General features: G+C 40.3%; 2 protein-coding genes across 4 annotated transcripts; one reads left to right on the top strand and one right to left on the bottom strand.

Moving 5' to 3' along the window:
- Window positions 1-97,029: 97,029 nt before the first annotated feature.
- ITGB8 (integrin subunit beta 8) lies at window positions 97,030-213,287 on the bottom strand. 3 transcript variants are annotated; one of them, XM_043966422.1, is made up of 14 exons: window positions 213,020-213,287; window positions 184,331-184,416; window positions 168,473-168,647; window positions 156,623-156,869; window positions 154,002-154,167; window positions 150,192-150,350; window positions 135,252-135,347; window positions 132,610-132,699; window positions 127,880-128,014; window positions 118,351-118,756; window positions 111,879-112,104; window positions 108,151-108,254; window positions 100,109-100,269; window positions 97,031-100,004 (listed from the first exon to the last, which is right to left on the bottom strand). In XM_043966422.1, the coding sequence occupies exons 1-14, from the start codon at window positions 213,150-213,152 to the stop codon at window positions 99,882-99,884; spliced, it is 2,307 nt and encodes a 768-aa protein (XP_043822357.1). In that variant the 5' UTR covers window positions 213,153-213,287; the 3' UTR covers window positions 97,031-99,881. The 3 variants fall into 3 exon arrangements, with proteins under 3 accessions (XP_043822358.1, XP_043822357.1, XP_043822359.1); XM_043966423.1 differs by lacking the exon at window positions 127,880-128,014 and having other exon boundaries at window positions 97,030-100,004; XM_043966424.1 differs by lacking the exon at window positions 168,473-168,647 and having other exon boundaries at window positions 213,020-213,150.
- Window positions 213,241-220,489, top strand: LOC122728162 (translation initiation factor IF-2-like). Its single transcript, XM_043966425.1, has 2 exons — window positions 213,241-213,845; window positions 214,643-220,489. The coding sequence occupies exons 1-2, from the start codon at window positions 213,384-213,386 to the stop codon at window positions 214,937-214,939; spliced, it is 759 nt and encodes a 252-aa protein (XP_043822360.1). The 5' UTR covers window positions 213,241-213,383; the 3' UTR covers window positions 214,940-220,489.
- The last annotated feature ends 67,869 nt before the right edge of the window (window positions 220,490-288,358 follow it).

Genomic DNA, 288,358 nt, shown 5'->3' with positions numbered 1-288,358 from the left:
TGTCTCCTCCACACTCCTTAAAGAATGCCACTTTACTGGGGCCAATCAGAAATCCATGCCATGTTCTCTGAATTCAATCCTGTTCATAGGCTTGTCCCATGAATTCATAGAGATGACTCAGTTGAGCAGCCACACATGGAAATAACCAAAGATCATGAAGGTGAGTGGGGGTGGGGTAGAGAGTCCTGACCTCTCACTCTGGTCTCTTGAGCTATCAGCAAGGCAGATGGGAATTCTCTGTTCTTAAAGTGTTCATTTTGTTTGACCAGGAGAAGCACAGGATGCTAACAACTTTATGTATTATAGTTCATCTGTCTATACTTCAAGCACTTTCCAACATCCCCGTGACTTAGACACTAAAGGTATATTATATCACATGATCTATTATTGTCCCCATTTTGCTGATGAGATAAACTGAGGCCCAAAGAGGCAGAGGGATTGGACAGGGCCTTGTGACTTTCAGAGCAGGCCTTGAACCTATAACTTCTGATTCACTGACCAGATGGCACCATGTTACCTTGTCGTCATGCCAGCATCTCAAGATCTGAAGCCCAGCTCCCTGCACAGGGTAATAGGATGCTTGAAAGTTTGTGCGAGCAGAATTTATTACAATTAATATCTTGTTTTAGGGGTACTCATTTCACATCCTGTTAATTGTGCAGGGACATAATTACTGGAGCAGACGAGCATATAACAGCTTGGCGTCTGGAGTTTAATTGAAGCTGGAAAGCTAGATTTTGGGAAACTAGCCTTATGTGCATGGAAATATTTATAAGTTGGCATGGAGAACTGGCTCTGTGCAGCTACTATGGAAATATTTTAACCATTGACTTGCTTTACAAACTAAATTTCTTTTTGTGATTCAGAATCCTGGACCACAACAATTGATGATAATGAACATTTATATAGTGCCTACTATGTGCCAGGCACTCTGTTTTACAAATGGTAAGTCATTTGATCCTCACAACAACCTTGGGAGGGAGGTGACATTATTATTTCCATTTTAAAGATGGGGAAACAGGCAAACAGAGGTGAAGTGACTTGTCCAGGGTCACACAGCTAATAAGTGTCTGAGACCAGATTTGAACTCAGGTTGTTCTGACTAAACCCCTAATGCTCTATTATATAACTAAAAGGATATCATACAAACAGATGACCCAACTTTTTTTTTTTTTTTACCAGTGTAGAAGCTGACAATCAGAGAGTCACAAGCTTATACTGTTAGTAGCAGGATTAGAACCCAGGCCTGTTGCTTGCTCACTGACACAATGGCCATCTCTTTGGAGAAGCCTCTAGTGGCTCACATAGTTCTGACTGATCATTTGCTTGATGTTCCTACTTACTCATCAAATATTATAATCGTATGTAATTGTCTATAAGGTTCCAGGGCATTTATAATCATCCTCTGTTCTTACTGTTTGTTGACTGTGTCTGTGAAGGAGATTTAGTTTTCCTCTCCCTCCTTTGAAACAGTAACTAAGGGGGCAGCTAGATGTAGCAGTGGATAAAGCACTGGCCCTGGATTCAGGAGGACCTGAGCTCAAATCTGGCCTCAGACACTTAACGATTACTGATTGTGTGACCCTGGGCAAGTCGCTTAGCCCTCATTGCCCCACAAAAAAGAAAGAAAGAAACAATAACTAAAAGCTGGGCAGATAAGCTATTAATATAGTAACAAGGTATTAATGTCTTCATATCTGATGATCTCTTTAAGAAATACTTTTTTCCTGATTTAATTAAAAGGAGCAACCTCATTAGATGAGCAAACATTGGACATGCCTTTTTGGGGTTATAAATTGTTATGCTCTGGTCAAGTTTGTTGGTCTGTCAGTGTTAAAGGGGCAACCTGGTATCCAAAATTCAATTTTTCAGAGATAAAAGGGAAGGGGAGAAGGTATTTTTTTCAGACTTCCCCATTCTCCATTATCTCTGTAGCCTTGCAATCACAATTATTTGACGATAGGAGATACTGTCTACAGGGAGGAGAAGATGGACAAATACATGCTGTAGATAGACAGAGATGCAGAGAGATCACTGAAGAGGAAACAGCTTCCAGGGGTCTACCTGAGCTCCTTCCTCCATCTTTCCAGCCCAAAGGCGTCTATGGACAGATTTAATGAGGTCCATGAACTTGGATGAAAAAATATACAACTGTAATTTGTTTCCTTCTCAATCCCATGTATTTCATTTCAGATGCCTAAAACCATTATTGTGAGAGGGTATCCATAGGCTTCAACTGCCAAAGGGGTCACCAACAACCAAAGTTAAGGACCCTTGCTATCCACATGGTGAAGATGCTCCTGTTTGAAGAAGACTTTGTCTTGCTTGCACCAAGCTCTGGCACATTGCAGAACCTGCTAAATGAGCTGTCAAATCCTTCTAAGGAGTTTGACTGACCTCATTGTTGCTATTTATCCTTCATTCTCAAAAGGGGCCAATGCCAATGACATCTATCCCCACACCAAGTACCAAGTGGATAAAGACTATTGATCAGCCAGATATTCAACTCATGGAGCTCATCTATCAGGGTGTGGATCTTGGATGGATATTGAAAACAGGAAATGAATTAGACCTGAAACTGAAGGGCACCAGGAAGCCTGTCTTGATTGTCTCTGGGAAAGTGGGGACCTAATATATGATAAATGACACATAGAGTTGGAAATGATAAGATTTAGCAACTGCCTGGGCTGGAATTCTGCTTCTGACATTGAGCAGCTATAGGACCATGGGAAAGCTGGTTCATCTAACTGAAGCTCAATTTCCACATCTATCAAAAGGCAATCCCTGTGGTTCTTATCTCACAGCTTTGTCATAAGGCTCAAATGAGACAATCTTTGTAAAGTGCTTTGTAACCATTAAAGGGCTATAGAATTATTAGTCACTATGACTCAAGTAGGTTTATAGTGTTTCTGTTAGTGTTACTTTTTGGTAAGGCTTTATTCAAATTTTATTTGTCTCATCAAAGGCTGGAAAAAATCAAATTACTTCATTGGAGTTGGCTCCACATAACCACAGAACAATCTTTCTATTTCTGAATAATCGATGTGATACAGGGATTATTCACTCTTCATAGCATCATAAATCTCATACTGGCAGGGACCCTAGGGATCACCAACTCTCATCTATTTACTTTATAGATGAAGGAAACTGAGGATTATATATCTTCAAAGGCTGAAAGAGTCAGTCAGCATCTGAACCCAAGTTTTTGATGACAAAACCAGTGATCTGTCCACCCTAGCATATCATCTTCCTTTGAAGGTTTGAGAAAAATTCACCAGTGAATCTGTACATTATGTCTGCTATCTCTCTATGAATGGATTTGATTAGCTGGCACATCCCATTCCTCAATCATATTGGTTGACTGAATTTACCACAGCTGGATTGTGCTTGGTCCCAGTGGATCAAGATACATGTAATTGTCCCCAACTTTGCCATTGGATCAGCATGTTCCATACTCATTCTCCTCAATACTGGGAAGAAACAAACATGGCAGGTGGCTCTTTGCCTCAGGTTATTTGGAACTAATTGAAGCTAAATAAGCCACTTGGTTTCTGCCAGGCTGAGACTTGCAGTGAACGCCCTTCCCAACAAATGAATCACCCCTGGATGCATTGCCCAGTTTAGACAATGGCTAATTTTTAATGTAAACTCGAAGTGCTCTCTTGGGGTACCATCAGCCAAATTAAAGGTCAGGATGGGAGAAGAAGACGGCTTTCAATTTTAAAAATAAATTTTTAATCAAACTTTAATTATCCTCTTAAAGGCCACGGTGCCTTGGTAAATTACAGGCAAGTGGGGAGGCATGCCATGTGAAACTTAAGAACAAAATAGTAGAAGACTTTCACTGCTCCCTTGGCTTTGAGGAATCCATCCCTCTGGATCCATTTCTGACATGTTGGAGAAGCTAGGCAGAGCTCTGTTTGGCAGGCTTCATTCAGGTCAAAAGCTGCTGCCAGTGGATACAGACCATCAACCTTACAGGCCATCCTCGTTTAAAGAGGGATCATTTTGCTCAGTATTTCATTGAATTGGGAGTGCCTGAATGGAAGTGATGCTGACAGAGGATTTCTGTTTGTTCTTAATGCTGCCTTGCATCTCACTCAGAGGGACCTTTGTTCCTTCAGGAATGAAGGCTGCCTTTGTGTCCCAGATGCCAACCATGCTGAATAATGTATTTGTAAACTTTAGCATTAAAATGTCAAAGCCATTTAAAGAGACTCTTTTCTAGAAAGCATTTCTAATACTTTTTATCCTCACCAGCTGACCTGGAGGGTGGGTAATTGGAAGATTGATCCAGAGATTTGCCAGCTGCTATGCCAACTTCCCCAGTGCATGTTAGCTACCTATGCAACGTTCAGGTAGGACTAGTACCTCTGGTATGTGGACTTCTGAGCCTTTTAGGGCTGCTCAGCCACCTTTTGTGTCTATCTGAATCACCCAACTATCACCTGTGGCTGCAAGAATGCTCCAATTCTCTCTTGTGACTGTGGCATGAGATGGACTACACCAGGTTGAGGGTGACCAATGGGGACCAAACCCATTGGTGAGTTAGGAGTTTGTCTAACCCAAGGTTGTGAAGACATCTCCCTATGGAGTGGGTCATTTAGAGCAATTTGTTCCAATGGCCCTGAAGGGGGATGAAGCAGGAGCTGTGGAGTGCTTAGAGCTTGGTCAGACATGGAAGACACCAAGGTCATCCATTGTGTCCTGGGCCATCAGCTTGACTTTTGTCTTGTCACTTGACTTCAATGACTATGAAAGAGAGAGCAAGGCCAATGATTGCCGGCAATTCTGCTCCACTTAAATCTAATTTATGCTCAGATCAAAAGATACCACCTTCTCCTTTATAGCCTTCTATATTCACTGATTCAACTTCCTCTCCTCTCACTTAATTCTAAACTCTCTGCATTTCAGCTTCTGGTCTCATCATTCAACTGAAACTTCTCTTTCTAAAATTGCCAAGGATCTCTTAATTGCCCAATCTAATGACCTTTCCTCAGTTCTCATCTTGGCATTTCTGCAGTCTTTGTTGCCATCGATCACCCTGTTTTTCTGGAGAGTTCTTCTCTTTAGCTTTTGGTGACACTGCTCTCTCCTGTTTCTTCTCCTACCTGTATGTTTGCTTATTCCCAGGATCTTTTTCTTGATCTTCATCCTGGTTGAGCTGCTGCTGCTACTACTGCTGCTACAACAACAACAACAACAACAACAACAACTACTACTACTACTACTACTACTACTACTACTACTACTACTACTACTACTTCTACTACCACAACTACTACAACTACAACTAGAAGAACAACTCTTCCTCCTCCTAGTACTACCACCAGTACTTCTGGTCCCACTTCTAATCTCCTTTATAAATTTTTAACTTCTTTTTGGGTATTATTAATCCCTGGGGCAGTCTGACAAAGTCTACAGACTTTTAAATATAGAAAATAAAATGTAGAGAATTACAAAGGAAACCTAGTAATTTGAAATTCAGTTATCAAAATACATAAAAAGTTTATGGAGCCCCAGTTAAAAATTTTTGTCTTCTACTGTCTAACTTGGTGACCTCATCAGCAACCATTGATTCAATGATTGTTTCTTCTCAAATGGTTCCCAGATCTCTAAATTCATCTGTAATTTCTCTGCTGAGCTCCAGGCTCATATCACCAACTACTTCTTGGACATTTTGAACTGGAAGTCCAGTAGTCATCTCAAACCCAAAATGTCCAAAACAGAACTCATTATCTTTCCCCCATAATTCTAGCCAACTGAAATTCCCTGTTGTAGTCAAGGACCCAATTATCCTTCGAGTCACTCAGACTTTCAGCCACAGTATCTTCCTTAACTCCTCAATTGTATTCACCCTATATAATCCAACCTATGGCCAAGTCTAACCCTTTGTGCCTTTGCAATATCTCTCATATTTCCCCTTCTCTCCACTCACTACACCTCTATGGAAGTCCTCATAAGCTCTCCCCTCAACTATTGAAGTAAAATTCTCATTTTTCTCCTCACCTCAAGTCTCACCTGACTCCAATCTGTCTCCTACTTCGCTGTCAAAGTGATTGTCCTAAAGTGTAGCTATGACCACATTCTCCCCTCCCCTGGTCAAAGAGCTGAAGTGGTTCTATTGTCATCAGGATCAAATGTAAAATCCTTGATTTGGTTTTCTGAGATTGCAACTGGCCTCTTTTTTTGTATTTTTGATCTTCTTAGACTTGACTCTCCTCCAAGTTCTTTATCATCCAACCACACTGGCTTTCTTGATGTTTACTCACCTGTGACAATCCATTTTCTACTCTCTGCCGCTTCCCTTGCTATCCCCTATGCCTGGAATGAGCTCACTCTATTTCTTGACTTACTTGGTCTTTTTCAAGACTCAGCTTCAATCTCAACTCCTTCAGGAAGCCTTTCTGTATCACTGACCCCTATTCTCAAATCATTTCCTTCACACTAAATTGATCTTCTTTGTACATAGTTGTTTGCACAGTATCTCCTCCATTAGAATTTTTTTGCAGGGCTATGGGGATTAAGTGATTTGCCCAGGGTCACACAGCTAGTAAGTGTCAAGTGTCTGAGGCTGGATTTGAACTTAGGTACTCCTGAATCCAGGGCCGGTGCTTTATCCACTGTGCCACCTAGCTGCCCTTCCTCAATTAGAATTTGAGCTCGATTAGAATAGGGCCTTTTTTGTCCTTATTTATAGTTGGAGTGCTTAGCATAGTGCCTGGAACATAGAAAGCCCTTAATTACTGATTTACATATGATGGTGCTTCTGGTCTTCATTGGGATCCACTATTCTCTTCCAGTTAATGAAAGAAAAGAAGATAATGACTAGATGAAATAGTAGCAATCAAGGTTCTAAACAATATGGGAACCCCTCCAGGCCAGGATTCTGGACTGAGGATGACAAGGGAGATTTCTGTACTTATGGAAAATAAACATAGGATTAAGAATAGGTACTGGGCCTGTGATTTCATTGGTAGGAGGAACTCCAAAGTGAGAAAACTAATCCCAAAGAGCTTGGCACCTACTCTTCAATTTATAGGCTTGGTTACCTTGAGAATTGAGAGGGTCTTGTACAGGGCCACTCAGCCTTTGTATATCAGAGTGACACCTTAAAATCCAGATTTCTTGGCATCAAGGACAATTCTCTATCTACTAAACCACACTGCCACTAATGTAAAGTAAAAGATAGTAGTGCTGAGTCTTGATAACAAATAAAAAAAAATGAGTATGAGCACATTTCCTGAAAATGCGTCAACATCCCAATGAAAATCAGTCAATGAATCACTCTGACAGATAAGGGACAATTTATTTTCTGGGGGAAAATGTCTTGGTGAGAATTCAACAATAATTAATTTCTCTTGCCAATATTCAGACTTGGGGTTTTCTTCTTAGGTGCTAGAGACTTAAGCAGTTGAACTTTAATCTGCAAATGCCTACTCAGAGAATGCTAGAACTAAAACCTTAACAATAAGCTGACTGAGAAAGGAGGGAAATTCGGCAGTTCAGCAAAAAGTCAAATGGAGTTAGGCAACTTGGCCAAAGCTTTAACACATGAATCATTATAAGGAGCTGAAAGTATCCCTGTTTGAGGCACAAAAAGATTAGTCTAGTTGAGCCTCAGTGAAGTGGTAGGGGTTTGGACCTGACCCAACAGGGTTGAGGAAGCCATGGTGACAAACTAGATTTTTCCCTGGTAAAACATCACCCTAGATACATCAGCCACAAGACTGATGAACCCTGCTATGAATGAAAATCTAAGCAACAGGAATTTTTTATAGTCTGGAAGACACCCTGTTGAAGGGGTTCTGGCTTGCTCTGATTAAACAGAATAAAAAAATTCTCAATGGACTCTAGACAAGACTCTGCTCTGCTCCCAGAATCAAAGATGTTTAAGAGAACACTTGCCACCAGATGGATATTGGGATACTTCAATAATTCACAGTTATCTCATTCCAAAGCTTCACTGCACTGACCTAGACTCAAGCCTTTTGACATCCTAGCAGACAGTTGTTGAACTCTATTGTTCCAAGAGTTCTGATTAGGACATTTCCTCCAACAGTGCCAGCCAATATTATTCGACTCTTGGTCAGATTCTCTAATAATTTTGCTACATGCATTCCACTCATTGTAATGACAATATTCTTCACTTTCTCCAGGAAATCTTAGAGCTGGGATTTGAATGTATATGCTACAAAAAATCCTAAAACACCAGGAAACCAACCTCAGATCTAAGCCAAGAACAAGTATAGAATTAGTCAGCTAGATTCTTGGGAAGCTTAAAAAAACCCAATGACTCCACCTAAGGCTCTTGTCATGGTACCATGTTCATTACAGGTTATATGTTGAAACCTATTTATACCCACGATATTTTTCTTTATTGCCCTCTCTGGGTCAGTTGTTTTTGATCACTCTGAGACTGCAATGTTTTATGACTAGAAGCCATACAAGATAGAGTTGGTATGATTGGCAAAGTCATCACTTTGGGGCCATCTTGGTGATAAGGATCACTGAGTTTGTTAGGTTCTTGGAGAACTATTTATACTCTACATATGATCACACATGAAGCTCTTCCATCTAAGAAGCACATAGCAGAATAAATATTTTCCTGAGGTCATCATCAGGGACTAGGGTCACCCAGGTTCCTTGAGGCACATCAGTCTAAAAGTGAACAAGAATTTATTGTTTTTACTATATGACAAGCATTTTGTTAAGTGCTGAGAATACAAAAAAGACAACCTTCCCAACAAAACCCAATTCCCACAGTCCTACTCTTAGGGATTTGACATGTAAATGGTTGAGAAGTATCTAAATATTTAGATAAGCCAAAGATATATACAGAGTAGATGGAAGGTAATCTCAGAGAGAAGGCACTATCAGTTGGGAGTGGGGGGGGCAGGGAAAAGCCCTCCTATAGAAGGTGGGATTTGAACTGAGTCTGACAGGGCAATTAAGAAGCTGAGCTGATGGAACAGAGAATTCCACACATGGAGACAGCCAGTGCAGAAGTATGGGGTTGGGAGATGGAGTGGCTCATTCAAGGAATTACAAAAAAACCCCAGTGTATCTGGTTGAGAGAATATATAGAGGGGTATAGAAAGGGTCCAGATTATGAAAGGCTTTAAATGCCAAACAAGATCTTTTATATTAGCTCCTGCAGGTAATGGGGAATCACTCACTGGGGCTCCTTGAGGGGGATCTCATAATGGGGCTATAGCAGTGGTTTTGAAATATTACTTTCAAAGTTCAGTGGAGGATGCTGGAATTGGAGCAACTAGTTAGAACAATGTCAAAATATTCTTGCAGTGGGGTGAAGAGGGGATGGAGAAGAGTAATGACTGTGAATGGATAGGAGGGGATATATAAGATAAATGCTATGAAGGTAGAAAAAAACAAGATTTGGCAATGGACTGAATCTGAAGTCCCAACCTTCAGTGACTGGGAGGTCGTGGTGGCCTAGACAATGATACCTACTTCAGAAGTGGGAAGGGTTTGGGATTAATGACAGTGTATCTGGTTTTGGTCCACCATTGGAGAAGGCCTCCCATGGATCCAACAAATTGTATTCATAGCTTGCAATTGGGAAGTACCCATTTGAAAGGTCTTCCCACTGAGGAATCACTGTGGATACATAGCATAATTTAATATATGTCTATCTGTGTGACTCTGGGCAAGTTATTTCATTGCTATCTGCCTCAGTTTAAAATGGGGATCCTATTGGCATGAATTTCACAGGACTGTTATTATGGTCGAATGAGATAGAATACATATCTATATCTGTATCTGTATCTGTATCTGTATCTGTATCTGTATCTGTATCTATATCTATATCTATATCTATATCTGTATCTATATCTAATCTATATCTATATCTATATCTATATCTATATCTATATCTATATCTATATCTATATCTATATCTATATCTATATCTAGCTATCTTTTCACACACATATATATAGACACACAAATGTATAAACTAATAAAATATATAAAATTAAATACATAAACTTTATATGTAAGGAATATACATATAGTATACACACACAAACTCACATGTATACCTTAAAATGCTATATATAATGCTAGCTATCATTATCTATTACCTTCTTATTCAAAAGTTGTGAGGATCAAATGAGAGGTTTTTGTTCTTGGTACAATGCTTGGTACATATTAGGTCCTTAATAATTTCTTGTTCTCTTCTTCTATTGTCTCCTTCTCATGGTGTATTGTAAGGCTTAAAAAGATATATAAAGAGCTCAACAATGTCCAGAATTCCAGCTAAAGTTTTCTTTATTGTGGTAAGGAGAGGACCAGGATGCTGTGTTGTCTCTTACTGCTTGGGGACCTCATTGGAAGATTCCTTCTAGACTTATTCTTCCAGTGGATCTCATCCTCCCTAACCTCATCAAGTATATAGGTCATATTCCTCTTTCTCAGAACCAGAGATGGGGAAGGGACCTCTCAGGGATCATCCAGTATAATAACCCCTTCTGAGATCATGAATCTTATTTCTAAAATCTCCCAATAAATAGTTATCTAGTCCCTCCTTGCAGACTTCCATTGGTAGGAAGCTCACTGCCTCTCCTCCAAGGCAACCCACTGTATTTAGGAGAGTCAAGTCAATAAACATTTTAGTCAGTTCTAATTATTAGGATTTTTGGTCTTATATTGAGACTATCTTCCTCTCTATAAATTTTAATTCATGGGGTCTTTCTTTTGAGAGTTGGAAGAATAAGTCTAATGGCTCTCCCATAAATAAGTTAATAGTCCCTTACAACATCACTACCACCCTCCCAGCTGACCCCATCTTGTATTTTATCCTTCAAAGGCCCAAGCTCTCTGTTTCTTTCAAAATTTTGGTGAGATAATCTGACTAATTGATCAGTGCTGATGGGAAAAAAAACACAAGCTAGAGTTCTTCAAGATTCTTCCTCCCCTCCATGTCAAGAGTAGACACAATTAAACTCTTCCACACTGAAGACAATGCCTTTGAACTACTAGTGGAACACATAGAAGTGAGTCTCATGGAGGGGATTTTGGGCCAGGTATGACAAAGGTATTTGGCAAGTCAACTTTCACAGGACTGTCAAATCATTCCATGAAGAAGACTGTCTACTTCTCTTACTTGTAGGGACAGTAACGACTAAAAGGAAAGATCAAAGAAAATGCCTTTATATTCATGGCTTAGAAGACCAGATGTTTATCCAAGAGAAACCAACAGATGCACAATTAAGTACCATGGAGTGTCATGCATGGTGCTAGGTTCTGGAGAAACAAAGTTCAAGCCAAACAGAAAAAAAGAAAGTAAGCAAAGAAAAGGGGAAAAAAAAACCCTTATCCCCTGAGGAATTTCCCATCTGCTAGTGGCTGAGGGACATGTCACACATACACACAGAGCACACACAGGATTGTTGGTTATTGGAGAGAGAATACTAATGATTAAGTCAGTCTTCTCAGCCTTTTTTGTGTCATGGATCTCTTTGGCAGCTTGGTGCAGCATATGGAGATCTTATTGCAGTAATATTTTTAAAAGCAAAAAAGAAAATACCAATGAGTAGAAAGGAAAGCAATTACTTTGAACTATAGTTATAAAATCTTATCCACCTTAATTCATGGAACTCTTAAATTAAAAGCCAACAAAAAGTTTTCTTGCATAGAGGGGTGGGCAAATTTGACTTCCCTTCCCCACCTCGAGCTGTGCTGATATAATGAACTTGAGAGGAAGCATAGCATAATGTATGGAGAGCTATATTGGAGACAAGAAGATGGGGTTCAAATTTCACTTTAGGCTGTTATTTTGTGATCCTGGGTAAATTTCATTTCTTTGGATCTTATCTGTAAAATGGTGGGGGAGAGGAATAACCTTTTTGGCTTTTAAGCCCCTTTTTGGCTCAAAGTGGATGATTCTAATCACAGCCAACAGGGTATTGATGTAGTAATAGAATCAACATCTGATGGTCTCTTTATATTGAGTCAGAAGCAGGCAATGTGATTGGCTGGGCATACATTTGTCAGTTCCCCTGTCGACAGTCAGCTTTTTGGGAGGTGGAATTGGTTCAGGTTTGTAGCTGTTGGGGAGGCAACTCACAAAGAGAGGGAGGGGATTTCTTCCCACTCCACTGACCATGGTATCAAGCTACCTACCCAGAAGGAGAAACTTTATTCACTATTTGGAGAGACACTATTCACCAGTTACAGAGATTTTAAGGCACAAGTAAGGAAGCAAAGACACACATTCCAGACAGACCTGGATACTGAGAGGGAATCATGAAAAGCCCAAAGCAAAGAAGAGAGCCAGATAAAGACTTCAGAGAGAGCTAACCCTATCAAAAGAGTTAAGCTCTAAAGAGGCAAGACCCTGGAAAGCCCAGCTGAGCTGCATCACTCAGTGGGGAGCTCTATGATTACTTCACTAGGAAAGAAAGGTCAAGGCTTCATAATTACGGAATTATGAATTTCCTTGACTACATGCATTCTTTAAATGTGCACTTCACTAACTCTATATTCTGTATCCATTCTTCCAATAAATGCTATATTTATTTGTGGGAGAGCATGCCCTAGATTGATGGGAGAATTGTTTTGTTGTTACTGTTGCTAGTATGCTAAGTAAATGCCTTTTATAACAGCTAATCATGTCTACTGGCTGATTGTTAATGGGAACCGAATTGGTAGGGACTTTAGTTTTAGAAAGTTAACCCTAGGGAAGCTCGGTGGCACAGAGGATAGAGCACTGGCCCTGGAGTCAGGAGTACCTGAGTTCAAATTCGACCCCAGACACTTAACACTTACTAGCTGTGTGATCCTGGGCAAGTCACTTAACCCCAATTGCCTCACTAAAAAAACAACAAACAACAAAAACAAAAAGAAAGTTAACCCTACAATAGCACACTACTGAACCCTGGAATAGCAGTCACCTTCTGGAGACTCAACCCACATGAGTGAGTGAAATTAGTTCCAAGGCAGCTAGGTGATGAAGTGGCTAAAGCATGGGCCCTGGATTCAGGAGGACCTGGTTTCAAATCTGGCTGCAGACACTTGACACTTACTAGCTATGTGACCCTTGGCAAGACACTTAACTCTCATTGCCTGGCAAAAATAAAGAAAAAGAAAAAAAATACTTCAAAAGGGAGGGAGTCCAAGAATTAATCCTAAAAGGAAGCTGGGGTGAGGTGGGAGTGAAGGCCAGGTGTGGGAAACAACCTCTGAAAAGGCACAAGTATGAGAGAGGGCTTGCCAGGGTTGTGAAACAGTGAGTAGGCTAGGTTGGCTGGAAGAAAGACTGTGAAGGAGTGGAATGTGAAATCAGCTTGGGAAGGGAGCTTGAGCCAGATTTCAAAGGGTATAAAATGCCAAGCTGGGTATTTGCATCATATCCCACAGGCAATAGCTTCTTTTTATTTATTCAATTTTTTGGGGGGGCTGGGGGTGAGACAATTGGGGTTAAGTGGCTTGCCCAGGGTCACACAGCCAGTAAGTGTCAAATGTCTGAGGGCGGATTTGAACTCAGTTCCTTCTGAATCCAGGGCCCGTGCTTTATCCACTGTGCCACCTAGCTGCCCCAGGCAATAGCTTCTTAAGTAGAAGATACTGGTCAGAGGTGTTTAAGGATGTCATGAGTTCCTGTGGCCAAAATAAACTGGCCAACCCTCTGGTACCATATATTTTAACTCTGCTGTGGATGCCACTTATATACATTTAGAGCTCGAAGGTATCTCAGAAGAAATGTAGTCCAGCAGCCTCCTAACTGACCTGGTAAGAGATTTCAATGATACTGGATCCTACTATCACCTTCTGCCTGAACTTTCATTGTGACCACTTTAGCTTGAATTCAAAATTGATGACATCCAGCTGCATTCCTGATACCTTAAGTGAAGAGTTGATAGAGAAGTCAATGAAATTGTGTGGCTTGGGCTTACCTTTACTTCCTAGGATTTTGTTATAATCAGTCAAAAAAAAACCATTTATTAAAAGAATTTTGTGTGCCAGGCGTTGTGTAAAGTGCTGGGCATATAAATACAAGCAAAAAAGACAGTCCCTGCCCTCAAGGAGTTTACATTCTAATGGGGATAGACAATAATATATAAAAGGGAGTTGAAGGGGAGGGGAGAGAGGAGGTACAGGCATACTTAGTTTTATTGCACTTGACTTTATTGTGCTATTCACACACACAAACATACATTTACAAACTGATGGTTTGTGGCAACCCTACATTGAGCAAGAATATTGCGGCCATTTTTCCAACAGTAGGTGCTCATATAGTGTCTCTCTGTCACATTTTGGTAATTCTCACAATATTTCATACTTTTCACTATCATTAGATGTTATAGTTGTTAACGGCTAAAATTCTAGCTAGTCTGTCTAAAATATCTAATGAGTGGTCGCCAATAAATTATAAGCTTTAGCAAGAGTTAGACTTTTAAGCATTTATTAAGGAGAATAAGAATTTGGTAAAGAGAGAGAGAAAGGCCTAGATTCCTATCTATTAAAGGGAGAGCACATTTCTAGCTCCCTTCTCCGCCAGCGTCCTCAGGAAAGAGAGAGCGAGACTGAGCGCCAGTCTCTTCCTTCCTCCTCCCACTAGCCCGCGTCACTTCCTGACTCCTGGTCTTGCCCTCAAAGACCTTCCCTTCATGGGCAGAACTCCTCTACAGTAAGTATCCAGCAGGTGGCGTTATTCCAATCGTTACAGTCCCCCCTGTTGTTCCTCAAGAAACAAAATGTTTCCTTGACGGAACAGTAAAAACAATATGATAACTATTGCTAACTAATAATATGTGAACAACAATATAGAAAAGGAAGAGAGGAAAGTTTTGTCCAGAGGGGCGTTTTTTTTGTCCTCATGAACCGACGCTTTGACATTAGTCTTGCAAAGGGAGGGCCTCTGCAGAGAATACATGTTACAGATGGTGTATATTATAACAGAAAGAGAAAAAAAACAACAAAAACAACAAATCAAAACTGTTCATTTAAAGTCTCTGAAAGTCTTTTCTCAGATATCCTCTAGGTGTAGTCGTGGAATGGAAGTCTTTTCAGGGGTTGATGTGTGGATACTGGTAATCAGCCAGGAAATTTCCTACAAAATTGAGCTTAATACAACTTTAAAATAGCTTTGTCAATAATCAAATCAAACAATGAAAGTTCTCAAAAACATGTCTAAGGGAATACAGAATCTTAGTTGTTAACACGTGAAACATACAATAAAACAAAAATTGAACCATTCTTTAAAATTACATTATTATTATAGTCCCCCCTTATGGAGAGTAATTGAGAAGACAATTGCTGCGATATTAATTTTTAAAAATAATTTTTTTATCTTTGTTTCATCACTTTTTGCATCATCTGCCTAATTATCCTCATGCCATTATGAGAAATTAAAAAATCTAATATAATTGGTAACAGGTGTCAAGGCCAAATTCAACACTGTATTTATCATGACACCTGAGATAATTATGGGGGTTACCATAAAAGAACAGAGAAATGATGGGATATGAGCATTCCCACACTTGAGCAATATGTACTGCTCATACAGTATGCCAGGCTTAAAATAGGTGGATGGAATATACGTCCATGCCACCGAACATATTGGAGGAAACTGAGTCAGACTTAATCAGATCCATGGGATTAAGATGGTCCATGGCATCAGGCATATAGGAGGGAGCATAGAAGCCAGGTGTAGAAGTGAGATGGGTGGGATCAATACTTCCAGCCATCTGTACAATATTGTGGGGAAAAATAAAATAAAATATTAAACCAAGAGAATCCAACCTCAACATTTGTCAAAAGCCGTTCCCTTGACCATACCTTGACTTCATGCATGTCTCCCCTCATGTGACAGTTCAGTGTCTGCTCTTGCATGTATTCCTCTTGTGATTGGATGGCATCTTGGCCAACTGGCATCTGATAACTCAGAATAAAGGCAATTAATGTCTTAAATGATAAGTTCCCATAATCCAAGTCTCATAGGGATTTAAAATTGAGGATAATAAATGATTGCAAAAAATGTGAATACATCTTGACTCAGAACACAATATATAATTATGCAACAATTTCAAATAATACCCCTTTTTTTTAAACTTAGTATACAATTACTTTTTGAAAAATCTGAACATATTTAAATACAAGTTAAAGCACAACACAATCCCAAAGAAAACTTTTACAAATGTTCCCCTCTTTTTTTTTTTTTTTGGAATATGCTTATCAAAAATAATACTTCTAGAATCAATTTACACTTGCCATGGCAACCAATTTGCCAGGGAAATGCTTTAAAGAGTTTGATCAAATAATCAGTTGAGAAAAATAACAAAAACAAATAACTCAGAATATGGGAGCACAATACTCCTAGAATTAACATTGTATTATGAAATCAAAACCATCTTGCAATGTTTCAAAATTAGAGATGAATAAATAGAAAAAAAATACACATGGAACAATAAAAGACAATGAAATTCAAACTAGGGAAATCTAAATGAATATGAACTTAATATTAATAAGAGTATTATAAAATATAAACTTGATCACATGACTATAAAAAACTTTTACAGATATTCTCCTTGTTTTAGAAACTAAGTATAAGACCCAATCTCAAAAGCATGAAAATCTCTATGAAAATAAACCCATACCATTAATTTCAAAATGTATATGTAATGGCATAGAAATCCTATGTAACCTCTGAACTGACATTATTACTCTGAGTGAATTCAGAACACTTTTGATTCCGATATCTAAAATCCCCAATACTCATATCAATACCTTGCTGCTTACTTCTACATTTCTGTAAAATATGTACCCTTCCATGGCAAAAGAAGCAGAGTCTTGAACTATGGTGATGATTGTCATTCTTATTCAGCTTAAGTTTTTCTTCTTTAACCCCTCTATATTGTCTGTCAGTCTTTTCACCATACAAATGCTTTATAAGATTACTAATTAAAGACAAAAGCAGGTTAGCAAAATTATGAACAAAACAAGCATATCTGGAATTTAAAGGGCTTTCTAAGGTTGTCTCAGAAGCACAGCCAGGCTGGGAAAGGGCTGAGCCTGAAGCTGCAAATGCAGGTAGAAAAAGTTGAGCATGCGCATCAGATCTCTGGACTTCCCAGGCAGGGGAAGCTATGGGCTTGGCCATAGGAGGAGTAGAGGGTGGGGTCTGGAGAGGAGGGGAGGGACCAGAGCAATTAGAATCAGACTTGATTTTGAACTCAGGCCTGGATTCCTCTTCCCCCACTTTGCCTCCAGGTGCTAGGGGATTAAAAGCTTCCAGAGGGTGGGTCATTGCCTCCAGGCATGCAAAATTAGAGCAACAATTAGTGTTAGAATTGGGAAAAGCTGCAGGAATCTCTTCAGGTTTCTCTGAAAAAGCATGGTTGGGAGAGGGAGAGATATTTCCTTGTGTGAGTAAGTTGCTGGCTCTTTTAACAAAAAGAAAAAGAAAAATAGAAAATCCACAAAAACAAAGCATTAACATGATCTTATCTCCCATTTGTCTGGTTAAACAGACTAAAATCAAAAATAGGATAATTAGGGAGTTTAAAAGGTCCATTCGAAAAAATTCAAAGGAAAAACACAGCCAGTACACCAGTACTTAGCAGTTAAAGGGAGAGGGAGGGGAAATTTCTTACCCAACCAGCAGATCAGAAGAAGACTGAGGGTTAGCTTTTCTCTTCGTGGTCAGCCATCTGTTAACGGCTAAAATTCTAGCTAGTCTGTCTAAAATATCTAATGAGTGGTCGCCAATAAATTATAAGCTTTAGCAAGAGTTAGACTTTTAAGCATTTATTAAGGAGAATAAGAATTTGGTAAAGAGAGAGAGAAAGGCCTAGATTCCTATCTATTAAAGGGAGAGCACATTTCTAGCTCCCTTCTCCGCCAGCGTCCTCAGGAAAGAGAGAGCGAGACTGAGCGCCAGTCTCTTCCTTCCTCCTCCCACTAGCCCGCGTCACTTCCTGACTCCTGGTCTTGCCCTCAAAGACCTTCCCTTCATGGGCAGAACTCCTCTACAGTAGGTATCCAGCAGGTGGCGTTATTCCAATCGTTACATAGTGATCTGTGATCAGTCACTTCCTGGCAAATAGAGGGAGAAGAAATGGAAGCAGTGTCAGATTCTGTATCACTGCAGATGGTGCCTGCAATCATGAAATTAAAAGACACTTGCTCCTTGGAAGGAAAGCTATGGCAAATTGAGATAGTCGACTAAAATACAGGGACATTTCCTTGCCAACAAAGGTCTGTACAGTCAAAGCTATGTTTTTTCCCCGAGTAGCAGCGTATGGCTGGGAAAGTTGGACTACAAGGAAAGCTGAGTACCACATAATTGATTCTTACAAATTGTGGTGCTAGAAAAGACCTTTGAGAGTCCCTTGGACAGCAAGGAGATCATCATTCAATGCTTAAAGAAATGAACTCAGGGTCTTCACTGTAAGGACAAATACTGAAGCTGAAGCTTAAATACTTTGGCCACATCAGGAGAAGGTGGCAATACTAGAAAACACCCTGATGTTGAGAAAGACTGAAGGCAAAGGGAAAGGGGACTATAGAAGATGGCTTTTAGACATAATACTATTGCACACTTAGTAGAATACAGTATAGTTTAACCATCACTTTTATAGGCACTAGGAAACCAAAATGTTTCATGTGACTCACTTTATTGCAATATTTGCTTTATTGTTGTGTTCTGGAACAGAATCTGCAATATCTCCAAGATGTGCCTGTGTAATGGAGAAATCCAGACTAAAGCCTCGTGAGAAATGAAGAGATAATTGGCCTGGATATGATCTTTAGGTGGAAGATCTAAAAGGAGCCATCCACACTGAGAGAGAGGCCACAGGGGCAGGACACTCCCAATGTGCCATTTGCTAGGTTGGAATGATCTTCCAGGATGAAGAGGTTTCTGAAGCAGTTTTCTGGAGAAGTCTAGAGTACAGCCTGATGAGAACTGAAGACAGACAAGATACAAGAAAGGAGTCAACAATCAAACCATGGCCCAGGATGTATGGTTAGAAGGTAAGTGAGCCAGAGATCTCAACACAAGGAGGTCAGTGGTGCTTCTCAGGTATAATGGAGTCTTGGTGGGAAAAGTCCATGAGCTGAATATAGTGTGTATGTATATGTACATACATACACACATATGCATAAATGTGTATATTCATATATAACTTTTTTTCTGTGTGTATCTGGTTTTATTATTATAGGAGAATTCCTGGTGTAGATATTTTCTCCAGTGATACACATTAGCATCTACTCTGTAGCTTATAGTTAGAAGAGAATTGCCTCATAACTTAAGAGGTTAAGTGACTTGTCCAGGGTCACACTGTTAAGATGGGTCAAAAGCTAGACTTGAATCCAGATCTTCCTCACCCGGCCCTTGGTCTGGCCCTGTATCTGCTATAGCATCCTGCCTCTCATAAATAATAAAGAAATATAATAATCATATCTTGGATATGCTCACTAATGATGAAACTCACATGTACAAAGTGCTTTCTAAAGCACCTACACTTTCAACAGTCTGCTGAAACCATAAGAATAGGTTTCAGCACTTAAGATTATATTTCTTGCTTAAATGTTGAATCCTGTTATGAAATCAATTGATTTGAACAAACTCACTCATGCAAATAGTTCATGGTCTTTAAAATCTGTGACATATCTCCCTGGGCTCAATTCAAGTGATAAATGTAACCTCGAAAAACCCCACAGAGATATTGGATTTTAATTTAAGATTTATGAGGCAAGTCCAGTCTTTGGATGGAGTAGAGATACTGCATCAATAAAACATGTTGCTGGCTGAGAGATGCATATGCCCACGTGGAGCTGAAGAGCCAAGAGTCTCTCAAAATCCAAATTCAATTAAACTGTCTTATTTGAAACCATTTACCTCAGAAGGGAACACTTATAAGGTAAAGGGAGAAGCATATTTGATTTCCTTTGCTTGGCTTAAAAATGAGGTCATAAGATTAATGTAGAATTTCCACATCATGTGTACTGTACCAGTAGAGGTCTTGGACATAAGCACCAATCTCTCACAAATATTTTTTAAGTCCCTAAACAGTATGGTATGCACAGAAGATGCAAAGCAAAAGGCGAAAGAATAACTTCCCTCAAGAAGCTTACATCCTGTCAAAGGAGACAACAAAGGTTTACAAAAATTAAGTACAAGGCAACTTGTGGGGAGGCCAGCACTAGTATTTCCTCCATGAGGAGTGCTGGAAATGGAGTTGATAAACCTGGGTTCAAATCCTACTTCATATACTAGCTGTATGATTCTCAGCAAATCATGTGGATGGTCTAAGCTTGTTTTCTCATCTCTAAATGGGGATAACAGCAACTATCTCATATGGGTGTGGAGGTATCCGGTAAAATAATGTGCTTTGCAAACATTAAAGTGCTATGAGAATGTTTATTTTTAATATTAGATTCTAGGTCTACACATGCACACAGATGCATGTTTACATGTAGTCACATATGCACATGTATATATGCATATACAGATGGTCAAAATAGATCAACTTACAGGCTTCCTTAAATGACTACTATTTAATCAACATTGTGTTTGGACAGGAGAGAGGGGTAATTACTTGGATTCAAAATTAAACAGGGGGAGAAAGGACTTAAGTGCCTTTGGAGCAGCATTATGACCCTGATCCCAACCTCTTTCTTTGGGGGCGGTGGAGCAGTGAGGGTTAAGTGCCTTGCCCAGGGTCACACAGTAAGTGTTATGTGTCTGAGGCCAGATTTGAACTCAGGTCCTCCTGAATGCAGGGCTGGTGCTTTATCCACTGCGCCACTTAGCTGCCCCTGATCCCAACCTCTTATGTGAAACAAAAACTTTTGAAAAAGAATGATATTTTTAAAGTGCAAGACAGAGAACTCTACAACTTCTTAAGAACTGAGAGGTTCATGGATAGCAGGAGACCAACATCATGAACAAGGGAGGTATACGGAGGAAGAGATCTTGATGAAAGAAGCAAGCCCAAGAGAAGCTAGACTCAGCATGGGGAGAATAAGGGCTCATAGGCATTGGTGGCATGCCAGAAGAAAGCCAGGCGAGCCCCAGGCACATAGGGCAGAACCTCTGGGGTGACTGCATGGAAGCACGAGGGTGAAAGTAATGCTGACTGGGCAGGCCTGGAGGGCTGGTTGATCACCTGTACCACTGAGGAAAATTCCTGAGTTGTTGAGCTCATAGAACATTTGGAGTCATTATGTTCTGTAATGGAAGGGATGGATAAACAAAGCTATTAAGAGAGTACCACAAAGTATGTATTAGAATAATCTCATTTAAGTCATCAAGAGAGGCAGCAACAGGGTCTACATCCTCCCTCTAACATCCACTAGCACTCTAAGACTGACACTTGCCCAGCAGGTCCTCAGACCATAGCAATATTGCCAACTTTCAGAGCCTTGCCCAAGAGAGAATAAACCCATCAATTATTATAAGACTATGTCACGGCTGGGTTTCTTCTTGCTGATGGGTCTTCAACCTCAGCTAGCATGGCCCTTAGGCAGGAGATACAAAAGCTATCACTGAGACTCAGTCTGTGACTTAATGCCCTCACAGTTTTGCATGCCTGGCTCTGGCTTTGACCCTGCAGACACAGCTTTGTTCTCCAGGAAACACAAGCATGAAGATGTATGATGTCAACTAGATTCCTTATGGTGTGGCATGTTCAGACAACCCTGACGATGATAGAAGCTACATTCCAAAGAGGGAATAGAGGACAGATCTTCCTGAGAGTTTAAAGTTTGTTTTTACAATTATTTGCAAAGCCAAGATTTGATGGCATTTCTAAGAATCTTGTATAAGATGTGAAATATTGGAATAGGGATCTTAGTTGCCATCCTCTAGCTGATGGCCATCCAGTAAAGGGGTGGGACATGATCAAAGCAGTTCCTTAGGAAGATGAGTTAACTTGCTTATGGCTTCTAGGGTGGATTAGAGAAAAGAGACTGCAACTGAGAAGATGAGTCAGATGTGGGAAGAGAACTAATCGTCGATTCAAGGGATCTGGGCTTGAATCTAAGTTTGGCTACTTTTGGTCTGTGCGACCTTGGGTAAATCGGTCATTAAGTTCTCTAGCATTCATTAAGTGCCTACAGAGAAAAGCAAAAGAGAGTCCTTAGTCTCAAGGAGCTTACTGTCTAATGAGGGAGACAGCATGCAAACAACTATGTCCAACAGAATATAGAGGGGCCAACTGGGGATTAACCATGCAAGGTTTTCAGTAGAAGGTGGGACTTTAATGGAAGGAAAATAGGAAGTTAGGAGACAGAGATGGAGAGGGAAAGGGATGAGGGACAGATAGTGAAAATACCTGGAGTGAAACAGTACAAAAGAAGAAAAGAAGGCCTGGTAAAGAACCCTGGGGCACTGCAACAGTTACTGAGTATGACCCAGATAATGATCCAGCAAAAGAGAAAGGGAAGGAGCAGCCAAATAGGTAGGAGGAGACCCAGAAGAGGGTTGCCAAGGTCAAGAATAATGTGGATTGAGAAAAGACCATTAGATCTGGTAATTAAAAGATCATTAGGGACTTTGGAGAGAGGAGTTTCAGTAGAATGATGAAATCAGGAGCCAACCTGCAGAGAGCTAAGAGAATGAATGGAAAGGTAGTGGAGGCACTGGTTTTTTATTTTCTTCCCTTCATGTCACAGGGCCTCCATCATGTATCCTGTAAAAGGCAAGGGTTGAACAAGATTCCTTTCAATTCTATGAAACCTTCAGGGTTGTTGTTGGCATTCAGGCATGAAGGAATGAACTGGAACTGGATTCCAGCCGGGAAGAACTAAACACATAACCTTTTGTATTTATTTTGTGTTCTAAAATTCACCAAACAATCAACCAAATGAAGAAAGATTTATTAAGTTGCTATTATGTGCCAGGCATCATACTAGTCAGTGGTCATAGACAAAAAAGACTGAGATAGTTTTTGCCTTCAGGTTGCTGATATTCAGTTAGCCTAAGCTGGACAAGGTCATATTGGATCTTGGACCTAGTATCCAATATTTATTTTAGCCCATATTGATTTTAAAGTCTGGCACAATAGTAGGATACATAGGGAGATGTGTCATTGCTGAACAAAGGGGACAGTGACTATGGGATTTGAAAAAACCCAGAATATTTAGTTCAAGCCCCTAACCTCCCCTTTTCATCAAAACTCACCAGCTATCTTCACAATGCCTTCTTTCTTGTGCTGGGTCCATTTCCAAACCCACATTTGTACCTGGTATGTGTGTTGCATAATTCTTCCAAGAGAAGTCATTTTTCAGGGATGACAGACTAAGAACACTGTTTTCTTGGGACCTCACTCTCAAAGCTGCATTTCCCAAGATGCTCAAAGGCCTTGGACAAGATCCCAACTCATTTATTTTCATTGAATTGACTCCATCAACAAAAAACCAGAACACGATTTTGCTTGTTTACTTTCTCTTGTAAACAATTCCCAGCTCCCAGAGCCACCCTCATCTCTTGCCAGCCTGGGAGCTGGGGGAGAGGTCCACAATGGACTCTTTTTAAGGTGCCAAAGGGTGCTGAGTGGCCTCAGGCTGGACTGATTTATAACCAAGGTAGAGGAACACATGCTGCCATTAAGGTGTGGCCAGGTGTTTACATGTTCTTATGGCATAATCTCCTGTGTCTTTGTGCCTGGTTGAGCATGTGTGCCTGAAAATATGCTGCTTTCTTGATACGTCTGGCTTTGCTGAACCAAGCTTTATGCATTTCTCAATTTAATTCAACTCAATTTAATTCAATTTAGATTAATAATAATAATGATATTAGCTGTAATAAATATAATGCTTTAAGTGGCAAAGTACTTTATTATTGCCTCATTTTATCTAAACAACTCTAGGAAGTGTTATTATTATCCTTATTTTATAGATGAGGAAACTGAGGCAACATAAAGGTTAAGTGATTTGACTAAGGTTGGTCGCAAAGCCATGTCTGAGTTCAGATTTGCACTCAGCTCTTCATATGTCCAGGTCCAGTGCTCTATTCATTATGCCCTCCAGGTACCTCAGTTCAGTGAATCATACTAGTCTAAGCTAGAGGACATCAGAGATGATATAGTCTAACCCCTTTATTCTCTAGACAAGGATGCTGAGGTCATAGAGGTGGATTGACTTACTCAAAGTTACACAGCTAGCAAATGGACCAGGAGGAATTCAAACCGAAGTCTGTGAATTTTTACTGTACTTTCCCAAGCAGCACATAGACTTCTTGATGCCTGGGATTATCTCACTTTTGTATTTGTATGAATAGCATCTAGCATAGTATCTGTCACACAACTGGCACTTCATAAATGCTTTTCAGTGGGGTGGCCCAGTGGCTAGAATGATGTGTTTGGAGAAAGAAAGACCTGAGCTTGAATCTGTCCTCATACACTTCCTAGCTGTGTGATCCTGGACGAATCACTTAACTCCTGTTTGCCTCAGTTTCCTCATCCATAAAATAGGGATAATGATAGAACTTTTTTCCCTCCCAGTATTTTTGTGAGGATAAAATGAGATAATAATTTTAAAGTACTTAGCACATAGTAAGAACTATCAAATATTAGCTATAAATATTTTCATCCATTTGTCAATTCTCACTCTTGCTACACAATTGGGCTATTGCATTTTCTGATTAAATCCTGCCTTGAAAGAATCTTTTTATATTACTTTACTACAAAAGTCATCATAGAAAATATGTTGCAGCCTACTTGAACCCATCATACATTTCCTCTTTGGCATCTAGATCACCTGAAATTTTGAATCTTTGGAGATTGTGGCATTCAATGAATTTTTTAAAAAAACAAAGCATTTATTGAACATTTACTATGTGCCAAGCATTGTACTAAGTGCTGGGGTTACACATACAAGCAAACAAAACAGTTTTTCCTCCAGAAAGCTTATATTCTATTGAGGGAAGACATCACATACAAGGGTGCTCAAAAGGGGAATATGTGAGGATTAAATGTGACAATATTAATAAAGATCTCAGCACAGTCCCTGGCCCCTAGAAGGTACTTAATAAATGCTTCTCCCTTTCCCTCCCTCCCTTGTTGTACAGAGGTCAAATTATACTTAAGATAGTAGTTGGGAAGAGTAGCAGCAGCAGCTGATCACTTGCACACTGAGCTGCCCTGTGTGAATGGGCCAAGGCTGGGAGGGCGAACCAAATATCCCATGACAGACAAAAGCCAAAGCTATCTTGACAGGCTAGAATGCTGGAAGAAATCTAATACAAGTCATCACTGGAGTATGGCAGTCCACAAAGCTAAAGCAACTTCAGTCTGCATTAATGGAGACATAACGTCATGGAAACAGGAGCAGACAGAGGGTCCTTTGGTACTTTGAGGGAGTTGGACCACATCTAAAGGATTGCATTTAGTTCTGGGCACTGTAATTTAGGAAAGAAAAAGGGAAGGAAGGAAAGAAGGGAAAGAGGGAGGAAGGGAGGAAGGAAGAAAAGAAAGAAGCAAAAGAAGGAAGGAAAGAAAGAACAGAGGAAAGAAGGACACAAAAATGTTAAAATGCTTATTATGTGTTAGGAACTGTGCTAAGTGCTAGGGATAACAAGATAAGCAAAAAGAAAGGCAGCCTTTGACCTCAAGGAGCTTACATTTTAAGGAAGGAAGACACCAGTCAAAAGAGAACCTAACAGTGGGTGCATAATGAAGGGATTGGGTGAAGATTTTGTTTTGAAATCCAGAAAGTCAGAAACAAGGACAGGAGGAGAATGGGGACAGTCTGTCCTGGCATATTCTACAAAATGGAGGTTCAGGAAGAACTCACGAATGGAAAAAGTGTGTGTGTGTGTGTGTGTGTGTGTGTGTGTGTGTGAGAGAGAGAGAGAGAGAGAGAGAGAGAGAGAGAGAGAGAGAGAGAGAGAGAGAGAGAGAGAGAGAGACTGACTCTGACTGACTTATGGAGGAATATTTCAAGAGTGAGCAGGTCATAGGGGTAGCAGGCAATTCCAGGAGGAAGAGACTGTAGAAATTGAGGGAAGTTGTAGGCTGAGCCAACAATAAAAAGGGCATGGTTTTGAAGTCCAAGATGTAAGGAATAAGGCCAAGGAAAAGTATGAAAAAGAAGAAAGGATGTTGCTAAGCTGGAAAACATTCAAAAGAAGGCAACTGAGACGCTGAAGAGCCTCACCTTTAAGTAATTTATGCATCCTTTTAAGTAATTGTGATAGGAAGTGATGTTCAGCTTGGATAAAAGAAGACTGGGGTGGGGGTGATAGTTAACTTCAGGTTTCTAAAAACTCCCAGGTAGAAGAACCAATTGGCTTTTCAGAGTGAGGAACTAGAAGCAATGGACAGATTTTTGCAGAGGCAAATTTGGGTTTCTTTAAAGGGTGATGAGAGCTGTCCAAAGTAGAATGAGATAGATGTCTTTGGTGAGCTCCCCATCACTTAGGTCTTTAGCCAAAGATCGGATGATAATTTTTCACATGTGTTGTAAAAGGCCTTCTCAGGCAGGCATGAGTTGGATTAAGTGGCTACTGAGAGCTTCCAACTGGAAAATGCTATGATTTCCTGATGACTATTTTTGCATATACAAATATAATACAATATATACACCATAATAAAATAGAACAACACAACATAATGTAACATAATACAATATAATATAAAGCAAAGACACACAATCTATTCATATGTGGTGAAAAACATAAAACCACTTCATTTGTCATCATTAGACCCAAGCTCAAATTTCAGCACTGACAACTACCTTGAAAAATCACTTCACTTCTCTGGGATTCAGTTTCTTCACCCATAAAATGAAGGGGGTAAGACTAGATGGTCTTTGATGTCCCTCCATTCCTAAATTGATGGTTCTTTGAACCTATGTTCATTTTAAGTATGTCTGCATTACCTTAGACATTACCTGAGTCCTACTGTGAAAACTCATCTAATTTGATATTCCCTCTTCTTACAGAAGAGGAAACTAAATTCCTTTTAGTGAGCTTAATCCAGCTTAGTCCAGCTTAATTGAGATTGCATGCCAGGCTAGCAGAAAGACACGAAATCCTCTTGTATTTCTTCTGCTATTTAAAATCAGACAATCAACTAACCAACCACCAATAAACCAAACAACAACCAGTTATTAAGTATTTACTTTATGCCGGCCACCCTGCTAGGCAATGGGGTCTCCTGACTCAAAAGTTCCAAAGGGGCTTTTTACTCATTGAACCATGTTTCCAAGAATGTTTTCTGTATTGTTTTTATCTGAATCTTTGGGAAACACCTGGGTCCCTTTTACTTGGTAACATCATGAACTGAGGACTAGTTGGGATATTATAGATTATCTGGCCATCTAATTAACCCCTATTGATTTTAAGAGGAGAGCTGGAGTCAAGGCAATTGCAGTGATTTGCCTTAGATCACAGTAGTAAGGGTCAGAGGTGGGATATGAATGAGGTCCTCCTTTGCCAGAGCCACCTTCTAAGTCACCATGTGGCTGTTCTAGAGTTAGCTGACTTTAATATAGCAACTTTAGGCTTTGCAAAGTGTTATACATGCATGTCTCATTATGTTCGCAAAGACCCTGTGAGGTGAGTACAACCAAACTTCTAATTGTATAGAGTGGGAGGCTGAGCCCACTCAAGTAATTTGTCTGTCACACTGATACTTAGTAGTAAAGAAAAGATTTGAACCCAGGTCCCTTATGACTCCATGTCCACCATTCTTTACCACAGAACCATGTAGCCTTTGATGGAAAAGGCCCAGGACTTGGAATCATCCTTTACTTGTAAATCAAATGTCTAAAGTTTTAGGTGTTTCTTAAAATGTGTGCAAAATAGCAAAGATAAAGAAAGAAAATCAGAGTTTAGTGTGGGTAACATTGATTCCAAAAGATTATATGTAGCTATCAAACAGAAAGGCAGCTAGGTGTCACAGTGGATAGAGTGCCAGGCCTGGAGTCAGGAAGACTCATCTTCTTGAGTTCAAATCTGGCCTCAGACACTGACTGTGTGAACATGGGCAAGTCACTTAACTCTGCTTACTTCAGTTTCCTCATCTGTAAAATGAGTTGGAGAAGGAAATTGCAAACCAGTCTAGTACCTTTGCCAAGAAAACCCCAGATAGGGTCATGATGAGTCACATAAGAATAAAAACAACTCAACAACAAAATCAAATAGAACTCAATAATCTGTCAAAAATTCCTCAGGATGGGGCAGCTAGATGGTGCAGTGGTAAAGCACCGTCCCTGGATTCAGGAGTACCTGAGTTCAAATCCGGCCTCAGACACTTGACACTTACTAGATGTGTGACCCTGGGCAAGTCACTTAATCCTCATTGCCCTGCAAAAAAACCCCACAAACAAACAAACAAAAAATTCCTCAGGATGACAAAATTAGATTTCTTTCAGGATTTTAAAGATGGTTCCACATAAAGATGTTACATGGTAGACTGAGAAGGACATTGGAGTCCAAGGACCTGGGTGTGAATCCTAGTCTGCTCCTCACTCTTTTTATGAACTGGAACAATCTCTTTTGGTAACACCAGGGATTTATATATTAAAAAACAAAAATGAAAACAAACAAACAAAAAAACCTGCCATGATCCCTTCCAACTCTAAATCTATAATCTTGTGAGAGCAATAATAGCAGGCACATGATTAATGAATCAGGTAGAGAAAACCTTTATTATAATGCAGTATTTATGTTCTCTTCTGACTCCCCAATTGTTTAAAAATGTTTAGAGATGGAAGGATTTTTCCCTAACATGACAGGGGAAAAAATGTCTTTCTTTGTTAAAAGCTGAGATGATATTGTAATGGAGAAAAGTGGGAAGATCTTCTACTCAGAATGATACTTGGTGGTGTAGAAGGGTAGGCATATTCATTGTTATTCATTAATCATAATTCTAGGGGCAGCTAGATGGCACAGTGGATAGAGCACCAGCCCTGGATTCAGGAGGACCCGAGTTCAAATTCGGCCTCAGACACTTAACACTTACTAGCTGCGTGACCCTGGGCAAGTCACTTAACCCCAATTGCCCTGCAAAAAAAAAATTATAATTCTAGGCAGTCTAACTTTAGAAATAAGAAAATAAGATAAGAAAATATTTATAATAATAAAATAAAATGAATTAAATAGTCATCCATTTGATTTTATCCAATTTATCCAGTTTATAAGTAAATTGTCCAATTTACCAAATTATCCAAATATATAAATAAATGTTATAAACTTATATTTATATAAATATATTCTATTATATAATAATATGCAATGACATATTAAATATAATATATAGCACATTGTATTTATCATTATATTATTAATTATACATTAATATAATATATAATAATATAAGTACATGATAGATATATTTAAAAATTTGAATTTTTGAAAAAATTATTTAAAATTATCCAACTTTTCCAGTAAATCTTCCAATTTATATCTGATATATCCAAGTATATAACTTGTATTCATTATAATCTTCTTGACAGTAGGGACTGTCTTTTGTTGTATCTCCAGTGTCTGCAAGCATGACTGGTACATACTATATGCTTAAGAAATGCTTAAGGACTGATTGGTTGAAAGTCTAGCTATAGTGATGAGGAAAAAAAAAAACCAAAAGAATTAAAATAATAAAAACATTGGAAAAGAACAGGTTAAAATAACTTTATATGTGAATGGAATAATGATTATTTGGAAAATCCAGGAGAATCAAGGAAAAATAATGATGATTATAATTAGGTTTAACCAAATTGTTGGATATAAAATGAATTTCATAGAGATCATCAGTATTTTTATGTACTACAAGCAAACAAAACCATAAGCTTTAGAAATAGAAAAGACCTTAAAGTTTGTGGCATCCAGACACCTTATTTAACAAATGAGAAAATGAAGGTTCAGAGAATGAGAGTTAACAAGCTTGTAGATTTCAGAGGCAGCACATGAATCCAATTCTTTCTTATTCCAATTGTCTAGCTCACTATCCACTAGGCTACATTGCCCAAAATAATGACAAAACATATTTAATATTTGGGCATTAACCTATCAACAACTTGAAAACTCGAAAATACTATTTCCGGAAATAAAAGAATTAAAGAATTAGAAAGTGCTTCAGTGTTGATGGTTCAATTATGCTAATTCAGTAAAGCATCATAGTTTTCTGACCTGAGAGGGATTCTCTTAATGCTCATACATTAGATGATATTAGAATGCATTAGATACTTGAGGGCATGGGGCATGTTTATTTCAGTCTTTGTATTCCTAGCACCTAGCACCACACCTGTCACACAAGTGCTTAAGGAATTCTTATTTATCGATACTGAAAATAAAACATAGATGGAATGTATGATGCAGTGAAAATGACCTGGGGGCAGCTAGGTGGTACAGTGGATAAAGCACTGGCCCTGGATTTAGGAGGACATGAGTTCAAATTGGTCCTCAGACACTTGACACTTACTACTTGTGTGACCCTGGGCAAGTCACAACCCTCATTGTCCTGCAAAACAAACAAACAAAAAACAACAAAAAGAGAAAATGACCTATATACGGTGTCAGAGAACTCAAGTTCCAAACCAAAGAGGACCAAGAAATCAGGATGGTGTCATGACTTGCAGTGAATTTGATTTAAATGAGGGAGGGCTGTGCAAAGTCACAAAATTCACTCTCTCCTTTGGAGCCATCTGGGGCTAGTAGTAAGATACATATCAGGATGATTGGAGATGGCTCTACATGTTTAAGGCAACTGGGGATATGTGACTTGCCAAGGATCACATAGCTATCTGAGGTGAGATTTGAACTCAGATCCTCCCAACTTTAGGGCCAGTGCTCTATCTGTTGTGCCACCTAGCTGCCCTGGTTTGTTACTTATTGGCTGAATAACCCTGGGGAAGTACATGAAACTCAGGATCCCTTGGTGTATGCTGCTGCAAATCAAATCTACTCTAATTCAACAATCAAAAAAATAATTATTTGTTACATAGGATGGCTCTCTGGGAAAGGAAGGGGAAGAACTCCTGGGGAAGCTATGGTGATAAAGAAAACAAAAAGCATCAATAAAAAACTTATTTAAAAATGAGCATTTATCAAGTGCTTCTTGTGTTCAAAGCACTAGGACACAAAACCAAAATGACTTTCTACCCTCCAGGAGAATAAGTCCATGGAGCCTCCCAGCTCTGATCCTATGATTCTCGAAAGTCCTTTTTTTGAGGGGGATGGGGGTATGGGGGTAGGGAGGGGAGTCCTCTGGACAGGGACGATACATGGAAGACTCAGAAGAGCTCAGAGAGCCATATGAGGAAAGTATTGCCCCAAAGGACCCTTGGACTCTCAGAAGTTTTGGAATTATCTGTATTCATTGAGAGATTAGGGTTGTTGGATTTCATAGTGGTATATTTAGAAAAAGCAGTTCTTTTCTCATTATTTTCAGCTTCAAATTTTTTTAGGGGGGCTATAGGATCCTTATTTAATTTGTAATATAGATACATACATACCATACATACATACACACACTCCATTATATGTGTATAGATACCTACATGCATACAGACATGCACATATACTCCATTATATATGTATACATACATGTATGCATACATACACATATCTACTTTATTTTCTATTTGTATAGAGATAGACATGCGTACAGGCATGCATATTTATAGACATACCAGTTTGGGTCCAGTTAGATCCTTGTGCTGGTAACCCTGAGGTGCTGAAAGACTCAGGAGGCCTCCAGCCCAGCACACTGGGTGGCTCTTCTCTGTAGAATTCAACAGAGGCTCTGGACAAGAGCCCAGAAGAATGTGGAAACTTCTGATTTTCTCTGACAAAGGAGGCTCGCCAACCCGTGATCTTTCGCATTCATTACAGCATTGAAGAACTTAGTAACGACAGTACAAATGGTTGTTGTCCAATCATTTTCAGTCATGTCTGACTTTCTGTGTCCCCATTTGGGGTTTTCTTAGCAAAGATCCTGGAGTGGTTCACCATTTCCTTCTCTAGCTCATTTTACAGATGAGTAAACTGAGGCAAACATGGTGAAGTGACTTGCTGAGGGTCACACAGCTGGTAAGTATCTGAGGCCAGAATTGAACTTAGGAACATGAGTTTTCCTGATCCAGGTGAGGCATTCTATCTCTACTGTGTCAAGGTGGAGCTGAACTCAAAGAAACCCTGCTGGTTATACCAAGACTTAAATCTATAATAGTTTAAAGGCATCTTTTGCAAACATTGACAAAGGTTTGATATTAGTTAGGCCTGCTCTTTATTTTCATGAGTAAATTCAATTCAATTCCATTCAGCAGTTGTCTGCTGCTTTTAGGTGGGTTGAGGTCAGATCTGGCCTTTCTTTCTCTGTGACCTTCCAGGGGAGTGCAGCAGGCTGAAGAGGGATAGGTCCCTCTCCATTTAGCTTCTCTCCTTTGCTAATAGAGGTTTTTTTCCTACTGAGTGCAGTTCAATTCAAGAAACATTTCTAAAGCACTTTCTATGTGAAGGACACTGTGAGGGATTGGGAGTACAAAGCCTAACATGAAAAACCATTTCTATCTACCAGGAACTTGCATTCTCCTGGAATTCTAGTAGGAATTGGAAGTATGGGTCAACGTGCATTCACGGAACTGTTACTTACTCAGTGGTTGACCAGGAATTGACATAGGATGGAAAAATTGAATTATAGGTCATTGCTCAGAGGTTTGCCACCAACATTATGAGAAAGCCCATTTCTTTGAGACAAAGGCTCCCTGCCAAACCTAGACATTTAAATGCTCCCTGGAAGCTTCAAGGCTCCCATTCATCACACGATGTCATCTTCATCTGGGGCATGATCTCCAAATAACTTGACATTTAGTCAGTGAGTTCTTTCTTGCAGTGGCTTACACAACCTTCATTCATCCCAAGGTTCTTTCCTTTTCTCCCTCCATTCTTAGAAATAGAACCCTTGAAGGGAAATCTCTGCAAGAAAATAGACCCACCAAACACTGTCAGAGTTTGGGGGTGTTAACAGTTAATATCAGTCACTAGCTTTCCTTTGTTCCTTTTAGTCATATGTTTCTTCATTAGTACATTAAGCCATGAAAAATAATGAGGAATGTAGCCCCTAGATGACATTGAATGATTAAGGCTGTTGAGAAAATCCCAAAGCACAATCGTGCAATTCAATAAGCTTTTGATGGGCAAGTTTTCTTGGTGATTCTTCAATATTTCAGTCAGTACCCTGAATCACATTGGAATTCTGAGTTGAGAAGATAATTTTCCAACTCCTTGTAAACTAGGACTCCCTTGAAAATCTCTCTGAAATTAACCAGTTATGACTCTGGGGCTCTTCCGTGGATCAGTGCCTGACTATTCTTTTCCTTGTACCCAGATAGGAGGACTCTGGGGCTGAGAGAAGGCATGTCTAGGGTTCACTTTTGAAGTAGGTTAGATATGAGGGACTATTGCTTCTGAGGTGTATACAAATGGTTTGAGACATCCCTTCTCAACCCAAAAGCATGTCAGGGGCTTGCCAGCATACTCTTGGACAAGCATTACCACTGACCCAGTGGTAATGATCACCCCAGTGACTATTTTATGAAGGACAATATTTCCACGCAACCTAAGTATGAATTCTTGGAGCTTGGGGTAGATTAACTAACATAGTTTGTGTTTGGGGGGAATTATTCCACCCAATAAACATTTTAAAACCACCTACTAGGTGTTAATCAGTAGGAATACAAAGATTAAATACAAAATAGTCTCTTTTTAGAGGAGTATACATTCTACTAAGAGTTATACAGTTTGTTCACAGAGCCCTTCCAACAGCAAATCTATAATTTATAATCCTTTTACTTCTAAGAGTAAATATGAAGTAATTCAAGGAAGGAGAGAGGATTTTTTCAGGTGTGACAAGTCGCAGTTACATTTACTGCACACTTATTATGTGCCAAGCACTATGCTAAACGCTGGGAATACAAAGAATGGTGTGGGCAGCAGACCTGAGACTGGAGGCCTGGGACCTCCAATGGCCAATCTTCCCAGTACAGTGGGCTATTTCTCCCAGGCCCTCCTCTAAAGAGACAGAGAGTTGTTAGATACTGTTGAGTTGAATCTCATCCCTTTTTTCCTTTCCCAAAGAAGCCTTCCTTGCTATGAATTGGGTGTTAATATTTTTTTCAATCCAGTCTCCTTCATTTTTCCTTCTGACTCATTCACAGTTTCCACTGTGCCCATTTTTTAAAAAGCGGCTATAGCTCGATATTCCAATATCCATCTAACTTGTCTAGTCTCTGCTTGGAAGTTGGCAAATATCAGGTTTTGGAGAAGAGGACAAGGAGAATGAATGCAAGTATCTCATAGACCATATCCAACTTGGCATTCTTTAAATATTTTTTGCTTTTGTTTTTGATTTTTGAGAGGCAATGGGGGTTAAGTGACTTGCCCAGGATCACACAGCTAGTGAGTGTTAAGTGTTTGAGGCTGGGCTTGAACTCAGGTCCTCCTGAATCCAGGGCTGGTACTTTATCCACTGAGCCATCTAGCTGCCCCTCAACTCAGCATTCTTTATCTCTACTTTAAAGAAAGAGGTGGAGGAGGAATGTCTTCTCATGTCTTCTTTGGGGTTTCACTGGGTGATTTAAATGTCATAGGATATGGTTTTGATTTTTGTTATTCTTCTTTTGGTGTATATTGTTAGAGTAAGTGTGTATTTACTGCTTCTGCTTAATTTTTTATTAGCTAATACATATTTTCCCATGCTACACTGTATTCTTCCTATTCACAGTTTCTAATAGATCGTTGGGAAATATTTATGTGCCACATATTGCCTGGCCATTCTCCAGTTAATAGATGTTTACTTTGCTTTCAATTCTTTGTTTCTAGCTTTTTTGTGAGGTTGTGAATATATGGGTGTATATAAGGCCTTTCTTTTTGCCACTGACTTGGGAGTAGATGCCTAGGGGTGGTTTTTGTTTTGTTTTTGCAGGCAATGGGGGTTAAGTGACTTGCCCAAGGTCACACAGCTAGTAACTGTCAAGTGTCTGAGGCTGGATTTGAACTCAGGTACTCCTGAATCCAGGGCCAGTGCTTTAACCACTTTACCACGTGGCCGCCCTAGGGGTGGTTTTTGTTGTTACAATTTAATTGTATTTAATTCTTTGTGATCCCAAGGACCATATGGTCCCTGGGGTTTTCTTGGTGAAGATACTAGAGTGGTTTGCCATTTACTTCTTCATTCATTTACAGCAACCAGGGTTATGTGACTTGCCCAGGATCACACAGTTAGGCAGTATCTGAGGGCATATTTGAACTCAGGTACTTCTGACTCCAGGCCCAGTGTTCTATTCACTGAGACTCCCATAGCTGCATCCCTAGGGGCAGTATTTCTGGATAAATGGGTATGGACATTTTAGTTATTCATTGTATAATTCCAAATTGCTTTCCAAAGCAACAGTCTACAACTCCACCAAGAAACCATTAGTGTGCACATCTTTTCATAAATTCTACAACACTGAATATTTCCATTTATTGTGTTCTTTGCTCATTTATTGAGTGAGGTAAAACCTCAGACATTTTTAAATTTGGATTTTTCTTATTAATGACATAGTATGTATTTATATAGTTGAAAATAGGTTACTTTTTTGGAGAACTGTTTGATTATTTACTTTGACTTTTATTTGTTGGTGGATGACTTCTGTATTTCTATATTAGAAGATCAAAGAATCAGTCAGTCATCAATTATTTATTAGGTGATTAGTACGAGTCAGGTCCTGTGCTAAGTGCTTGGAATACATAGAAGGGCAAAACAAAAACAAAAACAAAAACAGAATAGTCATTGCTTGTAAAAACCTAACATAATGGGGGCAGCTAGGTGGTGCAGTGGATAAAGCACTGGCTCTGGATTCAGGAGGACCTGAGTTCAAATCCAGCCTCAGACACTTGACACTAGCTGTGTGACTCTGGGCAAGTCACTTAACCCTCATTGCCCTGCAAAAAAAAAAAAACCCCAAAAACCCTAACATACTAATGAGGGAGACAACATGTAAGTCAGTATTGGTGTTATATATAGTAATGATAGAAGTTAATTTCTGTGGGAAGGGCCTGGGGAGGGAGCAGACCAGGGAAGGCCCCCTTGGAGCCATTCTTCACTTAGTCTACCATCCAATTTATTCCCCTTTACTTAGATCAGGGGATCATGGACAGAGAGCTACAAAGACCTGAGAGGCCGTTGAATCCAACTGCTTAACTTTTAGGTGAAGAAACTAAGGCTGAAGGAGCTTAAATGGCTTGTCTAGTGTCACATAGTTATTAAATGTCTAAAACAAGATTTGAACTCAGGTCTTCCTGATTCTACTATTCCGCAAAGCTTCTAATTAGGTATAAGCACAAGAGGAGAAGTGTAAAAGAAAACACAATTAGAAGATTGGCAGGAAAGTTAGAAAAGGGAGAATCTCCAGGTCAGACATGCAATTCCATAAAGTCTAAATTCAAGGAAAAAGACCAAGGAAAGTCCTGATTTCCTTCAGAAGTTGCTGTTTTTTTTTTCATTTTAAGGAGAGAACCTTCTGTTGGCCAAGATTATTTTCCCAATGGACTAGAAATAGATAACATTTATATTTCAGAAGAGAAAAAACTAATTCCTTTAAAAGGAATAAATGTATTGTAAGGTAAATATATTTTACTATCATTAATGATTAAAGTTGAAGCAGTTACACGAATCCTGGGCATTTGTCTGCTAAACCAACTATAGCTATAGCCATAGTAAATGACATATTCAATGATTTGGTGGATCCATTGATGACAATGCTTAAAACACTATATGTGTGTAGGTATATATGTATGTGGGCATCTGTATATACACACACATAAACGTATAATCTCTTTAGCAATTTATTTCATTTCACCCTCACAAACCTATATTAGATATATTAGTCCAGGAGACAGACATTGAATCCTGAGTTGGCTCCCTGAGAAATTCCATAGACCTCTATTTAAGAATTGTAGCAATATGAAGCCAATAGGCTTATGGGATCAACCACAGATCTGCTGAAGATGGGGAACACAAATGTCAAAGTCATTAGACTCTTCACATATTTCTTCTGGCATGGCCCAAGATAGAAAGTGCTAGAAACCTAAGATCAAATCATGGTCTGTTCTCATGAAATATTCAGCCACATATTTGCCTATTCAGTGATGAGATCTGAGCTATTTTCTGGATAAGGTATTAATCTTGGAGTAGAAAGACCTGAGTTCAAATCCTACCACAGCTATTTATTAGCTGTGTGATATTGGCCAAGCTACAACCTCTAAGAATGTCAATTGTCTCATATATAAGTTTAGGGGGGTGGGCTAGATGGCCTCTAGCATCTCTTTCAGATGTAGAATTATGATCCTAAGATAGGCTTTTTATTCACTCCTCATATCATAAATGAAGAAGTTAGGATATCTTCACCACAGGAAAAAAACCCAGCTTTTTACATTTTTCTTTGTCTCATGGCTTGCCAAGAATGTGTCAACTAGGGGCCAGTCAATTGGCAAAGACCTCTATACTGAGCTAAACTAGTCGTCTGATTGACACCATCTGTCATTAGAAATCTGTTGAATTTTGGAAAATGAGGTGTTCTTTACTTTTTAAGCACTATACCATGTAAAATGAAATAATAATTTGCCTTAGACTTTTGCGTCATCAAAGCTCTGCATTTTGTAGCTGTGTGACTCTGAGCAAGTCTCTCTACCTTACTTTCTTCATCTATAAAATGGAGAGGGAAGGGGTTGGATTTGTCCCTTGCAACTCTTTCTATGATCCAGTGATCTGATAATCCTGCTTCATACTGCTACTAATTTCCTTTGAATATTATGGAATCCTTCACTTGGGGGTAAGCGTGAGGTCAGTGAAGAAGATATGCTTGATTATATTTGTAGGTATAAATGCATATATCTTATCTTCTACTAATAAAAGCTTCAACAATGGATATCCTTTCTGAAAATACTTTAAAATTGGTTTGGTTGTTTAGTAATTTTTCAGTTATATCTGACTCTTCATGACCCCATTTGGGATTTTCCTGGCAAAGATATTGGAGAAGTTTTTCATTTCCTTCTGCAGCTCATTTTACAGATGAGGAAAGTAAGTAAACAGGGTAAAGTGATTTGCCCAGGGTCACACAACTAGTAAGTTTCTGAGGCCAGATTTGAACTCAGGAAAATGAGTTTTCCTGATTCCAGACCAAGAAGTCTATCCATTATGCCATGTAGCTGCCCCTTAAAAATGGTAGATTCTAGAATGAGAACCAAACCAAACCAAACCAAACCAAAACATTTTCTCTGCAGAAATTTGCCTTCAATATTTATAAATTACAATACCTCGGAGGTGTTAATCCTCACATAGGACTTCATTGTTTTAAAAAAAGATTTTGTATCAGTCAAGTGACCAGCATTTATTAAATCACTGCTATGTCTCAGACACTAAAGTTACAAACTAAAACCAAACCAAACCAAACAAACAAAACAAAATAAAGTACCACCCAGTTCTTGTCATCAAAGAATTTGCATTCTCTCTGTGTGTGCCTATGTGTGTGCGTGTGCGTGTGCGTGTGTGTGCACATGTTATGAGGTGGAAACAGTGCCAATATATAAATATGTAAATAGATACATTAGGGTACTATTTGGGGTGGGGTGGGATGGAGGAGACACTACCAGTTGCACAGATTAAGAAAGACCCTTGTTATTGTTGTTATTTTTCCCCTCAAACTGTTAATGAAGTGGCCATTAATGGATCAATCCCCCAATGATCAAGAAGGAAGCTTTGCACTTCTGCATTTCTGCCCTGGTCCAGTTCATCCTTCTTTAGATAGCTTGTCACCACCCTTACCCCTTGGGGCTCACCATATTGACACCCAGTCAGTGCAGATGCTCACTAGGTTTTAGCTGTGTTACAGCTCATAAATCCCAAACTCAAGCCATTGACCAGTGTCAGCCTCTCTGTTCACAGGGACTATAGATGTACACCACCATGCCTGGTTACCTTGAGGTGAATTTTGAAGGGCAAAGGGACTCTAAGAGTAATTCTAAGACAAAAGAGTATGGGATTCTCTTCTCTTCTATGTGAATCAAGTCATGTTCATGTTTGAAAATTTACTGCCCTTTCATTCTGAATTCCCAAGTACTCTAATAGTATCAGAGTTTGGTCTTACAGTTGCCTCTCCAGTTAGTATGTTGTCATGTTTGAAAACATTTGATTGACTCTCAAACTTCTTCCAGCTAAAAAGTTTTGTGATTCTTCAATACAGTCAATTGAACTGAACCGCAAAGATCCTTCAAACCAATCACCCGACTGATGAATCCAACACATCAATGGAAAAGTCCAGCCAGCAGTACCATGAGACACATCCTAAAACACATATAATTCAGAGTAGAATACAAACAAATTATAGTTAATATATCATTTAATTGTCTGGAGACATACAGATATCATGGCTGGGAAATTTGAACACAATAAGCATATTTTATTAGAAATGTACAAATACCTAACTTAGGCTGTTCCATTTTTCAAGGATGGGGTATCTAGGTGTCACAGTGAATATAGTGGCACCCCTGAAGTCAGGAGAACCTGAGCTCAAATCTGACCTCAGCCAGTTACTAACTGTGTGACCCTGGGCCAGTCATTTTACCCTCTTTGTCTTAGTTTCCTCATTTGTAAAATGAGCTGGAGAAGGAAATGGCAAACCATTCCAAGATCTTTGCCAAAAAAAAAACCCCAATGCGGTCACAAAGTGTCAGATGTGACTAATCAACTAAACAAGAGAAACAGTCTTTAAGGATATGTCATCTCTGAAGAATCTTGTGGTTCTTGCTTTTAAAGAAAAGCTCTTGGCCCCATATCAGATGGGGTGGGCCTTGAGTCATCTTCCCAATGAAGGCGGTAGAGCTGGGCTGGTGAATAGGTACAGTCCTGCAGGAAACAGTGGACACTTGTAGGCTGGCTGAAAAAAGAAAGGAAGAAATTCTGTAGCTATTGAATACAGTGATGCTAATGGAGCTCAAAAATATAATTGGAACCTGAAAATTTGATTGATTTCAATCTCTACCCAACTTTGACCACCATCACAGATGTGGAGGGCATGGAGATCTGGCCCATATGCAGAGCCTATCAGCTTATTTATATGGAGTCTTCACATGGAGGACACCATGGAACTTTATACAGGAGAAATGACGAGAATGGAGCATGTGTGGACATTTGGTAACTGGTTCTTCTCAGCTAGAGGAAGTGAGGTGATACAGTGGATACAGTGCCAGGCCTGGAGTCAGGAAGACCCAAGTTCAAATCCAACCTTAGCCAGTTACAAGCTATGTGATGCTGGGAAACTCATTTAACCTAGTTTGCTCCACTTTCCTCATCTGTAAAATGAGCTACAGAAGGAAATGGCAAACCACTCCAGGATCTTTCCCAAAGGTCACAAAGAGTCAGAAACAATAACAAAATCTGGTCAGCTAACCACTTGGTGAGGGGATGCTCTCTGAATGGCTTTGGAAGCATTCAAAAAACCTTGCCAAATTGGGTTACTGCATTTTTGTCACATGTTGCCTCATTGTCCTTAGATGCTCTTTGATGGTGTGGCAAGTGTCCAATGGAGAGGCTATACTCTGAGAAAAAGGGAAGCAGGGCCATCCCCCTTGGATACTAGATGACCCACTACTCAAATGGGGCCTTCTTGGTTTTTTCTTTTCCATTTTAGGCAGAGGTAGTAGAATCCTGACCTGGATTAGAACTACAAGTTATAGGAATCTGGGAGTCAGAATTCAGGCCAAGTATTGTAAGCAGCAAAGTCTTGATGTCCCAAAGACCAAAGAGTGATCTTTGGGTGTACCTTTTGTACCCGAGCCCATCAGAAGGACTCATATAGCAATGATCCACCTTTGGAAAGGAACATTGTAGGACCAGTGCTATGTGGCAACCAAGCTAAATTTTGAGACTCATCTCCCCCCTTATCTCTCCTTCTTCCCCAAATGATGTGATAGAGAGGGAACTATGAATTGAGATACTGGAGAAAATATTTGTTCTTGCTATATTGTTGAAGTCAACATCCCTTTGTAAAAGCCAATAAATGGGGGGAACAGAACATATGGAATCTGACATACCTCACGAGCTGCTTAGGGTATTCTAGCACTCTGAGGGAATGCTGTAACCTCCCTGGCCAGAGCAACTGAGTTGTTTTGTTTGCTACTTGAGTATATGTTGCATTCCCAAACCATGATACTTCAATGGATCTGCCATTTTGCTAGTGTATACCCTGGGCTCTTGTCTTGTGTGATGACTGTAAGCAGAATTCCAATAATAAGCTTTGTTACAATGCTGCTTAAAAAACTAGTCTGCTTGTTCATAATGTTGGGGCATCAAAAGATGTTTACATTACAGTTTGTATTCTCTCTTTAATGAGACATGGAAACAGATAAAAAGAAGTTCCAGAAGTATTTTCATCCCAAATGAACAAAACCAAGTTTTGCCCTTAAAGATGCAGTTGCACAGTGGATAGTGCATTACACTTGGAATCAGGAGGACCTGAGTTCAAATGTAGTTTCAGATATTTACTAGCTGTGCGACCCTGGGCAGGTCACACTTCCTCTCTTGGCCTTCAATTCCACTTCTAAAATGTGGGTTTATGAATAGCACCTACCTCCCAGGGCTCTTGTGAAGATTAAATGAGGCAATGTAGGTCCAAACCAGAAAGCTGACACATATGGAATACCTCCCTTATGCAGGAGGATATTACATCAGTTTCTCAATGTGATCAGGATCTCATTAATGTGGGTACTGATAACAACAATAACGATCAACACTTAGATAATGCCTTAAGGTTCATGAATATCATTTGATCCTGACAACAACCTTAAAAGGAAGCTCTTATTATTGTCATCCCCATTTTACATTAAGGAAACTGAGGCTCAGGGAGGTTAAATGAGATGCACAGGGTCACTAAGCTAGTATGTGTCTCAGTCTTGCTTTGAACTCAAGCTTTCCTGACTCCAAGGCCTGCACTCTATCCACCACACCACCTTAGTGGCCAGCTAGGAATAGAGGCTATTGCAAATGTTTGAGAAGAGGATGGGTAGGCAGGAAGTTGAGCTATGAGATCCAGCCCACATTTCCAGATGTTTAACAGTAAAGGAGAAAAAAGGGAGAAGAGAGAAGAGACAAAGGAACATATTAATGTTATCATCATCATCGGTAGTAGTAATGATAATAATATTAATTTGGAAAAATCTGAGTTCATTTGTAGACACATGGGAAGGAAACAGTTTAGAGGGAAATATTAAAGACATAAGAGAAAAAGGGGAGGGTTATGATTTCGAGGCCTTGATGGAGGCTAGAGGGCGTGTCATTCAGGGTAGGGCTATAGTGATTAGCCTTGGTGACCATCACATATACTTCTGTTAGGTGAGGGAAAGAGGATAGAGTATTTGATGATATAAAGCCATTTTGAGGAATACAGAAGGCTAGTTTAAGGACCTCATGTTGGATTCCACCAATATTCTCTGCCCCTTCCTTCCTAATTGGCAATTTGATAAATTTGATAAACTCATTAGTAAATCCAATAACAGGAGAATTGAGTCCCACTCAGGGTTTTCCCAAGTAGCAAAAATTAATCGCTAAGGTGATGCCCTGTTGTTGTTGTTGTTGTCTAATTAAAATAATTAATAATTCTGGGTTTTAGGCCACTCTGGAGGAATGTAGTGCCTTATTTCTATAGGTTGATTAGGATTTTTTTTTTTTGCTTGACCAGACTTTGGGACACCCATTAAGTCACATTGTATAGATTGATAATTTTCCCTGAGTTAATGCTACTAGTTTCATTTCAATTTAATGAACATCTAGGACATAGTGCTTTGTGGGCTGGGTAGGAGAGGATCCAAAGTTGAGTAACTGTAGAATCAATCTCTCTCTCTCTCTCTCTCTCTCTCTCTCTCTCCCCCCCCCTCCATCCATTTATCATCTACCTACATGTCACTCTATCTATCTATCATCTGTTTCTTTCTGTTTGTCTAATCTATTACCACCAGTATAACACTGGTGGCTGTGGCTGTTGCTTTGGAAAGTTCAGTTGGCTCTGTTTTCCATACCTCCCCTTGCTCTATGACTGAGAGTTGTTAAAGAAATCGGCTCCTCAAATCCTAGGGGTAGCATAACAGCCACTCAGCTCCATGTGGTACCATCCTTTGCTGCTTTGTAGATTTTCTGTTAAATGTAATGGTAGGAGTACAGATACTTTCGGGTGCCCAGTTAGTATCATTTAGGCAGACATTTTGCTCTGCATTTAAGAACTAAATTAACCTTAAATTTCTGTCTATCTCTAGCTTACCCCTGGCCTCTCTATGGTTGAAGCAGAATTCAGGTTATCAGAAATGTTTGGGCAAATGAGTAACTAGAGGATGCTATTGTGTCTAATAATGGACTGGTAGTTGAAGGGAAGGTAGGTAAGGAGCGCATGCTTTCTGGGCACTTCACTCGGTCCTTGAAGAGCTTGGCACAATTGGTGACAGCCCATCTTCTCTTCCAGGCTGCCTGTAAGGGCTGCTAGCCTTCTTCAGTGTCTCCTTTTTCTGCCACAGCTCAGTGATATGTTTCCTTTTTCCTTTTCCCTGTGGCCACTGAGGCACTGAGTCTATTGGCTCAGGTCGTTAAATCCTGGGAAAGGTTTAGGCGATTGAAACCATTGCTGTTGCTACTCAGGAACAGAGGCAAACCTCTCCCTTTCAGTTTGTCTTTTTAAAAACTCTGGGGCACGACTCAATTCCATCTTTTGACTCGAAGATTTCAGGAATCCCATATCATGCTCAAAGCTGAGAGGGGAATGCTTGTCCTCTGAATTACAAAACAGCACATGCTAGTGAGCTCCTAGACCACTATTACAAACACAATAAACATTTACAGGAGGGATATAAGACAGGCAGAGGGAGAGAGCACTGGGTCTCAATTAATGCTTGGTGTTAATCTGAGGGATTGGGGGAAAAGGCTTTGCATAAAAGATCCTTAAATTGAGCCATAAAGGAAGCAAAGGGTTCTTTGAGGTGAAGGTGAAGAGGGTGTGTATTCCAGGTATAGTGAATGGCCAGTTCAGAGACATGAAGGTCAAAAGCCGTGAGCTGTGTCTGAGGAATGGAGAGATCAGTTTAGCAAGACTATGGTGGGTGGGTAGTGTGCTAATGTATCACAAGGCTGGAAAGATCGGTTAGAGCCAGGGTATGAGGGGCTCAAAAAAAAACCAAAACCAAAACCAAACAGGAGATTATGGTTTCTTGTAGGGACAACAGGGAGTCACAGGAATTTCTTGAGTAGGGGTGTGACAATAACATGCTGTTGTTTGTCAACACACAGCTATGGTTTTCTATAGTCTCAGGACAATATAATTCATTCTAAACAAAATGCTAGAAGTCCTTATTGTCCAGGTACCAATCCCTATTCTTTTTAAATTACAGTTTCAGTCCAGAACATTAATGTGTATTACAGCTATGGTTTTTTGTTTTGTTTTGTTTTTGTTTTTGTTTTTGTTTTTGCAGGCAATGGGGGTTAAGTGACTTGCCCAGGGTCACACAGCTAGTAAGTGTCAAGTGTCTGAGGCCGGATTTGAACTCAGGTACTCCTGACTCCAGGGCCGGTGCTTTAACCACTGCACCATCTAGCTGCCCCTACAGATATGTTTTTTTAAAAAGTTGTTATGTGGCGGTAGTGATATGGTGCATAGAGTGTAGAGCCTGAAGTCAAGAGGACTCATCTTCCTGAGTTCAAATCTGGCATCAGACACAAGCTGTGTGACCCTGGCCAAACCACTCAACCCTGTTTACCTTAGTTTTCTCCTCTGTAAAATGATCTAGAGAAGGAAATATCTTTGCCAATATCTTTGCCAAAAACTCCCCTGAAACAAAACAAAACAAAACAAAAAACAAAAACTCAAACAAGGACATGAAGAGTTGTGTATGACTGAAATGACAGAAAAACAATGTAAAGGGTGATGGAAACATGTACCATGGATGTGAATAGGTTATATTTTCTTACCTATCAGAAAATTCAAAAGGGAAGTGGTGAATAGTTATCATTAGAGAGAGAAGGTGGGCTGGTCAGTTATGTGGCAAAAGGGAAGGGTAACCAATGGTTTCTACACAATATTAAGAGAACTCAAGTTCACCATGTGAACCAAAGTTGTAGCAAATGGGAAGGGATGGATGAGTTGCAAGTTGCATCTTTTCAAAGAGCCCCCACATTAATGATATCAGAGATGGAGTCAACAATCAAATCATCAGCTATTAGGACTGATGCTAGAGGCTTTTCCCAGGTGTTCAGACATTTTGATAACCTCAAATTTCATCATATTCTTGAAACATCATCAAGAATTGAGATGAAGTTTACCTTCTTTCCCTGTTCTGGGTTCCTGCTGATACAAAAGTGGTTTGGGGAATACTCTCTGCTATTTTCTTCCCAGGTCATATCTCAATCAATATATTTTGCTTCATCTCTAAGGATGAGATCTGAGTTCATTTGTTGGGGAATTACTTCTATATGCATGTAAAATTTGAACTTAAAGGAAGGAAATAACTATGTCATGCCATGTGTGGGTTGTATAAATCATGTCTAGCTCAGGGAGCAGGAAGCCAATGTAAATGTGTTGTGTTTAAAACTAAAATCTGCCCTATTGACCTTCATGCTAAAGTCTGTAACTTGTACTGGAACTGGCTGGTACCTGGGTATATGGTTACAAGTTTGTGCACCCACATGATTCCTGAGAAAACCAAACCCTTCCACTAAGTGCACTGCATATTGCCACTCCCCTAAAGACTTTACTGAACTACAAGCAGTGTGGGAAATAAGGGAAGAATGAAAGTGGATTAGAAGAGGAAGCTCACTCTCCATCTGCCTGTATTAGAGATCAGAGGAAATGATATGACATCCATTTTGGAAAAAAAATGAAACAAAACCAATAAACTTGCTTTTGACACAGATCCAGATGATATAATAAGAGTGAAAACCTCATTCTAATGCAGAGATATCCTCTCAGATTTATTAAACAGTTTGCTTAAAGGATATAAACAAGTAATTTTCAGAAAAAAGAAATAGAAACTTCAAGAATAATATTAAAATGTTCTAAATCAATAATAATGAGAGAAATGCAAATTAAAACAACTTTGAATAATATACAAAAATAAGGTCAAAATGGGCACTTGATTTAGACATAAAGGGTAATACCATAGGCCAAATAGGAGAGTAAGGAATAGTTTACTTGTCACATCTATGGAGAGATGAATAATTTATGACCAAACAAGAGACAGAGAATATTATGAAATGCAAAATGGATCATTTTGATTATATTAAATTAAAAAGGTTTTGCAAAAACAAAACCAATGCAACAAAGATTAGACAGAAAATAGAAAGCTGGGAATCAATTTTTACAGTCAGTGTCTCTGATAAATTCCTCAGTTCTCAAACATATAAAGAACTGAATCAAATTTATAAGAATAAAATTCATTCCACAATTGAAAAATGGTCAAAAGATATGAACAGGCAATTTTCAGAGAAAGAAATTAGAGCTAACTATAGCCATATGAAAAAATGTTCTCAATCACTATTGCTTAGAGAAATGAAAATTAAAAGAATTCTGAGGTGCCATACCTATCAGATTGGCTAATATGAAAAAAAAAAAGAAAATGATAAATGTTTGAGAAGATTAGGAAAATTGGAACATAAATGCATTATTGGTGGAGCAATAAATTGATACAACCATTGTGTAAAACAATTTGGAACTATGTCCAAAATTGTTATAAAATTGTGCATAACCCTTTGACCCAGCAATACTACTAGTTCTGTATCCAAAAGAGATCATAAAAAGGGAAAAGGACTCACATGTATAAAAATATTTAGAGCAGTTGTTTCTGTGGTGGCAAATAATTGGAAATAGAGGGGATATCTATCTGTTGGGGAATGGCTGAACAAGTTGTGGCATGCGAATGTAATGGAATACTATTGTGCTATAAGAAAGAATGAGCAGGCAGATTTCAGAAATAAAAAAAAAAAAAACCATAGGAAGACTAACATGAACTGATGCTGAGTGAAGTTAGCAGAACCAGGAGAACATTATACATAGTAAAAGCAATGTTGTGTGATGATCAACTATCATAGACTTAGCTCTTCTCAGCAATACAATGATCCAAGACAATTCCAAAGGACTCATGATGGGGGAATGCTGTCCACATGCAGAGAAAGAACTATGGATTCTGACTGAAGATTGAGGCATATTATTTTCTCTTTTCTTTTCTTTTTCATGGGTTTTGCCTTTTGTTCTTCTTTATCTTTTACAACATGACTAATGTGGAAATATGTTTAACATGATTGTATTGCATAACCTAAAACCACCACCAACAAGAACTTTCAGTTTTCATCTCACATTTATCAGATTGGCTAACATGACAGAAAAGGAAAGTGAAAATTGCTGTAGGGGTTGTCAAAAAATTGGGACACTAATGCACTGTTGGTAGAATTGTAACTGGTCTAACCATTTTGTAGAGCAATCTGGAACTATGCTCACAGGGTTAGAAAACTGTGTATACCCTTTGACTCAGAAATACTATTTATTACTAGTTTTGTATTCTAAAGAGATCAAAGAAAAAGGAATTATATGTAGAAAAATATGTATATCCGCTCTTTTTTTGTGGTGGCAAAGAATTTGAAATTAATTGTAGAATGTCTGAGCAAGTTGTGGTATATGTTTATGATGGAATAGTGTTGTGGTATAAGAAATGATGAAGGAAATGATTTCAGAAAAACTTAGGAAGACATAGATTGATGAAAAGTGGAGTGAGTAGAATCAGGAGAACATTGTACATAGTAACAACAACAATGTAAAATGAGTACTCATGAAAGACTCAGCTACTCTGATTAATATGATGATCCAAGACAATTTCAAAGGATTTATGATGAAAAATGTTATCAACCTCCAAAGATAGAACTGATGATGTCTGAGTGAAGATAAAAGCATAGTTTTCTACTTTATTTTTGTTGCTTTATTTTTTGCAGCATGGTTAATATGAAAATATATTTTGTATATATAATGACTTTCATATAGCTTGCCTTCTCAATGAGTGAGGGAGAGGATGAAGGAAAGGATAGAATTTGAACCTGAAAACAAAAGATTCCTATAGGAATCATTTATGTCCAACAACTGAGAAAAGGAAATTCTCCAGCATCAGCATGAAGCTGACTTTAATTAAATTTATTGATATTTTTTTTTGTTTTCATGTTACATACATTTCCAAATGTATTCCTCAATCCCCCTTTCCCAGAAAGTGACCCTTTTGGCAAAGAAAAAAAAAACCTGGAAAAAAGTATTCATAAAAGCTAATCAACACAAAAAGGTCTGAGGTTATATTAAATATTATTCACCCATAGTACCCCACTTCTTCAAAGAAGGAGGGGAGGTTTATCCTCCTATCTCTTCTTGTAAGTCAATGATGGATGGGTCAACTTTATAGATCACCTAGGACTGGCCATGCCTGGAGTAATGCAGAATTCCCAGTAATTCCCAAGACTGGGAACCAAGCCGATGTTCTGAGATCTTCTATTCTGAGATCTTAGGCTTCCTGGGTCCACAGGGGACCTCTGAAATCTCCCAAACATACTTGTGATCCAGAGTTTACATCAGAAAGGAAGTTTGGTGACAAAGACTTCTGCCCAAGGGGCAAAGTTGTTTTTGCACTGCCATTGAGGGCATGGGGGTGTTGAATATTGAGGCATTGAGTCATGAGTCAAAAGGATCACCTTTTATACAAACAGACTTGGTGGTTATCCTTTCTCTCCCTTCAGTTTCAGTCTTAGTGATTTTTTTTTAATTTTTGCTACTACTGTACTGTATAAATTAATTAATTGCTCTTACACCAGTTTTGGCAGTAAGCATTTATTATAAATTGACATTGTATATCAATATAGTATTGTCCATGTGTCTCCCTACCTTCTCATGGTCTCAGGCTTTCAGACATACATTATCCTAAGAGGAATAGCATGCTCCAAGAGGGAATGAGGTCGCAGAGAGGGGAAAGACAGGATGAAGGGATGAAGAGACCAACCCTGGCATGGCCAAGGGTTTTCTCTTCTTAATACAGAGGTGGTTCACTATACATTGACCTAAGTTAATTGGTTAGCACCATTAAATTCCATTGATTTACACAACTTGAGAGTGGTCGAAATTAAAATGAACTCTCAGATGACATTAGAGAAAGAGTATGGAAAAGACCCTCACTGAAGGGCAGAGTCCAGTATCTAAGTATAGTTCTTCACTGAGCTTGACAAAAAAGTCTCTCTATTTCCTTCTGCTCTCTTGGGCTTATCCCAGGAAAGAGCTGAACGTTCTGGAGTCAGGGAGAAAAAGTACTAAATGTGATCTCTGGTTCTCCCCTAGAAATCCATTGTTAATTATTTTCTCACGGTGGTATGGGTCTCTCAATTTCCACCATGGCCTTTGTCTTGTATTTTGTTTTCCTAGTTTTGCCTCCTTCATTTTGCATTAGTTCCAAGAAGTCTTTCCTCATTTCTGTTTTCAACATATTCATTATTTATTATGGTCCACTAAAATTCTGTCACCTTAAGATCTGACAGCTTGTGTAACCTTTGCCCATTCTATGTGCATCATCAAAAGTGTCTCCATGTAAATTGGCCCTATATGAAAACTGGTCATAGAATTACAGTTCTCTTCAACTCTTGAGGAGTTTTTTTTTGAAGTCCAATTGTTTGGGGGCTCCATGTTGGGAATGATTCCTCTTAACAACACAGGTGACAAGTCATCCAATCCATGCCCTTTCATCTTGGGCTACTATTGTCCATGTTCTCCCAGGCATGCTCCATGGCACCATGGATTGTCCACCAGATATGAGGGAGACTACCTTCCTTGTGGGTGCCAGTGCAGCATGTGCTCTGGCATCTATGGTTCTCCCTCATGAGTACACCTTTTCCTTTTCTATTTGTGAATGTTGCTCTTTCAGCACCTAATTATTTTGCTAACATGCTGAAGCCTAGCTATGCCATCACTAGGGTATCCATTCACCCTTGGGTCACCTGGAGTTTGGATTCTTCTGAGATGATGCTGATGCATGATTCACAGCCATCACAAATACGTGTCTGAGACACTCAGGAGGATGTTTTGTGCCAATTTTCCTTAATATATCACTTTAGTAAGTACTTTTTCCTGAATCAGTCGGGGCTTTTCCTTTATATGCCATATAGATAAATCTGGTTCCTTCCATTGATGTCCATCAGCTAGACTCAATTAGATTTTTAGAAAGAAGTAGCAACAGGTTGGGCATGGGGGTTGAGAGTCAATGATGACTCTCAAAAGCTGTGAGCTTGACAGGCTGGGAGGATGGTGTTGAACTTAAATAATAGGGAGGGAAAGTGAGGAAATAATGGGTTCCATTTTGGAAATGTTGAGTTTGAGAAGTCTCATTAAGGTTTTAGGAGGTGGCCTATAGGCATATATCTAAGATTAAAGATTTGAGACTGACAGTTGAGAGAATCAGCTAATGCTACACTGGAAAATCAAATTATTGTGAGGAGGTATTTAGGTTTTATTAATTTGAATACTGATGGTTCTTGATCTAAAGTTAGGTTTTATCAGCTGGAAACCATTGTTGTATTCTCTGTTGCTTTTAAATGTGTAATTCTGATGTTCAGCATTGGAAACAGTGACATAGTGGATTGTAGTGTACTTGGGGTCAGGAATACAGGTTTGATTCCCATCAGTCTGAAGAAAGTCAAGTTCTCAGCTTCTACTGCTATTTGTGGGACTTTATATTTATCTTTCTATATTTATTCTGTGTGCATACAAACATATAACATATAAATATATACATACATGCATATGCATACACAAATATACATATGTATATGCACGTATGCATTTATATGTGTATGAATTTTGCATTTTAATGTAATTTTCTCTCCTTGAATTAAGCATAGTACCAAAGGATCACAAATGGAATGCTAAGTTGTCGGAGGAGGGTGGAGATCAGAGGCATGATGTGGAAATGGCCAGAGTGCATCATGATAGGTATGAGGGCACCTAAATATGGTGAACTTGAAGCTTGTGATCTCTGTGTCACAAATAAAAAATAAAGAAAGAAAGAAAGAAAAGAAAAAGAAAAAAAAAGGCCTACATACATCAGCCAGAATAAATAATCAAATAGATATACAAAAGCAGGACCAAAGGAATTAATAATCTTCCTTCTGATCCAGATTTATTGTCTATGGTAGAAAAGGGAGAAGCCCATCCAGCCAAATGTCTGTCCCCTATAGCTACTGGATTTGGGAGAGGAGAGGTAGACTTTGGGACAGGGGCGGCAGAGCAGTTGTACCCTGGTGGCTCATCATTGGTGTGGTGGCCTGGGCCCTCAAAGAACTGTGAGGCAAAGCCCTGGAATGGAAATCACTTTAATGAAAAAGCACCAACCTTTCTTATGGTGCCAAACTTTAATAGAAACTGCGGCCACTAATCCATACATGATAATCCCTAGGGACTGAAAATTGAATTACTTTTAAAATGTACTATTACTTATATGTTGCTGTACTTTTATTTATTTTGCTAAATATTTCCCAATTACATTTTTTGGGGGCAGGGCAATGAGGGTTAAGTGACTTGCCCAGAGTCACACAGCTAGTAAGTGTCATGTGTCTGAGGCCGGATTTGAACTCAGGTACTCCTGAATCCAGGACAGGCACTTTATCCACTGCATCACCTAATTGCCCCCAATTACATTTTAATTTTCTTTTGTATTGGGGGGTATTGGGGGCCACAGAAGGCCCAAAACCCCTAATGTTTTTATTCGATGTCCCTGTCTGGGTCTATCTGAAGTATTGTTTCTGAATATATCAATATCAATATCAATACAGTTATATATTCCTGGAAAATGTCTAAGGAGAAACTGTAATCTTTAAATATGAAAAACAGACAACTAAGAGCCAGTCAAAAAAATAACAGGATTCTGAGAACTGTCAAATCTTTCAGATAAACAGAATTATGAAGTCTAAAATCAAGCCTAAATCAAGATAGATGATAGATAGATAGATGGATGGATATATAGATGAGAGAGATAGGTAAATAGATGGATATAGATGATGATAGATGAAAGATAGACAGACAGATAGATAGATAGATAGATAGACAGACAGACAGACAGACAGACAGACAGACAGATAGAAAGATAGATAGATAGATAGATAGATAGATGATAGGTGGGTAGCTGGGTAGGTAGGTAGGTAAAAATAAATCTGTGAATTGCATAGATAAGGTTGTCTGTTTTTTGTTTGTTTGTTTGTTTGTTTTTTTACATGTGGCCTTTTAAGTGAAAGCACATTTTTCTCAGAATAAGTTACTGGAGCAGCATTTCTCCGTGATGACAGTTACAAAAGGTGTCTGCAAACAGGAATTATTTCTAAAAGTCAGTTGGAGGCAATTAACCTGAATGGGAACAAAATTAGCCATGGTGGAAGCACATGGTGTTTGTGGATCCAATATTGAGCAATGAAAGCACCAGGATAAAGCCAACCTGTGGTGCTGACTTCAGAAGAACACGTCAGATGTTTCAATCGAAAAGGCAGCTCTGAGCAGGAAGCGAAGCAGATGGCCCTAAACATTTGTTATCTCCTGTTACCATCTGCCTCTTCTATCCAGCTCCCCAAGCTGAACTGCTCATTTTAGGACTTCTAATGAGCATCTCCTTCCTCCCCACAAGCCAGCCCATGGCAGGGATAGCCAATGCTGCAGACAGTTCTGACAGGTAGAGAGGATGCAGGGATGTAGATATTCCTGAGGGTGCAGGACTGCTACAGTGAACTACCCAGGAGCACAGGGTCATTGACTTAGTGCTACAAGCCACCTTTCAGGTCCCCTTTTACAGAGAAGCAACTGAGGCAAAAATAGATGAAGTGACTCTTCATAGGCAGTAGAGCCAGCTTTGCACCCAGGGCAGTAGTGTATTGCCATTGACCACAGACATGAGAGACACCCTGGATTAAGCACTCATTATATATAAATCACTGTGCAAGGTTCTAAGTGTAAAAAGATGAAAAATGGCACAGTCTCTACCATCAGGAATTTTACAATCTGCTCAGAATAGAGAGAAGACAGGAAATATACAGAAATGGGAATGATGCAAGCAAGGATAAGAGCAAAGGAGGGAATCAGAACAAGTTATTACATTATAAGATTTAAAGAAAGAAGGAAAGAAGGAAGGGAAGAAAGGAAGAAAGAAAGAAAGAAAAAGAAAATCTATCTGTGCTATACACATTGTAGATAAAATTTGATGCATATTAATTTTGGAGCTGTAGGATCTAGACAAAGAGGGCGAAGGGTGGAATTTCATAGCAAAGAAAGCCCAGATTTCTGGTTCTGTAATTGCTTGAGTTGGAATATATATATTTGGTGAGACAATTGGGGTTAAGTGACTTGCCCAGGGTCACACAGCTAGTTAAGTGTTAAGTGTCTGAGTTTGGATTTGAACTCAGGTCCTTCTGACTCCAGGACCGGTGCTCTATCCACTGCACCACCTAGCTGCCCCTTGAGTTGGAATATTTAAGGAAAATGAGCATGGGCGAAAAGTCTATTAGATAACCAAACATCTTTTTGAACATCTTCCCATTGGTGGCATTAAACTCTATTCCCCTTTCATAGAATGTAAGAACTAGAAGGAACTGTTCTAGTACCACCCCCTTGTTTTATAAATTATGAAACTAAAGTTCAGAGAAAAGAAGTTTTGCCAAAGGTCACGCACATAATAAGTAACAGAGCTAAGTTTTGAATATTTTTCATCCAGTTCCAACAAGGATTGTCCTGGAACGAGTCACTATCTTGCTATTATTCTCTATATTTAATGTTTTGTGGACTATTAAACAAGCATATAAAATGCTTTTTGTAATTAAAACTATTACGAGAGAAGCCTAACTTTTGTGGGTTTATTGAAAAATCTTGGGGACAATTCTAATAGCTACTAAAACAGTGGGGATGATAAATGCTTCATCCTCTTTCAAACTGTTTTTAAAAATTTTTCCTCTAGTTTTTTTTTTTAACATAAGGTGGGTCCCCCTTACTGATTAGGAGATTTTGTGAATGAGAAGGGATAGAAAAAGGACAATTGTGATAAATGACTGAGAAAGTAATCCAAAGTAAAAGATATTAAATCAAATAAAGCAGAATATCCTGTTTCCTTGCATCTAATTTGTACATGCTTGATATGTGGATTCTGCACTTGACAACAGACAATCCTAACACCTAGAACTGTTGAGGCCTATTACCCAATAATGAATTGTCATCTCATAGATGTGAATTTTTGTTTCTCCTCATGAGGTAGAGGTAGGTATTTTACCCAAGAGTGTTTTGAAGTGGTGAGATTGGTCAAGACCAGACCTCTAAGAGGGTCAGAAGAGACCTTGAAGCTAGATGAGGGCTCCTCAACACTGAGAGCAAGAGACACCTCTTCTTGGGCTTGGGACAAGACCTCATAACCTTCTTGGAAAAGCTGACTTGATGAAATTAAGGGCTTGCCTGACTGAAGGTCTATTGGAACATAGCTGAACTTAAGGCTCACAAAAGAGCTGAGATTTGGAGTGGAGTTGAGCAGAGCTGAGCTTAGAATGCAGGGAAGAGTTGATTTGGGGGAAGAACTGCAATGAGTTGAGAGATAAGGAGATGCTTCTGGAAAGAGAAGGAAGCCTGGAAGCAGACCTCAGAGTTTGTATTGCCACTTGGTTTCTGAGGTGCAAATCTTTTAGAACCTAGCCATGGGAACAACACTGGAGAAACATTTCAGATCCTAGGCTTAGGGTTTCTGTTTTTGTTAAAATATCTTAATAATGCATCAGAAGGTGGCTCAGTGAATAAAGCACTGGCCTTGGATTCAGGAGGACTTGAGTTCAAATCCAGCCTCAGACACTTGACATTTACTAGCTGTGTGACCCTGGGCAAGTCATTTAACCCCAATTGCCTCACCAAAAAAAAATAATGCATCAGAAGCCCAGAAAAAGAGCAGCCAGCAGAGAAGCAGCCTCACCCAGCAGAAGAGAGAAAATACACACACACACACACACACACACACACACACACACACACACACACATATATATGGAATATCTCAGTGCACTACTGACTTGTACATATTGTTTCTGAAAGGGACTAAAAGGAATATGAAGGTCTGAAGTTCAGATCCATGAATTATACTGTACATATATTCTCTGTTCATTTTCTTCCTTGTTATATTTCTCTAAGTTTGTCCATTCTCTCACATGTATACAACAGGTAGTAATGGGAGTGTATATCCCAGGTTCATAGATAGAATTTCTTTTTTTTTTTTTTTGGTAAGGCAATGAGGATTAAGTGATTTAACCAGGTCACACAGCTAGTGTCAAGTGTCTGAGGCTGGATTTGAACTCGAGTCCTGCTGAATCCAGGGGGGTGCTTTATCCATTGTACCACCTAGCTGCCCCTGAGAATTTTGTGTTTTAATTATTCTAGCTTTGCCTTCTGTTCAGTAAATGTTTCTAAGAATGAATGGTTGCATCTTGCCTAATATGATAATGGATAACACACAGATGGGGGTCTCACATGCTACAGTTGTCAATAGTAGAGTATAGATCTTTCCTGCTAGAGTTACTTCTAGTATTCAGAGGGTAAGTAGGAACAATGTGGTTGCTCCCTCTGGGAACCTGTAACCTAGCAATATAATGGTTCCTTGGATGAGTGAGAGAAAAGAAAGAAAAGAAGTAGATGGCTACTCCATTCCAAGTTGCATTTATATTGTAAAAGACTGTTATTCTTTGAAGTTTTGAGATGATGAATATTTAGTATGGAAACATATATGGAAAACATTGTTCTTAAATTTTCTTGGGTCCGTGTTCTGTGTGGGTGATCATGGGTGATGATTTTGTCTGTTTTGAAGCTCTACTTCAAATATAGTTTGTTTGTTGGATTCCTAAGGATATTTGGAAGATTGTATCTGTAATACAGGGATTTGTCATCTGGTATTCTATGACAGATGGTGAGCTTCTAATGTATAATTCTAGCCACCAGATTGTGCCTTCTTTGGTACTTGGTAGGTGCCAAATTTTTGCAGTTTATCTTCATATATAATATAGATTCTTTCATTTCCTTGAATCATCTGCTCCATAATTAGAGTGTTAGGTTTAGCAGAAGAAACTCTTTTCTCTTGTTTGCATAGAGGTTTTCCTGTGTTTAAGACACAGTTGGTTGAGCTTTCTAACTCCCTTGTAGGTACTAGTCTCCTCAGGGATGTCCTTCCTATAATTTTGGGTGGCAGTGACTAATCTCTATCACAAACAAAACATATTGTTATTAGTATGATCATTATCATCTGATTCTTCTCATCTTTTTTCACTGAAGCTCAGATCAAAGCTGCCTTGGGATCATTCTCCTGCTATTACTCCTTTATATTTAATGTTGTATGGGGCAGCTAGATGGAACAGTGGATAAAGCACTGGGCCTGGATTCAGAAGGACCTGACTTCAAATCTGGCCTCAGACACTTGACACTTACTGGCTGTGTGACCCTGGGTGAGTTACTTAACCCTCATTGCCTCGCCAAAAAAAAAATGTATGGATGGTTGTACATGTGGACAAAAGGATTGCTCTCTTGAGTTTAACAAAAGTCATCGGGGGCAGCTGGATGGCGCAGTGGATAGAGCACTGGCCCTGGAGTCAGGAGTACCTGAGTTCAAATCCGGCCTCAGACACTTAATACTTAACTAGCTGTGTGACCCTGGGCAAGTCACTTAACCCCAATTGCCTCACTAAAAAAAAAAAAAAGATGCCAAGTCATCCCCTATAGGCTCACTGCAAGCAGCCAATCAATAATAGCCAATAAACATTTGTTAAGAACCTACTATATGCCAGGTGTTATGCTAAGTGCTGAAGATACAAAAATGAAATCAAAAGCCCCTGCCCTCAAGGAGCCTATAGTCAAATGAAGGAATACAGTAGACAAAAAGGATGCTGTAAATAGGGGGAGGTACGGGCTTGGGGCATGGTGTAGAAGGCAGAGAAGTCCCAGAGGAGGATAGACAGCTACAAAATGAGTAGAGGTCTGAGCTGAGCTCCCTCCTTCAATGAAGTTCATGGCCTCACCTTTCAATCTGAGTGTCAGAGGCTGATGACAAAGTGGAGCACCAAGGCTGATGGGATCTTCCAGGATGCTGAGGTTTTCCTAATAATGAGCTTCCTGGGACATGGTGAAGTTCCAGAGTTATGAAGCCAAGTGAGAAATGAGGAAAATGAGCATGAAATGAACAACTTCCATGCCTGGGCACAACATCAGGGATGGCATGACCCTGGTTCCATTCTCACGCAATTCTGATCATCTGCACCAGGTCTTATCTTTGGAAAGGATGCCATTTCATGTAGCTTGAAGAGTTTGGGCAGTTGTCACCACAGCGTCTTTTATCCTCACCATGGCCATTATCATCTTTCAAGTAGCCCTGGCACACATTGGCTGTGTGATGTTGGGCAGATCATTCAAACTTTCTATACTTTAGGCAAATCTCTTTAAAACTATGAGTTACAGAGAAGGTGCCAACTTGCCTTGGTAAAGGGAGCGTCCTTTCAGAGAGTTCTCTTTATCAGGGAAATTTTGGACCTAGTCCATACCCCTACCACGAACATCATTGTTATTTTTCATTAAAAGCTGAGGCAGAATTTTAGCCCCTCTGCATTCTTCTAAGACTCTAATAGGATTGCAGCTGGGTTACTGGAAGGCAGTGAGATTGAGTCATCCCAATAAGCCTTGGGTGTCCCTTCCTTGTCAGCCCCAGTAGCCCAGAGCTTACCAGGCTAGCAGGGTAGCAGGTCTTTGCACTTTCACCAGCTGCCAACCAACCCTTTGAATCCTTCCTGGGGTTTCTTTCTGCTTGGAACCGGAAGCTGTGGTCTGCACTGTTTGCAGATGGTGAAAGTGCTGACAAGGTGAAATGAAGCCACAGGTGCCCCTCCAGCAGGTTGGACTTCCTGAGTCAGGAGTTTCATTTCGACTTTCATCACACATGTCACCCAACACAGAAACAGACTTTGACCTTTCTTTGGGGGTGTCCAATGGAGCCTGCATCTATATTTTTCCTGGTGTGGTTATAGGGGTTGCAGAATCACTTTCTCCAGTGACTCTGGGGGGGGGTGCCTCCCCCAACAAAAGTGTCAGGGATTCACGTGGTTTCTGGTAGAAATTTCAAGACCTTTACCTTAGCAGGAACTAAACTAGTATTTTTGGCAGGTTCTGGAGTTGTTAGAACAGTTGAGAGCAATGTCTATGCCTGGGTCAACTTGGGGAAAGGGGAGGGAAGAATGGGTAGGTCTCATTTGATTTATGGACCCCAGCAAACTTCTGGAGCAAGGGAAGGAGGAAAAGTCCAGCTATTGCTCCCAAGGTAGAAAGGTAGTGATTAAGTGGGAACAGTAAAGACAGGGAAGGAAATACCCTTAATAAATCAATTTAGGACAAAGCCCCAGTTGCCTCTCCCTAGTTCTAGAGAGCTGTATCCCTATCCAAAATTATAGCTGGAATGAGCTAGCCTCGGACAGAAATGAATGCTTTCACTTCGGGATCACATTCTAATATATCTTTTAAATTTTTAAGCAAATTAATGTTTTTAAATTGCAAACATAAGCTAGGAAAAAATGCCCCCTTGTTAATCACAGGACTAGGGTCTAATATCAGTGGGAACACAGAGATAAGACAAAAAGCCAGCTCCACCACACCCAAGTCAAGTGTAACAATGGAGATGATGGATGGACCCAAGGAGACTGGGTCCCTTGGTCCTCTCTCTCTGCTGAAGTGGCCCTCTCATCCTTCCAGCCAAGCTAGCCGGTCCCTATCAATGGGATTGTCTCTCCCATTGTTGCCTCTGCAGTAACTGATCTCCAAGCCCAGAATGTTTCTTCTTTACCCCCAAGTCCTGGAATTACTGGCTCTATTCAAGACACAGCTCTGGGGCTCTCTCCTACATACGGTCTCCCCAAATTGTATAAGCAGCTTTGCTTTGAGAGAGACACTGTAGATAAAGCTCTGGACTCATCAGTAAGATCAGGGCTCAAATCCTATCCCAAACAATGGCTATGTGACCCTGGACAAGCCATTAACTTCTCTGGTTTTCAGTTTTCTCAAAAGTAAAATGAAGGGGTTAGACTTGATGACTTAGAACATCCTTTTCAGCTTTGGACTTCTGATCCTATGATTTGTTTACATGTATCTGTGTTATTTTCTGTCCCTTGCTCTCAGCACAGTGTATGTCTCTTAAGGGAAGTTACTGTTTTGGTCTTTGCATTTCAGTTACCTACAAACTACCTGACTGCCAAAAGGCATTTAATAAATGAAGATTTTAATTAAATTTAATGGAACTGCAGATCAGAGCAGAGTAGGGGGCCAGAAACTACAGAGGCAGTGGGATGTAGTGGGCAAAGTTCTGCTCTTGGAATCAGGGGACCTGAATTTTACTTCCTACCTGCATCACCTTAGGTAAGTTATTTAAGCTCACTTGGTTTCAATTTTCTCTTGTGGAAAAGGAGGGGTTTATTAGGTTATCTCAGAAGTTTCTTATCTCTCAAAATCAATGGGTCTGAGATCCCTTCCAGCCCAAAGGTCTATTATACCAATATGAAATCATTTAACCTCTCTGGGCATGTCCCACATCTGTGGCCCCCATTTCTCTCCTAAAATGATGAAAACATATTTCATAATGTATTCTCTGGGCTGGTGACAAGTGATAAGAGCTCCCTGACTCTACTTCTTGAAACATCAATTAGATGGCTAAGAAAAACACTTCTCCTTTGGGTTAGCTTCAGGTCTGGCCTTCCCAGAATCTGAGCACGATTTTGCGTCCGTGTATGCCATGCCCCAAATAATCCATGTGAATTGTGCCTGGGGAATCAGCTGGGATAGTCAGGTGCAGAAGTCAAATGTGTCATGTGACCTGGAATCCCAGGATCTGAGATGCCTGGCTGGAAGAGACATCAGAGGGCAGCTGGTCTAACCCTCCCATTGACCGGATGAGGAAATGGAATCCAAGGGAGATTAACTGACTTCAGATGAGTACAAGAGAGCTGAGAGTTGGAAGGGACCTTGGAGACCATCTTGTCCAACCACTTCGTTTTGCAGATATAAAAACAGAGACTTAGAAAAGTTAAGTTACTTGCCCACACAAGGTCACACAAGTAGTGAGAGTCAGCAGAGGTGAGATCTAAGGCCCTATCTGTTGACTTAGCCAGGAGTGGGATCTTAAAAAAGCTCGTGTCAGCCACAGAAATCAAACCAGATGTAGCATGCTTTCTACCCCCCACACCTACCAACTAACAAAGAGCTGATTCATTCCTTCCCCGAGTCACTTACCATTCATTTATTATTATTTTTTCCCTTAATTTTTACATATTTGAAATGCATGAAGAGAAATGAAAGTTTTGCCTATCGGTAAATGCCCCTCACTTTCCAAATGGTTCCTTTGTGTGATTAACATTGGATAAAACAATCCTGGGAGCAAAAAGAATGCTATTTTTTATATATTTTTTGTGTATAATTAGACAAGTAAGCCAAAGATACCTTGATAGGGAAGCAAATCAACTGTTGGCCAAACACATTTTGGAGAGCAATTTCCATTGTGATGGAGTATAAGCATTAAACAGCCAGAACCTGGGATTGTTAAGGCTGACATAATCTGACTGGGGGAAAAATGATATTTTAGAGTGATGCCCTGGACCTGGATTCAGGAAGATTCATCTTCCTGAGTTCGTGTCTCAGACACTTTCTAGCTGTGTGACTCTGGGTAAGTACTTCACTCAGTTGGCCTCAGTTTCCTCATCTGTAAAATGAGCTGGAGAAGGAAATGGCAAACCACTCCAGTATCTTTGCAAAGAAAACTCCAAATAGGGCCATGAAAAGTCAGGCATGACTCAAAAAAATGGCTGAAAAACTTAGAATGATCCTGTAGGGTATTCTACAATAGTGGCATGGATGGGACTAAAAGGACATTCACCTTGATGCCCAGCCGTGTTGCTTCCTTCTTATTCAGAACTGGTAAAGATTGATTGATGGATTCAGTCATTTCAGCCTACCAACATTAATGAAGCTCTTTTTATGTGGCAGGAACTGAGAGAGAGTTCTTGACCTCAAGGAGTTTACATAATTTCTTTTAAATCATGAAAATATTTTATTGTTTTACATTTACATGCAAAAATAGTTTTCAAAATTTGTTTTCATAAGATTTTAGCTGCAAATTTTTCTCCCTCCATTCCTTCCCTCCCCCCTCCCCAAGAGAGAAAGCAATCTAATATAGGCTATATATGTACAATCACATTAAACATATTTTTGCATTAGTCATATTGTAAAAGAAGAATAATAACGCAAGATAAAAACCTAAAAAAAAGAAAAAATAACAGCCCAAAATTATAAACAGTATGGTTCAATCTGCATTCAGAAACTACCATTTTTTTTTTCTGGGTTCAGAGAACATTTTCTACCATGAGTTCTTTGAAATGGTCTTGGATCATTGCACTGCTGAGAAGAGCCAAGTCTTTCACAGTTGATAATCACACAATGTTGTTGTTACTCTGTACAATGTTCTCCTGATTCTGCTCATCTCACTCATCAGTTCATGGAAGTCCTTTCAGGTTTCTCTGAAATCTTCCTGCTCATCATTTCTTACAGCACTATAGTATTCCATTACATTCATATACCACAACTTGTTTAGCCATTCCCCAATTGATGGGTATTCCCTCGATTTCCAATTCTTTGCCACCACAAAGGGAGCTGCTATAAATATTTTTGTACATGTGGGTCCTTTTCCCTTTTCTATGATCTCTTTAGGATATAGACCTAATAGTGGTATTAGAGTGTCAAAGTAGGAGTTTCCATTCTGATGAGAAACTGTATAGAGAAAAGTCTTTCCTTACTGATACTCCCACTGTCAGCCAGATCCCAAACTTTTCATGCCTTAATAGATACTTTTTTGGGGGGGGGGCAGGGCAATGAGGGTTAAGTGACTTGCCCAGGGTCACACAGCTAGTAAGTGACAAGTGTCTGAATCTGGATTTGAACTCAGGTCCTCCTGAATCCAGGGCTGGTTCTTTATCCACTGAACTACCTTGCTGACCCTATAGATACTATTTGTTGAGGTACCACAACACTAAATTAAAATAAAAGGGTTTCACTGGGTGGTCAACTTTCTTGTGATGAATTTGTCTGAACTTTACTCTGCTTCTGTTTGGGTAAGGAAGCTATTAACTCCTAGCTTGGTGGCATGGCCACAGTGAACAGAAATGCAAGGACCCCTGCATTCATCCCACCATGAGGCACTGCCCTTGCTTGATCTGTCTCACAATTTTTGTTCTTTTTGGCATCTGTCAAAAACAAAGCACTAAGATGTGTGCTATTGAAGCTTCAGGCTTCTAGGAGAATCCTAAACTGTGGGATGTGTAATCCAAAGATAACACATTCCACTCCATGATTAAAAACTTCCCATTGTTTATTCACCATTCACCCTTGTGTGTTTACATGTTTTTATTTTGCCCTCCTACTGAAGTTTTAATAATTTCTAAGAAGTGAGTCACAGATATTATGGGAAATGGTTAAGGAAATATGGGGTTTTCTTGACTGCTTGCCTGGGGAATACAAATAACATAAAACTGTACAGCTTTAATCTTTCATTTCAAGTTATGAATATGAATATTCTACCTAATCCAATCAGAATTTATGGCATTATTTCCAATGTGTTATGGAAAGTTTCTTGGGATGCATATAGATAAGGAGATTGAAATTTTTTTCTGAAATAGTTACACCATGCTAAGTTCTAGGGGTACAAACACAAAAAAGTAGTATAGCCTCTGCCCTCAAGGAACTTATATTCTAATGGGAAAATGCAGCACAAAAAAGGGAGCTGCTGAGGGTCCCATGGATCCATGGAGTCTGTGTTCCAGTAGGTAGGTGGTGGAGATGATGGTCCTGTTGGAGAAAGCTTGGTGTGGAATTGCCCAGGCATGTAGTCACTCATTACAAATGTTTATTGATTTGGATGGAGTTACTTTATTTCAACCCATTTGGGTATTTGAGCATTGTATCATATTATTCAATTCAGTCCAGTGATCATTCGTGGAGCACTTTCTAAGTGTAAGACAGCGGGTTAGATGATTTCTTTCAGAATCTCGGAATTTGAAAGAGTGAGGGGAAGTCTGTGGCCTCTAGATTGACCGATGCACCAAAGGAACTCCTTTATAAAAGGTGACTGTCCAATCTCTTCATGGAGGTGTTCAGGAGAGGGGAAACACCACTTCTCCAAGGTCCCTTTCTGTTCCAAATTCTGAGATGCCATTAACATCCTATGATCAGCGAAGCCATCTAATCTTATCACAAATTGGTGCAGTAGCCTCTGATTTCTAAGTAAGAAATAGATTAGAAACCTCAGCTAATTTTCCCTATACTTGGGACAGAAATAGATGACCACACATTTAGTTTTAATCATCACAGGAGTCATGAAGAGTGGGACACCACTGAACTTAAAGTCCAACCACCTTATTTTACAGTTAAGGACACTGAGGCACTGAAGGATTATGTTAGGATCATAGAAATATGAGCTTAAAGGTCACTGAGTCCAATGTTCTCATTTTATAGATGAGGAAAGAGACCCAGGGAAGAAGAGAAACTCGTCCCTGGTCACATAAGCAACAAATCAAGTCCTCTTCCTTAAAATCCAGCACTCTTCATCATACTGTGCTTTTGTTCTTGCTGTGGTTTTGATTCTGTTGAGATGATTTTCCATCTGGGGTAAAACATTAATTCTCTTAGACCTTTGGGTCACATTTAATACAGGATTCCTTTCTGTGTATTGAAATCTACCCCCTAGACTGGAAAGTTACTTTTTCTGGCTCACTGGAGAATAGTTTAATGCAGTGGTCATTGTGAGAGGACTGCAGGACTGGGGAATTGACCAAATAGGCCTGTGTTTGGCCAGTAAGTAGTTCAGTACAGAAAGTATTTCTCCTAAGAAAATAATACATACAATAAATACAACATAAGTGGAAAGAATAACTTCACACACACACACAACAACAACAACAACAACAACAACAACAACAACAAAGTGAGTATAACAAAATTCTAAACATCAAGCAGGGCTCATATGAAGAGATATTAGAGAGCAGCCCAGTCAAGCCCTTCATGGAGGTAGGAGGACCACAGGTATTACATATTATATATGATACTGGACTTTTTCTATATATTGATTGGTTGTATTGATTTTTCCTCTTTTTTTCTTTTTAAAAATGTTATTTGCATTATGGTATGGCTCTCAGGAAGAGAGAGAAAGGGATATTGGGAAAATTGTGATGATATAAAAAATATCCCCAAAGACACCAAAATAAACATAACTTAAAAAGAAAAAAGTTTTCCTCACTAGGACTCATACTTGACTGACTGTCAACTAGAGACAAAAGCTAGAATCATTCTGGGAAGGCTTATGAGAAGATGCTAATTTAATTCAATTAGTCAAGGATTGCTAAGCACCTACAAGATTCCAACATATTTTGTTGTGCCAAGGATATAAATACAGGAAAAAAGTCTTTATACTTACTAGAATGCCTTATTTTCTGCTAGGAGAGTTGGCACTGACTGCTAGATTACCCCAACAAGAATATTGAGCCAAGGCAAAACTGTCAAATAGGAATTTCTTTTCGATATTCTTTCCTTTCTTGGGGAAGAGACTTCACCTCCCTGGATCTCAGCTTCCTAATTTGTAAAATAAAGGAGAGAGAGGCTAGAATACCTGAGGTTTGTTCCACCTTCAGGTCAATAATGGCTCTACAATTCTTTCAGCACTTACTTCCTTCTCCTTTCCTAGGTGATATTTCATAGAACTTCAGACTCTATGAACAGGAAGGAAATTGGTGCCTATACAACTCAACCCATACCTGAACTAGACTCTCCCTTCCAATATGTCTGATAGGTCATTATATAGCTTTTACATAAAGACCTCCATTGAGGGTGAAATGGGAGGAGCCTACCCCCCTTGGGGCCATCTAGCCTTTATTTAAACTCTTTATTTAATTTGCATTTCTCTAATCAAAAGTGATTTAGAACACTTCTTCATATTACTATAAATAGCTTTGATTATTTCATCTGAAAACTACCTGTTCAAATTCTTTGATCATTTATCAATAGAGAATGGCTTTTATTTAAAAACAGAAACAAAAGCAAAACAAACATTGATTCAGTTCACTAGGTATTCAAGAAATGAGCCCTTTATCAGAGTAACTTGCTGTAATTTTTTCAGTTATGATTCTTAGCTCTATATTTCCCTCCATCCTGTTTCCCCTTCCATTTATCCTACTCTTTCTCCTTTTACCATGTCCATCTCAAACATGTTTAGCTTCTGATTACTACCTCCTTGGTCCTCTATTTTGTCTATCACCAACCCTCACCCCTTATCCCCTTCCCCTTCTACTTTCCTGTAGGGTAAGATAGATTTCTATACCAAACTGAGTGTGTATGTTATTCCCTCTTTGAGCCAATTCTGGTGAAAGTAAGATTCAAGGGTCTCCCTCCCCTCCCCATACCTCCTATATCTTTCCCTCTATTGTAAGAGCTCTTTCATGCCTCTATTATATGAGAAAATATCCTATTTTACCTCTACCTTCCCCCTTTTCTAAGTACATAACTCAGCCCTTAATTTAATTTTTAGATATCATCCCATCATATTCAACTCACACTTGTGCTCTCTGTCTATGCATACTCCAACTGCCCTAATAAAGAAAAAATACTTAGGAGTTACAAGTATTATCTTCACAAATGGGAATGTAATAGTTTAACTTTACTGAATACATTATGTTTTCACCTTCCTATTTATGTTTTTATGCTTCTCTTAAGTCTTGTATTTGAAAGTCATTTTTCTTCTACTTAGTACTGGTCTTTTTATCAGGAGTCCTTGAAAGTCCTCTCATTGAAAATCTATTTTCCCCCTGAAGGATCAAACTCAGTTTTGCTAGATATGTGATTCTTGGTTATAGTTCTAGCTCCTTTGCCCTTTTGAATGCCATATTACAAGCTCACTGATCATTTTTTTTTTGAGCCGCTAAATCTTGTGTAATTCTGATTGTGGTTTCACAATACTTAAATTGTTTCTTTCTGGCTGCTTGGAATATTTTCTCTTTGACCTGGGAACTCTAGAATTTGGCTATAATATTCCTAGGACTTTTCATTTTGTTATCTCTTTCAGGAGGTGATTCACTGATTTCAGTGGATTCTTTCAACATCTCTTTTACCTTCTGGTTCCAGAATATTGGGGCAGTTTTCTTCAGTAATTTCTTGAAAGATGATGTCTAGGATTTAAAAAAAAAGTTTGATCATGGGTTTCAGGTAGTCCAAAAATCATTAAATTATTTCTCATGGCTATATTTTCTAGGTTAATTTTTTTCTAATTAGAGATTTCACATTTTTCCCTATTTTTCCATTCTTTTTAAACTGCCATGTTGTTTCTTGATATCTCATGAAGTCATTAGTTTCCACTTGCCCAATTCTGATTGTTTTTTTTTATTTGTTTTTTGGGTTGTTTTTTTTTGGGGGGGGCAATGAGGGTTAAGTGACTTGCCCAGTGTCACACAGCTAGTGTCAAGTGTCTGAGGATGGATTTGAACTCGGGTCCTCCTGAATCCAGGGTCAGTGCTTTATCCATTGTACCACCTAGCTGCCTCCCAATTCTGATTGTTAAGGAATTATTTTCTTCAGTGAGCTTTTGTACCCCATTTTCATTTGGCCAATGCTACTTTTAAGGGATCTTCTCTTCATTAGATTTTTGTGCCTCTTTTACCATTTTGATGTGGGATGGAATTATGGTCAAATTGATCATGAGTCATCCCAAAAGAATTACAGGACTCCTTGACTCCATTTCCCAAGTTTTACTGCAATGCTGTGAGTGACCACAGGGAGAGAACCAGAATAGTGGAAAGGTATCTTTCCAATAAGGAAAGAAAAGATAGTTATATTTATAATGTGGATAAACTGATTATCAGTCTCATTATAATAATCTCTACTTTAGGGTGGTACAGAGGTGGGTTTATCCTAATTTGGAGTTCCTGAGGTCCTAAGCCAATCCCTGAGGCAGGTACCTTTTTCAGTGGAGGTGTGTTTTTGGAGTCTACACATCATAAGGTGAATCTGGGAACAAATTTGGCCTTTTCTACACATCTCTTTCTGATTCCCATGGATAGTTTCAAAATATCTTCATTTTTCATTTATTTCTAGTTTGAATTTCTATAGCCTGTCAGTGTATCATTTTTATTGTTATGGTCTTTTTGACATGGCCCTTTATGTTCTTGTTATGATCTTGTTATGGGTATTGATTATTGTGGGTACATGAGAAGCTAGGCCCTGACTTATATTAAAGAAGAAGATTTCCATTAACTGGGGTCTGAATCCATTTTAGAGTTCATATCTGAATTAGAGCTTGGACCTTAGGTTTTTCTGTTAACCCCCTTTTGCCTCCTACATCAATTTGACCTATTCTTTTTAAAAATGACATTTTCTTCAGTATTTTTTGTGCTTCCTTTACCAAACTATTGACTTTTTTCATCATTTTCTTGCATTACTCTCATTTCTTTTCCCAATTTTCCTTCTACCTCTCTTAATTGATTTTAAACATCCTTGTTTAAAGCTCTTTCAGGAATTCTTTTTGTGTCTGAGACCAATTTGTATTTTTTTTCCTTTTAACCTCTGAATGTAACAATTTTGGCTTTTTTGTCCTCTTCTGAGTTTGTGTTTTGTTCCTCTCTGTCACCATAATAACTTTCTATGATCAGATTATTATTTTTTGTTCATTTGTTTTGTTCATTTTTTCTAGCCTATTTCTTGTGTTTTAACTTTATATTAAAGTTAGGCTCTGCTTTTGGGGTGGAGTGTGATCCGATCTATGCTTCAGGTTTTTTGCACATCTGTATATCTTCAGAACTAGTTCTGGGTGTCTGTAAGTTTTCAGTGCTTCCAAAGTGGTATGATCTAAAAATAAATGTGTTTACTACTCTCCTGACCTGTTGTCTAGTCTGCGAGAGACCACAAGCATTTTTTTCTGTCCTGGGACTATGATAAAAGTCCCTGCTCGGGGGCAGCTAGATGGCGCAGTGGTTAAAGCACCGGCCCGGGATTCAGAAGTACCTGAGTTCAAATCCGGCCTCAGACACTTGACACTTACTAGCTGTGTGACCGTGGGCAAGTCACTTAATCCCCATTGCCTAAAAAAAAAAAAAAAAAAAAAAGTCCCTGCTCCCCTTCAGCTGCAAGCTTGGGTGTGCTAGTGTTCCTTCCCTGCTTGGGATTTGGACCGAGGAACTGTCATTTGGATCTGAGTATGTGCAATGCAACAGAGTCCTTCACTCAATTCTAGCAAAGGAACCCCTCTAATCTTTTTCTGACCAGTTAGTTTTCTGATACCTTTATCATCTCAGAGCTCCAGAAACCACTGCTGTAAGTTTTCATAAAGGTCTGCTGCTGTTTTGCTGGGGCATTGCCTGAGTTGGCACAGCATTTTGCTGGACTGTTTTCTACCTTCACCTTGGTGTGACAGACCTTTCCTGCCAACCTTCTAAGTTGTCTTGGGCTGGAAAATTTTTTCATCCCATACTTTTGTGGGTTCTGTGGTTCCAGAATTCATTTTAAGGCATAATTTATAGTTGTTTTAATAAGAATTTAAGGTAGTTCAGGCAATTCCCTGCCTTTTCCCTGCCATCTTGGCTCTGCTCCACCATATCCAATTCTTGAGAGTTCTTGTCTCATTTCTCCAACTATCTGCTTGATATCTCTCTCCTGCTCTCCTGATGACATCTCAAAGTCAACTTTGCAAGGCTAAATTTGACCTTTCCCTCTACTTCTTGCTCCCTTTCCCATATTTCCTATTTATGTTGACAGTACTATGTTTTCTTAATCTCTTAGGCTTGAAACTTTGAAGACATTTCTGAATTTCCCCCTCACTATCCCTGTTCTCCCTGCCATTCAATCTGTTGCCAAATCTTGTAGGTTCCAACTTCACAGTATGCTTTGCATCTGTCCATTTCTTTTCACTGCTTCCACCTTAGTTCACTTCTCCACTATTTTACATTAATTTCTCCTGCCTCCAGTTGTTCTTTTCTTTAATTGCCCCTTTTTTGCATTTAATGAGAGTATTTTATTACAGTGGAAAAAGTGCTCAACTTAGAGTTGGAGGACTTGAGAGCAAATCCTGCTCTGCTACTTAATTCCCTGTGTGACCTTGGCTAACTCAACCTTTCTAGATCTCAGTTCCTTCATTTGTATAATGAGGGGGCCAGACTTAATGATTTATGAGATCCTTTCTAGCTATGAATTTGTCCTCTCAAATAATATTTCATGCACAAATCTGTTCCTATTAATCACACAGTCAAGAACCTCCAGTGGCTCCCTATTACTAACAAAATAAAACATAGACTCCTTACTCATGCAATCATGTTCCTCAATTGTGTGATAATCAACTTTTTGACCTATTTCTTTCATATTCATAGAATCACAGAATTTAAGATTTGGAAGGAATTTCAGTTGTCATTTCAGACAATTGAAACAAAAAAGAAATCTCCACTGAAACATGACATACCAATGATCATGCAGGTGCTGCTTGAGGACCTCCAAGGAGGAGGAACCCACCACTTCCCCAGGGAACTCATTCTACTTCTGTACAGCTCCAATTGTTAGAAACTTTTAGCTTTTTTCCCCTTTTTCCCTTGATATTAAACCTAAATTAGCCTTCTTCTTCTTTCCATTCACTGCCTCTAGTTCTCCTACTCCCTCCACCCCACAGCCAAGGAACAAATCGTTCTATTCCCTCCTTCACATGACAGCCCTTTGAATACAGATAAAATGATCTTGAGTCTATTCTTCAGGCTAAACATCTTTTCTTAACTTATCCTCATAATGTCATGGAGTCAAGCCCCTTCACTGTGTTGGTTGAAGCCTTCTGTACACTTTCCAGCCTATTGATGTCTTTCTTGGGCTAGATGACCTTGAAGGTCCCATCCAACTCTAAATCTGTAATCCTAGATACATGGTATGTTTTTTATACTGTGCTTGTTGTCTTTACTTTTGAGCCTGAGTTTATAAAGGATTAGTTTCATCTGCAGAATATGTGAGCTTTTTAATTTCTTCTGAATCTGTGATTACATCAGTGTAGGGAACTCCCAGAGGGGAAAAATTTTCACTAGCTTTGCAGTTCTATGCCTTCTCATCAACCTATTACTTTATTTGTTTTTTTTTTTTGCAGGGCAATGGGGGTTAAGTGACTTGCCCGGGGTCACACAGCTAGTAAGTGTCAAGTGTCTGAGGCCGGATTTGAATTCAAGTATTCCTGAATCCAGGGCTGGTGCTTTATCCACTGCACCACCTAGCTGCCCCCAACCTCCTATTACTTTAGAGAGTGGTGGAGAGAAATCAGAGTTTTAGTCAGGAGGATCAGAGTTAGCCTGTCAGAGACAGGACCCGAACCCAAATCTTCCAGATTGTGAAGCCAGAGCTCTATCTAGTAGTTCATACTCTCTTATAAAACTTTTCTTGGAGGCAGATAATAATTGAGAATTAAGGGATTACAAAGGACTCATGATTAAATATGCAAACCTCCTCTCCCTCTTCAGATAAAGAATTGATGAATATAAATGGAACCATTTCCCTCCCTCCCTCCCTCCCTTCCTTCCTTCCTTCCTTCCTTCCTTCCTTCCTTCCTTCCTTCCTTCCTTCCTTCCTTCCTTCCTTCCTTCCTTCCTTCCTTCCTTCCTTCCTTCCTTCCTTCCTTCCTTCCTTCCTTCCTTCCTTCCTTCCTTCCTTCCTTCCTTCCTTCCTTCTTTCCCCCATTCCAATATGGTTAATGTTTTTCTTGACTATATATATTTGTAAAAGGTTTTATTTTTCTTGTCTTCTCAGTGGGTGGGATGGGGAAGTCGGAGGGAGAGCATTTGGAGATGAAAATAAAAATGAAATTTAAAAATTGAAATTTTAAAAAGGGAATGGATTATAGAAAAATGGGAAGACTACATTTTTCAAAGATTTATCTGGTCCACTGGATTCTTAAAAACTCGAAGCATATGGAATAGTGTCACACTCATTTAAAAAGGAAATTGCTAGCCTGCAGAAGAAACCAAGTTTATTTTTCCTCTTCTTTCTCATTATGGGCTTCACATTTCTTCTCAAGTTTTACATATGATTCACATCAACCAGTTCAGCAAAGCCAGTTGGAGTTCAGTTTTTGAACCTTGCAATAAGGAGAAAAGTCCCCACACTTCATTTACAGTATTCATCTTTCTTCTTTGTTTTTGTCTTTGATCATGGAAATCACCAAAATTTTGGTCACCCTAACTCTGAATACTCTTATCTGAGAGGGGGTGGGTGCTATGGTTCCCAAACTTGGTAACGTTTTCTCCTGAGATTTTAGCAAGCTTGTGACATCGAATACTGAATCTGAAAAAAAGGCCACAAATTGTAAAAGCCTTTTTACACTGTACACTACCTAACTGATGTAGCCTAGAGGTTTATATAGTGAGCAAAGCTTCAAAATTTCTACCAGTGTTTAAAGGCATCAAAAGTCCTCATTCAGGAAGGTGCCAGACTTCTTCCAGGAAATTCCCAAGAGACCCAGGCCTCAAGCACCCTCATTCTCCAGGGATTCACCGAGAGGTTTAATTGTCAAAGTGGAATTTGTACAATTTAGGTTTCCTTTGAGCAGCAATGACTTGATGAATAGAAAGGAAGACATTTTTTTTAGAAAATAGAAAGGTTTTAGGTTCCACCTCCAACACATCCTAGTTGGGTAAACTTGAACAAACTACTTCATATCTCAGAGACCCTAGACAAATATCTAAGATTGCATATTGCATGACAGGTGTCAATCCATGTTGATAGGCATGGTGTTTCTTCACTAAGAGTTGCTTATGCCAATAAAAACACAGGTCTAATTTAAGAAAACAAAGGGTTTCTCCTAGAGTAATTTCATTATAGAATTCAAGGGGCCCTTAGAAGTTATATCATTTAATCCTTTCTTTTCATTTACACAGAGCCTAAGGCACAATGAGATGAAATCATTGTCCACAGGTTACCCACCTTAGAGCTAGCAAAGCCAACCCAGAACTCTTGAATCTAATTCCCCTGCTTCTTACTAAGCCAAGCCTCCCATGTAACTAGTTAAAAAACAAACAAAACACCAAAATAAAGCCAACTATTCAAAGACAATAGATGAAATCAAATTGTGAGTTTTTTTTAAATAATTTTAATCTCTGAGGTGACTAGCTTAATTCTTCCTCTCTGAATTAGCATCAAGAGATCTGTGTGCATGTGTATGTGTGCATGTGTGTGTGTATGTGTTGGGATATCAATAAGTGTATGCCCCAGGTTGCCTCAGTACCTAGGAAGCTCTAGGCCTTCTATATGCCATTCTCTAGTGTAGGAAGAGAAGTTCATGTTAGATCTGATTAGGTTTGGAATGAGACATTTCCATATGGATGGTGAGATAGCTTCTATAAAATTCCTGGGAACTAATTCAATCACCCCAACAGAATAGTTGGAGAGTTATCTGTGCAATAGAAAGTATGCTGGTCTGTGAGGTCATGATTCTGGGTTCAAATCCCAGTTCTGTTGTTACTACATATATGATTAGAGCCAGAATAGAAATCAGTCACTTTTGTTACTTGATGATGTTTATCTCATTACATCATCCTGGGGATCCCAACATCCCCCAGACCTAGCCATGAGTAAAGATGTAACAGGTGTCAGTGTGCCTTCATTTAAGGGCACCAGGAAGGACCAGCCAGCCTCCATCACCTAATCTCTCCTTTTTTTTTGTAGAGGTGAAATTCTGTCAGGTTTCTTTCCCCTTTTATCTAATGACAATGTCGGGGCTGGGGAGATTAAAGTGAAGAGGTAACTAAAGCGTAATCAAATGGCTAAACCAGAGCTGAAATGTTTCTTTGGCCTAGGGACCTATGGGATATGTGGATATTCTTGGGGATGAATTTCTATCAGTGCTCTGATCAGTTCCATGTAGGGGTTGGAGGGGATTTAAAAAACTGGGTTGGACCTTTGTCATTTGGGAGCATCAGTGAGGAATGGGAAAATACATGTTTCAGAACAGCAGAGACAGTGACCCTTCCACATCAGATGGACAAAAGGAGAATAAATATAGCATGGAATTGGCTTTGGAAGTGTCAAACAAGCTAAAATCATTGTTTCTGAGGAGCTGTTCCTGACTTGTTAGGCAGGTTGCAGGAGGGCCTAGTAGCAGAAGGCTGAACTGACTGGGAGGAGACAGCCTGGGCTTTGGGCTCAGGATACAACTCCTCGTTTGTCATCCCAGTACCTGAAGAGCATTCCCAGGTTTCTGGTTGTTCTACCCTCTCCCTGACTTCCCCAGTGGCATGAGACCACTGTGAGAGCAGGTGAGTGAGTGTAGCCAGGAGATCAGACTGGTTCTGAAATCATGTCAACCCAGATAGCTCTTTGAAGGTACTCTCCCTGTACCACATAACTTTGCAACATGGAAATTTAAGGTCACTTTTGTGCTTTGGATTATTAAGAATTTGTGTTGAATAAGGTTGTGATACCTTGCGGTATAGAGAAACAACCCATTTCCTTTTCTCCTTACATCTCTCACCCTATCACCATCCCATGCCCACCTTTTGTTGGCACTGTCCTAGTCTGGCTCCAATACCTATACAAACAAATCTATCCTGATACATGGAGATCACTTGTTTCTGTCTGTGCCTACCTACGATGGCTTCTTGCTTCAACTTTCCCCCCATTTTAACAAGCTACTTTGTTGATTTTTTGTGCTTGAGATTTGTGTGGGATTTCCTATGCCAAATTTGGCCAGGTTTTTTTGGCAAATGATTCCAGATGAGTCAGGAGAAGGGAAGAAACATAAGTCACATCTCTTATCTTTCATAAATTGAAAAGAGAAAATGATGGCATGGGGAGTCATATATGACTCTGCTATATTTAGCCCACCAATTATGATTTAGTCACCTCTTCTTCACCTTACTTCCACCCTCCACTGCAGACATTATCAGTAGAGGATAAGGCAACAGAACTTTGAAACTTAACAACTGATTCTTTTGTCAATTATCTGAACAAAAACAATAGCATGAGAATATTTTCAGTTCAAGTTGTATATTCTGCCATCCTTTCCTTCTCCCTGGCTATCCTTTCTTTTTTCTCTCTCTATTTCTGCCTCTGTATCTCTCCTCTCCACATTTCTGTGTAGCTCTTTCTTTCTTCTTTCATCTTTCTTTTTTTAGATTTCTATCTCTGTCTTTCTTTACCTGTCTGTCTTAATCAGAATTACTTTAAATGATCAAATAAAAGGCACCAATGTTTGAACCTTTCCTCAGTGGGTTGAAATAATGATTCTATTCCAGTGGGTAATTCTTTACAATTTAAAGTATCCCCAAAGGGGGGAAATCTAATGAATAGACTTCCCCACCCCCAACTGTAAACACAGTAATGGCTGGTAGTAAATCTGTTTTATAGATCCTTCTCTGCTGTCTTTGTTTCTTTGGTATAATTGGGAGGGGATTTTTGAGCAGCTGCAAAACATCTCCTAGGGAATGTCCAATATTGTTTTTCCAAATCTAACAACAACAACCATGACGACAACAAAACCACTTGTTTTTTTACAGACATGACTTCTAATTTACCTACAGGGTGATCTATCCAGCTGACATGACAGAACAGTACTTTGATAACTTCTGATGGCTTTGTAGCTTCAATTCATAGCTGATGGATGGATGGATGGATGGATGGATGGAGAGAGAGAGAGAGAGAGAGAGAGAGAGAGATGCTCTTTCTCTATGCTTAATGTATCATGGTTTCTGAAATAATAGTGGAAAGTTCTAGTCAGATCTCTAAGTAGGGGGAATCAATTGGGCCTTTGCACTAGGGCCCTAAATTTGGAGGTTATTGGCAAAGCTTGAAGTCCTTTGCTAAGCGGGTTGAGATCCTCCTCCCTATTTTGCTCTACTCTACCCAGCCTTCACAGCTGTCTCTGAAGCAGCTGCTTCATGCTACTGAGTGTATTGAGTTCCCCCCTTCCAAATGAGAATTCCTTTTATGGGACTTGCCTTGGGCACAAACATTCCTCTTGACCTTTCTGGATAGATTATCTTCTATTTCTGGGTCTCATAGTACACTTTTCTTAAATAACTCTTGTTCCACGGATGCCTATCTCATGAATGGCTCATATGGTTTGGGGTGTCACACTTCATTTATCTCAACAATGCAAACAAGAGCTTGAGGAGAACCGTACCACCTGACAACCCAAATTATTCTTTAGCAACTCCTACTTGTAGCTCTCTGGCCACACCACATTAAATGTCAGGTTTATTGAAAGAAAAATAAACTAAAAGAAACAAAAAAACCAAACAAAAAGCCAGAGGATATTGTCATGAAATTGAGGCCTTTTGGGGTTGGGAGGCCCAGATCAATTTTAAATGCTCCCATGCCCAGCAGGGAGTAGAGGGTACTATGCTACTCTCTTCTGTGGAGATAGTGATGAGTGAATATGATCGTGGGGGAAACTTCCATTTTTCTCTTTAGGAGTGCCATGGAGTAGGCAGACTAATGGCCTACATATAGACAAGATCAACCTTCTCTTGCCATGGAAAGAGCATTTGGTGTTATTGGAGCACACGATGGAAGAGATTTCAGTAGGGGCTGAGAGGAATGGATATATAATTCCTAGTATATTTGGTATTGGTCCCTTCTCTTCATGTTCAGATATCTACAAAAAAATTCACAAATGTCTCAGGATATGAGTTGTGTTCTTCAATAAACTGTGTGTTAACAATAGAGCAGGGGGGCACCTAGGTGGCGCAGTGGATAGAGCACCGGCCCTGGATTCAGGAGTACCTGAGTTCAAAGCCAGCCTCAGACACTTGACACTTACTAGCTGTGTGACCCTGGGCAAGTCACTTAACCCCCATTGCCCTGCAAAAAAAAAAAAAAAACCCAAACCCCCCAAAAACCTATAGAGCAGGAACTTCAGAAGGCACAATTGAAGGATACAACAGAGCGGATTGGGACACTGGAGGGGTCAGGCTCTGGTGGACCAGAGTGAGGGACTATGGAGTGGTAGCAAGGGGAAAGGGTTTTGGCTTTGGCTCCTTATGCTTCAGAATGACTGGGATTCTGAGTAACCATCATACAGAATGTTGTCATGTGCTTCACATTAGCAAAGGTGAAGCTGATCCATTCAATCCCTGAGCAAGAGGTAGACCAGTAGAGGTGATGATGGGTCTCTGGCCTTCCTTTATTTTTTTTAAATCAATGCAAGAGTCAGTCAAATAATTAAGCATTTATTAAGCACTTAACCTATACCAGGCACTGTGCTAAGTGCTAGGAGTACAAGAAAAGGGAAATGCTCAAGGAAGGGCAAATCCCTCAAGGGAGGGAAGGCCTATCATTCACTGATCTATAAAGGCTTCTGTGGCATGTGGGGCTGGAGCTGAAGAAGCCTGAAGACTTTAGAGTGAAGAAAGCCAGGGATGCCAGGAGGCGGAGATGACGAGGGGGCACCTTCCATGCATGGGGGACAGCCAGGGAAAATGCCTGGAGTTAGAAGATGGAGGGCCTTGTCCTGGGAAGAGCCAAAAGGGCAGTGTTAACTGCACCACAGAAAGTGTGGAGGGGAGCAAGGCACCAGAGGACTGGAAAGGTAAGAAGGGGCCAAGTACAAGGAGTTCAAAAGCCAAACAGAGGATCTTAGATGGAATCCTGAAGCTTATAGGGAACCACTGGGGGCTTCGTTGAATTGGGGAAAGGTGTGACATCATTAGAACTGATCTTTTGGAAGATCAATTTGGCAGACAAGTGGGGGATGGAGTGGAATGGGGACACCTGAGGCAAGGAAAGCAACCAGAAGGCTATTGCAATAGCCCAATTCTGAATTAATGAGGACCTGCATCAAGGTGGTGGGAGTATCAGAGGAGAGAAGGGGGAAATATGTAAGAGATGAAAGTAATTTTATAATTTTGACAGACTTTGTCAACAGAACCAATATGGGGGGGAGGGCAGGGTGAAAACAAATAAAAAGTCGGGGGGCAGCTAGGTGGCACAGTGGATAGAGCACTGGCCTTGGATTCAGGAGGACCTGAGTTCAAATTTGGCTTCATACACTTGACACTTACTAGCTATGTGACCCCAGGCAAGTCACTTAACCCTCGTTGCCCCACAAAAATTAAAAAAATCCCCCAAACAAACAAAAAAACCCCAAATAGTCGAAGATACCACCTAGGTTATGAGTCTGGTGTCAACAGTAATGGAGAAGTTAAGAAGAAGGAAGGGTTTCTTGCTGGTGCTGGTGGGGTAGAATAACAAGTTCACTTTGGACATGTTGAATTTGGCATACCTATAGGATATACAGTTCAATGACTGGAGGTCAAGAACAAATATGTCTGAGACTTGTAAAGTTGCTATCTGTAAGGGGCTAAAATTCTAGCTAGACTGTCTAAAAATCTAATGAGTGGTCGCTATAAATTATAAGCTTTAGCAGGAGTTTAGACCTTTAAGTATTTATTAAGGAACATAAAAATTTGGTGAGGGGAGAGAAAGAGGCCAAGATTCCTTCATCTATCTATCTCAGGGAGCCAGCATCTCAGTCCCACTTGAACAGAAGTCCCGGGCAAAAGAGAGTGAGCCTCACCCCTTCTTCATCCCCAAAGCCTCCCTCGAAAACAGTGACAGAGCTGTCCACACACACACACACACACACACACACACACACACACACACACACACACACCTCGAATCTAATTGGCTGGTAGCTTTGATCGACTGTACTCACGAGCAAATGTCACTTCCCGATGCCAAGGTCACATGGCTTGTCCTCAGGCCAGAGCTCACAAAATGTTGCTCCCAGCAAGGGGCATTATTCCAACTCTCACAGAATCATCTGCATGGAGATGATCATTGAATCCATAAGAGGTGATAAGATCATCAAGGGAAAGAGTGAAGAGGAAAAAGACAAGAGGAACCAGGATAGAGCTTTGGAGGGACACCCAGGCTTAGCAGATCTGATCAGGATACCTACTGGAGTTCTGGGGCTCAGCTGTTTATAGCTAGTTGATCACAAACCCAGGATTACAAACTGGAATCCAAACTGACATTGTTTCAGCACTTCAAATTAGAGGGTACCTTAGATGGTATGTTGGGGATAATAATAATAGTTATTATTTATTTATTACTTAAAATTTTGCAAAATATACATTTTCAACTTGTAGAAAAACCTCACATCTCCTTTCAACTCCAACATCCTCCCCCCCACAGCTCTGTCTCCAATTGGAAATGAAGGAAAAACAAAATTCTTCTTAAAAACATGTCTTGTTTGGCAAAACAAATTTCTGTGTTGGCTGTGTGTGTGTGTGTGTGTGTGTGTGTGTGTGTGTGTGTTTCTCAATCAGGAGATAGATATGAGATACAGTTTCTGGATAATTTGATCATTTTATTAATATGCTGGAGGGTTATTAATAAAAGTATGTCTATTGCTTTTTCTCTCAAACCAAAGACCTCCTCATGGCAGTGGGGTCTCAGTTTATGTGCCCTTCCAACTGTAGGAGGTCCATCACATAATCAATCAAATCTAATTGGTTGACATGATTGGAGGTGGTTTATATTAAAATGAAGTTAAGTGATAAGTGACTCAGGTCACACAATTTTTGGTAAGATGACAGAGAAAATATAAGCCTACATTCCCCCAAATACTTTCCATCTAGTTGTGCTGGTGCAGGCCAAAGTCCTTTAGCTTATTTAGACAACAGAATCTGTCTCCACCTAAGACTCCTTTATAAACTTGGCTTGGGCTTGACCCAGATGAAGAGATTTTATGCAGTCTCTCAAGGAGAACCAGACTTTTTGGAGAAGTGGTCAGTGGGTGAAAAGACTAAGAAAAAAAGGGGAGATGTCTGGGTCCCCTAAGATATTGATTATTAATAATTATTTCTCACAATCCTTTCTTCCAGTACAATAGTACTCTATCAAATTTATATACTATAGCTCATCCACCAGTTTCCTAATTTATGGGCATCTTCTCAGATTCCCATTCTTTGCCATCAGAAAAATAGCTATAAATATCTTTGTATATCCATACTTAGAGTTTATTTTGTTTAGTATTAATCCTTCCCTTAATATACTCTTTCTCTAATTTTCCCTTCTCCCCTTTCTCTATTTCTTTTTTGAGTGAAATCTATTTCTGTACTCAATTCTTTCTCTGTCTGTCTGTCTCTCCTTCCTTCGGCCAGTTCAGATGAGAGAGAAGTTCAAACATTAACCTCCCCCTGATTGCATCCTCTTTGTATACATGCACACCCTGATTATATGAGATAATGTTCCCTAACCTTCCTTTACTTTCCCCATCCTTCCCCCTAGTATATTCCTTATCTCCTTTCTTTTCCTAAGATCAAGACATAATGAAGCCACTCCCATGTTGTCTGTCTAATTGGACTCCCATCCCACCTGGAGCCCAGATGGCATTTGTGCACTTGAAAGCTTTGACTAGGATTTAGAACTAGTGCTCTAGAAAGCATTCTGATATTGAAGAAGACTTTAAGTCATGAAGCCATTGAAGCACCACCATTTCTTCAATCACTTCCCCCTATTGTTTGAACACTTACCTCATAAGACAGCACATACCAGTGCTCATTGCTGGACATTTCTTACATACACAGAAAGGAAACCTGCCTTCATTTGACGTTTTAACCCACTGATTCTAGGACTTCCACTGAAATCTATAGTTGTCTTGACTCCACATTATAGCCCTTCATGCTTTTTGAAACCAGTGGTCACATCCCCACCTGCATCTCCTCTTGTTCCCCATAAACACATCAATTCCAGACCTCTTCCCATCTGAGATATTGCTTCCATACACTGTCTAGTTTGTCAACATCTTCTTCAAAATGTGGCATGGATGATGTAATGGAATGCTGACATGCTGTATCATTAAAAAAAAAATGGCTCCAGAATCTATCCAGCCAACTCACAAGAATATTTTGTGCTTAGAATTGAGGTTTGCTTCCTGGCTTTTTTTCTTTTTTCTTTCTTCTTCTTCTTCTTTTTTTTTTTTTTTGCTATTCCCAATAACAATCTAGAAAAGAGCTTAAATAATGTGGGCTAGAGGACTATTTTCAGGGGCTTGCATATTCCCTTTTTACATTTCCTTTGATTCTTGTTTTTGTCTCCAATTTTATTGCTTTAGGGAACTCCCTGCCATGGAAACTCCTACTAATGCAGATTAGCCATTCCTTTATTGAGTCGTGTGTGGGACTGGAAGGTTAAGAGAATTGCCCCAGGTCCCAGTTAGTATCCATCCAAGGCAGAAGTGGAACTCAAGTCTTCCTGGTTCAAAGGCCAGCTCTCTATGCACTATGCCTGCCATACATTCCAATATTACAAGAATGTTGGATTTCAATTTGACCAAAAAAAACAAAAACAAACCCCCAAACCAAAGCCTGCCAGCATAGCTTGCTGCGTAAATCTCCACTTTTAGTAGAATATGACTCATGAGTCCTGTTCTGCTGTATTTCTGCCCAGCTTATAAATTTGTCCTGTTTACTTTTTGTTTTTAAAGCCTAATACTCTGTTCCTCATATTTGTCCATATTGAGTTTCACCCTGCTTTTGGAAAACATTTTTTCCCCAATGCTAGGCCACTTGGCAGACCTAAGCATTGGTGCATGCTTTTCCATGAGGAGCAGCTAGGAAAACTTGGTCCAGAGGACATGCTGATTTTGCAGGGTCTCTGAAGGGAGGGAAAGGAGATGAGTTTAATATATTTTTTCTCCAAATGGCTGAAAGTGCTCTTTGGCCTTTGCTGTGGTGATAATACCCTAGCCCCACTGCTGTGCAATGAACCAATTACCAGATGCCATGATGTCTGAGAGCAGGCTCCATTTCCATGGTTGAATTTACTGATATTATGGATGAGGGCCCTAGCTGAGACTTCACTGCCTTGCATCATCTCTCTGAGGCAACTCATGAGGCTGGAAAACTGATAATGAATGATACACCAGTCCTTTGGAGGAAGGAAAATAACTCCCCAAGGTAAACTATCCATTGACAAAATCTACAGCCAACTTATCTCTTACTATGATACCCAAATGCAATAAGGGCAAATGGTTCATTTCAGGAGAGTCAGTTGATCTCAAATACTTAGAATTAGTCATATATGTCCCCCACACAGTAATTCAGTTCTGGGTCCAGTGGGTACTTAGCAAACTCTGATTGCATTCAGTGGTTAGACTCCTCTAGCCTCCTGATCAACAACATGCTTCTCCTTGAGATCAAACACACTCCTCTATTTAGTAATTTTCTGATGAACTTGCCACATCCTAAGCTGTGTTAGAATGAGGCAGACTGGCTCAGTGAGGAGAGAATTGCATTAGAGTACGAAAGACCTGGGTTCAAGTCCTCCTTTGGAATTAAAGTTAGGGTAGGTCACTTAAATTTTCAGTGTCCTCAGTGATTCTTCCCATATTTTAACATCATTAACTATATGGCTGAATATTCTATAATACCATGATCTTTGAAGAATTAACCAATCAACAAATGTTTATTGGACACATACTCTGTCAGTCAATATGTTGTGATTGACATTGTAGGTGATTTAAATGGTGAAGGAGATAGATGTGTTAGATCTAACTAAGTTGCAGCCTACAAACAGTGATCACTTGGACATGATCAGAAAAAACCTTTCTCTGCCTTAGTTTCTTCATCTGTAAAATGGTGATGGTAGTATCTACTACCCAGTGTTGAATCAATAAAATGAGATACTATTTGTAAAGTTCTCTGTGAATATTAAAGCACCATATAAATGGTGGTGGTGGTGGTGGTAGTAGTAGTAGTAGTAATATCATTGTATTTCAACACAATTGCTTTCTTTTGCAATCCTAAGTATTTTGTTTTCTGCATTAAAAAATGGGATCCTGCAAAGAACTCCATAGGCTTCAGCAAACTCCAAAGGCCCCATGCCTCATGCAAAAGGGGTTAAAAAGGATTAGAATAAGGCCCCCAGGACATTGGATAAATTTATGGGCTGCCATGGACAGCAATCATATAATAGTCAAGCATCATAACTAAAACTCTCTAGTCCTCAAGATGCAGAGCAGGTGTCAGTCAGCCTTTGTAGAGGGCATTTCTTCACTGGGAGTTTCTTAAACCTATGAAATAATAGGACCAGCATCATCCCCTTATATCCCATTGTGTATTATTCCTCTCTGTCTTGCTGTCTAGTCTCTCTCCTAGACCAAGCTCCACAAGGGAGCTTAGTCTTCTGTCTCCTCTACAAGTTGATCCTCCCTACCCCCTTCTAGCTGAAAGCTTTTTGCCTATTGAATGAATGGAAATCTAGCCAAGCTAGCATAAATTCTTGGAGTTGCACATTCTCTCTTGAAAGAAATGCCGCTCTTGTCACTTGGCAGGGAAACAGTGTTTTCTCTGCTCTCTACTTCCTTGGTTCTAGAGAGATCTGACGGGAGAAGGGGCATGGCAGCTCCATGGTGACAGCTGAGCTGCTTCATGTAGGCCTCTAAAATGCCACTGGTTTTAGGAAGCTTTCAACTGGTAATAATCCATGACAGGGATGCCATTGTTGTACAGGTATGATGCCATTGCCTGTATCCATTACAAAGAGCAATAATTTTTGAAATCAATTTCTTGACTAAATTTGGAACTATGTGGATTCATTCACTGTATGGGCAGGAAAAGCAAGCACATGGATGAAATCACGAATCCACAGGCTTCTTTGCCTTCATAGCCTATAAGGTGAGGTATTTTTCCATCAACACACCACAGGAAACCTGGAAATATTTTTCCAATTCTTCTAACCTGAGACAAAGGGATGGAGCATTAGACTTGTGGTTAGGGAGATATAGGTTCAAATCTCACCTTTGACACTTAATATGACCTTGGATATACCATTTCCTTCTATCGGCCCCTCTTTCCTAATATTTAACATGGAGAGTAATAATACCTACACATATCACCTTACACTTTTGGGAGCCTCAAATGAAATAATGAGGGAAAGTATTTCAAAAGCCTTGAAATGCCCTAAGGCAGTTACTTCTTTCCCCCTCCTCCTCCTCCTCCTCCTCTTCCTCTTCCTCTTCCTCCTCCTTGTGTAGTTACCTTCTTTACCAACCTTTTACTGGCTGTCATTTCTCTCTGTGAGAAGAATAGTATCCTAACCTTGCTTTCCCTTGCATATTAAGCTTGTTTTTCCTTAAAAGTTATGGGAGGGGGCAGCTAGGTGGCGCAGTGGATAAAGCACCAGCCCTGGATTCAGGAGTACCTGAGTTCAAATCCGGTCTCAGACACTTGACACTTACTAGCTGTGTGACCCTGGGTAAGTCACTTAACCCCCATTGCCCTGCAAAAAAAAAACCCAAAACAAAACAAAACAAAACAAAACAAAAAAAGTTATGGGAACCATTTTCAAGACTGATTAGATTCAGGGGACAGAGGACTCAAATCATTGACAACACTTCCTGGTTGTTTGAGTATAAAATATCCAGAAATCTCTGGCAGCTACCTGTGAAGCTTTTGCTGGTAGAAAATCATGGCCAATTCGGATGCAAGAAAGCTTTACTCATCTGATGCACTTTCAGGTGCCCTTGATGCATATCTTTGGTGAATATCCTTTTCCTGCAATGACTAAATAAATCTTTTCATAACTATTAAATGGCCTATGGATTTCTTATTTTGTTGCAAGGTCAGAATACTCTCATGTTCCCAGCTCATTGTGTTGTATCTACCCCATGAGGAGTAGCTGGAGTGTCCTCTCCAGGGTGCTGGCCTGGGCAGATCAGTATGGAAAACAAGCTATTGCCCATGCAGGAGGTTTTCCCTCTCCTTGACATTGGACACCAATGTTGCCAATATCAATCCTCCTATATCTGGCATTCTCTTTTAAAAATTATTTATTTTAACATTCTTTTCTTTTTAAATTTTGAGCTTCAAATGATCTCCCTCTCTCCCACCTTCTTCCTCACCCATTTAGAAAGCAAGAAATATATCAATTACACATGTGAAATCATGCAAAACATATATATATATATATATATTCAGCCTTGATCCTTTCCCACTTCTCCATCAGATTGATCCTACTCTGATTCCTACTGTTGCCCTAATCTTCAGTGTCTACCTAGCTACTGGAGCTCTCTGCATTGTCTATAAATATGTCTGTATTTTCCTGATCCTGGAGTAAAGAAACATACAAATGAACAAACAAAACAACCAACCCTCTGGTAAAGAATTGGAAATTGAGGGAATGCCCATCAATTGGAAAATGACTGAATAAGTTGTGGTACATGAATGTAATGGAATACTATTGTGCTATAAGAAGTGATGAGCAGGTAGATTTCAGGAAAAAAATGGAAAGACTCATGAACTGATGCTGAGTGAAGTGAGCAGAACCAGGAGAACATTGTACACAGTAACAGCAATATTATGAGATGATCAGCTGTGATAGACTTCGGTCTTTTGAGCAATATAGTGATTCAAGACAATTCCAAAAGACTCACTATGGAAAATATTCTCCATTTTCAGAGAAAGAACTGATGGGGTCTGAATGCAGATCCAAGCATGCAATTTTCACTTTTCTTTTCTTAAAATTTGTGAGTGTGATTGGCTTTTATTTTCTTTTGTTCTGTTTCTTCTTTGACAACATGATTAATGTAAAAATATGTTTATATGATTGTACATGTATAACCTACATCAGATTGTTTGCTGTCTTGGTGAGGGGGAATGAGAGGGAGGGAGAAAAAAATCAGAACTCAAATTCTTATAAAAAATGAATATTGAAAACTAATTTTACATACAGTTGGAAAAAACCCCCACCAAAATACTCGTTATAAAAAAATACCTTACTTATTCCTCCATTCCTTCTTCACTATTATCTGTTATCACTCTTCTCCTTCACAGCTTAACTTCTTAAGACCTATAGTATTGCTTAAATCATATAATTTCCACATACTCCATGTATAATTTCTTTAGTACTTAATACTTAATTAATAATACTTAATTAAATACTTAGTACTTAACATTCCATTCTTATAGGGGGTTGATTTTTGTGCAGTAGTCCTCTACATATTTTAAAAGGTATGTAAACTTTTGGAGGGGTCAGGAAACAAAGCAAAAATAATTTTTACTTCAGTAATTTAACTAATCCAGATACATGTATATTCTGCATCTATGCATCTATATACACACATACATAATCTGACCCTATAACTTAATTAAGAAAAAATAGACAATTAATCACAATTATTCTTGCAAATGTTTTTGTAAAACATTGCCCATCATTAAATTTACTCCTCCCAAAGTAAGTATGTGCTTGTGAAAGGAGCCTATGGTGCTTTTTGGGGGGTGGGGCAATGAGGGTTAAGTGACTTGCCCAAGGTCACACACACACAACTAGTATGAAATGTCTGAGGCCAGATTTGAACTCAAATCCTCCTGGTCAGTGTTTTATCCACTGCATCTCCTAGCTGGCCCCATAGTATATTCTTGAGATGCATGTGAAATATTTAATTACCTAAATTTCTACTTATAGAACTGGGGTTTAAATCCATTATTTTAAAATATACAGAAGCAAAGTCATTTAGGTTATGTACTCAAATGCTATCATGTTTTTATTAGTAAATCTACCAGTTATCTGAACCCTTTTGTATGCCCAGCAGTGATCAGTTTCTATTTAAGTAACTGGAGTCATTAGAAATTTGACAATGTTACTGAATTTTATTTAAATCCATATGTATTTATTTAAAACACAAATTACTTCCTATATTAACATTCTCAACAGCAAGCTTAACAGATATCCAGAATCTTTTATAAAGCCATTTACATTAAACTTTTATTTAACTGAAGATCTCAAAAAAAAGGCAGTCTATACTTCTTGTCTTTACTTCCTGTCCTCCAACTTTCTTGTAGAGCTTGCTATCTGACCTTTGACTTTGTCATTCAACTAAAACTTCTCTCTCCAATGTTACCAATGATATCTCTGTCTGTCTGTCTTTGTCTTTCTGTTTCTGTCTCTCTCTCTCTCTCTCTCTCTCTGTGCCTCTCAGTTGAAGGATTTTCCCAGGGTCACAGCTAATATGTTTTTTAGGCTGAATTTGAACTCAAGTCTTCCTGATTTCAGGGTTGGTACTCTATCCACTGCAACACTTAGTTGCCCCTCCAATGATCTCTCCTTTTTTTTTTTTGATGGGGCAATGAGGGTTAAGTGACTTGCCCAAGGTCACACAGCTAGTAAGTGTCAAGTGTCTGAGGCAGGATTTTGGATCTCAGGTCCTCCTGAATCCAGAGCTGGTGCTTTATCCACTGCTCCACCTAACTGCCCCTGCCAATGGTCTCTTAATCAACAAATCTAATGACTTTATCCCCCTCATTTAATAAAATAACTCATATTTCTCTGGCACTTTGTGGTTTAAAAAGTGCTTTTCTTCAAGCAACCATGTGAAATAGGTAAGGGGAAAGGATTGGTATCCTATTTTTACTGGTGAAGTAACTAAGGTAGAATAGCTGTCAAGAGGGTCATGCAGGTTGTCAGGAATCAATTCAGTAAGCACTTATTGGCAGCATGCTAGTCACTGGACATTCAAAGACAAAACCAACGTTAGCCCTTGGCATGAAATCAGGAAGACCTGAGTTCAAATTCAGCCTAAAAAAACATATTAGCTGTGACCCTGGGAAAATCCTTCAACTGAGACACACACACACACACACACACACACACACACACAGAGATTACTTATAAAGTTCTATCTCTCAAACCTTAGCTATATAGTGAATCAAAGTCCCATAGTCATAACAAAGGGGAAAAAAGCTATTCAGACAGTTTATTGGAAAAATTCTGTTCCCTTATCACAATACTCGTTGTTGAACACTTATAGACTTTACTCAATCAACTGGCAAAATCTACACTGCTGGGCAAGATGATATTGGAAGGTGATTAGACACTAGCCCAAATAAGTTTGCAGGAATCAGCCAATTGACATCTAAGGCTAAACTTGCATTCCATGAAGAATGAGTCACTGGGGCCACTCAGGTCCACCATCCTCATCAGTGAGGAATGAGGTGCAGACTGTACTTCTTTAATGCAGTGAATTCTGTTGATTTTTCAAGTTTGGGTTCAACTGGCAGGATTATCCTCCCAGAATTTCACAGCTTTATAACCACAGCTTCAGTTTGTATCCCACCACATACCTTGAAACTTTGTTAAAGAGAAATCAATGGTTGAGTCCTATGGGTTTTTTGATACTCTTCTTGGACAGGTATCCCTGGTTGGAGACGTGCCTGTTTTGCTTTCATTTGATATTACTACTTGTGTGACATTTTGGAAGGGTTGTCACATCACTCTCAATTTTTCTCATCTGGTAGCATTAGAAAAATATTTAATTTCCTATATCTAGTGTCAGCTTCCTCATTTTAAAATGAGAATAGTAATAGTCCCTCCCTTAAAAAGTTAAAAGGATTTGATGAAATAACAGGGTTGAAGATTCAGTGCAACCTTAAAGGTCAACCTAGTTCTTCTACTTGAGATTGGCCAAATCACCTTCCCTCTCTGGGACTCAGTTTTCTCATCTGTAAAATGAGGCTTCAAGGGTTAGGTCAAAACCACCTTATCTCGTTTTGTTCTTGATGCCTTAAGTAGGTCAGAATATGTCTAAAGGTATTTACCAACCAATTAACCAATCATAGGCTTTAGACTAAGCATGAAAAGTCTTTGAAAGTTGTTTACCAAAGTAAAATAATACCAGATAATGCCTGTTGTAGGTGAGGAGGTATTTTTGTCAGTTTCTGTGGATTTTGAATAAAAACATTGAGTTAACTGGAATTGATTAGTTCTAGAAAGTGGAGCATATACTGTGTTCTAGCTAAATCAACCGAGAAAGCACCATCTGGGGCAGGGAAGAATGGAAGAGGCCTTGGATTTGACAATAGGTCTCCTATACCCCTCCCCACTTTGGCCAGAGGGGTCCTTGCAGGCTTTGAAGGGTTTGGAGGAGTTTAGACCTCCACCCTTTGGTGTCTTAACACCAATCATGGATCAGCCAATGGCAGCATCTGCCCTGGCAGCCAAGGAGAGCTGAAATAGATCCATGGCTCCACAAGGAGAAGAGGAAAGGAAGCACACCATGACTAAGGGGAATTCCTTGAGTATCCCTTGGGAATTAAGTGTATTAAGGCCTGAACTGTAGTGAGGAAACCAAGGCTCGGAGCAAAGATGAAGTTTGTCTGTGAGGGCACCGAAGTGACTCTGGAAGTCAGTAAGAACTGGGAGAACCCTCAGTAGGAGCCCTCAGACAGTCCTTGAGAATGTTTGGCCTCAGATTTTGGGCTTCTTTCCATCTATTTGGCATGTGGGGACCATGTGTTTCCCATCTGGTAGGGGTTTGCATGAGGCTAACTGGACAATCAGCTGAACCTGGTTTATACTCTTTAGAAATTCTCTATCCCCTCTTAAATATACAAATACCCAAGGCTGGTGTGATTCAGGACCCTTTGGCTCAAAGCTGAGGATCTCTTTCCTGAGGGGACTTTGGCAGGGCTCTGAGCCCACACCCAGCACCTTCAATTGTTTTTCTCTAAAACCTTCTACAAAAAGGTGAAGAACTCAGTTTCAGTCTCTCTACCTGCTCCTAGTTACCTGCTAACTTGGTCTTTTATAGATTAGAAAAATGGTGTTTCTTAGTTCTTTACAAACCTCTTGATCTTGTCAGACTAGAGTAGTGGATTTGTTTTCTGTTTTCCTCTTTATCATCTTTGATCTTTTTTCTTTCTTTCAAGTGGGGAACAGGAAGTAGCATCAATGTAAGGATGATTCATTTCATAGGTATACTCCAAAGGGATGGAGATGCCTCTGATATCACCCCCCCCAACCCCTAACTTCAGGCTTGCTTTTGAGGCCCTTTTAAAACCTGAACCAGGTAGATTCTCCAAGATCAGAGCTTGCTGGGTTCCCTTGACTCCTGTATCTCTAGTAAGGTATAATTGAACTAGCCAGTAGGACTACTTGGGAGTCAGGAGAATCAATTTCACAATACTGCTATAAAGGGCAGTAACCTCAGAGAGCCTCTTTTCCCTTTTGCCCAACTGGAGCAAGAGGAGGGTGGTTACCATCAATGACACCAAGAATGGAGGAGGGCTTTACAGTGTAATGATCGGAATGATGCCACCTGCTGGAGACTTACTTGCCTCTGAGGGCAAGCCATGCGGTCAAGGTCCTTAGCGTCAGGAAGTGATGTTTGCTCTTGGGTACTGTCTATCAAGGCTACCAGCCAATCAACTTGAGGAGCCTCCCATTTCTGGGAGGAGGACACAAAGTAGGAAGTGGATGCTGGCAAAGGGATTCTGTCTCTTTTTGGTTCCTGACCTCACCATGGTGGGTTGGATAATAGGGTCTCTTAGAAATAGTTAGATTTTTACCTTTCTCACTGATCCTAATGCTCTGCAATAAATACTTAAACACTTAAATACTCTTGATAAAGCTTATAATTTATTGGTGACCACTCATTAGATTTTAGATAGTATAGCTAGAATTTTAGCCCCATACAACACCACTTTCTAAAATGTCCAGAAGTGAACCAAAGGAAGTTCAGAAGGAAGCACATACGGGGCAATTTTGTTAGTCATGTGGATTTTAAAAAAATCTACTGAAATATAACAGAAAATAAAAGAAGGCAGTTTTAAAGGGAGATTCAATGTCTTATAGAGAATCTTCCCTTTGTATTTTTTTGTGAGTGTGGCTGTGTTCTTTTTGGGGGAGGGGTTACATTCAGAATAAAAAAAAAATTAAAAACTAATTGATTGGATGAGATGACCTTTGAGTTTGCTTCTAGCTCTAATGCTGTGGGTTTCTGATTACTGTTATTATAAATCATTATTAATAATGATATAATAACAATAAGAATGGGCTAAATTTGTATAACACTTTCCATGTGACCACCTCTTGATGTAGGGTGTTAACATTCTCATTTCTCATGCTGAGGAAATTGAAGCCATGATAAATGAAGTGACTTGCTCAAAGCCACCCCATTAACTAAGTACCTGAGCCAGGACACAAAGCCAGGGTTTTTGATCCTCAGTTCTAAGCACCTTTCATTATAGCCATGGATTCTCTATCCACAACCTCACCATTAGTTAACATCATTGTTTTTGACCATCTGCAGCCTATAGTTGTCACCTGAATGAACAAGAAGCTCAAACCCAAAGCTTGATTGTTATTGGGCTGATAGGAAAGTGTTTTCTCAGACTACTCTCCCTTCCTTCTTTGCACAGGAGTGGATCCATGGGTGTAAAACACTGAATATACCATCAGGTTTTTTGTTCTATTGATCAATTTTGCAGCTTAAAATTTTTTTTTCAATTTTTTTCTTTTCAAAAAAATTTTTATAAGTGTTAACTCTCTGGGAGGGTGAGAAAAAGGAATGCAGAGTGAAATCTAGGCAATGCAAACACAGAAAATCAATAAAAATCCATTGAAAGGAAAGGTGCTTTTTTTTTTTTCAACTGGTAAGAACTGGGAGAACCCTCAGCAGGAGCTCTTGGGCACTTCTTGAGAATGTCAAGTGTCTATATGTGGGACTCATGTTAAAAAACAATGGCCTTCAGCTTCTTAACTGACCAAGGTGAGAAGATATTCCAAGAGAAGATAATCTGTCTCCCCCATCCTCCATCACCCACCCACCCCCGCCTTAAATTCCCCTAGAAGTTTAATTTTAGAGAATAATCAGATAGTCTTGAATTTTTCTAAGGTCTTTCCCTTTCTCCCTCCCTCCATCCTCCTTCTCTCTCTCTCTCTCTCTCTCTCTCTCTCTCTCTCTCTGTCTCTCTCTCTCTGTCTCTCTGTCTCTCTCTGTCTCTCTCTCTCTCTGTCTCTCTGTCTCTCTCTCTCTGTCTCTCTCTGTCTCTCTCTCTCTCTGTCTCTCTCTCTCTCTGTCTCTCTCTCTCTCTGTCTCTCTCTCTCTCTCTCTCTCTCTCTCTCTCTCTCTTCCTTTCTTGGAAGTATGATAGTTATTCTTAACTGCACTTATATCTCTTATGTTGACCTTCATCTCAGGGGTTGTTAAATTTTTTTATGTCGTAGATTCCTTGGGAAATGTTGTAAAGTCTAGGAATACCTTCTTAGAGTATTGATTTTAAGTGCATAAAATAAAATGCATAGTATTACAAAGGAAATTTATTATACTGATATGTATGTCTGTGTGTATATACATATGTATGTATGTGTATATATATATAGACACACACACATATATATACACGCACATATGTATACACACACACACACATATATGTGTGTGTGTGTGTGTGTCTGTGTGTATAGTTCCTCAACTCTAGGTTAAGAACCCATGTTTTAGAATAGGCCTAAATAACTTATCTGACACAAACCCCATCCTCACGCCAATTCATTAAAAAAAAAGTTTAAAAAATATTCTTTAGTGGCCCATATTTTTAGACATGGTAGTTCAGAGCTGAAAAGGACCTTAAACATCAACCAGTTCTGATGGCTCATTACTGATGACAAAATGGAGGCCCAGAAAATCCTGAAGGGTCTTGCCCAGAGTACTACTTGCCCTGTGACCTCTAACCTTAGTTAGACCCCAGGTCCTAAGTACTCTTTTTAATTACCATTCTTCATCATGAAAGAAAAGGGTAAGTTGTTTAGGGTAAGAATCATTCCCAACAGTTCAATGTTTCTAGGCCCTATTCTATTTCTTCCTGTATAGGTCACCTCCTCTCTTGACCTGTCTACAGAGACAGATTTTTTTTTAAATAGATGATGTTGATGGTTACTGCTCAGCCCAAGGTACCCTCCTTTTTCCAGGGAAGATACTGTATTATTTCTGGGTACCATCAGTAAGTAGTACAATGGTGGGTGTCATAGGCCAACAGTGTAAATAATTTTAGTTTAATTTATTTGGCAGGAAAATGGGGGTTAAGTGACTTGCCCAGGGTCACACAGCTAGTAAGTGTCATGTGTCTGAGGCCAGATTTGAACTCAGGTACTCCTGAATCCAGGGCTGGTGCTTTATCCACTGCACCACCTAGCTGCCCCTAACAGTGTAAATAAAAACACTACAAGAAATTCCCTTGGACCATTATATCTTTATTTAAAAACAGACACATTTAATCTCAATTAAACATTGATTTTTAGAATGTTCCATGTATGAACCATGGATCTCCCAGTTGTTATAACCTCTGTTAGAAAAATAAACATCTCACAAGTAACTACAGTGTCAATCCATTAATAAATACTCCAAAATAGAAGTTAGTAGTCAGCTAGAATTAAGAGTCAGGCACACAAATGACATTAGGAGAAGTCAAGGTTACCATTGCATTTTGTCATTGTCATTACAATTCTTTAATTTTAAATATCATTAAAAGCTGGAAATGAAAGAATTGGTAAGTTTAATGAGAATCTGGTTCTTTTCCTAGGAGCTATTTTAAGTTCAAAATTCTTCAATTAGAAAAAAAAAATCAAGAGCTATATTAAATTTATTTTTACAAAGGTAGTAAAGGTTAAAAATATCAAAGATTAGTAGAATAAAGGTTAACCTATTGATAATTTTAAAATATTTATAAAAAAGATTTTTTTTACAGAGGTTGAATTTTAAACTCCTTCAAAGCAGAAGTTAAAAGTAAAAGAGATTTTAATGGCATATTAAACAGACTTTCAAAGAATTTCTTTGCTAATTTGTGCAAATTTTATTTTCCCCATAATTTAAAATTCAGACCTCATATATCTAGTAAGCATTCTTGGTTGTGACAGATGGACCATCAGTTCTGTGTGCTTCTGCTGTCGAGTGAATGTAGGAGGTCTTGCCTACATAAGAAGACCCCATGGATGACAGAATTTGAAACAAACAAACATTTCTTGACTGAAAAGGAGCAGGAGGTCAAAATAGAAAACTTTTAAATAAAGTCCTACTTAATGTAAAAGGAAGAACAAGCACTAGACAAATGAAACTAAAGGATATGAAAGTATAAAGGGTGAGTTTGGCTCCAGTAAGAGATGTGAGAAGATGCTTCCTCTCACTCCTTTCTAGAGGCGAAGGTTCATGTGTAGAAAATTGCATAAAATGTCACTTATTAAAAAAATACGTGTCAATTTTGATGAGATTTTTTTCTCTTTTTAAACTTTTTCTCTTAATGTTTAACTTTATTTTTTGGTCATTATAAGGAATGGCCCTCAGGCAGGTGGAGAAAGAGGAGGAACAAGACAGAGAAAAGTCTAGATAATTTAAAAATCAAAGAAAAAAGTCATTTGAAAGAACAAAGTCTAAAGTACCTGCTACTATCAGGTACTGAGTTAGACAGAGATATAAAGACAAAATAAGAAATAGTTTCTGCCCTCCAAAAGCTTATACTCTACTAGGGGGAGAGCCATCTTACCCAGAAATGAATTCCAAGGAAGTCAGAAGTAAAGTAACCCTCAGCTTCTTGTTACCCATTGTTCCAGTGCATCCAGCCCATGTTTTAGGCATTTCAAATAATCTACATGTGCAGTTAGAAAGGAATGATAACCTAGAGTTGTACCTGGACAGAGATGGGGGTGGGGAGAAGAAAGGAGAATAGAAACAAGGGCTGAGGGGAAGGTAGGGCCAATACACTCACCCTGAGCAAAGACTCCATTGTACTATGCTATCTACCTGTCGACAAAATGAAAGAAAACAGAACTGACATGACACAAAGAAGGTACATAAGACACAATGTCCAGTTATGCATTGGCTTTCTGATATAATGGACTGTCCAAGGAAAGAAACACTGAAAGAACAAATCTTCAACCAAGCTTAGATCAGCCCCACTTTTGTTTTCTCTGTAAAAAACTTGCTTTCTTGTATCTTGTAAATAAGACTGGGAAATAGTTTACATTTCTACTGCATTGTAAGTTTTGCAAATAGCTGAATGTAAGCTGGCTTTGGGTCCTGCCCTCAAGAGGAGTGACTCAGAAGTCTTGGAAAAAAAGGGCTGATTTACTGACCAAGAGAGTGTTTGTTATCCAGCATTCTCAAAATTCAAGAGGCCTAATCTTGACCTTTACCTGGGAAATGCTGGGAAGCCAGTAGATCCAGAAGAGGCCATGTTCTGGGGGAGAAAATGGATTACTATTGACCTCATTCTTCCTCTGATTCAGTGTAACTTCTGCAGTCGCCTACAATAGCTTCTTTCACAGCAGCCAAGAAGCTCCTGGCATTACTATTTCTTCTTCCCATGAGCATATTCCAGGTCAATGTCAAGGGCAAACCACAGAATTTGGGGAATGTTGGGTAAAACCTACCTGGCTGGTAGGCATATTCACTGCCCTAATCTCCTGAATCACTGCCTTCTGGGTAGAATTCATTTCAATCTTTCTGATTAGATCCTCACAATAACACTATGAGCAGAGTGCTATTATTATTCCCATTTTATTGATGGTTTCAGATGCTAAGTGCCTCACTCTAGGTCATATGATCAGTCAATAAGCATTTCTTAAATGCTTACTGTGATATGTTAGTAAGAAGATATCAAGCTGAGCCTGAACCAGAATTAAGAACCAGGTTTTCTTGGCTTTGAATCAAGCACTCTCCTCTGTTTCTCTCTTCTAGAAAATTTGCATGGGATCATAGGCAATGGAATGCATGCACTGAGTCATCTTCTGCTCCATTAGAAAGTGATTGGGAGCCTTCTGCATTATTCTATTTCTCTTTAGTAGTCATAAGGTAGGCTCTAGAGGGACTTGACAAACATGTTGAAGAGAAATTATAATAATTGATAATCATACAAAAGCAGCACCCCTTCCTAGAGTTGGAGAAGGATCACACCACATGAGGGAGTACCTGCATGTTTGCCACATTTTCAGCTCTGCTGTAGAAATGGGGGGCATTTTCAGGTTTGTAGAAAGCTTTAATGTAAGAACTCAATTGAGCCAGACCCTTCATATATACATACAGACATACACATATATGTATGTGTATGTATGTGTGTGTATATATGTATATATATACATACATATATATGTATATTTAGGTAGGAAAATAGATATTCAAGGAAGAAATGATGCCCGAAGTGAATTCTTGGGATGGGTTGTAGACTTCTGAGTTCTTTTCTTAATTTTTCTTAACTGAAACAGCATTAAAATAAACCCTTGAGTCAACTTAGGCAAGAATGTATAACTGAGGAATAGTCTTTGATAAAATATTAAATACAAAAATCAATAATACCAAGCAGAGCTCTGTAGTGGGAAGAAGATACTGGCTTTGCTACCTATTGTTACCTGTGTGACCATGAGAAAGTCATTGTAGGTCTCAGTTTTCTCATCTATAAAATTAAGGTGGGAGATTGGACTAGATGACTTCTGAGGAACCTTTTAACTCCATTTATGATGCTATGTTCTGTGATTCCCAAGAAAAGAGGTAAAGAAATAGGAGGATGAAGAAGAGATGCTATGGGAGAAGGGGAAAGTGACAGAAATAGGGAGAGAGAACAAAATAGAGAGACAGAGAGAGAGACAAAGAGAGACAGAGAGACATAGATGGAGAGAGACAGACAGAAAGACAGAGACAGAAAGACAGCATGCTAAACATGTAGATTTCTTTGGAACAAATGTTAACTAACCATCAAAGCCTTCCCTAGGAGAGTACTTCTGTCTGCGCTTGAGAACTTCTCTCTAAATGAACTTTCCTCTAGGTTCAAATCAGCTGCAACTGAAGAAATCCAGACATATGGTGAGGATTTTGAGACCAACCTTTCGGGATGTACTGTTTCATTGGGCCTGTACTGATTAACTTTAAGACAGAGCTTTGCCCCTTGGGGTTTCCCTTTTTCTCTCAAATCCTGGCTCCTTTGATAGGTTCATCAGAGAATGAAATCTCCAGTTGGGCTTTTGGGACACAAATCCAAAATTCTCTTCAGGATGTCTGAATTCTGTAGAGAGTTTATATTCCTCAATAAATGCCTTTCAGCTAATAAACCAAACCTTGACTGCAGGCTTGATAGATAGAATTCTGCAAAGTATCCAAGTTAAAGGAGACATAGAATCATAGATCTAGAAGAGACTTCAAGGGTCATTGTGTATAATCCCTTCATTTTACAGAAGAGAAAAATAAAGCTCAGGGGAGCGAAGGACTTGACTAAGGTTGCACTGGCAGCAAGTGACAAGGCAAGATATGAACTCAGATTCTCTGATCCTAAAACTGAGGCTATTTCTATTGTATCACATTGCTTTATAGACAGCTAGCCTGTAGCGTGTGTGTGTGTGTGTGTGTCTGTGTCATAGAGAGAGATGGAGACAGAGAAATAAAGAGAGATTTCTATGGATATAAATGAATCCTTAATTTTCAGTTCAAAGCAAAGTGTTTTTATTTTCTTTACTTTTGTCTCCTTCCCCTCCCTTAATCAGTCACAAAAAGTTTCTGTGGTAACATGAGTAGAAACTGGGCCCTATTTACATACGTTAGCTAATCTAATAATACCCTGTTTTCCCCTCAACTTTTAAATTAATTAAAAGACTAACGTTTTTTCAAATAAAAAGAGTCAAAATAACTTAAATAGAAAACAAAAATCAAAATGATAAATAATTATATATCTAAGAAAGAACAAGTGTGGTAGGCCATTTTGAAAAAGAGAAACAGTAACATATAGTTAACACATAGCACTTCACTCTTAGGAAAAATGGCTTCCACCTTCCTTCCTCCCTTCTTTCCTCCTCTCTCCCTCTCTCCTTCCTTCCTTCCTTCCTTCCTTCCTTCCTTCCTTCCTTCCTTCCTTCCTTCCTTCCTTCCTTCCTTCCTTCCTTCCTTCCTTCCTTCCTTCCTTCCTTCCTTCCTTCCTTCCTTCCTCCTTCCCTGCCTCCCTCCCTCCCTCCCTCTCTCCTTTCTTTCTTTCTTTCTTTCTTTCTTTCTTTCTTTCTTTCTTTCTTTCTTTCTTTCTTTCTTTCTTTCTTTCTTTCTTTCTTTCTTTCTTTCTTTCTTTCTTTCTTTCTTTTTCTTCCTTCCTTCCTTCCTTCCTTCCTTCCTTCCTTCCTTCCTTCCTTCCTTCCTTCCTTCCTTCCTTCCTTCCTTCCTTCCTTCCTTCCTTCCTTCCTTCCTTCCTTCCTTCCTTCCTTCCTTCCTTCCTTCCTTCTTATATTTGTTAGCTCAATATAAAGTTTCTGATGCAGCTGAGCTTTGGTGCTAAGAGGCCTTTTTGTCCCAGGTCACTTCTTTGAGAAGGCTAAATTAACACAGGCACCAAAATTGCTTGGATGCAGGAGATGAATCCAAAAGATTCTACAATTGGCTACCAAATCTCACAACTTTTCACATTCAATCAGTATTACATGTGAGATATTTTTTTATAATAATTGAGAATTTTGCTTATTTAAGGAATTTAAATCTTGAAGAAGCTAACCTGGGGAAGAATTCAATAGTTTGACAAAAAGAAATAAATGAAAGTCCAACCTGGAAATATGCCCATATTGGAGTGTTATAGAGATACATTTGGGAACTTAACATCTATAATTTTATGTGCTTAAAATAATACCCATATACACATATTTGATACCAACAACATTTTAATTTTATGAACACAACACCAAATAACCCAATATTTGGAAGCTTCTTAAAACCTGATAAGATCTTAAGCATTTTTCACGTGTTCACAAAAAAGTTTGGTGCTATGTAGGCATGGTCATGAGTCCTTGTTGGACTTTTGTTCATCTGGTGATCTGTGCTCATTTTAAATGGGTTGGGAGAGTAGGTGCCAACTGTTTGGCAAGAAATGAAAAGGAAATGGATTCTAAAGTGGCTGTTTCTGTTATAGTTGCTCTGGACTTCTGATTTAGCTGGTAGAAGTAATGACTACCACGGAGGAGCTGCACCTGCTGTGCCAACTAGAGAGAGAGAATTACAACCTGGGGCCCCTAAGAAGGGAAATGCCTTAGCCAGTGTCCTAGAGTCAGGATGTATCAAAGGCAGGACTTGACCCCCCAGGGTTTCATGACTATAAGAGTGACTGCTATCCACTCTGCCACACAGCCTCCTGTGAAGATCTTTATAAATATATGAAAATGAAGTTGCTGTTTCCAGTAACGAAGTTACCAAATAGTTAAGCAAACAGGTAGGAAGTCTTGGATAGTGGCGATTCCTTTTCTTAATGTTTTTTATTTGAAAGGTGATGGGGGCCCTTCCAACTCTCAAAGTCTGTGATTATGCGTATCTAAGAGCCTCTCCTACCTATGTCTTTTGGGGGCACTGGCTTTCTTTCTCCCTTTCATTCTGTGCATTATGATATATATGCCTCTATATATGTAAATATATATAAATGTATACATATATACTACCTCTGATAAGGAAACAAAAATCCTGTATATTTCAATATTAATTTAAAAAATTTAGGAGGTAGCCTATTGTACAAAGAAGAAGAGGAAGAAGAAGAAGAGGCCTAGATTAAGAATAAGAAATTTTGTGACCCTGGATAAGTCATATTATCTCTTTGGTGCTTCCATTTTCTTACCAGTAAACTGTTGAAGGAGAGGAAGAAAAAGTCAGACTACAGGAGTTCTAATAGTCCTTTATATTTTTTTAGAATCTCTGATAAGAAAAGGCAGTTCAGGTCCTATTTCAACAATAGGGAACATATTAGTTCCAAGCTAGTTTAGTGCACCAATGGGGGAAAAACATTAAAATCCAGTTTGTATGACAAAAGTTGGCATATGACTTTCCTAAGTAAAAAAAAAGATGCAGTCATTGGGTACTTTGCCTGCTAGCACAATTTTCAGATAATCTGTAGAGATTCAACTTCACCATCAGGGGAAAAGAAAGGGTACCATGCTTCTAATTGATCAGGTAAGAAAACCCCAACCCCAAAGCAATAGAAAATGAAAAGTTGACATTTTCTAGAATATTGAAATTTCTGTACAGGGTCTTTTTATCAACCATTTTGTTAAAGAAGAGAATTCAAGAAACTGATATTCAACACCCTTGGTTTTCCCAGTGGCAGTAGCTAAGCACGTCCTTGATCCAGTAATTTGTGACATGCATCATGATGAAAAGATTGAAAAAAACAATCAGGAAACACCTCTGGAATTAGAGTTTGTAAAAACAAAACAAAACAAAAAACATCCCTCCCAACATATATACATAAAAAGCAACAACAAACAACAATAATCACCCTAGAGTTTAGAAAGCAAAATCACTTACTATGAGATGAAGGTTACACTGACCTACCACCAATTATCTACCATCACCCATCACCAAAATCTCAAGATAGAGTAAACAATTCAATCTGGATGTTTTCTCTGTTCATTTCAATTCAGTTCAACTCACAAGCATTCACACCAAGTGCCAGGCTATGGGCTAGGCATTGGGGAGAGAGAGAAAAAATACAAAGTAGTGCTGGCCCTCAAGGAGTTTACATTCTACTTGAAGTAGAATATGTAAAAAAAGTGTAAACACCTGGTTAATTGAATTAAAATTAAAACCACTTTTCATTTGAAAATTTGGTGACAAAAGAATATAACCATGGAGAGGACTATACCCTTGTAGTATACAGTGATGCCAGAGTCATCTCACAGCATTGTCCTTTCCAGCAGGGAAAAGGGATGGAGGTTAGCTACCTGTAAAGTGAGATCAGTGCTGTTCAGATCTACATTCTATGCTGTAACTAAATAAGTTATATATTACATTAAAGTGCTACGACAACACTAGTCTCAAACAGTAGTAAGCCACATTTCTCTTTCAAAAAATCAGCAGCTATCACATCCAATGGCCATGAAACAATATGGAAGCACATCAGTCTCTAGCAGAACTTTCAACCACCAATGGTGTGACTGAAAAACATTTGGGCACCTCCTGCGACTTTTCAATGTGAAGACTTCTTTTTTAGGAGATGGTCATGGAGAAGGTTTCTCATGAAGCCCCCATTCCTTTAGAACTTGCATTTAAATGTTTCATGCGGGTGTAATTTAGTGATGTTGATGTTTATCTCTTCGGGTTTGTCACGACGATATGTGACAGTGCGCGTGCAAACGGCGGGCAGAAACATCTTATCCTTGAAGAAGAAGCCAGAAGGATATCAATGAAAGACTGTGATGGAGAAACTTCCCATACATGCCCCCACCCCACCACCCCGAGGCCTTTTTCAAAACCACTTACTTTCTTTGATGCGGACACTCTGTATTTGGCAGATTTCACTTTATTTCTGGTCCTCTGGAGGATAATTTGCCTGATGATAAGGACCTTCAGTAATCCAATGAGGAATGTGATGATGAAGATGACAAAAAATATTCGAAAATGGCTTGGGCTAGAGAAACATTCTGTAAGGGGTTAAGAGACAGGAAGGTATGAAGTTTGAGGGTCATGAGGAGACCAGGAGATGCTACCAGGGCATTTTTTTTTTTTTGCTTTTAGATTTGAATGTGAATAAAGCAAATTTATGCCTGTCCCCCATAAACACATGCAGGGTCACTTCAGAGAAGCAATCATTTATGAAGCACCTACTATTTTTCAGGCACTATGGAAGCCTAAGTCTTGGGGAATACTAAGCCTACAACAGAGCAATAGAGATACAGCTGCCTCCAAACACACATATGACCAAGCAGGAGTAATATGTACTCATGATACAAAAGGGATATGATCGAATTGGAGAGAAAATATCTCTGATTTCCCTGAGTGACAGATTCCTTATAATTAAATATCTTTCATCTGGAGCTGTGATTTCACTGGTATTGGGCAGAGGTCTCAAATATCACCCAAATCTAAAACATGCCTGAGTGACCTGAACAAGATTAAATGTAATTGGGAAATATCTAACAAAATAAATCAAAGTAAAATAAAATATAGATAACATGACATTTTCAAATTCAGTCAGAATGTGGTGCTTGGAGATCCTTATTCATAGTTTAGTGGATCCTGTTTCCATTGGACTTTGATATAAATGGTGTGTATAAAACTTCCTGCTAACATGTATTGGCATCTCAGATGTAACTTAGAGTTTTAGAGAATTGCGTGAGAAACTAAGATTTGTCCATGACTACATAGTATGCGTCAGAGGAAGGACTTGAACTTCAATCTTTTTCCACTCCAAAGTCTGCCCTTTATTTAATATACATGTTGCCTTAGAGGCAACATAGCATAGAAGATCAGGATAGTGAGGTGGTGCCATGGATAGAGCACTGTGCCTGGAGTAAAGAAGAACTTAGTTCAAATCTGGCCTCAGACTAGCTGTATGACCCAAGTCATTTAACCCTGGTTGCCTCAGTTTACTCATATGTAAAACAAGCAGGAGAAGGAAATGGCAAACCACTCCAGTGTCTCTTCCAAGAAAACCCCAAATGGGTTTACGAAGAGTCAGATATGAATGAAATGACTGAACAACAATAGCAACATCTTGGTAGATCAAGTGTTGGACTTTGAGTCAAGATAGCTTGAATTCAAATCCTCCCTCTGGTTCCTAATAGCTGTGTGATCACAGACAGGTTTCCCTGTAGCTCTCTGAGCCTCAACTTCCTTAATAAAATGAGATGAGACTAGATGTCTTCTTAGGTCCCTTCTGTCTCCAAATCTGGGATAGCTGTCCTCTGTCTCTTGATCCATTATCCTAAATTCAGAAGCAAAGATGGGCCAAGAATGAGAGAAGCAATTGATAACTGAGGGATAGACCATGTAATACTACTGCTATCCATGTAATACCGAGAGATTGAGAGAAAGGTCCACACCACATTGACTGGACCCCACGGGCAAGGTTTACAAGAAGGAAGACAGGGATGAGAGCCTATGGATGGGAAAGAATAGATGGATTGCTATCTGCCTCATGGGGAGAAGCATCCACATTGTGGAAATTTATTTTGATTTGGGGACCCTATCTTTAGGCTGAGATTAGAAAACCTTAGGCCCTCAGGGTCTTTTCTGTGTGGGAGGGGCTGGTGCCCCTCCCCCTCTGCTTCAGCTGAGCCAAAAAGCCCCATGGGCTGCACAAGATGCCAGGTCAGAAAGCTGGGGGGAGGGAGCGCTAGCTCCCTCCTCCCTGAGTGGAGCTATCCGAGAGATCCTGGGCTTGTCCAGGCCAGGCTCTGGCCTAGCCTGTGCTGAGGCACGGGATGCTTGAGCATCTCCCCAGCCCCAGCTGCAGACCTGACTGGTGGATTAGCTTGGTGTATGGGTGCAAAAAAGCCCCGAGATTTGAGTGGAAATAAGAAAGATATATATAGACCTGGAAGTTAGACAGAGAGGGACGCTGAGAAGAGGACTGGAGGCTGGCTGACAAGATTAGAGGGGCGTGGGGGCATCTAGGTGGCACAGTGGATAAAGCACTGGCCCTGAAGTCAGGAGGACCTGAGTTCAAATCCGGCCTGAGAAACTTGACACTTATTAGCTGTGTGACCCTGTGCAAATCACTTAACCCTCATTGTCCAGCAAAAAAAAAAAAAAAAAAGATTAGAAGGACGGCAGATGAGAGATGGAGGGGGGGCAGGGGGCGACAAGGACGCAGGAGAAGGCTAAAGGACTAGGAGCAAGGAGGAGAGAAGGGGCGGACAAGAGGACTGGAGGCAAACTGACAAGATTAGAGGGGCAGCAAAGGTGGCAGAGGATGGAGCAGACAGACGGAACAGGAGGCAGTGGAGAGCACAGAAGTGGTCAGCAGAGGGTACAGGTTGGAGAAAGGGAAGATTAAGGCAGGTAGAGTTAGAAGTGAAAGTGAAGCAGGAAAGCTGAAGTGAAGGAGAAAAAGAGTGAAAGTTAGAGAAAAGTGGAACATACCCTGAGGCAAGAGGCGGCTAAGGCCCTTATTGTATTAAAAAACTTCCAGGTGGGCAGGTGGAAAGAAAGGCCCAGACAGTCAGGTTGTAAGTTTTATTTCCCTGTATTCATAATTTTAAATGGTATCTCATAAATAAACTCTGCTTTGATTGTTTAGTTGAGAGGCTTCTTAATCCTTTGCTTATCAATTTTGGGAGTGGAGCAGTGTGGTGGAACTTTATAAGTTAATAGCAGCCAGATAGCCAGTTAGTCAAAAGTCCCCAGATTAAGTACCCCAGTCAGATTAGCCCCCCCAAATTAGGCAAATCATTCAGAATGTTTTTACAACATGGATGAGGTCACAGGCCTATGGAAGTTTCAATAAAAACCGTCTGCTAGGGAAGAGTCTCTCCACAGTCATGAAGAGCATTTCTCTTTTACAAAGTCAGCTGGCATATGTCTGAGGCCGTTAACTAAAAATGATTTAAATTATGACCAAATGACAGCATTTGGGACAGTCACTGATGCTCTGGTCACTGCAAAATTACTTAACCAAAGTCTTGCCAACTCTGGGCACCAAAAATACGCAGTCATTTCTCTTGATTTGTATTTTCCCTGTTTGTTCTGCTCCAGTTGTATGAAATAAAGCGGACATCTGAAGAAGCCAAATCAACACTATTATAAGAGATTTCTTGAAATGTCTCCCTTGAAATCACGGTGTCAGTCTTCATTAGTGTGGGCTGCTCCAATAACTGGGAGTCTCTGGGTAGGTCCTGCCTGCCAAACTCAGTTCTTTTTGTCATTTTTCTTTCACTTTCTCTTTGGCAAGAAGCCAATTTTTGTTATGCTTTTTAAAAAAATTTACAATATAATCTTTCAAGAGCAACAGAATACTAACTGGAAAGGTGACTGCTGTGTCAACAAGCAAGGTATGCTGGGCCTCTTAGTAAGGACAAAAACTTTGGTCTATCTTGTTTGGCAGGTTTAGTGGGGCTCCAGAGCCAGAGAGATCACTTGAATCATCTGAGAAGAAGATTTCATAATACTCCAGGGACCCAGAGGTGGCATGGAGCTCTTCAATATGGCCTGCTTTAGCTGCTTGTTCTTCTATGGATTCAGGCGACTTCTTAAATTTCTGGGGATCCTGCATTGATGTTTTACTCACTAAGTGGTTTTCAAGCAAAGACTAGACCCCTCTTTGCTGTATCTACCATAGAGGGGATATCCTTTCATGTTAAGGATGGGACTCATTGACTCCTGAGATCTCTTCCAACTCTTCTACAACTCTCTGACCACCCCAAGAGAGACTTGAGTGAAGGGATGAGCCCTACCCATCATAGGATGGGGTTAAAATGAACGTGGATAGTTTAGCATCCTGAATTATGTGGAGTATCCCTGAATTCTTTGAAACAAATCAGAACACAGCAATAGCAATATTGTGAGGATGATCAGCTGTGGAAGATGCTGATCAATACAATGATCCAAAGCAATTCCAAGGGAGGACCCATAATGAAAAATGCTCTCCATCTTCAGAGAGATAACTGATAAACTCTGAGTGCAGATTGAAGCCAGCTTTTTTTTAACTTTATTTTTTCTTGTGTTTTTTGGTCTGTTTTCTTTTTCAACATGGAAAATATGGAAAAATATGTTTTGCATGACTTCACATGTGCAACTTATATCAAATTGCTTGCCTTTTTAAAGAGGGGGGAAGAGTAGGTTGGAGGGAGAGAATTTGGAGCTAAAAATTTAAAATAAGGAATGTCAAATATTTTTTAAATTAATAAACATTTTATTTAAAGTTGAAATAAAGCGGACATCTGAAGAAGCCAAATATTTGGGACAGTCACTGAGTTCCAATATCCTTCCTTCCCTCCTTTCCCTCCCCCCTCCCTGAGGTGGTAAGCAATCAGTCAATTTTCTTTTACATCTAATTGGGAAATATTTAACAAAATAAATAAAAATATTTTTTTTAAAAAGAGAGAAATCAAAATTCAGGATTAAGGAAAGGGCTGTCTCATCACTGGACAGTGATTGTCAGCCCAGTGCCTTTGCTTAGAGATGCAGTTATGTGGATCCCTTTAAAGAATGGTGAAGGGGGATAGCTAATGGCTGCTAGGGATGAGTGTGCCAAGTTAGGACTATATGAGGGACTACATGACTCCTTAGAGGACACATAACATCATAATATACAGATGATTCAAGTTTTAAGGTTTCCAAGAATATAAGCTTGAATGTTCCAGCCCGTGGTGCTTGATTATATCCTCAGTGACAATTAGCTTAGGACTCTAAGCTTTCTTTGGCCATAAATCCTTGGGGTCTATCACCTTGCCATGATACCTGACATCTAATAAATGGGATTTCAAGTTTGTGAAGCAATTTATACAATTGAGCTCATCTGATACTTCCAACAACCCCGTGAATCAGGTATGATCTTTGTTATAAAAACAAGAAAACTATGGATTAGAGAGTGAGTGACTTGCCTATTGTCGCACAGATAATGAATTTTAGAGATGTGATTTCAGCCCAGGTGTTTGTGACTCCCAGGCCAAAGCTTTCTCCATATAGGTGGTGCTTAAAAATGCTCAACGCATCAAATTGAAACTGAATTGTGTTTCTCTGTAGCTCCTTGGGCATCATGCCTGGAACACAGTAGTCACTTAATAAGTGCTTGCTGACTCAATAATCGTATGCTGTGTTTTCCAATAGACTGTAATCTCCTTGAAGGCAGACACATTGACTTTTCCCCTTGAACTCCCAGTGCCTAGCATATAATCAGCATTCAATGAATGTTTGTTGATTAAGTGGTTAATAGCAGTTATCACGATTGGTAACTAACTCCGTTGCCAATCTTAAAGGAAATGTGTTTAATTCCTGTTCCTGGACTGGAGTCCTGCCTACAGCTTGACCACAAGACAAGGAAGTCCACATCATTGGGGCTGACTGGAGGGGGAATTGTAGGAAAATGCCAGTGCTGACAGAGCAGGCCTGAGTTGGAGCTAGAGGGCATTTTCATGGCCTGACCAGGGGTCCTTTCTGATGTTGCTAGCAAAGCCTTTGACCTCCTTCTTGGGTGGAGCCAAGGAACAGCTTTTGCCCTTGGCTTGTCTAGAAGAAGCTTTCTGTGGCCATGGAAGCCAGGAGTGTGTTTGCTTACTCAGTTTAATATATGACATGGTAATGATTGTAGACCCTGATCTCTGAATGCTGAAGGACGGCAGGTCCAGCTGGAAACAGATGGAGCTCACTTTCAGCCAACAGCACATTGTGGGAAGCTCAGGAACAGGGTGAGACTTGGGGAAGGGGATGTGCTATATGGTGGCCCTTCAAGGATGGATTAAATGAAGTCACATGGCAGAGGGACAGTGGTGCCATAACACCATGAATGATGTTTACTTCGTGCTCAAAATCCAGCAAAATTCTTCACAAGTCACCTAATGTCAACCCAATGTAGTCCTCTAAGAGGGACAGTGTGACTTAGAGGACAATTCTAAGCTGGTAGCTCCAAAGGCTTAGGTCTAACGCCTGCCCTAGACACTAGTAAACCCTGGGCAAATCACTTAACCTTTTGCTACCTTGGCTTCCCCATCCGTAAAATGGGAATGATAATACCTAACTCACAGATATTTTGTGAGGGTAAAAAAGGGCTTTGCAAAACTAAATATGTCAGTTATTTTATGCTCATTTTCACCACCATTTTACAAATGAAGTTGTTGTTTTTGGTCCTTCTTTCATTGTTTTTTTTGTTTTGTTTTTTTTGTTTTTTGTTTTTTTTTTTTTAGTGAGGCAATTGGGGTTAAGTGACTTGCCCAGGGTCACACAGCTAGTCAGTGTTAAGTGTCTGAGGCTGGATTTGAACTCAGGTCCTCCTGAATCCAGGGCCGGTGCTCTATCCACTGCGCCACCTAGCTGCCCCCCTTCTTTCGTTTTTATTTTTATTTTTTGCAAGGCAATGAGGATTATGTGACTTGTCCAAGGTCCCACAGGTAGTAAGTATAAAGTCTTTGAAGCCGGATTTAAACTCAGTCTTCTTGAATCCAAGGCTGATGCTTTATCCACTGCACCACCTAGCTTCCCCTGGTCCTTCCTTCTTGAAGAGAATCATGATATCTAAGTGATGTCATGACTTACACTAAATTAGATTTAAGTGAGGGAGGTCTGTGCAAGGTCACCAACCTCCTTCTCTGCTCCAGAGCCATTTGGGTCCAATGGCAAGATATACATCAGGAGGACCAGAGATGGCCTCAGAGGTTTAAAGCAATTGGAGTTTAGTGATTTGCCCAAGGTCACACAGCTAGTAAGTGTCTGAGGTGAGATTTGAGTTCAGGTCCTCCCCCCCTTCTAGAACAGTGCCACATAGCTTCCCCTTGCACATGAGGAAATAAGTGTCCAGGGAGTGACTTGCCACTGGGTGACATGGTGAACCAAGGAGTAAGTGTCAGAAGCAGGAATTAAACTCAGGTGTTACTAATTCCAAGTAAGAATTATGATGTGTGTGTGTATGCATATGCATACCCATGTAACAAAGAGAGAGAAATTGGTTTTCTTACCTTAGTGAATCACTAAATCCTAAAATGAGTCAGCTCTGACCAGAGTCCTTATATTTTCTGGCATAGGTTTGCACATTCTCTTGTTGTTGTTGTTTTTTGGACAGACCTATTATCATTTACTATGGTTTTCATGTAGCCATAGATAGTTATAGCCTATCATTAGGTATAGTTAACTTACAGCTAGAGAGAATATTTAAGGATGATGGTGTAGTGGAAAGACTGTTTTAGGACCTGGGTTCAAATCCTGACTCTTATATTTAATACCTGTGTGGCCTTAGACAAGTAACCTTCCTTTCCCCATATGTAAAAGAGGGTGGCTGGCCTTGATGCCCTCTGAACTTCCTTCCATTTCTAGAGATACATTTCTTCTATTAGATGAGTCCTCACAGATATCGTGGACAATCTATTTGGACAATTATAATTAAATCAGATTAATCAATCAACAAGCACTTATTAAGTGCTTATGGTTTGCCAGGTTCCAGGGACACAAGACGGAAAAGAAGTTGTTGCCTTACAGAAGCTGGCATTCCATCAGGGAAGGCAAGCAAGCAGCACTGTATATAATGGGCACTTAATAAATGCTTGTTGTCTCATTATCCAATGTGGCAATCAATGTGAAAAATTGGGATGGCAACCAAAACATTGCACTCTGTTCTAGTACAAATCTTTGGTAATATAAAATCCACACGAAGAATTGGGATGGCAACCAAAACATTCTCTGGAAGACATTAAAAAGAAGGCACCTCCTGGGATGGTTTTTCTTTGGCACCCCCTGAATTTAACACAGCGAAGAATAAATGCATGTTGATGATGTCAGCTTAGGTGTGTGGCTCTTCTCTGAGAGATCAGAAGTCACAGAAGGGTCTATTCAGTCCCATGAGCCAATTAGAATAAAACAAGGTGGTGACTTACCTTCGATTTGGTCAACATAATGGACCTGTGAAGGACACAAGGCTCTGCATCGATCAAGTATAGCTTGAGATAAATTGCGAGGATGGTAGCATTGGACACAATTCCTGTGAATTGAGAACAAAAGTAGTAATTTAGAAAAAAAAGTAGAAAAAATTATAACCAATTCCACTGATATTTCTTCTTAAGAAATGAAGTAATTGGGGGCAGCTAGGTGGCTCAGTGGATAAAGCACTGGTCTTGGATTCAGGAGGATCTGAGTTCAAATTCAGCCTTAGACACTTGACACTTACTAGCTGTGTGACCCTGGGCAAGTCACTTTACCCCTCATTGCCCCACAAAAAAAAGAAATGAGGTAATCACTATGCCCAAAGGGCTCTAGTGCTGTGCATAACCTTTGACCCAGTAATATCAGTACTAGGTTTGTATCCCAAAGAGATCATAAAAAAGGGAAAAGGATCCACATGTACAAAAATATTTATAGAAGCTCTCTTTGTGGTAGCAAAGATTTGGAAATTGAGGGGGTGTCCATCAATTGGGGAATGGCCGTACAAGTTGTGGTATCTGAATGTAATGGAATGCTACTGATAAGAAATGATGAGCAGGCAGATTTCAGAAAAATCTGGAAGGTCTTAAGTGGACTGATGCTGAGGGAAGTGAGCAGAACCTGAAGAATACAGTTACAGGAACACTGTGTGATGATTAGCTGTGATAGACTTAGCTCTCCTCAGCAAAACAATGATTCAAGACAATTACAAAAGTCTCATCATGGGAAATGCTCTCCACATGCAGAAAAAGGATGATGGGATCCAAGTGCAGATTGAACCATATTGTTTTGGGTTTTTTGAGGTTTTTTTTCCCTTTTGTTCTGATTCTTCTTTCAGAACATGACTAATGCAGAAATATGTTGAATGTGATTGTACATATGTAACTTATATCAGATTGCATTCTGTCTTGGGTAGTAGAGGGAGAAAAATTTGGAACTTAAAATCTTTTAAAAACAAATCAGATGTTGACAACTATCTTTACATGTAACTGGAAATAAATAAAATACTATTAAGATTGAAAAAAAGAGATGAGGTCATCAAGGAGCACAACTTTGATATTCTGGCTTCCTGCTGCCTGGAATAAAGTTAAAAAAAATGTTTATTTGTAATCAGGAAAAGAGGGATGATCAGGGCTCCATCATATCTAAGTGGCCTAAGAGACTTTCCTTCCTTCCTTCCTTCCTTCCTTCCTTCCTTCCTTCCTTCCTTCCTTCCTTCCTTCCTTCCTTCCTTCCTTCCTTCCTTCCTTCCTTCCTTCCTCCTTTGCTCCCTCCCTTCTTCCCTTTTTTTCTTTCTGGGTTTAGTATCTGGCACAGTGTCTGGCTCTTTGTAGGTGTTTAATGAATTGTATGTTGAACTGAATTTCCAGCTTGGTCTGAATGAGCCAGACATCTCAGAAGGATGTGCTGGTCAAGAGAATACTCATGGGAGAAATTGAAAGAAAGGGGTTCTGAAACCAGAGCTGGCCATCAAATTGTTATTCCAAATCAGATTTCAAGGTAGAAGGGGTCATCAAGGCCATGAAATTCAATCTCTCCCTCTGATAGCAGAGGATCATGTTTTCAGAGGTCTAGAAATGGAAGGAACCTCAGAATTCAAGCCTCTCCCCTTACAGAGAAGGAAACAGGCCTAGAAAAGGAAGGATCCAAGTCACTGAGGCAGTAAGTGGATCTGGGGCTGGGGTTGGGATTTGAACTGGGGTCCTTTGGCTCCCTATTTTCAAGCTCTTTTGTGTCCTCCCTGAGGAAGAGCCTCCAGTACCCTAAACTTCTTCAGGGGGGTCTGGCCAAATGAATCCCAGGTCCCAGCAATCCTTAGTTTCTGAGATCAGAGAATATGGGGCATATTTAAGGTTGACATGAATGTGGACACTGGGGTGAGTATGGCTATAAAAAAAGAAATATATTATTCAGGCTATAACCAGTATTTCTACATTCTAAATATATCCCCACAAAAGTCATGCTTCATTGTGGCCAGTAAGAAGTACTGATACTATGTATCAGGTACTATGTTAAGCTCTTTACACATATTATCTCATTTTAGCCTTACACCAACTCTCGAAGGTAGGTGATATTATCCCCATTTTATAGATGAGGAAACTGGGGTAAATAGGGGTTAAGTGATCAGCCCAGAGTCAGATAGCTTGGCTTTGAACTCAGGTCTTCTTGATGCCAGGGCCAGTACTCTATCCAGTGTGCCACCTAGCTCCCATGGGGAGTCATTGCTTATCAAATGGGCCAGGCCCATGGATGGACAATGTACATGTCATCCCACAGCATCCTCACAAAGGAGGCCGATCACTACCTTGGTTGCAAGATGCTGCTTTTTTGAATGCAGCAACCATTTCAAAGTCCAAATCGAGGAAAGGCTACATTCTCAGCCACTGCAGGCTTCAGTCCCCATCTCCCAAAACAAACAAACAAACAAAAAACAAGGCAAAATTGCAGGCATCTGAAAATTTCCAGAATCTTAAGCTGAATCTATAGGTCCCTTTGTCCTCTGTGCCTTCATCTTGTTGCAGTTCTTATCAAAACTCATGTTGGGAAGAAGCAAAATGGTGCAGGGATGGGCCAATGGATTTGGCATCAGCAAGATTTGAGTTCTCCTCTTTCCTGGGATATTTGGTGGCTGGGAGTCTCTGAAGTTTTCTGCCTCAAAACACTCATAAGGAAGAGGATGGCTTTGACTATATGCCTTCCCAAGCCCTTTTCAGCTCTAAATCTTTGAGTCTATGAAAACAGTGGAATTTATGGGATTGTATTTTGCTGCCATGTCCTTTTGCCCTTGAGCTGGCACCAAACCATTACTATTCAATCTTGGCGTCTGGCAATGACAAACAGTGTGGCACAGTAGAAGAAGCTTTGTCTCAGGACTTGCATTAATATTCCCTGTGTGACCTTGGGCAAGTCATGTCAATTCCTTACACCTCAGTTTCTTCATATGTAAAATAAGTATGTTGGGCTACATGTTTTATCCAGCTCTAGATCTAAGAGCAGTGGACTTGGAGTCAGGAAGACCTAGGTTCAAATTCAGCCTCACACATTTGCTAACACCGTGAATCCGGGCACTTAATTTCTATTTACCCCAGTTTCCTTGTCTGTAAAGTGTGAATAAATAGCACCTACTTCCAGGCTGGTTGTGAGCATCAAAAGAAATATATATATATATATATATATATACATATATATATATATATATTTGTAAATGTCTTTGCAAAATTAAAAGTTCTATATAAATTCTAGCTATTATAATAACTTGTACTTAGAAGTTCGGGGGTTTTTTTGCTAGTGTATTCTACATAACCACTCTCTGTTGTTATCATCACAACACATCTAAGAAGTTATCAATAAGGGTTGTTATGATTTTTAGATTGGGAGAAATTAGTTATGGAACACCTTCTAATAGATGATTTGCTGAACCATAGCTGATTTAACTTCCCATTAGATTCACTTCAACAATCATGTATTAATAGCTGCTAAGTAACAGTTATTAGAGATACAAAGACAAAAAAGACAATAGTATCTGCTCTCAAGGAGCTTATTTTGTCCTAATTTTTCAAGGAGCTAGTAGCTAAAGGAGTTCTCTAAAATAGAGAAGATGAGGATGCTTCCAAATGGAGCAAGGCATGAGAGAGAGAAGAGGAGAGTTGGATATAAATGCCAGGGCAGTGATGTTGGAACTTACCGGTTTTCATCACAGGCTGTATCACAAGTCGGGCAATATTCACAGAAGCGACCAACGATCCGGGGATCAGCACATTCACACTTTCCACACACGCAGGTCCCTCTCCCACTGCACACCTGGCCCTTAGAATTGACACAGTGTTGGGTGGAGGAGGATGGACACTGGCAACGGTCTCCTTCCCAACCACGGAAGCACTTGCATCGACCTCTTTCACATTCCCCGTGCCCTGCAAAGAAGAAACTTTAGGACCTAAGTTCTGTGCTCCATGGATTTAGGGAACAGTTCCAAGATACATATTGCCTTGTCCACTCCATGGAAACCAAATGACAGGAAGATGAATAAAGCCAGCCTTCTTTGCTACTGACTTAGCATGAATATTTGCTAAACCTGGTGAGTGGCTGTTTCCAAGGCCATTCAACTAGGAGCAATTTCATCCTACTTAATGTATTGTGTTGACAAGCGTGAAGTCAACTCTACATTAGGTTGGCATCAAGACTGCTTCATTCTGTGGCTGTCGGAGTCCTTTGGGCTTTGCCTTGCCTTGGAATGAGATCTCCTAGACTACTTGATTGGCACTGTACCCCAATTTTGAAATGAAAAACAAAACAAAATTAAACACAGTTCTACCAACAAGATGCCGAACTTATGTTAATTATCTGAGTTATAATCTGAAAAGTCAGTACATTCTATTAAAGGTCTCCGTAATGTATAGAGTTGTGCCTGGTGTTTGCCAAAGGCTGGGAGAAATACAGAGGGCTGTGAGTCAGACTTTGCTGGCATTTGAGGAAAGGTTATTGATCAAGCCTGCTCAGAACCAAAGTTAACTCATTGAGAACAATATCTTATTATTAGGCTATGTTGATTCATTAGAGCCAAAAGCCAATAGGGTCATGTTCATACCCACCCACCCCCCAACTCTGAAATATGCCCTTTTGTTTGATATCATTTCTAGATATTAAAATCTTAATCTAAGCTACTTATATTTATAAGTAAAACACTGGTCTCAAAGGAGATTTTCCGGGAGAGGGGGTGGTGAGCAACTTTAGAATGAACTTTAAATATATACTCGCCCTACAGTAGAATAAGCAACTGTGCCTCATTCGTATATGGAGGACAGTCCATTGATGTATAATGCTGAAGGGCAAATATTGGTAGTCCAAGCCAGTACCAGGGTAGGGCCACTGAAACAGCATCCTGGGGTTCACATTTAAAAGGTTCTGACAGTGTTTATACTCCTGCTGCACTGGAGTGACTGAAATGATCCAGTAGTTCGCAAGAACACTCAAATGTCCAAAGGAATCTGGGATCTCATTGATTTTGATCTTCCTTCCAATTATAAGATTTGTCATCAAGAATCATTTCTGGGTCTTGTGCAACTTTTTGTATTTGTCTTCTTATAAGTTCACCACACAAAGTCCACCCAGCATACTGGTGGCCTTCCTGCTGATATTATAGAAGTGACCAAGGGGGACACTCTAGCTGATCACTGTCATCCTTCATTCTTGTCATGTGATGAAGGTAATGATAACACTGATAGTAATAGCTAATCTTTATATGGCACCTACTCTGGGCCAGGAAAAGTGCCAAGCCCTTTCCAAATACATTCCTTTGATCCTCACAGTAACCCTGGGAGATAGGTACAGTTATTATCCCCATTTTTCAGATGAGGAAACTGAGTCAAGCAGAGGTTAAGTGACATTCAAAGTCATATAGCTTATAAGAATGTGAGGTAGAATTTGAACTCAGGTCTTCCTGACTCCAGGCCTGGTGCTTTATCTACTGCACCACTAGATGAGCAGGCTATTTTTTCCTCTAATCATGCTGATAAAGGACATCATCAATCCTTTACACTAATTTTTCAGAGTTCCCCATTGGTTGTATGTTGTAGCTTACCCACATTCACTATGTACCTCTCCATTGTCCTCTGGAGTGATCGTCATTTTTCATTATTTGGAAAGTCTTGTATTCTATGCAACCACATGGTAATATCAGAAGAATGTTGGTATTAAAAAAATGGAGCGTTGTTTTCATGGGAAGCTTGGGGTCATTAAAAACAACAACAACAACAACTCTGCAGTCAGCTGAAAGCAATGCAACTGACTCTTCCTCTGGTTGCATCCTGGCCCCAGCATGTTGTCAGTCGACAACCATACATGATGATAGACATGTTCTGCAGGTTGGCCATTCAAGTACATGTTGTAATCTGGAACTAGTCATTCTTCATTCAGTTGATTTTTTTTTCCTGTTTGGATGGTCAGGTGAAATTCCTTTGAGTGATTACTGATCTATTCCCAAAAGCTTCACAGGTTTCTGAGGCGTGACATAATCAGCATTATATCATCATATACTTTCCAAGTAATATTATCCAGGTGTCACAGGTCCACTATTCTTGATTGAGAAAAAGATCTTTCTTTTGTTATGAAACTTACAAATATTTTCCATTTTTGTTGCTTGCAGCATTCCTTCCATTTTTATCCTTAAATACCCTTGGGATGACTATGCTTATTTGGATAGCTCACCAAACTTAAAAAAAAAAGCCCAAATTGCTTTTGCCTTCCATTGCTTCTCTGTTCTTTATAAGCAATCATCCATCACCCTTCTTCAGGAGATTTTACAAACAAGTGTGCGTCCCAATCAGTTGTTGCCTTCAGTAACCATCTCTCCATTTGGCAAATAAATTAGATGTTGCTAAAGAGGACTTTTAGGGGTTCTTTTGAATCCCTTGTTGTGGCAATTAATTTATATTTGTGGAACTTCTGGATAAAATTATTATAATCTGTGGATATCACTTCTGTTGTCTATTTCCCATGTTTTGTTAGTCATTTGTTTCAATAGTACAAGATTAAGTTGTTTCAAATGTCATACTTTTTTCTCATTTTCTTACTCTTTACTAATTCTGATTTTAGTTCTGACAAATGGATGGTCTTCCTGGTCACAGCTAACTCAGGAAACAACAACAATAAATCTTTTCCTGTTTATTAAACTATAGTCTGTTTAACATTTAGTGTTAGAGAGTTCATGCTATATCCTGGGCCAATCAGTTGTTTTCTCAAAGAGAGCACTTGTGATATAATGGCAAAACAAGAGATTTGTAGTAATTCTTCTTGAACTATCTCCTTTCTTATGTATTTCTCTTTTTCCTGCCTTTTTCTTACCTTAGCTTTGAAACTGGTGAATTTCAGAGTCAATGTTGATTTAATTTGTGGAGTACTAGCAATTTTTTGGTAGAATTTCTTCACCACTAGATCTTCAGCTACTGGTGTTGATATATAAGCTATAATTGCTTTCATGGTAGGCTTTCTGAAAATATTTAGCATTAATACTGCAATATTTTTTTGGCTAAATGCCCCATGAAATAATGTTTCTTGTTGCCTTTGGGAATAGGATAAAATCGACTTAGTGCTTTTCTTTGCTCTTCAAGGAGTACCTATAAAACTTCCTTCCATTCAGCTACAATTTCAACTTTTTGTCACAGCAATAATGACTGCCCCTCTGGAGAGGTAGAAGGGGGCTCTGGAGGACTGGGGACCAAAAAAATCCATCACTAGATTGCAAGCTTACTAGCAACATGTACCCCCATCCTGGGTTGGTTCTCTGAAAACAAACTCAATTTTACATTAGGACTTATACTTGAAGCCTTTCAGTCTTGATAAACCCTTCCAGAGCTTGTGATTTATTTGCATAGTCTTTGTGAAAACAGAGTAATCTCTATGCTACAGTGGGGCATCACAATGAGCACAAGTGGGAAAATAGTTTAAAAAGAAACCTACAAAATGGCAAACTTTTTCTTTCACTGACAACATGTTCAAGTGATCTTCTCTCCATTCTAGCATTATTCCTCTTTTCCCTCCCTACCAGGATTCCTGTGTTTTGTCCAGTGTCTTGGGGTTTCTCCATCACCACGCTAAAATTAATTTTCTTAAAAAAGTTGACTTGACCTGACTTTAGGAATACTTCATGCTGCTTGCCCAAAGAGTCAAAATTGCTACTTAGGGTCCTCATGGTCATTTAAGGACTTTGAGGATTTCTTGTAGTGTTGAGATACATGGTGGCAACCATCAATAACACTCCCGATGCCCCTCCATTATCTATTGCTTGTCATCTAAAATTAGATACACAATAGGAAAAAAACCCACCCAATCCAAAATAGGACCATTTTTACAAAGAGTGGGTAGGGCTTCTTTTCTTTCTGAAGCATTCCTCTTCTCCCTATTGAAACAAGGCATGGCAAGATAAACATTCTGGATGCAAAATGTCTTTAATTCAAAATGAATAAGAAATACTAGCTCCAATCAATAGATACATAAGTTTAAATATTTATAGAATATTACAGAGATTATTAAACCATGGTTCATGAACTTGCTTTTATTTTTGTATTTTGATAACCATTTCAATATAGTTTGTTTCCTTTATAATATGTATATATTTTAATTTCCAGTAGTCTAAGAAGGAATCTAAAGACTTCATCACATTGCCAAGGGGCATGAAACAAAAATAGTTAAAAACCCCTGGGTTATTAAAATGGGGAAAAGTGGAGAAGGTCTTCCATCAGAAGCCAGATGACCACTTATGCCCCCCCATTGCTAAGGAAAGTCTTTCTTCCTCTTTGGGTGGGACTAGATGAGGCTGCTGGGGTTCCTTCCAACCTGAAACGCCTGTGACTCTCTGAAATCATATAGTCCAACACCTTCATTTTACAGATGAGGGAAATGAGACCAAAGAGGCAAAGTAATTTCCTCAAAGTCACATCCCTATTGAGTCACCCAACCTAGACTCCAATTCAACTATGCTGTCTCCTGATTCATTGCAGCATGCTATGCCTTTTACATGGGACATGGCAAAGTTTTAAACTTGGACAAGACAATAAAATGTATGTGTCATAGCTTTATGACACAGTATTCAATCTGCAAAAAGGAAGGTTTCATCTGATTAAACTAGTGATATCGGGGGCAGCTAGGTGGTGTGGTGAATAAAGCACTGGCTTTGGATTCAGGAGGACCTGAGTTCAAATCAGGCCTCAGACACTTGACTCTTACTAGCTATGTGACCCTGGGGAAGTCACTTAACCCTCATCATCTGGGAAAAAAAGAAATTAGTGATATTACCAAGATAGTGAATAATTTAAACAAGTTGCTATCACTTACTATGAAGTAATGAGATGCTACTGAAATAAATGCACAGATGCCTTCATTGTAAAGATATTTCAGAAAAAATGCATAATTGTAATGCATTAGGCTAAGCACAACAGAGATTGCCTTATAGTGCCACAAAAAAGGAGTTATTGTATTTCACCCAATAAATAAGCATTGTATATAAATCCTGGGACTTTTATCTCACCTCTAGATGGCAGTAAACATGATTAGATAAATGTGTGTTTTTTAAAATCTTATGTACATGGACCACAACAGAGACATAGATAAACATTTCAAATGAAGGGTTTGACTCATTTTCATGACTCATTTGCATTTGACCATGGTACTAATGTTATAACTAACTGGAAATGTGTAGCTTACAAAACTTAGATGTGTTTGAATAAAGAATTAATAGCAATAATATTAATAAAAATAATAGCAACTCATATTTACAAATCACTTTAAGGCTCCCTAAATGTTATATACACATTATCTCATTTGATCCTCACCTCAACCCTATGAGGTTGTTGATATGAGTATCCCCATTCTAGAATTGTAGAAACTAAGGCCTAGGGAAGTTATTTGCACAGTCATCCAACAAGCAAATAATAAATTGTATGATCCCTCAAAATATGTTTGCAAAACATCTATGGTTTAATCAGCATCCCAGAATGCGATACCCTGACTCAACACAAATTACAACCCTTATATAACTTAGTAGATATGTTCTAAGAAAATGCATGACATACACAGAGATTTCATGGTTTGGCCAGGGTTCCACAGTTACCATGCACCAAAGGAGGGATTTGAACCTAAGTCCTGTTGACTCTAAGCCCTGGACACTATTCTGCACTGCCTCTGACAGTCTACAAATGTCTATGCTTAAGCAGCTTTTTTTAAAGACTTAAAACAGGTTGTTTTTTTTCCTTGAATTTTTACAAGAATGAGAAATGGGTTGATTTATAAGCAGCTCTCAAACATTCTTATAGAAAGAATAGCCTTTGAACTCTCATGGACAGCAAAGGAGTTGAAGTTAGTGAATCTGCTTCTGGCCACCAGAAGGCACTTATCAGAAATTACCTTTGATTGACCCTCTTCTTTTTTCTCCCTATAAAAATTCCAGGACCCAGACAAGTCTCCCCCTTTGGAAATGTTTGAAGACACAAATGTATGTGTCTCATGTGACCTGACAACATTTCAGACAGATCTACCATATTAAGTGCAGTTGGTCAGGCCAAATCCACTGCTGCTAAGTTTACACAGGGTAACTTCTTGCAATGTTAACACATGGACCAGTACAAAATGGAACAGGAAAAGTGAAATTAAATTTGCAAGCTCACCAGCACACAGGTTTCCATGGTGATACGGGCAGGAAAAGTCATCCATTTCACAGTATTTTCCATATACTTTTCCCAGCTTAGTTTTGTGACAGAAACATTTCCCACATATGCAAACACCTTGACCACTGCAAACAGGCTGGTTCCTTTTTGCCTTGCAACTGTCCAGAGGGAATTTGTCTTCATTAACATGACACTTGTCACCATCACACTGGGGGCAAGTTGGACCTAAGAGAGTTTCATCTACACATTTCCGTTTGGGGATTCTGCTGTCATCACACTGGCAGCTACAGTGCCTAGAGATACGGACTCTGGTACTTTCATTGAAACCAATAGGCTTGATGATGGCATAGCTTCCCCCACCAGCTCCATCACATCCATCCATGGTCATACTGATGTTGAATAGAACCTGGTAAAAAACAAAGCATAGGGGTCATTATAGGCTCCAGCCACCTCTCCTCCCCCAAATATATCTCTATCTTCTAGTCGAGTGTGATGGGGAAAGCAGAGGGGTTGATCTTGACCTTTAAGGCAATGTCAGCAAGCATTTATTATGCACCGTCTATGTTCTGTACACTGTGGTAAGGTCTGGGGATACAAACAAAGGTAAAATGTACCTTCAAGGAGCTTACAGTCTAATGGGCAAGAAAACTACTCCAACTCCTATTAGACATCTCAAACTGCATGTCCCACAGATATCTTAAATTAATATGTCCAAACCTGAACCTATTATCTTTTGTCCCAAACCCTCTCTTCCAAATTTCTCTATTTTCATTCAGGGTACCATAATCCTGTCCATGAGGTTTGCAACCTAGGTGTCATCCTTGACTCTTTATTTTTCCTCCAATATCTAATCTGTTGCCAAGTCTTTTCAATGTTACCTATATAACATGTCTAGTGTGTGCCTCCTTCTCTCCTCTATCACTGCTACCTTCTCAGCACAGGCCATCATCATCTCACGCCTGGATTATTTCAATGGCCTCCTGGCAGGGGGTGTCTCCCAGTCTCAAATCTTTCCTCACCCCAGTCCATCCTCCATCCAGCTGTCTAATTCAGCTTCATAAACCCCAGATGTGAACATGTCATCCTCCTACTCAGTAAACTCCAGTGGATCCCTAAAGTTCCCAAGAGCAAATGTCTCTTCCTACCTTTATTGACTTCTTCTAACTCAACACCTCCCAGTCCCATCATGTACTTATCAATCTACTGACAAGGGCCTTCTTTCTGTTCCTCCCACAAGTCCCTCCATCTCCAGACTCCAGGCATTTGCTCTCCTCTATCTCAAGCTCCTGGATTTCTTGCTTCCATTCTGGTCTAAGTTGAAAATCCCATCTTCTATAAAAAAGTCTTTCCCAATCCTCCTTGGTGTTAGTGCCTTTCCTATGATGATCACCTCCTATTTATTCTGTATGTAGTGTGTTTGTACCTAACAGCTTTCATGTTGTCTCCATTAGACTGTGAGCTCCTTGAGAGCAAACACTTTGGTTTTGCCTTTTGTTTTGTTTTTTTTTGGCGGGGCTATGGGGGGTTAAGTGACTTGCCCAGGGTCACACAGCTAGTAAGTGTTAAGTGTCTGAGGCCGGATTTGAACTCAGGTACTCCTGAATCCAGGGCTGGTGCTTTATCCACTGTGCCATCTAGCTGCCCCCTGGTTTTGCCTTTTTAAATATCCCGAGTGCTTACTACTGTACCCGGCTCCTAGTAGATGCTTAATAAATAATTGCTGATTCATGACTACAAACAAAATAGATACAAAGTATATTCGAGATAATCAACAGAGGGAAGGAGCCACTATTCAAGGAGGTCCAGACAGGCATCTTACAACGGACACATTTTATCTGAAGAAGGAAGCTAGGGAAGCTGGGATATGGAGATGAAGAGGGAGAAAAAGGACGCATATGGGGATGATCAGTGGACACGCCTGCATTCTGGAAATGGAATGGCTTGTTGGGAGGAACAAGAGAGGCTGCCAATGTCACTTACTCGAAGAGTACATGGAAGGATGGGACAAATATAAGAAGACTGAAATGTAGCAAGGGCCAGGCCATGAAGGACTTCAAAAGCCCAGCAGAGGAATTTATATTGGAACCTGGAGGTGATCGAGAAACACTGGAATATATTGAATGGGGGGGTGCAAGGGTCAGATATGTGCTTTAAGAAAATTAATTTGACAGCTGAGTGGAAGAAGGACTGAAGTGGGAGAGGCTTGAGGCAGGGAAACCAACTAGCATGCCACCTCAGTAGTCTAGGGGATAAGATGTTGAAGGTACCAGGACAGTGACAGTAGCAGAGGAAAGAAGGGGGCATGCATGAGAGATCTCATGAAGATAGATTAACAGTGCTTGGCAAAAAACATACCATAGGTGAAAGAAAATAATGCAGGAAGGGAAGGGAATAAGCATTTATTAAACTCCTCCCATGAGCAAAGCACTATGCTAAGTGCTCTACAAATATTTTCTCATTTGATCCTCATAACAGCCCTAGGAGGTAGGTGCTGTTATTCCTACTTTGAGAGATTGAAAAAAATCGAGGCAGACAGAGGTTAAGTAATTTGCAGAAGGTCACACAGATACTAAGTGTCTGACACTGGATTTGAATTCAAATTCACTGGGACACTGGGACTCCAGGCCCAGTGCTTTAAACATTGTGCCATATAAAGTGAGGAGATAAGGATGGCACTTGGCTGAGTAGGAAGATAGTGCAGCCCAGGACAGTAATAGAAAGTGAGGAAGAAGGGAGGGTTGGGGTGAGGATAATGGGTTTGATTTGGAATATGTTGAGTTTAATATATCTACAAGACATTTTGTTTGAATGGTCCAGTAAGCAGCTGTAGATAGGAGACTAGGGGTCAGAATAGAAGTCAGGGCTTCTTTAGATAATTAGCTCATAGAATCACTGGCTCCTTCCAACTCCAAATTTCTGTTTCTATTATCATGTATGGAGAGTAAGGGAGAAGAGATGTCCAGTCTAAATGCTTTAATGGCCAGCACAAGCTAGGCAATGACCTAGAGTGATATCATAGTTCAGAAGCTCATAGAATTCAACATAGAAGGGAATTTTGACATCATGCATTCTTAGCTTCTTCTTTTGTACATGAGGAAACCATAGGTATCGAGTGACTGAGTTAGGTTTTGAACCCAGATCCTCACATACCAAATCCAGTGCTCTTTCCACTATGATGAGTGACCCTTTTACTTGTAAAGGAAATCAGAGACCATTCAGCCTTGCACAGCCCCTCGGGCACAGACACAACAAGGTCACTTGAAGGTTTCAGGTTAAAGGAATTCCCACCAAATTCCCAAAGCAACTTACTCTACTTTTGAACAGTTTTAATCGTTAGTAGTGAGTCTTCCCTTACATCATACTTAGAGAGAGGTGGTTAGCACCATGGTTAGGTCCACTCAGAAAAATTAGTCTAAGGTTATGCTTCAGGAATTGTATAGGATGAGAAGTTATGTGATGTAATGTAATCTGCAGCGTCAGCAGTATCTACTTCCCATCGTGACATCATGGAACCCCTGAAGGAAGAACCACTCTATGTTTCTTCAGGGTGGAACTGAATTTCAGACATATGGTAAGCTCAGTGCAGAAAGTCCTTATCTGATTTAGAGCAGAAACTTCTTTATGACTATTGGTTTTAGAGAGCTTCCTGGGGCTATGAGTGTTTGAGTCAATTGGCCCCTGGTGACATGACTGGGCTGTACCAAAGGCAAGGCTTCCTGACTCAAGTCAGAAGACATGAGACTCAGATGGTTCTTCACCTCTAAGTCATTATTACCTTTGTGACTTTGGGCCAATTACTTAAACTCCCTAAGCTTCAGTTTATTCCTTTATAAAATGGGTAGCAGTGGTGGTAGTGGTAGACTCAATGCTTTCTGCAGTTCCTTCCAGCTTTAGAATTGGCTCCTATAATCTCTATCATAAATCCTCTGACTGGGGGCAGCTATGTGGCACAGTGGATAGAGCACCAGCCCTGGATTCAGGAGGACCTGAGTTCACATCTGGCCTCAGACACTTGATACTTACTAGAGGTGTGACCCTGGGCAAGTCACTTAACCATCACTGCCCTGCTAAACAAGCAAACAAATAAACAAATAAATAGATAAATAGACCAATCAATCAATCAATCAATCCTCTGACTACTCTGGAGCATTCAATTATGAACATGCTGTTGGTGCTCTCCCCTTTCACTTCAAAATTAAGTGGTAATTGGGGCAGCTAGGTGGTGCAGTGGATAGAGCACTGGCCCTGGACTCAGGAGGACCTGAGTTCAAATCTGGCCTCAGACACTTAACACTTAGTAGCTGTGTGACTCTGGGCAAGTCACTTAACCCTCATTGCCTTGCCATAAAAAAAATTAAGTGGTAATCGCTGTTTTGTGATGTCAGTTCTTTTACTGATTCAGGACATGCAGCAGGAGCTCGGGGACTGCCAGTGACCCAGGTCACACCATGTAACTGACTCTGACCTTTGGCATTTGACCTATTACTTATTATTATTATTTTTTTTTTGGTGAGGCAACTGGGGTTAAGTGACTTGCTCAGGGTCACACAGCTAGTAAGTGTTAAGTGTCTGAGGTTGGACTTGAACTCAGGTACTCCTGACTCCAGGGCCAGTACTCTATCCACTGTGCCACCTAGCTGCCCCCTGACCTATTACTTATAATCAATGTAATTTTCCATGCAGCTAGCACAGTGACTGGCACATAGTAGGCACTTAATATGTTGCTTATTGATTGAATTATTGATTTATTGATGATTTCAGTGGGCCTAAAGAGGATGACTTTAGACACAGAACTGTCAATTCTCTTTGCAAGAAGTCTTTCCCAGTTCCCCTTATAGTGACTTCCCTTTGAGATTACCTCCCATTTATTCCATGTAGGTCTATATGTAGATGTTTACAGGGGGTCTCCCCCATTATAATGGAAGCTGCTTGAATTTAGGCACTGTGGGTTTTGGTCTTCTTTGTATTCTTAGTGTTTAGCATGGCATCTGGCATATAGTAGGAGCTTAATAAATGCTTGCTGATGAGGCTTTTGTTCAATCCCAAAATGTTATTATAACACCAGCATAATAATGCATAAAACACTGAATATAAGGAAATAATAGAAATATAGCAAATTGTTCTGAATGCTTGTCTGAACTCCACTTAAAAAGATGAAAATGAGCTGCTAATAATAATAATCATAGCAATCATGCCATCTTTTGTTGCTATAATACTCTGTGAGATTTCTCATAGCAATCCTCTGAAGGAAGTGTTCAAGTATCATTAACAGATGGAGTGGGATGGTGAGACATAATGGGCTGAAGAAGATGCCTGTTATCATAGCACCTGGGCTAGAATTTCAGCTCTGGGAATTAACCTTTGTGACTTTGGGGAAGTGACTTCACCTCCCTGGACCTCCTCTTATTAATCTGTAACACAAAATGGGTGGACTGGGTGACCTCTAAAGTCCTTTCTATCTTCATTTGCTGAACTTTGGAGACATTAAGTGACTTGTCCGTGGGTGCAGAGCTGGTTTACATCCAAGCTGGGATTTGAACCAAGGCCCCCTGGCTCTGAGCCCAGGGCTTTCTCTGCTCAGCATTCAGTACTCGCCTGGGTAAAATGCTGGGTCACAGCCTATTTGGTGGGGTGGATTTCTTCCATGGGCTAAGGTGGAGGGCTGGTCCCCTGCAGCTTTCCCAGTTGGCTGAGCAAGATGCTCTAATAGACGTTCGTTGTGTTCTTTTTTACCCAGAGGCCTGAGGGAAGCCTAAATCCCCCACTTCCTCGTCCTAGTCTGTGCCAGCTTGGGAAGAAACCTCTACTCTCTTCAAAGAAGAACAAAAAGAAGTGACTTCTCTGGTACTTCTTGTAACATCAAGCTTTGTTTTTCATTTACAATGGGAGTGAAACTGTGCTGGGAGCTCAGAAGGCCTCTCATTTTCACCTCAGAGGGCCCCAGGTAATGAATGGGTTGGGAGTGGACCAACCCACTCTGAATGGCTTCATTGCCTTGGTGGGCATTGCTCAGCCCAAAGGGGAGCATTAGGGATTGGCGTGGACTAGGCATCCTGTCATGGTCCTATGGCTTTCTCTTGCCAATCTTTTCTTCGTGGCTATTTATATGGGCTCCATTGTTGGCTCACCCCTAAAGCCTTCAGAGACTTGAGCAGTTCTGAAAAGGGAAAATTCCTCTTTGCCAGTTTGGCCTCCATTACAACTAAGACATACAATTTTCTCTAGCCTTTCTTGTTGGTTCATAGGCATAATTGATAAAAAATATCTAAACTAAGCCTACTCCATTTAAAACGTGTTAGATTGATGCAGGCTTTTGGGGGGGGTTATTTTAAAAAGAAACAAAATTTGATGTTGCATTCAAAAAGTTGTATTTTTTCATGCACATGAATACTAAGGATTAACAGATGTGTGGGGGCAAAAGAAGGTTCACAGCATAAGGTGCTGCCAACATTAATAGGAAAGCCTAACTAAGGAGTTTATATAATGAAGAGGTCATATGAGTTTTCCCGAGAGTAATACTGTTTGTACTACTTGGTTGAAGGAGAAAGAGAAAAAGAATTAGACAAAGAAGAGGAAGAATGTGAGAACTAAGGAAAAGGAGCCTGCCAAGCCCCAACTATTGAAAGGAAGGTTGCTTCTAAGAGGTTAACCCTTCCTGAGCAATGGCATTTTGAGAACTTGCTACAGATCTCCCTTCATCCTTTCCCTTCATAAAAACCTAAGATTATGTTTAACAAACCTAGAATCATGGAGTGCTACAGATGAATGGGAACCAGGAGATGAAGATGATACATTCTCTTTTTTTATCTTACAAAGTACGCAGCTGAGGCCCAAGGAAAGAAAAGGACTTGCCTGGGTCACATGAGTTTGATGGTGGAGCTGAGAGTAGATGTGGAATCTCCCAGGCTCAAGGATTGTTAAAAAATTGAAACAATAACAACGACAGCAATGTAAGGGGGTGATCAAAGAAGAACTAATAAGGATCATAAAACTAATAATTTATTTTTTAAAATATATTTTGACGCAGCTTAGAGGGGTCTCTGACACCCCCAAATTCTTTAAGGAAGTTTGAAAAACATGAAATCCAAGTTTCCTTCTAATGAAGTCTAGATGTACTCTCTGGGAAGAAAGGCAACAAGAGGAAAACTGTAACAGAAATTTACAGTATCTCTCTAATATATTTACAGACATCAGGGCCGCAATTTCGCAAATTAGATTTTCCTTATATTATTAAAGCACAGAATGGTATCGCTTATCCAAAGTTCTTCTTTGGCAATGTTGCATTCTATACATACTATATGTGGTAAGATTTGAAATTTTAGGTTCAATGTGTGTGTGGGTAGACATAGACTTCTTTTATTTTTTTATTTTTTTTGCAGGGCAATGAGGGTTAAGTGACTTGCCCAGGGTCACACAGCTAGTGTCAAGTGTCTGAGGCTGGATTTGAACTCAGGTACTCCTGAATCCAAGGCCAGTGCTTTATCCACTGCGCCACCTAGCTGCCCAGACATAGACTTCTAAACAATTTATTTTAAGGGCTCCTGTTTTTGTTTTATTTGTTCTTCTTTTATGACCTTTATTTTTAATGAGGCAATTGGGGTTAAGTGACTCGCCCAGGGTCACACAGCTAGTAAGTGCTAAGTGTCTGAGGCCGGATTTGAAGTCGGGTACTCCTCACTCCTGGGCCAGTGCTCTATCCATTACACCACCTAGCTGCCCCTTTTTTGACCTTTTATTTAAAAAAAATATAATTATAAATCTTTTAAGAGCTGGAAAAACTTTACAAATCATCAAATGCAACTCCTAATCCTATTGATGGGGAAAATGAGGTCCAGAAAATTTCAGTAACTTAACCAAGGTCACCCCCATATGTAGGGGGCAGAGAGAGCAGCAGCAGCTAGGTCTTGACTACTATCCCAATGTAAACCTTTTATTTATATGATGCTATTTCCTATGAATCTTACTTTAATTCTTTCTTTCTTTTTCTCTAATTCATTGTGCCAGGTATCTATATAGGTAGGTTGGAGTAAATGCTATTAATAAAAGGGCTTTGGGCATCTAGGTGGCACAGTGGAAAAAAGACCGACCCTGGATTCAGGAGGACCTGAGTTCAAATCTGGCCTCACACACTTGACACTAACTGTGTGACCCTGGACAAGTCACTTAACCCTTATTGACCCTCAAAAAACCAAAACAATAAATAAATAAATGAATGAATGAATAAATGAATGAATGAATAAACAAACAAACAAACAAATAAATAAAAGGGCTTTGAGGATCCAAATGTCTTCCTAAATCTATTTTCCTCTAATTTTTTTATCCCTTCTTGCTCCCACCTGTATCTCGAGAGATTTGTCCTTATCTCCTAGAATTTGGGGAATAGAAACTATCAACATGACAAAATAACAAAATTGATAACTGGCAGACATAGAATTTGGAGCTGGAAGTAACAATGGGGACAACCTAGGCCAAGCCAAGAAAATATAAGCTAATTGAGGACTTCAATTAATGCACTTAATGAAATGCTTAGTAAGTCAGAGCCAACTCTTTCATTTTATGGATGAGGAAACTGAAGTCTAAAAAAAGGAACATGACTCCCTCCAGGTCATACAAGTCACAAGCAAAAGAGATGAGATTTGAACCCAGGTCTCTTCTGAATCTAAGCCCAGTGCTCTCCCTAATACACTACTGATTAAAAGACTTTAATCAATCAATTATTTATTTATCTAACTATTCATCTCTCTCTCTCTCTCTCTCTCTCTCTTTATTTTGCATGGGGCAATGAGGGTTAAGTGACTTGCCCAGGGTCACACAGCTAGTAAGTGTCAAGTGTCTGAGGCTGGATTTGAACTCAGGAACTCCTGAATACAGGGCTGGTGCTTTATCCAATGCGTCACCTCATTGCCCCCTAATAAAAGACATTAATGCACTAAAAATCTCTGAGTAACACTGGACGCTGCAGAGTCTCTTGTCCCAAGAGGTTGGCACCAAGATTTTAAAATTTGGACAAGGCAACCATATTGGAAAGGACTTTCATAGTAACCAGATACAAGTACTTCAGGAATCCAATAAATCATTTTATGAAACCCAAACATAAGAATTCCCTCGAAAACAGGTGCCTTATAAATTCTCCAAATTTCAGTAGTTTGTCACCTAATTTACTTTGTGAGAAAAGATGCCAAATAACTGAGTTGTTGGGGAGCAAGATTACCTTAGGTAAGAGACACAATACTGTAGTAGAAAGTGCCCTTGCCCGGGCACCAAAAGACCTGGATTCAGGTCTGAGCTGTGTTGCTGGCTAACCATAAGACCACGAGGAAATAGTCAAGCAGCATTTGTCAAGCACTTAGGATGTGCCAGGAACTATGCTAAGCAGTGGGAGAACATGTTTCCCTGGGCTTCAGTTTCCTCCCTGGTACAGAGGACAAACATTTGGAGAGATCTACCTACAAGGGCCCTTCTATCTTGGCCAACCCCTAGCTGAATTCTCTGAAGGGGCTGGGAAGGGAGGGTCCCAATGTCTACATACTTCATCGCTGCTGGTCACATTTCTGCATCCTTCCATCCCTGTATGTCTGCTCCCATCAGGACAGATGGCTGTGATGGTAAAATGGACTCCTTGTATCTGATTCTCCACCTGAACTCTCACTTCGGAAATCAGTTTCTGCAAAGGACAACACCTTCAATTACAGGGCACTGAGAGTCCCAACGAGAAGTGACGAATCAGAGTTGAGCATATTCAAAGCATGCTTGACTTCATGGTTCTAGCACAATCAAAGAAAGACTGTTTGTCTGCAACAAAGGAATGAATAAAAGTATTGTTTTCATCACAGAGACCCAATTATGCCTCAGATGCATAAGGGAGAATGAGCAACTCCAAAGAAAAGGACTTGGACACCCCCATTTTGGTTGCAGTCACTTTTTACAGATATGTGCACTGCACAATAGTTTACAATGATCTGGTAAGTTTGAGTGTTCCCCATATCGGTATTGTTTCTTAATGTTAATGCTCTCCTTTCATAGTATGGCTCCAATAAAGCAGTGGGGAGCCCATCTATCATCAGCAAAGGCAGAGAGGTTTGACAGCTGGAAGTCTGGAGCCCGCAGCTGCAAAAGAAAACATTTCACTTTCACAGACTTGAGGCCTTTAGAAAAGCTCATGGACTTGACTGACAGAGATTTGACAAGAAACTTTCCTTGTTGGGGCCATTCTGACTCGTTGCTGCCTCGAGAAGGAGATGTCTGAGCTTGTTCCCACCTTTTTTTTTCTTTTCATAAGTGAAGTAAAGGTCTGGAGGCTGCCAGGCATTTGGGAAAACCTCTGGCGCCTACCATTGACTGCCATGTTTGTCTAAGGTTCCTGCCACGGCAAGCCCTCTGACAGGGTCAGAAACAAGCTTCTAGAATAAGAGTGTTTTCTCTTATACCACAGACAGGGGTGCCAATGGAATTCTAAGGACCATTGTGGAGCACAAGTAAATAACATTCTGTGCCTGTAATACTGGGGCATAGCTTCATCCAGAAGTTCTAAACACAGGAACCAAAGAAAGAAAAATGGAATGTGTGTGTGTGTGTGTGTGTGTGTGTGTGTGTGTGTGTGTGTGTGTATGTATGCAGTAGATAGAGTCAGGAAGGGGAAAAGCAGGGGTAAGAAACCACAAACAATTTCCCAGAGGGAGAAAGGTCAAAGCTTTTGGTCTTTCCTAGGGGTGTCATGAGTGATGAATAAATCCCATGACTTGGAGGCAAGATGACCCAGGTTTGAAACATACCTCAGATAGTCACTGGCTATGTGCCCCTGCTTAAGTTACTTAATCTATTTGCCTCAGTTTCCTCGTCTGTAAAATGAGAGGTTGAATTCAATAACCTCTAAAGTCCTTTCCAACTTTTAATCTATGAGCCTGTAAGAACTAGGGGAAAAGTAGGGGAATATACCATCTGACTTTATCATTTTCCAGAAAGGGAAACCAAGATCCAAAATGTTAGGTAAGTTTCCTAGTGAAACATCTGTGAAAAAGCAGCTACAAAGAGAGTTTGAAAGTAGGTTCCCATGGGCAGTAGCTTGCTCAGTAAACATTATTGATCCTCATCAGATTCTGAGAGCAAATTTAAGAGCAAAACAAACTCCTCTCTTCTTCCCAATATTTCCATGAGAAAAGAATCTTTGCATGGGGGCCCGCATTTGCTACTTTTTGGGTCTCTCAAATAGAGAACTCATTCCTGTTTAATCAATGCTTTAAATTAATGAATGAAGGGTACTGGTATATACAACAGGCTGCTGAATTATGGGAGATCAGGAACACTGAGAGGAAATGTTTAACTCCATCAGCTTTCTTGGCCTGTCTTGCTCGTGACTAGCTTCTCAGAAGAATTTGGGCTTAAGAGCCCAAAGAATTGTAGAGCATGAGGTAGAGGAAGCACTCCTAGTCCTTTAATATTGAAGTTAACACTGACACTGTATTCAACTTCCTTTTCATTCTGAAAAGTGTTATGCCACCCAATTCAGAGTGCAGAAAATGAATCTAGAGTCACTGAATCTCAGATTAGGAACGGACATCAGAGGCTCCCAAATCAATCAATACCTGAGCTAGAATCCACAGTATGGCATCCCCAATGAGTGATCATCCAGGCTTTGTCTGAAGACCTCTTCTATTCCCCCTTGGCAGTCCATTGCACTTTTCCTTAACACAATATTGGTCTCTTTATAACTGTCCTCCCCCAACCCCACTGCTTCTACTTATGCTCTCAAGCATTGAGCAGAACAAGACTAATCCCTCTTCCATATGGCAGCTAGCTCTTCACAGACTTGATCAGAGCTCTCCCACACTAAATATTTCCATGACCTTACACCTATTCTTCTGTGAAATAACCTCCAGGTTCTTCATTAGCTTGACTGTGCCTTCTCTGGCTACTCTACAATTTACCCATAATGCTCTTAAATTCTGCCCACTCCCATGCCCCAAACTGAGTACAATACACCAAATGTTATCTGACTGGGCAGAGAACAGAAATATTGCCTCATTCCTCATCCCAAACATTCAAAAACTCTTCATTTTGCCTCCAAGGACAGGAGCATAGCCCAGCGACAAAGCATACTCTAAAATTGGATTTGCCAATGAATCATGCATGTTTTAATTTAAAAAAAGGTTCCCATTCTGCAATATCTATTAAATTACCTACTATGTGCTTAAAGAACCTATATCATGTACTGGGACAGTATAAAGCAAATTAAATTTTTAGGAGATTTTGCAGAATAGAGATGTAGACATAAAGAAATAGATGCCCAGGGGCAGCTAGGTGGTACAGTGGAGAAAGCACTGGTCCTGGATTCAGGATGGCCTGAGTTCAAACCTGGCCTCAGACAGTTCACACTTACTAGCTGTGTGGCCCTGGGCAAGTCACTTAACCCTCATTGACCCCAAAAAATCAATTGTAAGGACTGGAGAAGTTGAGCCTTTATAAAGAAAAGTAAAATGACTCCCTATGACATCCAGGTTCAATTATAAAATCCTCTGTCTTCTTAATCCTCTCACAGCCTACCTTTCTAGTGTTCTGACCCCTTACTTGCCCCTTTGTCTTCTGTGATCTAGTGATCTAGGGCTGTGACGTGTGACTCTGAGCATTTTGATACCCATACCTTGAATTCTCTTCCTCCTCATCTTCAGTTCCTGGCTTCCCTGGCTTCTTTCTTAGTGATAGCTAAAGTTCAGGCCTCGGCAAGAAGCCTTTCCTGGTTCCACTTAATTCTAACATTTTTCACCTTAGATGATCTCTTATTTATCCTGTGTATTTTATCTGTACAGGGTAATTTGCATCTAGTCTCCTCCACTAAATTATGAGCTCCTTGGAGGGAGGAATTGTGTGTGTGTGTGTGGGGTTGCCTTTGTACCCTCAAAGCTCACTTTGAGTATTCAAGGGTTATCATTGTCATTGCTATAATATAAGTCCCTTGAAAATAGGGACTGTTTCATGAATTATATTTTTAGCCCAGTGCTGGGGACATAGTGGGGATTTAATAAATTCTTCTTGATTGATTAATTAGGAAAACAGATGACATTTAGGGATGTCCCAGAGATATTAGAACTAGGCGCACTGGGCAGAGGTTGTGAAGAGGCAATTTGGGGCTCAATGGCACAACTTTGCTTTCTTTTCCAGATATTTCAAAATGCAATGTGCTGCTTTAGGGGAAAAGAAGCTGCCCATCCCTGGAGGTCTTAAAGCAAAGAATGGAGGAGCATTTGTGAGTTTCTGTGCAGAGGAGAGCTTCAGCTGGTAATGGGTAGGGGTTACCATGGTAGGCATTGTCCAATGGAGTGCATTCATACAACTTTATTAAATTTGTGCAATGAAGGTAAGACCACTGAGAATTATCAAAGTTGAGAGCCATTATTTCTCAATGTTCTTTGCCTCTGTACCCCATTATTCTCTGTACATCTTGACCATATGCATCTACTTTCTCTTTCCCACCTTGGTGCCTTTTCAAAAGTCACCCACTCCCCATGTCTTGAATTTTCTCCTTCCTCACATACAACTTTCAGAACTCCTTGATCCATTCAAGGCTTTGAATGTAGGAAGAGTTTCATTGTTTTTACTTTTATCTTCAGTGTTTATCTCAATATTGCTTTGTATTTGTTCTCTCTGTGTTTCGGTCTCTTTATAAATATACTAGTTCATACATGTATGTGAGTGTGTCACTTTTCTATGTCTATGTTTACTCCTTTTATGATATGATCTCCTTGATTTAAAGAATGGTTTCATTTATTTTTTATCCCCCAGTGCTTAGCAAAATGCCAAGTACACAGTAGGTATTTAATAAATGCTTGTTCATTACTGAATTACTCTTTTAGGAGGCCGCTAGTTTCAACATTTTGACTGAGTGGCTGATTGATTCAGTCCAATAACTTTTCAATTCAGGTTAAGAAAAAAAGTACAAATTATTAAACTTAGCTGACTTAAAATGTTTCATCTGCCTGTCCCAGGGGCTTGGGGAAGTACCCAGCTCAATGAGAAAAATAGCACATGCCCCTTTTCTTTGCTGTTCTCCTGCCACCCTCAATGAGATAGATGGTGGGATCCTTCCTGGAGTTTTTCTAATCTTTATGCTTGAAAAGTTTCTCATTAACCAAAAAGGAGTCATCAGCTGTTACTGGGTTATCCATCCATCCTGACTTCTAGCTCTTGCTTTTCCACAGGATGCTGTGGGATGAAAACCCCCAAACCAACAAATAAACAGAAAAGACTTGTGCCTAGTCAACATACCTGATAGGCATCCACCACCAAGTTGTTGAGATTTGCTGCTTTTGATTCAATTTGGCCAGCCACGGTGCCAGGCAAGAGGGGCAGGAGATCCTGTAACAACACAGGCACAGGACTGTATGACAGTAATCTGGGAAGGATTACTGAGTACTTTGAGGGCATTTCCTGAATGAGTGGCACTGGGCTACACAGTGATCTGGGGAAACCAGAGTTATACCAGGAACTCAGAATTGAATTGGGAAAATTCATGAACATGATTAGATTAGTGATTTCACCTTTTTTTTTTGTTTTGTCCCTGGTTTGTGATTTTGTTGGAGTAATTGATGGTGCCTATCGATTGGATACCATATTCCTATCCTGATTACTTGTCAGGGGTGTGTGTGAGGGAATGAATGAATGATTGATTGATTTAATGAATGAATGAATGGAAAAGTATTTCCCAGGTATGTAATTTGTACAAAGCACTATGCTAAACACAGGAGTCCTGACTAGAATACATACTGCAGTAAAATGACTGACTTGACCATAATAGAAACAAGGGCCTCCTAAGTTTTAGCAGCAGCAAGATGGTGCAATGCATAGAACATTGAAAGACCTGTATTCAAATACTGCCTCATTCACTGCTATCTGATCCTGGGCAAGTAAGTCACTTAACTCTGAACCTCAGTGTCTTCATCTATAAAATGAGTGATTAGACTTGATAACTAAGGCACTTTCTAGTGTGATCTGATTCTATAATGGATTTTTCTCCCATCAGGAAGAAGGAAGTCAGGGTAGGAAAGGCAACAATACCTATTGGGGAAACCCTGGTTGAATTAATTTCACTTCTTTGCAGAGAGATGAAGCCATCAGATCTGCAGAGACTTGGCCATCTTTTCTCATGTCAACTTATCTAGTCCCAGATTATGGTACCAGGAAATGGTACCATATTCCAAAACAAGACCCTGTTCTTGCCACACCTTTGAGATCTGCCTATTTACAGTCTTGACTTGCTCTAGACCTCAGTTTCCCCAAGTGTAAAATGAAGGGTTTGGAATAGACGGCTTCTAGATCTGCAGAGAGGTAAAGTGAAAGTCAATTTTATACATGTAGTGAGTGCAATGGTCAGTGAGGAAAGGAGTACTTTTTGATCACCTGACCCAGTGACTGTTCCAGTAATTTCTTCCTAGCCCTAGGATACAAGAAATAAGATATCATGGAAGGTGGGAATTTTTAGGAGTGTGTGATGAGAAATGGCATCAGAAGCTGCTGAGGTCATGGAGGATAAACATTGTTTACCTGGAGCTGGAGTATGTTTAAGCAAGGTGCTGAGGGAAGAAGGCAGAAGTTAGGGTGTTTCTGGATCATACTTTGCACCCTCTGGCCTTCTTCCGAAAGACACATTGGATAACTCACTCTGCATCTTTTGGATTTTCACTATTTGTATTGTTCCAATAAAGACAGGTACTTTGTCCTCAAGGGAGTATGAGGGGAAAAAAAAAAGATGAAAGAGGACATTGAAAAGGTTGGGGGAGGGAAGGACCTTGAAGAGCCTGTAAGCCAACTTCTTCATTTTAGAAATGAACATTAGTGGTGTGGAAAGAGTGTGTGAGTTAGCCCAAGGTCTCAGTTGCAGCAATAAAAGAGACTCAGGTTTTCTGACTTCAAATCTAAGGCTGTTTTCACTATACCACTCTCATTTAAACCTCTGAAGCACACTTCAGTCTGAGTTCTCTCTGGAATACCCACATTATTTTCTCATGGCTTCCTAGCTCATCTTAAGCCATCCTTGGGCAAATAATTTTGGGGACGGAGAATTACTTTGGGGCATGATCCTGGTGGATCTTGGTTTGGTTCAAGACTCTCCTGTGTTCTTGCAAATGAGCTACTACTTTGTAAGGAAGATAATAATTGACCTAGTCAGATTAAAGATGACCTAGGTTTTATATATATATATATATATATATATATATATATATATATATATATATATATATATATATATATATAAAACCATATATATATAACCATATATATACACATATATATACATATATATATACACATACATATATCTCCCTGCCTAGTGTAGACTCAGATTGCTTGGTCTAGTCTGACCATGACAAGGTCTGGGTGTGAGAATTAAAAACTAGTGGTTATGCTACTCACAAAATTCTATTCAGTAAAGGATTCCCTTTTGTATCAGTTCCTCATTGACTCGAAAGGCAGAGTAAGCCCAGTATCAGGAGTGCGGGATCTAGAATCTGAAGAATTGGGCCCAAATCTTAGGTCTGCAAATGAATACTTCTGGGACCTTGGACAACTCATGCACCTTCTCTGGTCTCTGGTTTATCATCTGTAACAGGAGGGTGTCGGGAGAGATGACCTCTGGCTCGACTTCCAGCTTTAAATCTGCGACGCCATGGCGGGAATGTTGAATTCATGAATGATGATGGAGAGAACGAGGATGATGTGGATGAATTATCCAACTTCAATATGTCTCAGTATGCCATTTTTAGTATACACTAGGAATATGGTGAAGGACTTGAGAAGGGTCAAAATTGGAACCTACTATACACAAATTCTCACTTTTGGTTCTAAATCCAATCAGTCATCTTGGCACATGAATAATATTTTAGTGCAAAAATATTTTGAAATCAGCCTACCTGGTACCAATGAAACTGTTTTCCTTGGACTGCAAAAATAACATTAATATTGTTGTCTATTAATTTTTCTGCAAGTTGTCCCAACGAGGGATGCTCCTATAAGACAGAGGGGAATAGAAGAAGTCATATTTCGTGGACAGGCCCCAGACCCCTAGTTTCCCATTAAAAAAGTAGGATGCTAGATTTGATGCTACAAAGAACCTCAGAGGCTATCTATCTAATCTAATCTCATTATTTTACAGTTGAAGAAACTATGGCCAGTTAAGGTACTTGCCTATGGTGACAGAGATACTTACCGAAGTGTCAGAGGTGATAATGCCAGAGCCCAGTTCATCTAATTACAAAGCCAGTATGTTTTTCACTACATTGATCTTCCCTAAAACTGACTTTGAAGATGAGCTCTTTGAGGGTAGGAACATTGTTCATGTTTTGAATCATTAGCAGCTAGCAAAGTGCTTGGTACATTGCATGTACTTAATGAAAGCTAATTGAATTAACCAGACAGAGAAATAGTAGCATCAGAGTTCGTCAAAAGAAAACCAACATGATCAGCTATGGATCATGGAGGTCACTGGCAACAAATAGCACTGCAATTAGGTGCAGGGAAAGCCATCATCCAGGCAATAAAGGGAAGACATTCCATCAAACAAAAAGTCACAAATAACGTTTAAATAAATACCACTTATCTAAAGGGCAGAATTAAAGTATTTGCATTTTAGAAGTGGGTCTTACTTAGAAGCTCAAAATCATTAGTAGGAATACTAATTTTCTTTGAGGTATCTGAGATGGGATGGAATAATGTGAAATTCCCAAGAATACTATTTTGGGTGATGGAATTCATTGAATAACAAGCTGCCTCTCGGTTGTATCATGCAAACCAGAAACAAGGCGTGTATCTATCAATGCCTTCATCAGCACCTTGGTCATTAGACCAAAACCATTCTGTGTGGTCAAACAGAACCTTTACTGTGAGCTGTCCTGTTGTTACAGTACCAACTTCTCCATTGGTTTTCTTTGACAAATCAAATCCATGTACAATCCCTGGCTGAGGCTTAGCAGAAGGGAGGACGAAGAAAAGTTGAGTTTTTCAAAGTGAGAACTAGAACATACTTGTGTTTTTGGTTTAAAATAAAGTTATTAAGCACAAAAATGAGAAACTGTGAGCATGGCTTCCCTGATCTCATTCTCCAAAGTAGGCCGTACCAACTATAAATGGAAATCGATAAAGAGAAGCAAGGTATAAGGTGTGGGGGGAGGGTATATTTCTACTGAAGACAGTGAAAGTGAAAACTCAGCTAGCTTCTTGACCAGTTTAACCAAGATATTGCTTTCCCCAACATACAGATATGGAAAATATGAGTAAATCCACCTGGGAGAACATCAAGATATAGATATTAAAAGGAAGCCACATGTGGGTGGTTCTGTAATAAACTATTATCATCTCAGTTCTGAAAGGAGGCACTATATAAAGTAGAACTCAAATGTAAGAAGACAAAGGGGCGAGAGCAAGTAGATTAGCTCATGTACATGTAAAAGCAACCTATTTTAAGGATAATCCTGTTTTAAAGGAATTCAGGGATCAATTATCAAGATAACTCAAAGAAGAAAGGCACCAAGAGAATAACTAAGTTTCTATAGACTTTCTGCTACTGTCTCTGCTCATTGAATCCTTGTGATTCTACGAATCTTTGTGAACATGGTCCAGGCACACACTGATGATATCCTCAATGGAAATATGTGATAGGAATTAGCTGACATTAAGAGAAGATTTTCTATAGCAGACCAGAAGTTTAAAGTTACACAACTGGCTGAAAGGTATAGCAAATATAATATAATGCTATGTATAATGCAAATATAATATATGCTACTTACTGTTGATTTAAAAGTAATTTTGACTGGGAAGAACAAAATGAAGCTACAGTGTCTCATGTGTATATTAAAATTATGCAATATTCTATGACAGATGTGATCATAGAGATAACTTGGTCCAACAACAAGCCACTAAATACCAACATCAAGTGAGGTATCAAACATGAAGACTGTTAACTTTGGGTGTTTGTCATTGTTGTAGAGAATATCCTGCACAGCATACAAAGAGAAGGCTGCCTCTGAATTAATAATGGAATATTCTAGACATTCATATTAGTGCCTAATATAATACTGGCTTGCTCAATCTTTAGAATGTCCCAGGGACTCTAATGAAATTAATGGTCATTGAAAAGAGATGAAGAATAGCCATCCAAATGGAAAAACAACATGGATGAAAATTACTATTGTTTAGACTTTAGCCTTCAGTTGGCTTGTTATTGATTCACTAAATTATTCTATCAGTGTCTATATCTTGTATGAATGATACCAGGAATTAATAAGAACAGAAGATAAGAATGGATTGCATTTGGGAACTGTGCGGTAGTTTCAATGATTCCAATCTGCTCTCTACCACAAAATCCCTGCTTTTTGGCATTGATATGCCCCAACTGCTGCTATTTGGGTTTATGCATAACAGAATACTGTTATTAATTGTGAAGAATCAAAATTTCAGTCACTCAAAGATCAAAAATATAGAGAATATCCTGAAGTATGCAACAGTCCAATAAACATTTACAGAAAGACATAGATAGAACTCACACAGTTAAAGGGATGAACGATTTTGACCATTAACATTAGAGGGACAACCACACCAATAAGATTATATATTCCCAGGAATGTGGAACTGACAATACACATCAACATGGAATCCACCTACTGAGAACATTTTGATTTACACATCATTTTTCTCACAATCCATTTTTTTTCTCTAATTTGGGAAACTGTGAGAGAGGGAAGTGATGCAATTTCCCAAAGGTTACCTAACTAAAGCAATGGAGCTGAGGCACATACACCTATGTTTTCTGCCACCAACTCCCTAATTCTTTAAATATGTAAGTATGTTGAATTGAATTGAATTTCCCCATCCTCTTGCTGTCCATTGGCTGGAACTCAGATCACATGGTCCTGGCCACCTTTACACACATGCAATAGTGAAGCAGATATCTCTCATGCAGAAGCTTAAGCACAAGTGGAATGTTTCTTTTGCCCTTTTTATAGAGTTCTCATCCCAGCTAATCTTATGAGTGAAATATCTGTTACTATTATGATTCAAATTCAAATCAAATTTCAGTCATTTGTACTTCCAAGATAAATATGAGTATTGAAAATGTTAAACTGAAAAATTTCACTCATAGCTAATATCTGTGGCTCATAAAGAAAGTCCCATGTATCTAGATAGCTGTCTATCCTGTGATAGATAGGGAACATATATAGTGAGGGATACCTTTCTGCCAATGCAGGTCGGTACCTTATTTGCAACTTAGTCTTAAAGAGTTGCCTGAAATGCTGAAAGATCATAAGACTTGATCACGCTCATACAGCTAGTATGTTATAAGTGAGACTTGAATTCCAATCTTCTTAAAAGCAAGGTTAGTTCTCTATCCATTACCCTATCCTGCTTCTCCATAGACACACATTAAAAAGGAACAAACACAACTGTGTTAGCTACAGGACTTCCACCCAACAAACACTTTTTATTTCAGTTAAAGAAACAAATAATTGTAATTTATTTGTTCTGGGCAAGGGGACCAATTTAAAATGGCAGAAAATAAACTTTCATAAAAAGAGGTTTAAGGGACATCACCTGGTCTAGCTATTGCCTACTGAAAATTGACCACAGAGCCAATTTTAATGGTGAAGTTAGCTCGTCTAGAAATAGACTTGGAAACTGCAAATATAAATAGCTGTTTCATGCCAATTAAGTAGCTGATTAGACACATCTTTAAACCTTGTACCCAGTGGAATGGATGCCAAATGAATACATCAAAGTGCTTAACAAGCAATATGCATAAGGTTGGATAAATCTGGTTTCATTCTGAATTTTTTTAAGCTTACAATTATTTATTGAATGTTTGGTTTGCAAAATTGGACACATTTTTCCAAGCATTGTCCCCCACCCTAATTCTTAATTTTTAAACTCATGTGAATTTTAAGGGAAATTTAATCCATATGTTTCTAACTTGTTTACACTTAACTCATCATAACATTGGTTTTGAAAGAGGTATGCACAATTTCAGAAGCCTTCTGGTGCTTATTAATGCTCCCTCCTCCACTGCCCCTACAAACAGGAAATCACATTGACCAAGGATGCGTAAACTCCATCTTGAAAAGCACTTGTCTGGTCAGCAGATCAGGAAGAGAGGGTCAGTTGAGTTTCCAAACTTGGCTAGACAGATTCCCTGAACCTCTGTAGGGAGGGTGGGAGTGGATGCAATGTTTTAATAGAAAATTCCAAGTATATTGTGAGATATTTTCTCTTTCATTACAAACTTAGAACAGATGTTTCAATAAGCCACTGTTGACAACCAAATTGTAAATGAATTGCCATGACAGAAACCCCCTTCTTCTTCAAGCAGCCTACTATCATTATCACCTTTTATCTTTTCTGTCTCCCTTTTCACTAGCCAAGAGAAAAATCCTCCCTCTTGACTAGCTGTCCAGGTCAAGTGACATCACTACTCTCCGAATGCAGACTCCCCCTCAAGCTAACCTACTACAGACTGTTTTTCTAAACTTGGAAAATAATTAAAAATGATAATAGGTATTTCAGGGGCAGCAGGGGGAGTGAAAGAGATGGGCTAAGACAGTTGCTAATTACTTAGGGGTAAAGAGACTGACTTCTCTGCTATTTCTCTTCTTCACTCACACTTTCTCAGAGACCTGTGGGAAGTAACTCATAAAAGTCTGAGAAGAAGGGGAGGGAAGCATGATTCATAGGGAGCAATGTCGGACACAGAGATAGCTGAGAGGAGGGAGGGAAGACAGGGTTTTCATACCTGGCACACCATGGTATATGGGAGAAATGGGGCAAATCAGCATTTATTTTGATAAAGGGAGATTCAGAACCTAAATTTGTAATAGGTAGTAACAAAAAACATGTTTAAAAAGTATGAAAAGGGCAACTGTCATTGTAAGATTAGAAAGTAAACCATAACCAACAAAATTCCCTAGCTCGTGTAAATTATTCTATATTGTATAATAAAACAACATCATTTTAGGTTTTCATCTGAAGTAGAAATTTACTTTTTGTCATAGTTTATCAAGTTATTATTGACTAAAGTAATAAATTTGGTTGAATGATTGATTTAAGGGAGATCATATGGTTTATATACAATCAATACAATTCATCAGACATTTACTCAGTGCCTTTCATGTGCTGGGAGTGGGGAACAAAGAGACCTCAAGAAGGAGAGAACCAGGACAACAAGAGGCATCAAGAAACACCTTGAATGGGAGGTAGCCCTTGATCTGTGTCAATTGTGTGCAGTAGGTAGGAATTAGTGATGATGGGATAAAAATGGTCCAGGATCTTGAGGAGTTTACCATCCCATAGGAGTGGTGAGATAAGATGTATACACAAATAGCAAAACACAAGGAAGATTAGGACATGGGCAAAATAATCCAAGGCAATGGAGATAGGAAATATCACTCTCCACTAGGGAACTAGGGAAGGTTTTGAGGAAAAAGTAAAATGATTTTAACAGGTAGACATGTGGTAATAGTGTATTCCACAACTGAATAAATTCATGGAGACTGGAGAAAACAAGACAAGACTGGACCAGATTGGCTCTCTTCAGCGGAAACCTGATGACTGTTTGAAGAGGAGTAATTTGCATGAATTAATTCTGGAAAGGTAGATTGGAAATGGATTAGGATTACTCTGAGGATAAGGAGATTAAATTTTATCACAGAGGCAATAGGGAGCCACTGGAAATTTCTCAGCAGGTGAGCACTACAGATATTTGCATTAAGAAGATTTTAATTCGGCAGCCTCATGATGGATGGATTGTGGAAATCACAGAATAGTTTCAGGGAGACCAGTAGGGATGGTTTTGCAATAGTCCAGGAGAACATGGGCTGAGGTACTAAGACAGGACAGTGGAAATGATCATTAGTGGAGATGCAGGAAGAAGCAGCTGCTTGCAGAATTCAGCAATCATTAGATATTTTTGCATATTTGCAATGATTTTCTTTTTGTTTGAATTCCAAAAGGACAAAGGATAGTGAAAAGGAGCCAATTCAATGACAAGTAACCTGGCAGGCATCCAAGTCAATTTCACAGCTCACCAACTTCGACAGACTATACTCTGTGTGTCTATAGATGATTAGTAAGAAAATAATGCAGCTATGTAAAAAGAGAATTTTCGAGCTGGAAGGAATGATCAAGTTCATCCTCTGTGTTTTACAAGTGAAGAAACTGAGACCTAGAGTTTAAATAACTTTCCCAAGGTCTTCTAGCTGGTGGCAGATTTTGGACTTGAACATAGTCACTTGACTCCCAGCCCAGTGTTCTTGTCACAGCACTTGGCTTCCCAATTTCAATCTGGGTATTTTCCCTCAACTCAGTCAGGCTAAAGGCAGAGTATATCTATATAATTGCCTTAAAGCGGGGTGTTCTGTGAGTCTGCCTCTGACTTGGACATAGTGATAGTTCCTTCATCTTATTGATATGGACCCGAACACCACCAAGGCACATGGATGATAACAAGGATGCTAAATACCAGAATATGTTAAAGTCTTCTATTGAACTCTCAGCTCTGATGAAATTTATTTATATTTATGAAGTATTTCTTGTCCCCCTGCCCCAGGATGGATGAATTCTTTGCTTTCTTTCATTTTCCTACAGAACTTTGTCTGGTTTTCTCCTTTGCCCCAATCACTGCCTATTTCTTGTATTATACTGATCTGTGTATTTGTTATATTATGCTACTGCTTCCATAGAATGTGAACTCTCTGAAGGCAGAGAAAGTTTTTGTCTGTATTGTCAGTGTCTTGCACATGGTGATAGTAGCAATGAAATATTGAAAATGAAAATAATAACTCTAGTATTTATATGAAATTTTCAGGTTTGCAAAATGCAACACGTTATTGTCAATGTTTTTAAATGAATGAGTCTAGAGTTCAGCATCTCTTATGATCGTTCAATCAATCATGACACCTGATGATAACTAATGATCTGAATAGTGGCCCCCAGGCAGAAGGAGGTCCTTGAACACAAAGAAAAATTATATCATATTAATATAGTTTTAAAATTATGAATATACACCAACATATTTTACCAATTTTTTTTAACAAAGGTTGAAAGGAAAAGGTATCGTAGTTAATACCAAGTTAGTCAGAAACTTCAGTTAAGTGGAGAATCTCATTTCTTAGGATTTTGGGTGAGTATTGTATGCCAAGCTTATGGAAGCCATCATTCTTACTCATAGGTATATAGCACCAAAGAATGAAAATTGGAAAGGTCCTAAGAGGTCACCACGTCCAACAACTCAGTATAGTTATAAGATCCCAGTATTACTCTAATAGGAATGTAAGCCCATCATCGGTGTTATTCAGGGATCTTCCCTTCTCCCCTTCCCCACCCTTGTTTCCTGTTATTCAAATCAAGGAATGATAGCTTCATTCATCACCTGCCTGACTTTCAAGAATTAAGAACTGACAAATATAGAGCACTCTAAAGTTGGAAAACCTCTTTGAAGCTATACCACAGCTTTATGAAACAAACATTTCTGACATTATTATTCTCATCTTACAGATGAGGAAACTGAGGCTTAGAGAGGTCAAGTGACTTATGCATACCCACATGGCAAGTGTCAGAGGAAAGACTTGAATCTCTGTCTGCCTGAACCAGAGTCTAGCTCTCTGGCCCCTGCTCCATGCTGCCTTGTGCATCCTCAAGACTGAGCTGACCTCACTGATACGGTTCAAATATCTTCTTGGAATTCAGAGTCTGAAGTCCAGATGTTGGAATGTCATGGACTAAGGAGCTTAATTAGCCTTCTAAAAAGCAAACCAAGATGTATGAGAGGTAAAAGAAAGGGCACAAGGGCTTGAATTGAGAAACTTCTATGTGGTCAAAACTTTGAGTTAAGCAGGATTCTCCTCCTTCCCTTTTCTTGGTGACCTGGCTTTGTAAGCGTTCAAATCCAGAAAAGATGCTACTAATCCAAAGGGATTCTCTCTGGCTCTTCCTAAGCAGACGCAAACACACATAGTTTATTTGCAATTTAAACAGAACAAAAGCAATAAATAAAAATATTTGGCAATCTCATCCTGACTTTTTGCTTAACCACAGTATTGCAATTTATTTGTGTGTGTGTCTGTGTGTACACTCCTCACTAATTTCATGGCAATCACTGAAAGTTATATTTTAATTTCTGCATTTCAAAAAATTTCTTCCTTCCTCCTCCCTCTCTCCTTTTATCCTTCCTTCCTTCCTTTTTCTCTTTCCCTCTCTTTGTTCCCCTCTCTCTTTCTTCCTTTCTTTGACTTAAAAAAAGCAGTTCTGTGCTAATTAGGCTGCCTCTCAGGCAGCCTGGTATACTGAACAAAGTACTGACTTTACAGACAGGAAGATCTGGGTTCAAATAGCTGATTGAACTTGGGAAAAATCACTTAAACTATTTGAGGTTCACTCTCTTCCCCTGTAAAATGACATGATTCAACCTTCTAAGCTCTATTGTCCCTTCAAGCTCTAAATCTCGGATCTTCTGAACTTCAGTGGCTTGCATAAAGGTGGTATATTAGGAGTGGCAATTCTAAATCCTTTTTACCAAGCTTTCAGGCTATGGTGATAAGAATAATGATATTAATAATAACAGTGAACATGAAAATGGCACTTGGATGTGTACAAAGCATTTTACAGAGAAGCAGCATGACTTGGCAGATGATGGAGAGCTGTCTTGGGTGTCATGAAGCCCTGAGCTCATCCTGGCTCTATCACCCTGAGTCATCATCAAACAGCTCAGTGGCCCAGACAATGTTCTAAGACTATAAGATTGAAAGAAGGTGCTGTCTTGCAATCATAGAAGAAATTTCCTCACTGGGCATTGCCCCTTTAATTGAAATCCCAGTTAGGAACCAAAAACACAAATTCAAAACTGAAATCTTGAAACTTCACAGTGGCAGAAAACCCATCATTATTTCCAATTGTAGATGGGGAAACTGAGACTCAGAGAGTGAGGTCACTTACACAGACATACAACCAGCATCAGAAACAGGATTATTGTGCAAGATCCTGGAATACACAGCCATGGACTGAAATTTCTTTAAAATGTTTAACTTTTACAAATTGCATGAGAGTTCATTTGTTTTAGAGACTAGAAGAATCATTTGAAAAATAAACTTTTCAAAACTAAGTCTTGTTGGTAAATGCCAGTCACAAGGTATGCTGGTGAGCTTCCTGAGGGCAGAATGTACTTTGGATCCCCAGGGCCTGGCCTGGTGCCTGCCTTGCCTGGACTCAGCAAGAAGAAATGAAGAGGGAGCTTGAGAGTTTCTGTCACTGAACTACTCGGAACAGCTGGGTAGTTCCTATCAAACTTGACCTTTAAATGGACTGGGTCTCAACGTAATAGCTGAAATTAATCTGTTTCCTGGAAACTAGGTGTGCCATACCTCAAATAGCACTTAGGTCAGGATGGCAGAGATGTGTATTTCTTTACATGATGGGGCTCATGAGAAAGAGTAAAAGAGAAACCTACACAATGATTCTGCAAAGCCCAGGAGGTTCCTTTTAATTCAGAGATTAGCAAATGGGCTCCTCAAAGAGCAAATGAATCAGTCAATCAATACGCATTTATTAAACACTTACTTCATGTCAGACTCAGTGCAAGGTACTAGAAACACAAAGAAGACAAAAGCATGAGCTTTTCCCTTTGTAGCTCAAGTTCTAATGAGGGGAGAACTCGCAAGAGTTCTGTCATGAGAGGATGGACACATCGGTCATTTTCTAGGCTCTGTCCCATGGCTGTCTCAGCATCCCCTTCTTTCTGCAGAACAGGGGAGAATCAGCTCCTCTTACTGGGTCAGAGATTTAGGACTGGAAATGACCTTAGAGGCCATCTGGGAGAACCTCTTCATTTGACATAGGAGGAAACAGAGGCTCAGATTGGTTATGAGATTTATTCAGCCTCCCTCTGGTGATTCTGACCAGGGCAAGATTCCAATCCTAATCCCCTGAATGTCAATCCAGAGACCTCTTGTCTGTCTGTACCAAGCTTCCTGTCTCCTCTCAAGGCCAATTCAGACAGATATCTGCATTAGGTTCAAAAACACCTTTTTTGCCACCACTTCAAATTGAATACATGCTGAGTTCAAAATGTTTCCTCTGGTGCCTTGCTTTAATCATGAGTCAGATATCACTTCTTGGAGATATATTTGTTCTTGTTGGGAAATGTGTGTAGACAGGGGGCAGAATTTAAAGATTTCCTTAATGCTGTCATTAATTGTGTCTGATGGTAGATGTTGGTGGTGGTGGGAGAACTCCTCCAGTTGGCTCTTTCTTTCCTGCTATTAAGTTTGAGTTAAGTTTATTTCCCAGAAAAGGGGAGAATTTATTTGAAGTTCTAGAATGATGACTGACTTCACAGGAAATTCATTTTAAGAGAAATTATGATATTTTCTTTTTCTCTGCTTCTGTGTGTTCATGGGACTTCCCCCCCAGTAGATTATACATGCTATTTGAGGGCAGTAACACTTATCACTGAGGCTGGTATATAGTCAGCTCTAAACAAATCCTTCTTCCTTCTTTCCTCCTTTTCCTTTGTCCTTGTATCTCTGGTGCCTAGAAAATCTAAGGTACTTAATAAATGTGACGAATGAGTGACTTTATTCATTTCTGCCCTTCCTTGTGTAGTCATCATTACCATTGGTCTTAGCCACTCCTATTGTTATTACTGGCCTTTAAACATCCTGCCTCTATTATTGATGTGGCCAAAAGTAGAGGTGATTCCACAAAGTGGGGTGAAGAATGAGGGGTAGGGTGGGACAGGAGGATGGGTTTGAGTGTGGAGATAGAGATTTCAAGGTGAATGGAAAAAGGATATTGGGGCTAGTCAGGGAAGCCAAGTCCCAGACCTTAAATTCCAACACCTTCACCCAAATGTGAGGAAGCCAGTCTGTTAGAATGGGAAGAAAGCTTGGATTTAGGGTCAAGGGACTTGGGTTCAAATCCTAGTTCTATTATTACAGCCCAACGCTCAAATGGAACTGCCTCAGGCTAAATTTCTTTACTGCAGTTGGCAGTTTAGCAATGGAAAACAAAACCAAAGAACACAAGCATTCTAAGAAAAAAGCTGGAAAAGTGATCATCCTTAGGGTTAGCAGAAGGGAGAAGAAATTTAATTTTTTCAATAATGGAAGATTTTATTTGTGTTCTTACATATATAAATAGTGGTTTCTTATTTGTAAATTATGCTACATGGAGTAATCAGCTTTGGCTTTTTAATTTGTGTAAACCAACTCCTCTGGTTTATTTCTTCCTCTAATAGGAATGCAAACATTCAGAGAGATCAGCCTGAAATTGTTCTTAAGAAGAAAAACACAGCATATTTCTTTTGCTGAAGGCTGACTATAGAAGCTGAGCACTAATCGATTTGGAAGTAATGGCATTGAATGTGTGTATGTAGATGTGTGGATGAGCATGGATGTGCGTGCACATATGTGCATGTAGCAGAAATCTGTCTCTACTGTTTATATGGATGAAAGGTCTTTTATCGGCTCCTTCTTCACAAAAATAAACAATGACTCAGAACAACCAAGCCTATGCATTCAGGTGCCATCTAACACCAAGGAATTTGGCCATTTTGACTAAGTGGTATCCTGTACTCAGACTGGCCTCAAAGGCCTTCTACAATATAACTTCGACCTCTATGTCTGGCCTCATTTCACATCCCTCTCTTTATTTCAGTCTAACTAAATCACCAGTTATTCTGCACAGAAGACATCCCATCTCCAGCTTCCAGACCTTTGCCAAGCAGTCTGCCTTGTCTGTGATGCACTCCCTACTTGCTTCTGCCCTATAGAATCTCAAGCTTCATTCAAAGGAAAGTTCACACATTCTCCCACAAAAGGCCTTTACTCCCCCTCCCCCGCCCAGGATCCTCTCTCCTCTCAAAATCCTGCCATACAAATTTGCACGTACTTTGTATCTAATCCTCTCTGTGTGCTTGTGGTATATGCACAGCAAGATCCAAGTTCCTTGGGGATGGGGGCTAGTCCCCATTTTTGTTTTGTGCCCCCAGTGCCCTTACCAGTATCTTGCCCATACTAACTGTTCACGTGAACAGAAATAAAAACATCTGCTTCTTTTTTCACCTCTTTCTTCCTCTTAAAATTAATGTGCTGTAGAAGAGCAGGCTAGTTGAGTCCTATACATAAACCTTAAAGAAACGTCTTTTTCATTGAAATGGACAGGCTGGAGCTCATCTTAAATTCAGGCTATCAAGGCTCTCCAAGTGAATCCCGAGTTAAGCTTTTCTCAAGATAAACGTGTGTCTGGCTTCCTTCAAGTCTCACCTAAAATCTCATGTTTCTGCAGTCCCCCTCAAGGCCAATGCCTCCCCTCTGGTTATTAGCTCCAATTTATCTTGTCTAGAGTTTGTTTGGGGCTTAAACATTATATATATATATTTATGAATATATGTATATGTTTATGTGTATATATATATATATTTATATAACCTATATCAGATTGCTTTCTGTCTTGGGGAGGGGGAGGGAAGGGAGGGAGAAAAATTTGGAACTAAAAATCTAACAAAAATGAACGTTGAAAGCTATCTTTACATGTAATGAAAAAATATAAAGATTAAAAAATAAGATATATACATACATACATATACTTATACTTTAGGTAAATGATAGAGCTTCTTCACTATAAACAATCACTGCTTCTTTGTGAGTGGGGGCTGTCTTGTGCCTTTTTGTCTCCTTAGACTTTTGAATAGTACCTTGCATATTGCTTAATAAATGCTTGTCAAGTGTCTGGCATAATTAAGATTACAAAACATTTCAGTTTATATCTCATGTCAATGGCATTTGAAAGATATGTCTCTTAAGGAGCTGGAGATACTTTCAGGATATATAAGATGTTCCACATCATTTCAAGGATCTTATCTGTGGTGAAAAGCTAAAGAGCCCGAAATCTTCCCAGATGCCCTTGTGACTAGATTTAGAGCACAGGGAAACCCTCTTCCCCACTGCCCCTCACCATTTTTATCTTTTGTTTTCTTTGCCTTCTAGAGGCCATAAGTTGTGCTGTGTTCTTTTGTGTATCCCCAGCACATAGTAGGCATCCGCTAATTATCTGTTGAATTAATGAATCCTAAAGTAACACTTTGGATATTTCCATTTTGCCTAAGGCATATTTACAGTCAGAGGAGCTGTGCTTTGGGAATGAGAGGAGCTGGGTTAGGTGACCTACGTGTCTATGAGCAACTCACGAATTTTTCTGCATCTCAGTTACTCATCCGCCAAATGAAGGCATTAGCCAGGATTGGAGAGCTAGAGCTGGACGGGACTTTGGGGACAATCTAGTCCAACTACCCCCTTTTACAGATGAAGAAACTGAGGTAGAGTTGTTCAGAGACACACAGGTAGTATCTAAAACAGTATTTAACCCCATCTTAACTTCACATCCAGGGACCAATGCTGTGCTACTAGTCTAAAGTGCATTCTAGCTGTAACCTAAGATGCTGTAACATTAACTCTACATAAATATAGATTAAATAAAGACATGTGTTCAGTGACATAATCAAAGCCTCCACAGAAGAATGGCAGTTCCAAATAGGGCATTTGCTTTCGATTAAATACAAGAAAATTCAGAAGCAAATTGTCTGGAACAAGAAAAACTGTCAATAAGAAATTACATCCAGTGTGTCCCCATATAGAATGCTAGCTCATTGATGGCAAGTATAGTATCTTTTTATCTCTTAACACTTAGAAGAAGAGTGCCTGGACATAGCAGATGTCTAATAAATCCTTGCTGATTGGTTGATGACCTAGCTTATAGTACAGTAAATAAATAGAAGTTACTGATAGATAAGAAAGTAACACTGATTAAATTGGATGAGTTACTCTGAGACACGTGCACCCTGTGGAAAAGTCAAGGGGAGATAATTTCACTCTGAAACTCTATGGGGTTGGGGGGCGGTAATCTTTAAATATACAAATTAAGCTACAAGCAAATAACCAATGAATTTCAGAAAGATTGTACATGAAAATCAAAATTTTTCTTCTCATTGTCCAAAAATCACCCATATTTACTAGTGAGGCCAGCTAATTGAATAATTAATAACTAGAAGACAGAAAAATTCTGGGGTCTATGCTAGGATTTGAAGGTATTCATGGATAACACTAATTCTCGTGTCACTTCTAGGATTCTAACATATTCTTATGAATTACTCATTACTCAGATGTCAATGCAATGAACTGACAGATGTGATACTGATACTTTGCACATTTTCTATACCTAGAATTAGTCTGTGCTGGAGGTGACTGACATCTGGATATCTGCAGCCAGAGATATGATTCATAGGAGTCTGTGTGATTCATACCTTGCTCTGAACTCAGAAGCTAATTCAAATATGCAACACCTCTTAATTTCAAAGTCCCTCCCATAGGGAAGGGAGGTAATGGCATGGAGTATTCAGATAGTAAGTCTCTCCACTAAAACCCTTCTTATTCCACTGTTCGTGGGAGTGCATTGACCTCAGCACTAATTCACTAATGCTTGGACAAGCAGCAAATATCACCAGAGAAGAAGAGACCCTCCCAAACAGCCCTGATTAATTTGCATAAAGTAAATGCGAGTGATCCATTATATAAATTATACCCCACTTTTTACTACATGAATGAGTCAGCTACTAATGATTACCTAAGACACTTGACTCTATATTTTACAAATCGCCACTAAGAGAAGTTATTATTCCTTAGGTTTAGGTTGTATCTCATTACATTTTCTGGCTGTATCCTCTGTTTGTTTGGGTCATTTTCATGTAGAACAGCTGAATTGCCCACACTTGAGACTTCAGCCAAAAAGCAGAGATGAATCGTAGAAGAATGGGCCCTTACCATGCTTGTAGACTTAACGTAGATGTTATCTTTGAGGTGGCATTTTCCGTCATTGGGCACCACGATCCCTGCAAGTTTGCTATCAAGGGCAAGGTGAGAAGTCTGGTCTGTCATCACAAGAAGCAATCTTTTAGCTTCCTTGCGCCAACCTATATGACTCTAAAATAACAAGAACGATGCAATCAGACTGGAGGAAATCACTGAGGATCTGTAACATAGGCCTTCGCTTTCCCTAAACCTAATTAATGATGTTGCCCCATGACAACTGTGGAATGGGTGATGAGATCAAAGACTCCTGCTACTTCATCATAGCACTTATATTTAATTGTTTGATTCCTTTTTAAGTATCCCATATTTTATAATATATTCAGTAATTGGATTTCATGGTAAAAATGGCTGGGTTCTCTTTAATATTTTAAATGACCATAAAAAAGTATATACAATCAAGATTGTATTTTGAGTTAGACTTTGGAAGATGAAAAAATATATGCATCCGTTGGGATATGTACCGTAATCTGCTCCCAGCATAGAATTTCCTCTCTGTCCACTAGGGTTGACATCCTAATCCCAGGTTGGCTGGGGAGTCCATACACCAGAAGCAGCATGACAGCAGAAAATAATTTTCTTGTTTGTTACTGTTTCTCCAAAGCCAAGCATCAGGCCTAATGCAGAGGGGGCACTTAACAAATACTTCCTGATAATTGATTGTTATTAGTGCAGTAGAATGGAAAGAGATATGAAATTGGAGTTGGAAATCTTGTTCTTGAGCTGTGGCTCTAACCATTTCTACTGGATAATGATGAACAAATAAGTCACTTATTTCTTGAATTTCACTTTTCTTATCTGTAAAATGGGGTCAATAACACTTGTAAAGCCAACAGCACAAGGGTACTGTGAGGAAAGTGGTTTCAGAAGTGTAAAGCAATATGTAAAGGTATTATTAATTTTTAATGACTCCTAAAAAGTCACACTGTACCTATGCCAAAGGTAGTGTAAATTTTCAGACTTTGGTTCATCCTAAAAGAGACAATTAGTAAATACCCAAGTGAATCTGCTTGCCCAGAGTTCTTGAATCTTGGACCAAATCTGATAAGAAAAGGTCAAATTACTTGGTAATAATTGGAGAATTCTTTTTTTTTCTTCATGTATGGAATAGATTAAATGGTCTCTGGGTTGCCTCCTAACTGAATTTATGTGATTCTCATCTTTCTAGGCCAAGATATTTTTCTTAAATACATGTAAGACAAACCTTTCTGAGGAGCGCAAAATTTCTACCCCTGGCAAAGCCTTTAAAAGACTATGTATGGGGGTGCAGCTAGGTGGAGCAGTGGATAGAGCACCGGCCCTGGAGTCAGGAGGACCTGAGTTCAAATCTGCCTTCAGACACTTAGAACTTACTGGCTGTGTGACTCTGTGCAAGTCACTTAACCCCAATTGCCTCACCAAAAACAAAACAAAAAAAAGACTATGTACGGGACAGCTAGGTGGCACAATGGATAAAGCACAGGCCCTGGATTAAGGAGGACCTGAGTTCAAATCTGCCCTCAGACACTTGACACTTACTAGCTGTGTGACCCTGGGCAAGTCACTTAACCCTCATTGCCCTGCCAAAAAATAAATAAATAAAAGACTATGTATAAGTTAAGTAGTCCATATAAAAAGCCATTCTATTCTTCTTTAATTCTTCTTCCCACACCTTTCTTCCCTCTTCCCTATAAAACTTAACCCATGTTCCAAATAGGAAGTACCAAGTTATTTATGGGAGATAGGGTAAGAAAGGACACAGTATTAGGAGTCAGGAGACCTGAGTTCAGTAGCTGCAGTCATAACTTATTACTTATGTGGTGATAGATAGGTAGGTAGGTAGATGATAGATAGATAGATAATAGAGAGATAATTATAGGACCATTCAGTCAGGCCAGTCCTCAGAACTTGCACAATATTCCCTGCTGGTTTCAAACCAACATGTGATTGGGAAGTCAACTGCTGGACATGAGTGACTGAGGGCTTGGTGCTGTGTAGTGACGAGGAGTTCTCTAATTGGTTTTAGAAGCTCAAGAGGTGAATGACAGACTCAGAACTGTCTTACAATACCAAAGGAGCTCTATGTCTCCCCTACCATCTTTCTGTCTTTAACTTTTCCCTGACATCTTTCAAGTGCAGACTTGCTGTTATCCACCAGGTGGGGAGAAGCCCTTTGGCTGAGCCTTCATTTCTCACCTAGCTGCCATGAATTCCTGGGTGCATGGTGCCTCTTTTTGCTGTCTTTATTCTTACCTGACCTTAGGTGATTGGATATCAAAAGATAAGGATATTGCCTTGTGAGACTCCAAAGGCCAGAAGGACCATTGGAGGTCTATAAACTGGAGTTCGATATTACCTACAATGGCCAAGTCCAGGGGGAATCCTGAGGATGGATCTGTGGCTCAGCAGTGAACCCTGACAGCCAAAATACTGAGTCCTGCAAATAAGGGAGCCATTTGTCCATTAGCTGGGACACATCTTGAGGTAAGTGTGGCAGGGACTCCACCAGGAGGTAAAAGGAGTCCTGAGGCTAAGACAGATCTCTTGGCTACATGGGTTCTAGGTTTTTATTTTTTGCTGGGACAATGAGGGTTAAGTGACTTGCCTAGGGTCACACAGCTAGTAAGTGTTAAGTGCCTGATACCAAATTTGAACTCAGGTCCTCCTGAATCCAGGGCTGGTGCTTTATCCACTGAGTCACCTAGCTGCCCCACTACATGGGTTCTTAACATGTATGCTCAAAGATGTCTGTGAGAAGTTTGAGCCCACTCCTCCCTCCCAGAGACTTTTATGTATAAGAAGGAGAAGGTGCTCCACATGGGGCAAACTTAAGAGTCTGATTCCACTACCCTGTGGCACGTGAATAACTCTGGTTTGGTGAGGAATATTTGTGTAATTCTATCTTTAGAATGGTACAGAACAAAGGGTACAGGATCTAGAGACAGATCCTGGGCTTGAATCCCAGTTCTGTCCCTGACTGCCTGTGTGACCTTGGGCAACCACCCCAAGGCAGGGCTTGTTCATCCATAAAGGAAGGGGGTTGGATTTAATGGCATCTCTTCTCACTTTCAGCAATAAATCTAAGAGCCTTTTTGTTGTTCTTGAATTGTGTCTGACTCTCCATGACCCCTTTTGGGGTTTTCTTGGCAGAGACACTGGAGTGGTTTGCCATTTCCTTCTCCAGCTTATTTTATAGATGAAGAAACTTAGGGAAAGAGGGTTAGTGACTTGCCCAGGGTCACATAGATTATAAGTGTCTGAAGCCAGATTTGAACTCACAAAGATGATTTTTTTCTGACTCCAGGCTTAGCTCTCTATCTACTGTGCCAGCAGTAAATGTGTGTATCTGGTTGCTAAAATTGGAATGATATTAAATGGTAATTGATGTTGTAGATCTCCCTCAATGGGGGATTGTGAGAAACAGAATTAGAAGCCCTCAGTTTTACCCTTATAACTCTGAGAACAAAAGTAGTTAGCCACTCCTGTGAGGCTCAACACCAAAACTGGCAAAGTGAACTGAGAGGTGGCAATTGAAGGGGTACATCAAAGAAGGTGACTTAAATATCAAAGGTCTCTTCTAGCATATTGAGTGTTATTTTTTGACCCCCAAATGTATTCCAATCAATTTTCATTTGATTAGAGTTGACCCAGTCTTTGAGTCTGTCAAGACCTTATTAACTATGAATCCACACATAATTCTGCTTTTGATTCAATGAGAAAACAATGCTAAAATCAACCTGATTTTTGGGAATTCAGCCATCACTGATTATTCAGAAATATCTTTACCTGACAAACAGCTGCCTGGAGCATGGCATCAAAGCCTCCTTCAGGTGTATCGATATTCCCTGAGATTTTCTGTTTGTAGACTGCCCGTTCAAACTCTGTAATGTTCTCTGTCAGAGACAGCACGTGAATGTAGCCGTGAGGTGGCATGCAATCTAAATTGTAATCACTGCATTGGGAGACAAAACATAAGGGTTACTTTCTTTTCTGCCTTCAACAATGCTCTTTGAGTAACAACTACAGGGATCTAGAGGTAGATATCCCCAATTTTCCATGAACTACATTTTGAAAGAAAAAAACTCACCCTGGAAAAGCCATAAATAGAATAGAAAATAATATTATCGCATATTGCAATTAAGAAACAAACATGCAATAAAGAAAAAGAGAGATTGGAGCACTGCAAATTATAACAATTTCTCTGGAACAAATGATAATCACTCAAATAATATAACTTCATCTAGCCTGGTAAAGATTTTTTATACTAACAGGTAGAGGATTTACTTGGTGTGGTGTGCGGCTTCTACTTCCATTGAAGGGGATCCCAGGCCCTCCACAATCCAGGATAGGGTCTTCATGATTTAGGATGACTATGCATGAAAATCAGGATGAGAATATATGTATGTGTGATCTATTAATAACAAAGGTTCTTCACCTTGGGGCCATATTTTTTAAAAAACATCTTTTTCTAATTATATTTCATTCTATCATTTGCAAACCTATGTTAAAAGTTTTTCATTTAAAAACAATTCTAAGGAATCCATAGGCTTCATGAGACTGCCAAAGTCAAGGTACCATTATGGATAGAGTGCCAGGTCTGGAATCAGGAAGACTCATCTTCTGGGTTCAAATCTGGCCTCAGACACTTCCTAGCTGTGCAACCCTGAGCAAGTCACTTAATCCTGTTCGCCTCAGTTTCCTAATCTGCCAAACGAGAGGGAGAAGGACATGGTAAACCACTTTATTTACCTTTGTCAAGAAAATCCCAAATAGTGTCATGAAGAGCTGGACACAAATGAAAAATGACTAAATAACAGCAACATATCTATGATTATATAATACACTATGATTGATATCTATGATCAAATAACCCTCAGTAATATTTCTGTATATTTGCATGTTTATGTGTATAACACACAGGGCATACATGGAGATATATGTACACACATGCACGGATGTATGTACAAGATATATATCTTTATGCATGTGTATATGCATATGTACTAATATGTAGGTGGAATGGCAAAACATGGACAAATAATTCATGCATGCAGGAATAATCTGTCTATAACCACAAAACTTGCACACAAGGTCATTCATGTATGCATGTATATGTTCATAATCCACCTATACTGACATATATAAGTATATACATGTACACACATAAATCTATGCAACAACAATGCATGGCTATGTGTATGTGCCCATGATGTTTATATATTGTTAGATATAGACATAATCATAGATCAAGCATCAGGGGCAGCTATGTGGCAAAGTGGATAGAGCACGTGGTCTGGAGTCAGAAGGACATGACTTTGGCCTCAGGCACTTGACACTTACTACCTATGTGATCTTGGGCAAGTCACTTAACCCCATTGCTTCAAACATCTTGGTCCATCTCCAGTCATCCTAATATATAGCTTTCTACTGGACCAGAGGGCTCTGGAGGAGAGAGTGAGGCTGGTGATTTTTCAAAGCCCTCCCTCACTCAAATACAGTTCACTGCAAGTTATGACATAACCTTCTAATGTCACGGTCCTCTTTGAGAATGAACAAAACATGTAACATATCAGGAATTCTTAAACATTTTTGGGTGACACTCTGACTGTCACTTTGTTGAAGTCTATGGATGCCTTTTTAGAATAATGCTTTTAAATGTATATCATTTAAAAATAGATTTACAAAGGAAACAAATTATACTGAAATATACACTATCATCTATCTATCTATCTATCTATCTATCTATCTATCTATCTATCTATCTATCTATCTATCTATCCATGTTCTATCCAATTATCCATCCATCCATCCAACCAGCCACCCACCCACTCCCATCTATCTATCTATCTATCTATCTATCTATCTATCTATCTATCTATCTATCTATCTATCTATCTATCTATCATCTATCTATATCATCTGTCTTCTATCTATCTATCTATCTTGCTCAGTCAGGGTCACAGCCCTAGTAAGAGAGACAGGATTTGAATCCAGGTCCTCCTGCTTTCAAAGCCAGCCCTCTATCCCCTGTGTCTGGGCCTTTCTCCCTGTTCCTCCCTCTATCTTCCTTCCCCTCCAATCTCTCTCCTCCCTCCCTTCTCCATCTGTCTGTCTCCCCCTTTATCTTCCTCTGTCTCCCTCTGTCTCCTTCCCTCTGCCTTTCTCCTTAACCATGCAACTGCTGACCCTGAAAGATATTATACAAGAACAAGTTTCTCTACCAAGCATATTAGATCTTTCATTCATAAATATTTTTAAAAAGCAAAACAGCAGCAACAACAGCAACAAAAGAAATACTACCAACACTACAAGCATTCTGTGAAGCATTTGAAGCAGCCACACATCCACCTGCCTTGGCCATACCCCACCCCTCCAAACATCATGCATCTTAGCCATCCCCCTAGTACCTGCATTGGTTGTGGATTCTGCCAGGGTGGATGCTAATATAGGGAGACACTGTTTTATCAACATAGGATCCAAATCCAAGTCGAAAGTCATGGGAAAAAGATGCCATTTTTTGGGATAGGTCATTTCCAACAGAGTTTAGTTTTTCGATATTATTGTGCATGGAAGCTGAGACATCAACAAGATAATAAAGATCCACAGGGTACTTTTGTAGAGGGTGGATTTTCAGCATAAAGCTAGCTTCGGCCCCTAATTGAAAGAAAAAAATATATACATGTCTGTATATTTATTTATTATTTATTAGGGGAGACTGTCAAGTGGAGAGCATGAGTTGTTAAATTCAAGTATCTCTAATAACTTTATGGTTTGCTTATCCAAAAAAACCTTATGATGTCATTTAAAGAAGTTATTGAAAATGTCTCCAATGTATTTGCCCAACTCCCCTATGTACAGATTGGATCCTCCCAATAACTTATGGATTGAATGTAAACTTTGATCAGTTTACAGGAGATGATGATACCTTAGGCAATGTCTAGGTATGAAAGCAGAATCACTTTTCTGTAGAAGAGGAGCATGTGCCTGACATGTGATGCCATTCCTGGGGTACTAGGAAGACTTCTATACTCAAACACATCTCTACTGGCCTAGGCTCAATGGTATCATGGAAGATTCTCACTTTTATATTACTAAAACCCAAGGCTGATAATGTTATGCTCCTCTTCAAGAATCCTCAAGGGCTCCCTATTGAGTTTATGACAAAATAACTTTTCAGTTTAGCAATTGAAGCTGGCTCCCCTTACTTTTCCAAATGTATTGATAATTTTTTCCTCTCATATACTCTCTGTTGTATCCAAACTGCTTTACTTATTTTACCTTGAACTCAGCATTCCATCTTCTAGCCAGTATAAACCTTTGAATTCCACCATTAGAGACTCTCTGCCTTGGGGTAGGTGGACACACTTTGTCTATTCAATGAATATTTATTAAGTACCTAAGAAGGGGCAGTTAGGTGGCAAAGGGGATTAGAGCACCTGGCCTGGAGTGAGGAAGACCTGAGTTCAAATCCAGTCTCAGACATTTACTAGCTGTGTGACCCTCAGCTAGTCACTTAACCCTGTTTGCCTCAGCTTCTCATGTATAAAATAAGCTGGAGAAGGAAATGGCAAACCATTCTAGTATCTTTGCCAGGAATAATAGATCCATGAAGAACTATACTTAACAGAAATGACTGAACAACGACACTGACCTGTGAGTCCCTGATTTACCTGGTTACATAATGAATTAATGCTTCACTCTTCTAATTATTGTATATTCTTGAAAATCATACCACAATTTCTTTTAAAATCCTGCATCATACTTTAGTAGAAGGACTCCAGAATTTTAAGCCTGGGGGCTTGTTTTCAAATCTTGGAATCATAATTTTAACTTTTACCCTAACCCTCCGACCCTAATTCTAATTTCCTTTGTTACCCATGTGATTTTGGAAAACTCACTTCTGCTATCCATGCCTCAGTGTCCCAGATTTCCAGACTATACAGGGTGTGAGAGCTAGAAGGGACCTCAGTGGCCAGCGAGTGCAAGCCATACCTGAAAAGGAAAGCCTGCTGTCCCATCTCTAGCCTTCAATAACAATTGGGCCATCACGTCTCGAGGCAGCCCATTCCATGTTTGGGCACGTCTGGTTCTTAGGAGGTGTTTCCTGACAATGAGCCTAAGACTGGCTACACTTGGAGCCAGAAAAAACCTGCATTCAAATCTTCCCTCAGGATCTTATTAGCTATATGACCCACATAGCAAGCTACATAAATTCTCTGGGTCTCAATTTCCTCAAACATAAAAGGGTAATCATAATAGGATCTACCTCACAAAGCTATTGTGAGAATCAAATGAGATAATATGTAAAATCTTTCTCTGTCTCTCTCCTTCTCTCTCTGTCTCTGTGTCTCCTTCTCTCCCTCTCTTTCTCCTTTCTCTCTGTGTCATCAATACCGTTAGCATTGTTATTGTCACCATCATTGTCATTGTTGTTGTTTTTTGTCTTTGTGTCCCCAAACTCTTTAGGACTAGAAGTTGTAGAGAAGGTGACAACCTGTAATGCTAGAGGGGATTTTCTTACCTGGGAATTCCCCATAGCAACAAAATAGCCAGTGCAATTCCTATCTCTATCCCTCATGTCTATTCATTGAGCCTCAAACAAAATGGGTGATTAATAAATGCTTATCAGTTGAACGATTGAAGAAAGGCATAAATTTCCAGTAAACTTTGATTCCGACCTTTTTAACCTTGAAAACCACAAGTGCCATGTGATGGCAGAACAAAGATTCCCTTTAGGTTCTGCTGGGTTACACACACAAAGGGGTAGTTGGGGCTGTAGCAAGAACGAATGGCTTGATCTAAGTCATCACTTCCTAGAAATGACTGCTAAGGTCCTCTTAGCTCTAAGTCTTCATTCCCTTTTCCCAGTTAGCCCTTCCCCAACATGGAATGGGAAAGTTTCCTGGAGCCTTCAAGAAAATGTAGAATGACCTCTCATCAGGTATGCTTCAGAGGAGATGCCTGTTCGTGTCTGGATTCGAATAGATGACATTAAGGCTGGTTCCTCCCAGCTCTGAGACTGATCAGTGGACATTTTATTTCTGTGCAACCATGATCCAGGTGCTTGAGCCAGGTATTGAGATGGAAACTCTCTTAAGCTAGCTCACTCCTTTGTCTCCATAAAGCACTTGATTTCAGTTAGTTTTGGAGCTGGGCTTTTCCTGGTTGTTATTTTGACTTATGGGGGTTGATGGATCAGGTAGAAAGGTGCCTTCTTTGGGTTTTCTGGTGCCTTTGTCAGTCCCAGGGAGTATACTCAGACATTCTTTATAATGGGAAATGAGACTAGAGATGACTCAGCCATTTCCTCTTTGTAGAATGTAATTCCACGTTGTGTGGACTTGATTCTTCTAATCAAAATTTGGTTCTATTTCCAAAGTCTAGATCAACTCTATTATGCATACATATGTATGTATGTGTCTACCTAATATATTATTCAATTTTCATGGGTCTTGGTCAGGGTATTCTCCCTATTTCTTGAACTTTGAGTGACATTATTCCAATGCTAGAATCCTAGGAGAGTACAATCAATTCAGCAGACATGTGTTAAATGTCTCCTGTCAGAGCGTTCCTGTGCTAGGTAATGGTGAGTTAGGGAAGAATAATAGGCATAATTCTAAGATACCAAATTCAGATGTAGAATACTTACTCAAAAGATGTCCCTTTCTTTAGGTCAAACCTTTGAAATCCCAAGCTTAATCACAGACTCTCAGAGTTGTAGGGCTCCCAGAAGGTACCTTACCCAAACTCTTTACTTGGCCAAGAATCTTCCCTTCAATGGACATGACCAGTGGTCTTCCACCTTGGCTCTGAGCCCTAAGGAGAATGGGGCACATGGCTCTGTGAGACAGCTCATTTGACTTTTGAATAAATTTTCATGATAGATCCTTTAAAAGTCATGGCAGCTGATGTAATTTTGATGCACATTTTTCACTGTTGGTGGAGTTCTTCATGTAAACAACAAGTAAGTAATGAATTCTAAGTTTGAGTATATTTGACTCATGATATTATAAAAATATGCTAGCAGAAATAGATATAAAGTTGACTGGTATAACTGATGGGAAAAACCCACTGTCATCTATCCTTTACCCACTTTCTAATCTAATCCTTCTTATTTAAAACAAACTGTGGTTTGATGGGGAAAAAAACCAAAACATTGAGTCAGGAGACAGAAGAACTAGATTTGAATCCTAACTCTGCTACTTTCTATTTATGCAGTCCTGGGCAAGCTGTTTAACTTTTTCTGATCTCAGTTTCCTCAGCTGCGAGGGTGTGTGTGTGTGTGTGTGTGTGTGTGTGTTGAACTCCTCTATGAACTCTAACCTAGCCTAGTCAAAGACTTAACTTTAATGTTATGATTAAAATTCATAAGTCACCTTCAAAATCACCTCCACAAGAACAGGATTTGAGACAGAGGCATGCAGAATTAATGCTAGTCAGTACTCTCTAAGAAGCATAGGCTGAAAGTTGCAATAGACTTAACCAGACTCCCAAAGTGGGACATGATACACAAAAGGTGAAGAACTCCAGATCTAGTTGGGTGTGCTTGTGCGTCCCTATAATACTTGCTTCTGGGAATACTGAAGATGGTGGATATCTTCATTGAAGGAGCTCTTAGCTGCAATGGAGACACCAATTGGGTGTCCAAAGTAAATCCCGCACCAATATAGTAAGCCCCTGGGGTGTAAAGGGCCACCAATTGCCTGCAGAAAAGAAGGGTGGACCAGCCCAGGTTGGAAAGAATGGAGTAAATAAAGTTTCCGTGCTCTTCAGCAATAATAGTGAGCCCATGAGTTACAGCTTCATTTCTAGCCTGGGTGAGCTAAAAGCACTCATGCCCCAGCCAAAAATACAATCTATTCAAATTCTCTTTATAGATGAAGACACTATGGCCTAGGTAGTATAATTGGCTTGTCTGAGGTCACAGAGATAGGGAAGGTGAAAAAAAGGAATGTGATGGCTCTGCTTTAATAATGGATTTTAATAACAGGAGTATGCCAGAGTCATATTTGACTAATGAAGGAAAAGGAAGGGGACCAGCATGGCGAAGGGTCTCAAGTTCATAGCCCAGAAGGATCATTTGAAAGAATTGGGGATATTTAGCAAGGAAAAATGAAAACTTGAGGGAGGCATGATAGCTGAAGGGCTGTCACTGCAAATGGTACCAAGTAGACTCCCTTTTGCCTCTGAGAGCAGAACTAGGAGCAGTGGATAGAAATGAGGAAGACTCAAGTTCAAGTTTGATGTCAAGAAAAAGGCCAAGAACCAGCACTGCCCCAGAGCAAAGGGGCTGCCTATGCTAATGGAAGTAGTGGCTCCTCTCTCCCTAGTGAACTTTAGATAAAGCTGGGTGACCACTTGCCAGGTATATTGTAGAGAATATTCTTAATCAGCCTTGTTTTAGCATGATGGCTGCTGGGGTCTCTTCCAAGTTGGACATCCTCTAGATTTTATGAGAATTGATTAAGACCTGGGCAGGACCATCCAGATAAGCTCATACTTATAGTTGGGGAAACTGAGAACCAGACCTGTCATGTGACTTAGTCAAGTGGCACATGGCAGAATTTGTACCCAGGTCCCCTGATTCCATATCTAGTGTGTTTTGTAACATACTATTATGCCAGATACACAGAAGGAGAAAAAATCATTTGCACATAGGGCCACAAACATTACCTGCTATCTCCCTCCAGCAAGAACAAGGGCGGGGCACCAGGCCATGCTTAAGAGATATTGGATATTCTTTCCAGCCCTGCAGGGAGCTCTGGGCATCCTAAACATCTACTTGACAGACCCTCAATATCTCTACACCAAATACTCATTATACTGAATAAAAGATGCACTCTATGATGAATAAAAAGGGAACTCTACAGATTTGAATTGTTAAAATCAAAGTCCAGATGGCCAAGTTTGATGGTGACAGCATGTTTGTTTGGGGACAGATAACAGAAACTTACTTTTTTAACAACTCTAGAAAATCTGTCCCCATGAGTTTTCCCCTTTCTTTTTGGTAATCATCTTGCTAATATAAGGCCAGCACTGGATATCTCTCATGATTATGCATTTAAATATGAAATTTAATTCATCCTTTAACATAGATAATTCATATTTTGAACATCATGAGCCAATTCTTTTTAGGTAATTTAATTCCTAGAACAAAAAAAGATGAGGGGGCATCTAGGTGATGCAGTGGATAAAGCACCAGCCCTGTATTCAGGAGGACCTGAGTTCAAATCCGGCTTCACACACTTGACACCTACTAGCTGTGGGACCTTGCAGTCACTTAATCCTTATTGCCCCACCAAAAAAAAAATAGAGTTTTTAAAAACACTTTTTGGTAGGAGGGGATCTGGACTTTAGATGGTATAGACAATAACAGAGAGCCAGGATTGGCAAGGGTGCAAAATCTTAGCTTTTGCAAAAGCAACAAAGTTAGGAAGGAACAGAGAAAAGGATTGGGAGAGTCATGAAGATAGGGACAATTGGACAATTTCCAAACTCATCCGTGCCTCAGTTCCTCTCTATGTAAAATGAGGAGGGGATGGAATTGTATAACCTTAGGATTTCTTCCAAATCTATATTATCTATAATTTCATGATCCAAGATCCTCTGAACATCAAAAAGTGAGTGTAGATAGAAGTTTTGCCAGGAACAGATGGAAAATGCTTGATGTTTTAGATGAAGTTCCTGAAAACTCATTAGGAATTTCTTCAGTCTTAGACAGTCAACTTGCTGCAATCAGCTCATGTAAAGTGGGCAAAGGAGTTGATTACTTCATGACCTGATATAAAGGGTAATGAGAAGCTCACATGCCTCAAGGTATTTAGCATGCCCAAACCTCCAGCCTGACCTATGTCATGAAAAGCCCAGAAATGAGATCAGTCCTTTGGACAAAGGTCTCCCCATTGTTTTGGGGCAATGCATTCAGGCATTCCTGAGGGGATTTAGACAATACCTTCTCCTCTCCATAATCTACAAGTACATTAAACAAGGTCTTCCACATATTTTGACCCACAGTGTTTAGAGATGACAGAAACCTTATATTTCATCTAGTCCAGTTCCTTCATTTTTTAGATGTGGAAACTGATGCCCAGAGAGGGGAAGTGATTGACTTGCTTATGTCACAGGACCAGGATTCAAAACCTCTCACTTGAAAGCCTTTATTCTTCGCATTCTATCATGCTGGGCAATGAGGACCCAGGATAACAAATGGGCAACCTATCATATAATGTTTCTAGGAAGATAAAATAGACTTCTGCTGCCTATGGTGGTATATCGAGAGACTATTCTGCCATCATCATCAGTCAACTCTTGCTTTTTGATACATGAACACTTGAGTGAGAATTAGTTTATCAGAATATTCAAGCTGTCAACCAACAAGACCTGAGGGAAAAGGACCCAGGTTAGGAAAGCTTTGATGGATGGGAGGCAAAATATGGGAGCAGCAGGAGGCAGGGTTGAGAAATGAAATCAATACTTCCCCAAATTCATGCGGGGATTTGGCCACATCCCTGTTATTCCCAGTCTGTCTGTGGCCAAAGGAAGCCAAATACAATCCAGTTGCCATGAGAGATGAGCGGCTGTTTTGTGTTAACATTGTATGAGAAGAGACTGGGGACCTCAGAAAAAATTCTGAAGGAGCAGGTGGCTCCATGGGTGAGGCTTGATAGTCTGCTTAGTGATTCTGCCTATGGATCAAAGGTGTCTAAGATTATATGTGAATGGGTGAGTGGTTTTGTAATTATGGGGGACTTCCTAAAGTGGGAAGTCCCTGTGCCAATGCAGATTGCGGATTAGGGTGGAACCCAAGTCTGTGACTTCATAGATAAATCTTAGAGAGTTGCCTGAGGCACTATGCATAGGCATATAGCCAGCCTGTGTGAGAGGTGAGATCTGAACATGGATCATCCAGAGGCCAACACAAACAACTTTTCTGCTATACTATGATTCCTCTACTTTAGACTAGAGAAATGAGAAAAGGGAACCTGGATGAGTTTCAAGAGATTAGCATAGGCCCTAGCAAACAATGTTCTCTCTAATCTAATTATTAAGTGCCTTCTATGTGTTAGGCACTGTACTATATGCTGCAGACACAAAAAGAGGCAAAGACAGTACCTGCCCTCAAGGAGTTCAAAATCTAAAGGGAGTTACAGCAAGTAAACAACAATGTACAAACAAGCTATGTACAGGGTAAATAGGGGATAATTAAAAGAGGGAAGGTACTAGCATTAATTAAGAAGGGGTAAAGAAGATGTAGCAGATGAAATTTCAGGAATGTAGTAATCCAGGGAGGTCAGTAGTCCATGCAGAAAAGGAGAGCATTCCAGGAATGATGAATAACCAGAGAAAAGAGCTGGACGCCAAAGACAGAGTGACTTGTGTGTGGAGTAGCCAGGGGACCACTATCACTGGCTAGAAGAGGTAACAAATCAGGATGGCTAGGGAGGCAAAGTGTTGCAAGTCTGAATCCAAAAAAGGAGATGGTTTGCGAATATGGATTTCCATGAGTAGAATATGGCTATAGGGTTCTTAACCTTTACTGTGGCATGGCCCCCTTGACAGTCTGGCCAAAAGGGTGATACTCCTCAACAGAATCACGTTTTGGAGCAACAGAAGGCAATGTTAAGTTTCAGGTAGCAGTTGATGAAGATGAAGATGTAATTTTTCCCCCATTCAAGTTCATGGACTCCCCAAAATCTAGTCACAGAAAATCCTTGGGGATCCATGTACTCCAGTTTAAGACCTCTTGATCTAAAGGTGGACACTGAATCATAATTCAAGTGACTGAAGCGGACCTGATGAAATTCATTTTTAAAGGAACCAATTTTTCCAGAGATTCAGGGAGCTAAAAGAATTCTTTTGGCCTTAAGCCTAAAGGGGAGATATTTAGGAAGGAAAGTAACTTCAAGGATGGGAACATATGAAGGGTACTAGCAGGGGTGTGTGTGGAATAAGACAAGTCTGGAAGAAATAGAAAAAATGAAAATGGGCAAAGATGGTGGAGAAAAAAAGAGCAGTCCAGCCCAGCTCCCTTCCACAAGTATTTAAACAAATATCGAGGAAGAATATAAGACTAAAGAGTGCTTAGGAAACCACAATGGGTCATTCTTCCAACCCAGTCCAGCATAGGAAGACAGACAGAGGCCTTTAGGCCCTGAGCAAGAGTCCCAGCTAGGACTCCTCCTGAGAGGAGCCTGTCAGCACCAGGACTGGACTGAGACCTGTTTCTGTGTATCACACTAAGAGGTCACAGGCAGGGGAACAGAAGACAGTTATGTTTCTCTGACCTAATACAGACTGGCATTGGAGCCTGTAGCTGAACACCAGGGCAAGGAATAGGATAACTAATAAAGTTGGGAGTAGGGACAAGAGCAAGTCTGAAGTTATGTCATTCTGACCTTAGAGTAGCACCTCTGATTAAGCCCATAGCCCCAAGTTGGGGCTGGCAGCTGAATACCTAGGGCAGGGAGCTCACCAAGGGTGAACCAGAAGCTCTGTTGCTCTTAATCCAGGGAGCCTTCCAGTGCACCAAAAGGGATTTGGACCAGCAGCTGTCAATTGGAGCTCCAACCACGACAAGCTTGTAGGTATGTCACCCAGATCCACAATAGGACTCAGAGCATGCAAAGCTAAGAGGAGGAGAGGAGGGATTGGCTTTGCCCTATATTAGATCATGTAGGGTATGTTGAAAGTTTGCAGTTCCCTGATTTGAGGTCCCCTTGATTCTCTTGAAGAACATAGCACTCAATATCCAGATAAAGGCAACAGAAAAAACTAGAAAAAAAAGATCAAGGTCAAATAAAGCCCATACATTCCATAAATAAAGTCTGGCCTCTACACAAATTCTTAATTCAGGAATTCAAGTTAGAAGAGTCAGTAAACAAAATGGTACCCATGATAAAAAATTATCATTGAGCTCCAGGGACACCAAAGACACAAACTGAGGAGAGAACAACTCCAAACCATCTATAAGTAGAGTCTCAGAGAAAAAATACAGGTTGGTCACAAGGTAAAACAGAACTCCTAGAAGAAATGAAGCAAGAGTCAAAAAGTCATATGATAAATCAAATGAAACTCCAGAGGAAAGAAATAGAGAAGACATGAGAGGACTAGGATAAAGACTTGGAAGAACTAATAGTTTAGTATATGAGGTACAAATTTTAGCCAAGTAACAGACTCCAAAAAATGAGAATGACTCGAACACAAATTAATAATTTAATGAGACAAGAAATAGTAAAACAAAGCTGAAAGACTAAAAAATAATAAAATACAAGCTTCCTCATGTCAAAACAACTAATTTGGAGAATAAGCCAAGTAGAAAAAATATAAGAATATTGGGATGATCTAAAAGACATGATCACAAAAAGAGTCTATATACTAAATTTCAAGAAAAAATGGATGAAAATTGCCTATTAGAAACAGAGAGCAAAGTAAAAATATGAAGAATTCATCATTCCCTTTCTTAAAGAAAAACTTCCAGAAATATCATAACCAAAATTCCTAGCTTCCAGGTTAAAAGGGGAAAAAATTAGAAGCATGTGTAAAGAGTTCAAGTACTGAGAAGCCACAGTCCAGATCACACAAGATCTAAAAGCTACAACTACAGAGAAGGGAGATTGTAATGTGATATTCCAAAAGAAAATTATATGTATGTACCTGCGTACATGTATACACATGTATGTATGTATGTATATATATATTTGTGTGTGTATGGGGTGTGTGTGTGTGTGTGTGTGTGTGTGCAAAAAAGAGTATAATGAAATGAGTATAATGTTACAGGAGATAAAACGAACTGCTAATAAAATGGATCACTTCCAAGTATTTGTCTTTAAAAAATAAATAAAAGACCAGAGATAAGGAGAGACTTAAGATGCAAATATAGGCAATCAAGAGAAACATTAAAAAAAAGTTGATTCATTTAAGCAATTAGAAGGGATTGTACAAGGATGAAGTGTTTATGTTCTAATGGGGGAGGGGGAGAGAAGAAATAGGTGTTCCCTAGGAGTCCTAATGTTCTCAAGGCTCATAAAGACAAAGCCATGGGAGTGATGTGGTTGTGCTTTTAAAAGAAGAAATGAAAGAGAAGGGAAAATGAATAAATTCAAGAAAAAATGAGAAGATACAGGATGGAGGAGATTTCTCACATAATCAGGGTGCTAAAGTAGAAGACCATACAACCAGAGAAGAGAAGGTTGGAGGAACAACTGCATTTTCATCCTCACTTTCATTGGAATTAGTCAAAAGATAATAGAACACACACTGGCAAAGAATTTAATGCAGATGAATGAATGTAGTCAAGCTAAATGAGTAACATAGGTCTCTGTCCCTGTAAAGCATGCACACACATGTGTGTATAAATATTACACATGTATAAAGATATACAGACAAACATAGATATAGATATGAATGATAGAGATACAGGTCAAAGTGAAGTGACATTCTGAGGGTCACAAAGTTCATATGTATCTGAGACAAGATTTGACCTTGTCTTCCTCTAAGTCCAGCCCTCTCTCCATATGATATCTGGTTGTGGAAGGCCCACTCACACCAATGAAACCATGGACTTCACGTGGCACTTTGTCCCCCAGAATTACTTTTCATTTACTTGTCAACTATTTCATATTGATTGCTCTGCATACTAACTATTTTTGCCTGATGTAAGATCCTGGACTGGGATTGTTCTGTTTTGGTCTTTACATCCCTAGCACCTATCATAGAATCCAGCATAAAGTAGCCATAAATGTTTGCTGAATGCAATCGATAATTTCCTTGTGTTAGCCAAAGTCTTCCTAACATTACACACAATAAGCCCCACCCTTATCACATCCACCCCCAATTTGGTATTTTGTATATTTGGTCTTTTCTTATCAGTTACTGTTCATGTATATGGTGTTTTCCTATCTAAATAGAATGTAAGCTTCTTCAGGGATAGTGACAGTCATTCTCCAGCCCCCACCCATTGGCTGCTATCAAATCCACTATGATGACTATGAATGTTAGAACTGGAGGGGATGTGGCTAATTCAATGCAGTCACATATGAGGACACTGCAGACCAGAGAAGTGAATTAATTTTCCCAAGGTCACACAGTCAGTTAAAGGCAGAGCCTGGTTAAGAGTCCATTTCTCCTCCTCACTAATCCAGAGTCCTTTGGGCTAGACAGTCGTGCTTCTAAACCAAAAAATAATCCCAGATAAGTGAAAACAAGCCTCAGGGAACTTCCAAGGAATACAATCAGAGGAACAGTTTAAATCAGCAAACCTGGTCGCAGCTGGATAAACACCTCCCCAGGGCTGACTTGAGTGTTCCCTTCACTTCCCATGGGTATCTTCACCCCAACCGAAGGGGATTCAATAAAATCGGACAAGCAGCCTTTGCTTACTAAGTTGGAAACAATGTCACAACGTTCACTCGCTGCTGCTCCAGACATGAAATCCTGTTAAGAAGCAAAAGCACTGGTGGTTTTAAGACATGCAACATCTGTTTGACTCAAAGAAATCCAGATTAATGTTCCCAGAAATGGGATAAAGATACAGGACACCTGGGGGATAACAAATGGCCAGAGAATTTAATTTCGTTTGATTTCATTCAATTCAATGCAGTTCAGACACTGGACAAAAATGAGAATTTCTGTCCTCAAGGAGATTACATTTTATAAGGAATCCACAATAGACATACACAGTCAAGAAAAAATGGCAAACCTGTCATAAATAGAGGTTATATTAATGTTCATTTTCAGATTTTTGAAAAGAAAGTAAATTAGGGATTAGTTAGAAAATGAAAGAAAGAAGAATTCTTACTGAAGTAATTGAATTGGAACATTCGGAACAAACCATGTTTGTAAGAAATACTACTAGGCATATCAAATATGATTAACTAATCCTATGAGAAGATCCTCTTGTTACTGCTTCCTGAATATTTGACTGGGGAAAGAAATGTAACCAGAGTGGAACATTTCTTCATTCCAAATATGAAACTGAATTTGCAGAGAAGCCAACTGGTCATTTATTATAGATCATGGTGTTGGAATACTGGATCATGTGTCCGGAAAGCAGGCACCAAACCAGGCTGGAAAAGTAGGAGGCAGCATGACGTCGGGTAAAGGCCAGTGAGCTCAGAGTCAGGACTGTTCTGGGTCTGTCCAAATAACTCGGGGGCTTGGCCTAAGTCTCTTCATCTTTCTGGGAAGTTGTTTCTTCACATATAAAATAATAGGTGAGACTAGATGAGGTCTAAGGTCCTGTCCATCTTTAAGATTACAGGCCTGAAGTAAGTTTAGGAATGGAAACAACAACAACAACAACAACAACCGACATTTATGTATGAAGTTACAAAGTGATAAGCATATATATGTATGAATACTTATATACTTTGTGTAAGTAAAATATGTATAAATATATAAATTAACACGAACTTCATTAATACCTCTCTCCATCTATCTGTCTCTCTCTCTGTCCTGTTAGAAAGAAGAGGAGAGGAGAGGAGGGGACGGGAAAGGAGGGGAGAGAAGGGGAAGGGAAGGGAGGGGAGGAGGTAGAGGGATCACCACTTGGGGACTTCTAGAGGAAAATTCTCTATATATTCATATTTACATATAATATATATGTATATATATCTACATATATTATTTACATATAGATATAGAAATAGGTGTCTATAATCACATTTGTACCTTACAATAAGCCTCTAAAATCGACTCTACAGATGTTAGCATCTTTTTATAGGTGAAGAACTCAATCAACAATCATTTATTTATTAAGTACTTACTATGAGTTAGTGGAAGATCTGAGTTCAAATCTAACCTCAGGCACTTACTAACTGTGTAACCTTGGGGAATTCATTTAACCTCTGTTTGCCTTAATCTACTGAAGAAGGAAATGACACATCGTTACAGGATCTTTGCCAAGAAAACCCCATGGACAGTCCCGGAGAGTTGGACACACTGAATGAATGAACAATAACATGTCAGGCACTGTGCTGGGACTACCAATACAAGCAAAATGAAAGATAGTCCCTGAATTTACATCCTAAAGGGGGAAGACAATTTTAAAAAGGGAGCTGTACAGCAGGAGGGGAGGAGAAGTGCAGAATGATAGAGAAGGAAATAAGGGGGAAGTAGAGTTCGAGAGAAATGAAAGAATGAACATGGCTGGCTTGGGTACTTAAAATGATGGGTCCTAGAAGATCCAACCAACCAGAGGAAGGGGCTGCCATAGTGGGGTGATTCTGAAGGGTGAGAAGTCTGGAGGAGGCTGAGTGAAGGTGCAAAGTGTGGAGTCTGTAGGTTACCGTGACATGGGGAAGAAAGAAGTTGGGAGAGTCTTAAGCAGAGCTCAAGGCTAATTAAAGCGGCACATAGGGTCTCAATGCAGGTCTTCTTGACCTGCAGGTCTAGGACATTAGCCGTTGGTGCAAGCTCCATTTCTGAGATGATGTTCACGTAACTTCTTGGTCCCAGTTTCCTCATCTGTAAAATGCCTATAATGTTCACCCTGTGGTATTGTGGTGAGGCTCAAATGGCCAAATTCTAGTGCCAAAGGAAGCACTGGATCTGTGGTCAAGGGCTGTAGGTCTGAAACCTGCTTTTGTCACTTACTCCTGTATGCTTGGACAAATCACTTAGCCTCTGATACCTTAGTTTCCCCTTACAAATTTTTTGGGGGGCAATGAGGGTTAAGTGACTCGCCCAGGGTCACATAGCTAGTAAGTGTCAAGTGTCTGAGGCTGGATTTGAACTGAGGTCCTCCTTAATCCAGGGCCACTGCTTTATCCACTGCACCACCTAGCTACTCCTTCCCCCTACAAAATGAAAAGTAGATTAGGTTTGAATAGCCTAAGGAGTGGACATTCAGAAGGAGGCGTGGCTCTCTGTTCTAATTTAAATCTTCTGTGTTACAGCTAAACCCAGGCTTCTTCCATTCCTCTTTGCTCAGACTAAGTATGCAATACAAGTTTTCATGACTGGCTCTGGGGTTCTCTCTCGATAAGACAAAAATCAGGATCAAAGAAACACTTGGATAAAAGAAGTGAGAAGAGAATTTGCCAGTGCCTGTTGTTGGACAGCCATAGTGAGAGGAAGTTGGTGAAATAATAGACATTCTGGAACTTTTCTAAGGCTTCAAAGAGCTCACTGGCACTTTAGTCTAATCCTTTGTTCTAGATGCCTGCTGAGAGCTAATGGGCAGCTTGGTCTCCCTTCTCCTATTACTTCTTTCTCTCTTTACCCATTGCCCTTATGCTACCCCTCATCTCCAGCTCAGCACATTAAGGCTGGGTGGGTCTGAGGATGCCTACCCACTGCTGATGCTTCTTAAATAATGCAGTGCCAACTCTTCCAGTCTGTACTCTCAAACACTGAATGAACCTTTTTAATGTTTGTCCAAATATTTTTACTTTTTAAAATTTTGCTTATGAATTTATTTTTGTATTAACTTTTCATTTCTTTTCATTTGCAAAACATTTATTTTTCTCCCTCTCCTTTCGCCTCATTGGAAAAAAGAAGAAAAGCAAACAGGAAACGAAACACATAGTAACAAATGGACATCATCAAGCAAACCAAATTCCACTATTGGCCAGGTCCAAGAATGAGTGCCCCATTCTGCATCCTGAGTCCATCACTTCCCTCTCTGTCAGCAAGTAGATCCAGCTTCATTTTCAGTCCCCTAAAGTCACAACTCATCATTGAATCCATCAGAGTTCAGAAGTCTTTCAAACTGCTTTTTTAAAAAAAATAATGTTGTTATTATAGTAAGAATTACTCTCCTGGTCTGCTCATTTCACTCTGCATGATTTCATCATGAGTCTTCTTGGGTTTCCATGAAACTGTTTTCTGTATTTCTTATAGGACAATAGTATTTCATTGTATTCATTTACAATAATTTGTCCAGCAATTCTCCAATGTATGGGCACACCCTTAATTTCTAATTCTTTGCCACAATAAAAAGAGCTGCTGTAAATATTATTTGTATATCTGGGCCCTGTTCCTCCCTCTTTGGGGCATAGACCTAGTAAAGATGTTGCTCCATCAAAAGAATGCACAGTAAGTATGACTTTGGGGATGAAGTTCCAAATTACTTTCCAGAAAGGCTGAAACTTTTCACAGTTCCATCAGTAGTGCATTAAAGTGCCTCTTTCCCTTGCAGCCCCTGCAATATTTATCATCTCATTCTGTCAACCTTGCTAGTCCAAGGGCTCTTTCCGCTTGCAGCTGAAAAACTATGGAGTGATTCTTGTCAAATGCATGGCACAAACTTTGGGCATCAGGAGAAGTAAAAAAATATGAATTGAAATGAACCTGTGATATTAGTACTAAGTGAACTGGACAACTGCAGATGTCTACAGGTAAACCATGAGTCTTTAATCACATCCTCAGCCTCCCCTCCTGCAGCACTGGGCACTGGTCTCTCATCTTCAGGTCTGCACCATTGCTCTTCCCTGGTTCTCCTCCAAGCTGACTGGCCACTCCTCCAGAATCTCCTCTAACTCCACAAAACTTGAGCAGCCCCCAAGTCCCTGGCCTCTTCTCATCCTACATTGCCACCTCTGGTGATCTCATCTTCTCCCATGGGATCAGTGATTTTTTTAAATTTAGATTTCTCTACACTCCTAGCCTGGGTTTCTTCCCTGAGGCTAAAGTCCCTCATTTCTATCTCTCTAATGGATATCTCCTGGGAGCAATTTAACCCCAACGTTTGCAAAACAACTCATCACTTCCCACCTCCCCCAAATTCTCCCTCCTTACCCCATTTCCTTATTTCTCTTGATTCCATTTCTATTCTCCCAGTCACTGAAGATTAAAACCTCAGTCTTGGATCCCTTCTCCCTAACTCCTCCCCCCCCATCCCAAGTCTTACTAATTTTCCCTCCTCACTATCTCTGACACAAAGTCTCAGTTCTCCACTACCAGGTCTCCCATATAGATCAGATCCTCATCACAGGACTACAGTACAAGTCTCCTAACTGACCTCCTTGCCTCCAGGCTCTGCTCTCCACAAGAATACCACAATAATGCTCTAATGTACAAGCCTTAGCATCTTCAGGCCACGCCTACACATTATCATTGGCTCCCTGTTAAATAGCGCTGAAATCAAAGCAGTCCCCAGCCTGTACCCTCCCTCTCTGGTCATCTTTTATCGCTCTATATTTATTGTTCATGTTCAGGTCCTCTGCCCCATTACAGCAGGAGCTCCTTGAGGTAGGGACTGACTTTGCTTTCTCTTTGTATCCCCAGAGGTTAGCATGGGGCCTGACATATAATGTATAACAAATGCTTGTAGAATGACCAATTGAATGTAATTTAAAGCTACAAAATTTGTTTCCCAGCCTATTTCACATGATTTCCATTCATCATTATATATTCTTACTTTGCTACTACTGACTGTCCCCTTGTCTTGTCCTTTAGTTTATAGTTTCCATGCATTCTTTTTTATTTATTTATTTTTGGTGGGGGCAATCAGGGCTAAGTGACTTGCCCAGGGTCACACAGATAGTAAGTATCAAGTGTTTAAGACCAGATTTGAACTCAGGTCCTCCTGAATCCAGGGCTGGTGCTTTATCCACTGCTCCACCAAGCTGCCCCTCCATGCATTCTTGAAGCCCATTCTCCCATTCTCCCATTTCCTCTTTCCTCAATTGCTAAGCATAATTAAGGTGTTACCTCCTTCATGGAGTCTTTCCTGATGACCTCAAAGTCAAAGTAACCCAGATGATATAAAATATTGCCGGAGGTATTGTTTTGATCTCTCTTTGATTATGATGTTAGGTGAAATGGTAGCTAGAATATTGGGCCTTGAGCCATAGGGATCAAGATTTGAATCCTGCCTCAGATGTTAGCTGTGTGATCATACATAAGTAAAATTTACCTCACAGTTTATTAATCTGTAAAATGGATATGATAATCTTCCTATTGTCCACTTTCTGGGACCATTGCAAGAAAAGTGCCTAGAAACCCCAAAGTGCTATAGAAATAGGAGAAAAATGTGGGTAATAACAGCACCTCCCTCCCAGAACCGTTGGAAACATCAAACAAGACAATAATTGTAAAGCACTTAGCACATAGTAGGTATAATTTCTGGGTATTGTTATTATTATTGATTCCCTTGTATCACCTTTATATATTGACATATTTATTGTATCCTCTCTTTTTCTTTTTAACTCTTATGCAAATACATATCATTCACATACACTCCTACCCAGTGAGCTTTCTCTTAGAACAATTTTTTTTTAAAGTTCTGCAAAACCCACTAGCAGCATATGCACCATTCTATATCCACAGCCTCTATTACTTCAGTGTAAGGTCCTCCCCATGAGGTTGTATGGATGCTCATTGAGGGCAGGGACTATCAGCCCCACTTCCCTCAAAGGCAGCTAGATGGTACAGTGGGTAGGGAGCTGAGCTGGGAGTCAGGAAGACCTGAGTTTCCATCCAGCTTCAGACACTTACTAGCTGTGTAGCCCTAGGCAAATCACTTAATTTCTGCCTCAGTTTCCCCAACCACAAAATGGGCACAATACAGTAATTTCAGTTATCTCCTAGGGTAAAGTGCTTAGCACACTGCTTGGCACGTAGTAAGCACTATATGAACATAAATGTTATTATTATTGTTAAATATCAAAGGCTCTAGAAATGCCAGTTATTGTTACTATTTTTGCCTCAGGCTTTGGTTAAATTCCCAAGCCAAAAAACCTTTGAGTCCCAGCCTCTGATTGTTGTCTGAGGACCAGCCTAGCAAAGTGAAGGGATGGTCAACTCAATAGCAGAAATTTATCCTCCAGGTAAATGAAACTTTTTAGTCTTAGCAATTGATAAAATCATGTAATGAGGCCTAGAGAAGGGTGGGCCCTACAGTAGTTGCCCTCACATAGAAGTGATAGATCTTTTAAAGCAAGAGAAACTAGCTTTTTTATAGAAATGCAAATAAATATTTTTCCTATAAATAAATCCAGTCTTTGATTGCAGAGCTGCTTTGCTCCAGCAAAAAATGAAATCCATCTTCCTTGGTCCAGTTCCCCAAGTATCCAGTATCTTCACAGAATCACCGATTTCCAAAGATAGAAGTAACCTCCGTAGCCATCTCCTCTCCTCTGGTACAAGAGACAAAGGCCCTTGGCTCCAGAAGCCAGGACCCAAGTTCCCATCTTGCTTTGATGTTCCCTGGCTGATTGACTTTGGGCAAATCACTAGGGTTGAGTGACAATCTCTGACATCACTTCCCTCCCAGAAAAAAGAATCGTTTTCATATCCTGGAAGATTCTGATATCATCTTACTTACTCCCTTGAATAGCTCCAATGATGGGGAACTCAGTAATTCTGAAAGCAGTTTATTCCAATTAAATCCCTAATCATTAAGAAGTTTTTTCTAATATTAAGATTAAGCTTCTCTCCATTGCTCTTAGGATACCCCTTCACTCCAGGGTAAAGCCCATGTTTAATTCCTTTATTACATGAAAATATCATGACTCCTCCTACCCCCCCATTTACTTTTTTCTAGGCTAAGCATCCCTTGTACCTTTAACCTTCCTCATAAGCCATGAAATTGAAACCCTCTTATATCTTGTCTCCTCTCCTTTTGGTTGCCTTCAAGCTTATTCTTATCCTTCCTAAATACTAATAAACTTGGGGCAGCTAGGTGGCGCAGTGGATAAAGCACCGGCCCAGGATTCAGGAGGACCTGAGTTCAAGTCTGGCCTCAAACACTTGACACTCACTAGCTGTGTGACCCTGGGCAAGTCACTTAACCCTCATTGCCCTGCAAAAAAACCAAAACCAAAAACCAAAAACCAAACCCCAAACCAAACAAACAAAAAAAGTAACACTCTTGCTATCATCTGACCAGGGTAGACATGGCCTCCAGCTAATTGCCTGTAGATTCTTGGAAAAAGAAGGTGAGGCACTTTTCCAGGGTCTTAAGGCTCCTAAGCATCAGGGTCAGGATTTGAATTCAGGCCCTCTGGTCTCCAGAGAAGTAGCATTCTATCCAACACAGCACATAATCTCTCTACATTTGTGTTTATAGTGGAAACTTTCAGAACAACAACTAATCTAACAAACAAAAACAAGTCAAGCCAATTCAGAGGGTACCAAACAAATGAGATCTTCCCTATTTGAGAATGGAGTATTTCCCACTTTACAGGTGCAAATTGGCATCTGCTGCTTTGGCACCTTAAGCAGAGCTTCTATCATTGTAACTGTCTTCCTTCATCCCTTCTCTTCACTTTCCTTATGACAATAATGGAGGGTATAGCAGAATGAGGGCTTCCCATCATTCGTACTTTGGGGCTTTCCAGGGGCTCACTACACACAGCAATGATTTGTGCATGTGCAATGTCATAGGGGCCACTGGTTTGTCCAAGGGACTCAGACTGAGTGCAATCGCAGTATTCCCCATTCTCTGAGAGGCCTCCAGAGGAGATGCAGGATAGTCAATGTTAATCCCCACATCATTTTTCTCTGATGACTTGCATATGATTTTTAAGAAAATTTTTAATGTTTAAATAGAATTTTATTTTCCAAAATATATGTAAAAACAAAATTTTTACATCAATTTTTTTTAAAACTTTGTGTTCCAACTTCTCTTCCCCCCCTCCATTCATACCCCCCACCCACAAGAACTCAAGCAATTCAAAATAAGTTATACATGAGTAGTCATGGAAAAATTCCCATATTAGCTAGTTGTGAGAGAAAACAGTCAAAAAGTCCACAAAACTTCAGATTAAGAAATTGTCAAAGAGGAAAAGAAAAAAAATTTTAAATGTGTTTCCATCTGTTTTCAGATACTATCAGTTCTTTCTCTGCAGATGGGCTGCAATCTTCATAAGTCCTTCAGGGTTATATTGGATCATTGCCTTGCTGAAAATAACCACATGCTTCCCAGCAGATCATCCCCCACTATTGCTGTTATTTTGTGTACAGTACATTTCACTCTGCTTCAGTTCATGTAGGTCTTTCCAGGTTTTTCTGATAGTATCCTGTTCATCATAACCTGTATATAGTACCTTAAGCTTGACAGAGAATTTTCTTCATAAAAGCCCAGCAATGTACCATACATTTTGCTGCGAGACTTTATTGGTCATGTATAGAAATGCTGATGATTTATGTGGATTTATTTTATATCCTGCAACTTTGCTAAAGTTGTTAATTGTTTCAAGTACTTTTTTTAGTTGATTCTCTAGGATTTTCTAAGTATGCCATCATATCATCTGCAAAGAGTGATAGCTTTGTTTCCTCCTTGCCTATTCTAATTCATCTAATTCCTTTTTCTTCTCTTATTGCTAAAGCTAAAAATTCTAGTACAATATTAAATAATAGAGGTGATAATGGACATCCCTGTTTCACCCTTGATCTTATTGGGAATGCCTCTAACTTTACATACAATGTTTACTGATGGTTTTATGTAGATACTGCTTATTATTTTAAGGAAAGATACACCTATTCCTGTGCTTTCTAATGTTTTTATTAGGAATGAGTGAATTGCACATGGTTTGTAAACAAAATAATCAGGCATCAGATATCCCAGTGAGATATTGTCTCCATTAGAAAGCAACAACAATAATGAGTATATAAAATCAGATGAGATGGGCTAAGTGGGGAGGAAAGAACTCAAGGCTAGGTCTACATACCATGAAACATCTGAGTGGAAATGGGGAATTTCAGTAAAAAAAGAGGTACTCAGTCTAGAGTAACCATAAACACCTGGATTTCAAAGTTTACAACCAGATGTTTGGTATCAGGAAGCCACAGTCTGAATTTCTTTCAGATACTTGCTAAATATCCACCAGCAAGCCAACATTAAGGAAAACATTTAATCCAGCAAACACTCCACCTACCACCTCATGCTGCCTTTCATGTTTTAATAACTTCATTCAACAGGCATTTATTAAGCACCTTCTCAGTGTGGGGCATTGTGCCCAGTCTGGGAATGAAAAGTCAAGAAGAAAGTGGAAAAAAAATAGTCTTAGCCCTCAAAAAGTTTACATTCTATTTAGGATACAGAAAATAAACACTTAAGTGCAATTGTTGTTTGTCCTTCATTCTTGAAGAGGACCATGGTATCAGGAGATGATGTCATGACTTTCAGTGAATTGGATTTAAGTGAGTAAGGGCTATGCAAGGTCACCAGCCTCCCTCTCCCCTCCAGAGCCATATGGGTCCAGTAGCAAGATAGATCTCAGAATGACTGGAGATGGCCCCAGATATTTTAAGGCAGTTGTGGTTAAGTGACTTATCCAGGGTCACACAGCTAGTAAGTGTCTAAGGTAATATTTGAATTCAGGTCCTCCCAACTTCAGGGCCAGTGCTCTATCCTCCGTACCACCCAGCTGCCCCAGATAGGTATAGAGATATGGACTAGAGGAGGGAAGGAACACTCACAGACATGGGAATCAGGAAGGGCTCCCTGTAGGAGGGGATACCAGAACTGAGCTTAGAACCAGCCATTTAATCAATAAATCAACAAGCATTTCTGAAGATTCAGTGTGAGGCAGTGGATAGTCAGCTGACCAGGGAGCCAAGAAGACATGAATCTAAGTACTGTCCCTGACACTTATTGGCTGGATGTGCTGGACAGGTCACATCAGCTCTCAGCACCCTGGGCAGCTCTCTGGAGAGAAGAAGGCACCTATATGCACAGGGAGGCAGATCCTTCCTCTGGGAATCACTTATGTCAGTGACTTAGAGTACTTATACTTATCTCTAGGCTTCAGCAGATACCTTGTTAGGTACTGGGTACACAGACAAGAACAAAACAATCCCTCCCCTCAAGGATCTTACCTTCTAACCCAGCAGACAATGTGTGCTATATCATGACCCCCCTGAACATATCTCTAAGCACAATTTGGAATTAGGCCAAATAGGGGAGGCAGAAAGGACACTTCAGGGCATTTCCAAATCTCCCACAAGTGTCGAGAAGGGAATGTGAAGAACAGAACAAAAGCAATCTCATAAAGTTCTTTTAATAGCATCCCTATCTTTGCCAATTATAATTATTCCACAAGCAAAGAGCCCTCCCAGAGGGAGGACAAGGAAATCAGTAGGGGGTAGAGAAGTGAGGTAAAAATATTTTCACATGATTTCCATGTTCCACAGCTGGAATATCTTTTTAAACCTGTTATTGTTTCCTTGTGTGTTAAACTAATGTTTGAAAATTACACAGGTCAGGTCCTTAGGGTTACGTGATATTTAAACAGAACAGAGTTTCCCTGGCATCTATCCCCTGTTGTCACTCCATGTCAGCATACCTAGCCTTTTTCTCTGAAGGGTCAGAACCAACCATCTACCTCACCTCTACCCATGGATACTTCTCCTGCCATATCAGTTCTGCCTCTGTTAATAAAAAAGCCCTGAATCACTACAGAAGTCTGAGGGGCTTTACTTATGCAAGGTAGGGACAGGAAATGAGAGAACTTCTCTCCCTTTTGCCATTGAATAAGTTATTTGCCAAAGTTGTCATGAGTAACTCTGGCTTCTGGGCTGAGCAGAAGGAAAGGTGCCTCAAACAATTTTTTTTTCAGAAATTTAAAGTTGTAGTTTTACCAGGAAGAGGAGGCTTGGTGACGAAAGCAAACACGTGACTTAATGGGTGAAATATTTCCTGATAGCATGAGCCCACAGAGGGAAAAGCTGCTACCAGTGAGGAGGACACAGTAGGACCAGGTGAGGAGGGAGACTTGTCTTTCAGTTTTTCTCTTGGGTCTCTAGCACCCAGCACACAGGAGGTGCTCAGTAAATGTTTATTGATTGGATGGGTATAGTCAGAGGGGAACCAAAGCATGTCATCTACTATTTTCTTTCTCTTTTTTTGTACCAGACCTCTGATATATTAACTGACTGATAGACAGGGGACTCTCTTACCAATGTAGGTCGACTCTTTCTCTGCAATTCATAATCATAGAGAACAGCCTAAATAGAGTATTGCAAAGTTAAGTATGTTCCTTACATAATCAGTATATGTCAGAGGGGTACAGCTAGGTAGCACAGTGCCAGGCCTAGAGTCAGGAAGACCTGAGTTCAAATCCAGCCATAAATACTTACTGGCTAGTTGTGTGACCTTGGGCAAGTTACTTAATGCTCTTGGTCTGAGTTCCCGCAGCTTTAAAATGATCTGGAGAAGATGGCAAACCACTGCAGTATTTTTGCTAACAAACCCCAAGACGGGGTCATGAAGAGTAGATCAGGGCCAAAACAATGGAACAACAAAATATATGGGTGGGACTTTAAACCATGCTCTCTCTATCCATTATTCCATCCTACTTCTCTCTAGTAGTTTCTTACTTAACTAATTACTCTTGCAGGTCAGTTGCTAATCTCAGTTATTCCTGAGGGCAGAAGATCCCTAGGGCAAAGACCCAAAGGCCCTGCCCTAGTTCTAGCGCTGTCATGACTATGGCCCTCAAAGTTGGCTGGGAATAAATTTGGCTGAAAACTGGAGTTTGCATGGAGTTTTCAGTCTCACTCCAAACCACTCTGGCTAAAACATCCCACAGTCACAGCTGATAGCCTCCTGGCACTTGTAACAGCTATCTGGGACTGATATATATATTTATTTATTTATTTTGGTGGGGCAATGGCGGTTAAGTGACTTACCCAGGGTCACACAGCTGGTAAGTGTCAACTGTCTGAGGCTGGATTTGAACTCAGGTACTCCTGAATCCAGGGCTGGTGCATTATGCACTGTGACACCTAGCCGCCCCAATGTGGGATTGATATTGAAGCACTAACCCATAAGAAGAAAGATGTGGGAGCCACGAGAGTGGGGGATATTTGAAAAAACCCTGACTTGTGAGCCAGAGAAGCTGTTGGCATCTCCCATTTGCTGGGTCCTATCTGGGTGACCCTGGGCAGATCACTTCCCCTCTTGGGAATTGCTTTTTCTAACCTAGAAGGTAAAAGAGTTGGAATGGAATGGACATTCTGTCCAGAGACCCACAAACTGATTTCTGAAAAACAGTATCTGTTTCTTGATACAATCAGCTTCCTTTGTAGTCCTACAGATTTTATTTTCTGCATTTAAAAACAAGATTGTGATAAGGCCTCTGGACTGACCAAAAGACTACATGACATAGAAGAGACAAGGCTCCCTGAACTAGCTGATGACTAAGGAGTGTCCCAGCTTCAGAGTCGGCCCTTTGCCTGTAACTAATGATCTCCAGAGAAATGTAGAAACCCAGGTCTTAGAGTGCTCCTCTGGGACAGCAAGAAAGAACCCTGTTCTTCCCATGGGAGAAGTTGATCTGCAGAGGCCAGAAGCAAGTCTTTCAGAGAAGAAGCAACAGATAGAGAACTGGCCTCCAAAACAGGGAGGTCTGGATTCAAATACTTTCTTTGGCCTGGTAAGCTGTGTGACCTTGGACAAGTCTTTTATTCTCACTGGGCCTCAATATCTTCATCTGTAAAATGCAGGGGTTGTATTAGATAGCCCTGAAGGTCATTGTAGGTCTGTAGCTGGGGTCCTAACATCACAGAAATACCTCCCACAGTTGGTAAGATGATGGTATCTGGTTTGGGATACCACAAACCACTGTTTGTTGGTTGTTTGGTTGTTTGGCTGATTGGTTGGTTGGTTGGTTGGTGACTGTTCCTCCTGCCTCTGATTTGACTCAAAAATTTAACATGCATTCAGCACATACTACATACAAACTATATACATACTACATATAAACTACCATGCTAGGCACTGGGAAAAGAAAGATAAAATCCATCACTTCCTGCTCTCAATGACATTCTACTGGAGCAGAAATGGCATAGAGAAAGGCCTCATGTGGAAGAGGGTGCCTGGGCTGTCTGGGAAAAACATGGGAAATTTATCGATAAAGAAAAGGGAGGGAGGGAGTCAGGTATAGGGACAGGAGGGGCAGCTTCTAGATCTGGATTGACTTCTGCCAGGTCATAGCCTCCCCCCTCCTTTGGACCATGCAAAGGCAAAGAGCAGTGAGGGGCAGGGTCACCCACTATGGAAGAGGAATGTTGCACTGGGGAGTAGGGCTTTGGAAATGGCTGGGAAGCCCCATAATAATAACAATGGCTTGGCATCTGCTGATCCTCCTGGTTCCAACTCCAGGACAAGATGTCCCTCCCACCTCAGCATTTCTGATCTCACCACCATGCTGGTGACTCAAGCCTTCACTGATACCACATCCCTCAACCTTCTTTCCCCTCTGATTGGTGTTTGGACTCCTCCCCATGCCTTTCTTTATAGAAGGTAGCAACCAGACTTCCGGTTTCTTCTACTCAGCATCTACTACCCCACCAGGCTTCAATTCCATGGGACAAGATGCCCCTTTGCAAGTACCTCTGCTGTCCCCCCTGCACCCTCTTTTCCTGCCTCCTTTTCTGTGTTGTCTTCCTCCCTTTAGATTATAAGCCCCTTGAGGGCAGAAGCTGTCTCAGAGCCTAAGACTCCAAGGGTGGGAATCCAAGTGCTAGTGGAAAGAGGAGGCCAGAGGACAGGTGGAATGAATGTGAAATGGGCCATGCTTCTAGGGTCCTTCAATGTTTCAAAAGCAATTTTTTATTATAGCCTTGTGAGAAAGACAGCACAAGTGTTATTATCTTCATTTGAAATGGAAGGAAAGTGAGGCCCAGAGAGACCATGTGCCTTGCTGTGCCTACACACCTAGTAAGCAACTGAGCCCTGCTTACCATGTCGTGGGAAGAGTGTGACGTCCAAAGCTGTGGGGCTGAGGTTTAGGCCCAGCCGAGCCACTTCCTGTAACCTGAGGGACTTGGAACAAATCACTCAGCTCCCTGCAACTCAGTTTCCTCATCGACAAAGTGAGAGGACTTTGCTATATCCCTTCCCAAATCCCAGGGTCCTGTGATCCAATGCTCTCTCTCCATTATGACCTGTAGCCCATCTGCTGGGGGTCCCCTCCACCCTTGACCAAGAGCTTGAGCTACTCTAAAGCAGGGATTCTGAGCCTGTGGTGCATGAATATTTGGTACTCAAAAAATTATAACTGCATTTCAATAGAATTGTTTCTTTTATAAGCCTGTATCTTTTATTTTATCCATGTAAAACCTGATTCCAAAAAGGGTCCATAAGTTTTAGCACCAGAGTGCCCAAGGAGTCCAAGCCACAAAAAAGCTTCATGTAACCTTTTACTCCCAAGATCTCCATGGGTGCTCATCCCTAGCAGCTCTTCATGAAAACCCCAAATCAAACTGTGGGAATGTATCAACAAAGGTAAAATCCCAAATCAGCAAAAGGTTTCCACAAGACAATAACATGCTGCATCTATCTAGGCAGTCTGTGTCCATCTATTACCAATGACACACATCCATTGGCATACGCACTGAAAGAACCTATTAGGATTAAATCCTTGGGAATTTCTTATTGGTGGTAGGCTGCGAAATTCTGCTATTTGTGTTCAGTTGATTTTTGTCAGAAGATAGAAATTGAATTATTGTGGCACAGTCACTATCTCTGCTTAATGCTCCAGCATCCAGATTGCAGGCTCTCATGATAACTTACAGAATAGCTTCACTGATCAGAGAGAGGGAGAGGGAGAGACAGAAAGACACACAAACACACACACACACACACACACAGAGTGAGAAAGAGAGAAAAAGAGAGAGAGAGAGAGAGAGAGAGAGAGAGAGAGAGAGAGAGAGAGAGAGAGAGAGAGAGAGAGAATCATTTTTTCCACTAGCCACAAAGGAAGTGAGGTACTGTGCTGTGTAATGGAGGGCAGGACTTATCTCCAAGTATTTCAAACAAAGACAAATGAAACACAACTAATAAATTAGCTTGTTGACATTTAATAAGCCTATACATGAGTATGATTCAACTTGGAAATATAATTAAATGCTTAAAATAAATGAGGGCCAGCACCCTGTGCCAAAGTCGGCTGAGCCTACAAAAAGTGACTATCTCTGTCTGCCAATGCTGTCTATGGAACAGATGGAAAACATAAAGTGGTTTGCACTTTATTTTTAAATTACTGTAATTTTCCTAATAAAAAGGTTACGCTTTATTTTCATAAAGCCAGATAGGCTGGCTCCAATAATAACGCCGAGGAAAATTGTCCTGATGGCCCTCCCTCCCTTTCTTTCCACTGGCCACTTTCTCGCCCCAGTTGAATAAGGTCATGAAGTCCAGCTTAGGAATCAGAGCACATGCCTACCTCTTGGGCACACCATCCACACTCTGGACCCAGCGCCAGACACTTGGTACACGTTGCTGCATTAGAGCTGGTACATCTGTTCTCATCTGTATGGAGGAACAATAGATGATTATTAATGAGCTCTCCCCCTTGGATGTTCCCTACCATTTCGCCCTTGACAAATGACTTGGGTGAAAAATCAGCCTGGCAAATTACAAGACTTTGAAAGACAAACACATTTTTACTAGAGAAGGCAACATTCATTGATTTAGAGCTAAAAGATCTTCTAGGTGTCATCTAGGCCCTTCCTCTCCCCTTCCATATACACTTAATTTACAGAGAGGGAAACTGAGGCCAAGAAAGGTTAAATGATTTCAATCAATCAACCACTCATTTCAAAGGCATTTATTATATACTTGTCCTGCAAAGCACCATGCTAAGTACTTAGGGAATAAAGACAGGAAAAAGTATTCTCTACCCTTAAGGAGTTTACATTTTAAAGAAAGGGAACCCAGCACATGCAAATACATAGAATAGGGGGAATGTAACCTTGGAGAGTCATATAGGTAGGAAATAAAACAGGCAGGATTTAAATGCAGGCTGTTTGACTCCAAAAAGAACCCATTTTCCACATCTCACAATATCTTTCTTTTTATCTCACATGCGTTAAGTTCATAAATATGACCTTTGCCCAAGATTTTTAATGATTGATTTTGTATGTGGAAAGGGTGGGAATTACTGACTTTAATTCATATTTGATGGTTCTGGATAATCCTTTTTCAAGAAACCCAAGAGGAAGGGACTCCCTCCTTGATTCTCTTACATGGGAACATTGTATCAATCATTTGTGATTACATTGAGTGTAGGAATTCTCTTTGCCAACAAAGATGTCAGCTGTTTATCCCTCATGGATAAGTGTTAGGGAGTTGCTAGAGGTTCACACACTTACTCAGGCTTGCATAACTTGTAATTGTCAGAGGTGGAAAGTGAACTTAGATCTTTCTTGATTATAAGACCAACTCCCTACCCACTATGACACATTGCTATCTACATTGTGACCTGATTTCCATGAGCCTCAGGTTGAGTTTTGAGTAATACAGATTGCTGGACTATACTCAGCAGACATCTAGCTTCAGCTCTTGGATGTAAAAATTTCTAGAGAAGTCACATGGACAATTCCCTTGACCTCTATGACTCAGTTTCTCAATTTTTAAAATGATATAACTAATCCTTAGAGTATCTGCAGTAAACCTCATGAAGGTGTTGTGAGAATCAAATGAAATGCTTGTAGTGACCTTTGTGAATAAATCTTTAAATTCTTTATATATTAATGTTCTGGATGGAGAATTTATAAACGGCTGGGATGGCCATGAGAATACTTTCCCATGGAGCCTCTGACTGATTTGAAGACACTTCTTCTCTCTTGGGTTCAGTTTGCTCATCTATAAATTAAGGGTCTTGAAATAAATGACCCCTATGCTTTCTTTCAGTTTGCAATCTATGATCCTATGAATGCTATCTTTAACACTTAAAATCTGTGTGACCTTGGGAAAGTCATTGAATTTCTCTGGGCTTCAGTTTCATCATCTGTCAAAAAGGGGGTGGTTGGACAAGGGAGCCTGTAAGGTCTTATGGACCCCTAAATTTGTGAGTCTATGAATGCCACCTTGGACAGCTCCTTACCTGTAGGACCTTGAACGATTCACTTACTTCTCTAGGCCCGAGTTTCCTCATCTCTAAAACTAAGGAATTGGGCTAGATGACCTCTACAGTCTCTTCTAGGTCTAGATCTCTGATCTTATGTTTCTTTGAGGCTACAAGGGACAGAAAGACCCAGCTAACAAGTTATAGCAACTGTCAGTGAAGGGCACGTTAGAAGTTGGCTCAGATGAGGCCATGTCTTGGCCTCCTGCACCTGGCTCACCTTAAGTGAGTATCCAACTCGATTTTCCATAGACTTCCACCCTTGGCTGTGATAGTTAACAATACTATTTTCCTCTGGAAAGTATTTCCCTCCCTTCTCTTCATATCCCCCCTCACTCCCCCACCTCCCACTCCTTACCTGGCATAACCTTTTAACACTAGGAAAAAGATAGAAAAATTGATTCAGGAATGACCATTGACTGTCTTCTCCAGAGTTTGCAATCAGGCTGCAGTGCCCATTGGCACCCCTGGGCATAGGCATCATGTTTTGGCCAATGATTGCTATCACCTGAGCCCAGCATCCCCAGGCACTCACCGAGCACATCTCCAGCTCAGCATTGTTCAGGAGGCACTGATGTCATCCTGACCCAAAGATAGCTCAGTCCTCCCCTCCTCATCCTCTGGCTTTGCTCATTCTATATCTATTTTACTCATTGTGAAACCTGCTGTTCAAAAATAGATTTGAGAATTTGGGCAGGCAGAGGCAGCCCAATGGATGTTGGGGTAGGAGAGGAGAGAGATAGGAGGGTATCTCCTTACACCCTTCTCCTCTCTGGCTGGCCCTGATGCTTTTGCTCCCTGCTCCCAAATCTATTTCAGTCATTTAGAGACACTCAAGGATGAACTATCCCCCTGAGGGTTTGGGGAGGGGAAAGCTAAAGAGCTGAGGGGTAGTTTAGCTAAATGGGGTGAGTGGGAAGTCTGAGGTCCTTATGGGAGTGGCAGGGAGGGGGCAGACCTCTCACTTTCTTCTATTTTCACTCCTCTCCCCATCACTTGAAGAAACAAGAATTTTCTCCTGACACTCTCTCATCGTCCTCCTCCTTATGTGCTCTTTCACCTAATTGCATATGGCTCTGCACTGACCTTTCTGGTCCTGAGTTATTCAATGAAGTGGCTGCCATGAACCAGGAAGGGAGCTAGCCTTGGAACTTAAGTGCTTAAAGGGCAACCACTCTTAGGTAGGCAAGTTGCTTATTTTTCTTTAACTTCCTCTGTCTCTCTTTCTCTCTTCCTCCTGACCCCCTCTCTCCTTCCTCCTCTTTCTTTCTCTCTCTCTCTCCATCCCCCCTTTCTTTCTTACTTACTTTTGTAATAATGGATGGCTCTCTGGGTGAAGGATGAGGGATAGGGAAGAAGATATTGGGAAATAAGGGTGATATAAAACAAATTGGGATTTTTTTTTTTAAAGGCAACTCTCAATCCTTTATATCTTCTTGGCCATCAGCTAGGCTTTTCTCCAATGTGACTGAAACTTTGAAGATAAATATATCCCAGAGAACTTGGGTGTATGGTTTGGAATTGGCAAAAATTAGCCTTCTGAATTTCTTCTGAACTTAGTCTCACAGACTTGGAGCTAGAAGGGTCCTGGTAGGGCCTAAGATAATATATTTCGACCTTGAGTTTACCTTAGAGGCTGAATAGGCCAAGCCCTTTCCCCATTTTGCAGATGAGGGAGGTGAGACATGCCTAGTAAGATGATTTGCTTAGGGCTAATCAAGTATTAAGTATTTGAGGAGGGATTTGCATTTAAGTTCTCCTAATGGCAAGTCCAGCATTCCATCCAATAGGCCCTGTTGCTGTCTGGAATCTCCTGTCTTCTTTTTTAGATGAGGATGGTGAAGTCTGGAGAAGGTGAATAATCTGCCCAAGGTCTCATAATACATGATAAACCATGATTCCAACCCAGGCCCTCTGATGCTGAATCCAGTGCTCTCTCAACCTTAAGGGCTCCTATGTCATCAGCCCAACACAAGAGCCCAACAAATAGACTCCAAGCATCCTTTTGCACAGAGCTTGGCCTTTGTTGAACTGCAAGCTGGATCATAACTGCAGAAAGCTGGAACTGGCTAGGGCCATATTTTAGCCCTGACTTCATGCAGTTGGGTAAGACTTTTGTGCTCCACATTACCCTTGTGAAGTACTGGAGGTGGGGGGGGGTGTTGAGGAAGGAGCTTGGATATGGTTCTGAAGTTAGACTGAGTCTGACCATGAACAGCCCTCATTCAACCTGAGGCCAGGGAACTGAGCAACTTGCAAAGGAAGGAATTCCATTAATTTCTGTGTCTATCATCCCTGCCCTGCCCCCTTTGCGTTTGGAGGGCCAACCTCCATTTTGGAAATTTGGGGACCTACCCAGGTCAGATGGGTGACAGCTTGGGAGGTCACTTTGGGCCTGCCAGGGGTCAGGGTTGACATGCCTCTGAAGCCTCCCAGAGACAGGAGTTTGGCCTGGGTTGGAATTGGATCTGGAGGGGTGTCTTGTGTTTCCTCAGAACTCAGTGCAGACTCCAGGCCTGGCCTCCATGGGAGCCGTGTCAAAACCTGCTGCTGGAGAGTGTCATGGTCAGATTCTCAGAAGACAAGCCAGATAAACTTTGGCAAAGATAAATTTCAGGCTTTCATTTTTCATGCTGAAACAAGGTCTATGCAAAGGGCTGAATGAAGAGAGTTTGTTCTTTGAGAGGCCCTAAGATTCATATGGGGCACACACATATGTAGCAGGAAGGAGTCTGAGGATTCCTTCTCCTTGCCTGAGAGCACTAGCTGGCAGGGCTGCCCTGAGTATCAGCTCAGCCAGGTCTGACTAAGTCAGAGCCCTGCTATGCACTGACACTGACAGAGGCTTTACCCAGTCAGAACCAGGTTGGGATTACAGACATGTCAGAAGCCACATCGACTTCTGTAGAATGGTAGGAGAGGGAGTGTGCAAAGGTGGACTGGACTTGCAGTCAGAAGATTCTGCCTCAGGAATGTATTTGCTGTGTGCCCACAGGAAAGTCACTTAACTTTTCTTATTCTCAATACCCTTATCTGTAAGGAAGCAGAAAAATAAAAATTCCTGTAGGACCTGCTTCCCAGGGAGTGATATGAGGTGCAAATGTGATCATTTCTGTAAAGTCCTTTGCAGGTTCTAAAGGACCATAGTAATCTTGGTTATGAGTTGCATTCCCTGTCCCCATTCTGGTGCTGTGCTCCCCAGCTCTCTGTCAATGCCATGTGCACCAATGTCCTTTCCACCAAACCCCATCCATGCCCATCTGCTGAAGACTCTCCCTTCAAGTTCCAACTCAGCTGCCTCCAAGAAGCAAACTATGTTGAAAGGCAGCTTGACCTCCTCACATAACTCTGAGCACTTGGCCCAGACCTCTTCCCTGCCCTTAAGAGAGTCTCTCTTGTATCAGAGTTATCTGGGGATATGACTTCCCGTTCCCCACTCCCCGTTAGATTGTAAACTCCTGGAGAGGAGAACTCCTGCCTGCACAATATCTAGATCCCCGGGCTTGAGCATGGAATCCACTGAAGCAAATTGCATTACAAATGCCATGGATGAGAACATGGCATCTAACTCAAAATCCTCTTCTTTCAGACGTTAGAAGATGGGACCCAAGGAATTAGAAAATTTGGGGGTTGGAAAGGCCAACTATATCCACTTCTACCCACAAAGAATACCTATTTTCAGCATCTCTAAACACGTTTTTGAAGACCTTCAGTGAGGGGGCATCCACTAGTTCTCAGCCTTTTTCCCCCCAGACTTTAACCATGCCTCATCCATCCCCCATTCCCTCTTTCCAGATCCCTTTTATGTGCTATCTTCTCTCTTCTTACAAAGGAAGCTCCGTGAGGGCAGGGCCTGGTTTTTTGTTTGTTTGTTTGTTTGTTTGTTTTGCTTACATTAGTATCCCCAGTGCTCAGCACAGTGCCCAACACACACTAAGTGTTTAATGCTTACTGTCCCTTGGTAAAGTAGCCCTTTGGGAAGGCTCCTCCCTTCCTGTTGCCCCTATGCCCATTCCCAGCTGTACTAGATCTCCATGGGATTCCTACCAATTAGGGATAGATTTATTAGTATGCTGCTTGTCTAGACTTAAGAAAGAGTTAATGATGCAGATGAAACCTAAAACAATGGCATGAATTCCACATTGCCCAGCCCATACCTGATCTCCTTGCCTCCTCGTCTCAGGGAAAAATAGAACCTCTATATGGGGGCCTTTCATGATGCCACATCTTACATGACTGACTTTGGGGAAGTCATTTAGTCTCTTGGCAACTCAGATTTCTCATCTCTAAAATGGGGAGATGGACTAGTTTCTTCTAGTTCTAAATCTGTGATCTTATTATCTATCTCCCCTGGCACATAGATAGCGCTTTTGTGGGTTCTTGCTGACTTGACTCTGAGTCTTCTCTCTTCCAGGCTCAACCTAGCAAGTCTCTTTTTTAAATAGGGTTAGTGGTAGCACCTCCCTCCTAAAGTTGTGGGAGGATCAAATGAGTCAACATTTGTAAAACAATTTGCAAATCTTAAACTGCTATGTAAATAACAGCAATTATCATCAATCAATAATAGGAATGATAATTAATTATGTTAAAGTGACTCCTGATTGATGATGATGGTTATGTGATCCTGCATGATCTTGACTCAAGACCCTCCCTCCTCTCCCCCACTCCCAGCCTGCTTTCTCTTCTGAACAAGCTCTAACTTACTGATATCCTATTTGTGGCCCTAGAACTGAACACAGTCTGACCTGTGCAGAGCACTGCAGAACTATCCTGTCCCTGGCACTGGACACTCCAAGACCTTTGGAATCATCATCTAATCCTCAATGTCTTGACTGCTCCATGGGACCATCTTTTTTTGAACCATGAGAAGGGCTAGAGAAGAGAAGAGTATTGTCAGCCTCCTCAGGTGCTTTTTTAGCTTTCCTCACTGGTAGCACAAGCCACCAGTCATCACCAAGTCAGCTGATGGCAGCATAACCATGATGTTGATTACCAACTCTTTCCATGATCTACCTGTTGGAAAGAGGGTGAGGTTGTGGTCTCTTCTGCCTATGTGTTTACCTGCCCACAGCTACTTGTGGAGACCATTAGTTCAGTATTCCTGCACAGAGCCCTGCCTCTAGGGAGCAAGTATTCTATTAAATGAACAATGGTAGGGAGCTCAACTCTTAAGAGGCAGTAAGGCATAGTGGATAGAGAATAAGACTTGAAGTCAGCCAGATCTGGGGTTCAAATCTTGCTTCTGACCCAAACTGACCATGTAACCCTGGGCAAGTCACTTCACTTCTTGGCAGTCTAGACAACTCTCAAAGACAATCAGTGACACAGATGGTGTTGATGGTAGATACTAGGGTGTGATCTCGCCAGACAGTTCTCTATACCAATGAAACCACAGGTGCAGTCCCTTCCCCAGTCCCACTCTCAAGTCACTACTGCTTCTATGTGGTGTTCAAATGGTTCTGTGACAATACTGACAATTACAGCTCACAGATAGCACTTTTAAGTTTTGTTAACAACCCCAGAAGTGTCAGTCAGAAAGTACAAGGATTATGTTCCATTTTACTGATGAAGAAACTGAGTTTCTTTAGGTCTAAACAGTATATAGATTGCATATACTCTTGGGAACCATTTTTATTTTTTATTATGATGGATTTGCCTTATGTTACACCCTGAGTCTTTGAAATCTTTTTTTTTTTGGTTGGGCAATGGGGGTTAAGTGACTTGCCCAGGGTCACACAGCTAGTAAATGTCAAGTGTCTGAGGCTGGATTTGAATGCAGGTACTCCTGAATCCAGGGCCAGTGCTTTATCCACTGCGCCACCTAGCCGCTCCCCTGAAATCTTTAAAGTAGGCAATGCCACAAGGATAAAGCTGGAATGCTAAGCAAACAGATGTTACAATCCACCATTGTTTCAGAGACAGCGACAATTGTCATTGGGGAGTTCCATAGTGCAGTGGATAGAGCATTGTTCCTGGAGTCAAGAAGACCTGAATCCAAATCTGGCCTCAGACACTTACCCACTGTGTGATTTTGGACAAATTGGTTAACCTCTGTCTGCCTCAGTTTCCTTATCTGTAAAACAAGTATAATGATGTACTTTCCTCTCTGGGTTGTTGGAAGGATCAAATAAGATAATAATTGTAAAGCCCTTAGCAGAGAGGCTGACAAATAGTAAGTACTCTATAAATGGTAGTTATTATTATTATTATCATTATCACCAATATTCTTATTGCCACCATTCTCATCATCTGCTCCATCTTTGTTTTTCTTTACAATACACATCTATGGTGTGACTGATATTTGAAGTGTGGGTTATAAAGATGACTAGAATATACAAACCCAACACTGGACATAGTCCAGGCCCTTTGTTCCAATTTGTGGGGATTCCAAGAGCAACCAATGGCCCCTGCTCCATCTCAGCAGGCAGTCTTTCCTATTTTCCAAAGAAAAGTTAAGCTAGTGGCTGTAAGCCTCATAGGCCCATTGACCCTGAGCTTCAAGGTCCTCCATTGCCACCCTCTTGTTTTAAAGATGAAGCTCATAGAGAAGTGTGACTGGCTCAAGGTCCCACAGCTAGTGTCATCTCCCTCAACTCCTTTCCCTCACTCAGTCCTTGAGTTCCTTCCATATTCTTTCTCATGCTCTCCTCTTATTCAGATCCTTCCCTTCCCTCTCAGAAAGAGGTGGTCCTCCTTTTTGCTGATACCAATTCCCTCCACCTGATACTCTTTATCCAACCCCTTGCTATTTCTTGTATGACTTTTCCATAGAAATGATGACCACCTCATCTATCTTTGGTCAACTTCCTTTTAATGGTTCCCTTCATTTGGCCTTGAAGCTTGTCTCTGCTATCCTATAACAGCCTGCCCTTGACTCTGTTTCTACCCCAAAAAAGTACCAGTAATCCTTCTTGCCTTTCATTGTCAAACTTCTGGAAAGAGCAGCCTCTTCTATGTCCACAGGCTATGGTTTCTCCCTACCCGATCATGGCTCAGACCTCACAATCTGGCTTCTGTCGCCATCACTCTGCTGAAACAACTCTTGCCAAGATTGCTGACAACCTCCAGATCCCTATATTCAATGGCTTCTTTTCAGTTTCCATTCTCCTCAACCTCTGTGCAACAGCTGACCCTGTCTCCCATTGCTCTTTGACATTCTCCACCCTCACCTCCCATCGCACTCAACTCACATGGCTCCTAAATCAGTCTCCTTTTCCTCTATCTTCCTCAACTGCTTTTTCAGCATGGTGATCTCCTAAGACTCTGTGGTCTTATTTTCCATTCTCTTTTCTGAAAAATGTACCCACTTACATAACTTCAGTCATCACCTTGAGGCAGAAGACTGCTCATTACATGCTTCCACATCTGACCTGTCCCCCAGACCATCTACAATTATTTCGATCTGGCCACTGGACAGCTCAATTGGCTTGTCCAATTAGCACCTCAAAGGATCATCCATTTATGGCTGGATAGAAACTCAGAAGTCAACCTGTCTAATCCTCTTATTTTACAGATGAGGAAACTGAGGTCCACAGAGTAGGTTACCCAATATCATATACCCCATAAATATCAATGATGGGATATGAAACCAGGTATCCTCATACTCCATGGGTTTGTTCCCTTTCCCCTGTGCCATGATGTTTTTCAAGGATTAATCTCAAACTCAACATGACTAAAACTAAATTAATATTCCCCAAGAACTTGTTTCTCCTCTAATTTCTCTGTTTCCATCAATAAGATCATTGGTGATTCTCTGCCCCACCCCATCATCAAGGCTTGAAATCCTAGAGCCTTTATGGTAAAACTGACTAACATTGATGTGGCACTTGAAGATTTGCAGAGCATGTGAATACAATATCTCATCTGATCCTCAACAGATAGGCGTGATTGGCATCCCCATTTTACAGGTAAGGAAACTGAGGCTAAATGACTTACCCATTGTCACACAACTAGTAGTGTCTGAAGCAAGATTTGAAGTGAGGTGTGTCTGTCTCCAAGACAACACCTAGTGCCCTCATCTTTGTCTTTCTACCTCTAAAAACATCTCTCAAATCTATGCCAGCCTCTTTACTCCCACCACAACTACTCTAGGCACTTGCCCCTTCTCTCCTGGACTATCAGATTTGCCTCCAAACCCATTCCAGTCTGTTTCACCTCCTATTTATTTTTCCTGCTGTTGCTCATAAAAATAATCTAAGGTACCATTCTGATTACCTCATTCCTCTACTCAAAATACTTGAAGGCCTTCCTATCATGGGATAAATTAAAGATAAATTCTTACCAATGGAATATAAGATCTTTGAGGGTACTAACTGTTATTTTTGTCTTAGTGTCTGACACAGTGTCTGTCACACGGGAGGTGCTTAATGCTTCCTGGTGAATATTCTGACCTTCAAGGTTTTTAGAAGCCTAGATCCAGCCCAGTTTTCCATCTTTGCTTCCCATTATCTCCTCCTTCCGTGGACACTATGATCCAGCCAAAGTGGTCTATTTACTTCCCTGCCTTCCCCAATCTGAGTTCTCATCTTGTCCTCAGCTCCCTCGTTGCCTTGGCTCATGTCATCTCCCAAGTCTACTGTAGGCCCATGTCTGTCACTGGATGGGTGGGATCAAAGCCTTTTGCAAATGGTCATTCCCCTCACTGAAACCTTCCCTCATTTTCTCAATAGGAAGTGATCTCTCTCTGTTGCAGTTTCCCATAGCATAGCCTCCTGCCTGGACCTCTGAGTATCCTGTTTTCTGCAATCTTGTGGTTATTCGTGTGCATCTCCAACACCCTTAATAAGACTGAGAGCTCTTCAAAGGCAGGATCTTTGGGTAGTTATGTACTTGGAGGGTCTGTACCCAGCAGGTTGTCTGAGGGAGGGTCTAACTCTCTGTGTTACAGGGGGAAGTCCTGAAGAGGGCAAGGTTATAAGGAAGTCAGAGTTGTCTGGGTTAGGAAATATCTTCCCTGAGGAAGTGGAATTAGAACTGAGGCTTCAATATCTGGTGGAAAGCTACCTAGCTATGTTGAATGTGCCCTGTGTGTCATAATGTCAAATGTGTCATAAAGGGGGAAAGAGAAAGGAATGGAGAGGAGAAGAAAGGAAGAGAGTGGCAGAGAGGTATGTGTTAAGGGCTAAAATTCTAGCTAAACTGTCTAAAATATCTAATGAGTGGTCGCCAATAAATTATAAGCTTTAGCAAGAGTTAGACTTTTAAGCATTTATTAAGGAGAATAAGAATTTGGTAAAGAGAGAGAGAAAGGCCTAGATTCCTATCTATTAAAGGGAGAGCACATTTCTAGCTCCCTTCTCCGCCAGCGTCCTCAGGAAAGAGCCCGAGACTGAGCGCCAGTCTCTTCCTTCCTCCTCCCACTAGTCTGCGTCACTTCCTGATGCCTGGTCTTGCCCTCAAAGACCTTCGCTTCATGGGCAGAACTCTTCTACAGTAAGTATCCAGCAGGTGGCGTCATTCCAATCGTTACATATGAAAGGGAAGGAGAGACAGAGAGGAAAAAAAGAGAGAAACAGACAGACACAGAGGCAAGCAAAAGATAGAAATAAAAAGGGAGAACTAGAAAGAGAGCAAGAATGAGAGGGAGAGATGTTTGTTTAGATTCGAACAAACTTTTCCTTTTCCCATCATTCCTTAAATGTTAGATATCCCTCTCTCCCCTGCCAAGCCCTGTTTCTCTGAATGATATACTTTGGTATAGCCCTGAACTTCTAGAGATCTACCCAGAATTTTCTCCATCACAAACCAGACAGGAAGGAAGCAGAAGTACCATCACACTCATTTTAGAGATAGGGAAAGTGAGGTCTGGGGAATTTGAATGACTTGCTCAGAATCACATGGAAAATGTGTCAGAACCAGCACTTCAATCCATGTCACCTTCTTCTAAGCCCAGTGTCCTGGGTACAATAATTATTCCTGCATTATGGCTCCCCCTGATCAAATTCAAGCTCCCTGGGGACAGGACCTATTACCTTTTTTCTCATTGTTTCTTGAGGGTCTTGTCCAACCTCGGCCCAAAGAAGATTTTAATGAATGTTTACTGACTTTGGTCTTGTCACTAGGCCACACTATCTGAGGAAGACTTCTTACCAAAGGAGAAAGAAAGAGAGAGGCCCCAAGGAAAGCTGGACAGACAGTGACCACAGTCACCAATCAGGGCATCTCCCTGGGCCATGGGCCCACCTTAGCCCTAAATGTCGGGGTGCTCCGAGGCTCCCCAGTCCCGGCAGCTCTGGGCTGCTCAGAGGCAAAGCCCTGTTCAGAGCCGCCAGATCTGGCCTGGAAAAGCCCAACTGGACATGAGCTCTGCTCCTTGTTTGAACTGGAAAGCTTCCATGCATTCCAGCTGTCTTCTTTGGGAGGCACACTCCCTGTTCTGAAAAGCCAAAATATTCACCAGTTCCCCACTCTGCCCCTCCAGTAATGTTTTCAGTATAACACATTTTGTTAGAGCTTCAGGGACTCTTCCTATTTTCCATTCCAACTCTTGGCAGGTAGGAATCTCTCTCTTTTCCCTCCCTTCCCTCCCCTCCCCTCTTCTTTTGCTTATTTTATTCATTGCTTCTCTTTTCTCTTCCTTCCTTTCTCATTCTCTTTCTTTCTCCTTTCTTCTTTTCTCTTTCCTTCCTTCCTTTCTTTCTCTTCCTCTCTTTCTTTCCCTCTTTCCCCTCCTTTCTCCTTTACTTATTAAATAGCTACTCAGGTCAAAAGCCCTAAATCTTAAAGAAGTTTCTAAAATGTAGACCATGAGGAACATAAGATTTTGTACAGCTTCTTTGAAATTTGAAGACTTCTTGCTTGCAAGGATTTTATTACAGGGCCAGCAAATCAACATCAACTCTCAAAAATGGATTTATTCTAAACAAACTCCCTCTTGGCTTGTACCTCTTAAAGTCCCAAGACTCCTTTTTTTCTTTTTCTTTTTATTTCTTTTTCTTTCTTTTCTTTTTTTTTTTGGTGGAGCAATGAGGGTTAAGTGACTTGCCCAGGGTCACATAGCTAGTTAAGTGTCAAGTGTCTGAGGCTGGATTTGAACTCAGGTCCTCCTGAAGGACCTGAAGGACCCTCCAGGGCCGGTGCTTCATTTCACCACCTAGCTGCCCCCGAAGTCCCAAGACTCCTTCAGGGATCACTTTGGTGCTCTATTCTCCAGGAAGTCCTTCCTAATCTTAGTCACTAGCATTTCCTCCTTCTCCTCTTCTTCTTCCTCCCCTCCTGTTCCTCTTCCTCCTCCTCCATCTTTCTCTCTTCCTTCTCTTTGTCTCCCCCATTCCTCTTCCTCCTCCCCCTCATTGCACTCTCCCAACAATTAGAACCCAAGTTTCTTGAGGGCAGGCAAAAATGACTTTGATTGTGTTTTTGTAGATCTGGGACAGAGGGACTAGATCAGATACTTAAGAAATGCCTGTTCGCTTGGATTGTTTCACGAGTTGATAGCTCTAGAGTAAGAAGAAATTTCAAAGGCATCTACCCCTATCATTCATTTTAGAGATAAGGAAACAGGCCCAGGAAGGGGAAGGGACTTGCCCAGGTTGACACCAAAAGCAATTGGCCAAGCCAGGGATCAAAGAGGAAACAACAAGATCACTTTCTGTCCTTCCCCATCAAATTCACATTTCGGTTTTTGGCTTTGTGTCATGGGCACTTAACCCAATGCCAGGCACATAGCAAATGCTTAACAATGTTTGGTGATGGATTGCCTGACTGATTACCTCCCACACTGAGAGGGAGCTTTGGACTGTGCAAAGATGCAGAAGTTGGAATTCACATCCCATCTCTGTGACAATGAGCACATCTCTTCTCTTTGGGCTTCATTTTCCTTCTCTGTAAAGTAATGAAGTTAGACTAGATGATCTCTGAGATCACTTTCATTTCTAGAATGCATAAATCTACATGCTTCTAGGGGTTTTGTTTTTAGTTTTTGCAAAACTCACAGTAGCTCTATTTTTAATCAGCCAATCAACAAGCCTTTATTAATCACTTGCTAGGTAGGTATGAGGCATCATATCAAATGATAAAAATGCACTCTCCTCCACCTATTCAATAAACCCCAGAAGCTCCCTATCACTTCCAAGATCAAATACAAATTGCTGTTTGGCATTTAAAGCCCTTTATAACCAGTCCCCATTGCACATTTTCAGGCTTCTCACGCCTTACTCTTCCATAAATATACTCTTCGATCTATTGATTCTGGCCTCTTGCCTGTTCCCCCAAAAGACTCCATTTCTCAGCTGTGCCTGGAATACTCTTCTTCCTGCACTCTGACTGCTACTCTCCCTGGCTTCCTTTAAGTCTAAACTACAATTCTACATTCTACAGGAAGCCTTCCCCAAACTTTCTTAATTCTAGTGCCTTCTACATCATTTCTTATTTATTCTGTAGACAGCTCACTTCTGCATATGTGCTTGTTTGGCATCTCCCCCTTCGATGATGAGCTCCTTGAAGGCAGGGACTGTCTTTTGCCTCTTTTTGTATTTACAATCATTAGAATAATGCCTGGCATACAGTAGGAGTTTGATAAATGTTTATTGACTGACTGAGAAAAGCAAAAATAATCCTTGACCTTAAGAAACTTCCATAGAGAAGCACTACATTGATTCAACAGGGCCCAAAATCAAGGAACCACTTATTCAACTGAGGATGATTACAGAGAAGGAAGGAAAGTGCTAAAATAACCAGGTGCTTTGCTCTGAGTTCCTAAGGAACTTCCTTTCCTGACTCAATGAATAGGTGCTTCTGCTTTCCCCTTTGGGCTTTTCCAAACCCCAGTCTCAGAGTCCATTAAGGTCAATGTTCAGCTCTGTACATCCCCAACAGGTGACCATTTAGATAAGAATGGGGAAGCCACAATTTCCAAAGAATGCCCCAGGATCCTAGGTGATAGACTGAGGGATCAAAATGACATTGAGTCTGACCACCTGGTATTACAGATTATGGGGCTGAGTGTCCAGATGAGTTGAAAGAGACAGAGCCAGGAATTCAGGCCTGGCCCCTGAACCAGTGAATAAACTAGTTTGCAGATTGGAGTGGAATTGTGAAACTGGGAAGAGCTTGAGGAAGATGACGTGAATGGAAGGGAAGGTGTTCTTTCTAGCTTTCATATCCAACCAAGGATTTCTGCTTTTCTGAGAGCTTTACCATGGAGCTGGGGCAATGGGAAGTTCTCTGGTCTAGGTTGAGGAAGCTGGATTGGAATCCTTGATCTGTCATTAGTTTGCTGTGTGACTGAGTATATCAAAGACCTGTGTAGGCCTCACTTTTCCCATCTACGAAAAGAATACAACACCTATCCATACCCTAGGGATGTTTTGAGCATCAAGTGAGGTGATGGATGTGACAACTTGTCAAATGTAAGATTTGTCAACTAAAATGTGAAGTGAATGACTCACAAACCTGTCCTCTTCTTAGCTCAGCCATCAACTCATACAAGAAGCCTCAAAGAATCAGGGAGACTTGGGTTCAAATTCTGATAGTCAATTGCCAGCTGTGTGATCCAAGGCAAGCTTTTCAGAATCTGTGTTTTTCCATGAGTAGAAGTTGGAAAAAAAAATACTGTCCAACCTTCCACCCAGGGAAGTTATCAGGAAAGGAAGGGCTATATAAAGTCAGTTGATATTAATCTAGAGAAGCAGTGGGGTATAATGGGAAGCACAGTTGACTCAGATAACCTAGGCCTTCTGCTGAATAGCTCTCTATTCTTTTTTGTTTTTGTTTTTGTTTTTGTTTTTGGGTGAGGCGATTGGGGTTAAGTGACTTGTCCAGAGTCACACAACTAGTAAGTGCCTAGTGTCTGAGGCTGGATTTGAACTCAGGTCCTCCTGACTCCAGGGCCGGTGCTCTATCCACTGCACCACCTATCTGCCCCACAGCCCTCTATTCTTGAGGGAGTCACTGACCATCATGGTGGCTGGCACAGAGTATGGGCTTAAGAAATCCATGCTTGTTGGTCAATTCATTTTTTGTGCTTCAGTTTCCAAATCTGTGAAATTGTGTTGATAATGACTGAACCTTGGAGGGCACTTTTGAAGCTCAAATGAGATAGTGTGTATTAAAGCATTTTATAACCCATAAAGCATGGTTTAACCAGTAACTATTCCTATATTATATAATACTTCTTGGTTCACTAAATTTCAAATTTCAAACAGGAGAGGAGGTTGACAATATTTGTTTTGAGTCAACCACAGGCCTTATTAACCTACAGGGAACAGAACTACTGGGAAGAAAAACATTTTAAGACATCATCTGTAACATGACTTCCAGGATACTCTTGTTCTGATGCGTCCCTTGGGCATAGGAGTAACCCTGGCACCAAAATTCTATTCCAGGACTGCCAGACTAGCTCTGACAGTTGCTACTGAGTTGAAGAGGCTTGCATATGGCCTGGTGAGGGACTATTTACCTATTTTCCAATGCCCAACTTTGCTAAGCTAGGAGTTCATCATGAAATCGGCCACAAGAGGGAACAATTTTTCAACTTTCAAGGATGGGCCACCTATTATGACATGGTGGGTTATAATCTGTAGTCATGGACAGAATAGATGCCCACATGGATGGAATCACCAATATGGGAGTACAGAAGCACAAAATGGTGGCCTTTCGACAAATCTAGGTAAGATGGACCAAACTAATACAATGGGGTTTGCTGCTTTGTGTTATGAGAGATAAAGTTAGCATTTTCAGTTAATTTTTTGGGCCACTATTAGGTATTTAATATTGTACAATTAGAATGCTTTAAAATAATATTTTCATCCATTTCCTTGCAGCATAACTATGAGACATTCAGAGAACCAATAATTATTCTACAATTTAAAAATTGTTTTAATTTTTAATTGTTCTACACTACTACTAGAAAGATGGAAGAAAAAAAACCCAACAACCCTATAGTCAAAGATATGATGCCTTTCTAGGTTTACCAAATGAATAAGTAACTCAGAAGAAATATAATTTAAGTATTTGTTGTTTGTTCTTGTGCTACAAGCTGAGTTAACCTCTTCCTATGCCATGTTTATCATCAATGGTGTAAATTCACTAAGCTGTGACCTTTCATATCTCTGAAAAAAGAGTGGCACATGCCTAGCACTTAGCATAATAAGTCTCCATTAACCGACTAGACTGAGAGGGATCCCAGGATTCTAGTACTGGACAGAACCCCAAGGATGCACCTGGTTCTATTTCTTCACTTTCCATATAAGAAACATGAGGTCAAAAGAATCAAATGGCTTGCCGAGCTCATACAAAACGTTCCTGGAAAAGCCATGACCAAAACTCAAGCCCCTATATCCAGTGTCTATAACTCTCTGTCTTGTCTAGTGCTTTGCTGCTTACCATCATTAGCTCATCTTCCCTCCATTATTCATCTTTTTTCCCCTCTGAATTCAACCTTTGAAAATCTGAATAGAGCCCAGATGAGAACTTGAATGTGCTCAAACCCAGGAGATATATGTAGCCCTTCTCAATGACAGGGAAATCTTGCCATGGCTCCCCTCTTTTCAATTCTTCTTTCCTCAATCCACCCTTTCAACTAAAGGGGTTAAATGGAAGTTACAGCAGAGCACAGGGGAAAAAATATTGAACTTGGCCATGCAGGACTCCAATGATGCCAGCTCTAGGACTGATCATGAATGTGACCTGGGCCAAGACACTTCACCTCTACTTATCTGTAAAATGAGGGCTTTGAACAGGATAGCCTATCAGGTTCCTTTTAGGACTTAAGATCCCATGATCCCATGAGTCATGGAAGGATAGTGAAAACTCTCAGAGGGACCCTAGCATTGAGAGGAAGGACCATGTGACCAAGTGGAATGTTGTCAGAATTGGGTGTTTTATTTGAGAACCAAACAGGGATTTGAAAAATACTCTTTAGCAGCAAACCTTTTTCCATGGAAATGCTTTCTACAGTTACCACCAGCAAACAAACAAATATTGGCTTTCGGCTGAGCAGGAATAGCCAAATATTTTAGCAAATGACTTGATGCATCACTTCCACAAAATAGACACACACACACACACACACACAAAGAGAGACAGAGACAAAGAGACAGAGAGGCAGAGAGAGGAAACTTTGTTGCTTACTGTTAAGCAGTTGAAGGACTGTCTTTAAGTAGAAGCAACCCAGGGGACATTTCCAACAGTTCAGTCACATGCAAGAGTAGAAAGGCCTGCCTCAGGAGGGAGTGGGCTCCCTCTCAAGGAGGGATTTCAAGAAAAATCTGGATTCTCACTTTCCAGGTATGGCATGTACTCTTTTTTTTTTTTTTTTTACAGGGCAGTGGGGATTAAGTGACTTGCCCAGGGTCACACAGCTAGTGTCAAGTGTCAGAGGCCAGATTTGAACTCAGGTCCTCCTGAATCCAGGGCCGGTGCTTTATCCACTGCACCACCTAGCTGCCCCCGGCATGTACTCTTCTAAGCAATGGGAAAGATAGTCCCTTCCTTCAAGGACCTCACATTCTAATGAGAGAGATGAGGAAATAACTATGCAAGATATATACAGTGTAAATTGAAATAACAGAATCTAGGAGGTAGGAGAGACCTCCGAGGTCATACAGTTTAACGCATATACCCAAACAATGGTTTTACATTCCCTGCCTATGGACCTACAGGGAGGAGCAACCTGTTATACTGCAAGTCACCTGGAGTTTGGAGCAGATGGTCTCTGAGTTCCTTTTCAGGTCTTCAGCTATGATCCTGTGACTTCCTGAGGCCAACCATTCCCCTTTTCAATAACTTGAATTTTTAAATGGATCCTCCCAATGAATCAGCACCCAGGCCATGTTCTTCCCTTCAATTTGTGGCCTGAAGATGGGCTTCTAGACTTCATCAGTGCAGTAAATCAAAAATGCAGCTGATAGGGGCAGCTAGGTGGCACAGTGGATAAAGCACCGGCCCTGAAATCAGGAGGACCTGAGTTCAAATCCGGCCACAGACACTGGACACTTACTAGCTGTGTGACACTGGGAAAGTCATTTAATCCTCATTGCCCACAAAAAATGCAGCTGACAGCATATCTTGGGTCTTTATATAGAGGAAGAAGGTGGAAGAATCCTATATTACTAGCATCTCGGAGTTGGGAAGAGCTTGAAAGGCCACCTAGTCCAGCCTGAACCAACAAAAATCCTCTTTACCACATATACAATAGCATAATCTGAGGAAGGAGTATCTGCCATCTCTGTGAATCATTGCTAATGTACCACTAGATTGTAAGCTCCTTGAGGGTAAGAAATTTCTCTTTGTCTCATCTGTATCCCCATAGTACCAATGCTAGTAGGAGCTATAATTAAATGAATGAAATTAATATTTGAATTTAATTGAATGGCAATTTCTGCATCCTCTGAGCCTAGAGAAGAAGGAATTTGGAGTAACTACTAGAAGAGGCTCAGGCCCAGCCCCACAGAGCCCTACCTACATTCCCTACCAGTGTATCTAGGAGGGCAAAGGAATTGCGTCATTTCAGTGCTAAAGAAGAAAGCCATTGCTTTCATCCAGAGTGAAGAAGAGTGTGAGGTATAAGCCCCTCAAAAGTCAGTCCTAAGAAGTAGCCCACAGAAGATAATGTGGAATTAGGAAGCCTGCCTTTCTATCTTTTTTCTATAAATAACTTTATTTTTGTAATGAACCATATCAATAGTAGTTCTCCTTTGGAAAGCTACAATCTTGGATCAAACAACTATTTATGAATGGAGGATCAGGAAGCATTGAAAGATTAACAGGCTACAAGAAGACATCCAGGGAACTGACCTTTGCCATGGATTAAAAGCCTTTTTATCTCTTGGGATAGAAGCATCTGTGTCAGGCAAGTGAATTTGGAGCCAAGGATGACCCAATTAATCAAGTTCTCATATCATTTATTTACCAGAAAACTTGTTGAGGGGTTAAGAAGAGATGATTTAAATGAATGATTATGTTTATACAGCTCCACCAAGGGGTCTTGGTTGGAGGGTGGCTGCTCTAACTAGCCTGGCTTATTGATAAAGAATATCAAGATTATACCACACAGCTTATAAATGGTTTATCCATTTCGAAGGAACATGACTGCTCTTAGACTAGTTCCATGCCACAATTTGGCAAATTGGGGGATCAAAAGGATGGTTCTAAATGGTCAATAAAATGACTTTGGCTGGGAAAAGGCTGGGATGAAAATGGACACCTACATGGTACACACCTAGCTAGAAGGCTAAATGATTTTTTTTGGTTGAAGAACAAGCCAGTTTTAACAGGTGTGGTTTTAAAAAGGCCTCTCTAAATCACTAGAAAATATTATTATTTCCCCCAACTATTTAGTGTCTTTGGAAGAAAAGTTCATTCAGAAAGGTTGAAGAGGAACTGGAAAAATGGCACTGGATTTTTTGTTTCTTGATGAAATATTTTCTTTTTGGACTTAGCAAAAGCAAAGCTAGAGGAAAACTCAACTTGGCAGCTAAAGCCTTTCACAGTCTGGCCCCAGACCTCCTTTCCAGCATCATTACACATGATTCCTCTTCCCACATTCTCCGTTGCAGCCAAACTGGCTGAGTTGGTCTTCCTGAACTCAGCATTACATCCTTCATCTCTAGGCATCTGCCCAGGTTGTCCCTCCTCACTTGGTCCGTTAGAATCCTGATCTTCCTTCAATGCTCAGCTTAAGAACCACTTCCTTCCCAGAGGAAGACTTTCCTACACTCCTAGGTTTTAGAGCCTGCACCCTCATCAAATTATCTGATACTTTCTGAGCTGTATAAATGTAATTTCCCCCCACCCCCAAAATCATTTAGAGGCTTAATGAGAAAAGAGATTGTTTTTTGTTTTGTTTTGTTTTTTGTATCCCTTAACATTTATGATGAATCCCTTTAAACTGTAAGAGCTTGATATGTGTTTGTTGGGCTCAATTATCTTTTTATGAACTTTGAAGATTAAGTATTTTTTTTAATTTCACATTGTTTTCCTAGATCTATTTAGCATACTAGCTGGGTGCAACTCATGTCTAACAATATACTTCCAGGGAAGGGAAATTTATATGAATACTAAGCTAAATGAAACGATTATTAGTCACAAAGGCACATCTGTGGGGGCAATCCCATTATGAATTCCCAAGTTAAATGGAAAGATTTTATCGGTTTTGGAGGGGGTGGTGATGCAAACCACCCCACCTCTCTGTCTCTTCAGCTGTTAGTATAGTAGATAAGAGTTTACAGCATGTCATTCCAATTTTATGAAAGCCAAAAGTGGATAGGGGACACAGAAACCAACTAGCCAGTAATTGCCCAGAAATATTAGCCTTGGAGATGTTCTGTTTGCTTCCATCTTGTTTCTGGTGAAGGCTCTATTGACTCTTTTCTCTCAAAAAATACACTGCCTGATCTTTTATTTTTCACATTTATTAGAAATAAAGCTCAGTAGGTTTTCACCTTTCTTTGTATCTCTTTCAGTAAAGCCAGTTCCTGGCCTACAACAAGAACTTAATAAATGCTTGTTGATCTGACTTGATTTATTTTATATATCTTTGGAATTTACTAAGTTCCAGCATAGGGACTAATACCGTGATTTCATTGGTCCTTTCATAGTGCTCTCCCAGGTGAGGAAGTTCCCTTTACCAATACAGTCAGCATCTTCTCTGCAACTTAGAAAGTTATTTCTAGATCCCTGAGAGACAAGTGGCTTGCCCAGAGCCATAGAGTCATGATGTGTCAAATGGAGGACTGGAACCCAGAGCTTTGTGGTCCCAAGGAAGGTTCTCTATCCACCTTGCTTCCTTTGTGGATTTCCATACATGTTGTATTCCCTCATAACAACTTAAACTCCTTATAGGGACATATGTTTTGGAAAGATGTGTTGAATTGAACTAAGTGAGAGAAGACATAAAATGAGATTTTGAGGAAGACAAAGCCTGTTCGAGGTAGACCATGCATGTAAATCTGCTGAAAAGATTGATAAGGAAACTAAGAACCCCAGACCCTAAAAAGAAGGTGTAGATGTGACAGTATGTTGGCAATAAATGTCTGTTGAATAAATGAGCCACCATATGCCTGAGAACTGGCATATTTACCCTGAGTCCGTCTGCTCCTGCCAAGGTAAATCCTTATCCCACTAGTATGGATCTTATGAAAGACTGCATGTACACAATTGTGGGAACAAATATTAGTTACATTTTTAAAATTATGTTTTGTAATGAATACAACCAACCATGAGTAGACAAAGTGTGTGTGTGTGTGTGTGTGTGTGTGTGTGTGTGTGTGTATGTCCTTGCACTGCTGAGCCAGCCCTCCCACCGTCTTTCTTCCAGATGCCTAGGCTCTCAAGTCATCCTGTTCGAATCTGTCTCTAGGGAAAGTAGCCTACTAGGCTAATTCACACTAATGTGTTAGTGACCATGTGTTGTTTTAAAAGGGAATTATCTAGAGAGTGCACCACAGAGTTGATCTTTAATGTTGACATTAAAGACAGAAGGTAGACATTTGAGGAATAAAAGGGACATCTTAGTGTTCCTCAAAGGACACTCTGGTGATGACCATTTATGTTTTTATTCAGGCATGGTCCCATAGCTTATCAAATACTTTCCTTCAGCTAACATTTCAAAGAAAAGACTGATCCTTTGAAAGTCTGTTTCATGTAGCTCATTTGGAAAGCTAGAATTTCTCAGTGTTCCTTTTAAAAAAAGGTGGGGCTTATGTTGGGGATGCACAGAAGCTTTCAAGACTTAGCAACGAGACTCTTAACTACAGAGCTACAGAACAGAGTTAATTGGAGTCTCAGGTCCCCAGGCACAAATAGCTGAACATGGCCTGACACAAAATCCTCTGCTTATCCTTACTTATCCTTCTTGTTTTTGGTGTTAGAATTTCTGCTGTAGTTGTTGAGTTCTTTCAGTCATGCTCGACTCTCTGTGACCCTATTTGGGTTTTTTTGGGCAAAGATACTGGAGGATTTGCCATTGTCTTTGCCAGCTCATTTTACAGAGGAGCAAACTGAGGAAAACAGGGGGAAGTAACTGGGCCAGGTCACACAGTAGTAGAGTCTGAGGCAGGATTTAAACTCAGGAAGATGAGTCTTCTTGACTTCAGCCCTGGCTCTCTATGCTTCTTATTTACATGTATGGAACTTATTTTGAAAATGAGCCACTAGATCACCCGTTTTAGGTCCCAGAAACCCTAAGTTCAGATCTTGGCTCTGCCACTTGCTAGCTACACAATCTAGGACACTTCCCTTTTCTCCTCTTGGTTTCAATTCTTAATTTATTAAAATTAAGGGATTGAGTGATCATGCTTATAAATTTATAAATTAGGTTTATAGTCTCTTTCAACCTTAAAACTGATGGAAAACTGTTATCAATAAAGGAGAATCATTTGGTCAGTGACTACAAGATGACAAATGATCAGCCAAGGAAGGAAAAATGCCATTCTGCCTAAGTTATCCCAATATTTCCTAAGGAAATAATAGGTTCCAAAATTTACCATTGATAATTTTGAGATCCTCCATTATACAAATTGCCGAGATATCCTTGTATGGCATGTACTTTACCAAATTTTATGGAGAGTTGATTTTCTATCTTGGAATTTTAGCATTACCTTAACAGTCATTTGATGATAAATCTATTTCATGACCAAATGGCCAAGCAACTTTTTAGCACTTCCTAGCTAAATTCCAGCCAGGAATTAGGCCATATATTTAAGATTTGGGATACTTTTGGCACTAGTTTGGGTACTTTTCTTGGTCTGTAACTTTGACCTGAAGAGAATACAACAATTACCACCAGAAAAGTTTCTACCTTATAAAAAGTTGATTAGAGGCCACTAAAAAGCCAATATTTTCTTTGGTGGTGAATCTTCCCAGTGCCAAGCACAATGTCTTCTACATAATAGATAATCAATGTTTATTGAATGAATCATCACTATTATTATCATTGTTAAAATAATCTCACATTTATTATGTAAGTTCATGCATAGAGTCAGAATCCTGGGAATTTTTCTGATCAAGACCTGGATGAGACCTGAGAAGTCATCTAGTCACAGAGAGAGACCCAGGGAGTCCATTTTCCCAGGGTAATAGAGTTCTAAGAGGCAGAGACTGGATTTGAGTTTAGGTCCTGTGATTTTAAATTTAATGCTTTTCCCATCACCCCCCACACTGTTCCTGCCCTCCAAACTGATAAGTAAACCTCAATACAAGCAAGCTGAGGAGAGTGAACAAGCATTTATTAAACACTTACTTTCTGCTACGTACTTTACAAATATTTTCTCATTCGATATTTGCAACAACCCATATGGAGGTAGGTGCTATTACTATTTCCATATTACAGATGTGGACATTGAGTCAGAGAAGTTAAATGACATTTCCAAAGTTACATAGTTAGTATCTGAAAAAGGATTTAAACCAAGGACTTCTTCATTCCAGGTGTGGTATTCTATTCACTGTACCTGGCTGCCATTTATTTGCTTTGTATAAATCATAAAATTTACTTTTATTTATTTATTTCTATTTCAGGTTAGCCCTATTGACCTTCGTTGGTGTAGGGGACCCTGTGTAAGAAATCTCCCTCTATTATTGCAGATCAACAACTCTTCTCCAATGTACAGTTTTAGGGAATTACTCAATGTTTATTACAGCACAAATCAAACAGCTCAATCTAAAACTCTATTGTTCTCATTTAATTTACTGGGTTTTTTATTTGTTTGTTCATTTGAATTATCCTAAATACTTGCTGACTTCCTTTAAGTCCCAAACATGTCAAACAATTTATATACAGGATAAATAGGAAATGATTGAGAGATGAAAGTTACTAGAATGAAGAATGTTGGGGAAACCTGTAGAAGGGATTTTAGTTGGAACTTAAAGAAAGCCAGCAGGCAGAACCAGCAATCATTCTAGGCATGGGAGATAACCTGCCCAGAGCTAAGAGATGGAGGATCTTGTTCATGGAACAGCCAGGAGGCCAGTGGTACTGGACTGAAGAGGACATGTCAAGGAATAAGATGTAAGAAGACTGGGAAGGGAAGGAGGGGCAATGTTATGGAGGGCTTTGATGGCCAAACAGAGGGTTTTGTATTTGATGCTAGAGATGATAGGGAGTCATTGAAGTTTACTGAGTAGCTTTGTGTGTGTGTGTGTGTGTGTGTGTGTGTGTGTGTGTGTGTGTGAGTGAGAGAGAGAGAGAGAGAGAGAGAGAGAGAGAGAGAGAGAGAGAGAGAGAGAGAGAGAGAGAGAGGATAATACCTGCATTTTAGGAAAATCATTTTGGTGGCTGAATGGAGAATGGATTGGAGGAGAAAGATAGGTGTCAGATGAGAGAAGGGGGCATATTTGAGAGATGCTACAGAGGTGAAATAGACAGGGCTTGGCAACAGTTTGGCCATGGAGGGTGAGAGAGTGAGGAGTACAGGATGACTCAGAGAATGGGAGACTGAAGGATTAGGAGGGAGGTGTTGTCCTCTATAGATAGTATTGGAGAAGGTGGGAGGTAGGAGGGGTATTTTATGGAGGAGAATAATGAGTCCCATTTTGGGCAACTTGAATTTAATATATCTATTGGCCATTTTGGGATGTGTGAAAGGCAGTTGTGGGAGCAAGAAAAGAGAGAGGTTGGGGGCAGGAAAGGTGGATTTGAGAATCATTAGCCTAGACATGGTGATTAAATCCATGGAGGCTGAAGACATTACCCAGTGAAATACTATAGAGGGAAAAGAGAAGAGGGCCCAGGATATGGGAGGCCACCATTTAGAAGGTGTGATCTGAAGGAGGATTCAGCAAAGGAGACAGAGAAGGAATAGTCACATAGGTAGGAGGAAAACTAGGAGAGAATGCTTTCCTGAAAACCTAGAGAGAAGAGCATCAAGGAGGAGAGAGTAATCAAAGTGTCATAGGCTGCACAGAGGTCAGAGACAATGAGGATTGAAAAATAGCCATTAGATCTGCTAAGTAGAAGAATGGTCACTTTGGGAAGAGCAGTTTCTATGGACTAGGAAGATAGATTTTGTGGGGTTGAAAAGAGAGTGAGAAGAAAGAAAGGGGGCACCACTTTTAAATGGATTCATCAGGGATTTTAGTGAAGAAGCAATATGGGAGGATATTGAGGATGGAAGGACCAAGTGAAGATTTTTACAGGATGGAGGAGACATGGGCATGATTTTAGGCAGCTAGGAAAGGAACTGGTATAAAGGAAAGATTGGAACTAAGTTATAGAGCCGAGAAGGCAATCTGTTCGAGGAGATAGGATGAATGAGATTGCCAGGACATGGAGAGGGGTCAGCCTTGGTAAGGAGTAAGGCTATCTCATCAGGTGAGACAGGGGTGAAGGAGAAAAAAGAAGCTGAAGACATCTGATTGACAGGAGTCGAAGGAAGAGGAGAGAAGAGGGAGTGTGTGGAAAATTAGCTCAATCTTTTTTTTCCCCCTGTAAAATATGACACAAGGTTCTCAGCTCCAAGGGCAAGGGGAGGTTGGAGGAGGGATAAGAATCTTTGGAAGAGCCTCTGTGGACAGTGAAGCAAGATGTGGCAAGAGCTCTGTCACTCAACCTCCTAGTGCCCCAGGTAATTGTGAGACTATAAGATAGAGAGAAGGTGCCTATCTTCATTGAGAAAGAGATAATTCCTTACTAAAAGCTCCCAACACTAAAAAACAACAACAACAACAACAAAAACCCAGCTTCAGTCTCCAGCCCTAATCCTAATAAATATATCCTGTAGATCAGAAACCTCTTACAGAATGTTAGGAGTGAAAGTATAAAAGGCTTTGTTTAAGGTTGAACACACTATCAAGTCATCATTAAATCCCTATTATGTTTCAGGAACTCTTCTAAACAGTGAAAATACAGGTGCAAGGTCCTTCAGTGACAGCATCCCAAGTGTCTTCTTTTGACCAGAAGAATACCTTAGCAGGCTTCCAAAGGAATCCCTAAGGGTTGCAAAGTACCACAAGTTTGACAAGTGATGGAGAGGGGGCAGCTAGGTGGCGCAGTGGATAAAGCACCAGCCCTGGATTCAGGAGTACCTGAGTTCAAATCCGGCCTCAGATACTTGACACATACTAGCTGTGTGACCCTGGGCAAGTCACTTAACCCCCATTGCCCTGCAAAAACAAAACAAAACAAAAAAAAAGAAAAAGAAAAGTGATGGAGAACAGTAGCAAATTTCCTATAACTAAAGAGTTAACTCCCTTTCCCCTCCAGTCCAGTGATCCTGCCCTTGTAACAGCTATTCAGGATTCAGAATGTTTTCATCTGGAAAAAGCTGTCTTCTCAGTTTCTCTTGAAATGGGACTCAAGGGTGCTTTGTGGAAATACATCATACATTCTCTATTGGGTAATAATGAATTATGGGGAATGTTGTGCTTTTTCTCACTTTATTAATGTTATTTTGAATTCAGAGAAGTAGCCCCCAAAAAGTAACCACAAGGACAAATAATTTTATTTGCTATATTTTTTTATGTGGGGCTGGATGGAGAAGGAATCCCAGGGAATAAAATATTAGTCAATTATATCTGAAACTATTTAGGGAAGCTAAACTCCCCAAAGGAAGCTAATAGGGATTCCATTATAAATCTTATTTTATAGGGCTAAGACTTGGTCACTTTAATTAACTTCAAGCAGAAACTTGGCCCATGGAATCCAAGTATGGGAGCTGCTTTTATTCTACCAAGTAACTAGAATTAGTTAAGCTCCCTTAGCTCTTGGGAGGTCAAAAGAAGGTGCTCCTGGGGCTGTTAAGTAAAGGTTAACATCAACATTCGGAAAGTAGACTTTGGCAAAGCTAGGGGCATAAAGGAGGAGAGCTTAATTGCTTTAAAATCATAGTTGAAATGTTGATGAGGGAGCAAAGAGATCCTTCAGGTTCTAATAGCAAGACTTAAGAGAGGAATCCAGGGTGAATGGAAAGGGAGTCAAGAAGAACTCCAAGCTTTGAAATCCCAGCTCTAACACCATTCACCTTGCTTATCAGAGTCCCACTGTTTTGCTTTGTAAAATAGGATATTAAGATTTGTGTGCTCCCTAGCTCCCAGGATTGTGGGGAGGCAGGATGAAAGTCCTTTGGAGAAGGAGGCTAGGTAGTATAGTATGTTTGGGTCCATGGGGCTAAGGACCATTTGGTGCTATTGTGTCAGTTAAAGTTGCAGGGGGTCGGAGAGCTAGACAATCGATCCTAGTTCGAAAGGTGGCTGGGACTTTGGAAGTCACTTAGCAACCCCTTTATTTTCCAGGTGAGCAAGCTAAAGCCCAGGAAGTTACAAGTTACTTGCCCAAGTAAAAAAAAAAAAGCCAGAGACATGATTGAAATCCAAGTGCTGTCCCCCTCTTCCCCCCTTGCAGAGATTTGCAGTGATGTATTATTCTGGTAGCTGTAATGTGTAAGTGACAGTTCTCCGTTCAAAGTCAGAGAAGGAAAGTGGAAAGAATGCTGGACTTGGAGTCAAAGCACATGCAGTGTTTCCTTTCATTCCTATTTTTTCCACATAAGATTACGGTGTGACTTTGGAGAAAGCATTTAACCTCACTGAGCCTCAGTTTTCTCATCTGTAAAATGAAGAGGTCGGACTAAATGGCTTCCAAGATTCCCACCCCTCGCCCCACGTCTGGATCTAGGACCAAGGCTATCTGCCTCAGTGCCCCCACACCACGGTCAGTGAGAGAGGACTGGGGACACACAATCCATAGAGTAACTTTCTCCAAGGCGGCAATGGAATGTTTAACATCTTTGAGTCGCTTTGTCTCCTTAGTAAACAGAAGCTGGATTCCAGGCTCTCCAGTTCTGGGCTTTCTCATTGTGCTGTCCCTAATCCCTGGCCTTGATCGAAGGAAGAGAGCTACACCTGGCCCAGCTGGAGGCACCTGCTTCGGGGACCTCCAGGGGGAGGATGTCAACCAGGCAATCCGGAGGCCAGCTCTGCAGTCAGCCACTCGCTGAAACCTGTCCGGAGTTAGTCCTGGTCCCGAGCCTCCCTTCTCTTTACCTGGCTAGGGTGCCAGCTGACTGGCGGCCGACGTGCCCCCGGCGCCCATCGAAATCCCTGCCACTCTGCCCCCAAAGGCAGGCCACTTACCAGCACTCTGTCCCAGTCCGAAAGCCATGGAGAAGAGGCAGGCGGCCCCAAGCACGGGCCCCGGAGCTCGGCGGCCCTTCCGCAGGCACACCATGCCGGCGGCAGTCCAGAGCGCCAAGGCCGAGCCCCACATCGCTAGCAGCGCCCGGCGGGCGGCCCCTCCTGGCGGCTGGCTTCAAGCTCTGGGTCCGGGGCAGCCCGGGGGGAAGTCCTTCGGGGCCAAGCTTCAGTCCCACGTTTCTGCCCGGCCCTGGCAGGGGTCGGTGCCTCGCGGCGCCCTCTTGGCAGGGAGCAGGAGCGGGGCCAGGGCCCGAGCGGGGCACAGCATGTCAGGGCGACCGCAGGAATCCGGGCGCTTCGCACAATGAGCTCGAGAGCTTGGCCGGGGCGCGAAGGCGAGGCAGAGGCGGGGGCCGGCGGGGGCGGAGAGGGGCGGCGGGCTCAGCCCGGCTGGGGCCCCACGGCGGCGGCTGTGGCGGCAGCGGAGAAGGGCAGCGGCGGGCGGTCTCGCTTCATTCAGAGCGAGTCCCGGAGCCAGCGCGCGGGGGCCGGCTCGGCTGCCCGCGCCCCAGCCCCCGCCCGGCCGGCCCGGGACAAAGGGCTTTTGTTCCGAGCCTCTGCCCGCGGCCGCCCCCGACGGAGCTGCTGCGGCATAAATCAGCTCCGCCGGGAGCTGGCCCCAAACAAAGCGCCCAGGGGGAGAGGCGGGGGCCGAGGGGGAGAGGAGCCTGGCAGAGAGCGGAGGGTAGGGGGCGGGGTGAGATCGCAGCCAAGCGCAGAGAACGGACAGTCTCGGCCTGGGAAGGGGAGAGGCTCCGAGCCACAGGTGGGCAGTCAGGCGAAACCTGCGCTCCTGCTGCGCGGAGCTCCTGGGGCCCTGGCTCAGCTCAGCCTCCCGGGCCCTGGCCCCGCAGGGCAGCCCTTCTTCTGGTTGGCGCTGGGCAGGGGAGCTACGGAACCGGTGTCGCTTCCTGGGTAGCAGAAGCCGCGCGAAGGACCCGCTCCTGTCCCGGTTCGGGTCCCGGCGCACCGGCCGAAGCTACGTCGAGTTTCCAGGCAGTCGGAGAGCGGAGGCTGCTTTGGAGACTAGGTGAAGGGGGCGGGCGCGGGGGGTGTGGTGGGGCTAGAGGGGCCCCGGGTGCGTTCCGGGGGGGTGGAGGGAGAGGTAAGAGGGGGTTGAGCTCCCCTCCTCCTCCTCCTCCTCTTCCTCCTCCCTCTTCGGACAGAGAGGGAGAGAGAAGGAAGGAGCGGTGCTCGCCGCTGTCCAGGCGCAGCAGCCCCCAGCGCCCAGGGCCCTAGAGCGCAGCTGGGCCGGGGGGTGGGCTGGGGGCGGGGGCTGCTGAGCAGGAGGGGCTCCTGGCCAGGCCTAGCTCGTCCCGTCGGGGTCCCTGGGCAGCCTGGGACCAGGCAACTTCTGCGGCTGGGCAGTTGCTAGGAGACGGGCGCGGGTTCCACGCCCGCCCCAGAGATCTGGGCTGGGGCAGCGGCGGGCCTCGGGCGCGTGGGCGGGACATTGGTGAAGCATGAAGTCACCGCGCCACTCTTTCTTTGTTTTGCTCAGCCCAGTGTGTATATATGTGTATGCGTTTTCTCTCTCTTCCTCCCCCCGCCCCGTTACCCCAGGGTCTGCGAGTGGCTGAACTGTGTCCACATCGCAACTTCAGCGGCATCTCCTCTCCCCACTCCCATGACCATCGGCTTCCCCAAGCCTCCAGTCCAATCCTCCTGCCTGAACCGCTGCAGTCCGCAGAGCCCGACTCCCCGCCTTGGCTGTCCGGCCGACCTTCCGCTGATCCGGACGTACTCACTGACCAGGAGCAGTTCCCCACCGAGGGGGGATCCGATCGCTGTCAACGCTCTCTTGCCGCATCCAATCACACAAAGTGCCCCTGCTCTCCAGCTCTGAGGGTCCTAGCCTAGAGGCCATCCGTGGCATAGGATTGCGGCCCTCTGCTCGGCTCTTCCCTGAGGCCAGCCCCTCCCCCGGGCCGGCCTCAGCCACTCCACTCCTGGGCCGCCTGTGCTCAGATTCCTCGCTCATCATTAGGTGGTGGCTCAGCATTCGCCCCTCTTCAAGGTAGCCTGTGACCACAGCTTCCAAGAGAACAAAGAGTTTAGACATCTTCGCTTCAGTAGTCCAGGGAGGGGAAAGAGACCTCTAAGATACAGGGGAGACACTGAGGGATAGCAGACAGCTCAAGAGGCAGACAGAGACAGAGAGAAGATACTGACCTTTTCAGACCTAGAGTCTGCCGAAAGAAATGAGGAAGTGCTGTGGATGCAGCCTGCCCCTTGTGCCCTTTCCTTACTCCCCCCCCCACTAGGGCCAGGCTGAACCCCACACCCCCACGCCTCCCCCGCCGTCCGGCACTTATTCTCTGCAAGTTTTCTTCTTTCTAAGGGTATTAGTTGTATAGTCTTGATCTTGCAAAGTTAGGGGGTCTCCTGGCTCTTAATTGACTACCCACAGCGAAAACATTTAGGATGTTTGGGACCCCTTGGGGCAGGTAAAGGAGAAAAGCCATCACTTTCCATCTGAGCAACCTGGTGAAGTGGAAAGGGAGGGGGAGTTGGAGGTAGGAGGCTTGGGGTGGCATCCCTGCCCCTTCTTTCTTCCTCCTCTCTCTCTCTCCCTTCCTCCCTTCTTTCCGTGGAATCACATTCTACTGAGGGGAAGAATATTATCAGCCCTGATATGATCGTGTGCCACGCACACACAAGAATCTGTGATCTAATTGCTTTGGAAGTTCCCTTCAATAATTAGGACCCCAAGTGACCCATGACTTCTCATCGTGTTCGCTCTTCTCCACATTCTTCCCTAGGGTGTCGTCTCAAGTATTAGAGGCCTCCTTCCTAAATTCCTCCTGAAAAGTGGAGCTGGAAAGAGAGGGTGAGGGGACCTAACAACTGGGTGGATCTGATAGGTCTCTTTAAGCGGCATTTGACTCTTGCAGGTACCCTCTATAGGGTCATAGCACCTAGAACTGTGAAGGACTTCAGAGAACATCTAATCAAACCCCTTTGTTTTTTGTGTTTGTTTGTTTCGTGGGAAAACTTAAGCCTAGAGAGGTCACATGCCTTGTCTGAGGTTACACAAATCATAAGGAGGAGGCTTGGCATCTGCCCCCGCCCCAGACTTCCAATCCATTGACTTCTCCCCTCCAAGAGGCTTCATTTCCCCCTGTAAACTGGAAAATGAAGAGCTTGAAATTTCTGATCACTGAAGGCCCTTCTAGCTCTAAAGCCCATGAGCTGATGACCAATAGTTTCCTTAGTCTTATTTAGAGGCAATTGTTAAGTAGGCGTCTGTTTTTTCTTCCTTAATTGTGAACTGAGGTAGTGGAAAGTACCCAATTAAGTGGCCTCATGCCCACAAAACTCCCCCAGTTCAGGTGCTGTGCCTCTTGCCCACAGGGTAGGGGAGAAAACAGAAGCCAGAAGGTGGTTGGCAACAGTCCCCTCATAAGACTGGTGGCCCTGTCTTCTGGCACTCAGGTGTTCCTGCTCCTAGAACAAATTCTACTCATCAGAAAACTCTGTGTTTCAAAGGTATTTCAAGATAAGTGAATTCCAGAGGTTACAATGATGCAGGGCAGCCTTCTTCCCAACTTCCTTGTTTCTGTAGAGGGCACCAGCATTCTTCCAGTTACCTAAGCTCACAACCTTGCAGTCATCCTTCCACTTTTTGCTTCTATTGACACCCCATACGCAATCAGTTGTCAAGTCTTGTCCATTCTGTCTCCATGACATGTGTTCCCATCTATTCCATTTTCTCTACTCACCAGGCCACTGCCCTAATTCAGTCCCTCAGCTCATGCTTTGTTACTGCAATAACCTTCTAATTGGTGTCGTTTCATCCAGTTTCTCTCCTTTCTAATTTACTGCCCTCCTCTACATCTGCACAACTGATTAGCCAACATTAATTAAGAGCCAACTTTTAGCCAGCTATACTGCTAATTGCATGGGATACAAAGAGAAACATGGAATAGTTCCTGATCACTAGGGACTTTAATTCAAATCAGTTGTTCTTCACATAAGTTTTGTATATATAATTTAGATTTACTTAATTGTGTGATCCTGTTACCCTCCCCACTCCCCCAGCAGAATGTAAGTTCCTTCAGGCCAAAGGTTATTTAACATTTTGCCTCTGAATTTTCAATGCCTAACACGGTGACTGGTACATAGTACGTACTGAAAATCGTTGGTTGCATTGAATCAAAATAACCAAACTTCTGTTAGAAAATATCCTACAGGAGTCTCAAATTTGAATGCTCTTCCAACCTCCCCCTAGTTTTAAACGTCACCCAAGGACACAGATGCTTTGTCCCAGCTCTTGTGCAGACTTAATAACCTCATCCCAAAGAGGAAACCCTTCACCCTGATCTTAAAAGGCAGCATGCACACTTTCCAGAGATCATTTTGCAGACCTTAGGAATGCAGCCACCCTTGAGACTCTGCAGTGCTACAATTAGGAAAAAGCATTGGAATTCATAATTCCCAGGAGGACCAAGGGTCTCTAAGCAGGCTCGGCAATCAAGACAAACACAGGATTGGCTCAGGTCAGATCAGTGCAGCATAGCAGACATTTTGTGCGTCAATTTTGAGGTTGGGTTGTATAAATCTAAAGTGTCATGTTAGTCCCAATATAAATTCATATGAGAATCCTGTTAAAATGATCACTAGAGAAATGTTAACATTGGCTTCTGGCTTTTAGTGAAATGCTTAAGGCCAAAATAATTTTTTAAAAGTGTTTTATTTATATCCTTTGTTTAACCCTACTGTAAGTTACCAATAACTACCACCCCAACCAGATACACATCAAATAGAACAATTCCTTATAAGAAATAAATAAAATTGAAGAAAACAAATGAACAAAACAACCATGTCCAAAAAATGTATGCCTCACTCCATCCCTATGGGTTACCACCTATGTTTTGCCATCAGAATTCTGAAGTCACAGCCTGATTTTCTGTAATCTTGTTGCTTTGTGATATATTTCTGTCTTTGTACTCCCAAAGTAACTGAGTATGTGAGGAGAATAAAAGGAGGTCCACAAATCTATTTCAGGTTATTCTAGATTCTGCTAATATTAGAATGTAAAATGACCATTGGATTCTGAAGTCAAGCAATGGGTTCTCTTTCACTCATATTTCCACACAAACTACTTTCTATGTCTTCTTCATTGACAACATTCAGAACCTCACCTCAGGGACTACTTTTCCCTATGACATCTCTCAATCTCTCAACAAAGTGTTCCTCAAATATTTCTTGAGTTCATTTGGCCCTTAACTTTTAGCCCTTAATACATTATCCTAGATTCTACTTATCTATATATGTTTTATATCCTCCCTCTCCTTTCCCAGGAGCTACCTGAGGGGAGAAACCAGTCTTGATTTGTTTCCTGGGGGTGGGAGCCTATATAATGCATTATGTTAGAGAGTTATCTGGGCCCACTGAGAGGCAAAGATACATGTCCATTTATGGTCACACAAGTTTGTATGTGTCAAAGGTAGGATGTGATCCCATCCTTTTTGTGTGACGTGCCTTGCCCATAGTGAGTACCTGATACACATTTGCATTAAAGACTGAACATGCTCTCATTTACCAACAGTTCTCAATTCTAAAGACTAAGCCAAGAGGCTTCTGTTTCTTAGTTCACCACAACACCAAGATTGCACAAGAAAAAGTCTTTCTTGAGCATTGATTATGCTCCCATATAACTTGCCACCAAAGTCTCAGTTATGCTTGGATTTCTCAACTTGGGACAGATGAGATACACCTGAATTCCCCAGAAAACTCTTTGAACTTCTAGAGGATTTCCCTGCTTATAAAGAAGGCAAACTATGCAAAGCAGAGCTGCTTTTTGTTTTTGTCTTTTTTTTTTCAGGGCAATGAGGGTTAAGTGACTTGCCCAGGGTCACAGAGCTAGTAAATTGTCAAGTATCTGAGGTTGGATTTGAACTCAGGTCCTCCTGAATCCAGGGCTGGTGCTTTATCCACTGCGCCACCTAGCTGCCCCCAGAGCTGCTTAATTGCTGATAAAGGTCACTCTAATTGTGTTCTAGTACCCATGTGATAACTACCTTTCTCCCAGCATCCCTCCCCAATCATGATCCTCAGAGAATCCTAATTGAAAGTAGAGTCCCAGAAAATGGCAATGTGCTTAAAAGTTCTTGCTATATATGATGGTCAATGAAGTCCTATTTTCCCCCAGTCAATTCTACCATGTCAACCCCTTATAGAATATAATCTTTTTGTTGTCCCATTGTAGAAGGGACATCTCTTTGAGAGAAGGGACTGCTTCCTTTTTTTTTGTATCCTGCAACTTCATAAATGATTGTTGTCTAACTTGGAATTTGAAACAGTTTTTATTCCATCCACAGGAGATACAAACAAAAGAGAAAAGGGATCTAGTCCCTGCCTTCAAGGAGCTTATGTTTCACTGAGAGGAAGAAGGGATAGAAAGTCCTGCACATGCTAAAAAAATCAAAACACTTATTACTGATGCTAATTAGCAGGAGAGAAATGAAGAGCCTATAAAAAGTCCAGAGAAATTAACAATTATATTTGGCCATTTGCTTCAAGTGCCCTATCATCAGAATCATGCTTCTTCCACTGAGTTCCTCATAATGTCATAAAAGTGTGAAAACACTCATTTTTAGAAAAAGAACTGAGAAGGTGGGAGGAATGAAACTTCATACTGAGTACAACTCTTGTTTTGCAAGAAACAACTAGATATGATGAAAAGGATTTTGGACGCATGTCCAAATGCAGCCTTTTGTATCTCTGAACTATTAGCCTATGGGCAGGTCACTTCAACCCTCTCTGAATCTCAGGTTTGCTCACCTGTAAAATGAGGATAATGATACCTGTAGATCTTACTTCACAGGCCTGAATGAGATATAAAAGCATATAAAGATCAGTCATTTTTATGTGGAACTTGCTTTGTTTGCTCTAGCTCATTTTCTGAGCTATCGATCCTCGCAACTATGGCCTCTTCTTACTCTTTATTTCAATCATCTTCATGGATCTGTGAAAACCTTCTCTAGTGTAAATCAAGCACGAGGGTTCCAAAGACTAAACTTAAAATTGTTTCTCTACTCACCTGTTCACTTTTAGGATATCAAGCAAAAATCAATAAGCATCTATTAAGCAGAAGATGGAGAAACATATAGTTATATAAATATATACAAAGCAAATACAAACACATTTTGGTACACTCAGGAAAGGTTTCATGTTGAAGGTGATGATTTGAGTTGCTCTTGGAAGAAAATGAGGGATTTGAAGAGGCAGGGTTGGGGGTGGGGTGGGAAGGCATTCCAATTCAGACAGCCCATCAAAGTTGGAGACAGATTGTGAAAATGCTCTGGGTAACGTAAGGCTGATTGCCTTTGCCAAGTTCCTTTTTGCATTTCTCTTTACATTTCTCACCCACGGGGTGTTGACCTAGACATTGATGGTTTTTTTTTTCTTAAAAAATAATCATTTCCATTACCAATGGTATATGTGAAAAAATGATGAGCACATATAGGAAATTCATGAATACATACATATGGAAAGAGGCTAACTTACTAGCACGAACCTAATTTTTCAATATCTGTAACATTACTGAGCTGATAACTTTTCTTTTCTGGTAATTTAGGCATTTTTCACACTTACAAAAACAATGAAAGCAAGCCTTTAGAGAGGGGCTTGTGACCACTAGCATTGTTTGTGAACCTCCAGGTTTATGACTTTTTAATCAAAGGAACATAGTCCAAAGCCTTTTTAGACAAAGTCATCCTTTGAAAAGTTTTCTATACAATTATATGAAAATGTTGACATAATCATATGATATATATCCTATTAAATCATTTTAATTCATAATTTAATTTTGTTAAAATGCATCTACAACTCCACAGACACAGCTTGATGCAGGAGAAAGGCTTTGCCTTTTGAATTAAAGGAACTGGGTTCAAATTTCAACTCCTCAAATTTAGCCCCCGCTGCCTTGGGAAAGTCACAATTTCTCTGGGTTTCATTATCTTCCTCTTTGTCTATGAAATGAGGGGGTTGCGCTGAGTGTTCTCTGAAGTCTCTTCCAGCTCTCCATCCCTGAGCCTATGAACTGCCAATTAGGTTCCAGACATTAGGGAAACAAAGGAAAAAATGAAATTGGTCTCTGCCCCCAAGCTTACTATCCCAATGGTAATGTGTCAACCTGTTTGCAGTTGTGTTCTTATTAAATAGAACAAATAAAGGAGAAATTTTAAAGAAAACAATTTCACCAGAGACACTGTTCATCTGCTAAAGCCTGTGCTATGTGAGAAGAGCAACCGTAAATTAGTTATTCCTTGTTTAGGATGGTTAGATATAGTCAGGTCATAGATAAACATCTACCTACCCATGACTACATGCTCTTGTTCATGAAGCCCTGAGAGAATGATACATCTATCTCTGCTACCCTTCATGCCCAAAATGTATGATCCAAAATCTGTGTTCTGTGAGACATGATTGAGAAGAACCAATATCAGTAGCTAGAATTACCAGGGAAAACAGTGGATCATGGAGGGTAGCAAGGATATGGATTCCAAAATCCAAGAAGGGCAGTGTTCCAAGAAGGGTGAATATGCCAAGGCAAGGTATGAATGTGATCATGAGCCCAGTGTGTCCAAATAATAGTGAGGATACTGAATGACTAGAATAAAAGGGATGTGTTGGTAAATAGCTGGAAAGATGACACCCATTGCTATTATCCTTTGAGTTCTAAGATGACAGGGTTGTAGTAACAAGATCATAATTGAATTTTTAGCTTCTATCAGTGCAAAAAGATGACAAATGAAGTATTTAAGGGACAAATATGATTCATCCCTTCTTCCCAGTTCTTAGTGCCCCCCTAATCCTACCATAAATTATGTTGTATTTACTTTATAAGTATTTAGTCTGTATTGCCTTTTCCCCACCAATTCAAAATCAACATCTTGAGGGTGCCACTTCTTGGAACATCATCCTCCCTCTTTTCACACATGAGAAAACTGAAGACCAAAAATGTTTAATGACTTGCCCACGCCCACACAGAAAGTGAATGACAAAAGAAGTGATTTGAATTCACATCTTCGGATGCCACATTGAGTACTCATTCCACTTTTACCCTTCTGCCCCATCTAGGCTTGGAGAAATTAGGACTTGGAGCAGAATGGTAGCAATGCCATCGGAGAAAGAGAGAGCTTCTGATCTTAGGAGAAGAATGGGCAGTGTTTGGGTGTCCCATTGGATCTAAGCAATGAAGGAGAGATGTTGAAAGTTTACCTCTTAGGGTTTGCCTTAGGGATAATCTGTGTGATTGTCAGAGGGAAGAGAATATGGCTTTGTCTCTATTTATGGGAGGGTGGTAGCATCATAAAAAAAAACCCTCCTTGGATCTTCTTCAATCTCTCCTCTAAGATATTTCATGTATTCCATAGGCTGACAGAGACCAAACATCTAATTGAAAGGAGACTTGAGGAGAGCCCAGCCTTAGTTTAATACATTGTCAGCATACAGTGGCTGCTTTTCTTTGAGGAAGAAGAATTTCGAAGAAATTGCTAATATTTATGATATCATAGGAACATAGACTTGCATTGCAAGAGATCTCAGGCCAACTCCTAAGGGCCAATGCCTTTATCTTACAGATGAGGAAAACGAGGCCTAGAAGTAAAAATATCTCACCTAACGTCACCTAGAAATAACTGAAGGAGTTGAAATTATAATCCTGATCTTCTGACCTCTGACTCTGACATCAGGAAATGTGGTGCCATGTAGACTGAGGCATTTAAGTGCTACATTGGAAGCAGTTAGACATTCTAAGAGGTGGAGGTGAGGAGGGAGTCAATTCCAGGCCCAGAAGGAGGATTGTGAAAAGATTCAGTGGCTAGTGTGACACAAAGATATTTTTAATTCAAATTCAGGAATGTTATTGGCATCTTTTAAATGATCTGTTTTATAATTAGCAAGAAATCCATTCTCAGCTCAGCCCATGGGATGAATGATTGCTTTTATAGAGTTATTTGAGGCTAAGGTGAGAAGGTTAATTATAATGCCAGGAAGGTTTACAAAAGTAGAGAGATAAAAGGGAAAACGACCTATTTGTACAAAATTATTTATAACGGCTCTTTTATGGTGTCTAGGGATTGGAATTCAAAGGGATGTCCATCAATTTGGGAATGGCTAAACAAGCTGTGTTATATGATTTTAATGGAAATGACAAGCAGGGGGCAGCAAGGTGGCACAGTGGATAAAGCACTGGCCCTGGATTCAGGAGGACCTGAGTTCAAATCCAGTCTCAGACACTTGACACTTACTAGCTGTGTGAATCTGGGCAAGTCACTTAACCCTGATTGCCCTACCAAAAAAAAAAAAAAAAGATGGCAAGCAGGATGATTTCATAAAAAGCTGGAAAGATTTGTATCAACTGATGTATAGTGAAGTGAGCAGAACCAAGAAAACATTGTACACAGAGACAGCAATATTGTTTGATGAAGAACTGTGAATGACTTAGCTATTCTCAACAATATAATAATCCAGGACAATCCCAAGGGAATATTGATAAAGCATACTACCTACCTCTATAGGAAAAAAAATGATATTGATTAATTAAAGAGCAAAGCAGTCTATTTCTTTCTTTCCTTTTCTCCCTTTCTTTTAAGTCTTCTAGTACAAAATGATTAATATGGAAATGTTTTACATAATTACATATATATAACCTATATCTGATTTCTTACCACCTGGGATAGGGGAGGGACGATAGGATAGAATTTGGAACTCAAAACTTTAAATAAAAATGTTAAAAAAATGAATGGAAAACAACCACAAAAAACCCCACAGAGATAGGACTTTTCAAAATAAGACATGAATTATGAATGCCTTTCTTATATATCCTAACTTTACTCTGCTATCACAAAAAGAATCATTAAATTCCATTTTAATATGGGAAGAAAGAATTATGATAATTGTGATAATAAAGATGACTAATTAAAGAAACATTTAAATTGTATTTGGCTTTGGGATATAATCAATCAATCAACAAGTTTTTATTACGTACTCACCACGTTCCATGATGGTACTGGAGATTTAAAGGCAAAAAGGAAAGATCTCTGCCCCCTAGGGAGTTTACATTCCTATGGGCATAAAGAGTAATAGACTTGGAGTCAGAAAAGCAAAAGGCCTATTATCTGTGTGAAAACGAACAAGTCACTTAACTTCTGTTTACCTTGGTTTCTTCTTCTGTAAATTGGGGATAATAATAACATATATGCGTTGTCATCTGCATTGTTGATGTGAATGTCCACAGGAGGCAGAATGATTTTGTGGAACCCTGACTTTGGGGTTGGAGGACCAAAGTTAAAAATCTAACTCTGCCAATTCTTACCTGTGTGGTCTTTGGCAGCTTTTTGCCTCAGTTTCCTCAAATGTAAACCATTGAGGTCGGACTGGTTGGCCTCTGAGGTCAATTCCAGCTCTAAAATCTATGATGCCAAGATCTCTTGAAGTATTTGATTATGGCTTTAATTGACCTACTTGGCTTTAATTCTCTTTAGGGCCAGTTGGCAATACAGATATCACATGTGATGGACATTTTTATCTATTACCTGAGGTCATACTTTATGGATAAATATTCAATGAAAAACTTAGAAAATGAACATCAATAAAACATTTAAAATTAAACCAGATGAGTTGGTTAAGTCAACAAAAGCTTGAATAGTGGATTAGCTAAAAGGAAGCCTGAGTACAGAGGAAGTTTATTTGGCCAATATAAAAAAAAATAGAAAGAAAGAAAGAAAAACAAAACAAAACAAAACAGCTGCTCTGATGGTTAGTCATCCGGGGAGACAAAGGCTTGATAAGGCTTCCAGGAGGAGAGGAGAAGGTTACCTCAGGACAGAGAGGAGGAGGAGGTGAGAAGAGAGTTAAGGCATTCTTGAGGTTCTGAAGAACTGTCCCATAACTATCTCAGGGGAAAAAGTGAACAGAATTTCCAGCTCTTGCCCTCCTCAGGAGCGCATCTGTGTTGGACACCAAAGGAGCAAGTAATGCTTGGCACAGGAAGAATGTGGTAAAGAAGACCTCTTGACAAACTCTGAATTGTCTTCTTCATCAACAAAGTCTAGCCGTATTCCTGTTTTCACCCTGACAATTTCCCTAACCTCAAAATCTTCCCACAGGAAAACCAAACAATACAAAACAAGTCAGAAAACAATTCCTAGTTTCCCTCTTTTTCCAAATTTCTTTAAGATCGGAGAGAAACTTTCTTTGGTCACTTTATAGGATTTATACTTTCAGGCAAATGGCCTTATTCCCCCCATCACTATCATTCGATATGTCTTGGAATTTCATTGCAATCGTTACATTTGGTAATATCCTAAATGATTCCAAATCCCTCCCTCAGTCATATCATTTCTATCTTAGTATTTGCTAACTTAATGTCCCAACTCTGAAAAATGTTATTGAAATATTGATTTCACAGAGGACAGTTGGGAGTTTGGACACCAAGATTATATTACTATCATATGCTAATAGAAAACTTTATCAGAGGTTTTCCCCAAAACAATCTGTGGATTTGGTACAGGGAGATTGCAGGTAGTGAATTAACCACACAGAAAGTACCTCATTATAAAGCAATCGGGTGACATGGATGAAGTCTGTGGTCTAGAGCTGTTGTGGTATACATGGGCAATGGGTGATTAGAAGTGATAGAGTTAGAGATAGGAAGACCTGAATTCAAATCCCACCCAGACGTTTGACCCTAGGAAAGATATTTAATCTCTCCCAGCCTCAGTTTCCTCAGTTGTAAAATGTGATAATAATGTCACTTACCTCCCTGGGTTTTTGTGAGGATCAAGTGAGATAACCTAGGCATGGCACTTTGTAAACTTTAAAGCAGTATTCTTAATGTTAGCTGTGATTATGATTTAGCATAATGGAGATTTGTTTAAAAAGGGCTTTTTTAAGGGCTTTTTTCAATATCCAGTTTTGTTTTATTTTGTTTTGTTTGCTTTTTGCAAAGGGCATCATCTACCTCCCAGCATGGAATTCTTTGGTAGGTTACATGTGGATGTGAGCAAGAGGGACTCCCATTCCCATCCAGTATAGTCTGGCTTCCTTAATTTACCCATGATGCTCATCTTCCATTGCTTCACCTTGGTCCTGTTGGTTCCCCAGACTCGCAATGGAACCAGCCTAATTTATCTTGCATTTATTTTGTTTGTATTTGAAATATCCCTGATTAGGTACAGAATATCTTCCCTAATAGTGTGAAAGCTTCTTGAGGTGGGGTCCATTTCATTTATCTCTCTGTGTATGCTTGGCTCAGTACCTTGCCCAGGGCAGACACTCGATAAATGTTGTTTGGTTGATTGGTTGACTGAGGCTTCATGCTGAAAAGGCATGGGTGGGTGGAAGGTTACTGATCTGCCTCCTATTCTCTCCAAGGATGCCCTGAAATAATTTGCTGTTTTCCTCCAAAGGAAAGGAAGAAAATGGCAAGAATATAGTCTCATATCTTTGAAAAATAGCAAGTGCAATAAAAGTACAAGATAGTTATGAGTGCAATTGTTCAGTCTTTCCTCTCTTTTCTCTTTACAAAATAAGTGTCTTTAATCCAAAGCCATTTTCAGATGCAAAAGGCAAGAAATAGATTTCATCATTGTGTGATTTAAAACAAAAGCTCAAAAAATCCTAGTTTAAAAAAAAACTTATAACACTAGGGTATGTACAGGTCACTAAAGTGTTTAATGTAATAACAGTCTATGTCATGTCTACCTATATTTATCACCGAGAAATGAAAAAAATATTTTTATGAGTGAACTTTTTTAATCTGAGGAACAAAGAGGTATGAAAAATAGGCTGAGAAAATGATTGTGTTTCATCTGAGTGGAGGGAAATTTTGAGATAAATTAATAAGAATGTGATCTTATTTTATTTTGGATGTTTTTAGGGGTCTATGTAAGAAACCAATTGAATCTATTGGCAATTAGTCAACAAGCACTTATTAAACATTTACTATATACCTGGTATTGTGATAATCCTGCCTTCAAGGAACATTCTAATTGGGGAGACAACATGCAAATGACTACATACTTTCAAGATATAGATAGATAGATAGATAGATAGATAGATAGATAGATAGATAGATAGATAGATAGATAGATAGATAGATAGATAGACAGACAGAAAGACAGACAGATAGAAAGATAGATAGATAGAAAGATGGGAGGTAATGTGAGAGTGAAGTCACTATATTTAATGGAGAGGCTGGGAAAGGTCTCTTGCTGCTGTTGATGTTTTTCCTTTAAGAATGAAGGAGAAAATTTAAGCTTTTCTGATTTTAAGGGGTTCTAGTTATGTCAGCTATTAATTTATAGACATCAAATTTGATTGGCTTTTGAAAGATTATGGTGATGGTTACTATGGAAGAGTGATATATTGGAGGGGAATCTGGAATTAGGAGAGACACTCTCAATGGAGTGTGAGCTGGGTATTCTTCTGAGGGACAGCAAGGGCTGGCCTTCCTTGCAGAGTGGGTAAGAAACCAGATAGAAATGGTAAATGCCAGGTCATTCTGACAAAGTACATAAGGTGAGCCAGTGCCTGCTAAAGCAAACCACATGTGTGGCAGAAGGCAGATTAGAACATGCAGGAACCGACCTAACCACTGAAAATGAGGTTAGGTACAGGTATCACATCCATCTCCTCCTACAGTCAAAATGGCTTCTCAAGGTCCAAAACTGAATGATAGGCAGGACTAGCCATTGGTCTGACCCAGAATTAGCATTTCTTCTAAAGGGAATGGGAAGAAGTGGGTGAGTCAAAGTTAGGACAAAATTCAAACAATCCTGGGCAGTGAGGAGGAAGCTAAAAAGTAGAGGCATTTCTAAAAAGGGACCATGGTGAATGGTCTGGAAATCCCAGTAACCTTCTGAGGGGCCAAAATTATGCAAATTGGCAAGTGAAAATTTGGAAATATTCCTCTTTGTTCAATTTCTTCTAAATCTACTCCAATCTATGATGTAAACAAGAATATGAAAAAGGAAGGTTTACTTTATTTTTTAACTACTCAAATAAAACTCAAAGGTCAGTAAGTATGTAATGTTTTTAGCAACCTTGAAAGTGCTTTACAAATACTAGTTATTGTTAAAATACCATCATTAGTTATATTATCGCTTATGACATTTGTCACTTTACACATATTATCTCATTTTAATCAATTAACAAACATTTACTAAGCACCTACCATGTGCCAGGCTCTAGCACTATGCTGGATAAGTGTTGGATATAATCAGTAACATAATATATTGGAGTATATTAATCATTATATAAAAACAAAAGTAGGCTCTTAGCACCATTCAAAGTGCTATGAAGATGTCACCTATTATTATTTGACTATAATTCACTATATTATCAACTTACTAATTATTCTGAATAATATAGTGCCATAATGGTATTAATAATAAAATCATGGTATAATATTATAGCATTAACCATAGGAGTGATATAGGTTGTTTATTATAATGTAACCAAGTAATATTCATTCTTAATTCAGATCTGATTATTTGTCTCTTTGGAGGTGAGTAGCAAGTTGGTGATTTTCTGCATCTCCAGGGCATTGTGTTAGCCCTTTCCAAAACTGGCCAATTAATGAGGCCTCTGGGTGGTGCAGTAATCAGGAGGCTGGGTCTAAAGTGAGGAAGGCTTCAGTCCAAATCCTGCCTTTATAACTCTGTGAGACTAAGCAAGTCACCAACTCTGTAGGCCTCACTTTCCTCTGAGGTTCCTTCTACCATCAAACCAAAGCTCACACCAATATGTCAATGAATCAGTGAATCAATCAATCAAGAATCAGAGCACATAGATGGCCATGAGTTTTTCTATCAAACAAGGGAATCATAACAGTAGAAGAAATGGTGATTAGAACCTCTTTTTAAGGACAGCGGATGCTGATACATTGAAATAAAAAAAAAATACAGTCTTGGGACAGCTAGGTAGTGGATAGAGCACTGGCCCTGGATTCAGAAGGATCTGAGTTCAAATCTGGACTCAGACACCTGACATTTACTAGCTGTGTGACCCTGGGCAAGTCACTTAACCCCAGTTGCCTTGCAAAAAAAATACAGTCTCAGATTTAAAAGGAACTTCTCCTGGTTTAGAGCCAATCCAAGCCATACAGGACCATGGACCTTTCTACAATCTAATGGAGAAGAGGTCAACCAGCCTTTCCTTGAAGACCTCCAGCAAAGGGGGACTCATTACATCCTGAGGTCATTTAATTATACCCTTTAAATATTAACAAGCTTTATTTTATTTTGCCAGAAAGCTGAGATTTACATTTCTGTGACTTCTGCTCTTCCCTCCTTCTTCAGTTCTTTGGGGTCAAGCAGGACAAATGTCTGGCTTCCAGGGAAGGCCCTCAGCTTATGGAAATGCCTTTGACTATATTGTTTGTAGAACTGTTTGTCTGAAACAGGCAGTAATTATAACCCAGAAAGCATGCACAGTAGGTCTCATTGGAAGCAAAAGAAGAGACCTTTAGGTGGCAACCAAGAGCTGTGGTTATGAATTCCTCATTCTGCTTTTGTGAGGACTTCATGGTCTCTGGGTAGAAAGTGTTCTAAAAATGGGTCTTTTAAGCCATACATATGTCATACACAAAAACTGGAAGCAGCAAAAATAGGCCCCAGAAGAGGCAACCGACAACCTTAATTTGTACTAAATGATCAATTAGGACCTTATTTTTTAAATAATGGGAACTTGATCATGAATATGGATTAATTCAAGCCCTGGGAAAATCATTTCAAATCAAACTGAGTTATGGCATAAATTATCCCGAACACTTAAATAACCATTTTAATCTTCAAAGCAAAGCAAACCATCTTCCAGCTAAATTATGCCAAGCTAAGTATTCAGAGGGAGTAAAAAAGATGGCAGGCATGTCCAAATAGTCACTGTATCATTGGTAACTTGTGGAGAGACAACACAAGGCCCCAGAGAAAAAGGCTGAGTACCTTGCTCATTCTCACATCTGCCAGATGCTGACATCCTGGCTAACGTAAAAATGTGTTGTTTGTCTCACTTTTCATCACTCCTTCAGATGAAGGTTTATGAATTGCATCCATCATGAGCTTTTTGGCTATGAAGAAAGGAAAATTGGGGAAAATTTTAAATAGTTGAGAAAGAAATTTTGTAACATGCTTCATTTCTCTTTACTAGTTAGGTCTTTTCTCTGTGGCCATTTTGCATTTATAAATGTAATTGAGGAAAGAATTGTGGTAAGCTTCCTTGTTCAAGACCTACTTCTCACAAATTTTTGCTTTAACACATTTCCCAGTTGATATTTTATTTATCTGGAATAAAAATATAAATATATGCATGGACGCACATGTGCATATATACATAGAAAACATGTATATAATATGGGCATATATGCACATGCATATAAGTATATAATACACACATACATTGCACACATGTAGGTATGTGGACATACATGTACATATGTAAACATCTATATCTATAAAATCTGTGTATGTGTAGTTATATATTATATATGTTTGTCTAGAATGTACATATATGTGTATATTATGTGTATATATATATATGTGTATGTGCATGTATGTGTTTGACTGTATATTGTGTACGTGACGAGGATTCTGGGAAACTCCTAAATTTTGATATTCTTTCCCAAATCAAGGCTATGGGCTCTAGCTAGGGCTCTCATTCAATACTCATCCATTGTTCTCTCTCTTCTTATACACTCCTGGGCATTGTAGAAGGAAAGGAAGAAGACAGATTTTGCTCTTAACGATAGAAGTATCATTCAGGAGTTGACAGGGCACTGCATTTCAAGTCAGGAGGACAAATTCAAATCCTGCTTCAAATACTTATTTACCATTTATCTGATTCTGGGCAAATAACTTTAAGTTATCTGAATGAGAATTCAATAGTTTCTAATATTTCTCATGAGTAAAATTAGGGAATTGGATTTGATGACCTCTAAGATCCCTTAGTTGACTTCCACCTGGAAATTCATGGTATGATCTTATGGAACAATCAGGTGACTATCAGTTGGCCACCGACATCTGTCACGACCCTTCTAAGTTTTCTCTGATCCAATATAAATACCACCAGTCCTTAAGCTAATCCCATATGATATGATCTCAAGGGCCTTCATCATCCTGGTCTGTGTACATGCTCCCATTTATCTTGTCTGGATAGTGATGGTTCCTTTTCTTTAAGAAACAAAAATAACATATGCAGAGGGAAAAAAAAACCATTCATTTGATATGTAAGGGGATGTATAAAGCCAAGACTAGTTATGATGGCACATTCTGGGATGGGGCTAGGTTCTCACTGGTCCTTCCAATTCCCCTCAGGCATCCCCTTCTTTCCCCTCTGGGAAAAAGCTGATAGGAATACTCCCTGGGGAGCACACATCAACTTCCTTCTATGTCTGCTTAATATTTTGTGCTTGATTCTGACAATAACCCTAACCCTAAATTTTGCTTCTGACACTACACTAAGCACAAAAATTTAAAGATAAATATTTTGACCTTCTAAAGTTTCCTAATCCACTGAAAGTTCAAGAATAATATTAGGCTGAAATCTATGGGTGGTGAAACAAGGCAGTTCTTTTGAAGATCCAGTGAGACTTCATGGAGGATCAATTAGCCAGTAGGCAGGTATTAAACACCCACTATATTCTGGGCACTCTTCTGGATACCTAGCAATACAAATGCAAGAGGGAAATAGCCTCTGCTCTCCAATTCCAGTGCTCAATACAATACAATGGAATTTTGGAGAGAAGGCACTAGAGAGAAGGAAGACCTGGTATATCAGGAAAGCTTTAATATAGGGAGTGGTGCCAGAGCTGAGGTTTGAGAATGCCATTTGTTTTATAGGGGTAATATCTTTACAATGCTAATGTTTGGGCCCATAGTCAGGAGGTCAAACTCTGTTAACTACCTATCAAAACTTGAGCATCCCCTTGTAACTTCTGTTTACTTATCTGAAAGGTATCACCCTGGGGTCAGCTTGGTGATGCAGTGGATAAAGCACCAGCCCTGGATTCAGGAGTACCTGAGTTCAAATCTGACCTCAGACACTTAACACTTACTAGCTGTGTGACCCTAGGCAAGTCACTTAACCCCAATTGCCTCACTAAAAAAAAAAAAAAAGAAGAAGAAGAAGCATCTGAGCTTTAATCAGTGAGAGATTAGCTTTTATTGTTTGGGAATTAGCCAACAAACAGGTGATACCAATTAGGGAAATAGGAAAGTAGAAATACAAATGAATAGTCTTAGATCTAAGCTTAGTCTTTATTCTTTTATAAAACTCACCAAATCTCAAAACTGCCTGCCAGGCCAAGAACCAGAGCCGATCACCAGAAGCACGCCATCACCACTAGTGTGCATGAGAAAGAGAGCCAACTTCCGTTCTACCCTCCATTTTAAGTTGGCGTCCCGGAAGTAGAGAGTGCTTGGCCACACTTTCCCGGGCAGCAGCAGGCACATGGCTGTTCGTCACAGTCTCCTCCCCAAAAGGGGTGGTCATTCAAAACCCACTTTACCACATTCCCCCCTTCGTTTCATTTGAAAAACAAATAAGTTTGCTCAATTAAACAGCCAAAAATAATATCCTATGCTAGCTAATAATATGTTAATATCAATATAGAAAAAGGAGAGAGAAAAGTTTTGTCCAGAGGGGCAGTCCCTCATGAATGTGACGCTTTGACATTAGTCTTGCAGAGGGAGGGCCTCTGCAGAGAGTACATGTTACAGATGGTATATAATAATTGAAGGAGATAACAAAAACTAACAAAACAAAACTGTTCATATAAAGTCTCTGAGTTCTCTTGTCTTCTTGAAGTGGTACGATGTCATCAGGAGGAAGCTGGATTCTGGTCTGAAAAACTGGGCTCTGGACTCTGATCTGGAAAACTGGAATCTGGACTCTGGTCTGGAAAGCTGGATTCTGGACTCTGGTCTGGAAGGCTGGATTCTTTTCTTTAATTGTTTGAATTGCTGGATTTTTACTAAATCTCAGCATAGGATTGTCAATGATCAAATTAATAAATTCCATTACAGGTGAAACAGGAAGTATGTTTGGATTGGATAAGGGACCCTCTGAGGACACAAGTAGCAGTTGAGCTCTAGAAAGTCAGCCTTACAGGGAGAATGGAAGGTTGGGAAGTAACCTCATGGTAGAGCATGAGTTGCACATAAAATGACCAGATAGGATTAAATGATCCCCTGGATTGTTTCCAGCTCTCAAGGGCTGTTCCTTTCATTTCTATTTCATTTCTGGACAATAAAGTTTATATTCCATAGGGTTATTAAATATCTAAGAGAAAAATCTTATAGCAGATAGGTTGATGGGACTGACATGGTCTTTATCCTTTTCTCACAGCAGTTTGTTTTCTTCTCATATTAAGGGGGCTTTCCATTTTCTACAGTTTGGACAGTAAGAGTATTTAGTGGGGGGGGTGGTATCTACTAAATCTTTGTACTTAACTATTTATGGGGCATTGTTATTTCTGGGTGAAGGTGAACAATGTGATCATGTAGAGATTATTTTCTGAGTTCTCAAAGACATTGTTGTGGTTTGTATTTGTCATGAAGCATGTTCCTTATCAGTTAAGAGAGGAGGTCAGATTTCTCATATAGAGTCACTAGATCAGAACTTTCTAGGTAATTGGGAGATACTTTTTTTTTCCCAATCTGCAGTGTTATCTTGAATAGTTTCTACTGTTTCCTTCAAAAATATTCATTATGAAATAACTCCATTTACCATAAGGATGAGCTAGCTTTAATATCTGGTGGCACTAATCTGATCCTGTTAAAATACTATCATTAATTTAATATTTTTAAAGAACAAAAATGAAGCTTCTATTCTTCCTCCTCTTCCTCCTCATCCTCATTCTCTTCTGATGTTTTACAATATTCAATAATGAGAGAGCTTTCTCAAAAAAATTCTCCCAGACTAATTTTGTGACCCAGAAATGACTTATAACTCCATTAATCATTTTATCATATTAAAGAAAATATTAATATTGGTTTTTTATTTGAAAATTCCTATAAAACAGGTGGAAGGATGGAGTTATATAAGTCCTACAGAGGGAAAACTATGTTAATGTGGGAGGAATGAAAGGAAGAGAACCAAAGGAAAAATAAAAGTAAAAATTCCTCTCAGATGAAAAAGATCAGAAAATATTTAGGAAAATGTCAAGACTAGAGGGGTGGTAGTGGTGGTGGGCTGTGTATGGGTTGGGGAATGGAGTGGGCTTGTAGAAATTAAAAGAAATATAAAAGAAACAAAGAACTGAACAGAGAAGAAAGAAAGAAAAAGAGGGGGGAAATGTAACAGAAATGGAAAAAAAATGTAGGACGACAGGAGGAGCACAAAGTCCAAACAAAGGAGTCAAGGAAACATGAAAAGGAGGAGGAAAGGGGATAAAAGAGGAACAAAGAAGGCATAGTTGAAGGAAATGACAGGACACAAAGAGAAGGGAGAAAGTGTCTGAGTCAGTCAAATAGTAGGTGGTGTAAAGAAGCGGACACAGGAAATTCAGAGCAGACCCTGGATCTCTTTTAATTTCAGTTTGTTCCTAGGACCATTTGAATGAAACATGTAAATTTATGGAGATGTGCATGTCCCAGATCCATTGAGGGAAATCTGGTTGGTTTAGTGGAGGACTAGGTCAAGGTGCCAAGTGTCTTGGAACATTACAGCCATTCTTTGAATTATTCTCTCCCATAAGTTAACAATATTAACTATTTGTTGAAGATAGTTGTATGAGCCAAAGAATATTTAGCACATTCTTGGAAAATATTTATATTTATTCACTCACAGCCTTATTGCTTTGATTTAGAATTTCATAAAGCTGACTTTAACAAAAAATATACTGGGAAATTTTGTTAGCATTCCAGGAATTTTTTAAACATACAAATAGAAAAAGAAGGGTGTGTATAAGGAAGTCAATTCACTTTTGAATAGTACTTTAAGATTTATAAAGCACTTTGCTTACTATCCTGTGAAGAAGAGAGGCATTACTCCATGTTATAGATGAGAAAACTAAGGATCAGAGAGTGTGAGAGATTTTCTTATGGTCCCCCAAGCCGGAAACTATTGGATTATGGAGAAAGTTATGAGTCAATCAGGAACCCAAATAACTAGAACATTTTTTTCTGTCCAAATCTCCTGCCTCTTCCCCCCACCCCCCGCCCCTGGAGCTAGAATTTCATTAGTGTTGGGTATAGAACCTTTCCCCACTAAAACTGATCAGGAACTTATCATCAACAATTTATTTTCTTTGCAGAGTTAGTTGCCTGAGAACCAGTAGGTTGTTAATGTGCCCACTGGAACAGAGTTGGGACAAGTCTAATGCAAGACTTAGAGCAAGGTGTTCCTGTCTTTAGGGTCTAGTCTTCTCTTTAGTCTGCCATGCTGCCTCTTTATATAAACGTAAATGTAAGTCACTGCTAAAATGATCAATTAGACTAAAAAACCAAAATGTTGTACTATCGAACATCATGAGCATAAAAATGAGCATATATATGCATGAAGGGAACATTGAAATTATTTTGTCAAATTTACCCTGAAAGAACCAAGGACAACACACTTCATGAGGGGAGAGGGTTCCCTTCAATTCCAAAGAAGTCTTAAATCAATGGTGCAAACAAGGAAATGAAGCGTGGGCATGATTGATGCCTTGGTTTTTAGCCAATTCTCTTCTTCAACGGTCCTTGAGAAACTGCATCCACGGAGTGAAGTTTTATGTCTTCAACATCAACTTTGTATTTTTTCTCCACATATTCATCTTTGTTTCTCCATGGGAACAAGGCTGTTGTTATGGAAACAGAGCAGATCAAAATATAGCTGGAGAGAGCCTTATAGGAGGCACTCGACTCATGGTACAAGTTAACTGCTTAGAGTATCATCTGGCTTGCCTGACATCTAGCAGATTGTGGTCACCCAAGACCTATTAAATTCAAATGTGCCTTCTGGGACTAGGAGTGAGTCACTTCACGTCAGAGAGACTCAGCCAAGTCAGCCTTCTGGCTGTTCCTCACACGGGGCACTGCATCTTCTTTCTCCCATTTCCTCATCTTTGTACTGACTTCCCCTCGAGCATGCAATACTCTCCTGGCTCACCTCATCCTCCGAGAAGCCTCCTTTTCCTTCAGTTGAGTTCTGTGCAGGCTTCTAAAGGAGGCTGTTCCTCATCCACCCCTCTGGCTGATATTTCTTCCTCCCTAAGTGATGTTGTCTTTATTCTGCACAAAATATATATTTACTTAAGTAAGAACAAGTTCTCACCCTAATTAAAAGTCATGGTCCTTGAGGATAGGGACTGCTTCTTTTCACTCTTTCTGTCTCCAGTGCTTAGTAGAGATCTGGGAATATAATAGGAATATAGTACAGAGCTAGGGATATAGCTTAACAAATACTTATTGATTGATTGATCTCTCAGTGGGAATAATACCAATAGTACCTGCCTCATCAAATGGTTTTAAGCAGTCTGTCTCTTGGAGCCCACATTTTGGGTTCTCTTGGCAAAGATACTGGAGTGGTTTGTCATTTCCTTCCCAGCTCAATTTATAGACATGGAAACTGAGATAAACAAAATGAAATGTCTTGCTCAGGTAACATAAGTAGTGTCTGAAGCCCCCTTTGAACATAAGAAGATGAATCTTCCTGAGTCCAGGCCCAACACTCTGTCTGCCCAACACACCACCTTGCTGCCCCATCAAATGGTAGTGAAGTTGAAAGGACATTATGTATTAAAGCTCTTTGAAGACCTTGTTTTTATTCTCATTAATATAGATGATTTTGCCTTTTTCTACTGCTCCTGCTGCTGATAATACGGATGTTTACCTAGAAGAAATTGGGAAAAATCGGAAAATGTCAGAATACAGGGCAAACACTCTGCCAAACACATATAAGAGCTTCCCTTAGCATATTTAATGTATGCAAATGTGAACATTCTGAAGAGATTAGAATATGAATATTTACATTGAGAAAGGTTCCTTTTGAGCTCCCTCATATAGGGAATGAGAGCTCCCTGGCCATTCCCTGTGTCCTTTGGTTCAGACACTCTCCTTTCCCATGCTGTTTTTCAGAAATTAGGGGTAGTTGTGGCAAGATAGATAGAGAGCTGGGCTCAAGGTCAAGAAGACCCAGGTTCAAGCCTTGCCTGTGACCCAGAGCATCTAATGACCTTGGGCAAATTATTTAAACCTTCAATGTTCTAGGAAGTTCTCTAAGACTATATATTTTGTGCAGAAGGTGCCAATCTGCCCTAGTGGAGGGAGTAACCTTATGTAGGAGTTCCAGTGCAACAAAGAAATTCAATGTCAGTTCTTATTCTATTCAGGAATACAATCACCTGTGCATGTGATGAAAGATATTACCAATATTCAATTAGGAGAAAAAAGAACATGATAACCCCAAATGGGCTCTTCTTAGATGTTAGATCACTCCTTTGTTCCCCTCTCCCATTTGTCAAGTGGATTGAACTCTAGGCTTGGAGCCAGGAAACTTGAGTTTAAAGCCCACCTCAAATCCTTGCTGTGTGACTATGAATAAGTCACTTAACATCTCTGTTTCCCAGAAGATTCTCTGTAAGATCCTTCATGGAAGCACATTTAACTTTTGTCTTTGTAGCCCCAGCGTTTAGCACAATACCTGGCATATATTAATCAGGTATTTGATAAATGTTTGGTGATGGATTTGTGATTAAAAGTTGCTGAGACATTACCAGTCCTCATCAGTAGAGGAAGGTTTTATTCTGGGAATCCCTAAATCAATGAAACCCAAGCTCCAGACAGGTGAGAACCCAAATTTCCTCATTTGGAAATTGAGATAATGATTCTTGCATGAGCTACCTTTCAGGGGAGGCAATACAAATAATAGTTATTATACTTTTATAAACAAAAAAGAAGCATGTAAGAAACACAAGACTCAGGTGAAGTAGAAATAACGCTGAATCAGAAGCAAATGGGCTTCAGGTGGGACTGTGGGCAAGTTGCTTTACCTCTCTGGGCCTCAGGTCCTGCACTTGTAAAATGGGGACAATGCCAGCTTCAGACTTTGTTTTAGGTGGGTTGAGAGGCTCCACTGAGACCCACATAGGAAGCACCTTGAGGTTGTTACAGAAGCTTCAGCTCTAGTGATGAGGAGACTCCTCTTGGGACATCCAGGAAGATGATGAACCATGTGAATGACTGGGGAGAATGGAAGAAGACAGTAAAGACTCTGTGTGATGAGGAAAGGCTGAAAGAGAATAAGCTAAATCCCTTTAGCCTCCATTTGGTTCCATTGTTCTGGATTCAAAATCAATAGAAATCAGAGTTTGATTTGGGACTCTGACACTTTCTAGTGGCATAAGGTTGCTCAGGTCACTTACCCCCTCTTGGTCTCAGTTTCCTTATTTGGCAAATGAGTGGATCTTGCTAGATGCCTGTTCCAGAACTATTCTCTGTGCAAGGACTGCCCAGGAAGTGAATGAATACCCCTGTCCTGTTTCACAGGGGCCCAGTTAAAATAAGCCAACAATTCTCTCAATCATCTTAGCAATGATCTCAGAGAGGCACCTTTCAGCTGGCAAAGGTGGTCTGGGATCCTAATCCCATGAAGATAATTGGAAGGTTCGCCTATGGCCAACACACCAGGTGTAAGGCTGAGCTAGGGGTCAAACTGTACTGCCCACTTGGATAGCAGCAGCCTTGAATTCTTCTGAAATCAGACATGGATTTGAGATCTATAGATCCCCAAATACTGAATCCTTCAGTTAGCATCAGAATCATCCAAGGCAGCAGGTGGCTTTTATTTATTAATTTTGGAGGGGAGTTGAGGGTAGTGAGGTTGATACTACCAATAAGAGATGAAACGAAATAAAATGAGAGCCAATGAATCAGAAGCAAACAAAAGAGAGAAGGAGGAAGTTCAGAAGGGGACGTGGGCAAAGAAGGGAATGTTGGCACGTACCATGGTAAGTTTGAAAGATTTTCATTAAAATATAGGACACAGCTATTAAAAATAAAAACTTCCTCCCTCATTTTTTTTTAAATAGGGTGTCTCAAAGATTTTAATGCTGTTTAATAACAGCATTAGGACTCTTGGGACACCTGGTGCATGACAATTTCATTTTTGAAAGGAAAGAACTTCACCACATAGGATCAAAAGAGGAAATGAGAAATGTTCTCATGTACTTCCTTTTGGTTCTTGCCAAAACACTAAGCCTTTTGGACTGCAAAACCTGAAATGCAGAATTATAGAGTGGAAAGGGACTTCAGAGGCAAGTTGGAAAGACTCAAAGAATCCCTGATCAAATGCTGGAGGAAACTTAGAGGCCATTTGGTCCAACCCACTAAGGCTCAACAATCTCTCCATGCCATCTTTAATGAAGGCCATGGGACCTCTCCTTGAAAAGTATCAGTGAGGGATACCTGCTCTCTCCCTACCCTTGGCAGATTTTCTTTTTTCTTTTTTTTTTTTAGATTTTGTGTTCCAAATTCTCTTCCTCCCTTACCACCCTCCAGTAAGAACTGAAGCAATTCAATATAAATTATACATGAGCAGTCATGGAAAACATGTCCACATCAGCCAAGTTGTGAAAGAAAACAGACAAAAACAAAATTTCAGATAAAGGAACTAAGAAAGAATTTATGCTTCAATCTGTATTCAGACACCATCAGTTTTCTCTCTATAGATACACTGCATTTTTTCATAAGACCTTTAGAATTGTCTTGAATCATTACATTGCTGAAAATAACAAAGTCATTCACAACAGATCATCTTGCAGTATTGGTGTTATTTCGTACACAGTACATTTCACTTTGCATCAGCTTATTGAGGTCTTTCCAGATTTTTCCGATAGCATAATGCTCATCATTTTTTTAATAGTAAACTACATTTATATAGTACTTTAAAGAGAGATTTCCTTAAAATAAACCCATGATGGTGATTCTTGAAACAACAGCAATAGATAACATTTATATAGTACCTTATACCTTACAGAATTTTCTCCACAGTAGCCCAGCAGAGTAAGTACTATACATTTTATCATCAGCATCAATCAATTCTCATCTTCAGCCAATCATCATCAATCCATCGTCATCATTATTGTCATCATCTTACATTACTCTTGCCTCTGCTTCAAAATTTTTTCACAGTTACTATTGTTAACTCTTTCCCTCCAACATATTCTCTCCCCATGATATTTACTCTATTTCCTATCTTCTTTCAGCCTATCCCTCCTCAAAAGTCTTTGGCTTCTGACTGCCTTCTCCCCCAATCTAACCTCCCTTCTTTCACCCCTCCCTCCTTATCCCCTTCCCTTCCTACTTTCCTGCAGGGTTAGATAGATTACTCCACCCAATTGACTGTGTATATTATTCCTTCCTTAAGACAACTCTAATGAGATTAAGGTCTTTGAGCTAATTCTGATGAGGGTAAGGCTCATTCATTTCCCTACTCCTCCTCCATCTCTCCTCCCACTCCATAAGCCCTTTCCTGCTTCTTTCATGTGGGATTTCACCCCATTCTACCTCTTTCCTTCCCCCTCCCCCAATGTGATTCTTTCACCCTTCAATTTTACCCTAAAAATGTCATCATGGGATAGTTAGGTGGACATAGTGGATAAAGCACCCACCCTGGACCCAGGAGGAACCAAGGCCAAATTTGGCCTCAGACAGAAGACACTCATCCATTGCGTGACCCTCAACATGCCACCTGACCCTGACTGCCCCACAAAAACAAAAAAGAAAACAAAATGATAAATAAAAAATAAATGCTTTACAAATATAATTTCTTCATAATCCATTCCCCCCTGTGACCTGTTTAATTTTATTCCTATCATTTGCCCTAATACTGAGAAAGTTCTTATGAGTTAGATATATCATCTTCCCATGTATGTAAATGTTTTAACCTTTTAACATCCCTCTTGATTTCTTTTCCTTGTTTCCTTTTTTTTTTTTTTTTTTTTTTTTTTTTTTTTTGCTGAGGCAATTGGGGTTAAGTGACTTGCCCAGGGTCACACAGCTAGCAAGTGTCAAGTGTCTGAGGCTGGATTTGAACTCAGGTCCTCCTGACTCCAGGACTGGTGTTCTATCCACTGCGCCACCTAGCTGCCCCTCCTGTTTACTTTTTTATGCTTCTCTAGGGTCTTGTATTTGAAAGTCAAATTATCTATTCAATTCAAGTCTTTTCATCACAAATGAACATCCTCAGTTCCTGAAGCTGATCCTGCTACAGGACAATCTCAAAGCCTATCAGAGTCTTCAGCTCCTCCATCTGCTGTGTCAGGCTCTCTTGTCTGCCTTTAGTTTCTCATTCATCAAAACACAAACAAATTTCATTTTGGAGCTGATTTGTTATGGAGGTGAAAAGTGTAAATAGGAGTAACTATTGATGTCTAATTCCTAATTAAATGGAGGAGGAAAATAAGGGAAATGGAGCTTAAGTCACAAATGCTTCCTCTTCCTCCTCTTCCTTCTCCTCCTCCTTCTCCTCCTCCTCTTTCTATCTTCTACCTAGGTGCCAAACTGATGCTTTAAAAACAGATCTCAGATGCTACCTCATTATGCAAAATTCTTCAGTGGCTCCCTCGTATCTCCAAGATGGGGGTTCTTAGCCTTGTTGTGTGGAATAGACTCTTTTGCCCATTTAATGTATGTAGGATTACAAAGAAAACAAGGCAGCAAGGTGGCACAGTGTATAAAGCACCGGCCTGGATTCAGGAAGACCTAATTTCAAATCCGGCCTCAGACATTTGACACTTACTAGCTGTGGTGTGACCCTGGGCAAGTCACTTAACCCTCATTTCCCCACAGAAAACAAAAAGAAAAAAAAGAAATATAGTGATCTATACATACATACACATATATGTATATGCATGTATATGTGTATTATATATATTTTAAAATTATATATATATTTATATATGTAGTGTATCTATGTATATGTTTTAATAAGTTCACAGATCCCAAATAAAGGACCCCTGTTCTATAATAAAATAGAAAGTCCTCTACTTAGCATTTCAGGCTCTTTACAATGGGTCTCCATCTATATTTCCCATTTTATATCCTATAGTTTACCTCATACACTCTCCACTCTACTCAAATAGTTTCCCACACATGACATCCACATTTCACCTTGGAGTCTTTGTACACATGGTCCCTTATATCCAGTATCCCCTCTCTCCTTGGCTATGCTCCTGTCCTATTGCTAAATTCCATTGAAGCATAACTTGGACCCCACTACCACACAAAGCTCTGCCTGATTCACACAACTGGTTCTCTTGGCCTCTTGTCAGAATTTTGTATTATTTTGATTATATTGTGTTTTTATTTACCTGTGAATGGGTTGTCCACCCCCACTAGCAAAATGCCAGCTCCTTGAGGGCACTTGACTCTATTTTGAACTTTCCTGCCCAGGTCTATCAGAGGGCATTGTTTGTAACAGGGATTTGATTTTTGAATTGAATTGAGGTAGGTGCCTTTCTCTGAATTTCCTCCTCAAACCAATCCCCTAGTTAGTGTAGATTTCAAACTGTCTCAGATCAAATCAGGGATAATTATTGAATGCCTATAATCCACAGGCCACATTTTTCTGTGAGTTACCCTATTTAACTATTAGACTGTGGTCATGCTGTTTCTGCAAATGTCTATGGAATCCCTAAGATGAAACTTAGTAAATGCTTTTGAAAATTGGCTTTGTGAGCAAATGATTGAGCACATTGGAAAGATTTAATATACAGATCCAATTGTATTAAATACAGGCTAAACCATTTGAGAGTTTTATACAAACTTATTTTCCTCCAGTTTTTCTCATCTTCTCATCTCATAGAATCATTTTTAGAAACTTAATGCTGTTTGAAATTGTGATTATAACAGTTACATTATATGATGAGAAAAATCTGTTAGTTTTATTCAAAGCCCATATAATAAGATATATATATGTGTGTGTACATATGTATATATATATACATACATATACTCTTACCTATACACATACACATTCTCTTGAATAGCATATACATACATACACGCATATACATATAAATATATACATGTGTGTGTGTATTCAAGATAATTTCCAGAAAACCCACTGAAAGATATCTCCACTGGAGATTTAATTATTTTACCATTAAACAATAATGGGACCTTTTTTCTAAAATTTTGATTTAAAGATCAGGGATTTTAAATTCTAATGATAAGTAGCAAAGTCAGAATCTGTAGATATATTCCTAAAGTCTATAAATATTTCTGTATAATTTACGTGTGTATTTTGTTTATAGAACACATGAGTATATAGAAAGAGAATTATTACTCAGTATCTCTTCTGTTAATTTTAGTACTTCCTCTTAAAAAAAAAAATTATGAGTCATTTCCTTTGTCTGGGTATTGATGACTGTGGTGTAAAAGTCCAGGGTGTGCTTCTGAGGTCACACAGGTCTGCTTGAAACACGAATCCGTTTCCACTTTCAGACTTTGAATTGACTCAAAGAACTTCATTTATGATGACAAATGAGAGGGTGATATAGGTATAGCGCCAAAAAAGGAAGAAGTGGAAATGTGACAATAGGGGAATGGGGTGTGTGTTAGCATTACCTAGGTCATAAGAAAAGAGATCGAAATTTTTTTAATGCTGACATTTACCTCTCATCATGAGGTTTGTGGAATGCTTTGAATACATTTTCTCATTACAGCCTCATAACAATCATGGGAGAATGACATTGCAGGCATTATTATCTCCATTTTGCAGGTGAAATTAAAACCCAGAGAAGAAACTGAGGCTCAGAGAGGTTAAAGACCTTATCCAAGGTCACACCGGTAATTGTAAGTGGAAAAATAGAAAAGAATCTCTGTGGTTTGACTCCAACTCCAGCATTCTTTACACTTCACTGCTCTGAATTAATTGCCCAGGGTCATAAAGCAAGTCAGTGTCAGAGATAGGATTCCACTTCAAACCTCTTTTCTCTCTGCTCCAGGTCCAAAGCTCTTTTCCCTACACCATATTGCTTCATTGGCTAAACCAAGACTTTTAAGTCTGCCTAGGAATATCAGGCTGTTTGTCCAGCCCCTGAAGGCATGGTAGGCAGCCATCTGGAATGAATGCATCTTTGTCAAGGGAAACAAACATTTAGATTTAAGCTTGGAAGATGACTCCTTTGTATAAACGTATGTAAACTTGAGAGCTGTTGTATAGGCCCCTTATTTGGCACTTAGTGTAGGCTTCCCTGTCTTGCCATTTAACTCTGGAAAAATATATAGCATCAGAGATTCAGAATTTCAGAATTGTCAGGAGGGCTCTATGACATCTAGTCTAACTCAGATACCTGAATAAAATGGTGCTCTATAACATCTCTTCTAAAACTTGGTGGCCAACCTTGGCGTCTTTGGCCTCTGGGCTAATCCCGCCTCTCTCTCTGGATGTGACCTACTTCTTTCTTTTTCTTTCTCTTTCTCTCTCCCTGCCCCCTACCTCCCTCTTCTTTTTTTCTTCCTTTCCTTCTTTCCCTCCTTCCTTCCCTCTCTCCTTCCTCCCTTCCTTTCCTTCATCCCTCCTTCTTCTATCCTTCCTCCCTCCCTCCCTTTCTCCCTCCTTCTTTCCTTCCTTACCTCTCTCTTTCCTCCCTCCCTCCCTTCTCCCTTCCTTCCTTCCTTCCTTCCTTCCTTCCTTCCTTCCTTCCTTCCTTCCTTCCTTCCTTCCTTCCTTCCTTCCTTCCTTCCTTCCTTCCTTCCTTCCTTCCTTCCTTCCTTCCTTCTGAATAACACTAATTATTTGGGAGTTTGTCCTTGCACTGAGTGGAAATCTGCGCTTGAAACTTTCCCTCACTGCTCCTGGCTCTGCCTTTTGCAGTGAAAAAGATAGGAAAACTCTACACCATGACAGCCATTCAAATGCCTCAAGGCATCTACATATCTACATGTCCTCCCACTCCAACTAGACAGCCAGTTCAATGGGCAGGAATGTCTCTTATTCTCCTCCATCTTCAGTGGCATCTATTGCTGCATCTTACGTATTTCAGGGACTCAATGTTTACTGATTAATTCTTTGAAGAAGCCACTTTCCTGCCAACTTCTACCCCTCAAATAAGTCAGAATAGTGCCCATGCTCCCAAGCTTGCTCTTCCCAACAACTTTAGCCAATGATCTACGCTTCCCCCCATCTTTATCTACTAAATTCTGACCCTCTTTGCTTCTCATGTTAGGCCCTGCACCCCTATCTCCTCTGTCCTTTAATCCCATTTCTTCATCTGATCCAAAAGGAAGACTTGAGCATTTTATTTTAAGCAATTCTCCCTCAACAATGCAAATGAGGTGAGCTCAGTCAGACCTATACATTTACATAAAATCCAGAGTAGGTAGCCAGTATAAGATAGGGGAGAGATGGCTAGACTAAGCTGGTACTGGAAAAAACAAATTAAAGCCAGAGAGATGGGTCTTCTTTTTAGTGGACAACAAGTTCATGAAGATTCAGAAATGAGACACAGAGATTGTGAAGAAGTTGTAGTGATCTTAGGCTTCATTTGAAAAGTCCCAGCTTCCAGTAATAGGGAGGTGAGAGTTCCCCTGAATTCTTCATTAGTCTGATTTCATCTTGAGGACCATGTTCAGTTCTGGGTACTATGATACAAGAAAGGCATTAATAAGCTGGGAGCTGGCCAGAGGGTTGTGAAGACCTGGAGAGCATGCCAAAGAGAGATTGGATAACTTGTTGAAGAGAAGAAGGGATGGTCATCCTCAAGTCTTTGTAGGGCTGTTATGTGGAAGTGGGTTTTCTTTCCATTTTGCTTCAAGGGGGAATATCGGGATGGAATTTCCAAAGGGACTAATTTAGGCTTGATGTATAGAAAAAGTAAGAAGTTAGGTCTGGTATCAGGAAGACCTGAGTTCAAATACAGACTCAGATATTTACTAGCTGTGGGACCCTGGAAAAATCACTTAACCCTGTTTGCTTCAATTTCTTCATGTGTGAGATGAGAAGAAAATGGCAAATGACTCCAGTACTTTTGGCAAGAAAACCCCAAATTAGGTCATGAAGAGTTAGACATGACTGAAACAACTCAACAACAAATATAAAAAAAAATCCTAAAAATGAGAGCTCTCTGAAAGTGAAAGGGTCTGCTTTAGTTCTCTCTTACTGGAGGAATTCCGTCAGAGTCTCAGTGACTATCTATTGGGAATGTCATAGTGGAGATCCTTTTTTCAGACATATATTAGACCCAATGACCACTGAAGTCCCTTCTAATGTTTAACTCTGTGATAAAACAAAATGATGTGAAAAAAAATATATAAGGAACATAATACAGTGGAAATCTAGATGCTATGGAGAATAGAGTTCACCCAGAGTCATGAAGACCTAAATTCACGTTGGGCCTTATCACTTACTAGCTGTATAACCTTGGGCATATCACTTAACTGTTGACTGCCTCAGTTTCCTGAAGTTTAAGATGATGATAATCATAGCATCTACCCCTTCAGAGTTTGTTGTTAGGATCAAATGAGATAATGAATATAAAATAATTGGCAAAGCTTAAAACACTATCTAAATTATTATTATTATCATCATCATTGGAGGAGGGGGAATGTAGTAGTAGTAGTAGTAGTAGTACTACTACTACTACTACTACTAGTTATTGTTGTTGTTTAGTCCCTTAACTAGACTCAGCTTCATTTTTTTTTTCAGGGCAATGAGGGTTAAGGAACTTGCCCAGGGTCCCACAGCTATTAAGTGTCAAGTGACTGAGGCTGGATTTGAACTCAGTTCCTCCTGAATCCAGGGCTGGTGCCTTATCCACTGTGCCACCTAGCTGCTCCTCAGCTTCACTTTCAAGGATAATTCTAGTGAAATAAGACTCTATGATTGGAAAACCTAAACTGGGGATAATGATAGCACCTACTTCCCTGGGTTGTTGTGAGGTTCAAATGAGAGAATGAATATAAAGTGCTCTCCAAATGGCCAAGTGTGATCTAAATCCTGGGATATCTGGCCACCCGAATTTAATCTCTTTTGGGATCTGTTCTCATAAGGTGAAATGCCTACTGGACATTTCAAACTGGATGTCCTGGCGATATCTCACACTCAAAAGCAGAACTCATACAGTTTCCCTTCAGACTCACTCCTTTAAAGGACTTTGCTCTTGTTTGCCAAGATCACCATCCTTCTTCCAATCCTCCAGGCTTATCACGTTGAAATTATCTTTGATTTCCAACTCTCCCCACTTCATATAGCCTTTCTTTTCTAACTCTATAGCATTTCTTGCATTGGTCCCTTGGAAAGAGCCATCACCTCTATTCAAGCTCCCTCACCTCTGGCCTGCATTACAGTGATGACCTCCCAGGTGAAATCATTGCCTGTCTTAAGTGTCTCCAAATTCAAATCCAATACTCAAAAACCAGTCATGAGATTTCGTTAAGATGAATTTCTGGTTCTGTCCCATCTTTTCTCCATAAATCCTCCTCTTCCTGTGCTACCTCCAGGATCAAATGTCAAGTTCTCTGTTTGCCTTGAAAAACCCTCAACAAGCTGGACCCAACCTACTTTTCTAGCCTCGTTATATACACCTCCACACACACGCACACACTTTTCACAGGCTACTAGCCAAGCAAATTGCCCTTCTTACCGATCTTCTCTCAAGTCTCCAGACTTTTGCATTGGCTGACCCCTATGCCTGAAAAGTATCCCCTTCCAACCTCTTCCTCGTTGACTCCTCTTCTTTTAAGACACAGCTTAAAGTTCTTTCTCTACATCGACATTCTTTGCTCTAGGTATAAAAACTATATTTGTCTCATTAGAATAATTTAATAAGATAAAAAAGACACAGTTTATGCCCCACCTTTGAAACAAGACCGTACTTGATCTCTCATCTACTGATGCCCTCTCTCCGAACCTGCATGGTAATTAACTGTTTGGTATTTATTCTCTTTTTTTTTGGGGGGAGGGAGGGACAATGAGGGTTAAGTGACTTGCCCAGGGTCACACAGCTAGTAAGTGTCAAGTGTCTGAGGCCGGATTTGAACTCAGGTCCTCCTGAATCCAGGGCCGGCGCTCTATCCACTGTGCCACCCAGCTGCTCATGGTATTTATTCTTTATCTGTGTATATTTGTATGTGTTATTTCCTCAAGATGATGATGATGACCATGATGGCGACTAATATTTATCGAATGATTTAAGACATATGCAAAATGCTGACACAGATGATTTCATTTGATTCTCTGAGTCAGATGCTCTTCTTCCACTTTACAGAGGGGGAAACAAGCTACTATGGCATTTGAAGTAAAATTCAACCTCGAATCCTCCAGATTTCAAGTGCTCTATTTACTTTGCAGAACCACTTTTGGGAGTAGGGACCCCTTCTTTCCATCGTCAGCACCCAGCTCAATGCCAGACAGGTACTGCTAATAGACAGATAAACATTTATTAAGTACCTACTATATGCTATGTGGTCAATCAATGCTTGTTCATTGATTAGGTATATTTGGATCAGGCTCGTTGTCTACCTCATTGTACAGGAAGATATAATTTTTTCTATTTTATTTTTTTATAATTGAATAAAATTGTTGGGATAGCAGGTTATCTTCCATAGACCTACTGCTGAACCACTCTAGTAGCAGATGGGGTAGGTGAAAATTGTGAGTCTTATCCTATTCCTACAAAACTTTACTGTTTCCCTTTGAGTCTCTATATTTTCAGATCTTTTCATTCCATGTACTTTGGAAGTTATAAATAGCCAGGGTGGCTGAGTCTATTTAAAAAGTTGTCCTTATGTTTTCATGGGTCAATGTTATGTCTGGGAAATTGTGGGCAACAGTTTCGTCTATAATAATGGTCTAGTTTCAGAAGAGTTTATTTATTGAATTCTCAAGGATATTTTCAGGCTTGTATTTTTAGCTTGGGAATTTGTCATTGGTTAATTTATGAATGTTAGAGAGTTTCTGGTCACATGATCATGCCTTTCTAGGTTTGTAGCAGGTGTCAAAATGTTATAACTTTCAGAGTTTCTACTATTTCCTTGAAAAATATGCACTTATTTTATTGTTTTCTCATGATCTTCTTATTCAATGAAATTCAGATACCAATGGTCTTGGGACAAGTTATTTCAATGCTCTCCTTATTTCCATGTACATATAGATATACCTATGCATATACATAAATGTATATACAAATATATACTCATGTGCATTTAGGTACATATATACATATGCATATATACCCAATAACGGTTTAGTACATTCCTATATCTTTCTTTCCCTGCCTTAGGCCATGTGGCTCCCAGCTTGGTCTAAAGTTTTGGCCTTCTTCATTATTTTCTGTTCTCAGTGTAATGAGCGGTGTCTATGATATCAGCAATAGAGACCCAGGAGTCCAGGACTCCAAGCTGAGTGTTGCATCTGGTGGGGCAGGGATGCTTTGTGGTTCAGTGGTCTGGGATGCCATTAGAATGGTTTTGCACTTGACCTTGGTGGGATTCATCCTATATATGAACTGAGCTAAATACTAATAGACTCATTCTCCTCCCCTTCCCCTCTACTCAGGCAGATTATCCTTTACATGTGTTGGAAAAATATATATTTGTTTTTGCTATGTCCTTGAAGTACATTTCCCTTTATAAAACATAAACCGATGTTAAGGGCTTATACGGGACTGGGATGGTAATCGCTGGACCCTTAAATAGGGGAACCCAATTGGTAGAGGCTTGAGCCAATGGCAGAGAAGAGAGGAGATTGCCCCAATCCCTTCAGGTACCAAAAAATATACTGAGGGGGTAAAACATCACAGGCCTGCCTCTTAGAGCCAGGTGCTCAGAGCAACCCATGTTACACATTAACCCATGTTCTATATGGTATTGCCCCAGTGGACAAAATAGCAGCTTAGAAAACATTGAATCAAAGGGTTGGTGTGTCAGCTCATTTTTGGTATGGCCACAAAACATGATCAGGAACAGACAGGATGTCAGTGATGTTCCATACATATGTAATACATATACACACACTTGCATGCACACATTTGAAATCATAGATCCTCAGTTTTCTCATTTTAACTGGAGATCATAAATACTTGCAATTCCTGCTTCATTTGCTTGGGTTGTTTAAAGTGCTTTGGGATTTTTTGGTAATAAGGTAGAAATAATCCAAGGACAAGTCATCACCCTGCTAATATCATTTTCTATTTATGATTTCATGTGTTATTGCGCAGTTGAATGAAATATGAACTTTTAGAAATTGAGCATTATAAGAGAATTGGAATATATATTCATCCTCTTTAAGATCATGAAAGAATCATTAGGACCATCCCAGGAGCAGGCAACATGACAGGGATGACAGGGAACTCCTCAGCTTTCCACATGGTTTTAATTTCTTTGACTGGTGTCTAAACTGTGAAAACTTTTCCATTCATATCTGTTGGAGATGACAAATAGCAGATATGGTGACATCTCTTAAAATGTTTTTCTTAAGTTTGGATGGATCAATGTTCTATTCAGAGGTTGGTGTGCAACAGTTCTGATGCACTTCTTGTGGGTATGATGGTCATTCAGGATAAGAAGCCATGGATGACTTGAGCTTGGACTGCTGGAGAGAATGTCCATGTGAAAGAGATCATGGCTCCACTGGAGCATTAAGGCTGTATTCTCCTTTTTCTTTTTCCCATCACTGGTGTGTGATGTATGGAGCCTTTCTTCTTGTCACAGAGAGTAGTAGCCTCCCAGGGTTTCCTGACTCATCAACTCTCCCAAAGGCCAGGCCTTACTGCTGTTTCATATCCTCTTTCACCCTCAAATCACCTGACTAGAAGCCTGTGCTGATGACAAAGCAAAATACTATTTTTAAGGGCAGATGGTTGAATAAAGGCATGAAGCATCTCCATCAAAGGGTAGAGGCCAGAAGGGAGGCTTCGAAAGAAGAAATGGAAGCTTTTGGCTTTTTATTGTACATGTCAAGGTAATCCAACTGGTATAAAGATGGCATCGGAGACGTTTGACACAGAGAGATGCAAGCACAGGTTGTCATGCTATTACACAATCAATAGAAAATCATCGAGTTCAACCTTTCAGCCAATACTTACTGAGTGTCTTGTATGCACAAAGATAGGGAGAGATGTCACTCTTAAAAGAGCTTAAAGTCTAATGGAGTGGGTGGGTGGGAATCACCCTGCATATAAATAATTGTGATGCAGAACAATATGAGATCATGACAAAAGAGAGACAAAATGCCACATGTAAATTGTGGAGAAGGAGGGAGGGAGGGAGGGGGGAGAGAGAGAGAGAGAGAGAGAGAGAGAGAGAGAGAGAGAGAGAGAGAGAGAGAGAGCACTTTCAGCTGGAGGCAATAATCAGGGGCTCCTTCATGGTGGCACCTCAGCTTGGCCTTGAAGAAAGAATTTTTACAAGTGCTGATGAAAAGGAGTACATACCAAGCCTGGGGGAGGCATGAGTTCTTTGGAATTGTCTTGGATCATTGCACTGCTGAGAAGATCCAAGTCTCTCATAGTTAATTATCACACAATGTTGCTGTCTCTGTGTACAATGTTCTCCCAGTTCTGCTCACTTGACTCAGCATCAGTCTACTTAAGTCTTTCCAGGTTTTCTGAAATCTACCTGCTCTTCATTTCTTACTGCACAATAAATAGTATTCCATTACATTCATATACCACAACTTTCTCAGCCATTCCCCAATTGATGGCCATTCCCTCAATTTCCAATTCTTTGCCACCACAAAGAGAACACCTTTTGATCTTGTTTGTAAGACTGAACTGCTATTAATTTGTAAGGACAGAAGAATAAGAGAAACCAAGCCATGGTAAGAATATGCCTTGTTCCAAGACTCCTGGAGGCAGTGGTGTAAAGGGGTTGCCAGAGGATCTGTGTTCAAGTTCTCCTTCTGTCATTTACTGCCTATGTGAATTTGGGCACATTATTTAATTAGTCTGAACCACAATTTCCTCATTTGTAAAAGTAGGGTCTTGGATTAGATGGTTTCCAAGTCCCTTGTGTGCCGCTAGGGGGTGCCATAGTACACAGTGCACTGGCTCTGAAGTCATGAAAACTCATCCTTCTGAATCCAGACTTGGCCTCTGATACTCTGTGGCTGTGTGACCCTGGGCAAATCATTTAACCCTGATTGCCTCAGTTTCTTCATCTGTCAAATGAGCTGGAGAAGGAAATGGCAAACCACTCTAGTATTTCTGCCAAGGAAACCCCAAATGGAGTCACCAAGAATCAAATATTTGTGAAAGGACTCAAAAACAACATCAAGGCCCCTTCCAGGGTTATTCACACCTTGTCCTCTTTTTTTCTCTTCAAATTCCTTAGACATTCCTCCTCTTCATGAAGTAGCCATCTTAGGGGGCAGCTAGGTGGCACAGTGCATAAAGCACTGACCCTGGATTCAGGAGGAAGTGAGTTCAAATCTGGCCTCAGACACTTGACACTTACTAGCTGTGTGACCCTGGGCAAGTCACTTAACCCTCATTGCCCTGCAAAAAAAATGTATCCATCAATCTACATGGAAGTTCAGGATGCCTAGACTACACAATCCATTTTCTTTCTCTCTGTGTTGGCACTGCCTGTCCCCCATTCTTGGAATGCTCTTCCTCCTCACTTTTGAATCTTGTGGTTCCCAGCTTTCTTCAGGATTCAGCTCAAGCACCAACTTGTGTCAGAAACTTTTCCTGTCATCCTCCATTCCTAATGCCTTCTTCTCTACCCTTGTTAATATGTCTATAAGTATATGCATGTATTCATATACATATATGCATATGTCATTTATGTTTCTATAGGTACATACTGTTTCCCTATAGAAATAGAAATACTTTTAGGACAGAGTCTATTTGATTTTTGTCTTTGTCTCCCCAGTGACTATTAAATTGTTAAGAATTGTTTGTTGAGTATTGATTCTAGTACATCTATAAATACCCAAAATCATTTATTTATTCCATACTCAGTTCCCTATCTGCGAAGTGAATTTAACTACTTAAAACATAATCCTGAGTTAGTTTTGGTTTATTTTTAATTTGGGAATGTTTTGGAAGAGACTGTTTGCTATTTGAATTCCAAGGGAAAATACTCTAATAAAATTTTGCCTCAGTTGTTAGTGTTAAGGGCTTAATAAAATATTTTCAAGAAGCATTTTTAGTAAGAAAAGTGAGTAAAAGTCAATCAATCAGTATTTATTGAGTTCCTCTTACATAACCTACAATGTACTACTATACAAATCTCATAGGAGAGAGTCAGGGAGATCCTGCTCTGTTGGGGAGACAAGAGAAATAGACACCTGATGCTGCCTGAGGCTATGCTGGGTCAGAGCATTGTCATGAAAAAATGGAGAGGAAATAGTATTGAGAGGAAGAGGATGATCAAAAATACGGAAAGGTCCAGAGAGGTTAAAGTAGGAGGGTTTTCAAAGCTCATGATGATCTCCATGGTGCTTTCCAGTTCTTAACTTATGTTCCCTTGATCTCTGTGAAATGGGAGACTGCATATTATGTATAGAATTGTAAGGGCCAAATTTAATATGGGAAGAGCTGCCCACTGCCCTCTCCCCAATTGTTTCTCCCAGACTAATAAGAAATGAGATTAAAAAACCTCTTTTCAGATAAACAAAAACAACAGGGTTTATTCATGAGAATAAATTTAGAAATAGGGACAAAGACAAGCAGGTAATATGACCTATAAACTTGCCCAATGGACTCAACTACTTCACATTCAACTCTCTCTATCCCCTGTGCATCTGTGTTTAGCTTTCTCTCCTGCTGCTGTGAACTCTCCTCTCTCTTTCTCCCTTCTTGTCTCCTCCCATCTCCTCGTCTCTACCCTCCACTCTCTCCTACTCTTCTCTACCCCCCAGAATAAAAAAAAACAAAAACAAACCCTTCTCTCATAGGAAACCCAGACCAACCACCCACACATCCCAAGCTAATTCACTGGCACCCCTAGGGGCGGTGTCCAAGGCTGGCTGGGGCATGGGGTTTCCTTGCATACCTGGACTTGGCCAGAGGGAGCCAGTGCTGGGGTTTTCCATGCATATGCGGCTGGGCACAGGCTTTCCAAGCATACTGGGGCATTCCCAGGGGCGGGGTGGAGGGAGCTGTGTGGGGCACGCCCAGGGCTTTCTAATTTTAGCCAAGATGGGGTCCCCAAATCACAATAATTCTTACAGGATCATAGATTTTGAGGTGAAAGGAACATCTAAGGTCATCTAGTCCAACCTCCTTATTTCACAGATAAAGAAATAAAGACCAAAGGAGTTTAAGTGACTTGCTCAAGGTCTCACAGCCAGGAAGTGTCAGAGGGATCATTTGAGTTCAAATTTATGAGAGCTAACATTTTACAAAGTTTCCATGGGCAAAGACAACTTTATTTATTTAAGCCCTTTTATCTCTTTATCACCAGAAAGCAGAGGCTCAGGGACTGGGACACAAGTTTTTGCACAATGTAAAGAATACTGCATTTAGAATCTGCAGGTGTACAATCAAATTCTACTTTTGTGATTTACTACTTTTTTTGCTTCGGGAAAGCTTCTAGCCTTCTCTGTGATTTAAATTCATCACTATAAAGTGAAGGGATTGAGCCTCCAAGGTCTCTTTCATCTGGTATCCCATAATCAGTATATTTCTGATTAGGCAGGTGGCAGATAGCTCAGAAAAGTTGTCCCGCCTTCATTGGTAGAGCCCTGAAGATAGGTAGGGGGGGAGAAAGAGGCCCCCAGGAACCTAAGGACGTTGCCACAAGAATGTAGGGAGTCACCCAAGACCGATTTTATCCACATTCAGGGCCAACCCTAAGCAAAATTGTCAAATATAACTGGGTGTGGGGGAGAGTGAGTGGCAGAGCTGGGAGGAAAGATGACTTTAAAAAAACTGAAAACTTAGCTTTTGTTAATCCCTACATCCTGAGATGGGTTTAGTTATCACATCTATGCCAATGACCCCCAGATCTGTATCTCTAGTGCCAGGGTTTAACCTGACCTCTAGTCTCATATCCCCATCCGATGACTGGACATTTCATATTGGATGTCCTCAAGACATCTCAAAGTCAATATATCCCAAAACAGAACTTATGTTCTTTCCCCCAACCCCTCCTCTCTTCTACTGAATCTCCATTTCTGTTGAGGGCACTGCCATCCATTCAAACTCCCAGGTTCCTAACATTGGTTTGATCCTTGCTCCCTTACCCACCCCACAGATCCCCTCAGTTGCCAGACCTTGCTATTTCTTTCTCTACCACATATCTCAGCTTCATTGTACATTCCTTCCCTATTCTACAGTCTAGCCTCACTGCCATTCTCTGTTCTTCATGTATCATACTCCAACTCTCAATTCTTTTCTGGCTGTCCCCCATTCCTCAAATACACCCCCTCTTCATCTCCACTTCATCACAGCTCATATGGGCATCTCTTTCTGGAAATGTCCTATGAAAATTTTAGATTTCCCATGCTTGGTGCTCAAAAGCTTTAGCTTCTGCTCAGCCCTCACACTAACAAAATCTTTGTGGTATAAAGTTTCACCCATTTTCCTCTTCTATTTGAAGATTTTCAGATGGGTAATATACCCTAGGGCAGCTGGTGGTACAGTAGACAGAACATTGGGCATGGAGCCAGGAAGATCTAAGTTCAAATCCAGCCTCAAATACTTGCTACGTGTGACTCTGGGCAAGTCACTTAAACCGATTTGCCTCAGTTTCCTCATGTATAAAATGACTGCAGGAGGAAATGTCAAACCAATATCTTTGCCAAACAAAGCCCAAATGGGGTCATGAAGAGGCAGACATGACTGAAATTGAAAGGATAAACAAAAAGTATACCCTTTCTCCCCAAGCACCCTGTATTTAAGTCCTTTTTAAATTTCTTTCTATGCATTTTCTTTACATTTATTCTGTATATACTTACATGTGAGGTATCTAGGGATCCAGTTTGGAGACCTGAGTATAGGAGTGAGGGATCCCTCCCAGACTTAGTGACACCATGGCCAAAGTAAAACATGGGTATGCCATTTTTAAGTCTGATGAAGGTCTTGCTAGAGTTGTCTTTACACTATCTGAACCTTTGAGAATATCGAGTCATCCCCATGGCACTGTGAATTGCAGGAATCTACCCCTGAGTGACCAAATGAATCTTTCATTCATTGCTGAAGATATTATGTAACCAAAACCCAAACCAAGCTCAAATTTTCCTAAATAATACCAATCAAACACCTACAGTTATCTCCACCAAAGCCACAGGAGGTAGCAGAAAGGGAGTCTTCTTTTGTGACACCCCCCAAAACCACACAGAGATCTTCATCTAAGGGTTGGTTCCTATTTCCAGCCCTGATTCATGACTGAGGTTGAGCTAATTCACATCCTGGTGCACAATCAGGCTAACATGAGACAAAATAGGGATGGAAGTTCTACATGTACATGTACCTCCAGTTAATTGCTTTTTGGTTACATGATATTTGAAAGCAGAGAGAGGATGTCTTTCATCTTAAATTTCCCCATGTGCTGCTCAGGTGGGCATCTCTTCCTGGAAGTGTCCTATGAAAATTTGATATTTTCCATTCTTGGTGTTCACAAGCCATAGCTTCTGCTCACTCCTCACTCCAACAAAATCTTTGTGGTATAAAGTTTCACCCATTTTCTTCTTTCACCCTAGTGACCACATGCTTCATCACAAGGTTTTTTGACTGTCATACCTCGAAACTATTATGATAATCCCAGAGTATTTATTTCATATCAACACAAATCACTGACAGATAGTGTAGATGGGCAATGAATCAGGAAGTCTGGAATGGAATAGAATATCATGGAGATAATTAGAGCTAATTTCCAGCTCTTTCCTCCCCATGATAGGTGTATGGAGCTGAGTGTATGTTGTCTCCTTTATCATACTGTGAACTTACTGAGTGTTGGGTACAATTTTGCCATTCTAGGCATCAACAGTGACTTGTGGATGGATAGTCCATGCTTCTCAATCACTTGAAGGGTCTGTGCTCTTGCTGTGTGTCATTCCCTTTTCCCTTCCTTTTATCACTTTCCTCAAACTTAAACTTTAGTGTCTGTACCTCAGCTGACCAATTCTGATAGGGGAGGTTTTGTCTTACACCAAAACAAGCATCTATGACACTTCCAGGCGATCTGCTAGAGGTCAAGGAATGTCATGTTTGCATAATAAATTCTCTCTCTCTCTCTCTCTCTCTCTCTCTCTCTCTCTCTCTCTCTCTCTTTTTCTCTCTCTCTTTCTCTCTCTCTCTTTCTCTCTCTCTCTTTCTCTCTCTTTTTCTCCCTCCCTCTCACACTCTCCTGCTCCCTCTCCCGTTCCTTCTCCCTCTCCCTCCCCTTCCTCTCTCCTCTCTGTATCTGTCTTTCCCTGCTCCCCACCGCACCCCCCACTCCCCTATATGGAGAAGCAGAATAACTTGGGGTTATTTAAAGCACCAGACAGTATCCCAAGGGTAGTGCAGCCCACTGTCTCCCTTCTCCTCAGTTCTGGGCCCAACCCCATATCTTTCCATAGTGCTTTGCCAAGACAGATGTTCTGATGGACCAATCTAGGAGATTTCCCATCTGGCTGCATGACATAATCTGGTCCACAGGAATCTTTCATTCACAGATAATTTTCCCCTGGGGGAAGAACAGAGGCCCACAGTGGGGTTGGAGTAGACCAGAGCTTTCAAACACCCCTGAGTATAGAGAACCAGATTAAAATGCAATTGAGAAACATTTAACAATATACTAAAATACAATAGAACATAGATAATGTTAATAGGTTGTTTTCTTAGCCAATGTGTGACCTATAGGGATCCTTATGTACGGTTCAGTGATTCCTATTTCTATTGGACTTTGACACCACTGAAGAAGACATCCTCCATCTCTTACTAACTTTGTGATCCCTTGATATTTCAGAAACCCCTAACATGAGGCTGCAAGGCAAAGAATCAGTCTTATGAGGCCATCATATGTTATATGACTAAAATCTACACAACTAACAGTACAAAATGAAATGCTTACTTCCTGGTCAGCCTCACAAAACACTGAGCTAATCCCACAGCATCATTATCCCAATTTTATGATGAACTAAGTGGCTCTCTTGCCTGGAGCCTTCCCCACTTGAATCTGTCCTCTTGTCTGCTGCCAAAGTGATTTTTACTAAAGCTCACTGTTAACCATGCTAATCCCCTCCTCAAGACACTGCAGCAGTCTCTGCTTCTTGTTGTTTGTCCTTTGCTCTCTAAAAAGACCATGACACTGGGGTATTGTCATGAGTTGTGGTGATTTGGATTTAAGTGAGGGAGGGCTTTGCAAAGTCACCAGACTCATTCTCTCATCTAGTTCCATATGAGTCCAATGGCAAGATATATATCAGGACAACTGGAGAGAACCCCAGATGTTTGAGGCAATTGGGGTTAAGTGACTTGCCCAGGGTCACATAGCTAGTAAGTGTCTGAGGTTAGATTTGAACTCAGGTCATCCAAACTTCAGGGCCTGTGCTGTGCACTATGACACTGCCTAGCTGCCCCAGCCCCTGCTTCCCTCTAGGACTAAATATAAACTCTTCTCCTTGGCCATGGAGATCTTCACAGCCTGGCCCCATCATGTCCTTTCAGCATTATGACCCTTTGCTCCCCTCTGCATCCTCAGTGGTCCAATCAAACATTCTTTCTTGGCATTCCTCACTCACAACACTCCATCTCCCACCACTGGGCATTTGCATTGACTGTGCCCCAAGCTTGGAGTTCCTTCCTTCCTCATCTCTGCCTCTTAGAATCTCTGCTGTACAAGATTCTTCTCAGGACTGCATCCACTCTTTATTGGTTCTCAACAAACTGGTAGCATCTTCTCACCATTGAGGTCCCTTTGCATGTGTTTCCAATATGGTGCATATTCTCCCCCTCCCTGATTCTTTGTACCTGCCAAAGCTTATACAGTGCCTGGCTTGAATGTTCATTGCGGGTCTGATTAATTGATTGATTACACATATCTGAGACTCAGAAAGATGAAATGATTGTGGAACAAGTAAATGTCGGGGGAAGGATTTAGTCTCCAAGCTTTAAATGATACCACACAGACTTTCTAAGAAAAATAGCATCATCTCACTTTCTCATATGGTTTGGTAGTTTCACAACAATTTCAGGTACATTATTTGGGAAGTAGTAAAGTACCATGGAAAGTACACAGGTTGGAGAGTCCATGGATACCTACATTTAATTCTAGCCTCTGATGTAACCTTAGGCAAGTCATATGAATTCCCTGAGTCCCAATTTCCTGATCTACAAAGTGAGATTAAGCTGGCTGGCTTTTGAATCCCCTTTGAGCTCCAATCTTTGGCCTTGGGTGTGATGCAAAATAATACTATGGGCAGAATAGACTTTATGATAAAGTTTTTAAAATGAGCTGACTGAGCCTTGGGAAAAATGAAGGGAGTTGGCTGTGGTCATACTAACTCCTTTTGTTAAGGGGGGATGGATGGATGTAGGGGGTCCACACCCATGATTGTGCTGATGTGGCTCCCCATGTCCAGATTAGCAATTTATCCATAGTGCATGGAAAATAGAGCTCAGTCAGGCTTGAGTTGAAATTCTGATTCTGGAAAGGTGTTTTTTTCTTTTTTTTTAGTGAGGCAGTTGGGGTTAAGTGACTTGCCAAGGGTCACACAGCTAGTAAGTGTTAAGTGTCTGAGACTGGATTTGAACTCAGGTCCTCCTGACTCCAGGGCCGGTGCTCTATCCACTGTGCCACCTAGCTGCCCCTGGAAAGTTATTTCACCTCCATAAGCCAGAGTTTTTCCATCTGTAAAGTGGGACTAATAATGCCAAGTAAAGCACATCACAGTATAGTTGTGGAATTGAAATAAGATACTATAAAAAGAAGTGCCAATCTTAAATTGTTATGGAAATATAAAGTTTGATAAAAATGAAACTACTGTGATTCATAATAAGCTTTCCCTTGCCTATGAGTGATTGTTGTAGAGAACAGAATGTGAGAACATTCATGATCACTCTTCTTCACCATAACATATTAGAGAGACTCACTGACTTGCCCAGATTCATAAAATAATAGAATTCACAGTCGGAACTTGAACCAAGGTCTTCCTGATTCTGAGCCTGGCATTACCACCTTTGCTCCAAGCTGCTTCTTTTTCATTGGCTCAATGAGATGACCATATAGGAAGAGGTTGTGCTCATCAACACAGGGAACTCCCAGTGTGGGTGGAAACACCCTTCAATAACAGGCCAAGGATATAGTAGTTAGGTGCTAGGGAGTTACCAAAGCCACATGGAGATTAAATGAGTGGCCTGGGGCATACCCTAAAGAGGGATGAAGAAAGATTCAGAGATTGAAACTAGATCTTCCTGATGCCAACCCCATGACTGTAGCCACTATTTTATACGGTCTCTCAAGCCAGATAGTCACCTAGTAAGAATGATATTTAAGTGGGAAAGAAATTCCACTCTTAATCAAGGGCATTGTTCCCCCACTCTGTGATTTCTGAGTTTCCCCTAAAATTGAACAGGAGGGGGACTTTCATACATGGAAAAGAAACTGGAAGTGTAGAGCATGTCCAGCCTGTGGAAACTGATAGCAATAACCCTCAGGAAATCCTGGTCAGTCCCATTCATCTTTCAGACCATCACACTCACTGGCACTTTGCTGACTTTTTAATTTCATTTTTTTTTTAGTGAGGCAATTGGGGTTAAGTGACTTGCCCAGGGTCCCACAGCTAGTAAGTGTTAAGTGTCTGAGGCCAGATTTGAACTCAGGTCCGCTTGACTCCAGGGCCGGTGCTCTATCCACTGTGCCACCTAGCTGCCCACTTTTCCTTTCTTTTAAGGTGTTATAAAGTTTTAGGCATTTTAATGGATTTTTGTTAAATAATTTTAGGAGGTAATCAATGGCAAGGAGCCACTCTTCTGAAACTAGACATAGAGTTGGCCTTGAAGATTCCTTTGGGCTTTCTCTTCTCTTAAAATATAGCCTTGGGCATAAAAATCTTGTAAATGCCTGTTTAGACTAATTAGATTCTTCTTATCAAATAATTTTAGTATCAATATTGCATTTTTGAAAACAAATAGGACATATACTAAATATGATGAACCTCATCCCTCAAGGGGAAGCACTTGCTCATTCTAGTCTCTGAATGTTCTTTGGAATCTCAACTCAATGGCCATTGACACCTGATTAGGAAATGTCAGAGCACAGATTGGAACCCAGAATTTTCTTACTCTTAATACCAGATTTATTTCCAGGGGAGTGACTCTGTTTATGAAACCATGATCCAATCCTGTAAAAAAAAATGACATTCTTATTGTCACTGTTAAACCTTGCCTTTTGCTCAAGAAATAATGAAACTCCAGCAACTCTCATTGGTTTCAGAAGCACCACAGTCCTTATGTAGAAGGAGAGATGAATAATAGGAATATGAACAATAGCTGTGCTCAGGAAATCCTGTCCCATAGTCCATTTCTTTTCCTTTCCTTTCCTTTCCTTTCCTTTCCTTTCCTTTCCTTTCCTTTCCTTTCCTTTCCTTTCCTTTCCTTTCCTTTCCTTTCCTTTCCTTTCCTTTCCTTTCCTTTCCTTTCCTTTCCTTTCCTTTCCTTTCCTTTCCTTTCCTTTCCTTTCCTTTCCTTTCCTTTCCTTTCCTTTCCTTTCCTTTCCTTTCCTTTCCTTTCCTTCCTTTTCTTTTCTTTTTTATTGGGGGGGGGGCAGATACTTCCACTTTCACCCTCACCTGAGACTTTCTTATCTCTTAGCTTTTCACCCCTTAATTTTCTTTATATCATCACATCAAAGACAATTTATATTTATACCCTCTGTGTATATTCCTTCTGTCTGCCCAAAGAGATATAGAGTTCTCAAGAATGATAAGTATTATCTTCCCATGTAGGGATGTAAGCAGTTTAACCTTATTAAATAACTTTCCCCCCCATTTACCTATTTAAATTTCTCTTGAGTCTTGTATGTTAAGATCAAATTTTCCATTCACTTCTGGTCCTTGCATCAGGAAACCCTGAAAATCCCCTACTTCATTGAATGTTCATCTTTTCCCCTGAAAGAGAATGATCAGTTTTGCTGGGTACTTGATTATTATTGCAATCCAAGCTCCTTTGCCTTCTGGAATATCCTATTCCAAGCCTTGTGATCCTTTAAGGTTCAAGCTGCCAGGTCCTGTGCAATTCTGACTTTGGCTCCATGATATTTAAATTGCTTCTTTCTGGCTGCTTGGAGAATTTTCTCCTTCATCTGATAATTCTGGAATTTGGCTACAATATTCCTTGGAGTTTTCCTTTTGGGGTATCTTTCAGGAGGTGATCAGTGGATTCTTTCAATGATGATTTTATCCTATGATTCTATAATATATGGGCAATTCTCCTTGATAATTTCCTGGAATATGGTGTCTAGACTCTTTTTCTGATCATGGCTTTCAGGCAGTCCAATAATTCTCAAATTGTCTATCCTGCATCTATTTTCCAGGTTAGTTGTCTTTTCAATGAGGTATTTCACATTTTCTTCTATTTTTTCATTCTTTTGATTCTGTTTGACTGATTCCTGGTGCCTCATGGAGTCATTAGGTTCCATATGTCCAATTTGAATTTTTAAGGCATTGTTTTCTTCAGTAAGCTTTTGCAACTCCTTTACTATTTGGCCAAATGAATTTTTTTTATTATTGAATAGAATTTTATTTTCCAAAATATATGTAAAAACAAATTTTAACATCAATTTTTTAAAAAAATTGTGTTCCAACTTCTTCCTCCTCCATTCCCACCCCCACCCACTAGAACTCAAGCATTTCAAATAAGTTATACATGAGTAGTCATGGAAAACATTCCCACATTAGCTAGGTTGTGAGAGAAAACAGTCAAAAAACTCCCCAAACTTCAGACTGAGGAATTGTCAAAGAGAAAAAAAAAATTTAAATATGTTTCCAGGGGCAGCTAGGTGGCACAGTGGACAGAGCACCAGCCCTGGAACCAGGAGCACCCGAGCCCAAATCCGGCCCCAGACACCCAACACCTACCAGCCGCGTGACCCCGGGCAAGCCACCCAACCCCGATTGCCTCACCAAAAAAAAAAAATGTGTTTCCATCTATTTTCAGATACTATCACTTCTTTTTCTGTAGATGGGTTGCCATTTTCATAAGTCCTTCAGGGTTATATTGGACCATTGCCTTGCTGAAAATAACCACATGCTTCCCAGCAGATCATCTTACACTATTACTGTTATTTTGTATACAGTACATTTCACTCTGCTTCAGTTCATGTAGGTCTTTCCAGGTTTTTCTAATAGTATCCTGTTCATCATAACCTAAATAAAGTACCTTAAACTTGACAAAGAATTTTCTTCATATTAGCCCAGCAACATAGGTACCGTATGTTTTGCCCAAATGAATTTTTTAAGGAATTGTTTTCTTCAGTCAATTTTTTTGCTTCCTTTTCTAAGCTGCTGATTCTTTTTTCATAATTTTCTTGTGTTGCTTTTATTTTTCTCCCCATTTCTCTCAATTGATTTTTCAAATCCTTTTTGAGCTCTTCCAAGAAGTCTTTTTGTCTTGAGACCAATTCATCTCCCCCCTTGATGCTTCGCATGTAGGGAATTTGAGAGTAATGTCCTCATCTGAGTTTGTGTTTAGCTCTTGCCTGTTGACTCAGAAACCCTCCATGGTAAGAGACCTCTTCTGTTTCTTATTCATATTGCAGCTTTTATTTTTTTAAGCTGAGGTCTACTCCTGGGGCACAAGAATCACTTTTTCAAGTTTCTTGAGCTGGGGGACAGGGGCTGTGTCACTGGCTTTCTACTATGATGTCTCTACAGCTTGTGGATTTCTCACCACCCTGGCTTGCTCACTGAGCTTGCTCCAGGCACTGGGGTGGTCAGGCCCAGTGCACCTTTCCCATGGGTGGCCCTCTAGCTGGCATCCTGCTCTCTCCACTGGTGCCTGTGGCTCTCACAACTGGCCCACTGTGCCACCAGCTTGCTGAGCCAGGATCAAGAGGCCCCAGTTGCTCCACTGTGGCCAAGAGCTTCTTGCTGACCTTCCCAGACCCCCTCCATGCTGCACTGTGCTTAGCTGCACTGTGCTCCCCTTTTGCCTGAGTAAGACAGACCTTTCCTGAAGTCTTCTAAATTATCTTAAGTTGGAATATTGTGTCTCTCTGTCTTTTTGTAGGTTTTGTAGTTTCAGAATCCATCTAGAGGCCTGATTTAATGTTTTTGAGGGAAACTTGGGAGAACTCAGGTGCCTTCCTGGCTTCCCTCTGCCATCTTGGTTTTGCCTCCCTATCTCTTAGCTTTTCACTAAAGTATCTTTATATCGTATCACAGAGTCACAGAAGTAGTGACCTGGGAAAGAATCCTCTAGTGATGAAGTCCAGTCCATATATGAGTAAGGACAGTCCCTTTCACATTCCTAGTAAATTCCCATCTAATGGTCAATTGAAGACCTCCAAGGAAGCAAACTCCACTGAAGGCAGCCCATTACTCCTTGGGACAACTCTCCTTATTAGGAGGTTTTTCCTGATATCCATCCTCAATTTAGCTCTTTTTGGAACTTGGATACATTGCTAGCAGTTCTGACTTTTGGGGTCTACCAGCACAGAAGAAAATTTATTACCTCTGAAATCAAAGCTTCTGGGTTCAGATCCCTCCTCTGAAACTGATAGTCTGGGTAATATTGCACCAGTCACTTATCTTCTCTGCCTTCAATTTCCCTACCCAAGGAATGAAGGTAATGAACTGGCTGGCCTCTAAAGTACCTTCCAGCTTCAGAGCTAGGATCTTAAATCTAATCTCCCTTCCAAATGACAGTTTTCCAAATATTTGAAAACAACATCATGCCTTACATTCTGTCCGGCCTGACTCTTTTCTTCTCCAGGATAACCACCCCTCCCCACCAACCTTCGAGTCTTTAGACAGATCATAAGATTTAAACATGTCTTTATTGTGTAGTGGGGAAGGGGAAGGCTGGGACCAAGAAGTGACCATCTCTGGGTATCTGGCTTTTGGTCTTAGGACTTATTATGCTGTAAAAATGGCATGGTGCCAACCTTGTGAGAGGAATCAGTTTGGTTTGACTTTGAAAATCCTTGGGACCCTTTCCCTTCCCTTGAGATGGACGGATCATGGGACACAATGTCCTGGTAAATTAAAACATGGTATAATTATATTCTTTTTATCAAATTCTTTCTTTCTTCAAGGCCTGGTTCTAGGAGAAATTTTCCCTTTGTTATCCATCTCAGTTTCTATTTCAAAAACACATAGGAAATACATATAAATATCTAATGAACCATACATCCATAATAGGAAGAAAGGGGAAATGAAGGAAGTAAGGAAGGAAATAAGAGGGAAAGAGGGAGAGAAGGAAGGCAAGGAGGAAAGAAAAGAGGGAAAGAGGAAATGAAGGGAAGGTGAGAGAAGGAAAGGAAAGAGAAGAGAGGAGGGAAGGAAGAGAGGGAGGTAAGGAAAGAAAAAAGAGGGGAAGGAAGGCATGGAAGGAGAGAGGAGAAAAACAAATTCAAGTTTTTTGCATTATTTAGCTCCTTCATTCAATGTCTGTTGTCTAAATGTAATAGCCAGGTGACTCAATGGATAGAGTAGAGTGCTGGGCCTGGAATCGGGAAGACTCATCTTCCTGAGTTCAAATCTTACCTCAGACACTTACTAGTTATGTGACTCTGGCAAGTCATTCAACTTTCTCCCAGATTGAACAACAATAAAGAAAGAACATGCATCTAACTCTAACAGATGATTTCAACGTAGTTAGAGACCCAGCTGTCTCTGCTCCTGCCCATACCTGACACAGTCACTGTGCTTCCTACTAGTGCTTCGTCTACATCCCCTAACTCCATGGTGGTATCACAGTCTGTGTGACCCTGGAAAAATCACTTTACCTCTCTGGGCCTCAGTTTCCATATCTATAAAAGGAGAGGTTTGACTCAATTTTCTCTAAGGTCCCTTCCATCTCTAAATCTATGATTTTCTGATCTTTAGTGCAACTTGCATATGCCTATCTCTTGTTTTCATCTATATTCCTCTTGGTCACAACATCTCATTTTTCTTTTTAATCTCCATCAGCCACAGGTAAAACTATATGAGTGGTGGAGGAAACAGAAGGGAATAAGCATTTATAGATCACCTACTATGTGTCAGGCACTGGGCTAAGTGCTTTACAATGATTACATCATTTCATTCTCACAAGAACCCTGGGAAAAGGGGCTATTTTCCCCATTTGATAGAAGAGGAAACTGAGGCAAAAAGATGTTAAGTCAGATTAGAATTCAGGTCTTCCTGACCCCAAGGCCAGCATTTGATCCACTATTCCACCTAGCTGCCTCATGACAGGACATCATGATAATGAAAAAAGACACTTAACATGGAAACATTAAACAAATAAATAGGGAATTATGCTAATCAGGAAACACCATTACTGACCATTATCACTCCCCAAGAAGAAAGTTCTCCCATTTCCAGGTAAGAAAGGGTTCAATTTCCAATTTTCCCTGGACCATGCTGTTAACAAAGTCCAACATGCTGTTTACAAAGTCCAACATGCAATCCAAGGAAGCCGAGAACAAACTCACTGGACGAATGCTGCTGTGGGATTGCACCTCCATGGAGATTCTGTAGTTACTGCTACCCCAGCACAAAATGAGTGACACCTCAAAGGGTTACACAACTGGTCCTTTGTCAGAGTTTGAAAATGTGCCATTGGCACAAGGATAGGACTGAGCAATATTCTTCCCACGGGACTACCAGGGTGGGGATGCTCTTACCTGCTGGACCCTTATATGGAATTCTGTGGGATATGGTTTGAATGAAAAAAATAGCATTTGTTCACATTCCCCATCTCAGTGAAGCCAGTGCTGATTTCCCTGATAAACCACACTAAAGTACTTTCCTCTCAGTAGGGGAAGCTTCTTGTGGTTTTCTTTTGTTTTGTTTTCCCCCTTCGCTGTTAGCTTTTGTTGCTGTATTTTTATGTATTTATCTTTCCTTCCTATTGTTTTTGGGGGCTTGGGGTGGACCATGACAAGGGATAAGGCAGGTGAAAGAAGGCCAGAAGAACTTGCTCCAACTTTAGTGGGGACCTTGTATAATTATATGTTGCAGGTGAGTGTAAGCTTCAGTCTCACCAGCTGTGGTAGGTCAGGAGCCTCACCTGAGACTCCAATTTAATTTTTGGCAATGTTTAAGAACTGTGCATCATGGATGGTACTGCAATTTTTGTTCAAGGCACTGGGATAGACAAAAAGAAAGAGGGGGATGGAGGAATTAAGTGAATTTCCAGCCACCACGTGCCCTTTCAAGTCTCCAGGGAACTTTTCAGATTGGGAGAGAGGCATGGGTTGATTCAAAGAATCACTGGTGTGATCATTTAGACCTCCTTTAAACAGGAGGTGGGGCGTTCTCTGATGAATTAGATAAACTTAGCAGGATGTGAGTCTGTCTGGAGGCTCAGTCTCTCCATCCCATTGTCACTCTGTTAGGAGTACAAAAGTCCAGCACACCACATGGAGATTGGACTTCTGTGTCTGGGGCTGCCTCGTCAATGCCACAGCTTAGATTTCTGGGACAATCCATCCTTGGTGCTTGCCTCTAAGGGGAAGCTGAAATACCTGCTCTGGGGGCTTCGTTTTCTTCCCCATTCTGCTATGCTCTGGAATAATGGCGATGGTGGATAATTGGGGTATGTTCTTCTCTCCTCCCCCTACCTGGAGCCAATAAAGTGTGCTTTGGGGAGAAGCACACATGGACTCTGCATATATTCAGTCACACTGCCCCAGAGTCGAGTTCCTGGCCACCGGCTGCCTTTCTTGTTTACTTCTCAGATGCCTGAGGGTGGGTTTTCCCAGCCCAAGAGAGGGCAGTGGGCACTGAGAACCACATGGAAGCTCTATGTGCTTGCCCATGTGGCACCAAAGGGGAGTTAATGGAAAATGTTATGCCTGAACTCTGGTCTGCTGGGTGGTGGTGGGGATATTGGGCATTCCAGGAAGCATCGTCCTAGAATGTCAATTTCTATTCAGAGAAGGGAGATTCCTGGGGTAGTGCCAGCCTTGGGGGTTGCCTCACATGAGTAACCCCAAGTTGAAGAGTTCAGAGATCTGGCCTTCTCTCTAGAAAAGGGAATTCCCCTAGGAAGAGAAGAAGGTTTGCTCATGGGACCCTCTGAGCTGGAGGAACTTGAAAGGATTAAAGCAGGACATGTGGTCATGAGGCATTCATTATAATATTGCAACATCACCCCTCTGGAAATACCATGTTGAGTTCCTTTCCAAGGAGAGTCCAAACAATGTGTGGTTTGAGTAAGAATAACCATAGGGTCCCACAGAAAAATGAGACCTTTGAGGGAGAATTGCCTTGATTATTTTTTGGGGGGTTGATTTTTTTAATGGACTATCGAGAATCTCTTCATGAGTTGTCTATGTTCAGGGAATTTGTGCATATTTTGCATTTTGTATCTTTCCTCAGGGATAAAATAAAGGTTTCCTTATACTTGTTACTTTTCGTTCACTTAAATGATCTGGGAACCCAGTTATCCACAGCCGTGGAAGCCTAGATGCATTTATATTTAGAGATTTCCCAGAACAAAATCTGGGTAGCGCCATGATGATCCACAGAGAAATGTATTGGTTTGAACAGCCCCCCATGTGTCCAAGTCAGACCTGCTGATCTTTCCAACTTAACCCTCCGCACTCCCTTCTTCTCTATGACTGGGAAGGGCAATACCATTTTCCTAGTCCCTCAGGCTCACAACCAAGGAGTCATCCTGGAGTCCTCAACTATCTCTCAGTCCCAATGTTCAAGTGTTGTTGAAGGCTGTAGTTGTCACCTCTGCATTATCTCTTAAACATGCCCCCACCCTGGAGCAGGCCCTCATGGCCTCAGGCCTGGACCCATGCAACAGCCTCTGGGGGGCAGGTTAGGAAGGGAGCCTGCCTCTCAGGTCTCAATATTCCCTTCCATTCTCCATTCAGCCACCAAAGAGATTTTCCCAAAGCTAAAGTCCGCCCATGTCATTCCCATGCTCAATAAATTCCAGGGCCTCTCAACTCTGGCCAGGAACAAATCCAAATGTTCTGCCCCTCAAAGCCCTACCTCCACTTTCCTTTCCATTCTTTTTACATGTTACTACCTAACATACTCTTCAATTCAGTAACACTGACCTCCTGGCTTTTCTACCAACAAGACATTTTAGCCTTTTCCCTGGCTGTTCCCCACACCTGGAACTCTCTCCCACCTCTCCTCTTACCACCAACCTCCCTGGCTTCCTCTATGTCCCAAACCCTCTTTATCATAATGCTTTCCTCTCTTCCTGAATATAGTTTTTTTCTATCTTTTATATTTATTCCTTTTCTCCCTTATTAGACCATGACTCTTTGAGGACAGGCCTCTTTTGCCTCTTTTTTTCATCGCCAGGGGCTTCGCCCAGTGCTTGGAACATAGTAGGTGATTAATAAATGTTGTTGACTGACTGATTGACTGATGTGAGTTTAGAGATTGAGTAAACCTGCATTTTGCATTTCATACAAACACCAAGAAGAGAAAGGCTGAGTTCCTGTTTTCTTTCTTTTCTCTTATCTTCAGTGCTTTAGAAAATGACCTTGGCTATAGAAGGTGCTTAATAAACAGGCCTTGAACTGATTCCAGTTTAGCCACACCCACCATCTTTCTTCCCCAACACTGGTTCAAAATTCAAGCTTCTGGACTGGTTGGAATCACAGACTATTAAAACTAAAACAATGCTAATTCCGTGAAACGGGTGATTCTCTAACACACTCTAGGTCAAAAAAGGTAAGAATGGGGGCAGCTAGGTGGTGCAGTGGATAGAGTACCGGCCGTGGAGTCAGGAGTACCTGAGTTCAAATCCGGCCTCAGACACTTAACACTGACTAGCTGTGTGACCCTGGGCAAGTCACTTAACCCCAATTGTCTCACTAAAAAAAAAAAAAAAAAAAGGTAAGAATGCCTGGAAATTAGGACAGGCATCAAGAATTAGCCAAGTGGTTCTCCCTCAGTGTGGCAAAGTGATCAGTGCTTGTGAGGAGCTCATTCCCCTCCTGGGGACTCTGGGAGTGTTTAAAGGTTAATAAGGGTGAACCTTTCAGGGCCCGATGAATAGCAAGCAGAAGTGAACCTCAGACTCCAAGAAGTGCCCCTGTCCCTGGTCTGACTCCAAGAAAGACTTCTGTCCCCTTGACAGGCATCTGGTGGGATACTGTCCACTCTCATTATAGATTCCTCTGCCATGATTTGGGGCTCATTCCTGACTCTCTTGGCTTCTGTTGCCCTTCCTGACCTTCTCCAAAAGGACTTCTAGATGCAGAGCTGAGAGGGGCCTCAGTGGTATTTAGTTCAACTGCCTCATTTTATTGAGAAGGAAACAGACCCAGAGAGGTTTAGAGATTGGCCCAAGGCACAGAAATGAAGCATCAGGGAAATTATTTAAGGTGGGCTCTTTGATCAGCGCTCATTCTCTGTCTCAGTCAAATCTGCTGTGCTTATTGCTGCTCCATTACAGGAAACTAAAGCACACACAGGTAAATGACTGTTCCCGCCCCTCCCAGTGCCCCGTCCCATTCCCGTTGCCCAGGAAGCATGCACAGCATGTAGAGGAAACTCAGCAGGAGTAAGAAGCAAGGCCAAGTCAGAGCAAAATATACAGAGGTCAAAGTCAAACAAAAACACCTACCAGGCTCCACTGAAATGTTCCTGCTCTCAGACCACTGGAAAAGAGTCCCTCCCTTCATGTTCCAGATAAAAGGAAATCAGTCATCAATCAATAAGCATTCATTAATGATCTCCTGTGTGCCAGCCACTCAGCTTAGTGCTAGGTACACACAGACAAAAATTAAGCTGGCCTTGCCTCAGTGTGTTTCCAGTCTAATGCAGGAGACACGTAAATATGGAAGTCTGTATAAGAGAAATGCAAGATAATGGTGGGTGAGGAAATGAAGGCTTCCCTGCCCAGGGGAGCAGAAGAGCCACCTTTTGGAGGTGGCTGCTGGAGCTGAGCTTTGGAGGAAACCTTTGAGTGTGCAATATAGAGGGAAACAAATATCTGACTCTTTCGGAAGTCATAGATTTCCTCCTAAGTCAATGACTTCTAACAAGCTGCATGACTACTTTTTGGATATGTCATAGAGAGGGCTAAGGAAAATGGGTACAAGGAGGTAGCCACTGAGGTCCCCTTCTAGTTCTGAGATGCTGTACTTTTATACCATATGTTGTCTTCTGATTGTACTCCAAAGGGAAAAGAGAGAAGACAAATAAAGTTCTGTGTGTGTATCTGTGACGTCTTCATGTTTATTTTTTGTACGCTGTAGTATGTTTATGTTTTAGCAAGAGACTACCTCAATACGGAGCATTTAAAATACCAAGGGGATTTTTTGGGGTGCTATTTTACCAGAAATATCAATGTCTTGCTCCTCAAGAAACAAATATAGATTAGGCTCAGTTAGAAAACTTTGCATTAATACTAACAACTATGTAAGCATCCTTTCATTTGCTTTACAAAACATTAGCAAAACTTCAAGGACACACATTGTTGGGGTAAACATTAGACAATGATTGATTTCCTGTTACTTTTCTCGGAATAAATTGAATTTCGTATCTGGATTTTCCTAAGATTCCATCAGTCTTGGAAACATCTTGTGATGAAAAGTTATTGATTAAAAAAATACACCCACAATGCAGCACTCATGTCAATTAGACCAAGCTTAATACATGGAAAATATTGATTTGTGGTTCAGGGACTTGACAGTAATAATTTCAGTAGGTGTTATTTTTTATTTTTGTTTTTCAATTAAAAAAATTTTTTTTCCAATATGTGTTATTAACCCTATCCCAATATGAACCTTTAAAAGCCTTGATCCCTAAATAAACCAAATCACTTGGAAGATTCTTGCATTTAACACTGAATCAAAGACTTAGATTTGGCAATAAAATTAAGGCGGCCCAACCTATCCAAGGAGTCCAAGTATAATTGACAGCCCCTTAATAAGTTTGAAAAATGATAACACCCCATATCATAATATACAAACTTTAGCATCACTGAGTGTGAGAATGTGCAAGGACATAAGCCACTATGCACCTCCCAATTACCATATCCAAAGCATTTTGCTCAATCCTTCACCCTTCTTTAACCTCTCTGAAGCATTTGACCCTGATAACCCGTATCTCCTTCTGTGTACTCTTTCTATTTGATTTTTTTATATCATTAGTATTTCATGGTTCATCTTTGATTTGACTAATCTCTCCTCCTCAGTCTCCTTTGTTGGATCATTGCTCATATCAGTCCTTCTTCTTGTTGGGTGTACAGTAGGGCTCTGTCTTGGACCTTCTCTCTGCAATCCCTTTCAGAGACTTCATGAATTACATGGTTTCAATGATCATTTCTATTCACATGACTCCCAGATCTTTATATCCAAGCCTAGGCTCTCATGGTTTCATACACACATTCTTCCGCTGCCCACCGGAAGTACCCAAATGGACGTCCAATAGCCATCTCAAATTCCATATGCATAAAACAAAGCTACTTATCTTTTCCTCCAAACCAATCTCTCCCCTCACTGAACCATTTTTTGTCCAGGGCACTGCCATATTTCCAGTTAACCTGGTTCAACAGTCTCAGAGTAATCTTGAATTTTTCCTTTCCTCAGGCGACATCACAACCAATTAGCACATTTCTTATACATGTCCCCTTCTCTTCTCTCTCTCAACCACTAGTCTCATCACTTTCTACCTAGATTATTGCAACAACCTCATAATTCATTTTTTCTATAACCCAATTACCTAAATAAAAATACCCAAATATTTGAGACACAGAGAAGTAGCATAGCATAGTGTGTAGTTAGGAAGAATCAAATCCTTACCTCTGACACCTACTTGGTTTGTGACCCTAGACAAGTCCCTTAGCTTGGTGCTCCAGACAAATCTCTAAGGCTGTAAATTACAGTATTGCTAATCCACCTTGTCAACACTTTATACCATACAATCACAGGTATCAGCCATTCCCTCTTCCCCTCTCCCCAAACAAACACATAAAGGAAGACATTATTATTGTTCAGCCTACAGAAACAGATGTTTGCTTATTGAATTTACAGTTATGCTGTCCAATTTGCTGGTGCTAAATAAAGATTGAAATGACAATGTATTTGTGTGTAGATTCATGGTTCCCATTTAATGACTTCAAGACAGACAGCATGGGCTGGGGGTTGGGGACTGAGGGAAGAGAAGTGTTTCAAATTATTCTAAATCAGTGCTGGTCAGATTTAGGGAATGGATTTCAAAATATCATGTTGTCTAAGGGAATCTGATTTATCAATCTTTCTCCTGTTAACATTAGAAACATTAAAAAATAATCATATAATATAGACTATAAAATGTAAGTACTTTTGCATCCTTAGGGTGACATTGCTCAGAAAATTCATCTAGGGAATTTAAGGAGACTGGGGGAAGACACACTATGCTGCTGTTGGTAGAGTTTTGAACTGGTTCTTCCATTCCAGAACACAGAATGGCATTATAGGAGAAAAGCTGCTTAATGGTGTATGTCCTTTGTCCTAGCAATCCCACTATGGAGCATACCCTCCAAGAAGATCAAAGACCCCACATGGTCAAGTACCATAGCAACACTTTTTTTTTTGTGACCCCCACGTGGGGTTTTCTTTCTTTTTTTTTTTTTTTAGTGAGGCAATTGGGGTTAAGTGACTTGCCCAGGGTCACACAGCTAGTAAGTGTTAAGTGTCCGAGGCCAGACTCGAACTCAGGTCCTCCTGACTCCAGGGCCGGCGCTCTATCCACTGTGCCATCTAGCTGCCCCAACACTTTTTGTGATAACAAGAAACAAAACAAAAAAAACCCAACCCACCATTCAATTAAAGTGGGGGCCTATCAACTTAGGAACTGCCACATTTGAATGTAATTTAATATCATTGTGTGGTAAGAAATAATGAAGTGATAAAGAGTGAATTAAGAGCAATCAAGAGATATGCAATGATAGAAACAATGCACATTGCATACGCTGCATAGCATACAATATACACAATGATTCCTGATTTAAGTGAAAGAAGATGAAAAAGTAGATGAATTCTAATGCATTTTAATGAAGAAAGATGATATGGATTGAATATAGACATTTTATGTGTTTTTTTGGTGACATGGGAGAATTTAATGGTGATAGTGGTAGGGATCTGATTAAAGGGAAATCACTATGATGTAAGAACAAAAGGCCATAATTGAAAGAAAAAAAGTTCTTTTTCAAAGAAAATGTTTGGGGGAAAATAGTGTTTTCTACCTCATTATAAAATGGGATTTCCCAAAATGCTAACAAATTAATTTCCCTATTTTTTCGAGGTTTGGAAAAGGAAGATCAATATGTGTATTCAAATAGGAAAACAAAACCATGCATGACTTTAAAAATGGTTTGGAATTGACAATATTTATGGAGGAAGAGACAGATTGGGTTAGCCAAATGCCCTTAAAGTTGCTATAATTATGGTAGTATAAAATGACATTAATATTTTGAAGTCAATAGTTTTGAAAGTACCATTTATGCTTGACTAAATTATTTTTTTTGAAAAAAGGAACCACTGACTAGCTAGTTGTTTAAAAAGTTATCAGTTGTTAAATAAACAAGTCTGTGTGTAAAGATACACCCTGTAGAATGAATTTTTGAATTTACATTTTGTTTGTTTGTTTGGTTGGTTTTTTTGCGGGGCAATGGGGGTTAAGTGACTTGCCCGGGGTCACACAGCCATTAAGTATCAAGTGTCTGAGGTCGGATTTGAACTCAGGTACTCCTGAATCCAGGGCTGGTGCTTTAACCACTGCACCACCTAGCCGCCCCCTGAATTTACATTAAAATATAGGTATTTCAGAGGCAGCTAAATTGCTCAGGGGATAGAGTGTTAAGCCTAGAGTAAGAAAGTCCTGAGTTCAAATTTGGTCTCTTTCATTTACTAGCTGTATGACTCTGGGGAAGTCACTTAACCTGTTTGCCTTAATCCACTAGAGAAAGGAATGTCAAATCACTCCCTTATCTTTGCCAAGAAAACCCCGGATATGGTCTTGAAGAGTCAGACATGAATGAACAACAACAAATAGGTATTTATGGATAAAATAGGATCAGGGACTTAACCTGTAATTTCATTGGCCTAGAGGATTTCCTGGTGAGACAACTGCTACCCATTCAACACTGTACATCTCTGAGAGAATTGCGTGGGGCAACTTGAGATGAATGATTTACTCCAGATCACACAGCTTAGTGTGACAGAGATGGGGCCATTCATCTGGTATCAGAGAGTCCTATATTTAGAAGGAATCTTAGAGACCACTAACCCTTGTGAGAATCCCTGCTCTCTAAGACCACATCCTATTCCCTCATTTTATGGATGAGCAAACTCCTGCATAAAGGAGAGGTTAAGGGACCTGCCTAAGGCCAGTCATAAAGTTAGTCACTGCCTGAGATAGGGTTTGAATCTCAGACCTCCTGACTCTACGGCTGTCTCCACTATACCATAGGGACTCTCAACAGAAAGAATACCACGAGAACATGAACGTTTCTTTATCCTATTTGGTTGGAGCTAAGAAAAGACTCAGTTTGTAAAAGTATACCCCCAAAAGTCATGGGATGAAGATAAATGGCCGGTCTCTTTGAGAGAAGGGACTCTAGGAGGGCAACACTTTGTCTCTAGTAGGTCAGGCATAAAGGCCAAGGATTCCAGGGAATCCCCAGGCCTTCTGCTCTTTATCCATCAGTGGGAATCTGGACTGATTTTCCCAAAGTAAGAGATCCCCATTCTTACCTCCACTCCTGGAGGAAACAATGAAGAAATGGATGGGGCTCCCCAGACAAGAAGAAAGAATCTAGGATGAGCAAGAGCAGGGGGACATCCTAGGGGGCTCCCTGGAATTCTAGGGAGTATTCTGCTCCACCTGGGGAATACCTGTATGCTGTGGTCCTACTTTCTAAGCCAGTGGAGAGTTATGTTGATACCTCGTAGGGCTCTAGTACCTAATGAGCCCAGTTTGCCCAGATGCCTTAGGACTTCAGTGCAAGGAATATGTGGCCTTTCCAATGGACAGCAAGTGTGCTGACTTTTCTGTTCCTCACAGGGATTTGTATCTTCAGGCTTGCCTAGTTCTGATCCACAGCCTGATTTCTGTTTCTTCAAACAAAGAATTGTATCAGTTGATGTGTTTTTAATAGTGAGTTGACAGGTCATCAAAGAGTGATGTATGAGTCATTTTGGCCTAGAAGTCTAACTTTTAGGATTACTCAGCTGATCAGCTGTTTGACCCTGCAAAACCTACTCTGGATTCCATAGACAAATCCCACTAAATACAAAGGGGGAAAAATAGCATATATCTTCTAAGTGTATTTCTTGCCCAGGGACCCTTGGGTGGTTTTGTGGCTTTGTCAGAGGTTTTATTTCAAAACCAACATAAAACCCTGAATTCTCATTGGGGGTGATGTAGCTTCAGCCAAGTCAGAATGGGAATCAAGGCTTTTTATCCATCATGAAACAAGTTCTCTCCAGTTCTAAATCTATGATCCTATAATCGTGGTTTAGTTGGCATGGCCAGAAAGAGTGGCCATGTGCCCGGAGGTGGGGCAGAACCTGAAATGAAATACAGCAAGTTTTGCCTTTGAACACCAATAGGTGGTGTTGGTCTTGGTTTTTAAGTTTCCAAATGAAAAGCTTTCTCACAACGCTGCGGTAGGGTCCTTGAAGGTCTGATAATGCTGTCTATGTAGCATTCTCTTGGCAGACAGGGGGCATTCCTGAGGATTCATATCAACAGTAAATATTCTAACCTTAAAAATTCCCAGTGCATATTACTTCTGGAAATGTTTTGTTTTCTTGTGAACTAGAACTTTGAGAAGAAAACAGGATCCTATTTGCAAACTTGACTCTGAATAAACTTGTTTTGGCATATCAACAAGGACTAAATTCCTTCATGGCAGCCTCATGTTTTATGCACATGAATTTTAACATACTAAATAATGGGATATTCTACCATACAGCCCTGTTACAGAGTCTAAAAATAGATCAGCACTGACTATACTTAAGGTCACTATTCCCTGGAGTACCCCAGCCTCCCCTCCCTCTCTTTCCCCTCCTCTCTTTCTGTTCCTGTGCTTCTCTTTATCTCAGGGTTTTCTCCAGTCTGTACCCTTCTCCGTGTCTCTATCTCACCCTTTCTCTTTCTCTCCATCTCTGTTTCTCTCTCCATTGTCTGTCACTTTACCATCTCTCTCTTTCTGTCTCTCCTTCCCTCTCTTCTCTTGTGTTTCTCCTTATTTATCCACCAAAAGAGGTCACTTGGAGGGTAGAGTCATTTTCTGCATCGGAAAAATGAAGGTGTTGGACAATGTGACTTCTACCATTTCATGAATTACCTCAACTAGCCCCCCAGACTTCTCTCTTTTATTCTCAAGGTTTATTCAGTATTCTATCAACTAGAAAAATACATGGAATTGTAGGGTTAGATCCTGAAGGGACTTCAGAGGGTGGTCCTTAATAGTAAAAAGGAGAAGGGGCAGCTACATGGCGCTGTGGCTGAAGCAATGGCCCTGGATTCAGCAAGAGCTGAGTTCAAATGTGGTCTCAGACATTTGACACTTACTAGCTGTGTGACCCTGGGCAAGTCACTTAACCCTCATTGCCCCACCAAAAAAAAGAATAATTTTACAAAGGAGAGAATTGTGATAATTTACTTGACTCAGTGACCATAGTTCTATTGCTTAGCATGGCTGTGATCATTTCAGCCTTCTCAGCCTCACTTTCATTATCTATAAAATGGGATTGAAATGTAAATAATGGAACAATGGAGAGATTCAGTCAGGAAGAAGACCAGGGTTCAAGTATTACCTGCAATACAGTGAGTGTTTGAGCCTAGGCAAGTTACTTAACCTTGGGGGTTCCCAAGTCATTAAGTTGCAGATCAGGTTTCTAGCTGGTTTGGTAGAAAGGGCTTCATCCCTGGGAATTTCCTTGGAGAGATGAATTGCAGAAACTAGGGTAGAGCACATTAAATGAGAAAATAAAGAATAGAATTCTATGTTTGTTTAGGGCCAAGAGCTAATGGGGAGCAGGCAAATCTGCAGCTACTGCTGCTGCTACCATTGGGTAACTTGTCCTTGTGATTAGGAAAAAGAATCTTGAAGAAGAAACCTGATGTCTCAAGAGAGGTTCTCATGACACCAGATGATCCAAATGTCCAAGAATGAGGTTCCCAGAGGAATTTTGGCTCAGTAGATGTCAAGTCTAGGATTGTCAGAAAATCTAAGAATTCTTCTGGGATGGGAAAAGAAAGCAAAGAAGAAGAAGATGAAGATGATGAAGACAAAGAAGACTAAGACAAAGAAGATCAAGATGAAGAAGGAGGAGAAGGAAGAGGAGGAGGAGAAGGAGATAAGGAGGAGGAGGAGAAGGAGCAGGAGGAGGAGAAGGAGATAAGGAGGAGGAGGAGAAGGAGCAGGAGGAGGAGAAGGAGATAAGGAGGAGGAGGAGAAGGAGCAGGAGGAGGAGGAGGAGGAGGAGGAGGAGGAGGAGGAGAAGAAGAAGAAGAAGAAGAAGAAGAAGAAGAAGAAGAAGAAGAAGAAGAAGAAGAAGAAGAAGAAGAAGAAGAAAGAAGAAGATGTGTGTGGGTGCAACAGATCCTAAGTATAGGGACTGAATTTGAAAAGAATTAGGGACCTAAGGAAGAGTAAGAGAGAGATCACCAGGTTCTTATATTTTCCTCTATTCTATATGTGAACAGCAATCCTCATGCCACCCTTCTGAACCTCAGTTTTCTCATCCGATCATAAGAAATGTATTACTTACCTCAAAGAAAGTTCTTGAACTCTAGGAATATGAATGTTGTTATTTTCATTGACACTCCTCTAGACCTCATTAATGTCGACATGGCATGAGATGTGGAAAGGTCACTGGATTTGGCATCTGAGGACTGGGATTCTAGTCACAGACTTGTTATGAAAAAGAATTCTGGATCTAGAATTGGGAGACTGGATTCCCCTCCTTATTTCTTAAAGGAAATAATTGTGTGATCCAAAGTAAGATATCTCAATGCTGTGATCCTGGCCTTTGTAAAATGGGGTTGAGAAGCTGAGTAGCATACTGGTTTTCCAGTTGGTCTATCTATTGATTGGAGAAAAAATAAGGTTCAAGTTGTGCCTCTGAGGAATCCCAGATGTGTGATTCTGGGCAAATTCCTCAACCGTTCAGTGCCCCGGGCAACCCTCTAAGACTTGGGGTTACAGCATAGGTTCATATGTGGGTGGAGAGGGGGAGCTTCCTCATAGAGAATTCTCTATTCTAGTCAATGCTGTGAGAAATTGTGGGATTTGGCAGATCCTCAAAGGCTCACCTGAAGATTAATCTAAACTGATTGACCACCTTTGCTCTGGACCTATAAAATGCTTCCACATTCAGTTTGCTGGGCAGTTCATGGTTGAAGCAGACACGTGGTGGAGGACTTGAGGAAGAACCAGACCAGGCTGGAACTCTAGGCTAGATAGGCCTTTTCTTAACTCCACATGTTTTCTTTTTTCTAATACCTAGTATGCTTTAATAAATGCTTAGTGCCCAAAGACTGGTGCTAAAGCTTCTAATTGAAGGCAACCACACATTAGATTTTTTAGACAACATAGCTAGAATCACAGTTCCAGATGCAGCAGGAAAAGTGGGTATAAAATGAAATCTGTACTGCCTGCCTAAGTCAAGTCAACAGGCATTGATATGTACCTATTGCATACCAGGCACTGGGAGATACAGACCAAAGAAATGGTTCTTCCCCTCATGGAACTCACGATCTAATGAGAGAGAAAATAGGTAAAGAAGTATGTAAAAATGAGATCTAGACAGGATACCTCAGAGATAATTGTCAAGCTGGTCAATCAGTCAACAAGCATTTATGAAGCACTTACTGTGTGCCAGGCACTGTGCTAAGCACTGGGAATACTTACAAATTGTGCTTGCTCACTCAGCAAGCCCCTCCCTTTTGTTCCCTTTTGTGTATTGTCTTTCCCCATTAGGATATAAGCTCACTGAGGGGAAGGACTGGTTTTATTTTTGAATGATCATCATAGGATAGGTCCTAGAGCTGTGTGGTCATGGGTAGTGGGGACTCATATGTGAAGAAATGCTCTCCACCAAAGTTGTTGGTAGAGTCATAGTAACTGGCATTCTTGGGGAGTTGCCCGGGGTGATCTGACCAGGTTGTATCATAGTAGGGACCAGAACTACAGCCTTCCTGCTCTTTTAGCTTGCTGCCTTGCCCACTATGTCATACCACAAGATCACCAACACATCATTATCATCAACTTATTATTATGCCTGCTCCCCAGTTTGTGCCTCCCTCTCAGCGGCTGCAGAGATTTGAAACCCCTCTGGGACTAACATAAGATACATAGCCAGAATCCAGGGACAAGGTCAGACAATGGAAAATGCCACCCTCTGATATTGAAACTATGAGAACCAATATAAAAGATGTGAGATTAGACTTCAGTGAAAAACCTTCCAGAAAGTAAGCCTCCCTAAGAGAGGATTTGTAAAGGTTGCTGATGAGAGTCACAGATCCATCCAAATTTATCCCAAAATATACTGTGGCTAAAGTAAGCTGAGCTGTAATCTAAACATGTAATAAAAGAGATTCACTCTATGCAATTGTTTTAAGAAGATCAGATCATCAGATCATGGTGATTGGAACTGTTAGGATCTCAGGGGTTATGCAGTCTAACCCCCTTAGTTTCATATGAGGAAACAGAAATTCAGAGAAGTTTTGATTCATCCAAGGCCACCTAGCAAATAAGTGTCAGTGGAGTCACTTGAACTGAGATCATCTGACTCTAAGAAGGACCAGCAGGAGTGTGAGGGGCAGCTAGGTGACACAGTGGATGAAGCAATGGCCCTTGATTCAGGAGAACTTGAGTTCAAATCTGTTCTCAGACACTTGATACTTACTAGCTGTATGACCCTGGGCAAGTCACTTAATCCTTATTGCCCCTGATGCTCAGTCCACTCATAGTCCCAGCTATCTCTGCAGTGGTGAAGGGGAAATCAGGCATTTTGGAGTGAGGATCAGAGATGTAGGGTTTAAAGAGACCTTAGAGAACAGCCTGATGTTTGGAGAAATCTCAAAGGTCTTGGGTTACAAATGAATTTTCTGTGACATAAAAAACAAACAAAACAAAAACAAAACATGGAGGGGTGGGGCAGGAGACTCTTTTTTCCTACAGTCAACCTAGTTCTTAGCTCTGAGTCTGGTTTTTGTTGTTGTTTAGCATTCATGCAATCTATTTTGTGAGGAGGAAATTTGGTATATTTAAGGGTACAAAACAAAAACCCCACAAAATTTGGCAACAATCAATTAGAAAGAGAAACCATTGTATTTTATCTTCCTGGTTGACATTATGTTGCAACAGGATTGGGAGGTGAATTGGATAGAACCAAAGTAATGTTTGTACTCGACATAATTTTAACATTCCAGTAACTGAGTGTGTAGTGTGTTCACACCAAAGATAAGGAGAAAGGGATAGGAACCCAGGAACATTATCTGCTCTTCCAAAGGAAAAATTAGATGCCAATTGAAAAAAGCAAGCAAGCAAATGGACAAACTCAAACTACTCTCAGTGGGAAAGTCTTGCTAGGGTGAAAATGTTGCCCCCAAAGTCTATGTGATACATACAACACTTTTGGATATGGATGCAAAATAAACATTTTTCATGAATAGTATTTTAATTTTTCCCCGATTATATTTGAGCTCCAAATTTTTCTCCTTCCCTCTCCTTCTAAAACATTAAGCAATCTGATATAGGTTACCCATGTACAAACATGTTAAAAACAAATTTCCACATTAGTCATGTTGTGAAAGAAGAAATAGAACAAAATAGAAAAAACACAAGAAAGAAAAAAACCAAAAAAGTGAAAATAGTTGTTTCAATCTGCTTGCAGACTCCACAATTCTTTCTCTAGATGTGGCAGAGCATTTCCCATCATAAGTCTTTTACAATTATTTTGGATCATTTTATTGCTGAGAAGAGCTAAGTCTATAACAGTTTGATCATCATACAATATTGCTGTTACTGTGTAGAATATTTTCCTGGTTCTGCTCACTTCACTCAGTAAATCTTTCTAAGTTTTTCTGAAATCTGCCTGTTTATCATTTCTTATAGCACAGTAGAATTCCATCACAATCATATACAACAACTTGTTCAGCCTTTCCCCAATAGGTGGGCATTCTTCAATTTCTATTTCTTTAACCACCACAAAAGATTGTTATAAATATTTTGTAGATGTAGGTCCTTCTGCATTTTTATGAGCTCTTTGGGATAAAGAACTAGTAGTGATATTGCTGGATCAAAGTGTATGCACAGTTTCACAGCCTTTTGGACAAGTACTAAATTTGGTCTACAATATTGGTTGTCTCTAAGATCACACCACCCACCAACAGGGCATTAAGGTATCAATTTTCCAACATCTTTTCCACATTTGAGTTTCTTTGGATCTCATAATATCCAATGGATAGGTGTGAGGTGGGTACCTCAGAGTAGTTTTAAATTTGCATTTCTCTAATCAATATTGATTAAGAATTTTTTTTATTCATATGGCTATAGATAGCATAATTTGTTTCATCTGAAAATTGCATTTTCATACCTTTGACCAGGTCTCAATTGGGAATGACTGCTATACTTATAAATATGATTCCATTCTCTATGTATTGAGGAATGAGGCTTTTATCAGAGACACTAGCTATAAAATTGTTTCCCAGCTTTCTGTTTTCCTTCTAATCTTGGTTGCATTGATTTTCTTTGTGCAAAACCTTTATTACTTTATTGTAATCACAAAATATATGATGAATCTAGCTTGTTTTGAGGAAAGAAGAATTAGAGTCAGGTGCTAAAAATTAGATGGAGTTGTCTCCTAAAGTCAATGTAACTTTTTAGATACTTCCTGTTACTGGGATTTTTATATATCAATCAACAAGAATTTACTAAGTACTTAGTATGTGCCAGGTTCTAGAGGCACAAAGACAAAACTAAATTAGTCCCTGCTCTCATTGAGCTTATATTCTATTAAGTATACTCCCTCCAGTGGGCATCCACACCTGCATGGTCTTCTGTGATTTTTGCCCATGCTCACCCAAAAGTCTTCCCTAGAATATGCTTCCCTTAGATGTCTTGACATGGCCCAGCTAGCAGTAGCTTCCTGGGGACACACACCATTTTCATTTTTGTCTTTGTACTCCCAAGCACCTAGAAAAGTATCTAGAACAAAGCAGTCATTAAATGTTTGTTGAATTGAAAATAGAGTTCAGTACACATTTGCCTTTTCAACCTCCCCTCCTTGCTATAGGATAGTCTTGTCTCCTTTTATGCTCAGAAATCTCTCTGAAAGACTCCTTTATTATATTTTCCTGGGGGGATTCTTCACTGATAACATGTGGCAACCTGCTCACACCCATCATGCCCCCACCATTGTTCTTAGAATGATTCTTGACTTATTTAGGTCCTTGAAATTCCAAGTCTCACCTGACAAATGATGTACAGTCAATTTGGATGATTTAAATGAAATTGGACTAAGCCCTGAAATGACTGACTTTGCAAATGAAAAATCCTTATTATGTACTTACCAGGTGCTAAGTGCTAGGGATACAAATGGACTATCAATAAGGACATTACACTCTTATAGGGAGAAACAACAAAAATTAGGCTATGGGGACCATCACATAGGAAGAGTGGAAATAAATTTGAATTGAAGTCAGGACTGGATTCAAGCCCCATTTCAATAATAGATAAATGGCTTCATCTCTCATCTCTTCAATCACTCAATTAGTCCATCAATACCTACTGTGAGCCAAGGGTGTTGTAGGTATTGGATATATTCATTGATCTTGTTCCTGTTGTCCATTCTTACTTTTTTTTTTTGCTTTGCTTTGCTTTGTTTTGTTTTGTTTTTGTAGGGCAATGAGGGTTAAGTGACTTTCCCAGGATCACACAGCTAGGAAGTGTCAAATGTCTGAGGATGGATTTGAAATCACGTCTCCCTGAATCCAGGGCTGGTGATTTATCCACTAGACCACCTAGATGCCCCCCTCCATTCTTCCTTCTTGAGAGAGGGACTAGTAGTTCCTTTAGACCCTCTTGAGGGTGATGTCTTGAATTGTATGTGAATAGGATCTTGTCATGTGAGCAGGATCTTCAGAAAAGCCATCATCCTCATTGTCTCTTGCAGGGTCATTGGAGTTCAGTGGCAAGAAAGAGTCAAGATGATTAGCAAGAGCCCAGCATTGGGGATACAAGAACAAAAGTGAAAATAATAATGCACCTCAAGAAACTTACAGAGAAGCTAAAGGAAGACAACATACAATAGTTATAAACAAAAGATATACAAGTAGATAGAAGGTAATTTTGAGGAAAGGCAAGAACATTTCAGGGACTTAGGGAATGCTTAATGTAGTACTGAAACACCCTCAGATCTGGGTTCAAACCTGACTGCCATTTGCTATCTGTTTCACCCTTAACCTTTGCCTTGTTGACAGATGGCCACGAACTAGATGGAAAGGTACTCCACTAAGGCTGTGTCTTTGGGCTCAAGGAGGGTAGGAGCTTAGTCATTTTCTCTTGGAAGCAGTGTGTCATAGTGGACAGAGTTGCTACCCTCAGGGTTGGTTTATCGTACTATGTTCTTAAAGAGGACCAAAAAGACATCACTATGTTGGAATCAGGGTAGAGTGTGTCTGACTCTGGTTGATCAGATTAATATGAGCTCAGAAGACTCTCTCACAGATTGGGCACAAATAATCCATATGAACATTTGGAGTAGAGATACTTCTAAATTGGCACATCTATTTCTTTTGATCTACTATAGTTCTGCTTCACTCAGAGAGCATAGCACCTTCTTTTATGCAGGTACACCATGATGGGTAGTCCTTTGCCAATGTCTTCCATGTATTGCAATCCATTCCAAAGTTCTTCAGAGAGACCTGGAGAGTGTCCATGTATCACTTCTTTTGACCTCCTTATGAGTTCTTGGCTTGTATGAGTTCCCCATAAAATAGTCTTTTAGGCAAATGTACATTTGGCATTCAAGCAACATCACTAATCCACTGAGGTTGTGCTCTTTACAGTAGAGTTTGAATTATTTGCAGGTTAGTTTGAGAAAGGACCTCAGTGTTTTACACCCTATCCTGCCAGGTGATCTTCAGAATCTTCCTGAGACAATTTAAATGGAAGTGGTTCAGTTTCCTGTCATTGTCCTGGCATACCATCCAGGTTTCATATGCATACAACAGGCCTTTGCTTTGGTGGACAATATAATTATACCTCTTCTCTCTCACACTTTCCTTCAGAACCTCCCAAACACTGAACTAGCTCTTGCAATGTGTATTTCAAATTCATTATCTACATGTACAGTCCTGGAAGAGTTACTGCCCAAGGAAGAGCACTTATTCCAGTATTCAAAATTTTTCATTTGCCATAAATTGATGGTTCTGCATATGGAGAGTGTGGTGCTGGCTGCTGGAGAACTTGTGTTTTTTGCTGATAATTGTTAGGCAAAAATCAGCACAAGCTGCAGAAATAGATCCATATTTTGTTGCATCTCAGCCTCTGAGGCCACTCCAAGTGCAGAATCATCTGTCAACAAAAAAACACAGTTCAAGGAGCTACTGGATTAGCCACTCATCCTGATGTATGACCCTGGGCAAATCACTTACATTTTCTGAGCCACAGTTTCCTCACATACCAAATGAGGATGATACAGAAAGAAGAGTTATTATAAACTTACTCTCCCTCTCAGTATACCTGGGACATACTCTCCCTAAAAATCCACCAGTGGGAAGAAAGGCATACATTCAAGCACACTAGTACTAAGGCACTTATATAAACAATGCTTGTGACTAACCTAGGGCTCCAATGTCCTCTTCTTGTGGTCTCCTCACATTACTCCCTCAAGGGAAGCAGTGTTTCTGCTGAGCAGGTCACTTAGCTATTCCCTGTGCCTGTCTCTTGATAGAACTTGGGTCTTAGCTTCCAGGGCTAATTCTCTATTGAATTGATAGATGGCTCCCTACTTTGCTCCTGGGGTCATGGTCCTTTGACTATTGCCACTGTGTGCTTTTGGCTTCATTAAGAGGGGCACAGCTTCCAGGAAGAGGGAAGTGATATTCCAATGTATTTTTCTTTCATCAGTCCACCTCTAGAGAACCACTGTTGATAAGCTGATGAGAGTCCAAAGGAAGGCAAAGAAAACGTCAAAGGGAATTGATTCCTTGCTATGTGAGGAGGAGTTGAAGGGACTGGTAAGGGTTAGTCTAGAGAAAAGAAGCCTCAAAGGGGACATGAATGATAATGGTGTTGAAGCATGGAAGGGTTTGTCATATTGCAGAGGGATTTGATTTATGTTTGGTTTCTGAGGGCAGAACCAGGAACTATGGGTAGCACTTGCAAAGAGGAAAATTGAGGTTTGATGGCAGGAAAAGACATCTTCTTAATTATAACTCTTCAGAAGTGAGATGGACTGACTCAAGAGCTGGTGAGTTCCCAGGTATTGACAGCCTTCAACATATCTGCGTTATGTTCTTTACGTATAAGGTTCTGATGAGAAATATTAGACTCAAAGATTTCCCTAAATGATCATTTCTCTTTGTATTTTAGCTGTAATGATTTTGTTTATGCAATAGCATGCTATTTATACAGTGTCCCCCAAATCTTAGTGCAGTTTTGAGTTCTTATAGTTTTAGTAAGCTTTGGGGAGTCCTTCATGTAGTGCAAATGGCTTATTTTTAAGATTATCATCCGTCTCCCTTATTTGCCTAATGATTTTCACTAATGATAGCTATGAAAAGCATCTCCTTCCATTCTCATCCTTTAAAAAATAATGTGCTATTTTAAAGTATAGCATGAGAAATTGCAAATTTTAATGAAGAGACTAAAAAGAAGGTTTTATCTTCCTCTGTAATAGCTAGTCATTAGCCAGGCATTGGATCTAGGAACGTTCATACTGTATCTAGTACCTTGTAGACAACTTACTAAAAAGAACTAGATGCTTAATAGTCTGCAAAGGAGGGAAAGGAAGGAAATGTAATTGAATGCAACTTATAATGAAAAATAATAAAGGCTTTTCATAGTGTATCCTCAGTGCTCGCCCTCGTACAAATTGCAATAAAAGCAATTTTCCCCTCAGTGATCCAGGATTTCTTTCTTATTAGACATCTAACTAGATGGGATGACTATGGTTTAAGAGAGACAGGCTTCCTCCTCTACCACCAAGTTTCTGGCCAATTGCCCTGGTGCCTTGGGGTCCTCCATAGATCCTGTGTCATGGTCTCAAACATCTACAGTATGGCTGCACCCATATCCTCATGCCCCACCCCCATAGTCCTGTGTCTTTTCTGTATTTCCTACATTTTGTCAAAACAACCAAGACTGATGGAGATGACTGAGTCCATTCCCTCGCTCTACCTTCTCCCTAGGAATAGAGTTTAGAGACACTGACTGCACATTGGGGTATATGTCAGAGGACAGGTAACCCCTCCCTGAGTATCTCCAATGGCTAGGTATGATGCATTAAAGAAGAAGGCTTGCAGTGGATAGAGCACCGGCCCTGGAGTCAGGAGTACCTGAGTTCAAATCCGGCCTCAGACACTTAACATTTACTAGCTGTGTGACCCTGGGCAAGTCACTTAACCCCAATTGCCTCACTAAAAAAAAAAAAAAAAAAAAAAGGAAGACTTGTATGATGAAAGTGGAATCTGGAGGCTTCTAGTGACCCAAATAAATCCTTCCCTAAATGCACATGATTTTCTGTTCTCCCTCCAACCACCTTCACCTGCATCCCTAGAAGAACTAGAACTAGAGAACTCAGACTCTTCTTCAATGTATTCGCTTTCCATCCTATACCCGTTACCATGATTCCTAGTTATGTCTCTGCCTTCTGAAAGATCTCAAAATGCCCAGTGACCTTGTGCTGCCTGATAACTGCTTGCTGTTCTCCCCAACTATGGTACCCTCTTTCTGGAAAAACAAAACAAAACAAAACAACCTCCCAGCAAAATACCTGACTTGGTTATATGCTCTTTGTTAATCACTGGGTTCCGATAGGAAAAGTTTTTCATAGCTAACACTCACTGAGCGGAGAGCACTTGAACAAATGCCTTTGGGAAGCAGTGACAACCCAATGGGGTGTCCTTGGTCCTTGGAATTCTAGGCTGCTTAGCATTCAAGGGGGGAAATAGCTTGAAACAGAGAAGGCTGCTGTTATGTATCAAATGGGATCATTCATATATATGTATATATACATATGTATGTGTACATACATATATTTGCATATGTAAAGATAATTT

Source organism: Dromiciops gliroides, chromosome 5, assembly GCF_019393635.1.
Source record: "Dromiciops gliroides isolate mDroGli1 chromosome 5, mDroGli1.pri, whole genome shotgun sequence".
In the NCBI taxonomy this organism is placed as follows: Eukaryota; Metazoa; Chordata; class Mammalia; order Microbiotheria; family Microbiotheriidae; genus Dromiciops; species Dromiciops gliroides.
This window is presented reverse-complemented; position numbering and strand designations above follow the sequence as displayed.

What these genes read in the sequence shown, in the direction of transcription:
- ITGB8 (XM_043966422.1), bottom strand. Translation starts at nt 213,152, where the DNA reads ATGTGGGGCTCGGCCTTGGCGCTCTGGACTGCCGCCGGCATGGTGTGC. An exon ending in GTTTATCCAGCTGCGACCAG is followed by an intron (nt 156,870 to 168,472) that starts GTTTGCTGATTT and finishes TCTTTCAATTAG; the next exon opens with GGGCCGAAGCTAGCTTTATG. An exon ending in ACAGCCTGTGATGAAAACCG is followed by an intron (nt 108,255 to 111,878) that starts GTAAGTTCCAAC and finishes CTCAATTCACAG; the next exon opens with GAATTGTGTCCAATGCTACC.
- LOC122728162 (XM_043966425.1), top strand. Translation starts at nt 213,384, where the DNA reads ATGAGCTCGAGAGCTTGGCCGGGGCGCGAAGGCGAGGCAGAGGCGGGG. An exon ending in GGAGAGGCTCCGAGCCACAG is followed by an intron (nt 213,846 to 214,642) that starts GTGGGCAGTCAG and finishes CCGTTACCCCAG; the next exon opens with GGTCTGCGAGTGGCTGAACT.